Source organism: Saccopteryx bilineata, chromosome 4 (assembly GCF_036850765.1).
Source record: "Saccopteryx bilineata isolate mSacBil1 chromosome 4, mSacBil1_pri_phased_curated, whole genome shotgun sequence".
Classification (NCBI taxonomy): Eukaryota; Metazoa; Chordata; class Mammalia; order Chiroptera; family Emballonuridae; genus Saccopteryx; species Saccopteryx bilineata.
Window position 1 is genome coordinate 54,121,142 of NC_089493.1, and position 285,437 is coordinate 54,406,578.

Genomic DNA, 285,437 nt, shown 5'->3' on the forward strand with positions numbered 1-285,437 from the left:
TTTAAATGTCCACATATTTAGTGCTAGACTATTGGATAAAGCAGGGGACTTGCCTCTCTTAAAATAGGAAACCCAAACTAGAGAAAACACTAATTTATATCTACTTTAAACGATTTCATCTGTATCCACTTTCATCTCAAAGTCTGCAACGGTGAGAAAGCAACATTACTGTGAAAACCAGAAGTCTGGGACAAAAAATGGAACTTACACTTCAGTTCTGTTAGCACACTCATTTACTTACCGAAGTGCTGAGCACAGGGCTACAGAGCTGAAAGAGAAATGATGCCAGCTCTCAGGAAACGTTTAGCTCACGGGGTGGGTTGTATAAAACACAGAGGGTTTTGCCTGACCAGGCGGTGGCGCTGGTCTGGGATGCGTCGGACTGGGATGCGAAAGGACCCAGGTTCGAGACCCCAGGATAGCCAGATGCTCATCTGGCTTGAGCAAAAAAGTTCACTGGCATGAACCCAAGGTCACTGGCATGAACCCAAGGTCACTGGCTCGAGCGGGGGGTTACTCAGTCTGCTGAAGGCCCGCGGTCATGGCACATATGAGAGGACAATCAATGAACTGCTACAGTGTTGCAACGAAAAACTGATGATTGATGCTTCTCATCTCTCTCCGTTCCTGTCTGTCTGCCCCTATCTGACTCTCTCTCTGTCCCTGTAAAAAAAACAACAACAACAACAAAAACACAGAGGGTTTTAGTATGGAGAATGTGCTGAGTCCCCAAAGAGGCAGGAAGGTAGGAACTGAGGGTTGTAGAAATCATAGGCAGCCTTTTGAGTGCAAATCCTTGAGAGCTGGACAGTGAAATGTGAGAAGGAATTTGGCAGAGAAAGAAGCAGAGCTAGGGCAGTGGAAGCACAGAGCAGGAATCCAAAGGTGAAGATATATGAAAGGTTCTGACTGCTGGGTGTTAAGGGCCTGGAGAAGAGAGGTCACCCTAGATCTGGAAATGCAGATAGTGAGCGGATTAGGAAATCTTTATTTGCTTCGGTGTGCTGTTTGTCCTGTATCTCCCAGACTCACGAGAACCAAGGAAGTTTGTTGAACTGTAGATTAGCAAAAACAAATATGTGCTTGTCAGGATAATCTGTCAGTGAGTAAGGATTGGTAGTAGGCATACCAGTTGAAGGTGATTTCATCTGCCAGATATGAGATCATGAAAGCAGTAACTTTGCCTTGAATTATACAAATAAAACATTTTTAAATGATAAAAGGCTTTTATTGCATTGTGTTTGCTACAATGCAGGTGAAATATAGGGTACTTTTTAAAAATTAAACTATAACGTACATATAGGAAATGGGCAAATTTTAAATGTTCAGCTTAAACTGAATTCTTATATGGTTTTATGCCTGCATAATTAATTACCACGCAGATCAAGATCTGGAACATTTCCAGCTTCCAGCATCCCAAAGGTTCTCTAATGTCAGTATACCTGTGCCTCCCATCCCTTTCCCAAATACTATTTACTATCTTGACTCGTGTTACCATAGAGTAGTTTTTGTCTGCTCTTGAGTTTGATATAAATGAAATCTACATTATGTACACTTTGTGTCTGGCTTTCATTCAACATAATGTATTTGAGATATACCTATATTGTTGTATGAATCAGCAGTTCATTCTTTTTTGGTTTCTGCAGTGTAGTATGAATATACCACAAATTATTTACCCATTCTTCTGATGATGGACATTTGTATTGTTTCCAGTTTTTTAGCTATTATAAATAAAGCTACAGTGAACATTTATATACTTGTCTTTTAGTGAATATATATATGGTTAATTCTCTTGGGTAAATCCCTAGGAGTAGAATTACTAAGTCATAGAGTAAGTTTATGTTGAGCTTTAGTAGATATTGCTAAAGATTTTTACAAAGTGTTTTTGATCAATTTACACTCCCACAAGCAATGTTTGAAAGTCATGTTTGTTCTATAGCCTTGGTATTTTCATCCTTTTAAAATGTAGCCATTCTGCCTGACCAGGCGGTAGCGCCGTGGATAGAGCATTGGACAGGGATGAGGAGGACCCAGGTTCGAGACCCCGAGCTCGTCAGCTTGAGCACGGGCTCATCTGGCTTGAGAAAAAGAAAAAAGAAAAAAAAAACTCACCACCTTGGACCCAAGGTTGTTGGCGCAAGGGCAAGGGGTTACTCGGTCTGCTGAAGGCCCGTTGTCAAGGCACATATGAGAAAACAATCAATGAACAACTAAGGTGTCGCAAGGAAAAACTGATGATTGATGCTTCTCATCTCTCTCCATTCCTGTCTGTCCCTATCTATCCCTCTCTCTGACTCTCTCTCTGTCCCTGAAAACAAATAAATAAATAAATAAATAAAGCCATTCTGGTGGGTGTGTTACCAAAAAAAATGAAATAATTTTAATCCAGTGTATTGAATCTGAGACTCATCAACTGACCTCTATGCAGGGTGAAAGCTATTAATAAGAAAGGAGATTGAATCTTGGCATACTGCCTCAGATGCTCCATAGAAACCATCCAGGAGAAAGGGGTCTGTTCAGCCTATCTGGGTCTGTGTTCCCATATCTGTCTAATGGAAATAAGATTCAGTCCCCTCCAATGTTCGTACCAGCAGTTTCTGAATTTTCCTGAGAAGAGGCCAACTATTGTTGACCCCTCTATCCAGGGGAAATCCAGTCAGGAAAAAAAAATTGAGGCCCTATCCAGGTAGTTCAGAACATCACCCCATCACACTGAGATTGCAGATTCAATCCCTGGTCAGGGCATATATAGAAATCAAGTAATGACAGCATGATTAAGTGGAATAATGTTTCTCTCTTTCTCTGTCTGCCTCTGTTTCTCTCCCTTCCTCTCCCTCTAAAAATCAATCAACACATTTTTTTAAATAAAATAAAAAATTGAAATGGAAAGAGGAAGAGTAGCATCCAGGCAAACTATACATATAAAAACTAAAATATGGGGGGGAAACCTAAAAGAAGGCAGAGGACATAAACAAGCAGAAACAAGAGTAACTGCTAAGCTGAAGTAGGTAGGGTTTTATGATAATGAGAGTCAAATGAAAATGCAAATTAAGCATTGTCTTTGTATCCTACCTTGTACTTCTAATGTGTGTCCTACCCTGTGTCCTGCTTCTCCAGCCCCGTTTGGCCCAGGTCCATCTCTCCCTCTGGGCCACAGGAAACATTTGCTGAGTGCTTGCTTTGGAGGAAGCCCAGGCTCAATGCTTCAGGCTACTTTCCTGCCTTGGTCAAGTGATCATGTGCATTCTCGTTCTCCTTTTTACAGACTCTTCTATTCATGGGAGAAATTTTAGAACATAAGACTGGAAGGAAGGAAGGGAGGAAAGGAGGGAGGGAGGAGAGGAAGGAGAGGGAGAGGGAGAGGGAGAGAGGGAGGGAAGGAGGGAGGAGGGAGGGAGAGAGGGAGGGAGGGAGGGAGGGAGGGAGGGAGGGAGGGAGGGAGGGAGGAAGGAAGGAAGGAAGGAAGGAAGGAAGGAAGGAAGGAAGGAAGGAAGGAAGGAAAAGAAAGAGGTCCTGGCCAGCTGGCTCAGTGATAGAGTGTTGGCCCAGCCCGGCCTATGGATGTCCTGGGTTTGATTACTGGTCAAGGCACACAGGAGAAGCACTAATCTGCTTCTCCACCCTTCCCCCTCTACCTTCTCTCTACCTCTCTCTTCCCCTCCCTCAGCCAAGGCTCCATTGGAGCAAAGTTGACCCAAGCACTGAGGATGGCTCCATGGCCTCCGCCTCAGGTGCTAAAATAACTCCAATTGCAATTGAGCAACGCCCCAGATGGCAGAGCATCACGCCCTAGTGGACATGCCGGGTGGATCCCGGTCAAGCGCTTTCAGGAGTCTGTCTCTCTGCCTCCCTGCTTCACATTTCAGAAAAATAAAGAAAAGAAAGAAGGAAGGAAAGAATGAAGGAAGGAAAGAAGGAAGGAAGGAAGGAAGGAAGGAAGGAAGGAAGGAAGGAAGGAAGGAAGGAAGGAAATGTGCTGTAAAAATTTGGCTTTTTTTGTGCCTCAACCAGGATCACCAAGCCAGATACCCTTAACCAAAATTACGTTTCTCTGTCTGGAGAGCACAAAGCTGATAATGGAGAGAGAGACCTACTGGATCAGCCCAGGCAGATGATCCAGCAGGTCTCTACTGCAGAATGATGTACATCCAGCTCAGAGCCCTGTCACCCTAACTATGCCAGGAGGGTGGGATTGCAGTCAATCATCCACAGCCTGTCAAGCCACAGTTCAGAAGCATGTGCAGAGATGTCCTCACACAGGCTTAACCATCCTTGGGGATGGAGAATGGCCTTTCACTCCATTCAGTTTGACCTACCTGATAATTCCTGGCTCTCTGGGCTGCCCGTGTGGTTGCCAGGTATAGACAGTGGGTAAGTATGCTACTATTTGTATAAAAAATAGTGGAGTACTGGGAGAAATAATATATATCTCTGTAGCCTGACCAGGCGGTGGTGCAGTTAATAGAGTGTCGGACTTGGACAGAAAGGACCCAGGCTTGAGCCCCAAGGTTGCCAGCTTGAGTGCAGGGTTGCCAGGTTTGAGCTCCAAGGTTGCTGGCTTGAGTGCAGGATTGCCAGTTTGAGCATGGAATCATAGACATGACCCCATGGTTGCTGGCTTGTGCAGTCACTGGTTTGAAGCCCAAGGTTGCTGGCTTGAGCCCAAAATCACTGGCTTGAGCAACAGGTCACTTGCTCTGCTGGAGCCTCCTGGTCAAGGCATATATGAGAAAGCAATCAATGAACAACTAAGGTGCTGCAATGAAGAATTGATGCTTCTCATCTCTCTCCCTTCCTGTCTGTCCCTATCTGTCCCTCACTCTGTCTCTCTCTCTCAAAAAAAATTTTTTTTTAATATATTTAAAAAGTATATATATATATTTGTATCGACACACACACATGCATGTTTATATATCATAAAATATGACTGGAGAGTATATATGCAAGAAACCAATAATATATTTCTTGTTTCTTATGGGGAAGGAAACTGGGTGACTAGAGGATCAGGATGGGAGAACGTTTTTTATTATATACCCTTATATACTTCAAAATTTTTGAATCATGTGACAGTGTTACCTATTTAAAAACTTAAATACGAAAATAAATAAATAAATAAATAAAAACAAATAAGAAAAAAAATGAGGGGAAAATGTACTTTTTTTTGGGGGGGAGATGTGGAAAAACAAACTCTAGCCTGTCATTTCCTGTAGTCAGCTGCTATGAGTGTGTGCATAATATGCTTATAATCTGCTTTCTCAACTAAATTATAAATCTCCTTTTGGCCTGACCTGCGGTGGCGCAGTGGGTAAAGCGTCAACCTGGAACACAGGGTCATCATTTCGAAACCCTGGGCTGGCCTGGTCAGGGCACGTATGGGAGTTGATGCTTCCTGCTCCTCCCCCACCTTCTCTCTCTCTCTCCTCTCTAAAATGAATAATAATAATAATAATAATAATAAATCATCTCCCTAGAACACAGATTACCTCTTTTGGGTATTCTATAGTATCTAGCATAATGTATTACATAAAGTAGATGATGAAAATATATTTATCAATGAAAATGCCCAGTGCTAAAAAAAAATCTTAGTGAAATTGGCACACATGTTGTATGTAGCTAAAGGCAAAATGAATTCATGGAATCATTTTGGCAATTAGTTTTGCAACACATAGCAAGAAAATGGAGATGTTTATGCTGATTAGCCTAGTAACCCTTTCGTGATTTTATTCTAAGAAAATAATTTCAAGGAAAGAAGATGTATATATGAAGATGTTTGTGGTGTTACATGGTAGAAATTACACAAGAATGACTGACTGAATTGTAGTATAACTACTCAATGCCAAAACTATAGAGCTGTGCAACATGAATTAGAAACTAGCAATATTAAAATGTTTATAATTTTTTTTTACTTTATTCAGGTTTTTTTAGAGATCGATAGATGAGAGAGAGAAGGGAGAAGAGCAGAAAGCATCAACTCCCATATGTGCCTTGGCCAGGTAAGCCCAGGGTTTTGAACCAGCGACGTCAGCGTTCCCAGGTCAACACTTTATCCACTGCGCCACCACAGGACAGGCTAAAATGTTTATAATTTTAAAAATTAAAAAATTATAGGCTCTGGCTGGTTTGCTCAGTGGAAGAGCATCGGCCCAGCGTATGGATGTCCTGGGTTAGTTCCTGGTCAGGGCACACAGGAGAAGCAACCATCTGCTTCTTCACTCCTCCCCTACACACTTCTCTCTCTCTCTCTCTCTCTCTCTCTCTCTCTCTCTCTCTCTCTTTCTTTCTCTCTTCTCCTGCAGCCATGGCTAGATTGGAGCAAGTTAGCCCTGGGTGCTGAGGATGGCTCCATGGCCTCTGCCTCAGGTGTCAAGAAGAGCTTAGTTGCTGAGCAATGGAGCAACACCCCAGATGGGGAGAGCATCACTCCCAAGTGGGCTTGCCAGGTGAATCCCAGTTGGGGTGCATGTAAGAGTCTGTCTCTGCCTCCCCTCCTCTTACTGGATTAAAAAGATTAAAAAATTATTATTACGACTGTATGTAGTGGTAAAATACTGGGAAGTAACTTGTGTTTTTGTTTTCCTCCTTTATAACCCTCGATCCTTCCTGATTTAGGGTGCTAAGAATGGGGCAGCCATTGTTTTCTGGGAGTTCTCCGGGACCAGAAAACAGAAAATCAAATAATTCTTTTAAGCTCAGCTTCACATGCAAGACAGGAAATATTTGGAATAATATGTAGACTAAATAAAAATTTGCAAGTAGAGCAGGAAGGAGGAAGTCAAAAGGGAAGAAAGGGAGTAAGTACCCTTGAAAAGGAGTTTGAATCTTGCCCTCACCTCTCCTTAAGTGCTTCTCGAGAGCTGAGGGGGATAGTAGATCCCTACTCCTCATGACAAGTTTAAGAATCTAGGGAAAGAAAAGCTTCATACTTTTGCACAAGAATTAGTGCAAGGCCCTAGAGAAGCAGTACCCTAGTGTCACCAGAGAAGACCCGAGTCACTGGGGCTTCTCCCTCCTTGGTTCTTGTCATGCTCACAAGAAAGAATTCAGGCAAGAGATAGGGTGCAGCGTTCAAGCAAAGCAAGTAGTTTATTCAGCAAAGCTATACACTTGGCGCAAGGCACAAGCAGGCAAGCTCAGCTAGTCTGCACACCACACCTGTTGGGGTCTTAGGAGTTATGTACCCTTGGCTTCAAGTCTTTGTTTCCTTGTTATCAGGGCTAATAGGGTTTCAAGGTTCCCCCTTGTAGTTTTTCTTGTAATTGTTGGGACGCCTGGTTATCTTGTTTTGTCTGGTTTCAGGACTGCTGACTCCCTCCTTTAGTGGGTGAGAGAAACTCCCCCTTGTTCCTCTTCCCCTTCCCTGATAACTGTTTACCGTGCCTAACACTAGTGGAACAGCAGTGAGTGGAGATGGAGGGTGAGGGCTGGTAAGAGAAGACTGCAGCTCTCTAGGTGTAAGTGTGGGTTCAGAAGAGCATCTGAGGAGGGCCAGCAGTTGGGAAGAAAAGGAATAGAGTGTTGACTAACAACTGGAAACTGATAGATAACAGATATTTAATTGGTACATCATGGGAGGAAAGGTCAAACCTGAGGATTAGTTATCATATTTGTTTTCTAGAGCTTCCATAAGAAAGTACCACAGACCAGGTGGCTTAAAACAATAGAAATTTATTCTCTCACAGTTCTGGAGGCTAGACGTCCAAAGGCAAGGGGTCAGCAGGGCTATGCTCTGAAGGCTTTAAGGAAGAATCCTTCTTGCCTCTCCCTAGATTCTGATGGTTGCTGGTTACCCTTGGTGTTCTTTGGCTTTACCAGTACCATTCCAATCTCTGTTGTCACATGGCCTTCTTTGTGAGTGTGTGTGTCCCTATGTCTTCACATGGTTTTCTTAAAAGGACACCACTTGTTGGATTTGGGGTCCACTGTAATCTAATCTGATCTCATCTGTACTAATTACATCTGCAAAGAGCCTATTTACAAATAAGTTCTCATGAAAGGTTCTGGGTAGACATGGGTTTTGGTAGGACATTATTCATACTAGTACAGCAAGGATAAAGGACAGCTTAGCAGAACCTGATATAGACTTGGGACTGGACATTATCCTCTCCACCAGGGAAGATCCTGAATTGTGTGACTGGGTTTGCCTGGAATTAATCAAGATTATACTTTTTACAAAAAAAAAAAAATTATACTTTTTACTATTAAGTGAAATGGGTTGTATAAATACAGGTTGGGTTGAATGACAGAAAAACTAAGGCTATGAAATATATGTACATATCTGTATGTGGCTTGAAAATGTTGCTCCTGCTACATATGTAAAGTATGCATACAAAACAAAAGTCATGGTAAGATAGTGGGAGTATTAGTGGATATTTCTTTAATAATGTTAAAAAGCTGCATTTACACTAAATTCAAATGGAAAGAATGATGCTTGTTGTTGGGTGGATGTGGTGCAAGTAGTGCTATCCAGGAACAAGGCTCTGGGCATGACCCTCTGGGAAGTCAGGGTTTCTAGAGTTTTTTCTTTTTCTTTTTCTTTTTTTTATCTGGGTCATGCTCTAAATCCAGGAAGAGCCCTGGCCAGATAGCTCTGTTGGTTAGAGCATCATCCCAAAACATGAAGGTTGTGGGTTCAATTCCCTACCAGGGCATAAATAGGAACAGATTGATATTTCTGTCTCCCTCTCTTTCTCCCCCCTTTCTCTCCCATTAAAATAAATAAATAAAAATTTAAAAAATAAATCAAGGAAGATATAAGTATATGTTGCTAATTGACTGAGGTCCTTATAAGCCTCCCATATTCTCCTGTTTTGGAAAAACCACAAGGCATTCTGCTAAGACTCATATATGCTTCAGTTCAAGCCTTTGCCTGTGAGGCCTACATGGGTACATGCACAGTCTCCAGGTCCATGGTGTTGATGTTCCCCTCCAGCTTTCTCGGGGTCTGAGGCTTTTTAAGCCTGCCATAGAGAAAGATGATAAGACGGGAAACCATGAAATCTGAATTCAAATCTAGTTCAATCCAAAACTAACCACATGACTTATATAGTCCTTTATTATTTTTTCTTTAACAATCTGTTTTAATGAAAACAACTGTTAGAATAAAAAAAAATATGGAACGCTTCACAAATTTGCGTGCCATCCTTGCACAGGGACCGTGCTAATATAGTCTTTTCTGTATCATTCCAATTTTAGTATATGTGCTGCTGAAGCGAGCACTGTTTTTTAAAATCTATAAAATTATATATATGCTTTGTTTTTCAGGAGGTCTTTTTCCTCTTATTAGGACATAAACTGCACAAAGACAGGAGTTTTGCCTACTTTGGTCACTACTGTAGCACCAGTGCCTAGAACAGTAACAGGCATGTGGCAGATTCAATATACACTGATCGGATTAATGAAATGAAGTACAGGGTATTTCACTGTATTTTGTTCACATGTACCTGTGCATTCAAAGCCTTAAAACTGACTTTTGGGTCACGTGCAGAAAATTCAGAGGAGTTCCACTAAAAATTACTGTACCTTTATTTTAGGGGAGCTCAGCTAAAAAAAAAAAAAATCTGAGAGAAGACGCATTTAACCTCAGAGTGAATAATTACATACTGAGGAGTGGAAACAGCACCCAAATGGATCTTTTATTAGTGCTATTAACATAAAGACTAATGACACACACCTCTGACGCATGTTCTTGTAATAATAGAAATAGCGGAGGCTATTCATCTTTCTCACCATTTCGTTCTGTGCCCACCACTCCCTCAGTCATTCCCCCAGCTCCCTTTTTCTCTTTCTCTCAGCCAGTGAATGGTGTAGACTAGGAAAGAAATTGTGGGGCAAGGGACCTGCCTCTGTTTCTGATTAAAGCAAGTGTCACTCACTTCTGTGCCCTGGGCCCCAGTTTCTCCATCTTTATGTGTCAACTGTGACACGCACGGTTCTCCTTAATTGCAACTAAGTGACGTCTTATTACATCTCTTTTACAGAGAAAGCATGCAAAATCTGCTGAAGACCACTAATAATTGGTACTGAAATACAGAAAAAAAAGGCTGTTAGCATAAATAATTTTATTTAGCTTCTCTTCCATTTTTAACTCTCAGTAACCCCAGAACTGACTTAGGTCTAAAACCGCCTACCCCCGGCCTTAAAGTTAGTTTCGCCAAATTTCAGATGTGTCAGGGGTGGGTTGTAAATCCTAGAATGTTTAGGAATGTTTTTCTTAGGCATGTGAAACATTTATCACTACTGTGTTATCATCTTTAAAGTTTATGGTCTTAGTGTGTAAAAATATTTTTTCTTTAATCTGATCCTATAGATAAACATTGTAACAAGACAGTAAGATTTAATAAGCTTCTTAGCGAGATTAATGAATATGTTTTATTGCTTTTGTACCGTACTTCGCTGAGCTCCCCTTCCTTCCCGATACCCCAACCAGTATGTGATTTTGTCTTTAACAGCTGGCCCCAAACTGTGTTCTGCGCCACATGATTTGAATGACTTAGGTCTCCCAGTGGTCACTGGCTTCAAAATAAAGACTCCTTAATTTGGCTACTTAACTGTGTGGCAAAACGTCTGTTTCTCACTGTTCCGATACAACGGTACTAGAACCAAGCTTTCTGACTCCAACTTCAGGTTTCGTTCCACCATAACAATAAGACACTCAGGATCCCCAGGGCCCTGGTCCCTTCCCTCTCTACATAATCTCCATAAAGGGGCAGGAATTTTTGCTTGGCTTGCTTCTTGCAGTAATCTCAGCGCCTAAAACTCTGCCACGCACAGAGGAGGCACTTGATATCTAGTTGAATGAAAAAAAAAAAAAAGGATAAATAGAGACACGCCACTATTCGTCCTGTGACTTCCTGCAAGTCACTTGTCAATTTCTGGATTTCAACTCTGACCTCCACTCCAACCCAGTCTCCTTCCCGCGCCCCGTTTGCTCCTCCCGCCACGAGAAGGCACTGTGGTAGCAGACCCCACCTAGCAGCGAGCGGCGCCCTTCTTGTCCCCGCTACACCTTCGCTGGTCGGAGGGCGGGTCGCAAGGAACCGGAAGTGCCGAAGCCGCGGGAGCCGTGGGAGCTTGCCGCCGCCGCCGCCTTAAGTGCCCCCGGTCCTCCTGGGTTATCGCCGGTGCGGTCGCGAAGGAAGTTGCCGCAGCTGGGTTGGGAGAGGAGGCGGCGCGGCATGAAACGGCGCAGGCCCGCACCGTAACGCACGTCGGGACGGTCCGGGCGGGGCCGGGGGGGAGAAGGTGCAGTATCCGCCTCCTCTTCGCCGTGAGGCCTGGGCCCCAGCCCACCGGGCCCTCTCCGCCTCACCTAGGAGCCGCCCCGCGCGTCCTCCGGGCTAGCCCGCTCTGCGGCGCAGCCGGCGCACTGCCCTGCGCGAGCCGGAGACTGTGGCGGGGCCCCGTTTGCCGGAAGAGGAAGCGGAGGCTCTGAAATTCCGAGTCGACCAACGTTCACTAGGCACCCCTGAACGCTGGGTGCTGGCCTCCGGACTTCCACGTCCGTTATCATAATTGAGCCCCTCTGGGGTTGGGAGCCGGGTACTGTCCGGGCGTGCAGATGAGGAAACGGAAGCCCGCAGAGGCAGAGGGATTTGCCTAAAGCCCAACTGGGGGAGATCGAACTTGGACTGAGATTTTTCTGGTTTCCCAGCTGGTGTTCTTTCTGTTGCCTCACTCTAGGTGGATTCCCTTCCTCCCTGCTCACTAGCCCCCTCTCATTCTAGGTCACTCCCCTAGGGCAGGATAGATACTGTCCTTTTTAAAATTTCTCATCACACATTTTTCTCCTAAGACTTCTAAGTCTTGGCCTCTCCTCCGTCCCCCTTCTCACATTCCTCATTCATAGCTTTCACAGTCTTTGACAAATCTCTGATAATGAACCTTTCAACTAGCTGTGGATTCTGAAGAGTGAAAGAACTAGGCTTCAGGGAGGCTTAGGGGTGTTTTAAAAGTGGACGATGATTTGACCCTTGGATTAAAAACTAATGGATCCAAATTCAAGAATCCTGGCTGAAGCTATTTTCTAACTCGACATGCTCTTCTCTGAGGGGCTTATAGTTCATGGGAAGGTGTCTTGACATCTTACATTGTTGCGGTGCTGTCATAACTTCACCGTTTCCCCTCCACTGAGCTTTTCTCACCACACCTCTCTCCAGCTCCACCAGTGTGGGCTAGCAGGACCCAGAATTAAAACTGATACAGTAACAGGTGTAATCACAGATCCTTTTTCATGTTTCTTTTACTAAGCCATAATTTCAACAGCTTTAATGCTTTTCCAGAAAAGTTAACAATTCAGTTATTTTCATAGTGTACATGGAAAGGAGACATAATTGGAATGTACTTCAAATGGATAGTACATTCTATATCTTGTGAAAATCTTGAATTATTAAATGCAAGTTAGTTCCCTTTCCACAAAAATGGCCTACTCTATAATTCTTACCGAGTCTATTCTGTCTCCAAGCTGTTCAATATGTTATATAAGATAATACAAATGTATTATTATATAAGAGGAACAATACCATAGAAGTTAGTTTTGTTAATCATCTGTCATTTTGAGGCTTTGCAATAGCCACTGAACAACCTCACATCTGTATGCCTTTTATAGGTTTTAAAGCTTTTCCATAACTTTTAATGTATGTTTGGACATCAGGATTTATACTGTTGTTAGGATAGTCTTGAGTAAATTGGACTATACATTTCTGAAATAATTTTATAATTTTAACAATCTAAAATGCAGACAGAATAATTAAGGCATTATATTTTAACCAAAAAGAATATCAGTTTTAACTACTATTTCAGACTTTTAAAATAATCTTTTTGGCCACATATGATTCATTTTAATAATGATCTGCAGCCTTATATCATATTTCATTATCTCGGTGAACAGGATTGGATGGTGAGAAAAGGAAAGACTCTTGTGAATAGAGAGCAGGATGAGTGGAGGCATCTGTGCTTCAAGTTGAGTCACTTGAAAAAGATCTCTTTGAATGTGGAAGAGATCTGAGCAGATGAAAATACAATCAGGTAAGATCCAGGGAAGGGCCTTAAGTGAGGAGGTAGGTGGGGTAGTGAAATATATGTACTGTGCCGAGAATGTCTGCTGAGGCTATTTTCTAACTTTTGAAATTAGAAAACTTGGGTCACATGTTTTGAAAATGTATCTTTATATAGGTGTTACAGAAATCTAGAAATTAAATCACTTAGTTACACATTTGTATAAATTACTAAAATTATATATCAGATCTATTCTAGGAAATGCAGGATATATTTACGTTTACCATAAATATGGAGTAGTAGTGTCATTACAAATATTTTTTTTTTGTAATTTTTATTTATTGATTTTACGGAGAGAGAGAAACACTGATCTGTCGTTCCACTTATTTATGCATTCATTGGTTGATTCTTGTATGTGCCCTAACTGGGGATCAAACCCGCTAACTTGGCAAATTGGGATGGCACTCTAACCACCTGAGCTACTCAGCCAGGGTAGTAGTAATGCCATTTGAACTGTAAAATGTATGTGTGTATATAGAAAGAGAAATAGTCCAGGGACTTTGTACAATTTAGGAATACCAATAATTTTAAGTGCAAGCTAATGCAGCTTTTATATAGGAGAGATATCAAGTTAATGATAACTCAAGAAGCTGGGCAGTAAGACTTAAGAAATCTATCTGCTTAGCCCTCTGTTCTATTCCTTAGCCCTGTTCTTGGAGATGAAGTTCCCAATTTAACAAAAAGAGAGTTGAAAAAAATGAGGCCAGTTTGTGCAGCTGCTTCTCTCCATTAAAAATAAAGCTAGATCCATTGACACATCTGATAGAAAGTAGGTTTACACTAGCTTTTAGGTGGGCAATCACCTTTGTCACGTACTACTGCTTAATATCAGTGTGCTGAATACCAGTTGAGTTAAATGACTTTTTCTCTGCTGAGCTGTTTGGATTTTAATCATTGATGATAAATGCCCAGTTGTAATAACATTATAAGTTATAAATATCCATATAATGTAATTATATGGATATAAAGTTGTAATAATGTTACACATTGTATACTTAATTACTTTCAAATGGCTTTTCTGGCCACTTTTGCTACTATTACATTAAAAATACTGTAGCATGAAAAAAGACACATTACTTGGCCCTGGCCGGTTGGCTCAGTGGTAGAGCGTCGGCCTGGCGTGTGGAAGTCCCGGGTTCGATTCCTGGCCAGGGCACACAGGAGAGGCGCCCATCTGCTTCTCCACTCTCTGCCGAGGCTCCATTGGAGCAAAAGATGGCCCGGGCGCTGGGGATGGCTCCTTGGCCTCTGCCCCAGGCGCTAGAGTGGCTCTGGTGGCGACAGAGAGATGCCCCGGATGGGCAGAGCATCGCCCCCTGGTGGGCGTGCCGGGTGGATCCCGGTTGGGCGGATCCCGGTCGGGCTCATGCGGGAGTCTGAAGCCTCCCCGTTTCCAGCTTCAGAAAAAAAAAAAAAAAAAAAAAGACACACTACCCTGGCCACACAATTTAGTTCATTTTGCATGCCATAGTGCATACCTGATGGGCTAATTCACAACCCACACCTGCTAATTACATTTTCTATGTGGTTGGTAGTTATTACCATAAACTATTAACCTGAAAAAGACATATTTAATAGGCCCTGGCTGGGTAACTCAGTTGGTTAGAGTGTCGTCTCTATATGGCAAGGTTGCAAGTTTGATCGCCAGTCAGCACATAGAAGAATCAACCAGTGAATACATAAATAAGTGGAACAACAAATTGATGTCTCTCCCCCACAAAAAAAATCAATTAAAAAAAAAGAATAAATATACACCATGTATTGATTTTTCTAGTAGTTAATAATTATGTGAACTTGCCTGACTGGTGGTGGCACACTGGATAAAGTGTTGACCTGGAATGCTGAAGTTGCCAGCTTGAGCATGGGGTCACTGGCTTGAGCTGGGGATTATCCATGTGATCCCAGGGTTGCTGGTTTAAGCCCAAAAGGAGACACTGACTTGACTTGACCGCATCCAATCCCTATTCAAGGCATGTTCAAGAAGCATTCAGTGCACAACTAAAGTAAAAGCAACTACAAGTTGATGCGTCTCACTTTTCATCTCTCCCTACTTTAGAGAAGCAATCCGTGCACAACTAAAATGAAAGCAACTGTGAGTTGCTGCTTCTCACTCTGCTTCCCTGTCACTCTTTCTTTCCCTCTCTCTCTCTGTGTCTCAAAAAAAAAAAATTAAATGAACTTGCTTACATAAATGCAATATCCCAAACCAACAAGTTTTTGACATTTAATAGTTCAAAAAGAGCAGTTGCCCCAGTATTTCTATTTATGTTGCTTCTTTTTGGTAATGTCATAAATAATGCATGTGAGAATATCACACAATGATGGCTTGTAATAACACTGCTTGTTATTTTCTCTGATACTTTACGCTCCTGTTACATTTTAATATTGAAATAAGGGAAAAATACATCCTCTTCTAGATTTGTAACATGGAAATAAACATTAATGGATGAAATATTAACACTGCAAGTTGAACTGGTAAATTGGACTCAGACTTTTATCAAAATACAGTATTGATAATACAAAAATTAGTCTCTTTATCAACTACTTCAACTATTTCTTTTTAATTTATTTGTTTTAGAGAGAGGGGAGAGAGAGAAAGAAGAGAGGGGCAGGAACAGGAAGCATCAATTCCGATAAGTGCCTTGACTAGGCAAGCCAGGGGTTTTGAACTGGTGACCTCAGCAGTCCACGTCAACATTTTATCTACTGTCCCACAATAGGTTGGGCTACTACTTCAACTATTAAAGCCACTTGAAGAATCAGGAAAGTAAAACTTGTATAATCTGTAATAATAGTCATATACCATATTTCCTCATGTATAAGACACTCCTATGTATAAGATGCACCTTAATTTTTGGAGCCTGAAACTTGAAAAAAATGTATTTACATAAAGTTATTGAACTCAAGTTTTGTTCATTGTAAAATTCATACAACTCCTCATCACTGTCAAAACTCCCATCTATTAGCTTGTCCTCATCTGTGTCTGATGGTGAATCACTCTCTTCATAGATTGCCTCGTCCTCAGTTCCATCTATGGCATTTGAAATGCCACAACCACTGTATAAGATGCACCCAGTTTTTAGACCCCAAATTTTTCAAAAATGGGTGCAACTTATACATGGGGAAATAAGGTAAATTTCTTATAGTATAGAATTACCACAAGTGATCATAAGATAGTGATGTCTAGGCAAGAAGAGAAGACAGAAAAATGTAGCAACCAGTTAAGTCTTTTGTTGCTTGGAGTTCCAATTAAAAGCAAACAGTGTTATCTTGGGTAAGTGTCCTAGGAAGATTATTCCAAGTGCATTGCAACAATTTTATCACTGTTCTATTTGGTGTGATTGTTTCTGTTAGCTGAAGAAGTCCACATTTACTAAATGTGTCACTTTAAAGTGCAGAAGCACTTTAACTCCCTTGGCACATTTAGCTTCACTATTGACATGCTCTTGGATGGAGCATAACAGCCAACTGACAAAGGCCTGTTTCCTTCCAGTGTGCAAAAGAAAAAAGGAATTTTGGCAAGGGATACCTAAGGGGAGAGCCTTTTATAAAGGTTCCCAAAGGATTTATAGTTGCTGTGAAATAGACATGACCTCAATTTTTAAAAAAATCTAATTTTTAAACAACACAGAGAAGGGTAAGCTATTGCTTTTTTTACTAGGTTTCATTGCAGCTCTGCTGAAAAGCATTTTTTTCTTTTTGGGGGAGAGCAGGGGTCCCTATCAACTGTCATTCTGATTAATATAAGAGAAGGCAGGCCTGAAAACAACTTCATGTGCTTTGTTTTTCTAGGAAAATGCAACATGGCAGCAGCGATGGAAACAGAACAGCTGGGTGTTGAGATCTTTGAAACTGCAGAGTGTGAGGAGAATATTGAATCAGGAAATCGGCCTAAATTGGAGCCATTTTATGTTGAGCGGTATTCCTGGAGTCAGCTTAAAAAGTTGCTTTCTGATACCAGAAAATATCATGGCTACATGATGGCTAAAGCACCACATGATTTTATGTTTGTGAAGAGGAATGATCCCGACGGGCCTCATTCAGACAGGATCTATTACCTTGGTGAGTATGAAGTCAGTTTCCAAGAGGAAATGCTTTCTTTTTTTTTCTTCTTTTTTTTTGTGACGAGACAGAGAGGGGGCAGACAGACAGGAAGAGAGAGAGATGAGAAGCATCAATTCTTTGTTGCAGCTCCTTAGTTGTTCATTGATTGCTTTCTCACATGTGTATATGGGGGGGGGGGCTACAGCAGAGCAAGTGACCCCTTGCTCAAGCCAGACACCTTGGGCTCAAGCTGGTGAGCTGTGCTGAAACCAGAGAATCCTGCACTCAAGCCAACAACCTCGGGGTTTCAAACCTGGGTCCTCTGCGTCCCAGTCCGACGCTCTATCCACTGCACTACCGCCTGGTCAGGCAGAAATGCTTTCTTAATTCAAACTTAGATGCTAGCTACAGTTGGTGAATAAATAAATCCATTAAAGGGATTTGAAGAAGTTCAGTTTTAATGTTTTAATTTTGGTTTATCCCATTAACCAAATTTTACTTTGAGGTAACAAATCATGAATTGATCATGATCTTATTTTTAAAGTCAAGAGTTAAAGATGCCAGAAATTATTGCTTCCTAAAGTATTTTTTTAATGGTTTTATTTATTGATTTTTTTTTTAGAGAAGAGAGAGAGAAAGGACAGGGGACAGGAACAGGAAGCATCAATTCATAGTAGTTGCTTTTTTTTTTTGTTTTGTATTTTTCTGAAGTGAGAAGTAGGGAAGTAGGACTTTGAGGATCCACCCAGCAAGCCCACTAGGTGGCGTTGCTCTGCTGCAACTGGAGCCATTCTAGTGCCTGAGGCAGAGGCCATGGAGCCGTCCTCAATGCCCAGGCTAACTCTGCTCCAGTGGAGCCCTGGCTGTGGGAGGGGAAGAGAGAGACAGAGAGAGAGAGAGAGAGGAGAAGGGGAAGGGTGGAGAAGCAGATGGGTGCTTTTCCTATGTGCCTTGTCTGGGAATCGAACTCAGGACTTCCACATGCCGGGCCGACGCTCTACCACTGAGCCAACCAGCCAGGGCAGTAGTTGCTTCTTGTATATGCCTTGAACAGGCAAGCCAAGGGTTTTGAACCAGAAACCTCAGCATCCTAGCTTGACACTTTATCCACTGTTCCACCACAGGTCAGGTACCTTAAAATGCTAGTTCAAAACACCTTTCCTTAGTAATGGTCAGATTAGAAACACAAACAATAATAACCCTTAGTTTGTTCCCACTCTCAACAGCTGCTGGTTTTGGTTTTTTAGACCAAGGCTGGTTTTGGTGTCTTCTTCTTGAGTCCATTCACTTTAAACTTTAGGTCTGCCTAAATTAATACATTCATACCACTGATTAACTTTTTATTTATTAAATTTTTACCATAGGTTTCCTCCCCTTTCTTGTGTGTATATAAAAGTGTGTGTGTGTGTGTGTGTGTGTGTGTAAGAAAGATTTTCTGCAGGAGTCCACATCAGTAATTATAGATTCATTCTCTTTTTTTAAACAACTCCAGAGTTTTCTGTTTCACTTTATTTATTTCATTATTTATTTATTAAGTGAGAGGCAGGCAGGTGAGAGACAGATTCCTGCATGTACCCCAACCGGGATCCACCCAGCAAGTCCCCTACCAGTTGATGCTCTGCCCATCTGGGGCCATTGCTCTGTTGCTCAGCAGCCGATCTATTTTAGCACTTGAGGCGAGGCCATGGAGCCATCCTCTGTGCCTACAGCTAACTTGCTCAAACCATTCCAGCCATGGCTGCGGGAATGGGAGAGAGAAAGAGAAAGAGAGAGAGAGAGAGAGAGAGAGAACGCGTCAGCGCACGCAAGACAAGGGGAGGGGATGGGGTGAAAGAACAGATAGATGGGCGCTTCTCCTGTGTGCCCTGACAGGGAATCAAACCCAGGACTTCCACATGCCAAGCTGACACTCTGCCCTTAAGCCAACCTGTCAGGGCCTCCATTTTATAATTGTACCATATTTGACTTAACCAGAGCTCTAGTAAGGGCATTTAGGTTTTTCTGTTTTGCTATTACGAAAGATAAGGTAGCAAATATCACTGTATCAGATCATTTTGTACATGCGTGAATTTACTTATAGGACTGATTCCAAAGAGTAAAATTGCTGGGACAAAAGGTGCATATCTTCTGAATTTTGATTGACATTGCCAATTTGCCCCTCCATGAGGTTTTAGAGTTTATATTTTTATCAGTGTATCTAAGTAGCTATTTTTCCACACCTATATCAATAGTAAATAATCAAACTTTTTTATCTTTCCCAGTCTGATTAGTGAACAGCAATCTCTCACTGTAGTTATTTTTATTTTTATTTTTAAATTGAGGTATATTTGACATATAACATACTAGTTTCAGGTGTACAATATAATGATTCAGTATTTCTGTGCACTGCAAAATGATTATCACAGTAAGTCTAGTTAACATTAGTCTCCTTATAGAGTTAACAAAAAATACTTTTCTTGTGATGAGGCTTTTTAAGATCTGATCTCTTAGCCTGACCAGGTGGTGGCGAAGTGGATAGACCATAGGACTGGGATGCAGAGGACCCAGGTTCGAGACCCTGAGGTTGCCAGCTTGAGCACGGGCTCACCTGGTTTGAGCAAAGCTCACCAGCTTGGACCTAGGCTCTCTGGCTCGAGCAAGGAATTACTCGGTCTGCTGAAGGCCCGCAGTCAAGGCACATATGAGAAAGCAATCAATGAATAACTAAGGTGTCGCAACGAAAAACTAATGATTGATGCTTCTCATCTCCCTCTGTTTCTGTTTGTCCCTGTCTATCCCCCCCCTCTTGCTGTCCCTGTAAAAAAAAAAAAAAAAAAAAGATCTGATCTCTTTGCATCTTTCAAATAAGCAATACAGTATTATTAACTATGGTCACCATGCTGTACATTACATCCCATACCTCATTGCAATATTAATTTGTATTTCTCTTATAAGATTGGCCATCTTTTCACATATTTAAAAGACATTTATATTCCTTTTCTATGACCCATTTATAATCATGTCTATTTTTTTATTGGGTTGTAGGTGTTCTTATTGACTTAAGGCATTTTTTTGGTATAAAGAGGGAATTAACCCATGTGGTATTTTCCTTTGGGGCAGAATTTGTCTTTTGCCTTTCATGTCTTTTGTCATGTAGAATTTGTAATTTTTTTTTATTGCTAAATTTATTTTTCTGTAGTTTTGCATTATAACTAGAGAGGCTTTCTCAACTCCAAAGTTTTACTTTTTAAAACCTTTATATATTTTGGATGTTCTGGGTTTTTTTTCATTGGTCTGTCAAACGCTAATACAATGCTGCTGCTGTTATTATATATTATCATAGCTCTCTGTTTTATTTTACTTTTTATTTTTACTATTTTTGTTTGCTTGTTTCTAAAATTATCTTATATTATGCCTCCCCCCCATTCTGTTTATACAGTTTAGGATTACATTATACATATAAAATTGGGGGGGGGTGACAATCTTTAGAATGTTGAGCTTTTCTTTCTTTTTTTTTTAAATTTATTTATTCATTTTTAGAGGGAGAGGAGAGAGAGAGAAGGGGGGAGGAGCAGGAAGCATCAACTCCCATATGTGCCTTGACCAGGCAAGCCCGGGGTTTTGAACCAGTGACCTCAGCATTCCAGGTCGATGCTTTATCCACTGCACCACCACAGGTCAGGCTAGAATGTTGAGCTTTTCAAAAAGTTGTATCCCTTTTAATTTGTTCAAGTCTTACATCTATTTGAATTTTTAAATTTTATATAAATTCATTTTTTTTATAAATTCATTTTTAATATATTTTTTAAGAAAGCCAGAGGGAAAGACAGGCAGGGAAAGAGATGAGAAGCATCAACTCATACTTGTGTTACTTCAGTTGTTCATTGATTGCTTCTCATACGTGCCTTGACCAGGGGCTCCAGCTGAGCCAGCAACCCCTTGCTCAAGCCAGCAACCTATCATATCACCTCGATGATCTTATGCTCAAGCCGGTAACCCTGCACTCAAGCTGGTAGCCTGCTCTCAAGCCAGATAAACCCATGCTCAACTCTGCGACTTTGTGGTTTTGAACTTGGGACCTCAGCATCCCAGGTCCATACTCTATCCACTGTGCCACCACTGGTCAGGCGGGCTTAAATTTTTTAATATACTTCAAATACCAGTAAATGCCAATGTGCATAAGGAAAGAAACAATGGGAAAAGCCCATTTTGTGCTTACACTGAGCTGGTGTGTGTATACATAGAATGCCTTGGAAATCTAAAACGATTTTTAAATTACAGTTGACATTCAAGGTTAGATAAGTTTCAGGTGTACAGCATGGTGGTTAGACATTTATATAACTTTAGAAGTGAGTCCCTTCATAAGCCTTGTACCCCCCCCACACACACACACACTATGCCTTGGAAATTCATATTGGTTATTGGTGAAACCAAGGAAAACATAGAATGAAGAGCAGTTTCAAGGACAACTGAAATGATTATGAGGAATGGCTTTCATTTGAGGATAGCTGAGAACCAGCTTTTTCATATTTGAGGGCTGAAGACTCTTATAAGGAAGGAGAGGGCTTAAAGAGAATATGATCACATGTTGTAAAATTATGAATGGTATGGAGAGGTGACTGCAATCTTAAGTATTCTATAACAGAGTGCCCTGGCTGGATAGCTCATTGGGCTGCAGTGGTGGTCAACCTGGTCCCTGCCGCCCACTAGTGGATGTTCCAGCTTTCATGGTGGGTGGTAGTGGAGCAACCAAAGTATAAATAAAAAGATTTAACTAAAGTAAGTTGTTTTATAAAGATTTATTCTGCTAAACTTAGCGAAAATTCAACATAAAGTACTTGATAAATAATTATTATTATATGCTTTAACTTGCTGTAACTCTGCTTTGTAAATTTTATAAAGTTAAGTTACTTCCCTACTTTATAAATCACCATTATTACTGTGGAACCAGTAGGTGGTTAGAAAATTTTACTAACAGAGATACAAAAGTGGGCGGTAGGTATAAAAAGATTGACTACCCCTGGGCTAGAGCATCGTTCCAAATCACAGAGGTAGCTGGTTGGGTCCTCAGACAGAGCACATACAGGAACAGATAATGTTCCTGTCTTTGTCTGTCTCTTTCCCGCTTCCTTTCTCTCTAAAAATCAATAAAGTAAACATTAAAGAAAAGTTCATAACAAAGTAACTCTGAAATATACAAAATAGATTTAAGACAAAAGCAAGTACCGAAATAAATGTCAACTGATATTTAAGTTTTTACTCCATAAAGCAACCCATATTCAGAAAGGTTTAAGAAAAGTTGAGGAAAATAAGTGATAAAAATGTGGATATTTGAGGGCTCATCTCCAACCTTTGCAAGGGTTAGTGTGGAAGCTGCCATGCCCTTCCACAGACTGTCTTCTCTGCCATAGGGAACACCAGGCTGAGACTCTTACACCCAAGAGTTTCTTGTTTTTACTATGAAATTTATTTTCTCCTTCCTTCACTCTCCTAGCTTTTTTGGAAGTGATACCTTTCTAACATTGTTTAGAAATAAGGACTTTGTTTTACTTTGAGTTTTCTTTGGTTCACATCTTCAAAACTGAAGTGTATTTCTTATTTTCTTTTGTATGTAGCTCATTCTACACTGCTGTGATCTTCCCATTCAGTTACTGCATTATTTCATAGAGTAGACCTGGCTTCTACTTTATATAGACTTCTTTCCTTCACCTTTCCCCAATAAAGGATAGAGATTTTTAGCAAATCAGATACCAGATTCTGTGTTGTTTTAATAGAAGTGCACTTTCATTTGAAACTTATTAGTGATTACAGTTATAGAACAATAATGAAGAAAAATGAGAATTTAGTTAGACCTATTTATTTCTAAATAAGTACTTTAATGATTCAGAAAAAGAAGAAATTTAGTAATCTGAAGTCACAAAGCACGTTCATTTGGAATCTCATGAGTCTATTGTCAACTTGTAAGAGACTAACAATTTTCAAAAAAATACTAAAATGAGCCTGACCTGTGGTGGCGCAGTGGATAAAGTGTTGGCCTGGAAATGCTGAGGTCACCGGTTCGAAACCCTGGGCTTGCCTGGTCAAGGCACATATGGGAGTTGATGCTTCCAGCTCCTCCCCCCCTTCTGTCTCTCCTCTGTCTCTCCCTTTCCTCTCTAAAAATGAATAAAAATAAAAAAAATTTAAAAAAATATTTAAAAAAAAATACTAAAATGACACTTGTCCTTATATCATCATATACACTTTTATGTTTGTTTTGAGAGGGACTAAGATCTGAATATCAGAATGAGACATGAGCATTTTTCTGTGAAGCCTGAGTTTTATTGAAGCTAATTTCCATGGCGTGCGTTGTGTGCATCTGCTACTTGTTTAGCATTCATCAGAGATCCCTGCTTAGAGTACAAAAATGTGCACATATAGAGGGCAATATATTCTTACTACTATGATTGCAATAGATCGCTATTTTAAAAAATTATTTTTAAAAAGATTGTTTTCTCTTACAGCTATGTCTGGTGAGAACAGAGAAAATACACTGTTTTATTCTGAAGTTCCCAAAACCATCAACAAAGCCGCAGTCTTAATGCTCTCTTGGAAGCCTCTTTTGGATCTTTTTCAGGTAGGATTAGACATTGTCACTCCTGTGATTTGGTGTATGTTTTAGCATTTTATTTAGAGGTAGAAATTCAGTTTGGCGTTTTATAGTTGAAGTACATGTGAATCAGAAAACATACTTTGATTACTTGACTCTTGCAATTTATTGAATCTTGTTTTATGGCCCACAATATGGTTCTTCTTGATAAATATTCTGTGTTCACTTGAAAAGAACATGTATTCTGCTGTTGGGTCTATAAATGATCATTTCATCAAATTGATTTACTGTAGTATTTAAGTCTTCTATGTCCTTACTGATTTTCTATTTGTTCTACCAGTTATTGAAAGAGAATGTTGAAATCTCCAACCATAATTGTAGATTTGACTACAGTGTGTCCGTAAAGTCATGATGTACTTTTGACCGTCACAGGAAAGCAACAAAAGATGATAGAAATATGAAATCTGCACCAAATAAAAGGAAAACCCTCCCAGTTTCTGTAGGATGATGTGGCAGCATGTGCTCATGCGCAGATGATGACATAACACCGTGTATACAGCGGAGCAGCCCACGGCTATGCCAGTCGAGATGTGGATTGTACAGAGGAAAGTTCAGTGTGTTCTGTGGCTCGCTAAATTCGAATCCGTGACCAAAGTGCAACGTGAATATCGGCACATTTATAACGAAGCGCCACCACATAGGAATAACATTACTCGGTGGGATAAGCAGTTGAGGAAACCGGCAGTTTGGTGGAGAAACGTCGTTCTGGTAGGCCATCAATCAGTGACGAGTCTGTAGAGGCTATACGGGATAGCTACCTAAGGAGCCCTAAAAAATCTGTGCGCGAGCCCACATCAAACTGCACTGGATAGGTATGAAACTGGAAAGAGCTTTCCTTTTATTTGGTGCAGACTTCACATTTCTATCATCTTTTGTTGCTTTCCTGTGACCGGTCAAAAGTGCACCATGACTTTACGGACACACTGTATTTCTCTTTGTAGTTCTATTAGTTTCTGCTCTATTTATTTCAATCTATGTTATTAGGTGCATGAGTGGTTAGGATTGTTACGTCCTCCTGATAAATTATTGTTATGAAATGACCTTTTTTGTTTCTAGCAATGTTCTTTACTATGAAATTTACTTTACTATTAATACAGCCACTTCAGCTTTCTTTTGATTACAGTTACCATGGAATATGCTTTTCCATTTTTAAATTTTTTTAAAACTGACTATTGAGATTAATGCACATACCATGCAATTCACACAAAATACACAGTTCAGTGGTTTTTAGTGTATTCACAGAGATGTGCAGTTATCATCACAATCTAATTTTAGAACATTTAGTCATCACCAAAAGAAACCCTTGTCCCTCCCCATGTCCCCACCCTCCATAACCCCAGGCCTAAAACCACCAATCTTCTATGAGTCATGATAGATTTGCCTATACAATATGTGGGCCTTTGTACCTGGTTTCTTTTACTTAGCACAGTATTTCCTGGATTTGTTTACATTGTAGCAAATAACAATACTTCATTTATTTTTATGGCTGAATAATATTTTATTGTATGGCTATACGATAGTACTCCCCTTAGCAGTGGGGGATACAGTCCAAGATCCCCAGTGGATACCTGAAACCAGGTAGTACTGAGTCCCAAGTATACCGTGTTTTTTCCTGTACATATGATACAGTTTATGTATACATACAGTAAAGTTTAGTTTACAAATTGCGTACAGTAAGAGATTAACAATAGCCTATAATAAAACAATTATAACAATATATTTGTAGTAAAACTTATATGAGGTCTCTCTCTCTCAAAATATCTTATTGTACCTTTTTACTTAATGGAAGCACTTTATGACTTCTCTTTGGCATATCTTAATTGCCAGTATCACTACTTTTGTGTTGTGGGGCCATTATTAAGTTAAGGTAAAGGTTACTTGAATACAAGTACTGCAATACTGAGGCGTCAGTCTGATAACTGAGATGGTTCCTAATTGACTAATGGGGTTGTAGCATAAACAGCGTGGATACGCTGGACAAGGGATTATTCACATTCCAGTCAGGACAGAATAGGTAGGTGCAAGATTTCATCATGCTACTCAGAATAGCACACAGTTTAAAACTTATGAGTGGTTTATTTCTGGAATTTTCCATTTAATATTTTCAGACCACGGTTGACTGCAGATAACTGAAACTGAAAAGCAAACGGGAAACAATGTACTACATTTACATTGATCCATTTGTGAATATTTGCATTGTTTCAGCTTTGGGGCTTTTATAAATAATGCTGTTTTAACATTCATGTACAAGATTTTTTTTTTTTTTTACAGAGACAGAGAGTCAGAGGGATAGACAGGGACAGACAGACAGGAATGGAGACAGATGAGAAGCATCAATCATTAGTTTTTCGTTGCGCGTTGCGACTTCTTAGTTGTTCATTGATTGCTTTATCATATGTGCCTTGACCACGGGCCTTCAGCAGACTGAGTAACCCCTTGCTGGAGCCAGCGACCCTGGGTCCAAGCTGGTGAGCTTTGCTCAAACCAGATGAGCCCACACTCAAGCTGGCGACCTCAGGGTCTCGAACCTGGGTCCTTCCACATCCCAGTCCAATGCTCTATCCACTGCACCACTGCCTGGTCAGGCTCGTGTACAAGATTTTGTGTAGGTTTGTTTGTTTGTTTGTTTGTTTTTTGCTGCATTTCTCTGAAGCTGGAAACAGGGAGAGACAGTCAGACAGACTCCCGCATGTGCCCAACCGGGATCCACCCGGCACGCCCACCAGGGGGCGATGCTCTGCCTATCCTGGGCGTCGCCATGTTGCGACCAGAGCCACTCTAGCGCCCGGGCGCTGGGGTGGCTCCTTGGCCTCTGCCCCAGGCGCTAGTGTGGCTCTGGTCGCGGCAGAGCGACTCCCCGGAGGGGCAGAGCATTGCCCCCTGGTGGGCAGAGCGTCGCCCCTGGTGGGCGTGCCGGGTGGATCCCGGTCGGGCGCATGCGAGAGTCTGTCTGACTGTCTCTCCCCGTTTCCAGCTTCAGAAAAATATTAAAAAAAACAACAAACAAAACAACAACAACTATAAACCTACTTTTGCCCTACCCTGTATTTACATTTTTATGCATCCATCACCTCCACCCATCCACAGAACTCTTTTCATCTTGCAAAACTATAACTCTGTACCCATTACACATTAACTTCTCATTACCGCTCAGTCCAGCCCCTGACAACCACCATTCTGCCTTCTGTTTCTACTCTAGGTACGTCTTATAAGTGGAATCATACAATGTTTATCCTTCTGTGCCCTGGCCAGATAGCTCTGTTGGTTGGGGCATTGTCCTCATACCACAAAGGTTGTAGATTTGATACCTAGTTGGGGCACATACAGGAACAGTCTGATGTTTCTGTCTTTCCTTCTCTCTTTCTTACTCTCTCCCTAAAATCAAGAAATAAATTTTAAAAATATATTTATCTTTTTGTGACTGGCTCATTTTACTCAGAGTAATGTCCTTAAGGTTTATCCATGTTGTAGCATGTGTCAGAATATTTTTTAAGGCTGAGTAATATTCCATTGAATGCATACCATATTTTGTTTATTAATAGACTTTGGCCGCTTCTACCTTTTGGCTATTGTTAATTTTGCTGCTGTGAATGTGGGTATACAAATATCATTTTGTGTCCTTGGTTTCAATTATGTTAAGTATATACCCAGAGATAGAATTGCTGGATCATATAATTCTATTTTCTGTTTTTGAGAACAGCTGTACTATTATCTTAGCAGCTTCACCATTTTACATTCCTACTAGTGGTGCACAGGAATTTCAATTTCTCGACATCCTTGCCAAAGCTGATTATTGTCTGGCTTAAAAAAAAAATTTATCCTGACCAGGCGGTTGCACAGTGGATGGAACGTTGGACTGGGGATACAGAGGACCCAGGTTCAAAATGCCAAGGTCGCCAGCTTGAGCATGGGCTCATCCAGCTTGAGCTCGAGCTCACCTGCTTCATTGTGGGGTCGCTGGCTTAAGAGTAGGATCATAGACATGACCCTGTAGTCGCTGGCTTGAGCCCAGGGGTCGCTGGCTTGAGCGAAGGGTCACTAGCTCTGCTGTAGCTCCCTAGTCAAGGCACATATGAGAACAATCAATGAAAAACTTAGGTGCCTCAACATAGAATTGATGCTTCTCCTCTTTCTCCCTTCCTGTCTGTCTGTCCCTGTCTGTCCCTCTCTCTGACTCTGTCTCTGTCAAAAAAAAAATTGTTGATTGTAGAGAGAGAGAAGAAAGGAAAGAGAGAAGAAATCCCATCAATTTGTTGTTCCACTTATTTATGCATTCATTAGTTGGTTCTTGTATGTGCCCTGATCGGGATCAAACCCACAGCCTCAGCATGTTTGGCTGACTCTCTAACCAACTGAGCTAACCACCTGGCTAGGGCTCTTTTTAATAGTAGCCATTCTAATGAATAAGCGATGGTAAGTCATTGTGGTTTTGATTTGCATTGCCCTACTGATTAGTAATATTAAACATCTTTTCATGTGCTTATTGGCCATTTGTATATCTTTATTTCAGAAATGTCTATTCAAATCCTTTGCCCTGTTTCTTAATTAGGTTGTTTGGGGGTTTTTCTTGTTTACTTTCTTGATAATGTCCTGTTTGAAATAGGGGCCACCAAGAGAACATGTGCAAGTCCTAAAGGTGTTTAAAAATATGATCTTTGCAGGTATAATTAACCCTATGAGTAGTGAGTTTTTTTCATGCTTGCTAACCCCTGGGAGTGTGTTTTTTTTTTTCAAAAAATGGAATTAGTTCCAGTTACAGTTTTATTAACTTAAAAACATGTTTATTTGATAACTAATTTATGGAAACAAGAAGAACATACATTTACCTTTTTTTAATGTTGCCTTACACATTTTTAAAATAAAAATTTTTGTTATCTCATGCAATTCTTCAGCTCAAAGTTTAAAGACGTACACGTACGATCATACTCTGGATGGTCAGGAGGCATGAGGAAGTATGTGAATGGTCATACTACTCAGGTTTAAAGATCTCAAAATGAAATAATCCTAGATTTAAGGTGGGCTCTAAATGCAGTGATTGGAGAAAGAAGAGGGAAATTTGAAACAGACATGGAAGTCAAAGGCCATGTGAAGGCGTAGACAGAGACTAGAATTAAGTTGCCACCAATTTAAGCCAAGGAACCCTTGAACCACCAAAAGCTGGAAGAGGCAAGGAAGTATTCTCCTCTAGAGCCTTTGGAGGAAGCCTCGCCCTGCTGACTCCCTGACTTTGGGCTTCCGTCTTCCAGAACTGTGAGAGAATAAATTTCGGTTGTTTTTAGCTACCAAGTTTGGTAATTTATAATAGTAGCCTTAGGAAAGTAGTGCATGGCATTTGACATGCAAAAGTTTGTGTTTGGGGGGGGGTGACATTTATTCTAAGGAAAATATATAGCAAAACAAATTTGGAAGGTGGTGGATGTGGAAGATACGGAAAGACTTAATCACCAAAGAAGCTGCCCAAACATGGCCTTCTGCTGTGGAGGAGAGTGAGTTGTTCTTTACTGTCCTTTCCTGATTCAAAGAAACGATCCTATCAGGGCTGGGCCCAGGGAACCCCATCTTCTAATCTCTTCTCTTCCTGAGAGTTGGGGAAAGGTTAGTTCATAGGCTCTTAAAATATAAAAGATAGTATTGAAAAGGGAAAGATGTTATAGTCTTTTGTTCCAACTTTGCCCCCAGCCCTACTCTCAGTATTTATTGATGCTAAAGAGACAAAGCCCATGGAATTGGGGCAACGTTGGCAGCAGTCAGTACACTGAGCAATTAGGCTACCTTGATGTGGAAATGAGCAGCATCATACTTTGTATAGAACCTGGGTAGGTGGTACAGTACAGAGTACAATCAGAGAGAGGCTGAGGAGTTTGTGAGAAGTAGAGTGGAGCCCATAGTCCATCTGTTCCCAGTGTGTCAGTAGCTAAGCCTTGTCAGGGGTCTCAAAGGGTGTACTTTTCATAGTATGTACATAGCCAAGTTATTGATGGTGTTGGTCAGAGTCCAGACAGTAGGAATGCTGCAGAAGAGGATGCTGAGGAGAACCACATGATGGTAGTCCTACCAAGATGATGCAGGCCAGCCAATGCCTTGGTTATTATTCATTGCTTGAGGGTTGGGGTTTACTTCACCTGTACACTCCCACATTCATCCTGCCAGCTTCAGAAGCCTAGCAGTTTTGAATTTTGATGAAGTTCAGTCAGTTTTTTTTCTTTGATTGCTTTTGTTTTTGTGTTATATATAAGAAACTGTTGCTTAATACAAGTTTAGCAGATTTTCGTTTGTGGAATTTTACATGAGTTTTCTGGTTTTAGCCCTTATATTTAGGTCTTTGATCTATTTTGAGTTAATTTCTGTATATGGTATGAAATAGGAGTTCAAATTAATTCATTTATGTGTGGAATCCAGTTGTTCCAGTACCTTTGGTTGAAAGCTGTTTTTCCCCAATAGTTATTTTAGTACTCTGTTGAAGGTCTGTTGACCATCAGTATATGGATTTATTTCTGGACTCGCAATTCTATTCCAGTGTCCTGTAAATCTATCTGGATTGAAATTGGAAAGTGTGAGTCTTACAACATTGGTTTGGTTTTTTTTCAAGATTGTTTTGAAATTCTGTATGAACATTATTAGGATCAGCTTATTTATATCTGGAAAAAAAGGCATTTGGAACTTTGATAGGCATTCTGTTGATTAATTTTTGGGGTGTAATTCCATCCATATTCTTAAGTCTTCCAATTCATAAACTTGGGATGTCTTTATATTTATTCAGATCTTTGTTTCAACAATATTTTACAGTGTTCTGTATACAAGTCTTACACCTCTCTGGTTAAATATATTTCTAAGTATTTTGTTGTTGTTTTTTTGATATTTTATCTTTTTCTTTTTTTTTTCTTTTTAGATGAGAAGCATCAATCATTAGTTTTTCGTTGCGTGTTGCAACACCTTAGTTGTTCTTTGATTGCTTTCTCATATGTTCCTTGACCACGGGCCTTCAGCAGACAGAGTAACCCCTTGCTTGAGCCAGCGACCTTGGGCTCAAGCTGGTGAGCTTTTTGCTCAACCAGATGAGCCTGCGCTCAAGCTGGCGACCTCAGGATCTCGAACCACTGTGCCACCACCTGGTCAGGCTTTTATGATATTTTAAATGGAGTTATTATTTTGAGAGAGAGAGGAAGAGATTGAGATGAGAAGCATCAACTCGTAGTTGCATCATTTTAGTTGTTCACTGATTCCTTCTCATATGTGCCTTGATGGGGGCTAGGGGGGTGGGGGACAAGCCAATGACCCCTTACTCAAGCCAGCGATATCTTGGGCTTCAAGCCAGCAACCTTTGAGCTCAAGCCAGTAACCTTGGGAACATGTTGATCCTGTGCTCAAGCTGGTGACCCTGTGTTAAGCCAGCAACCTTGGGGTTTTGAATTTGTGACCTCAGCCTCCCAGGTCCACGCTCTATCCACTGTGCCACCACCAGTCAGGCTTAAATGGAGTTATTTTCTTCATTTCATTTTTAGAGTGTTCATTGCTGATGTATAGAAATATAACTGATATTTGTATATCTCAAATTTGTATCCTAAAACTTTGCTGAACTGATTAATTAGCTCTATTATAGTTTTGTGGGGTTTTTGTAGATTTTTTTTAAGCTTTTTTTTTTTTTTTGTATTTTTTCTGAAGCTGGAAACAGGGAGAGACAGTCAGACAGACTCCCGCATGCGCCTGACCGGGATCCACCCGGCACGCCCACCAGGGGCGACGCTCTGCCCACCAGGGGGCGATTCTTTGCCGTGACCAGAGCCACTCCAGCGCCTGGGGCAGACGCCAAGGAGCCATCCCCAGCGCCTGGGCCATCCTTGCTCCAATGGAGCCCTGGCTGCGGGAGGGGAAGAGAGAGACAGAAAGGAAGGATGGGGGTGGGGGGTGGGGGGAGTGGAGAAGCAAATGGGCGCCTCTCCTATGTGCCCTGGCTGGGAATCGAACCCGGGTCCCCCGCATGCCAGGCCGATGCTCCACCGCTGAGCCAACCGGCCAGGGCCATTAACACTTAGATAGATAGAAAGAAAAATAACCTTTCAAGGGGAGAAACATCATGTTAGGTTTTACATCAGTGATGTGACCAAACCTGACCTAGAGTTTTATAAGAGTATTATTAGTAGATAGAATGAATTGGTACTAAGGACAGCTGGTATTGGGAACTTATTTTGTGCCAATCATTGTGTTAAACACTTTACATATTTTTCCCAGTTAATCTTCACAAAGCTAAAGTTGATGATTTATTACTATTTTGAAAGTGAAAGAAATTACTCTTTGAAAACTTTAAGTTACTTACTCAAACTGACTTCTAGTGAGGGTCAAAGCTTAGATTTAAACCATTTGACATTAAAGTCTGCTGTTGACTGCATGTCAGATTGTGAAGTTCCATTTTGGTAATGTGGAAAATCTTAAAAATTCCAAGCCAAGGTAATGAGATGTAATTCTTGTTCTCTAATATATTTATATATAACAATCATCTGGAGACCCTTTACCACGAAATCTTTCAGCAGACTTCTTCTAATTAATCTATTTAAAGTTTCTGGAAATTTTGAGGTCACTCAAAATGTAGATAGACTCGGTAATATTGGCGATACTAGAATTTGGACTAAAAGCAAAAAACAAGCTTTCAGAAGACTGAAATACATGATTTTTCTTTTGCATTAGGCAACACTGGACTATGGAATGTATTCTCGAGAAGAAGAACTTTTAAGAGAGAGAAAACGCATTGGAACAGTTGGAATTGCTTCTTATGATTATCATCAAGGAAGTGGAACATTTCTCTTTCAAGCTGGTAGTGGAATATATCATGTAAAAGATGGAGGGCCACAAGGATTCACTGTAAGTTGGTATTACTACTTGTTATACCTTTTTGGGGGTCCTAAAGGTTATTTGCACCGAAATCCGAAAGGTAATTAAACAAACCAAAATATTCTGTTTACCCATCAACTAAGAAACTTAGCAGTAAAGAAACAAAACATTTGAACATTTGGGTATTAATTTAAAATTTTAAGAGTTAATAATTTTTCTAGAGACATTAATATATAATTTTTTAAAATACTAGAAACACTTGCTATATAGAAGATGTAGTAAAGGGCATCAATGCCCACTTTCTGAGTAAGTACTGAGAGGTATTTAGGAGGATAACATTATCACAAGGCAATCCAGTTTTGGTTCCTTTAAGAGCTTAGTTCATCTTAATAAATGTTTTGAATATTTGTTTTTATTTCACACAATTTTTTAATGTGCTATCAGAACTATCATTTTGATAGAATTATGATGATCCTGGCTTTTGTTACATTTTTATGAACAAACTATTATATTGGCATAATTAATTTGAAATGTTTAATAAATATTTAATGAAAATAATAGCTATTCTATTAAATAGGTTTGGACAGTAAAGTCTGTATATGCTGTTACATTGTCTTTATTTCTTCTCCTTTTACCTTAGCTTTCTAATTCATACTTAAAAAAAAAAAAGAGTCCTTTCTTATAAGTTAGGGCATATGTAAGTGTATTTTTCTGGGAAGCAATTATCATAATTGACATTTTACTTAGAAATATTGTTTATTTTACAGGAAGGATGCTGACAAACGAGTATGTATATATCAACCTTAAAATGTTGTTTACTTTTCTAGCAACAACCCTTACGGCCCAATTTAGTGGAGACTAGTTGTCCCAACATTAGGATGGATCCAAAATTATGCCCAGCTGATCCAGACTGGATTGCTTTTATACATAGCAATGATATTTGGATATCTAACATTGTTACCAGAGAAGAAAGGAGGCTGACCTATGTGCACAATGGTAAGGATAGTTCTTCAAATCCACTTTTCTGAAAGGTCTTTTATTATTTGTTTTATTTTTGATAGAGACAGAGAATCAAAGAGAGGAACAGATAGAGACAGACAGGCAGGGAGAGAGATGAGAAGTATCAATTCTTCGTGTGGCACCTTAGTTGTTCATTGATTGCTTTCTCATATGTGCCTTGACCAGGGGCTCCAGCAGAGTGAGTGACCTCTTGTTCGAGCCAGCGACCTTTGGGCTCAAGCCGTTACCCCATGCTCAAGCTGATGAGCCTGTGCTCAAGCCAAATGAGCCCGTGCTCAAGCTGGCAACCTCAGGGTTTCAAACCTGGTTTCTCTGTGTCCCAGTCCAACGTTCTATCCACTGCGCCACTGCCTGGTCAGGCGAGAAGCATTCATTTGTTGTTCCACTTAGTTGTGCATTCATTGGTTGCTTCCCATATGTGTCCTAACTAGAGATTGAACCTGTAACCTTGGCATTTTGGGTCAACACTCTAACCCAGTGGCCCCAACCTTTTTTGGGCCATGAACCGGTTTAATGTCAGAAAATATTTTCATGGACCGGCCTTTAGGGTGGGACGGATAAATGTATCACGTGACCGAGACAAGCGTCAATAGTGAGTCTTAGATGTAACAGAGGGAATCTGGTCATTTTTTAAAAATAAAACATCATTCAGACTTAAATATAAATAAAATGGAAATAATGTAAGTTATTTATTCTTTCTCTGCAGACCGGTACCAAATGGCCCACGGACCGGTACCAGTCCACGGCCCGGGGCCTGGGGACCACTGCTCTAACCAACTGAGCTAAATAGCGAGGGCCAATGCTGCTGCTTTTACTGTTCCTTTTCAAACAGCATAACAGTAGCACCTCAACATGATTGTTCTTTTAGCCAAATGAGACTGCCAGAAGTTCCCCCAAACTGTTGTCATTAAAATAAATTTTTTAGCCATATAAACAAGTGACAACAAAAGGGAATGGTAAGAAGCAAACATAGAGTGTTAAGAGAGGACCATGGAGTGGTAGTGATCAACAAAGGCTTACTAGAAGAGATGACAGCTAAACTTATCTTAAATAATAAGTACATAATAACCAGTACATTCCAGGTGAGGGGACTGTTTGAGAAAGGTCTTGATGCAGAAGGTGCTGTAGTGTGTGTGAGGAGTTAGAAGCAGTATGATGATCTTAAAACTTAGGATATGAGTCAAAAAGTGGGGTTAGATAAGACTGGCAGATAAGAAAGCCAGGACAAGGGTAAACTGTATCTCATGTAAAAGAACATAGTATTTATTATGATGTGGGGGTCCATTGAAAAGTTCTAGCAGTCAAATGGTATGGTCAGTTACTTTGTGGAAGTTATATTTGAGAAGCACAAGACTAGAGGCAGAGACACCAAAGCGTGACTGTTGTAATTATTTGGGTTTTATGGCCTAAAACTATAGCACAGTATAGAGAAAAGGGGATGCGGCAGGGAAATTTTTAAGGAAAGAGAACATTTTTGGTGTTGGTGTTTACTGGGTCTCCATTTGGAATCAGGGAACCAGAACAGCTACCAATGGCAGTAGAAAGATTAGGTTGGTAGTTAGTAAACCTAGGTTGGAAATCCTAGCAATTTTTTATGCTTTCAACAAATGTTGAACACTCACTATGTACTTGAGGCTGGGACTGCAAAGTTCTGATGATAACAGATCATCAGAATACAATGAATTTCTTTTTATTTTATTATTTTTTTTAATTTTTTTAAAATTTTTTTTATTTATTCATTTTAGAGAGGAGAGGGAGAGAGAGAGAGAGAGAGAGAGAGAGAGAGAGAGAGAGAGAGAAGGGGGGAGGAGCTGGAAGCATCAACTCCCATATGTGCCTTGACCAGGAAAGCCCAGGGTTTCAAACCGGCGACCTCAGCATTTCCAGGTCGACGCTTTATCCACTGCGCCACCACAGGTCAAGCCTACAATGGATTTCAACCACTGGTCCACGAAAGAACTAACCACTCTGATGTGGTATAAAGATTACACTGGGGAACAATTTTTTTTTTCATTTTCTGTTGCATGAAGTTGTAGAACTGTTTCTACATATTTCTGCATCGCTGATTCCAAATCTGAAATTCGTTTTTTGGTGCATGCTCTAGTTTTTATGCAATTTTAATTTCTTTTTGTTATAGTTAATGGCATGCATTGGTTTTTAAATTGGAGTTTAAAGGGCAACGACTCTTGGACTGAACAGAACCACAAGGCAATTAATGTTTTACAAACATCACTTTTACATAATTGTTTTTAAATGTAAAAAATTATTATCTGATAAAAACACCCTCTTATTTTGTTTTAAGATTGAATCATGGTTTCTTCGAGTAGGCGTAAATGTAAGAATAGTCTTGACACCTTCTGTTATATATGTGGCTCTTACACACTTCAACTTCAAAGGCGCAATATTTCATCATTTGTGACACTTGCATATATTGCCTATTTTCAAGTTTCCCTTGGCGATCAATACAAGAATTGGGCTCCTCATATTGTGTGTCATAATTGTGAGGAAATGCTTCGTGACTGGACAAAAGAAAAACGCAAAGGAATGCCTTTTGGTATTCACATGGTTTGGCGTGAACCTAAGGACCACAGTAGTGACTGTTATTTCTGTCTGATCCACACAAAGGGCATTGGCAAGAAAAAATGGCATATGATTGCATATCCTAATATTCCTTCAGCAATACGACCTATCCCACACTGAGACACTCCCAGTTCCAGTTTTCAATGGTTTTATTTCTTCTAAGGATGAAGAAAGCAAACATGGTGATCAAGTGTATTTTGAAAAGATGCGTGAGGAAATGGTTGTAGAACCTGCAGGGTCTTCTTCTGATGTCAAGCAGTCATTAACCCCTCAGCAGTTTAGCCAACCCGAATTGAATGACTTAGTAAGAGATTTGTGCCTATCAAAGAAAGCAGCTGAATTACTAGCCTTCAGGCTTCAAGAAAAGAATGTACTTCACCGGTCAGCTACAGTATCCCATTTCAGGTAGCGTCAACAAATTTTTGTGGACTTTTTTTCCAAAGATAAACACTTTGTTTAATGTCATGATATCAGTAGTCTTCTCAGCCAGCTAGGTGTTACCACTTACAGTCCAGCAGAATGGTGGCTATTTCTTGACAGCTCTAAGCGGAGTCTGAAATGTGCTCTCCTACACAACGGTAATGTTTATGTTTATGCAGCGGTTCCAATTGGTTATTCAACTCATCTGCGAGATTATGACATAAAAATTGTCCTCGACTTTCTGAAGTCTGAGGAGCATAACGGGATCATTTGTGTGGATCTTAAAATGGTAAATTTCCTGCTAGGACAACAGAGGTTTCACGAAGTATCCTTGCTTTCTGTGTTTGTGGGACAGCCGAGCTTGGGAAAAACACTGGACACAGAAGGAGTGGCCAAAACATGAAGCTTGGAAGTAAGGATGCAAAATATTGTGAATGAACCTGTAGTTAATCAAGACAGGATCATTCTTTCCCCACTTCACATCAAACTTGACTTAATGAAGCAGTTTGTTCAGGCTTTGAATAGAGAAAGTGAATGCTTTCAACATATTATTTCTGCTTTTCCTGCCTTGTCTTTCAAGAAGATAACAGCAGGTGTATTCGATGGACCTCAAATTTGAATCCTCATACGTGTCGAAGGATTTGCCAGGAAGATGAATAAGGAGGAGAAAGCAGCATGGCAGTCTTTTCTGGCAGTTACAAAGAACTTCCTTGGCAACAAAAAAAACAGAAAACTATAAACTTCTGGTTCAAAGGATGCTGTTGGCTTTCTGCAACATTGGATGTATGATGAGCATTAAGATTCACTTCCTGAACAGTCACCTTGATACGTTTCCCGAAAATCTTGGAGCTGTTAGTGATGAGCAGACTACTGCTGAAGCATCAAACGAGATTGTCCTCAACAAGTACACAAACGCAAGAGCTACAAACGCAATTTTTGCGTGAATAGAATTTAAATAAGTTTTGTGCAAATTTTATGATTAAAATAAGTGTTTTAATATGTTCTATTTCAAAATTGTAGACAAATTCTGATGCAATCATATCTTTTAGTGTATTAGTGTATTTGCTGCATTATATAAATTATTATATTTTCACAAAAATGATGCCCAAGAAGACATTCTACTTCATTGTTAAACTAAATGTTGAAAATTTTACAATAAGATGGAAACCTAAAATATTGAATTGCAAAAAAACTGTAGCTTACAGAGAAAAACTAATGTCAGATTTGAGATCAGCACACTCGAATTAGATAAGAACAAGTGTTTTGGTGGATGCAACAAAAATTTTGTTCCCCAGTATTATCTTTCATGGACCAGCACCTAATCTTCATACAGCATCAGAGTGGTTCATTCTTTTGCGGACCGGCACAGAATATCTGGCATTCCAGCATCTGTCCACAGACTGTGGGTTGAAAACCACTGAGTTAGTAGGCAAGAAATCTGTTGGATATATTCTGTCAACAAAAATATATTGAGTGTGTGCCAGGCAGAACTCAAGAACTAAGGATACAGAATTGAATAAGATACAGTTCTGATCCTCAAAGAAACTAGAATTAAGGGTTTTTTTAGTCTATTTTTTCATTCTATAGAGTTGTTTTTCCACACAGGATTATTGTGAAGATTGGCAGAATTTAAAATAGAAAGCACTGAAACCCTGGAAAATTCTGTAATAGTGTTTTTATTCTTTTTTGTGTGTGTATATGGAAGAGTGGTGTATTTATTATTTTCAGGGTCAGTAGAGTAATTAAAACTATGATCTAGAACCAGACTACCATTTTTTAGTTTTATAACTTTATTTATCTTATCTCTTTGTTTATGTATTTGTAAAAAGGGTAATATCATGTCATCTTAGGGTTTTTATGAAGCTTTAATGAATTAATATTTGTGAAATGTTTAAGACAATGTCTGAAACAGGGGTCCCCAAACTTTTTACACAGGGGCCAGTTCACTGTCCCTCAGACTGTTGGAGGGCCGGACTATAAAAAAAACTATGAACAAATCCCTATGCACACTGCACATATCTTATTTTAAAGTAAAAAAACAAAACGGGAACAAATATAATATTTAAAATAAAGAACAAGTAAATTTAAATCAACAAACTGACCAGTATTTCAATGGGAACTATGCTCCTCTCACTAACCACCAAGGAAAGAGGCGCCCCTTCTGGAAGTGCGGCGGGGGCCGGATAAATGGCTTCAGGGGGCCGCATGCAGCCCGCGGGCCGTAGTTTGGGGACCCTTGGTCTGAAACATAGTAAGTACTCTGTGTTTGTTTAGCTAGAAAGGTAAGTAGAGAGTGAGCATTATCACTCTTATTCCTCTTATTCATTCACAGTAGCTTTTCAAGTGGAAGTCTGTTTTTAGATGGTTTAGTCAGTCTGCATGTGCATGTGTTTGTGTTTATTCTCTGCCTAGTATGATAGAAGAATTTAAAAGTAATATTAATATCAGCCTCTATACTCAAAGGATGTATCTTATTGGGAGAACAAGATGATACTATTTATTCATTTAATAAGTAACTCTTAATAATTAAGATCTGTATAGGGAGAAACAAATGAGTGGCATCTGTTTTTGTATCTAAAGGAGAACAAAATATAAAACAGTTAGTGGGGTATAACTTTGGGGTAGTTGAAAGATCCAAGAAACCGAGCACTGGTTTTGGCTATGTCTTTAATTCCAAAATTCGAAAAACTTGGAAAACTCAGATGAGTTTTCATTAGCTTGGTACTAAAACTCATTTAGTGTCAAAACCTGACCTGAACTGACCTGAGGATATTTATAATCTTAATCCTACTTAGTGTGCCTATTCATATGTTTGCTGCAGAAATATTGGTATATTTGATTACACGATATTTGATTACCCTGTTAGAGATGTTACATAATTATGTAGTAGATGTATAATATGTGGAAAATCCCCCAAATTATAAGTTCCAAACACTTCTGAACTCAAAAATTTTGGACAAGGGATTATTGGTTCATACTGCACATTCATCTCAGACAATAAGAGAAAATAAAGACAAATAAAAATAATGCAGGAGAGTAAAGGGGGCCAAATATATGGTGATAGACAATGATTTGACTTTGGGTGATGGACGCACAATGCAATGAACAGTTCACATGCTATAGAGGTGTATACTTGAAACCTGTGTGTTCCTATGGACCAGTGTCACCCCATTAAATTTAATTTCTAAATTAAAAATAAAAACTATACATAAAATTAAAGTCACTGTGAGATATTATTCTATATACCGATTAGAGTGGCTAAGGTAAAAAAGGTAACACCAAAGGTTAGAGAGCCTCTTGCATCATACATTTCTACTAAGAGTAGAACATAATACAAATACTTTGGTAAATTATGTGGCAATTTCTTAAAAGTTAAACATATATTTACCATACTACTATGCCATTCCACTCCTAGGTCTTTATTTAAGAGAAATAAAAACATACATCCTCAAAGATTCTTTTTTTTCTTAACTGATAGTCAATTTATTAAAAAGGTTGATTTAAGCATCTGCAATAGTGACTTCAACCTTGACTCCTTGACTCCTGGCTCAGTACTGATGGGAATAATCTGCTTACCAATCTTACAGGGGCCATTCAAGTCAATAAGTTGCTTGTGAATCCTCATCTAACAATGATCCCATGTCTTAAGAACCTTCCCCACAGGGAGTTTTTCTTGTAGTGATTCTTAGAGTCTTAGTAGGCATCTGAACTGTTTCTTTCTCTTGGCAGTTCTGTCCCTTTACCCCTCTAAGCAAGTCAGCACACACATTCTCCAAAGATTTTGTCTTGTAGCTGGTTAGAGTAATTCAGATTTTGTGAATCACTACCTCTGGTTCCATGGATCTATTTGCAGTATTTTTAAAAACCACAGCTGCAGTACTGCTTCCTGACTGACTTGTTCCTCAGTGAGAATGAGAGCAAACAGCCATGAGTCAGAAGTGGGAGGAGCCAGGCCAGAGCTCCACTACAGCTGCAATCGTGTCTACTTCAAAGAGCCACAGAGATTCTCGTACAAGAATGATCTTAGCATCTTTCTTCATAGTAGCCAAAAATTAGAAGCAGCCCAGATATCCATTAACAGATAAATGAATAAAAGAACTGTGGTAAACAATGGAATACCACTCAGCAATAAAAAGGAAAGGGTTAACTGATACATTGATACAACATGATGTTGATAAAACAACATTGATTAATCTCAAAAAGCAGACAGACACAAAACAGATACTGTATGATTTCATTTATATGATGTGCTAAAATTTGCAGAACTAACCTATGGTAATAAAAATCAGATCAATAATTGCTTCTGGGCAGGAGTGGACCTTGACTGGGAAGGGGCATGAGAAAACATTCTGGAGTGTTAGAAGTATTCTGTCTTGATAGGGTGTGGTTATATAAGTATGCGTTTTTCAAAAATAAAGGTACACTTAAGATTTTACTAATTACACAGTGGAATCGAGTCAGAAATAAATAACATTTCACTTAGGAAAAAAATCCCAAATATTTGGAAATTTTTAAACACTTCAAATATCCATGGGTTGAAGAAAAAATTTTCTGTTAGCATAACTGATGTCAGTTAGACTTCTGGAGAAATTGAAACGGTCTGGATTTAACCTGCTGCTTGAAACGACTAAAAGGTCTGGACAAAACAAATCAAACAGAATTCCTAGACATGGCATCCAGGCAGTACAGGACATTGAGTACTGAAAGAGGGAAGTAAACAAGGTGAGCCCTGTCCCAGTGTGTGGCCTAGCGAGTTTCCAGGCCACCAAGTAGGAAGTGGGAACCCAGGCGAAGTGCAGTGTTCTCCCTGTGTTGAGGAGCTGGAGCTGGGAATCTGCAGAGGCCAATAGGATAGAAGTTTGCCGTGCAGAGTACTAGAGAGACCTCTGGAGATCTGCTAATCAGTGTGTGCAGGTGAGAAAACTACTGAAGCTAGGTAGGGCAAGCACCCCCGAAAGAAACAGTAGACATGATTCTCAGAGCTCATCCAGACTGGGCGTTCATGCTCCCAGCAGCCAATGGACACCTTGTCATTCGTGGGACACTAGTGAGAATAACACACTGCCCGTGGGGCTGTAAAATAGTGCAGTTGCTTTGGGAAACAGTTTGTTGTTCTTCAGAAAGTTAAACATAAGCGTTGGCCACACAGCTCGGTTGGTTGGAGCATAGTCCCAAAGCGCAGAGGTTGTTGGTTGGATGCCTGGTCAGGGCACGTCAGGAACAGCTTGATGTTCCTGTCTCTTTGTCTCTCCTTTCTGCCTCACAAAGACAAACAAGCAAATAAACACACCAAACACAGAATTACTAAATGACCCAGCCATTCCACTCCTAGGTATTTTCCCAAATGAAAACAAAGTGTAAGTCCTCATAAAGACTTCACAAATGTTTATAGAAACTTGGTAATAGTCAAAATCTGAAAACAGCCCTAAATATTCATCAGCAGGTGAATGGATAGATGAATTATGGTATATCCATATAATGAAATGCCACTTGGTGATAAAAATCAATGAACCAGTAATACACACAATGACATGGATAAATTTCAAAAAATTATGCCAGACAGTGAAAGAAACCAGACAAAAAGGTACCTACTACATGATTCCATGTATAGAAACTGCAAACTAATCTTAATTTTTATTTATTTATTTATTTATTTATTTATTTATTTGGGTGGGGGAAGAGAGAGAGAGAGAAAGAGAAGGGGAGGAGCAGGAAGCATCAACTCCCATATGTGCCTTGACCAGGCAAGCCAGGGTTTTGAACCGGCAACCTCAGTGTTTCCAGGTTGACGCTTTATCCACTGCACCACCACAGGTCAGGCCAACTGCAAACTAATCTATAGTGACAGAAAGCAGATCAGTACATAGGGACAGGGATGGGGCAGGGTAAGGCAGGACAGGGTAAAGGCAAGGCAGGTGGAAAGAATTACCAAGAACACGGACTTTCAGGGTTGATGAATATATTCATTATCTTGATTATAGTTGGCATTTCATGGTTATATACACGTCAAAACAACAGATTATGCAGTTTATATATGTGCACTTATCATATGATAGTTATATCTCAATAAAGATGCATAACTGGCCAAAATATAAAGCAGATATATATATATATATATATATATATATATATATATATATATATATATATATATATATATATATATTTTAAACTCATCCACAGTCTCACTATTTTGGGACAACCACATTTTGGTTTATATCCCAATACATTTTTAAAAATAGACATTTGTGTAACATTTTAATAAATGGAATCAAAGTGTACATGACATTTAGTGATACACTTTTTTTTAATTCAAGGATATTGTTAACATTTCCCTGTGTCATGAAACCTTATATAATTATGACTTTGTGGTTTTATTGTTTTTGTTTTTTTTACAGGGACAGAGAGAGGGATAGACAGACAGGAATGGAGAGAGATGAGAAGCATCAATTATCAGTTTTTTGTTGCGACACCTAGTTGTTCATTGATTGCTTTCTCATATGTGCCTTGACCACGGGCCTTCAGCAGACCAAGTAACCCCTTGCTCGAGCCAGCGACCTTGGGTCCAAGCTGGTGAGCTTTTTGCTCAAACCGAGCCCGCACTCAAGCTGGCGACCTCGGGGTCTCGAACCTGGGTCCTTCTGCATCCCAGTTCGATGCTCTATCCACTGCACCACCACCTGGTCAGGCTGTTTTATTTTTAAAGCACATGTTCCCTTTAAACTATTTGCTGGAAACCTTAAGTGTAAAACAAATCAAAGCTGAGCTGCTCTGGTTGAAGGGGCGGGGGAAGAAATCATCAATTGATTCCTAAAAATGTACTTCTCTATATAGGAGAGTTACAAGTCAAAATGACCCTTTACATATATTATTTTTTCCATGATGTTAGCTAAATAAAAAAATAGTAACATTTATAGAATACATATTATAGTTCAGGCTTTGTTCTAGTGCTTTTTTAAAAAAGATTTTATTTATTGATTCTATAAGAGAGAAGGGGGGTGGGTAGCATGGAGTATCAACTCATAGTGTGTCACGTCAGACGTTCCTTGATTGCTTGTTGCATGTGCCTTGACCGGGCAAGCCCATGATTTCGAACTGGTAACCTCAAGCATTCCAGGTCAGTGCTTTATTCACTGCACCACCATAGGCCAGGCTGTTCTGAGTGCTTTATGTGAATTAATTAATTTAATCTTCAGCCTTAAAAGGTAGGTTCTTATTCCCATTTACAAATGGGACACTTAAGTGGAGTGAGATTAGGTGATTTGCCCAAGATCAGTTAGTAAATGATGGAGCCCAGATGTGAATTCAGCCTGTTTGGCTCCAGAGTTTACCACTGTACTACAGCTCTGTACCCATGAAAAAGTAGAGAGCTTCCTCTAATAATTTTGCTTTTGTTTGTCCAGAGCTAGCCAACATGGAAGAGGATCCCAGATCAGCTGGAGTTGCTACCTTTGTTCTTCAAGAAGAATTTGATAGGTATTCTGGCTATTGGTGGTGTCCAGAAGCTGAAACAAGTAAGGGGGTTCAAAATAATACATTATAGCTTAGTTAAAGAATTATGAGATTCAACTACCAATTACTTAAGTGCAGAGATTCTAAATTCTGATTAGTAAATTCTAAAATGTTAAAGACAGAATTCTACTAGTAGTTATTTACAATGTATAGACTCTATCCCAACATAATGAATTCTAATAAAAACATTTATGTTGTGGCTCATTGGTTTAGGTCCTTCAACTCCCCTTGCCAATTTTTCATCTAGAAGCTGGTCTTGATAATGTTGGCAACACTGGTGGCAAAATACAAAGTACCATACCTTAATTAGTTGTAGGATTGACTAGAGTCTGTATGAACAGATGGCCCAATTAGTGTATGAATGGATCAGGAAAAGGGGCTCTTTTTTCTTGGTAAATTTACAACTCTTTTAGTGCCTGAGAAACAGCTCTCTAAAGCAGTGGCTGACTGTGACCCAGTAAGAAATTTGCATTGTAGCCTAATACACTGCATAATATACTATAGGCATAAAACTAGAAAATAAATTTTATGAAGGAATGCTTTTCCTTATGTGTAACATACTCATATATATTTTTTGTTTGTTGTAATTTTTAGAAGCTGGTTATGACCCATTAATAGATTTCACGACTTACTAATAATGTATTACAGCTAGCATCTGAACACTTCTCTAAGGGACCATGAAAAAATATTTAGTTTTAAGCCGTGTTTTAGATTTGGGCATTTTAAGATGTAAAATGTTTTTCTATAATTGTGTTTGTTAGAGCAAGATTTTGACGTGAATTAGAGAAACCATTAAAAAAACTGAACTCTATTTAAATACATTAATTTGTTTAGGAAATATTACAAATATAATTAATTTATTTTTCAGTAAGGAATGCATATTTATGTGTGCAAGCATCAGTCCTTCACATGTGTTTCCCTGTTTTAGTTATGTATATATACATAATTATCCTCAGTATTTGCCCTCCAGAAGGAGTTAACTGTTGTCAGCCAGTAGAAGTGGCTTAGTGGTAACTCATCTTGCTACTGCAGAGACTAGTGATATTTTCGTACATAAAAGGTCGTATATTTTATATGTAAATTATTTTTCACTTGGAAAATATACTAGAGGAATGGTCAGTTATGATGACTTTCTGGAGTAATTCTAAATTTCCAATATTTAAATTCCTTTTAAGCTCCTAGTGGCAACAAAATTCTTAGAATATTGTATGAAGAAAATGATGAATCTGAGGTGGAAATTATTCATGTTACATCCCCTATGTTGGAAACAAGAAGAGCAGATTCATTTCGTTATCCTAAAACAGGTACTGTATTCCACTAGCATTTGTATTTACTCACTTCTACTTTCCAAACAAGAATCTCTCTGCAATCAATCCAAAGTTATGATCAATGTTGGATTATTTACAGCCTTAGTAAGGATGTGTTGTTAAGTGTCACTGAAGTAGTTTTTTTAAATTACAAGCTGATCCTTTTAAATTATTTTCAAAAGTGGAGACATGCACAAAACTGATTATTTCAAGGGATAAATAAAAAGGTATTTTTGCTAGAAAATAAAGATATTTAAGGAATTAATTTCTTAATAAATTGGTAATATCTTCCCCATTTTGCTGTTTACAGCATTTCAAAATGATACAAAATTTTATTTCATACTGTTGATGGTTTTCAACCTCTTTTTTTAATATCCATATTAAAAACTGTAATTTGCAATGGAGTTCTGAGATTCTTATGCATAAAAACTCTGTATGGGATTCTGACTTAACTGAAGTATTGGATTGATCTGGCAAAATTAGTTTTATTAATTTTGGATCAGCATTACCACTTATTTATGTCTCTTTCCACAGGCACAGCAAATCCAAAAGTCACTTTTAAGATGTCAGAAATAATTATTGATACTGAAGGAAGGGTAAGTATAAAATGTTGAGTTGATTTTTTTGTGTCATTTGACCAGTCTAATCAAATCAGTCTAATAAAGATCTTAGGTATACTTTTTTATTTTGGGGGCTTGTTGAACTTGTGAAGACATCTGTGGATCATGATTTCAGGTTGACCTTATTTTCTACTTTGAAAATTTACTTTTGGTTCCCAAAATAGGAATATGGGGATATGCCATACACCACTCCTTTCCAGTAGTTTCTCATTCTTCCTTTGTTAATTCTCTAGGTCAGTATTTTAAAAATACTATTGACTGGTAAATCACCTTCTCTGTTAGATATATGTTTATGGTTTATTATATGTCCCACATTTCTCTTGTCGTGCTGCTTTCAGTTTGGAATGCTTATAAGCTGAATGCACACAAGATTAATTATGGACTTATTAATTAAAGACTTAATCAAGACATTTAAACAGCTTTATTGACATCTGATTCACATACAACACTATTTACTCATTTAAAATTAAAATGGCTTTTAATATATTCACAGAGTTGTGCAACCATCACCAAGTCAATTTTAGAACACTTCCATTATAGAAAAGAAAGTCTACATCCCTTATTTGTTACCCATCAACTCCCCCTTGCTCCCCAGCTCTGGGAAGCTACTGATCTACTTTCTATCTACAGACTTGCCAGTTCTGGACACTTCTTCTAAATGGAATCATATAGTATCTTGTCTGGTTTATTTCATTTAGCATCATGTTTTAAAGCTCCATCCATGATGCACTGTGTATCAGCACTTTATTACTTTTTAATTATCTGATATTCCATTGTATGGATATATAGCACATTTTATTTACTCATTAGTATGGACATTTGGATTGTTTCCACCTTTCAGCTATTATGAATAATGCTGTCATGAATGTGTGTGTATAAACTTTTCTGTGGGCATATGGTTTTATTTCTCTTGGCCTAAGAGTGGAATAGTTGGGTCACATGATAACTGTTTAATCTTTTGAGGAACTACAAGACTGTTTTCTAATGTGGCTGCACTAATTTATATTCACGCAGTATATAAGTTTTCCAGTTTCTCCACGTACTCATCAATACTTGGTCATCTTACTTATTATGGCCCTTCTAGTGGGTTTGAAGTTGTATCTCACTGTGGTTTGATTTACATTTTCTTGAGGCTAATAATATTGAGCATCTTTTAGTGTACTTAGAGGCTATTAGTATATCTTCTTTGGAGAACTGTCTATTCAGTTCCTTTGCCCATTTAAAAAATTTAAAGTCTAAAGGAAAAAAGTTTGCTTGCCCAGGACTTTTTTACTAATATATTATACAAATAATATTTTAGGCTATAAGAACCTAGCCCTCCAACCCTAGTAACCCCTGAGTCTTTGATGTAAACATCAGAGGCAAGCCAATTGGCTGAGTTGTCTTAAAATTGTTTATAGGTATTCTACCCAAAACTGCAGAAAATTTTCATGCATTGTGTATAGGAGAAAAAGGAATTGGATCCACCACTGGGGAACATCTCCATTTCAGAAGATGCCCATTACCTAGAATTGTTAAGAAATTTATGATTCAGGGTGGAGACTTGTCAAATCAGAATGGGACAGGTGGAGAAAGTATTTATGGTGAAAAGTTTGAAGATGAAAATGTCTATTGTAAGCATGACCAGGCAGGTTTATTGAGAATGGCAGAAGCAGGGTGCATTACAAATGGTTCTCAGTTCTTGGTCACAACAGTTCCAGCTTCTAATATGGGTGGGAAACATGTGGTATTCGGCCAAGTAATTAAAGGAATTCTGGAAAATGTAGAAGTGAAATGTGGAAAACTTGCCAAATTGTGCATTAGTACAGAATGTAGAGAACTGAAGTAAGGGGGTGATTGGGGAATGTTCCCAAAACATGGTTCTGGGAACAGTCATCCAGATTTCCCTGTGGATGCAGATATAGATATTTTTTTTCATCCTGTAGCACCAGTTCTGCTTACCAAAAGTGGCCCACTAGACACTCACATTTCATGCCTGGCTCCATGCGAGCAAGCTAGGCTTTTTATGCATTTAAAATTTGAGAATAGGCCCTAGCTGGTTGGCTCAGTGGTAGAGTGTTGTCCCTGCATATATATGTTCCAGTCAAGGCACACAAGAGAAGTCACCATCTGCTTCTCCACCCCTACTCCTCTCCCTTCTCTTTATCTCTCTCTCTCTTCCTCTCCCACAGACATGGCTCAGGTTGGAGCAAGTTGGGCATTGAGGGTGGCTCCATAGCCTGGTTCAGCTGCTGAAATAGCTCAGTTGCCAAGCAACGGAGCAACAGCCACAGATGGGTAGAACATCGCCCAGTAGGTGGTTTTCCTGGTGGATCCCAGTTGGGTTGAATGTGGGAGTCTGTCACTCTGCCTCCCGCTTCTCACTTAAGAAAAAAATAAAATAAAAATAAAGTCTGAGAATATATTGAGAATGTTTCGGCCCCAGGACCTCTAATCATTAACCTTACTGGGTAAAACTGTGTGCAGGTTTTTGCAAAGTCTGAGAGTGCCAGCTATCCTGAGGGAAACTTCTGAGGGAACTAGCTACTAGATGGTTGGATTAGTCTTTCACCCCTATACCCAGGTCAGATGATGAATTTGCATGGCAGGACCCCTAGGGACCTCCACCAGAGCTTCCTCTGGCTTCACCCTGCCCAGGCATAGTTCACCATCTTTCTGGTCCTAACACGTGCTCATGCTTCACCTCCTGGCACAGTGGACGGGGCAGGAGATGGGCCTGACAGGCTGTGGTGCGCCCTCGGTGACTGGAGAGGCCTGGGGATTCCGCCTCAGCGGGCAAGTGGCACTGGCCTTCACCTTCATAGTACCTGGGCGGCTTCAGTGCAAGCCCCTGACTTTCTCATGTGCAGATACAGATTTTAAAAATGTAGATAAAATATTAATAACAATACAAAAAAATGGAGTAACGTGTTTTAAACCCCAGAACTGGGAGATGGCCATTAAAAAATGTACAAAGGTTTTAAGATGTGTGGAAGGTTCAAAAGCTGTTAATGAGAAAGCAGATAGATCGAGGCCGCAACCTGTAACTTGAAGCTGCATGTTGAATATTGGTGCTTGTGAACTGAAGATGTTAAACTGGCAGGGAGCAACTGACAGTTGTTTGGAGGCTCTTGAAATAGACCCATCGAATACCAAAGCCCCGTCCTGTAGAGCTCAAGGATGCCAAGGTTTTAAAAGAACACAACCAAGCATTGGCTAATCTTAAGAAAGCTCAGGAGATAGCTCTGAAAGATAAGCTATCCAGGCAGAATTGCTGAAAGTCAAACAAAAGATAAAGAGAAGGGAGTGTAAGCTTAATAAGGAATTTAGTTCTGCTTAAATATTACACATAGATATATTAAGGCAATAAAAAAATTTAAGGGGTTTTGTGTATTATGTTTGATCCCTAGTGTGTTTCCTTTGATCCTTCAGTTCCCCATTGTTTATAGTTTAGGAACACTGATGTAAGCTCACTCTAAATAAAAGTGTTACAAAGTAAAAATATATGTAAAATAAATATAGGGAACTAGGAACTTTTTTTTTTTTGCATTTTTCTGAAGCTGGAAACAGGGAGAGACAGTCAGACAGACTCCCGCATGCGCCCGACCGGGATCCACCCGGCACGCCCACCAGGGGGCGACGCTCTGCCCATCCTGGGCGTCGCCATGTTGCGACCAGAGCCACTCTAGCGCCTGGGGCAGAGGCCACAGAGCCATCCCCAGCGCCCGGGCCATCTTTGCTCCAATGGAGCCTTGGCTGCGGGAGGGGAAGAGAGAGACAGAGAGGAAGGCGCGGCGGAGGGGTGGAGAAGCAAATGGGCGCGTCTCCTGTGTGCCCTGGCCGGGAATCGAACCCGGGTCCTCCAGCACGCTAGGCCGACGCTCTACCGCTGAGCCAACTGGCCAGGGCCAACTATTATTTTTTATAGATACTAGAGTCTAAAGTGATTAAAACTTTTACCAGTTACCAAGGGATCGGCTAGTATAAATAAATGGGAAAAGACTTTTAGACTGCTAATTCTTTTTTTTTTTATTATTTTCTTAAATTTTACTTTTTATTTGCTGTTTACATTCAATATTGTATTAGGTTCATGTGGCACCATATATAGGTATTATAATATTACCGACTATATTCCCTATGCTGTACTTTACATCCCTGGGACTACTTTGTGACTACCAATTTGTACTTCTCAATCCTTTTACCTTTTTCACCCCAGCCTCCAGCCTTCCGCCCCTCCCCTCTGGTAACCAGTGTAGACTGTGCTAATTCTTGTTGTTAGAACCTTTTCAGGCATAAAGAGCACTAGCACAGGTAACCCACAACTGCTGGTCTTGCTATATCCTGTGTGCCTTTTTAAATGCCTAAGTCTGAAAAAGTATCATGCTATTAAAGATGGTGATTTAAGTAGACTAGTAAGCTAATTATTTATTTAAGTCTTTTATAACTAGATTCCTTTCTTTCTTTTTTTAATAGATTATAGCTGTCATAGATAAGGAACTAATTCAGCCTTTTGAGATTCTGTTTGAAGGAGTTGAATATATTGCCAGAGCTGGATGGACTCCAGAGGGAAAATAGTGCGTATGTTAAATTGTCATTTCTTTATAAATAATTTAGGATTGAGAACTTTAGAAATGTCTATGCTTTTAGGTTTGCCTTTCAGTTAGAGTTGTGTGCACATGTAAATTTGCAGTGTAGCTATTTATGCACAAAGATTTTTTTTAGCTAAGTGAACTTCTGGATTTGTAATGCTATAGGCATAGGTGCATTGCATTTCAGTTGTTTCTTATTTATCCAGTCATGGTTTTAGTTATTTGTGGTTAAAATAGTATGACTTTAAGGCTCACATGTATGTGCATGTTTTTTTACTGTATAATTTAAGTAGAAATATTTATAGAGCCTTATGTGAAAATGATTACAAATAGTTCTGTGTCTAATGTAGACAAGAGTTTTACAAGGCTGGCATTTGTTGACGCTAAAGGGAGAAAACAATTTCAAAAGCCATCTGTGATTTTGGAATTTACAGAAAAGCACTTTAAAACACTATTTAAGCTTACCTTTTAAAAATAACAATAGAATACATTAATACTTTTAATAAGCCATTGTAAGGAATAATTTAACATATACTAAAGCAATTTTTTTATTCTGGTTACAGAAATAACTGATGGGTGCTAGGGGAGAGAGTAGGGGGATATTCATTTTCTAAGAGCTTGCTTTATTTTTGGTGCTTTTCTTTTATTGTTTAAATAGTGCTTGGTCCATTCTACTAGATCGCTCCCAAATTCGCCTACAGATAGTGTTGATCTCACCTGAATTATTTATCCCAGTGGAAGATGATGCCATGGAAAGACAGAGACTCATTGAGTCAGTGCCTGACTCTGTGACACCACTGATTATCTATGAAGAAACAACAGACATCTGGATAAATGTATGCCTTTTCTCCTTTATTTGGTTAAATATGTTCTCAGAATACTAAAGCAATGAAGTTTTATAGCAAACTATCAAAATGAATTTTTAAGTTCAAAGTAACCATCAATATTATTTGCTTAGTTTTAACATTTCAAAATAGAATGGTGGTCCTAGAATAATGAAATGGTCGTAGGTAGAAAGTAGATGCCATTGATGTGACATCTCCCTGGCTGCAGGTTTACTCTTGTTGTCACATCAGACATGGAAAACACAGCCTCATCAGTACTCTTGAGAGGACCAGAAGAGTCCTGTTTAGAAAATACTTTCTCTTTCTGTTGGCAAACTTATACCAAAATATACCAGTTTTGGGTTCAATTTTGCATTTTCCAATTTAGTGGAGAAAACTTAATATACAAAATAAAGTCCCCCTTTCTGAATATAAGCTTTATAAGATTCACTTAAAACAAACCTGTTTTCCCTTCAACTGTTAAGTTCAAAAAAATGTAAAAAAAAATTTTCCTCATCTTTTTTTCTTTTTTTTTTTATCAAGTGAGAGGCAGGGAGATGGAGAGGCAGTCTCCTTATATGCTCCCTGACCAGGATCCACCTGGCAACCCCCCTCCCAATCTGGGGCTGGTGTTCTGCCCATCTGGGGCCACTGAGGCAAGGCCATGGAGCCATCCTCAGTGACCAGGGCCAACTTGCTCCTTTGAGTGATGGCTGCAGGAAGGGAAAGGGAAGCAGAGGGAGGGGTAGAGAAGCAGATGGTTGCTTCTCCTGTGTGCCCTGACCGGGTATCAAAACTGGCACTTCCACATGCCAGGCCAATGCTCTGCCACTGAACCAACTGGCCAGGGCTTCCTCATCATTTCTGTAAGATCTATCTAAACAAGCTTCATGCCATGTTTCAAAAGATTACAGAAATGGTGAGTAAGAAAAAGGTTTTGGCATTTTTTTCTCCATTTGGAAATATTTATTTCTCAATGAATTAAGGCTTGAACTAAAGTAAGATAAATCTAAAAGGGCCAGGCAAAATCTATAATTGTAAATATACCACAGCCCCTAGCACTGACAGTTATTTATACTTCAGAGTATGTTTATCAAGTCTTTTTCTAGTCTAATTGAATTGTTTATGTAGTATTTCATTAATGTGTATAGTAAATTAAGCTATTCATTTTACAGATCCATGACATCTTTCATGTTTTCCCCCAAAGTCATGAAGATGAAATTGAATTTATTTTTGCCTCTGAATGCAAAACAGGTTTTCGGCATTTATATAAAATTACATCCATTTTAAAGGAGAGCAAGTATAAACGATCCAGTGGTGGGCTGCCTGCCCCAAGTAAGAAATCCTTTTTTACTTAAAAAAGAAACAATGTTGGGGGCAGAAGGTGGGAGGGGCAGGGTAATGTATTGTCTCTTTTGTACACTTTATAAGCATCAATTCTGCTTCATTAAACTCAATACATAAACTAAAATATAAATACATGCAGATGTAAAAACATAGGATAAAAGTGTTTTGCTTTGATTTACAAGTATGTTATTTTAATACTTGCAGTACCCTAATTGGAAAACTACATTGCAGGAGTTGAGTTGGCATCTACTCTACCATCTTGACTGTGCTCTGTAGGACAAAGTTCCTGATAGATATAGAAGAAACTGTTAATAGTGGGTAATCTCTGGGAAGTAGAATTGCTTATTTTTACTTTCTATTTTTGCCTTGACTATAATTTTTAATTTGCTTAAAGTGAGCCCGTATCATTCAGATATGAAAAGCTATTTTTAAAATGTCATATAGTTATTAGATATTTTTACATACTAGATTTTTTTTTTACTGTCACCATCTATACTGAAATTTATTTATAGTTTTAGCTCTTCAGATTGATATAATTATGTTGTCCAAAGTGAAATTAAATATTGTGTCAGCTGAAGTTAATTTGTCTTCAAAGAAAGATGGTTTTCATTTGGGCAATGTAATACAGAATGGATGTGTAAGCCTAGAAAAAGTGAAATAGTACATTGAAACCTTCTGGGTTTTTAAAATATTGAGTTATAGTTTTTGTTTTGGAATAGTAGGTACTTTACAATGTTGTTATATGCTTAACTGTTGTTTGTAACTTAACAGACTCAACAAAGCCATTTAAAAAAATTGTGGTAAAATAAACATAACAAAATTTACTGTTTTAACCATTTTTAAGTGTACAGTTTAATGGCATTAAGTATATTATTGTTATACAGCCATCACCACCATCTATCTTCAGAACTTTTTTCATCTTTCAAAACTGAAACTACCCAATGAATACCCGGTTTAACAGAAAATAACTCCTCATTCCTTCCTTCCCTTCAGCCCCTGGCAACCACTTCTGTATCTGTGAATTTGACTATTCTAGATACCTCATTCAAGTGTAATCAGATGGTATTTATGCTTTTATGATTGGCTTATATCATTTAGCATAAAGTTCTCAAGGTTTATCCATGTAGCATGTATCAGAAAATATTTCCTTTTTAAAACTAAATAATATTGCATTGTATTTATACGTCACATGTTGTTCATTCATTCATCTGTCCATGGACACTTGGTTAACTTCTTCCTTTTGGCTGTTGTGAATAATGCTACAGTGAACATGGGTGTACGGATATCTGTTTGAGACCTTGCTTTCAATTCTTTTGAGTATATACTCAAAAGTGAAATTGCTGGATTTTATGGTAATTCTGTTTTTAATATTTTGAGGAACCATCATAAGCTTCCATAGTTGCTATACCATTTTCTATTCCCATTAGCAGTGAACAAGTGTTCGAGTTTCTCCACATCTTTCCCAATACTTATTATTTTCTGGTATTGTTTTGTTTGGTTGTTTTGGTTTGGTTTTTGATAATAACCACCCTAGTGTGTGTGAAGTGGTATGGCATTATGGTTTTGATTTGCAGTTCCCTAGTGACTAGTGACATTGTGAATCTTTTTAAGTGTTTATTGGCCATTTGAATATCTTTGGAGAAGTGTCTGTTTTTAATCCTTCACCAAGTTTTTTTTGTTGTTTTTTTTTTTTTTTCTTATGGGAGAGACAGAGAGAGTCAGAGAGAGGGACAGACAGGAATGGAGAGAGATGAGAAGCATCAATCATCAGCTTCTCATTGCGACACCCTAGTTGTTCACTGATTGCTTTCTCATATATGCCTTGACTGGGGGGCCACAGCAGACTGAGTGACCCCTTGCTTGAGCCAGTGACCCTTGGTCCAAGCTGGTGAGCTTTGCTCAAACCCGATGAGCCCACGCTCAAGCTGGCGACCTCGGGGTCCCGAACCTGGGTCCTCCACATCCCAGTCTGACGTTCCATCCACTGTGCCACCGCCTGGTCAGGCTTTCACCAAGTTTTTAATTGGGTGAGCTGTTTAAATATATACGTAAGTAAATATATTTATATATTTATATTTTTAGAGAGCGAGAAAGGGAGAGAGAGCGAGCAAAACATCAAATTTGTTGTTCCACTTATTCATGCCATCATTGGTTGATTATTATTATTTTTATTTTTTATTTTTCTGGAGCTGGAAACGGTGAGGCAGTCAGACAGACTCCCGCATGCGCCCGACCGGGATCCACTCGGCACGCCCACCAGGGGGCGATGCTCTGCCCATCTGGGGCGTTGCTCTGTTGCAACCAGAGCCATTCTAGCACCTGAGGCAGAGACCATAGAGCCATCCCCAGCGCACGGGCCAGCCTTGCTCCAATGGAGCCTTGGCTGCGGGAGGGGAAGAGAGAGAAAGAGAGGAAGGAGAGGGGGAGGAGTGGAGAGACAGATAGGCGCCTCTCCTGTGTACCCTGGCCAGGAATCAAACCCGAGACTCCTGCATGCCAGACCGACGCTCTACCACTGAGCCAACCGGCCAGGGCCATTGGTTGATTCTTGTATGTGCCCTGACCAGGGGTCAAATCTGCCACCTTGGCATATCAGGACAGTACTCTAACCCAGTGGTCCCCAACCCCTGGGCCACGGACTTGTACTGTTCCGTGGGCCATTTGATACTGGTCCGTAGAGAAAGAATAAATAACTTACATTATTTTTGTTTTATTTATATTTAAGTCTGAATGATGTTTTATTTTTAAAAAATGACCAGATTGGCCTGACCTGTGGTGGCGCAGTGGGATAAAGCGTCGACCTGGAACACTGAGGTCGCCGGTTCGAAACCTTGGGCTTGCCTGGTCAAGGCACATATGGGAGTTGATGCTTCCTGCTCCTCCCCCTTCTCTCTCTCTGTCTCTCTCTCTCACTCCTCTCTCTCTAAAAAAAAAAAAAAAAAAAAAAAAAAAATGACCAGATTCCCTCTGTTACATCCATCTAAGACTCTCTCTTGATGCTTGTCTCGGTCACGTGATACATTTATCCGTCCCACCCTAAAGGCAGGTCCGTGAAAAATATTTTCTGACATTAAACCAGTCCGTGGCCCAAAAAAGGTTGGGACCACTGCTCTAACCAACTGAGCTAATTAATTGTCCAGGGCCTCAACATGGCCTTTTGTCTTAGGACTAGCAAAGTAAATGCTACCTATGACTTTATTCCTTTCCGTGGCCTAATTTTTTTAAAAAACAGGCAAGATCTTATATATCTAAGATGGAGAGTTTCTTCCATAAGAGCCTTAGTTTAACATCGCCCTTAGTGTCAAATTGTGCCTCCAGTCCCTCTGTTACTCAGAAATTAAATCCACTTATGGAGTTCCAGAAAGCATTATGATGAATACTCGTCAGAAAGCTGTGAATAATAGTTAATTAACCAAAAAACTTTGGGGACAGTAATAAAAAGATGGTAACTTAAAGAACTGATACCTCAGTAAATACTCATCTCAGAACACCTGGCCCTTGTTCCCTCTCAGTGACTATCTCTGGTCCCCTCAATTCATCTACTTCTTTCTCTTTCCCTCAGGTTTTTCTTAGTCTTTCTTCCTCCAAGTCTTCCTTCTTCTTTTTTCTTTTCTTTTGTTTTGTTTTTTGACAGAGTCAGAGAGGGACAGTAGAGACAGACAGGAAGGGAGAGAGGTGAGAAGCATCAATTCTTTGTTGTGACTCCTTAGTTGTTCATTGATTGCTTTCTCGTATGTGCCTTGACCGGGGGGCTATAGCAGAGTGAGTGATGCCTTGCTCAAGCCAGTGACCTTTGGGTTCAAGCCAGTGGCCATGGGGTCATGTCTATGATCCTGCACTCAAGCCAGCCCATGCTCAAGCCAGAGACCTCAGGTTTCGAACCTCTGTGTCCCAGTCCATTGCTCTATCCATGGCGCCACTGCCTGATCAGGCTGTTCTTCCTTTTTCTTAATGTCTACTTTATTTTCCTCCTCCTTTTTCTTAACTGGTTATAATGTGAAACAATTACAGTAATACTTGTGATATATATGTAAAATAGTGTTTTTTCCGGCCATCACATTTAAAGTATTAGGTTGAATTTTTGTATCTAAGGGAAAGAAAGTAAGTCCATTTTTTACATTTGAATGGGACTAGTTAAGACCCTGTACCATCTCATCATCTCAGCCTGTCTTCAACTGGCCCTTCCACAGCCATAGTTAACAGCAGCTAGGCAAAGAGGAATTGTTTTTGTTTTTTTTAACCTCTCTTTAAACCTTGAGGGAGCCTCACCTACCAAGACAGAATCTCATAAAGACAAATGGGGCACATGGGCATTTAATGTGGTAATACTCAACTTATTTCTGGCAAATGAAGAACAATTATATTAAAATTTTCTTCTTGTGGCTTTTTAAACTAGTCTGTTACATTTCTAGAAGAAATGCCTTATTGACCCATTAGATTTGTTTTTCTAACCAAAGGTCTACAAATGTAAGTACTTTTGAGTTCTTTTCTGTCTTTGCCATGAGAATCTATTGTGCTATTTTTACTTTATTTATATAGATCATTCCATTTTTCCAGAGTACTGTGAAGACTCAGAACTTGGTATTTTTTAAACTGTAGATCTTTTATATTTAAGGTGAAATTCATATAACATTAAAGTAACCATTTTAAATGAATAGTGGCATTTAGTATATTTAGTGCTGTGCAGTTAACACCTTTTACTAGTTCCCAGACATTTTCATTACCCAAGACGTAACTTGAAATTGTAATGTACCTTTTTGGAAAAGAAAAGAGTTTAAAATACTATTATTTATTGTTTCATTTGCTTATAATCTGGTATAAAGTGCTGAATTATAACTATATTTATCTTTAGGTGATTTCAAGTGTCCTGTCAAAGAAGAAATAGCAATTACCAGTGGTGAATGGGAAGTTCTTGGCCGGCATGGATCTAACGTATGTTCTTTAATTCTGCTGATATGTTTGGTCAACGTCTGCTATGCATATGCAGTACTAAAACTCAGTAGTACAACTTCATATGGCCCCCAGTGTTTTGAAAATACTAAGTTCAGGCCTAAAAGAACTCACGTTGTTGGAAAAGAAGAATCTTGGTTTAAATGATCAATCTCTCCCATTTTTTAGCCCTGGTATTAGATGTATACTGGTTATTACAGGTCACCATTTTCAAATATAGTGTTGCAACTTACTTAATAAGAGAGGGGCTAGTTCATACTTCTCAAGTCTAGTAGAAATGGTAAATTAAGATACAGTTTGAAAATCTTAAATCTCTTACAAACTACTTGTGTCATTTCTACATTAGAAATTACATTTACTACTTCTGAGGTAGTGATTCTCTTCCATTCACCTGTTTATCTTATCTCACAAATTTAAAGTTTCATTCGTCTATCTACAAAGAGTGATAGAAATTTATACAGAACGTTGATTGATAGGAAAAAGGAGGGAAATGTTTCACTCTCAGCATATAGCTTTCTGTGGTTATTTGTGAATTCTAATTTTTTTCTTTTGCCTTTCATAGTATCATATATTTGTTTCAGCTTTCAGTTAGATGGTCAGTTTCATGAGGTCTCCATCCTTTTTATGCGTGATACATGCAGTTAAGTTGATGTATCCTACCAGGATTTAGTGAAGACCTGTCATTTGCTCAAATTGATTCAGAGTTTTGTTGAAAGATAGTGTATTGGCTACTAAGAGAAGTCACTTGTTGTCCCCAAGGTGATTAGGGAGAAAAAAATGAAGATCCAGATCATAGGTTTGTTTTTGTTGGTAAAAACTATATAATATCATAGGCAACCTTTAAAGTCTAATTTACTCTGAGAATCTCACATGGCCTTTGGTTGTATATCCAAATAAATTTTTTTCTGTTTAGGGACCTTGGATGTTATTGTCAACTGAGAAAAATCTTATTGTGGAATTCTCAGTTTTGATAGGAAACGATTACACTAATGTAAACTTCATGTTATATAATTGTTGGATAATACCTAGGGAACCCCCAAAATTGTATTTATATAGATACGAACTTGATTAGGGCAACCTAAATGTCTTTCTACTACTTGCCATGATATGTGTCAACTTCTTTTTTATGTCATGCTTATTTATGTGCTGTGTTTATATCTCTTTCTTACTCCTGTTTCTCTCTATCCTTGCTTTCTTTAAGTTATCTTTTTTTCTCTACACTTGCCAGTGTCCTTATTCCCACTCAGATGTCTAATGGCAGTGATTAAGGATTTGAGACTGTTAAGCCTGTGTGCCCCTTCTTTGGGCTGGTTCTTACAGTGAGACCCATGGACCACCAGCAGTGCCTTTGTATCACCTGGAAACCTTTATAGAAATGCAGATTCTTGGGCCTGCCCCCGACCTCCTAAACCAGCATCTCTGGTGGTGGGAGTCAGCAATCAGTGTAACAGCTCCTCAAGTGATTCCAGTACTTCTAATTGAATAAAGTAGTTACTTGAAACAGAGAAAAGAACCATTAGAGTTGGCTGGGCTGGGGTGGGGGTGGGGGGACAGTAAGGAATTAAGCACTTATTTTTTCAATTTTGAAAGGCCTGATTCCCAACTCTAGGTCAAGGCAGAACCAGTCCCAGCCTTTTGCTCAGGTTAACACATACCTTTGAAGCTTCATGAATGTTTGTTCTGCCATTTCCTATCACTTGTATCCTTTCTGTATGTGTCATATACAGAATCTCAACTGTGTTTATTTTTGTATCCATGTGTTAAAAATATATCTGTGTTTTCTTTGGTCTGTTAAAAACTTGAATTTTATTAAACTTGTTTGAGTAGGCTGGTAAAAGATTTTTAAAAGAAACAATAAAACTCATTTGTTCAGAATCTTGTGATTTGAGGAGAGTATTAAGTGACTTCATCTGTGAATTTACTTGCAATTTTTTTGAGTTTTGAATGAAAATTTAAAAGATCTTATTTGGCCCTGATCAGTTGGCTCAGTGGTGGAGCATCGACCTGGCATGTGGAAGTCCTGGGTTTGATTCCTGACCAGGGCACACAAGAGAAGCACCCATGTGTTTCTCCATCCTTCCCCCTTTCCTTCCTCTCTATCTCTCTCTTCCCCTCCCGCAGCCAAGGCTCCACTGGAGCAAAGTTGGCCTGGGCACTGAGGACGGCCCCATGGCCTCTACCTCAAGTGCTAGAATAACTCCGATTGCAGCGAAACAACGCCGCAGATGGGCAGAGCATTGCCCCCTAGTGGGCATGCTGGGTGGATCCCGGTCAGGTGCATGTGGGAGTCTGTCTTTCTGCCTCTCCTCTTCTTACTTCAGAAAAATACAAAAAAATAATAAATAAAAGATCTTATCTATGTTTATTTATAAACTATACCAGTATTGAAACTGTGATTGAGTTGTTATTCTCCAACTCAATAGATAAAACACTTTTGCATATTTGTGCAAAAGACCAAAAAAGCACCAATTGAAACATATATAGGATGCTAAAATTAGACTGTTAAGTGTGCATGAATGGTTGACCTAAGCTGCAATACAGCCATTTTTTCTGTAGACAGATCTCATTTTAATGAAATAATTCTTATATCTTAAGAAAAGTATACATTCTAACCATATAGCAAATTCTACCAATTAGTGTGCAACTCTGGTGTTCTTTTTTCTCAGCTATAAGTCATAAACAAAATCAACAGGTTTATTAACATTTGTGGAATTTCTTTTTTTTAAAGGGCACAAGTCAAAGGGTGACTCAAATGATTCTGAATAAAATTGGGGATTGTTGATTGGTTACCAACCTTGCCAAGGTCCTACTACCACTGATTTTTGTTGTTGTTATTTTGGCAGATCCAGGTTGATGAAGTCAGAAAGCTGGTATATTTTGAAGGCACCAAAGATTCTCCTTTAGAACATCATCTGTATGTGGTCAGTTATGTAAACCCTGGAGAAGTAACAAGGCTGACTGACCATGGCTATTCCCACTCTTGCTGCATCAGCCGGGTATTAAGTCTTTGTATGAAAAGGGTTTCGTCATATAAAAAAACCTCTCCGGGAGCCCTGGCCAGTTGGCTCAGCGGTAGAGCGTCGGCCTAGCGTGCAGAGGACCCGGGTTCGATTCCCGGCCAGGGCACATAGGAGAAGCGCCCATTTGCTTCTCCACCCCTCCGCCGCGCCTTCCTCTCTGTCTCTCTCTTCCCCTCCCGCAGCCAAGGCTCCATTGGAGCAAAGATGGCCCGGGCGCTGGGGATGGCTCTGTGGCCTCTGCCCCAGGCGCTAGAGTGGCTCTGGTCGCAACATGGCGACACCCAGGAGGGTCGCAACATGGCGACGCCCAGGATGGGCAGAGCATAGCCCCCTGGTGGGCAGAGCGTCGCCCCCTGGTGGGCGTGCCGGGTGGATCCCGGTCGGGCGCATGCGGGAGTCTGTCTGTCTCTCCCTGTTTCCAGCTTCAGAAAAGTGCAAAAAAAAAAAAAAAAAAAAAAAAACCTCTCCGCATGTAGTACTTCTTTTGAGTAATATCAAAATTGGTGAAATTGGCCTGCAGAAGTCTGATTCTCTGAAGAAAAACTTTGAAAAATTTAGCCTTAACTTCAGCATTGTGTATGTACATAAACAGTCAGGCTCTTACACTCCTCCTGTGGCATCAGTGCAGGTGTAGTAGCAGATATCCTTTGTTACCTTTCCCTGGGGAAAAAGTAACTGTTTCTCCTTTCTCTAGCATTGTGACTTCTTTATAAGTAAGTACAGTAACCAGAAGAATCCACACTCTGTATCCCTTTACAAGCTATCAAGTCCTGAAGATGACCCAACTTGCAAAACAAAGGAATTTTGGGCCACCATTTTGGATTCAGCAGGTACTCATTTCCCTAAACCTGATCTTAAATAGGATTAGTACACTAGCATGCTAAAACCAGTGTAATAAGTCCATGTACCCATCGCTCACCACCGCCTGTTCCTGAGCTACTGGGTTTCTGATTGATGTCATCCCTCCTATTCTCTCAACTACCAAGTAATATAGGTTATCTCCCACTCTGGGCAGGAGCAGGTCTGGAAGGCCTTTTTGAAAATAGGATTAAAATAGTCAATATATTAGCCAGGAAACCATTTACTCACACATTGGGATGATTTCCCAGATAAACAAATGAACTTGAAGATAATGTACCCTGAACTAGTAATACTCTTTGAGCAGCAAAGCTGCTGCTCTAGGGAATAACCAGTTAGTATCTTAAACTTGTAAAGCACTTGCAATGGCCATTTTCATAAAAGGTAGAACACTTGTTCTTTATGGGAATGAAGAGTACTGTGAATTATCTATTTTTATTTTATTTTTTATCTTGTCATAGGGACAGACAGGAAGGGAGAGAGATGAGAAGCATTAATTCTTTGTAGTGGTACCTTACTTGTTCAGTGCTTTCTCATATGTGCCTTGATTGGGGGGCTACAGCAGACCAAGTGACTCCTTGCTCAAGTCAGCGACCTTGGGCTCAAGCTGGTGAGCCTTGCTCAAACTAGATGAGCCCGCACTCAAGCCAGGACTTTGGGGTTTCAAACCTGGGTCCTCTGTGTCCCAGTTCGATGCTCTGTCCACTGTGCCACTGCCTGGTCAGGCTGAATCATCTATTTTTAAAATGCTTGATTTTTAAACATAAAATATAGGCTAATTTTATGTGTCTTTTAGTCTACTATATCCCTTATTTTTTTCCTGTTTAGTATTTTCATGCATTAATATTTGCTAAAAGATTAAGAATTAGTATAAGCCCTGGCCAGGTAGCCCAGTTGGTTAGTGTCATCCTGATACACCAAGGTTGTAGGGTTGATCCCTGGTCAGGCACATAGAAGAATCAGCCAATGGGTACATAAATAAGTGGAACAACAAATTGATGTTTCTCTCTCTCCTCCCTCCCTTTTCTTCCTTCTCTCTCAAATCAATAAATAAAATTTTAAAAAAGTAGTATAACACAACACAGGGTATAGTGTGTGCTAGTGCGCAGAAGCAGAATATGTAACGTGATGATTTTTGCCTAAAATCTGTGTGTGTCATCCAATACAGAGACTTATGATAGGTCTGCATAGCTTTGGTAAACTGTGTTTTTATTTCTGAAATAGATAATTTGGTATGTTTATTAGGGTTTCTTTTTTAAAGATAAATTTTTTTGAAATGTGATTTTTTGCTTATCACCTGAAAGGGGGATGGTCGTTTATTTGTGTGTGAGGTTGTGGGTTTACTTTTGCCATGCTCTCAGATTGTTGAGCTCCCATAACTCTATCTCTTCTAGACTCTGTATATTATTCCTTTGCAGGTCCTCTTCCTGACTATACCCCTCCGGAAATTTTCTCTTTTGAAAGTACTACTGGATTTACATTGTATGGGATGCTTTACAAACCTCATGATCTACAACCTGGAAAAAAATACCCCACTGTGCTGTTCATATATGGTGGTCCTCAAGTGAGTATATTTTACTATATATTATATTTTTTATTTTATATATGTGTGTATATGTATATACAACTTTTTATGTGACTTGTTTTTTAAATGCCTTAGTTGTTTAAGTTAAGATTATTGTTGAGCCTCTACTGTTACTGACTCTGTCTTATGTTCTAATTTTTCAGTTTAGGAGTTAAGGAAGCTGGGTTTTGCTAGATGGCTAATTTGTAAATGTGTCAATTTCTTAATTTACATTAAGGACTGTAACTGTCGGAATGGAATATTCATGTCAAACACATAAATATGTTGTTTTCTATCTAAAGAAATTTGGGAAATGAAATTAAATAAATTTCTTAGTATATAAAAAGTCTTATCAGCTATATTTAGAAAGCCTTGGTAGCCTAATGAATTCCTCCTTTTCATTCTAAGGCTATATCTCTTAAGCAAACTAGAATACTTTTACTAGCGATTTAAGGCAACTGTTGTACTACTATTAAGCACTGTCACGTTTAACCTTGATTTTTCTCTTTATTAAATAGCATGTAAGTCAAGTAAATTTCATTGTCTGTCAGAGTATAGTATTTGGGGTAGGTGAATTAGTTAAATTGGTAATTTAAAAAAATGTTTATTCTTGATTATATGTCTTGTATTGAACCACTGAAGAAATTACACTGTTTTGATAATGTAATTCTTAAACTCAGTAAATATCCTTTATAATTATACCCAGTTATTTAGTATCTGAAAATAGTCTAGATTCCAAATCTTTCAAAAAATAAAAATAAAATAACTACAAGGCATAAAATATCAGTGATGATCTATATTGAGTTAAATCACTGTGTCATTGTTCAAATGTGATTCACATTTGTATTATAGTTATTTACACAAAAATCATGAAAAAGTTAAATTAGACTGCTGTTAAAAACATGAAGCAGTTTGACCTGTGGTGGGGCAGCAGATAGAGCCTTGACCTGGAACACTGAGGTCGCCAGTTTGAAACCCCAGGCTTGCCTGCTCAAGGCACATGTGAGAAGCAGCCATGAGTTGATGCTTCCTGCTTCTTTCCCCCACCCCTGCCCCACTTCTTTCTCTCTCTCTCTCTCTCTCTCTCTCTCTCTCTCCTCTATCCTCTATCTAAAAATCAATAAATAGCCTGAACTGGGGTGGCACCACTGTGGCATAAGTCGTTGACCTGGAATGCTGAGGTCACTGGTTCGAAACCCTGGGCTTGCCTGGTCAGGGCACATAATGGGAGTTGATAATTCTTGCTCCTCCCTTTCTTTCTCTCTTTCTCTAAAAAATGAATATAAAAATAAATAAATAAAATCTTTTTAAAAAAAAGTGAAGCCAAATCTTTGTAAACTTTTTTTAAAAGGCTAATACAAAGAAATTCAAAAGAGAAATTACAGGCTCTGGGCAGTTGGCTCAGTGAATACAGTGTTGACCCAGCGTGCAGACGTCCTGAGTTCCATCCCTGGTCAGGGTACACATAAGAAGCAACCATCTGCTTCTCTTCCCCTCTCTCGTCCCCCCTTCTCTCCCTCTTCCCCTCCCACAGCCAGTGGCTCAGGTGGTTCAAAGGTTGGCTGCAGGCACTGAGAACTAGGTCAGTTGATGCAAGTATTTGCCCAGACGGGAGTTGTTAGGTGGATCCCGGTCAGGGCACATGCGGGAGTCTGTACATCTCCCCCTTCTCACTTAAAGAAAGAGAAATTACATAATACTCTCAGAAGGGTGTTTTTCCTTTCTAATTAATAAACAATATGTGAAAAATGCACTGTAAAAACTATCTGATAATCTAGATTTTTTGGTGTCTTTTTTTTTAAATTTAATTTTATTTTATTTATTCATTTTTAGAGAGGAGAGAGAGAGACAGAGAGGGAGAGAGAGAGAAGGGGGGAGGAGCTGGAAGCATCAACTCCCATATGTGCCTTGACTAGGCAAACCCAGGGTTTCGAACCGGCGACCTCAGCATTTCCAGGTCGACACTTTATCCACTGTGCCACCACAGGTCAGGCCTGATAATCTAGATTTTAAGACTAAAAGATACCTTATATTAAGTTTTAAATTTTTTATTTATTGATTTTTAGAGGGAGGGAAGGAGAAAGAAAGAGAAACATTGATTTGTTGTTCCACTTATTTATGCATTCATTGGTTGATTTCTTTTATTTGCCTGACCAGGGATAGAGCCTGCAGCCTTGGTATAGCAGAGACCATACTCTGATCAACTGAGTTACTGGGCCAGAACCTAGTAATTAAGTTTTAAAAGTCTAAGCCAAATGAAAAGATACTCAGGGCCCTGACCAGTGGCTCAGTGGATTGAGCGTCAGCCCGGAGTATGAACGTCCAGGTTTGATTCCTGGTCAGACACAGGAGAAGCGACCATCTGCTTCTCTTTCCCTCCCTCTTCCTCTTCTCTCGCTCTTCCTCTCCCACAGCCAGGGGCTCTGTCGGTTCAAGCGTGACCCCTGGCGCTGAGGATTAGCTCAATTGATTTGAGCACATCAGCCTCGTGTGCTAAAAATACCTTGGTACTTGAGCATCGTCCACAGATACAGATGGGTTGCTGGGTAGATCACATGTGGGAGTCTGCCTCACTACCTTCCCTTCTCTCACCTTAAAAAAAAGATCCTCAGTATTGCTAGTCATTCAGGAAATGCAAATCAGAACCACAGGGAGATACCACATTATACCCATTAGGAGACCTGTATTTAAAAAAAGAAAAATAAATGTTGACAAAAGTGTGGAGAAAATAGAACTCTGATACATTGCAGTGGGGATATAAAATGTTCTAGTCCCTATGGAAAGCAATATGGCAGTTCTTTAAAAAGTTTTAACAGAATTACAGCCTGATCTAACAATTCCATTTCTGGGTGTATGCCCAAAACAGGGATTTGAATGGGCACTTGCACTCCAGTGTTCACTGAGTATTATGCATGGTAGCCAAAAGGTAGAAGCAGCCTGAATGTCCACTGACAGATGAATGAATAAACAAAATGTGGTATATAATGGAATATTATGTAGCCTTAAAAAGGAGGAAAGAATGTGGATGAACGTTGAGGACATTGTGTTAAGTGAAGGCAGACACAAAAATGCATATATTGTATTATTCCACTTGTATGAGGTACCTAGAATAAGCAAATTCTTAAAAACGAAAAGTAGAGTAGAAGTTGCCAGGGACTGAGGGAGAAATAGGAAGTTACTAATTAATAGATATGGAATTTCTGTTTGGGATGATTAAAAAAATTCTGGAAATAAACAGTGGTAATGGTTGCACAACAGTGTGAATGTACTTAATGCCCCTGAACTGTACACTTAAAATGGTTGAAATGATAAATTTTATGTTATGTGTATTTTACCATAATAAAAATATCTTAGACAATACTATTAAAACAAAATTGTTTAATTGTTCAGAGTACTTTATGAACACAAATGTACTTTCTTGTGCTTATAAAAACAATTTCTTTCTCAAGTGTTCTTTGGAAACATTCAAATTTGGTGAGGCCATAGGAGAATCTGGCATTCAGTTTGCAGGGAGACTTCCCAGAAGACTGCATGATCAAATGCTCTGGCACTTCAACCAACAGGGAGATCTCTTTATCCTCTTATTAGATAACTTCATTGGAGTTAATTATAAAGTTAACTATAGAAGGACAAGAATAAAAACAGGAAGACCAATTTGACAGTTGTTACAGTGGTACTAACATCCAAATCTTCAAAAAGAGAAGATTCTGTACGCCTCCCCTCTCCAATATAGCCCAATAAATGCTCAATAGCTTTTTATTGAGTGAAGACAGTGTCGATTCTTGTTTAACTCCTAGCTGATGTGGTTTTCCTGTTGGTTTCAGCCAGAGAAAACACATTTTTGCCAGAACGGTTTTTGTTGTTGTTATTTAATATCATGTTAGTGTCCACCAAAACTTGAACTTCTGTAACTTTCTGCCCACTAATTAAAGTCCTCTTTTCACTCAGTAGTTTATTTCTGGTGAAACACTAAACTACATTTAATTTCCGTCATTTTGAAGTATAGTTTCTAGGACAATAAAGGTATTTAAGTATTCTACCTTTTGCACTGATTTGTGTAACAGGAAAAAAAAAATGCTGGACTGGTCAGTGTTTTTCTGCTGAATTTTCCTGCTACTGGTCAGAGACAATCCCAGGAGAGATGGGAAGGGAAGAAAAATGATCTATTTATCCTTGTCTCTATCATTTGAATGACATGATTCTTCAGGGTAGAAGTAATCATTTTAGTAACTTTTTCTGTGGGATAGGTTAAATCTCATCTTGTATGTAATTAATATCTAAGTTATAGTTTTAAATAAAGTTATTAGTTGCTCAGTAATTGCCCTGAATTAAGAGTGAAGTTAAGAAAGAAAAAGTACCCTCCTGCTAAGACATGTCAGAGATTTCCCGTCTTTGGACAAGTAAGAATTGGAGGCAAAGGAATGGGCTTGGCGAAGCCTGGGGCCAGCTCGCTCTCTGCAGGCTCCAGATCAGCCATCCCACACAAGGGAAAAAAGAAATAAAGCAGCTTAAACATGAAAAGATTTAAGTTAATTAAAAAATACGTGGAGGTGGTCTGACATGGTGGTGCAGTGGATGGGACGATAGCCTGGAGGCTGAGGTCACCATGTCGAAGCCCCAGACTTGCCCTGTCAAGGCACATACAAAAAGCGACTGCTAGGAGTTAATGCTTCCCACTCCTTCCCCACTTTCTCTCTCTCTCTCTCCCTACCCTAAAATGAATAAATATATATGTAAAATAAAAATAGGTGGGGGTGATACTAATCAATGGGTATAAAGTCTTAATTATGCAAGATGAGTAAGTTCTAGAGAGACCCAGCTGTACAACACTGTCCTATTGTTAATGATACTGTATTGTACACTTAAAATTTTGTTGAGGGTAGATCTTGTGTTAAGTGTTCTTGCCAGGAGAAAATAAAATGTCATTTTAAAGGCAAAATAATATTAAAAACTTAAGCTTTCTACTTTTTACAGTGACTTGCCTCTCTTATGCTTTTGTATGCTACCATATAATAAATTTCACTGAAGTTGTATTTCTTCCTCAGGTGCAGTTGGTGAATAATCGGTTTAAAGGAGTCAAGTATTTCCGCTTGAATACTCTAGCCTCTCTGGGTTATGTGGTTGTAGTGATAGACAACAGAGGCTCCTGTCACCGAGGGCTTAAATTTGAAGGCGCCTTTAAATATAAAATGGTGTGTGAACATACAAACATTTTTCTTTTAAAGACAAATTTTATGGTGCATTGTTTGGTGTGAAATCCTAGAGAGAGTCCGGGAAAGGGGCTGTGAGTGAATGAGAGAGAGCAAGGGAGGGAGATGGGGGTGGGAGGAGAGAGAGAGAGAGAGAGAGTGTGTGTGTGTGTGTGTGTGTGTGTGTTAGAATTTGGGGGTGGGAGGGAAATGCAACTTTATGTTTGCTAGACTAGCAAATGTCTACTTGTATATATAACTTTGGGGAGCTGAAGTTGAACCTCTTTTACATAGAAATACCCTCTTTCTTTTTTTTATGTCCAGTTTAGCCAGAAGGCAACACCATTTAGCTTTCAGCATCCTGTACACTGTTGAGAGGAATAATTGAGATTTGTTCTGTCCTCTGTGAAGAGAGAAACCAACTGGTTAGTGCCTTCCTTGTGACAAGCCTCTTTCTCTCTACAGGAAGCTTTAAATGCTACCTTTTAGAGATGCCCCATGTCCCTTCTGCTGCTTTGGGAAATGATGAGAATCCGATGTTCCTTTTGCACAGTAAGGCAGTTACTGTGTTTGCCAGTGTATTGGACATGCTGAGTAAGACATGGGGATTTTCTCCCACAGCCAGTTCTTTGACCTTATGTTGTATTCTCATGTAAGTTTTTTTGTTTTTATTTTTGTTTTTCGCTCAGTGAAGTGAGAGTGTGTGCACTGGCAGCCCTAGTGTTATAGACAGAGTGGTGGTGGTAGGATTTAGAACTTAATAAGACTTGAAAGAAATAGTGTGTTCAGTTCCTAGAGGTAGACTATGGGGAAGTAGGATAAGGCCTCAGAAATGATTCCTTCTGCTTTATTGCATTATGTGTTAAAAAGAAGTGAAATTATTCAACCACTTAAGGGGGCTAATTTTTCATCTTTGGGTATGGGAAGGCTTGTTGCAAGGAAGATGCTGACTCTTAGCAGACAACAGAACAAATGGCAATGGGAAATACCCATATGGCAAGGGACAGTTTGGGTTGCAGTAAGAAAGAACTTTATGCCTAAAGGATAACTAAACTGTAGGGCAGACTAGGAACAGAAGCTATAGGCTCCTATTTCTAAATAGAGTTTTAAAAAAAGAGTTTTTTAGGCAACAGAATCTCAATTGATAATGAGTTCTAATCTAAAAAACTACAGGTATTTTTAGTAAAACATTAGCTTCAGAAGCACTTTTATAATGAGACTTTTATTCATCAGAATCAGTGAAATGTTCTCCCATTTTTTGACAGGGACAAATAGAAATTGATGATCAGGTGGAAGGACTCCAGTATCTAGCTTCTCGCTACGATTTCATTGACTTGGATCGTGTGGGCATCCATGGCTGGTCCTATGGAGGATACCTCTCCCTGATGGCATTAGTGCAGAGATCAGATATCTTCAGAGTACGTAACTTCCTATTGTACTTCCTCTGGTAATAAGGATAGAGTTTTCTATAAAATTGAGGATATGAGAAAATGCTGATTTTTCAGAAGGTTTACAGAGTTGGCAATATTATGGAATGTTAAGGTTTATGTGTTTAATAGCATTGTGAGATAATAGAAATATCTGTCAATTTGTGATATCCATTTAAGATACATATTTACAAATATCTGTGTATATCTTTTAAAAACTTGTCAGCATCAACCAGGTGGATTTTTGGCTATCATTTTAAAAATGGAATAAATTTATAAGTTCAATATCTTTATTGTAAATATCCTTAGAGTAAATTTTTGGCCTGACCAGGTGGCGGTGCAGTGGATAGAGCATCAGACTGGGATGTAGAGGACCCAGGTTTGAAGCCCCAAGGTTGCTGGCTTGAGCGTAGACTCATCTGGTTTAAGCAAGGCTTACCAGCTTGAGCCCAAAGTTGCTGGCTTGAGCAACGGGTCACTTGGTCTGCTGTAGCTTCCTGGTCAAGGCACATATGAGAAAGCAATCAATGAACAACTAAGATGCCGTAACAAAGAATTGATGCTTCTCATCTCTCTTCCTTCTTGTCTGTCCCTGTCTCTCCCTCTCTCTGTCTCTCTCTCTCTGTGTCTCTGCCACAGAAAAAACAAAAAAAATAAATAAAATTTTGTGCTTGATAACTGTTATTTTTCTACATTAGAAATGAGATGCCACACAAGGAATTATATTCCAGAAAAGAAATAAATGGAAAGGATACGAACCATTAAAGTATAGTAGGTTATTATTAATAATGATACCTTATATCATTGAGAAAATAAAGAACAGTTGCCTTAAAAGAATAAATAAATAAGTGAAATAAAATAGAATACCACTTGTCAACTTGATGACCAGTTATTGGCTATTTGTAGTTAGTCGTGATTAGTAAAACAAACATACACATACATACTGATTGTAGTTACTGCAAACTCTGAGGGCAGGACCTGTCTGCCCTGTGTATCACTGAATCTTCGGCAGCTAAGCACAGCACTTGACACATAATAGGTCTGAAGTAAATCTGTATTAAATGAACAGATTATTAAATGTGCAAATGATGGTTTCAATTCTGTAAAGAAATTCTTAGGGAGATGTGCTAAAAGAAAATATATAAAGATGCTAACAGTTGTTAAGGGAGTGGGAATTATGAGTAGTGGTTATTTTACATAGGGTGGGGCTAAAGTAGGTTTAGTTCTTATAGAAAATAACAGTAACTAATAATAATATAAAAATAAACTATGTTTCAGCCCTGGCTGGTTGGCTCAGTGGTAGAGCATCAGCCTGGCATGCAGGAGTCCCGGGTTCGATTCCCGGCCAGGGCACACGGGAGAAGCGCCCATCTGCTTCTCCAGCCCTCCCCCTCTCCTTCCTCTCTGTCTCTCTCTTCCCCTCCCACAGCCAAGGCTCCACTGGAGCAGAGTTGGCCCAGGCACTGAGGATGGCTCTATGGCCTCTGCCTCAGGCGCTAGAATGGCTCTGGTTGCAACAGAGCAACGCCCCAGATGGGCAGAGCATCGCCCCCTGGTGGGTATGCCGAATGGATCCTGGTCGGGCGCATGTGGGAGTCTGTCTGACTGCCTCCCCGTTTCCAACTTAAGAAAAATACAAAAAAACTGTGTTTCATGTTCTCACAACTATAAACCTACTTTTGTCCTACCTCATATTTCAATAACATTTTATTTTACAGTGAAAAATAATTTTTTAAGAATAAAAGTGATAGTGCTTTGTTCTTTTATGTGTGTTCAGATAATCTTTATAATAACCACAAAATGTACTCTGAAAACTGTCATAATGTCTCCAGACTTACAGCTATCAAGAATGTAATTATACTTACATATAAAACTGTGTGTAGAAAGCTTAAAATGAAGTAACTCTTTAGTGCTTAAATATATTTAATTCATTGTTTGTTTGTTTGTTTGTTTGTTAGCAAGAGAAAGAGAAACAGGAAGGAAGAGAGATGAGAAACATCAACTCTTAGTTGTAGCACTTTAGTTGTACATTGATTGTTTCTCATACATGCCCTGATGAGGAAGCTCCAGCTGAGCCAGTGACCCCTTGCTCAAGCCAGCCAACCTCGGGGTTTTGAACCTGGGACTTCAGTGCCCTAGGTCGACACTCTATCCGTTGTGCCATCACTGGTCAGGCTCATTCATTGTTTAAATTCTGTACTGCCAACAAAAGCTTTAATAAAAAATGACTGCTTTTTCTATATAAACCTGGCACTTCTCACACAGTTTTTCACTGGTAGCAGGAATGAGTTTACACTGAAGCATTAAAATGTGCTAGTTCAACATAACCTTTTAACAGGCATGTTTTTATTTCAACTAGTTCAGGTTTAGTATACAGCACACCTGTGGAATAGAATGTTAAATGACTCCCAAAGTATTAAGTTCTTGACCTTGGCACTCCTCTTTGATTTTTTAGTGGCTTGAGATCACATAGTTCCAGTTGTAGGGCTGAAGGATAATTTTAGCCTGTAAATTTGCTGTTACAAGTTATTATTGCTAGCCATTCTTTTCTGGACCACACTTGACTATCACTGTTGTCTTATGCAGGTTGCTATTGCTGGGGCCCCAGTCACTCTGTGGATTTTCTATGATACAGGCTACACAGAACGTTATATGGGGCACCCTGACCAGAATGAACAGGGCTATTACTTGGGGTCTGTGGCCATGCAAGCAGAAAAATTCCCCTCTGAGTAAGTTCAAGCTTATAAATTTAAAATTGTATTTTTAAAAGTTATTTTCAATAATACTGAAAAATTTAAATACTATAACCAACACTGATATTTTATAGAATCCTAGAATGGAATGGGTGTTTCTCAAAGCCAATTTATAGGCCAATTCATATCATTTTTTTTACAAGTCATATTTGTAGCAGTTTGTGCTAAAAGAAGTTTAAGAGCAGTACTATTTTTGAGATGAGAAAATTTTTATTTGCATTATTTTGCAAATAATGATGATTTTCTTTTTCTGGGGACAATGCCATCATTATTGATGTGTGCTAATATCTTAATAGGAAATGTACACATGATTTTATTTTTTAAAATCTTTTATACATGTAGCATTTGGTTAATATATTACAAATTTAATATTGAAAGTATTGAATCCTCATTCTAACATTACAGTATAAGGAAGTTAACATAGTTCATTGTTATTAGTTTAAAGAAATTAAGTGGTTTTTCCAAATCCTCTATTTTGCCTAATCCTCTGCTATTTCCATTTCTCCAGACCAAATCGTTTACTGCTTTTACATGGATTCTTGGATGAGAATGTCCATTTTGCACATACCAGTATATTACTGAGTTTTTTAGTGAGGGCTGGAAAGCCATATGATTTACAGGTGAGTTTTTCTAAATTTTAAAAATAAATAGTAATTAGTGATTGATTATTTTGAAATATAGTAAACTGTATAAGGCCAAATTTTTGGCTGTGTCTATTCATTGCTTAAGAGAACTAAACACCTTGGCCAGTGGTGCAGTGGATAGAGCGTGGGCCTGGTGTATGGATGTCCTAGGTTCAATTCCCAGTCAGGGCACACAGGAGAAGTGACTATCTACTTGTCTCTCCCTCCCCCTCCTCTCCCTCTTCGTCCTCTTCATCTTCCTCTCTCACAGCCAGTGGCTTAGTTTGAACGTCAGCCCCAGAGCACTGAGAATGACTCAGTTGTTCTGAGGTGTCAGCCTCAGGTGCTAATACCTTGGTTAATTCCAGCATCGGCCCAAGACAGGTCGCTAGGTAGATCCTGATCGGGGTGCATGCAGGAGTCTATTTCATTATTTGCTCTCCTCTCACTTAATAAGAAATAAAATAAAAAGGAGAACTAAAGTAGTGGGCATAGTTAGTAGTGCCTCTAGTCGGATAAAAATTAAGATTCTCTAGAATCAGGCTGAAAACTGACCTGTTGGACTCCATGACTTGTGTATCTGTATCTGCTTTCAGTTTGTAATCACGGAAAAGATGACAGGAGTCCATTTACTGTCCTTCCTTGCTTTTCTTCTTTACTTGGAAGGGTGAGGAATTATTATTTAATTTCATTGTTGTAAAAAGGATTTTTAGAACCTGATTAGCCTGACCTATGGTGGCACAGTAGGTAAAGTGTTAACCTGGAATGCTGAGGTTGCCAGTTCAAAACCCTGGGCTTGCTTGAGCGAAGCACATATGGGAGTTGATGCTTCCTGCTTCCTCCTTTCTGTCTCTCTTTTTTTTTTTTTGTATTTTTCTGAAGCTGGAAACGGGAGAGACAGTCAGACAGACTCCCGCATGCGCCCGACCGGGATCCACCTGGCACGCCCACCAGGGGCGAAGCTCTGCCCACCAGGGGGTGATGCTCTGCCCCTCCGGGGCGTCGCTCTGCCGCGACCAGAGCCACTCTAGCGCCTGGGGCAGAGGCCAAGGAGCCATCCCCAGCGCCCGGGCCATCTTTGCTCCAGTGGAGCCTTGGCTGCGGGAGGGGAAGAGAGAGATAGAGAGGAAGGAGGGAGGGGGTGGAGAAGCAAATGGGCGCTTCTCCTATGTGCCCTGGCTGGGAATCGAACCCGGGTCCCCCACACGCCAGGCCGACGCTCTACCGCTGAGCCAACCGGCCAGGGTCCTTTCTGTCTCTTTATCTCTTTCTTTCCCTATTTTTCTCTCATCTCTCTCTCTCTCTAAAAATGAATAAATTTTTAAAAATCTAAAAAAAAAAAGGAACTGATTACATGGCCCTTTAATTATATTTTATATTGATATTGGAGCAGAAATGAAAAAGTTACCCACTTCTAGATAAACAGGTTTTAGCCCTGGCCTGTGATAGAGCATCGGCCCAGCGTGTGAATGTCCTGGGTTTGATTCATAGGGCAATTAGGAGAAGCGACTATCTACTTGTCTCTTCATCTGGCTTCTCCCTCTTACTCTTCTTTCTCTTTCTCTCTCCCTCTCTCGCTCTCTCTCTCACTCTCTCTCACTTTCTCCTCCCCTCCTGCAGCCATGGCTCGATTGGATCCAGTGAATTGACCCTGGGTGCTAAGGATGGCTCTCTGCCTCAGGCACTAAAAATAGCTCAGTTGCTGAGCAACAGAGCAACAACCCCAAATAGTCATGGCATCACCCCATAGGGGGCTTTTTGGGTGGATTCTGGCCAGGGCGCACGCAGGAATCTGTCTCTCTGCCTCTCTTCCTTTCACTTCATTAAAAAAAATTTTTTAAGAGAAAATCTTCCTCCTTTCTACTTTTTATATAGATTATATGCTCATAAGAAATTTAAAATATTACTTTTCCTTTTTTGTTTCAGTTGACATTTATATAGGTAAACAGTGAAATATTTGTCTATAGCAACAGTTATTAAGCATTTTAGTCCCCTTTGCATACCAAACAGTTTTTGTTTATGTGGGTTGTGTCTATCAAAATTTCTTATATATTAAGACTATTAAAATATTTATTTAAAAATAGCAATAAAAAATAAAAATAGGAATAATAAACTATTACCTGTTAACAAAAATCACATTTTTATGGGGATAGGGAGACTTTTTTCCACAACAAAACAAAAAACTTTACTCAGAAAAGTAGCATTGCTTTATGTGTTTGTAAATCCCCATAATGTCTGGCTTAATGAGGAAGACACCTGGATTCTCATAGCTACTTTCAGATGCAGTCTGTTGTGAAAAGTTGTTTTGACCTAAAGTATGTGAAGAAGATTCAGCCTCACAGAATATGTTTTTAAGAAATGGGAGCCTAAGCCTTGGCCAGATAGCTCGTTTGGTATGAGAGCATCATTCCAAAGTTCAGAGGTTGCTGGTTCAATCCCTGGTCAGAGCACATACAGGAATAGATTGATCTTCCCCTTTCTGTCTCTGTCTCTCTTCTTCTCCCTAAAATCAATCAATAAAAAAAAAATTTTAGGCCTGACCTGTGGTGGCGCAGTGGATAAAGTGTCGACCTGGAAATGCTGAGGTCGCCGGTTCGAAACCCTGGGCTTGCCTGGTCAAGGCACATATGGGAGTTGATGCTTCCAGCTCCTCCCTCCCTTCTCTCCCTCTGTCTCTCCTCTCTCTCTCTCTCTGTCTCTCTCTCTCTCCTCTCTAAAATGAATAAATTTAAAAAAAATTTTAAAGAAAGAAATGGGAGCCTGACCAGTGGTGGCACAGTGGATTAAGCATCAGCCTGGGATGTTGAGGGCCCTAGTTTGAAACCCTGAGATCGCTAACTTGAACATGGGGTCGCAGGCTTCAGTGCAGGATCATTGACATGATCCCAAGGTTGCTGGCTTGAGCAAGGGGTCACTGGTTCAGCTTAAGCCACCCAGTTAAGGCACATATGAAAAAGCTATCAATAAAACAACAAAACGAAACACTGGAGTGAAGCAACTACAAGCTGATGCTTCTCATCTCTCTCCTCTTCTCTCTCCCTGCCTCCCTCTCTAAAAAAAAAAGAAAGAAAGAAATGGGAGGTTTTTGCCTTTTCAGAAAATTGTGGATACTTTTTTTTTTAATTTTATTGATTTTATTGATGGAGGGAGGGAGGGAGAGAAAGAGTAAGAGAGAGAGAGAGACAGGAACATATATCTGTTCTTGTATGTGTTCTGACCAGGGATCAAACCAGCAACCTCTGTGCTTTGGCACAGTGTTCTAACCAGTAGAGCTATCCAGCCAGAGCAATGCTTATATTCTCCTTTGATACTACGTCCAAATTGGACAAATGGTGATTTCTTAAAGGTTAGTTTTTGTGTAGAGTCTGAGTCATATCTATAAACTTTTCATACTCTGATACATTATAATTATTGAATCTTGTACATCAAATGGATTTTTTACCCATGCATTGGTCATCTGGAATATATTGGTTCCCTGTGTTTTGCCAGTTTTCTAAATGTTGACTCTTTTCATAATACACTATTTTAAAACTCACGTGAAAACTTTACGAATCTAATGACAAAAGTCTTTTAAGTTCATATTGGGAAGCTTATGAGCTAGTAGTGGTAGGTGCAGGTATTCCAGAATTCTGATTTTCTCTTAAAAGCTCAAAGTTTATCATAGCAACAAATACTGTCAATGTCATACTTTAATTGACCAGTCTACTTTATTCATTTTTGAGAGAATATTTGTCATATAGCAAGGCCTTGGGGCCATCCTTAGCACCCAGGGCCGGTTTGCTTGAACCATTTGAGCCATGGCTGCAGGAGAGAGAAGAGGGAGGGATAGAGAAGCAGATGGTCACTTCTTCTGTGTGCCCTAACTGGGAATCTAACCCAGGACTTTCACGCTCTCAGGTCAACACTCTACAGCTGACCTGGCAGGGCCTTCCTTTTTTTTTTTTTTTTTTTTTTTTTTTTTTTTGGCAAGAGAGAAAGAGAGCAAGGGACAAACAGGAAGGGAGAGAGATGAGAAGCATCAATTTGTTGCAGCATCTTAGTTGTTCATTGATTGCTTTCTCATATGTGCCTTGACGGGGGGTGGGTGCTCCAGCAGAGCAAGTGACCCCTTGCTCAAGCCAGTGACCTTTGGGCTCAGGCCAGCAACCATAGGGTCATGTCTATGATCCCACACTCAATACAGCAATCAAACTGATGAGCCCGTGCTCAAGCCAGCAACCTCGGAGTTTTGAACCTGGATCCTCAGCATCCCAGGCTGATGCTCTGTCCACTGTGGCACCGCCTGGTTAGGGCAGAGCCTTCTTTTCTTTTCTCTTCTTTCCTTTTATTCCCCTCCCTCCTTCCTTCCCTCCCTGCTTTCCTCCCTTCCTTATTTCTGTCCTTCCCTCTCTCCCTTCTTTTCTAATTTACTGATTTGAGAGAAAGAGAGAAACATCAGTTTGTTTTTCCACCTATTTATATATTCATTGGATGATTCTTCTATTGATATTTTTTTTTAGAGGGGAGAAAGAAGGAGAGAGAGGTGTGATTATGGGGGAAGGAGTGGGAAGCATCAGCTTTCCCAGATGTGCCCCAACTGGGCAAACCCAGGGTTTCGAATTGGTGACCTCAACATTTCACATTGGCTAATTCTTGTATGTGCCCCGACCAGGAATCTAACCCACAGCCTTGATGTATTGGGACACTAACCATCTGAGCTACCCAATTAGGCTAGCCATTCTTTCAAGTTAAAAATGAAATTCCATAGCATAGGGCAGTTGGCTCAATGGTAGAGTATTGGCCCTGCATATGGACGCCCTGGGTTTGATTCCTAGTCAGGGCACACAGGAGAAGCACCCATCTGCTTCTCCACCACCTCCCCTCTTGCTTCTCTCTCTCTTCTCCCCTCCTGCAGCCATGGCTTGATTAGAGCGAGTTGGCCCTAGGCACTAAGGATGGCTTCATGGCCTCTGCCTCAGGCACTAAAATATGGCTTCTGTCGCAATGGAGCAAGGGCCCAAGATGGGCAGAGCATCAACCCCTATTGGGCTTGCCAGGTGGATCCCGGTTGGGGTGCCTGCAGGAGTCTGTCTCTGCCTCCTCTCCTCTCACTAAATTAAAAATATATATATATTCCAGCCCTGGCCAGTTTGCTCAATGGATAGAGCATTGGCCCAGCGTGCAGATGTCCCAGGTTCCATCCCCGGCCTGGGCACATATGAGAAGCAACCATCTGCTTTTTTCCTCCTCCCTCTTCCTCTCCCTCTTCTCTCTCTCTTTCCCTCTCTCAGTCAGTGGTTCAAGTGGTTTGAGCTTTGGCCCTGGGCACTGATAATAGCTCGGTTGCTCCAAGCGTTGACCTCAGGTACTGAGGATAGCTTGGTTGATTCGAGCATTGGCCTCTGACAGGGGTTGCCAGGTAGATGCCAGTCAGGGCACATGTGGGGGTCTGTTTCTCTATCTCCCCTCCTCTCATTAAAAATAAAATGAAGTCCCATTTAGAAAGTGGCAATTCATAACTCAGTTGCACAAGTTGTTTTTCGTGAGATATCCTATAGCAGAAGTACTTTATACTGTACATTCTTTCCATTTTGTTACCACAGAGTATTAAGAAGATATCTACTCAAGAGTAAAATTTAATAAAATTCTAATTTTTACCAAGACTTAAGTGAAATTGGTATTTTTCATTTTTACTGCAAGTATATGGTGGTAAAGAATACTGTGACTTCTAGTGCAGTTTAATGTCATTGCCTTGATTCATGCTAAGACAGCACTAGAACTCACCATTGCTTTTGCATTATCAGTACAAATGCCAACCCAGGGAATAAAGGCAAATCATGTTTTAGTATTGTTCTGAAAGTGGTCTGACCTTGTGTATCCTTTGAAAGGGTTTCTGAGTACCCCAAAAGTCGACAGACCACACTTTTAAGAACCGTTGGTCTTTACACAAATCCTTCTGTGAACTTAGTGGCATATAGGGAATTGTGAAAAGAGTAACGGGTTTTGATTTGTCTTTAATCCATTTTGAATTTATTCTTTTATATGGTATAAAAAAAGTGGTCTAGTTTCTTTCTTTTTTTATTTTTTATTTTTTTGCATGTATTTGTCCAATTTTCCCAATACCATTTACTGTATAGACTATCTTTACACCACTTCTGGATATATATTTGAAGAAACCCAAAACGCTAATTTGAGAGAATGTGCTCCCCTATGTTCATTGCAGAGTTATGTACAATACACGAGATATGGAAGCAACCCAAGTGCCCATTACTAAACAGGTGGATAAAAACAAGCTGTGGTACATAAATATATACAGTGGATTATTACTTGGCCATAAAAAGGAATGAAGTCTTACCATTTGCAATAACATGAGTGGACCTAGAGATTATTAGGCTAAGTGAAATAAGTCAGACAAAGACAAAATACCATATGATTTTACTTTTATGTGGAATCTAAAGAGCAAAATAAAACAAGATATCTACTCAAGAGTAAAATATCTACTCCCAGATACATAGGTCAGACTGATGGTTGCCAGAAGGAAGGAGGATTGGGGGCTGGGTGAAAACAGGGAAGGGATTGAGAAGTACTAATTGGTAGTTACAAAATAGTCATGGGGACGTAAAGTACAGCATAGGGAATATGGTCCAGTAACATTGTATAATAATAACTGTGTAAGGTGCCAGGTGGATTCTTGAAATATCCGGGAGGAGACCACTTTGTAAAGTATATGATTGTCTAGCCACTGTGCTGTGCATCTGAAACTAATACAAAATAACACTGAATGTAAACTGTTAATGAAAAATAAAAAGAGGACAGGAGTCTTTAAATAGGTTGTATATGTATAATATTATGGCAAAGGTATGCTCTATGTGTTATTAATGCGGTTGAAATATCTGGAAAGCTTTGGAAGGAGATGTATTATTAAATTCTTATCTTTTTGTATTTTGATTTTTGGTTAAGATCTACCCTCAGGAGAGACACAGCATAAGAGTTCCTGAATCGGGAGAACATTATGAACTGCATCTTTTGCACTACCTTCAAGAAAACCTTGGATCACATATTGCTGCTCTGAAAGTGATATAATTTTGACCTGTGTAGAACTCTGGTATACACTGGCTGTTTAACCAAATGAGGAGGTTTAATCAGTAGAGAACACAGAATTGATCATCACATTTTGATACCTGCCATGTAACATCTACCACTGAAAGTGTATTTAGTGCCATGCAGGCATCTGCAGCTTGTGGGTAGTAATCTAATACCTTAACCATACACACAGAGAAGTGAATAACATATTTCTAAGGGACCCAGCAATACCTTGAGAATTACGGAAAGAAATGAGACATTAGCACTATGTATCCATATTACCTATTTTCACTTTTAATAGCATTATAAACCTCATGGACTTAATTAGTGTATTTTTACAATATACTTCTGAATTTGTTAACATATGATGCTATTAATGATTGGTTTGGTTCAATTCCAGAATCTCTGACTAGTTACAGATTTGATAGCACTTAAATATAATTAACTAGCTTACACTTCATTGCTTGGGGTGTATCCAGCATGTTATGAACTAATCACTATTAAACCTGTGACTTAACCAGTCATTAATGATTTTTCAAGGAAAAGTTAATGGCCTCCTAAAGACACTTACTTTGTTTCATTCAGGATCTGTCCGGTTTTTAGCCAATTTTAAAACTGTATCTAGTATAAATAGTTTTCTTTAATATGACAGAGTGAGTTTTTCCTTTCTCATAAAGGTGATAATTGTATGTAGCATGGATTTAATTAGTCTTATAATATTAATAATTACAGGCAGAAATTTTAATCAAATGATTAGAGCTTAAATATTTACAGGTAACTTTTTTTTTTCTTTTAGGAAAAGGAAAAAGTACACATTCATGTGTATTCTTCAGAAAATTTAGTGGTGCCAGTTTCCATTGGGTATTTCCTTATTGAAATGCTCCAGGATCTTAGAGCGGTGGGAGAGCGTCGCAGTGGGGCGGGGAGACCAGGGTGTGGAGAGTGACAGGCAGAGGAGAAGGGGAGGCTCTGCTTCAGAACTGAGCAGAAGTATAATTTGACCAAAAGTACTCATGAAAAATATCCCTAGAATGTTAAGGAAACCAGAACTTAAAAATTACTCTCTTGCCAACATGGTTGTAGACTATAATGTTCAGGAGAGAAGTTCCTTACAAGTTACTTCTTTAATTTGAATTTTTTGTTACTTTTCATTTTGGCAGCCTAACAAATTAAACTGTCTTTATCTTTTTAAAATTATTTGAGCATAATTTAGGTATTGTGATACACAATAAAGAGGTTTCCAAAACAACTTCTTTACCATAAACTGATCCCCAACAAGCCATGTCTCTCTTTTTCAGTGATCAAAGCCTATCAGCAATTTTTTGAATGGCCTTGACATTTCCTGGGTTTGCTCTAGCCCTTGACTATTGGGAGGGCTCATAAACTTTAAAGTGCTGATTGAGATCTGCCTCCTTAAGAGTCTTGGGGTGCTAGCTGGGTCACATTGGGAGCCAGGGACAGAGAAGGCACCTATGAGTTGGCCCTTTTTATCACAAGCCACAGTGTTTGGAAAATTGATACTAGTACTTTTAAAACAATGCTCTGAGAAAAATTGCTTTTTTCCCCTTACCACTACACAGAGTAGGTTTCTCCCATAGAGAGCAAGAATGGGGTCTGTGTGGCAGACAGGTAGGCCAGGTGAAAGGTGGGGGAGTCCAGAAATGTCAGGATGACCTGGTGGTTTTGTCCTTGGGGAGGAGAAGGTTTTGCTGTTTGTGTATTTATACTGTATGATAGGTCCCACACCTGTCCCCTTTGTCTGTATATGTATTAATTTTCTTGTTTATGATATTTTCCCATGCCAAGATTTGTTTATATTTTTTCAGTGTTAAATTAAATTGATTTGGGTAACTTTTTTTCCCCAAGAAAGTATTTTCCCACATGACTTAAGTATATTTCTGATGGTTTGAAGGTGGTTTTTGTTTGTGGACTAGTTGGCCTCCAAGGATCTATCCTTATAAGATACACAAAGTAGAACTATATGGACAGTGGCTTTTAGACAGCTTCTCTTTTGAAGCCTTTTACTCGTTAAGGCTATTTCTTCAAAATAGCATCTCTTATTTTACAAACCTTAAAGAACATCATGCACTCTTGAATTCTCTGGTTTTCCTTTTGCATCTTGCCTTCTCCTCCTCCTATCACAAAGAATGCTTCTGTTACAATTCCCAGTCGCTTAAACACCAATCTCTTTCTAAAGGGGGGAAAATACCTGACTGAACTCACTTGCAGAAAGACAGCTGGATTGAATTTTATTTTTTTAAACCAATGTGAAAAACATCATAGTCAATTCAAGCCATCAGTAGAAATATCACTAAAACTATTGGTCCCTTGTTACAGGTAACAACTTAAAAAGCAGGAGTATGTAAAAGTAGCAGCAGTTTTGATGAGAGCCAAAAAACACTAGGTTAAACTTCAAACAAGGTTTATGTAGGCTTGATAAGTGGGTGAACTTGATCAACCATTGGCAGGTATATTTGCTTGTGCGTTGTTGAACCAGTGGGCCTCAAAATCTAAGATTCATCTGGGATACTTAACTAAAAGAAACACAATCTTGAACCTCACTCTTAGAAATTTAGATTTGGTTTATTTGGGCAGAGACCTAGAATCTGCATTTCTAAGAAGCTTTCGAGGTGTTTCTAAAGCAAGTCGTTTGTAGGCTACTTTACGAAACTCTTCTGTAGATAATGGAGTTGAATTAAGGAAATAATGCACGATTTTTACACTGGACTGATTTATAAGGACCTAAAACAATAGTTAAGCAGCTGCTCATCTGTGATAACTATAGGTCACTTCTCACTCTAAAGGAAGAAGAAGGTATCAATAATTGTGTCCCCTTTGTCTGGAGAGTCCTTTTGGAATGAAGGTTTTTCCCTCTGTGCCATTCCTGGTTCATTTCCAAAGCTTCGTGCAGAGGATGAAGTCACTATGCATGTATTATTTTTTAGAATGAGATACAGATAATGATGCTTACCTTTTTTTTTTTTTTTTACTACTTGTTTTATTCCTTACAGAAGGTGTATCCCACCTCTCTGTAACATCGTTCTCTCTTTAGGTGAAATGATTCCTGTAAGATCTCTTCTCTCCTTATTATAGAATCATACATTTTTCAAGCTTTATATCTTTGATATAATCTAATATTCTTTGTTAGAGGAGAAACCTACGTATATAGAGAGAAGAATATAAACCCATGGCCAGTTAATATTCAGTTGGTACTAGACTCCATCCAGATATCCTGACTCATGATAGTTAAATATGTAGAAAAGGCAAATTTTAAAAGAAGTATTTATTAATATATTCCTATGAAACATTTTAAAGGTAACATAAAATGGTTAATTTTTCCATTCTAAAGTAAATGCTAAGCATGCTTATTAATGAAGCAGTACTTCTCATTAGTATATGATATTCTGAAGTTAATTAAAATTGTTATACTAAATGTGTCTTCCTTGGTGTAGCAGGGGGTTTGGGGGTTGGGATATAGAGAGCTTGCTTAAGCCCGGGATCCCAACTTATAGCTATTTGAAGTAAGAAGAGACACGGCCCTGTCTAAACTAAGATGTCTGAGTGTCCAATCCCAGCAGACATAAAGGGACAAGGGAACTTGCGTGATTTCCACCTTCCTACCCCTCCCAGCCTCACCAGTCCATCATACAGCCTAAAATATGGAGACATGTTAGTGCAAGGTGCTGGCTCCTGCTTTTCATATTTTGTCAAGAGACAGCTCTAGTTCATCATTTCAGAAGCCCCTCACAGACAGAGAAAAGTAGCGTCTGTATTTTGTTTTTAAATAATTCAAATACAAATTTATATTGTATTCAGCACAATTGGAGTTCAGGTCTTTAATTTTAGAACATAAAGTGCCTGCTGTTTTAAGCATTGACTTGTATAAAAGGAATTGCATGTCTCACACCAGTAAGTTTATGGGTTTTCTCATTTTCAGCTACATAGCTTTTAATCATGTAAAGCAAAACATTAATTTTGTTGCATTTTATTACAGGTTCTTTGTTGCAATAAAGATGCTGCTAAAATTAATTGATGTAAATGTTCCTTTATCCCATTTGTACAATTTTGCCTTGATTGGTGGCAAGTGTGGAGTGATGAATGCATATGAACAAGGTCATGTGCTCACAATAGAGAAGGGAGACTGTAAGGATGACGTGGAGCTTCTAGTCCTATAAACACTAATCAAAATTTCATCCAAACCCAAGGGGGTATACAGAGAACCACTTCATACCTGCAAGTGGTTCCCAACACTCAGCAGCTGGAAGTTTCTTGGGAATGCCACTTAGAGTAGATAGTGGTTCCTGCATGCTCCCTAGGAAATTTTAAGGGAGTTCAAGTTTTCTCATACTTTTCTTTGACAATTCTCTGGTCTTTTGAAGCCATACTAGAGAAAGGGTGGGGAGAAAGAAGCAGATGAACTCCTTGAAAATTAGTAAAGTAAAAAGGGGTGGGTCCCCCTTCATCTTTGTTTTCTCATAGCCTAACACAGGCTCTGCACATGGTTGTTACTAAATATTTGCTGAATGAAAAGTTAAGAACTGCTTTTTTGAAGTCACTTGGAATTCTTCATCTTCACCTCCAACTCAGGCCAGTGAAAGAGCTGCTGCAGTTTGGTTTTTTTGTTTTGTTTTATTTGTTTTTTACAGGGACAGAGAGAGGGATAGATAGGGACAGACAGGAACGGAGAGAAATGAGAAGCATCAATCATCAGTTTTTCGTTGCGACACCTTAGTTGTTCATTGATTGCTTTCTCATATGTGCCTTGACCGCGGGCCTTCAGCAGACCGAGTAACCCCTTGCTCGAGCCAGAGACCTTGGGTCCAAGCTGGTAAGCTTTTTTTTTTTTCTCAAGCCATTTGAGCCCACGCTCAAGCTGGCAACTTTCCACATCCCAGTCCGATACTCTATCCACTGCGTGGTCAAACATGCTGCAGTTTTTAAAAAGCATGCATGTGAATGCTACTGTCTAGTGCAGTTGGATACCTCGAAAAAGTTTAAAATTTTTATTTATTTTTAGTTTGTCTGATAATCCTTCCAGAACAGACAATCTGGATTCTGTAACCCTTTGAAGTTGTTTGCAAAATATTGCATGAATGAATGGAGATGCATTCTGGGAAGAAAGACTTGAGTTTTATCAGATTCTCAAACAGATTATGATCTTAAAGAACCACTGCTGTATTATGTATTCAGGTCTTAAACTTTAAATTTGTATACAAAAATTATTAGGAATAAAGATAATCTTTGAACAGTAATGCTATAGAGCAGTGGTCCCCAACCCCCAGGCCGTGGACCAGTACCGGGCCATGGGCCATTTGGTACCAGTCCGCAGAGAAAGAATAAATAACTTACATTATTTCTGTTTTATTTATATTTAAGTCTGAACAATGTTTTATTTTTTTTAAATGACCAGATTCGGCCCTAGCTGGTTGTCTCAGTGGTAGAGCGGGAGTCCTGGGTTCAATTCCTGGCCAGGGCACACAGGAGAAGCGCCCATCTGCTTCTCCACCCCTCCCCCTCTCCTTCCTCTCTGTCTCTCTCTTCCCCTCCCGCAGCCAAGGCTCCATTGGAGCAAAGTTTGCCCGGGCGCTGAGGATGGCTCTGTGGCCTCTGCCTCAGGCGCTAGAGTGGCTCTGATTGCGGCAGAGCGACGCCCCCTGGTGGGCGTGCCAGGTGGATGCCGGTCAGGCGCATGTGGGAGTCTGTCTGACTGCCTCCCCATTTCCAACTTCGGAAAAATTTAAAAAATAAAATAAAAATGACCAGATTCCCTGTTACATTCGTCTAAGGCTCACTCTTGATGCTTGTCTCAGTCATGTGATACATTTATTCGTCCCACCCTAAAGGCCGGTCCGTGAAAATATTTTCTGACATTAAACCGGTGCGTGGCCCAAAAAAGGTTGGGGACCACTGCTATAGAGCAATGCTTCCTATACTTTTCACCACATGACCACAAAAAAGACATTTGTATGCTAGCCTGGGATAAACTGAGGTACACTGGATTAACCTGTTGGGACTGCTTGCAGCCAGAAGTGACCGGCCAGGCCCACCCAAGCTCTAAAGAGATTAATACTCAACACACCCATAACCCATTTATGGCATTCTAAGAATTTCTAGACTACCTTGTTCTCTTTAATGCTGCCTGGATTTAATGCTAATCAAAAACCAGATTTCAACATGGCCATAAGCATTCTGCAAAGACGGGTCTGAGGTGCAGACTTCCCAAAGACTAGGGCTCCCATGCCGCAGTCAGATCAGAGCAAGAGCTATGCCAGGGGTCTCCAAATTACGGCCAGTGGGCTGCATGCGGCCCCCTGAAGCCATTTATCCGGCCCCTGCTGCACTTCCGGAAGGGGCACCTCTTTCATTGGTGGTCAGTGGGAGGAGCATAGTTCCCATTGAAATACTGGTCAGTTTGTTGATTTAAATTTACTTGTTCTTTATTTTAAATACTGTATTTGTTCCCATTTTGTTTTTTTACTTTAAAATATGTGCAGTGTGCATAGGGATTTGTTCATAGTTTTTTTTATAGTCCGGCCCTCTAATGGTCTGAGGGACAGTGAACTGGCCCCCTGTGTAAAAAGTTTGAGGACCCCTGAGCTATGCTATGGCCTTGAAGCCTTTTGCCTTCCCTTCAGACTAACCTCACCCACTCAGTGGTTATGAGGAAACAATGTTTGATCCTCTAGTACTTTTTGGGTGAGCAGAGTTGAAACAGCTGCAGTATGAGATGCAACCATAATTTTATTTTGGGCTTTGAGTGGTTTGGGGAATTACTGGGATTTAAGTGTTCATCAGCCTAGTTCTGTCCACAGATCTGGTGGACTGGCCTTGCCACTCTGGAAGAAGTTGAGTTTCTCTGAAATGAATTGGATGGGATTCGGCTTTGACCCAGGTAATGTGATTGTTGAGTTTGCTGTGTGCTTCTTACTGAAAGATGCTCTCTAAATTGGCTCCCAGACTTGAGTTCTTGAAATAGAAGTTTGGGGAAAGAGCAAGGATAGTTGTCCTTAGCCAGTTCCAGGAATTTCTCCCACCCCTCTGACTTTCACTGGAAAAGCACCCTACAGAAATGGTACAGTTTATTTTAACATTCTAGTCACTGGTGACCCTTCTTTGCAGGGAGGTCCTCTAGCCAGGTAGTTTCTGGAACCCATACTGCCCTTCTACAAAATAAACTTTTCACGTTGACTTGGTTTGTGGTCATCTATACGGTCATAGTTGCACTGTAAGCATGCATGTGAATGCTACTGTCCAGTTCAGTTGGATACATAATGATGTGTTGCCATGCCAGCTAATTGCTTTGCGTTGTTTCCACTGTGCACCCTCCTTCCTGTTGCTGCTCGGCCTCAGTCTGGGACTGCGACGTCACGCCAGGTAACTGCAGCAGCTCTTTCAGTGGCCTGAGTCGAAGGTGAAGATGAAGAATTCCAAGTGACTTTGAAGAAGCAGTTCTCAATTTTTCACTCAGTCAATATTTAGTAACAACCATGTGCAGAGCCTCTGTTAGGCTATGAGAAAACAAAGATGAAGGGGGACCCACCCCTTGTTCTCAAGATCAATTTCACCTCCCACCTAACTAGCCAGCAGGACACAGCCACTCAAAGCCACGATAAATTCTCTTTGCTGCTCCAGTCCCTGGGTTGTGTCTGACATTCAAGACCCTGTGTCCCCCGACCTATCCTCACTTTCCCTCACCCGGGATCCTTACTCACAAGCCTCCTAAGGGTTTCCTCTTCCATTAGAAGAACACATGCTTTGAAGTCAGACCCAGGTTTCTCTTGGCATCCCACCTAGCGGATGTGGGAATCTCCCCACCTGGGATAGGCAGCATGGCAAATGGTACCAAGCATTGGCTTTAGAGCCTAGCTTCAATTCTTGCCTCTAATTCTTGCTAGCTTTACAGGCCTAGGCATATTTACATAACGTTCTGACCCTCAGTTTCCTTATGTGTGAAATAGGAATTAGAACCCTCCCTAATGGTCTGTCGTGAAGATTAAGTTCATTTACTATACTATAAAGCCTTTGGTGCCTGGCAAGCAATATAAAGGACTCAATAAACGTTATCTCGGGTTTAGCACTTCATTTTATAACGTACTGTTTGCCCCTGGTTTTGTTTCTCCAGTTAGATTACACTCTGAGAGCAGGCACTGTATTATACTTGGTTAATTCTTCCAGTCGTACCTACTACAGAGATATATAGGAATCACTTATTAGATATTTGAGTACCAAAAATTTTTCAGATGAAAAAAAGTTTTTGACCTCCCTCAATTACAGTTGTCTGATTGATAGGTGACAGATTCTTAAGCACCCATCCATCACTTCACTTGTAAGACTGTAAAAGAAACCAAAATCTCCCTAATTTGAGCTTTTAGGACTCCTTCTTTGAACCATCGTTGGAGTTTTTATTCTTTGAAGCTATAGGTCTGGAGGAGAGGTGCTTCTAAGGCCTCATTGCTATCATAGTTGCCAAGGGAGCTGTTAAAATGTTGATGTCTGAGTCCCTCCTGAGATCAATTAATCGTCAGGGGGTGGGAGTAGGGGTGGGAAGTATGTCTGCCATCTCTTAAAATTTTTTTTTATAAGTTCCCTAGGTGATTCTAATGTGCAACCAGAGTAGAGAGCTGGGGGGGGGGGGGTAGAGCAGTGGAAGATTGTATCCACAGAGCTGGGGGGGGGGGGGGGAGAGCAGTGGAAGATTGTATCCACAGACTGTTAGAGCCAGAACAGATTCTTGCAAATCACCTCATCTGCTGCTTTACTTACAGATGAGGGGTTGAGGCCCACCGCCGGGAAGTGATGATACGGTAGCCATCTGAGCTGCTTAGAGAAAGTCCGTGCTTGAGCCCAGGCCTTCCAGCTCTGTCGTGACTTCCCAAACCAGAGCCGGCAGAGGGATCTGCTAAAGCGAGGGGGCTGAGGCTGCTGCCGGGAGACCCCAGGACGCCAGGCCCTCCGGTCTGGATGTCCCCTGCAACAGCTCAGCCTTCTACTTCTGTGTGAATGGGAACACGTTCTGCAGCTTCAAAGAGGCAACCCCTCAAAAAACCAGGACTCCTCCCATCAGATGGGGAAACTGAGGCCCAGCAAAGCCTGCAAAGCCATACAAGCTGTCAAGTGGCAGAGCTGGCCCCAAAAGTCAGACTGATTTCAACTGCCTGGAGGTATAGGCAGGTCAAGTGACTTCCCCAAAGGCACAAAACTTGAATGCCTACTAAATTTTCTAAAATCTAAGATGTTACTGTTTGTAACAGCTTGATAGGAGAAATACAAAAATGTGAATAAGTATGTATCTTAGAATCAAGGAAATACGGTATTTGCCTGAAATCTGAGTTCCTTCAGGGACTGAGCTTATGCTGAGAATGCTTGTGTACTGGGTGGGTCTTGGATATGACTCTCTCTGAACTTGCCCAGAGAAATAAGGGGGAGCCTGGGAAAGACTAGACAGTTTGGAATCTGATAGATGGGTTCAAGTCCAGCAGTTGTGATCTTGAGCAAGTCCTTTATTTCTCTAACCTCGGACCCTACGGTGGCTTTCTAATACTTCCTTCAGACTTGGCAGCAAGGCCAAATTGCCAAGCACAGGCCTCACATGGGATTGGGGCTTGGGAGTGATTTATGAAGTTTAAGTTGGCACTCTTGCTGTTGATCTGACCCTACCCCCTCCAAGAAATGTGAGACTGCCAGTGGGAGCAGTCTGCTCTCCAGGACCTGAGCTGTCAGGCGCAATCCCTGGGGAGAAGACGGATGCTGGGTGGGAAGAGGAACATGACTCAGCCCCTGGGATCTTGGGAGAACAGCAGGTTCTGGGACATGAGCAAGGAGGGTGGGTACAGAAAGAAGCCTTCCTCCCATGGGGGTGACCGGACTTTGCCTTGGCCTCAGATACTTCCCACCTGCCTACCAAGAACTGATCTTCCAGAATTGCACATTATTAGGATAAAGATGTCATTAACTGTAAGGCCCTTGTTAGGGATAACATGTTTTACCTTTGAGCAGGTGACACATTTCCCTCTGAATACCAACTGTTGACATTTGTATAGTGAGTGTCCCCACCACCTTCAGAGTTTTTCCATATGAAAGCATCATGTTCAATTTGATCTTCACTATAAGCTAGGAGACTTCAGTTAGGTGATATTATTATTCCTCCATATCCCTCCATCCCAGAAAGAAATGAGAGCCCAGAGAAGTTGTATGTCCTGCCCGGGGTCACAGTGCAGAAGTGGAATGCTAATCCTGACTTCACTCATCTATTAGCAAGCAACGTGAATTGCGCAGCTGCCATGGGCTTGGCTCATGCTGAGGGATTTGGGGATCTGAGGATGCCTCAAGGGGTCAGACACATTCTCTACTCTCAAAGGATTCTCAGTCCAGAAGTGGAGATGGACATGTGAACAAGAGGGTCAGTGCAAAGAGAGAGATGTCGAAGGCTGTGTGAGCCCCAGAAGGCAGAGCAGGACAGCAGTTAGGAAGGAGTGTGGGCTTTGACCCAGAGAGCCTGCCATCCTGTCTTCCACGGAATCACTTCCTACTGTGTGGCCTTGGGCAAGTGATTTAAGTTTCTCTGCTTCAGCTTTCTCTTCTATAACTGGGAGTAATGATGATAACACTTTATGGAGTTGCTGTGATTTTTGATATGAGAAAACACTTGCAAAGCTCAACAAGCACGAGCTCTTATCTTTGCGCAGTGGAAAAGAGGATGGTCAGGGAAGGCTTCACAAAGGAGGAGGCATTTGAATCAGGTGTTAAGGAGTGAGTTTTCCCAGGTGTGAGGAAATCATTCCAGGCAATGAGCATACTTTACACAGAAACATGAAGGAATAAAGGGAGGGGGTGCTGGCACACTGGGAGGCAGGAATCTGCGTGGGGATGGGGGAGAAAGGTGAGGGTGCTGGGGAGGGAGTATGAAAGGCCTTGAGTAATGGGAGCCAAGGGCTGCGTGTGTGCTCCGCTCTCCTGCTTGCTTCGCCTCAACTGGCTCAGTCTGAGAGACCGAAGGAGAGGGCCATGGCATAAAGATACTTTGCCAGGGAAACTGAGGAGGAAGAAGGCTACCAGGTAGGAACCTAAGGAGAGGACCCTGGCCTCCAGCAGGAGAGGGTGCAGCTTCCAAAGAGGGGTGGACAATGTGGCCTGAGTCACCTGCCTTCCAGGTCTGCTGAAAGTAGTTCACCCATCCTGATCCTGATCAGTGTGTCCAGCTGCAGGCAGAGCATCCAGAGACCTCGAGAGAGGACAGGCCAAACAGCCCACTGTGCTGGATGTTTCTACAGGTCCTTGTTTCATAAACAAGGACCAGAAAGGAGCCATCTGAATCCCAGGCTTGCTGGGCAAGCTGGCCTTGAGCAGAAGTGGGTGTGGAGGAGCCGTGGTACCAGGTAGAAGCTAGCTGTTGGGAGCAGCAAGGCAGTGATGAGAACGGGACACATGGTACAGTGTCTGCCTAGAGAGCTCATGAGAAAGGATGGTTCAAGGCAGGAGGACATCCTGTAAATGAAATAAAGACCTGCATCACTTTTTCTCCCTTAGTTTTGTTTGTTTGTTTGTTTTTAATTTTTTTTGTATTTTTTGAAGTGAGAAGAGGGGAGGCAGACAGACAGACTCCCGCATGCGCCCGACCAGGATCCACCTGGCATGCCCACCAAGGGGCGATGCTCTGCCCATCTGGGGTGTTGCTCTGTTGTAACCGGAGCCATTCTAGCACCTGAGGTGGAGGCCATGGAACTGTCCTCAGTGCCCAGGCCAACTTTGCTTCCATGGAGCCTTGGCTGCAGAGGAGAAGAGAGAGAGAGAGAGAGAGAGAGAGAGAGAAAGAGAGAGAAAGGAGAGGGGGAAGACTGGAGAAGCAGATGGGCACCTCTCCTATGTGCCCTGGCCAGGAATTGAACTCAAGACTTCCACATGCCGGGCCAACGCTCTACTGTTGAGCCAACTGGTCAGGGCCTCCCTTAGTTTTAATTTATTATGGTTATACAAGCACATAGCTTAAGAATTCAAGTTCTAAAACAAATCTCTAAATAATAGATTTGTAATGTTATTCTGTGTTTCTTTATTTTTTGTTTTTCAGTTATTATGCATTATCAAGTGGCATCCCACTATGAAAGATTCAAATTTGGCTGTTTTTTTCTCCAATTTCCACCAAACGCACATACATCCCATCTCCCGCATCTTCTCAATATAGTTCTACGGGTTTTCACTTAGACTAATATTCAGTGGTTACATCATTAAAATTATGGCCTGACTAGGTGGTAGCACAGCGAATAGAGTGTCGATGTGGGATGCTAAGGACCCAGGTTCAAAACTCAGAGGTCACCAGCTTGAGTGCAGGCTCACCAGCCTGAGTGCAGGGTCACTGGCTTGAGTGTTGGATCATAGACATGACCCCATGGTTGCTGGCTTGAGCCCAAAGGTCACTGGCTTGAAGCTCAAGATCTCTGGCTTGAGCCCAAGGTTGCTGGCTTGAGCAAGGGGTCACTGGCTCAGGTGGAGCCCCCTGGTCAAAGCACATATGAGAAAGCAATCAATGAACAACTTAAGTGCTGCAAATACGAGTTGATGGTTCTCATCTGTCTCCCTTCCTCTCTGTCCTTGTCTGTCCCTCTGTCTCTTTCTCTGTCCCCCTTGCATGTGTGCTAAAAAAAGATTATGTAAATGTAGAGATGAGTCATGTAATAAACTGAATCATTTTTTTTTTTTCTGTATTTTTCTGAAGCCAAAACGGGGAGAGACAGTCAGGCAGACTCCCGCATGCGCCCAACTGGGATCCACCCGGCAGGCCCACCAGGGGCGACGCTCTGCCCATCAGGGGGCGATGCTCTGCCCCTCCGGGGCATCGCTCTGTTGCGACCAGAGCCACTCTAGCGCCTGGGGCAGAGGCCAAGGAGCCATCCCCAGCACCCGGGCCATCTTTGCTCCAGTGGAGTCTCAGCTGTGGGAGGGGAAGAGAGAGACAGAGAGGAAGGAGAGGGGGAGGGGTGGAGAAGCAGATGGGTGCTTCTCTTGTGTGCCCTGGTCGGGAATCAAACCCAGGACTTCTGCACGCCAGGCCGACGCTCTACCACTGCTGAATCATTTTTATTCATGCAGAAATGCAGAACATTCTGTTTTACCGAGTTAATAATTTTTTTTCACTAATTCAGTCCCAAACCTTTCCATTGATTTCTTTTCTGGTTTTCTAAAATTTATTGATTTTAGAGAGAGAAGAAGGGCAAGAGAGAGAGCTAGAGGGACAGAAACATCAATCTGTTGCTATAAGGGCCCTGACTGAGGATTGAACTGGCAACCTTTGCAGATCAGGTTGGTGCTCTAACCAACCAAGCTATCTGGCCAGGGCTATCTTTTTTCTGTTCTGTTTATTACTACTATCTCCAGTGGGGGGTTTTCTGCAATATAATATCATTGCCAACATACAACATTTTAGATATTTAATGAGTGAAGTTGGTTTTGACTGGCTAGTCTGAGAACATTGCCACCATTTATAGTGTTGATTCTTTACGGAAGTGTGTTTTGTTAAGTGTACTGTAGGCATGACCACCTGTATGATGCCCTCGTTTCTGCCCTCAAGGAGCTTCCGGTGTTATCTGAGACCCAACGCTGAAACAAATAAATGACATATGTAAATGAAGAAATTGCCATCCAGGCAGAGACAATCCAGCGCCTACTGGACAGAATGGATAGATGGGTAAGGACTAGACGGTCACCTTGAAGGAGCTGGGGTTTGAGTTGAGCTGTACGGGATTAATATATGTTTGTTTTATTGTGGTAAAATATACATAACACAAAATTTATCATTTTAACCATGTTTAAGTGGACAGTTCAGGGGCATTAAGTAAACTCACACTGTTGTACAACCGTCACCACTATTCCCAGAACTTCTTCGTCAGCCCAAACCAAAGAGTGTATGTATTATTTTTCTTCTCAGTTACATTTACTATTTCTAATTACGAAAACAATCTGTCTCTAGATAATTTGGGGAAAACATAGAAAAGCACAAAGAAGAAAATTTAAATATCCCATAATTCCACAAATTGGTCAGCAATTTAATGATCAGGAAGAGGTGGAGAGGCATCCCAGGGTGAGAGGGGACCCAACCCACCTGCCCACGGGGTTTGAGCCAAGACGCAGTGTGAGGGGTAGTTTTGAATATGAAGGCTCTGAAGATATAATCTTATCTATTTTTGTGTATTCCGTAAGAGAGGATGAATGGGAAAGAGAGTGCAAGTTGTAATAGTGAACCAGGTACACTAAGGACTCCAGTGGTTGTTCTGGTTACCTAGTACAAACCATCCCAAATGTCATGGTGTAAAACAACAACAACCATTTGCTATTTTTACTGCCTCTCACAGTGCTGGGGGTTAACTGGGCTCAGGGTCTCCAATGTGGTCAGAGTCGGACAGTGGCTGGGCCGGACACTGGGAAGGTGGCACTTACACACTTGGCTCCGTGGCTAAAACAGCTGGGACTTCCCCAGCGTCATGTCTATCTCCATGTGGTCTCCTCCCTGGGGCTCTCTAGTATGGCAGCTTCAAGGTGGCTAGACTTCTTGCATGGCAGCTCAGGGCTCCAAAGGCACATGTCCTCCAGAGAAAGCCAGGTGGGCGCCGTGTCCTCTTTTATAACAAACCTAGGAAGTCATGCAGCATCACCTTCTCCACATCCCATCCTTTGGAAATGGATCACTAAGGCCAGCCTGTACAAAAGGAGGGGAGGCAGACTCTACTTGTTGACAGGAGGAGTGTCAAAGAACTTGTACACCTATATTTAAACCACCACCCTAGTGGATTCTGCTGTCTTTTCTACAATGATATGGTGCTACATAGATTGCTGGTCCTACAGAGCAAGTGGTCCATAAATTCTTGATTTAGAGTCACAGAGCCTTCCAAGATCTTAAAGCTTACTCAGGCAAGTGCGTCCCAACATTTTTGGATATCCAAACCCCTTTCACAGTAATATGCTCTCTTGAGAACTCCCTTAGTGATTTAAAACTTTCATCATTTTTTGCATGAAGGAGTAACTTTTTAAAAAACCTTCATTGGGCCCTGGCCGGTTGGCTCAGCGGTAGAGCGTCGGCCTGGCGTGCGGGGGACCCGGGTTCGATTCCTGGCCAGGGCACATAGGAGAAGGGCCCGTTTGCTTCTCCACCCCCACCCCTCCTTCCTCTCTGTCTCTCTCTTCCCCTCCCGCAGCCAAGGCTCCACTGGAGCAAAGATGGCCCGGGCGCTGGGGATGGCTCCTTGGCCTCTGCCCCGGGCGCTGGAGTGGCTCTAGTCGCGACAGAGCGACGCCCCGGAAGGGCAGAGCATCGCCCCCTGGTGGGCGTGCCGGGTGGATCCCGGTCGGGCGCATGCGGGAGTCTGTCTGACTGTCTCTCCCTGTTTCCAGCTTCAGAAAAATACAAAAAAAAAAAAAAAAAAACCTTCACTGCCCTGGCGGGGTAGCTCACTCGGTTGGAGCATCATCCTGATACGCAGAGGTTGCAGGTTTGATCCCCAGTCAGGACACATACAGAAACAGACTGATCTTTCTGTCTCTCTCTCTCTCTCTCTTCCCTCCCCCCTTCCTTTCTCTCTAAAACCAATAAATAAATTTTTTTAAAAGTTTTTAAATAAAAAACATTCATTAAGGCCCTGGCCAGATAGGTCATTTGGTTAGAGCATTGTCCAGATATGCAAAGGTTGTGGGTTCAATTCCCAGTCAGGGCACATACAGAAAGAGATCGATGTTTCTGTCTACTGTCTCTCTCCCTCCCTCTCTCTCTCTCAAATTAATTTTAAATTTTTTAAAAAAGAATTTTATATGTTAAAAAAAATTCATTGGGGCCTGACCTGTGGTAGCGCAGTGGATAAAGCATCGACCTGGAAATGCTGAGGTCGCTGGTTCAAAACCCTGGGCTTGCCTGGTCAAGGCACATATGGGAGTTGATGCTTCCAGCTCCTCCCCCTGTCTCTGTCTCTCTCTGTCTCTCTCTGTCCCTCTCTGTCTCCTCTCTAAAATGAATAAATAAAATAAAATAATTTAAATAAATAAATAAATAAAATATTTAAAAAACAAACAAACAAAAAAAAAATTCATTGGGATCTTACTATATGCTGTGCACTGTGCAAGATGCCAGGAAAACAAGAGTGAGCAAGATACACACGGTGCCTGCCACAAGGAGCTCACTGTCCAGCCAGACAATTTACTAAAGAATATTGTGCACCTGATCAGGCGGTGGCACAGTGGATAGAGCATCGGACCGGGATGCAGAGGACCCAGGTTTGAAACCCTGAGGTTGCAGGCTTGAGCGTGGGCTCACCAGCGTGAGTATAGGGTCACTGGATTGAGTATGGAATCATAGACATGACCCCAAGGTCGCTGGCTTGAGCAAGGGGTCACTGGCTTAGCTGGAGTTCCCCTCAATCCTACCAAGGCACATATGAGGAAGCAATCAATAAATAACTAAGGTGCCACAACTATGAGTTGATGTTTCTCATCTCTCTCCCTTCCTGTCTGTCCATCCTGTCTGTCCCTCTCTTTCTCTCCCACTAAAAACAAACAAACAAAAAAGCCCTCTTCCCCATTTAAGAGATGCGTGCTAAGTTTTTTTCTTTTAACTTTTCTGTTGACTGTGAGAGAAAGAGAAGGCATCAACCCATCGTTCCACTCAGTGGTTCCACCTAGCTGTGTACTCATTGATTGCTTCTTGAATTTGGGCCACCCAGCCAAGGCCTATGAGTGCTGATTTTAAATTAATTGGAAAAAAAAACACAATTGTCAACAAACAAAACTATATATCAAATTTGAAGACCAAATATACATTGAAATTTAACCACAGCGTCAAAAAATAGACAAAAGTTGCTTTCCCCATGGCCAGATAGCTTGGCTGGTTGGAGCATCATCCTGTTGAAGGTTGCTGGGTTGCTGGTTGCTGGTTTGAATCCCCATCAGGACACATACAGAAACAAACGATGTTTCTCTCTCTCTCTCTCCCTTCTTCTCTCTCTAAAATCATAAATAAAAAATTTTTAAATGTTTTCATGATATGGTTCCATTATGTGCTACAATAAAAATAAATAAATTTTTTAAGTTTTCATTCTGAAATGTGAAATAAAAGAATTTATACTTATTGGGAAGTACCTCTCCACAAATAACATTGTAGATACAATAAGTGTGCCTTTCTCATAAACAAAAAGCCAAATTAGATTGAATTATCACTAGATTTTATTTTTTTAAACATTGGCTTTTGAGTTTTTAGTGACTAATGCTTTTGATTAGAAGACAATAACATTCTTTTCCATCAAAAATTGAGGCAAATTTGCAAAATTATCATTTTCTCCTTAGCATCAGACTTTTGTAGTCTAGCCATCAGTGCCCTTATACTTCCTGTCATGTATTTCTCATGGTCTAATAAGGCTATAAATTAAACAATATATACAAAACTAAAATGGAAAACAATTTAAGCTGTTTAAATTGTTCAATTTTTTTTCTTTTTTTTTTTAAGATTTTATTTATTTATTATAGAGAGGGGAGAGAGAGAGAGAGAAGGGGGGAGGAGCAGGAAGCATCAACTCCCATATGTGCCTTGACCAGGCAAGCCCAGGGTTTTGAACCGGCAACCTCAGTATTTCCAGGTTGACGCTTTATCCACTGCGCCACCACAGGTCAGGCTTAAGCTGTTTAATATACAAGCCATGACAGTGGCTAATGATGTTTACCTCAGCATGTTCATTGGCCCCACATGGCCCTCTATACACATGAATACCCTATACAATTTGAAGATGTTCCATGGTACTATTTGAAAGGGGAAAATAATAGAGTATTTTATGGACTGATTTAAAAAAGAAAGAAATCAGTAAATTTCATTGCAGCATTATTTACAATAGCCAACATTGTGAAGCAGCCCAAGTGTCCTTCAGTAGATGAGTGGATAAAAAAGCTGTGGTACATTTACACAATGAAATATTACTCAGCTGGAAAAAAAAAAAAAAAAAAGGAAATCTTACCTTTTGCAAAAGCATGGATAGACCTGGAGAGCATTATGCTAAGGAATTAAACCAGTCAGAAAAAGACAACTACCATATGATTTCACTTATCTGTGGAATCTAATGAACAAAATAAACTAACAAAATAGAAACAGGCTCAAAATGGACTGACAGCTGTCAGAGGGGTTGAGGGACTGGGTATGGATTCCTCTCTCACCCCTGTCATCCTTCCTGCCCAGCTCACACCTCTCACATACGCTTACACTGGATTCAGGTGTTTGTTTTCTCAGAGGCTTTCCCTGCCTCCCCCACCTCACCTCTCACACCTGGCTAGGGTGACTCCCCCGCTCCTCCTGTCCCATCACAGCTTGTAGCAGCTGCCTTTCTACTTGTCTGTTTCCCTCACTAGACCCAGTGCCATGCAGGCAAGAACCATGTGCCCCACTGTGTTCTCAGTGCCCAGAGCAGGCCTGACTCACAACAGGTGGCCCGGGAATATCTGTATAGTTCATTATTGGCTCTGCCCTTTCTGGAAACTTCCTGTGCTCTCACACCACAGAGTCTTTGCAGAGGTTGTTTCTTCCCTTCACCCCCTTGGGTTCTACCCTCCTTAAATTGTCAAGACCCAGGTCAAACATCTACAACAATCAACAGTTCTGTGAAGACTTCTTCTTCAAACACCCATCACTACACCCTCCTTCTCTTGCTCCTGTCCTCCCTACTATCCCATGCCACTTAGGACACTATTGTCCCTGTACGTAGTGACTTATATCTTTTATCCTGGCCATTGGCACCCACACAGTGCCAATACTGGTCTAGCTGCTTAGAATTCAGCAGTGAACCTAACAAACAAAAATCCCAGTCCTCATGAAGCCCACATTCTGGTTGGGGGGACAGACTATAATAAGTGAGTAAAATGTAGAGCATGTTAGAAAGAAGTGATAGGGAGAGTCTGGGAAGTTGTGAGGACAGGAGAGGTGGTGGGGGAGAGAGTTTCAGACTTGCACAAGCTGGGCAAAGGTCTAGAAGCAGGAAGGAGGGGGCTGGTCAAGATTAAGTTACAGCCAGGAGGCTAGTGCAGCTGGAGAGGTGGTGAGCAAAGGGGACGTTGTGGGAGGTGAGATCAGAGAGATATAACAGGCCTTCAGATCAGACAGACCTTCTAGTCATAATACGGACTTTGGCTTTTGCTCTGAGCTAGGAGGCCCTGCCTGGTAGGTTTTGAGGAAAGAAGTGACACAGTCTCGTTCACATTTTAACAGAATCACTTTCGATGTTGTATTAAGAAAAGACTGAAGGGAGACAAGGACAGAAACAAGGAGACCCATGAGGAGGCAACTGCAACAATTCAGGTGAGAGGTGCTTGGATCAAGGTAGTAGTAGGAAGATAGAGCTTGAAAGTGAAGGGTCAAGGATGACTTCAATGATTTTGACCTGAGTGAGCAACAGGAAGGATGGAGCTGCTAGGAACAAAGTGGGAGGAAACTGTGGTAGGTGCAGGTTTAATAAGGAAAATCAGAGCTCAATTTTGGACATGTTATATTTGAGATGCCTATTAGACAAGCCAATGAAAACGTTGAGCAGGTAGCTGGATAAGCCTGGGGTTCAGGGGAGATGGTCTAACCTGGAGGTATAAATTTAGGCATCTTCAGTATAAAGATGTCACTTAAAGACGTGATAACCAGATAACATCACTAAAAGAAGCAAGTGGGAGTGATTGGCTAAGTCAAATGCTGCTGATGGACCTGGCAATGAATGAATAAATGCCAGATCCCATTAGATCTGTAAAGTACAGGTCATTATTAAGGGTTAACTAGCAACAGATGGGCAAGGCACTAACCTGGTATGGAGACCAAATAGCTCTAAGTCATTGGAACACTGGAAACACAGGGAATAAAGCACCACAGCATCTTGGTCTTGGAAGGGACCTTAAATAGGTCATTTAATCTGTTTCCAACCCTAGCCTGAAGATTGAATCCCTGGCTTTAGAACAAGGAATATTTGTGGAATACTGAAGCAACCAGTCTGGGTAGGATAGAAAAGTCACGGTTGAAGAATGAGTGGGAAATGACCTTCTGGAGTCGGAAAACTAGGGTTCTGGTCCTGTTCCTTGGCCTCATGTCCTTAGGCAAGTCAAGTCTTCACCTCCTCCAGCCTCCGTTTTCCTATGTGCAAAATGAAAGCAATCAAACCTTCCTTGTTCCTTTCAGGGTTGCAGAGACTGCTGAATGTGTCTGGGCTCAGGGTTGAGATTTTAAATGCCCTTCCTGGGTTGGTTATTGAAAGAGCAGGGGAAGGAGGCCAAGAGAAGCCCTTAGCTTGTAATGGTAATGGAAATGGGGGTAAGGAGGGAACTGTTATGTCCTCAGTGGATTTGTTGGCACAGCGCGTGGAGAAGCTAACTGGGATTCAGGACAGAACCTGAACTGGAATGGACTGGGCTCCAAAGGCAAGATGGGGACAGCAGGCCAGAGACCCAGGCCTTGACTCTGCCTCCATTTAGCCTGGAACCGAGATTGTGGAGACCCTGAGGCAGCAACAGGGAAAAGAAACAGAGACATCAAAGCAGAGAGACCGGTGAACCCTGAGACAGGAGAAACTAAGAAGCAGACCCAGAAACAAGAGGCCCAACAGGGGCCCAAGGCTACTGGGAGAGGCCAGGCACTGGGGTGCAGACCCCAGCAAGGCAAAGCCCAGCACGGTGCAGGGTCGCGGGGCCTGGGCGACCGCACTCATTAGACGCGCCCCCCTCGGTGGTTCGTCCAAGATGGCGATGGAGGGGCGGGCGAGGCGGCCGCAGCCCCGGCCCCCGCGCCGGCCCCCGCTCGGTCCCGGGCCCCCGAGGCCGCGCCCCCGCCCGCGGCGCCGCGCCTCCCCGGGCCACTGACGCCCGGCGCACCCTCCCTCGGCGGCGGCAGCGGAGGCGCGGGGCGGTGGCGGCGGCCCGGCCCGGCCCCATGGCGCTGGGGGACGCTGGCTGCGGTGGCGGGCTCATCGCGCTGACCTTCTGCCTGCTGGCCGCGCGCGGTAAGGGCGGGCGCTGCGGCCGGCCCGTTCGGCTGCGGGGTCTCTGTGCCCCCGCGCCCGGGGTTGCGTGGAGCTGTGGGGCTGGTGTGCGTCCTGGGTCCGGAGCGAGTATCGGGTCCGTGGGGCGCGGTCTGGGCGTCCAGGTCCCTGTGATGCCTGCGTTTGGGGGTCTGGGAGCCGCGACCAGGGGCGTTTGGAGCTCTTGTCCGCAGGGGGTGTGTGTCCTTGGTTTTCGGAGTCCAGAGTGAGTGAGTGAATGAGTGAGTGAGTGAGTGTGCGCGCGCGCTTGCAGAGGGTGGGGAAGGGGCTCTGCGGGCATACGTGTCCGCAATGCGTGCCATGGTCTCGGCGTGGCATCGCGGGGCTGTGGCTGCGGTGTTGGTGTTGGTGACTTGCGCGAAGCGGGCTCTGCCTTGCTCGCGCGTGTCTCAGGGTTAAGAGTGTGAAAGACAAGGACTGGGGTGTGTGTGTGTCTGCACCTCCATTTGTGTCCAGACCGTACCGTGTGTGATTGTGTTTATGGAGCTGAGCTAATATTTGGCCTTGTCTTTTGGGGAGTGTCCTTGCCGGTGGGGGTTGGGGGGACAGAGCAGAAGATTTCTGATTGACTAGGGTTAGTGGTGGTAAAACATTCAACTTTGCCCAGTGGGTGTGGCCCTGGGGCTGGAGTATTTGTGTATGGGGTGTTGCTACCCCAAACCCGTGGTCTGGAGTGGACAGAAGAAGAGGGCAGGAAACCAGCTGCTTTTGTGGACGTATCTAATACTCGTTCTCGGGATGGGACGCTTGTCACTCCTGCCCCACCCCCCAGGGACAGATCAGGGAAGCGTGGACGAGGTCACCAAGGCCTCCTTCAACCCCTCACCTCAGTTCGGGATTGGGGTTTAAGTCAGAGTTGTCCACGCTGGAGAAAGAACTGGGGATGGGGTGACGGAGTCCCGAGTCTCCATGCCTAGGGCTCCCTCTTGCGCCCCCAGCTATCTCACTTTCTGTCCTGTGTGCGTTTGGGGGGCGACCCAGGGGGAAGGCAGATAGTAGGGCTGGGAGGGGGATGGGCTGCCCGCTTTTGTTTGCCCAGTTCTTTCCTTCCCTGTGGAGGGGAGAGCTGAGGATCTGTCCGGGGCGAGTTGGGGAGGGACTTGGAGGTGGGGGTGGGGAGGGGGATTTCTCTCCAGCTGCTGCGGCTTTCCAGAGAGACTCAGCCAGGCCACGTGGGAGGGAGCAGGGATGGCGAAGGGAGAAGGAACCTTCGCCTGGCCGGCCCCAGGCCGATCTCCAGAAAACCCAATCTGCGGGAGTGGGAAAGTGCCGGGAACTGCTGGGACCACTGTCTCCCTATAAGGACACGCCCCTTTCTAGGCTGACTGCCCACCTGGCTGGAGGCCGCCTGGGGGCAGGGTCCGAGGCTGGCCCAGGGGTGTGGAGTGCCCCGGGGTTGTCAGGTGAAGAGGGCAGGAATAGGCAGACAAATGTCTGCCCTCCTGGAACCCAGGAGATTAAGGAATAGTTGTGCCCAGTGTCTTTGGCTTATCCAAGAACTTCCCAACAAAGCTGTACCAAGGCTGGGAAGTGCACTGGAGCATTATGATTACTGGTGGGGCCTCTGGCAAGGGGCTCAGTTAGCCTCAGAGACCTGGTCTCTGTCTGCTCCGACTGCACAGGCAGTGGCAGGGACAGATCTGGGGCTCCTTTAACAGCAGTGTGTATATTTAACACAACTACTGCACCAGACTTCCATCCCAAAACCTTTGCTGTGCAAAACTGAGCAGGTCTGGGACACTCCTATAGAGTTCTGACTAGCCACAGTGATCTGGACCAAGGTCATTCATTCATTCAACAAATATTTGCTGAGTACTTTTTTCTTTTTGGCTAGCATGTGCTTGGTGCCTACAATATAGTAAATAAAGAGGTAGACCTGGTCACTGGTGCAAAGCTTCCAGTCTAGGTGGGGCAGACCTGACAGATACTCTGGAAAGGTCAGGAAACGTTTCCTTCAGGAAGCAATGAATAATGGAGCTCACTGCAGAGCCTGAGTTAACCCTGGAGGTGAGTAATGATGGGGAAAGTTTTCCAGAGAGAACAGCATGTGCAAATGCTCAGAGGTGACTTAATTTAGACCATTGAATGAAGTTAGACCTGGCTGAGTTTAGAGCACAAGGGGTGAGAGTGGAGCAGGTAGGGAAAGGTTGGGATGAGGGAGCATGGAATGTCAAAGGAGAAGGGGGTTGGGCCTGGACCCAGCTCATGAAGGGCCTTGTGAGCCCTGCCAAGGCTTCTGAGGCCCTAAAAGCCCTTGGTGGGTTTCAACTCAGCCTTGCATCAGATCGCTCCAGCCAGTGTGGAAAATCAATTGGGCAGGGCTGAGGCAGGAGCTTCAGCTTCTTGGGAGGCTGTCACAGTAGAAGAAGAAGATGGTGGTAACTAGCATAGTAGCAGTTGGGGTAGCCACAGTAGCTGGGTTCTAGAGATATTTAGGGAGTAGAATCAGTAGAATTTGAAAATAAATCGAGTTTTTAGGGGGTAAGGGAGAGGGATATAAAAAATAATAGACACTTCAGTAATCTAGCATGGCAGAATGAAGGGTTGGTATTGGGGTCAGGACAGTGACTGCCTCTCTCTCTCTCCCAACACTTTCTCTGAGTCAGACTTCAGGAACTGGGGAGACATTTTGTAGAAATGGGGTTGGTGCTGGAATGCTTTGTATGCTCTTTTCATGACATGCAAGAAGTTGGGCTCTCTCCCTTTCACCCAATCAGAATTTGGGGGGTGGGGAAGCCAGAAGTCATAATAGAAGGCCTCTAAGAACATGAAAACTACTTTCTTCTCTCCTAAACACTCCCGCCTCCCATTCCTTTCTCAGTCTGGAGGCTCAGAGGACAACCTCATCCAGTTGAAGTGTTGGGGTGGCTTTCTCTGACCTTATCTTGTGGTTTAGGAACCAGGTGAAATGCACTTTCTCTTAATGGTAAATCTTATCCAGGAGTTACCTAAACCTTCTTTAGTCTTGTTTGTACTTTCCTGGCCCAATTAACAATACATAATCTATAAATTAGCATTTCCTTTCTTTTCTCCTCAAAGTACCTCTTTCAAGTTGCGATCTCACAAAGCATCCTCAAACTTAGAAATAATTTTAGCCTGAACTTATTTTACAGATGAGAAAACTGAGTGACTTCCCAAAGTTGCATGGCTAGAGACTGAGTTGGGGTTGCAACCAGTCTCCTGGCTCTTCGAGCAGCCAGATTTTCCCTGGATTTGGTACACACATACCCAAGTTCAGTCTCTCTGTACCACCTCCCCCTCACATCAGAAGTGATCAACTATGGGCTTGGCCCCCTCAATTGGTGTGTCTGGGCTCCAGAATCCACCCTCCTCCATCCACCCACCCCCCACTGTCTCCTGTTCAGCCTCCACTGTTTCTGAGGTACAGCAACCAGACTGACACAGAATTCCAGATGCAGAACAGATGTCATTGCCAGGCCTGCCTGGGGGCTCCCAGCTCCCTGGGGTGGGGGGGAGAGAAGTAAGAGCAGCTCTGACGGGGGAGGACCCCGGCCCCAGCCTGGTCAGAGAGGGATGATGGGAACTGCAGGAGAAGGAAAACCAGACAGAGGATGTTCTGGGCCTGACATGCAGAGAAATGGAATCCTTATCTTCAGAGCTCACCGGCTGCCAGCTCGTACTTTCTCGCTGCCAAGGCTGAGGCATCCTTTGGATTTGAGGGGTTGTGCAGTCATAGGGGTCAGGGAAGCAGAGGGTCAAGAAGCTTTCTGGTACAAGCTGGGGCAGAGACAAGACTTCTGGATAAGGGCTCATTACTTTATCACAGAGTTTAGAGGACAGAGCTTTGGCAAGTGAGTAGAATATACAGGGAGGAAAACGCGGGCCCAGGAGGAAGACAGTTTTCATCATACAAGCTATAGAGCAGAGCAGGTGAGGCAGTGAGCTCCCTAGTCCTGGTAATGTTTAAGTACAGAGTTTCTTTCAGTGTGTTTGCTGTTCTGTCTCTGTGCTTTTAAAGCATTTGTTAGGTGCCTCATAGAAAGCAAGGCAGTTTTCACATCATCTCCAGCCCTGAAGGGAGTTCCTTTGATTTTTACAGATAAGGAAATTGAGACTTGGGAAAGCATGAGGGCCTCTGTGTCGTATCTTTTTTTTTTTTTTTTTTGCACATTTTTCCAAAGCTGGAAACGAGGAGGCAGTCAGACAGACTCCCGCATGTGCCCAACCGGGATCCACCCTGCATGCCCACCAGGGGGCGATGCTCTGCCCATCTGGGGCGTCGCTCTGTTGCCATCAGAGCCATTCTAGCGCCTGAGGCAGAGGCCAGAGCCATTCTCAGTGCCCGGGCCAACTTTGCTCCAGTGGAGCCTTGGCTGCGGGAGGGGAAGAGAGAGACAGAGAGGAAGGAGAGGAAGAGGGGTGGAGAAGCAGATGGGCGCTTCTCCTGTGTGCCCTGGCCGGGAATCGAACCCGGGACTCCTGCACACCAGGCCGATGCTCTACCACTGAGCTAACCAGCCAGGGCCTGTGTCGTATCTTTTTAAGTGTGTCCTGCATGTGCACTCGTGTTCAAGGAATATTTACCGAACACCTAATATGTGCCCGGCACTATTTCAGGGATCTGGGAATTTAGAAAGCTGACTAGGACATAATCTTGAGTTTGGGGCCTAGTTGAGGGGAAAGGCAAATAAAAAATCAAGAGCAATAACTGCAATGATCAGAGTGCCCAGGGGCCTTTAGGACAGAAAAAGGAGAGGTGCCTAAATCAGACCCTGGATGGCATAGCTGTTGTAGGGAGAGGGAGCAGCGTGAGGAACGCGTGGAAGGGCAGCACACTTCCAGAGAACCGGAAGTGGTTTGTTCTGGTGGGGCCGAAGGTCCCAGGGAACAGAGGTGGGCAGCTGGCTGAGTGTGGCTTTGCTGTCAAGTCTGCTGAAGGGAGTTCTCCGGCCTTGGCTTTCCTGTGTCCAGGCAACCATCCCAAGCTCTCCTTCCAGCTGTTAGTGGGAGGGCCTTAGTGTGCAGTTAGGGAGGTGGAGGGGGCAGAAAGGGAGGTTTCTGGAAAAAATTGACTCGTGTCTCCTGGGAAAGGAGAGTGGTGATGGTGTCATGGAGAATTGCCCTAGATCAAAAACAAGTTGTAAATCTGTTAGACCCTGAAGTTCAGAAGTGACAAGGCATTGATGTTTGTGGCAAGTTCTTGGCTTAATTAAGGAGGCATCTCGGCTTCCTTCCCCTCTCCCTCCCCTCCCCACTTCTTGCGTGAGATTTCACTGAAAAGTGGAACCCTGGCTCACACCAGGCCCCTGCAAATCCCATAAAACAGCACTGAGCGGACCCTGGACCTCAGCAGTATATCTCCCTTCTGCCTGCGTTCCAGTTGGCCTCATACAATCAGATTTATCCTGTAAGCAGGGAAAATAATCTATCAGAAGGAGAGTGAGAGATGGCCTTGGGCCCCCAAGCACGGAGGCTCTGTGTCTCCAGCGGGGTCTCACCGAGGACACCAAGGAGGACCGAGGACACCAAGGAGGACTGTGGGAGACGGAGGGCTCTCGAGGCTGCAATCGGAGGCAGCAAGTATCCACTGTCTCTGCCCCAGTCCTGAGAGGGACAGCTGAGAAATGCTTGTGGGAGAGGTTCTGGGGGTCAGCCATGGCAGTGGGCTGGAGGTGGCAGGAAGGAGGTAGCCACAAAGCCACTGGACAAACAAGGCCCACTCCTCAGAACATCACTTTCACTAAAAGATTTGGTGGTGGAGGAACCACGTTTATATGAAAACAAACATTGCTGTATAATAGAGCAGAAGGTACAACATGCCAAAGGTTTAAAATAAAACCATCTTGGGCCGTCAGCAAGCCTCCTGAATATGTTTCCCTCTGCTGCTGGGAGAATTATGGTGAAAATGAGGCACGTGGAGGAGACTCTTCATCTTTAAAACTGCAGAAATGAAGGCTGAAAGAACAGGAGTGGACCCAAGGTCATACAACAAGTGATAGACTTAGGACTCTGACTTTAGGTCAAGGCCTGTTCTACCAAGTCCCATTGTCCATCTAGACAAGAGAAAGCATGGATGTCCAAGTGGCTGGGTGGTGTGAGACTCAGGAAAAACTTCTGGGGGAAGACAGGGACAGCTTTATGGAGGGTAGTGCCCAAGCTGAGCCCTAAGGATGCATGACCTGGCCACAGAAACTGGGTGGGGCACTGAGGCAGAAGGAAAGCTCTTATTCAGGAGCAGCTGCCTCCCAGAGAGATGAGACCCTCCTCCTGGGCCTCATTTCCCCATCTATAAAGTGAGCAATCTCAGGCTTCCTACCGCGGGCAGGCCTGTACATCCCTACTGGTTTCCCCGTTCTGCCTTATTGGGTGCTGCTGGGCTCCTCAGAGGTGAGGAAGCCAGACATCTGCTGATCCATGAATATTCAGGAAGGGAATTGGAGCCTCCTCTGGGCTCCCCAACCAGCCGCCGGCCCCTCTGGCCGCCGTCCTGCCCGCCAGAGCCCAGGCTGCTGACATACCCAGCAGCTGCTTGGGCCCCAACTGTTCACATTGTTTGTTCAGCACGGCAGGGGATTTTCCAAGCCCCGGACATGCTTTGGTGGGGATGGGGGGGTGGGGGAGACTGCTGGAGGGCTCAGGGATTCTTGTCATGCGGGGCTTTTCTCCCCTGAAACTCAAACCGACTGCTCAGTGCCTGGAACCGGGCAACTGGAAGCCACTGGGCTGAGAGCCCAGACTTGCCTGCATTTGAATCCTAGAATCTAGGGCCTCAGAGATAGAAGGGACTGGATGTTAAGAACAGTGATTAGCATTTGTGCAGCCCCCTACAGCTTTAAAGAATGAGCTCCCATTCCTTGATTGATGCTTACTGGGCTCTGAGCTGGAGCCCTGGCTTACGTCATCTCGTTTAATTCTCCCAAATCTGGCAATATCATCTTCATTTCACAGATGTGGAAACTGAGGACCAGAGAAGTTAAGTGGCTTGTCACACAGCTGTAAGTGAAAGATCAAGATTGGTACCTTGATCTTCTATGCCAAGGTCAAATGCTCATTCCACTACAATGAATGGCCAGCAATGATGTGCATGTCAATTTGGTTTCCCCAATTAGAATGGAAACTGGGTGAGGGCAAGGGCTGCCTTCTCCTTCCTGCACCCACTGGTGACGCTGAGCCTTACTGTGTGGCTGGAGGTGCCAGCAGAGCCTTCCTGAAGGATTAAGCAAGGCAGGGATGGGGGCCGGGTGAGAAAGGGAAGGGGAATATGTCAATAATATTGTGATAAGATTGTATAGTGACAGGTGATTACTAGAATTAATGGGTGATTACATTGTAAGGTATAAAAATATCGATGACTCTCTTGTACATCTGAAACGAATATAACTAATATAATATTGTATATACCAACTACACTTTAATTAAAAAATAAACAAAATGTCCCTTCTCAAAAAGAAAAAAAAGAGCAAGAGAGGGAAGGAAAGAAAGAAAGAGAAAAAAGAAAGAGAAAAGAAAAGAAATAGGGAAGACAGAGACCTGGTTCAGGCCCTATCTGTCTGTCTGTCTGTTCTTCACTCTACAGGGTCAGACTGTGGGGTCACGCTGCTTCTGCCCTGCACTCCTTATCTCAGCCAGTCAGGGCTTCTCCCCTTAGTCTTCTTCTCTGAGGGAGGTGATAAGGGAGCCTGGGACAGACAGGGGTTCTAAGTCTGGGTGTAACTGCATGTAAGTGTCCAGGTTTCAACAAGTGTGGCAGAGATTGGGCTGCATGTGTTTGAGTGTGGGAGGTTGTATCTATATCTTGTGTGTATGTCTAGATGATGCTCTATGTTTCTTTAGCAATAGGTATATCTAACTCATTAATAATCCTAAAATCATAGCATCTCAGACATCACCCGTTACATTTGAGTAAACTAAGGCAAGAAGAAGTGGCTGGCCCACAGCCACACAGACTATGACAGAGCCAGGTCTAGAACTGAGGGTCCCTACTTCCCTAGCCATTGTGCTTTCTGTATGCCCCACACGGCTCTGTCAGCCCAGACCTGCCTTGTAATAAGTAGGGGTCATTGTCCCTGGTGGAATTCTCAGATACTCCATTCTACCCTGAAGGAAGGAGTCAGGTCAAAGGATGAGAAGCAACCTTGGGCTACTGAGGGACAGGGAGGCAGGAGGTCACCCTTCTCAGAGACACAAGTGGGAGAACCAACCATCTCCCTAGGAATAATGGTTCCCTGGGTGCTGCTGAAATGTTGGTTAAAATAATAAATATTGACCTTAGTGTGTTTTTGTTTTGTCCCTGGGGTGGCATTTCCTTCCTCTTCCTCCTCCCTTGGTAACAAGGGCAGTACTGGAGCTGCAGGGCCTCCTGGGGCCCCTGGAGAGAAAAGGTCTCTGGCTTGGTCAGGAGACTGGCTCTGGTTTGCTGCGTGGCTTTGGGGAAATGAGTGGCAGGGGGAGTGGCCAGCTCCTGCAGCCACTGGGGTAGAAGTGGGTAGGGCGATAGTGGTCAAGACATCTGTTAGGTTCCAGGCAGGGAGTGACTAAGCCCTGATTCTGAGCCAGGTCAGGCTCCGGGCTGTACTCCTTTCCCCCATCATCTCAGTCAGCGCTCACCACAGCCGTGTCAGAAGTGGACAAATCTGGTGTTTAGTGTAGTCACAGGCTATGTAACCATCACCACTGTCTAATTCTAGAACATTTTCATCACCCCAAAAAGAAACCTCATATCCCTTCACTGTCACTCTTCATTCTTCCCTCTCCCCAGTCCCTAGCAACCATTAATCTATTTTCTGTCTCTATGATTTGCCTATTCTGTACATTTCACAGAAATGAGATCATATAATATGTATCATTTTGTGACTGGCTTCTTTTACTCAGCATAAAGTTTTCAAGGTTCATCCATAGTGTAGCATGTATCAGTATTTCATTCTTATTTTTAGTGAGAAAGAGAGAAAGAGAGACAGACAGGAAGGGAGAGAGATGAAAAGTATCAACTGGTTGTGGCACCTTAGTTATTCATTGATTTCTTCTCATATATGCTTTGACCGGGGGGATCCAACCAAGCCAGTGACACCTTGCTCAAGCCAGTGACCTTTGGGCTCAAACCAGCAACAATGAGATCATGTTGAGGATTCCACGCTCAAGCCAGTTGACCCCACACTCAAGCTGATGAGCCCGCACTCAAGCCAGATTAATCTGTGCTCAAGCTGGCATCCTTGGGGTTTTGAACCTGGGTCCTCAGCATCCCAGGTCGATGCTCTACCCACCGCGCCACCACCAGTCACACTAGTACTTCATTCTTTTTGATGGCTGAGTAATATATTTATCTACTCATCAGGTGATGGGCATTTGGGTTGTTTCCACTTTTTGCCTATGATGAATAATGTTGCTAAGAACTGTGTATTTTTGCGGGTGAGGAGACTGAGCAGCTGGGGAATATGGGCATGGAGAGGTGTAGCAGTTTGCCCAAGATCACAGTAAGGGACAGACCCAGGGTCCAGACTCAGGTCTTCCTATGAGAACTCTTTCTCCACAATTTGCCCCAGCCCCTGCATGGGTGACTCAGGAGCTGGAGGTTGTGGGAGGCGGGAGGACACACACTGATGGCTCTGGTGCCCCGTTCTCTATGCAGGGGATCTGCCATTGCCCCAGGAGACAACCGTGGAGCTGAGCTGTGGAACGGGGCCAGTGCAAGTGATTCTGGGCCCAGAGCAAGTGGCAGTGCTGGACTGTAGTCTGGGGGCTGCCGGTGCTGGACCTCCCACCAGCGTCACATGGAGCAAAGACGGAGGTGCCCTGCTGGAGCACCGCCACCTGCGCCTGCTACCCAACAGCTCCCTGTGGCTGTCCCAGCCCCTTGCACCCAATGGCAGTGAGGAGCTGGCCCCTGAAGCCTCAGATGTCATTGAGGGCAGCTATTCCTGCCTGGCCCATGGCCCCCTCGGAGTAGTGGCCAGCCAGGCTGCGGTGGTCAAGCTCGCCAGTAAGTGCCCGGATCTGGGGTCTGAGCTAAGACCTGGGAGGCCTGGGGTGTGGGAAGTGGGATCCTGATTAGTTAGCTGCATAAGGGCCTACCTCGGGCCCAGGACCCCCTTCCCTGCCTCCCTTCCTGCTCAGTGGGTCCCTCCCTGGTATTGTTTGCCTCCCTGTTCATTAGTCCCGTTTCTCCACACCTCTGTTCTTTCTCCTTTTTTCCCCCATTGAGTTCGAGAGTCTAAAGTTGTGTTTTCCTCCAGGAAAACAAGCCTGCCAGAGAGGCTTGTAAGAGTGTCAGGGTCACAAAAGTGCCTACCCAGGGAGCTCCCACCCCACAGCAGGTGGAGTGTGTGGAGTCAGGCCCCACTGTCCAGCCTACCCTTTGGGGGGCTCTAAAGAGGCACAGATCACCATGAAGTTCAGGCCAGAAGAAGTGTGCATCTTACTGTAGTCAGACCATTACGCTGATGGGTAAAGCCTGGGTCACTGGCATTCACAGCATCTGACCAGTAATGACCACTTCTTATCTTCTGGTGACCTGTGTCCAACTGTGTCTCTGTTGGTCTGAATCTGCTCTGCTTTTGTTTCTATCCCTCCGTGTTTGTGTGTGCGCGCGTGCATTTGGGTGGCACTGTCTGTGCACACGGTGGCTTCCCTGTCCCTGCCCCTGCCTGTGTGTCACTCTCCTCATCCTCAGCACTCGCAGGCTTCTCTCTGCATCCGGAGTCTCAGACAGTAGAGGAGAACGGGACAGCTCGATTCGAGTGCCACACCGAAGGGCTGCCAGCACCCAGCATTACTTGGGAGAAGGACCAGGTGACAGTGCCTAAGGAGCCGCGGTGAGTGTCCTGTAGGGGAGTGGGGCCCAGTGGGCAGGCCAGACGGGGCTCAGGGGTTCTTAGAGTCAGGGTGGCTCCATTTGCCCAGACTTAGGAGCCAGCCACTGCTGGATTCTCAGCTCATTTCTGGTCTCAAAGAGAAGTTGGGCAAGAAGTTTTTGCTCCAAGGGAGGAAAGCCAGCCCCTAAGCTCCGGAGCTTGGGCAGGGAACAGTGAGAGTCCTTCGGCGCATCTCTAGTCCACCCACTTGCGTTACTGAGGAGATGCGGGCTGGAGACGGGTGCTCTTTATCCAAGGGCACACCCTGAGTCATTGGCAGGATGTTTGTGGTTTGTTCAAGGCCCCAAGGCTGCTTGAAAGGTATTCTCTTTGCAAGGTTCTTCTGGAGTTTCTACCCCTCTTCCTTCCTCAGTTGCATCCAGTGGGTGCAGCCTCTGATAAGTGGGCTGTGGAGCTCCTTCCTGCTTCACCCTCCTTGCTCCCCATGAAGTCCACGGGCAGATGGAGCCGTGCCAGGGAAGAATTTCTATTTTTTTTAATTTGTTTATTTATTTTAGGGAGGAGAGGGAGGGAGGGAGGGGGAGAGAGGGGGGGGGAAAGAGAGGAAGAGAAGGAGAAGGCGGGGAGGAGCAAGAAGCATCTACTCCCATATGTGCCTTGGTCAGTCAAGCCCAGGGATTCAAACTGGCAACCTCAGCGTTCCAGGTCAACACTTTATCCACTGCGCCACCACAGGTCAGGCTAGGGAAGCACTTCTAAAGTGGAAAAAGAAGCAGAGGCTAGATCCCCTGTGGCCTCCTGGGTAGGCCCAGGTGTACCTGCTGCAGGACCAGAAAGCACGAGGCTCATTTGCATGCAGTCTCTGAGTTGATCTCGTGACTCAATTGTCACCCCGTAGATTCTTACATCTTTGGCTTGTGGCTTCCCAGGCCTGTCCCAGCCGCCCTGCAGCCCTTCCCTACATCTCTCTAGCGGTGGTCACCACTTCACTCTCCCGGTGGAGGCGGGCTTCCTTAGACTCAGAAACTCTGGTTTTCAGATCTCCCTGCCCAGGGACTAACCTGTCTTGAGTGTGTTACACCGTCCCAGCTTCTCTGACTTTGCCCATGTCTAGGTAGAGGTGAGAGTATAAGAGAAACTTCTAGGTAGAAAAGCCACAAGATACATCTCTGTGACAGTTGTGAAGGCAAGAGGTCAAGATATAAGCGACCCTGTTGACTTTGGTGATTGGTTAGCCTCATTGGTCTTTAGCAAGTCCCTTCTTCCTCAGCTTCATTCTCCTCTTTTGTAAAATTAAATGAAAAAATAACAAATGAAAGGGCTGGATTAGATCATGGTTTCCCAAAGTGTGTTCTTTGTAGAACACTAGGCCCTAAAGAGACTTTCTGGAAAAAAAACTATCCTGTTGTCAAGGTCAAGAAACTGGCCATAATTCTCCCTCTTGGAATTGACAAGGCACTGACAAGTCCTGTACTGAAAACCTGTTTAACTTGTTTAACCAAATGCTTCCTAGACTCATCGGCCCAGAGCCCCTCTGGCAGCGTTCGGTGGATGAACATTCTAGGGAGTGGACCATAGAAATACTGACATTTTGTTATGCCTGTCAAACGTGGGGCTTCTCGCTGCTGTTTGGTGGGTGCTTCCTGGGAATTGCTGGGCTAGTAAGAGCCCACTCTTGACAGCCCCCAGAGAGAATGAGAGAGAGCAAAGAAAATCTCCGTGTTGAAAGTCACAATGGGCATCACTTAATAAGAGCTGCATTTTCTCAATCATTCCCATCCTCCTTCAAGGTAGCTACTTTGAAGTATGACCTCTTTTAGCTTATATTCCTTGACAATGCATTTTCCAAATTCACATAAATAAAAAAAGAACAAAAATTACTCATTATCCTGTCACCCATAGAAAGCCACTGGTAGTTTTGATGTTTGTCCTCTGGACTTTTCTTCTATATGTTTATAAATAGTCTCTTTATAAATTTGAATTATATTGTACATACTGGTTTTTGTTTTTTTTTTGGTCCAGTCACCTTTTTTTTTTCAAAACAAAAATGGGATTATATTTCAACTTTTTTTTTTTTTTCACTTAACACATAATAAACATCCTTCTAAGATCTGTACATATGGCTGTGGCAGATATTATCCAGATTGTTACATGAGGGGACCGAGGAACAGAGACAGAAATACCTTGGCTCAGGTCACACAGCTAGTACCCAGAGTGTCAGATGCCAGAGCGCTGGCATGGATGACACACAGCCTCTCATGATTTGGTGGCTGGGGTGGAGCAACTACAGTATGAGGAAGTTCCTACTACAGGTGAGCTTGGAGACCAGGTGGTCCCACTGTGGCTCAGAGCAGAGAAGTCACTTCCCCAAAGTTTCTTAGCAAACAGTTGGATTCAGACCTTGCCTCCCAACATCTATATAGTTCAGGCATCATTCCATGAAGCCACAGGCCTCTCCCAGAAGCCTGGAGCTGCCAGTTCCTAAGCTCTGGGAGTGTTTGCCCCAAGTCCTCTGAAAAGTGATCCTCATCTATAAATAAGCCAGTCTCACATGTCCCAGTACATTGTGTGGGGGGAATAAAGAAATGTCTAAAACAACAACTTGATTATGCCCAAGGTATGTATTTTTACACATGCCCAGATATAGTACATGTACAAATATGCTATTCGTAAACTCAGCCCAGGGGTTTGAAGGAGACCATATGCCTCAGTGTAGGGTGTGCACATGTGCAGTTAATAAACACACTCTGAAAAAAGAAAATAAATAAACACACTCTGTCAGGGTGTATGTGCATATTTTTAAAAGTGATTGTGAAGACTAGACCCTAAGGCAATTCCTCAGTACTTATTCTAATTTCTAATGATAGGGGATAATTTTTCTTCCATGGGAACCATTCATCAATGTGAGCAATGTTTCCCAAAATCCAGGCATTCATAAATCCCCTTTATAATTTTAGCCATCCCGAAACCATTTATACAACCACTTACTTAATACGTTTCTTTAAATCAGCTCTCTTTTGTAACTTAACACATACTAAAGGGGAACATTATCTCACTGCAGTAAAATGGAAAACCAGCAACGCTTACCATAAATAGAAGGTGGCCGTAAAAATAAATACATAACCGCTGGAATAAAAAAAAAATGTGTCTGGATCCATTGAAATCATTTTGTTATCGCCATTCACTCACACTTTAAAACCGTGGCACTAATGGACCTACATACCTTGGGCTCCCTAGTCCAGTCTCGGCCCTGCCCATTTCCCAGGGTCTGTCGAGTCCAGCAACATGGTGTGACCCTCAGCTAGCGTCCCTTTTCCCCAGGAAGATCTCTGCAGGGTTTAGGGTGGGAGCTCTTTGGCCTTCAGGAAATTCAGAGCAACTAGGTCTTTTCTTCTGTGTTCTTGAATCCCTGAGTCGAAGTGGCCTTTTGTGGGAGTGGGGAGCAGGCTCCAGCTCAGGCTTGGAAAGAGGATTCCTTCCTTTTAGAAAGAGGTTGCTGTTCATTCTATAAGTAGTTAGTTTGTTTTATTTGCAATTTGAATTAATTTTAAATGATAAAATATACTAACTTAAGGGGGGGGAATCACCTACCACCTGGACATAGACAGCTATTATCATTTTGATTATTCCTTCCAGTCTTTTAAAATATATGTACAAGGGGGAGGGGCACAAAGAAAACTAGATAGAAGGTGTCGGAGGACAATCTGACTTTGGGTGATGGGTATGCAACAGAATTGAATGGCAAGATAACCTGGACATGTTTTCTTTGAATATATGTACCCTGATTTATTGATGTCACCCCATTAAAATTAATAAAAATTTATTTATTAAAAATAAAAAATAAAATATGTGTACAAGGTTTACACCATTGTAAAGATGCATTTACAGTTTGCGATTCATAGATAGTGTTTATGTCCATTATCTAATGTGAGCTCATAAGACATTAAAAGAGTCAGGGTTGCAACATAGGCAGGACAAAAATTATTGAACCCATTTTTCAGACGAGAACCTGAGGCGCAGGCGTGGGATGTCACTTGCTAAACCACATGTGTTGGATCTCCTTCTCTCCACTGTGCCGCAGAGCCGGAGCTACAACACAAAGTGTGCAAGAGCACGTGTTTTTTTCTATTTAAAGTTTTTAAAGTTTTGTATTTCCAAACTAATAAATATTCACTGCAAAATTTTTTTAAAAAACACAATAAATAAGTCCCCAGTGATCCCACTTCCAGAGAAAACCTTCCGTAAGTGATGGGAGTTTTACCACCCTTAACTTTTGTGTGTATATCCTAACATATCATTTATTTCTGTCCCAAAAATAGAAGTTGCTTCATAAACACTGTTTTGCAACTGTTTTCCCCACTAACCAATATATCTTGGACATCTTTCCAAGGACAGAGCTTCTAAAACCACACTTGAGCAGAACAGAAAAGATTTTAGACGGTTTTATCCCTATTGGCTGTAGCAACAGCACATCTGAGGAGAGGCTTCACTCATTCATCCAACACGCAAAATTAAGGAAATGTTACTTGTCAAAAGAGCTATTGGCTCTTAGGTACCTGGAGCAGAATTTCCCTGGAAAGACCAGGGAACTTTGGGGTTAAGAAGTGTGGGCAGCTCCTGTCAGGATCCCTGCAGGCAGGCAGCCAGACTAAAGGAGGACAAAGGGTCTTGAATGCAGAGTGTATGAGGTGGAAGAGACCTGGATGGGAATGGGGTCTTTGTTTCCCAAATAAGTCCTGCTTATCTTTCCCCCCTTGGCCTTTCCCATCAAATTTTCTGTGGCTGCAGGCTGGGTCCTGGCCCAGGGTTTTTACCTCCAACCACCCTTTGCTTCCTGTCCCTTCTCCCCGACTGGCCCAGCACGGATATGGGCAGCTGTTGGATCTGAGGGTGAGATGCTGGGGCAGAGGTGGGTTTGCCTTTCAGGTGAGGGAGAGAGTGATGCAGGTTTCTGTTGTTTTTTCTCTCTAAGTCTTTGGGCTCCAGTAGGTTTCCAGGCCCATGGCCAGAATTCTCTCAACACCCTTGAGCTAGTTCTCATCTCCTGTGCATAAATTTTCTTATGCCCCGTGTCCTCACAAGCTAAGGGATCTTCTTCACCAGTGCAGAGAGCTGCCCTATTTCCTTTCTGGCCTTGGCCCAGCCCACATCCAGGGGCCAGCACTGTTTGCTCTCTTGAGAAATTAGCACTTGCAACCTCAAGCTGACCCTGCAAGGATCACAATCGGAGGATTCAGGAGGACCCACTCATTCCCTCATTCCCTACTTGGGCCAGAATCTGCCACCCTGGCCCCCACGGGCACTTCCCTGCCCTGGATTGCTTTGTTTCTTAAGCAAGCTCTCTGGGCCTTCCCAGCCTGAGCCACATTCCAACCCACTAACCAAGAGGGCAGAGCATACCACCCTCATCCATCCTGTCCCTCCTCGGTACTGGGCATGTGGACTGGGGCTTGCCGGGGGGGACCCCATCCCTTCCATTGGCATTCTCAGCCATCTAAGTGCTGCTGAGATAGGCAGGTGGGAAGAACATGGGGCTTGGTACCAGAAGACCTGGGTTCACGTTTCAACTCTACTCCAGCTATGAGACCCCGAGAGAATTCCCTGCTCTCTCTGAGCCTTAGTTTGTCACCAATAACATGAAGGTTGTGATCCCTTCTATTTTGGGGGCTTGTTTTGAGGGTCCGATGAGAAAGTGTGAATAAAAGGAGGAGGAACATATAGAAGGTTATATAATAAAAGTAAGTCCTCTCCTACTTTCAGATCCCAGTTCCCCTCCCCAGAGACATCAGCAGCAGCAGGGACATCCAGTGCCAGCATATATGTACATATCCCCCCCACACACACACACTGTTCTGCACTGTACACATTTGGAGATCTTCCTATATTGACACCATGGAGCTGCCTCCTTTGTGACAGCTGCCTAGCATTCCACTGTATGAATGTACTCAGATAGATTTAGCTAACCCTCACCCTACAGATGGACACTGGATTGTTTTTTCAGTCTTTTGCTATTAAAGACAATGCTGGAGTGAGTAAACATACGTTTTGTGTACATGTCTCAGAATATCTGTGCAATAGACTCCTTAAAGTGGTGCTGGGTCAGAAGGCATGTGCAAATTTAAGATACCACCAGTTTGCCCTAGATTGACATGGCTACCAGCAATGCAAGAGTGCCTTCCCTCTGTTCCTTCATCCAAGTAGTGTGTTATCAAACCTTCTGATCTTTGCCTATCTGATGGGTGAAACTGGTATCTTATAATTCTAATTTGTATTTTTTAAATTCACTGGGGAACAATTTTTTTTTTCATTTTCTGTTCAATGAGCTTTTAGAACTGTTTCTATATATTTCTGCATTGCTGATTCCAAATCTGAAATCTGTTTTTTGGTGCATGCTCTAGTTTTTATGCAATTTTAATTTCTTTTTGTTACAGTTAATGGCATGCATTGGTTTTTAAATTGGAGTTAAAGGGCAATGACTCTTAGATTGAACATAACCACAAGGCAACTAATATTTTACAAACATCACTTTTACATAATTGTAGTTGTTTTTAAATGTAAAAAATCCTTATCTGATAAAAACACCCTCTTATTTTGTTTTAAGATTGAATCATGGTTTCTTTGAGTAGACGTAAATGTAAGAATAGTCCTGACACCTTCTGTTATATATGTGGCTCTTACACACTTCAACGTCAAAGGTGTAATATTTCATCATTTGTGACACGTGCATATATTGCCTATTTTCAAGTTCCCCTTGGCGATCAAGACAAGAATTGGGCTACTCACATTGTGTGTCATAATTGTGAGGATATGCTTCATGACTGGACAAAAGGAAAATGCAGAGGAATGCCTTTTGGTATCCCCATGGTTTGGCGTGAACCTAAGGACCACAGCAGTGACTGTTATTTCTGTCTGATCCATACAAAGGGCATCGGCAAGAAAAAACGGCATATGATCGCATATCCTAATATTCCTTCAGCAATACGATCTATCCCACACTCTGAGACACTCCCGGTTCCAGTTTTCAATGGTTTTATTTCTTCTAAGGATGAAGAAAGTGAACATGGTGATCAAGTGTATTTTGATAAGATGCATGAGGAAATGGTTGTAGAATCTGAAGGGTCTTCTTCTGATGCCAAGCAGTCATTAACCCCTCAGCAGTTTAGTCAACCCAAATAGAATGACAGTAAGAATAACATAAAAATTGTCCTCGACTTTCTGAAGTATGAATAGCATAACTGGATCGTTTGTATGGTTCTTAAAGTGGTAAATTTCCTGCTAGGACAACAGAGAGGTTTCACGAAGTATCCTTGCTTTCTGTGTTTGTGGGACAGCTGAGCTCGGGAGAAACACTGGACACAGAAGGAGTGGCCGAAACATGAAGCTCTGGAAGTAGGGATGCAAAATATTGTGAATGAACCTGTAGTTAATCGAGACAGGATCATTTCCCCCCCACTTCACATCAAACTTGGCTTAAATGAAGCAGTTTGTTCAGGCTTTGAATAGAGAAAGTGAATGCTTTCAACATATTATTTATGCTTGTCTTTCGAGAAGATAAAAGCAGGTATATTCGATGGACCTCAAATTCGAACCTTCATACGTGATGAAGAATTTTCCAGGAAGATGAATAAGGAGGAGAAAGCAGCATGGCAGTCTTTTGTGGCAGTTACAAAGAACTTCCTTGGCAACAAAAAAGCAGAAAACTATGAACTTCTGGTTCAAAGAATGCTGTTGGCTTTCTGCGACATTGGATGTAACACGAGCGTTAAGATTCACTTCCTGAACAGTCACCTTGATAATTTTCCTGAAAATCTTGGAGCTGTTAGTGATAAGCAGACTACTGCTGGGGCATCAAATGAGATTGTCCTCAACAAGTACACAAATGCAAGAGCTACAAACACAAATTTTTGCCTGAATAGAATTTAAATAAGTGCCCTGCCCGGTTGGCTCAGCGGTAGAGCATCGGCCTAGCATGCGGAGGACCCTGGTTCGATTCCCGGCCAGGGCACACAGGAGAAGCGCCCATTTGCTTCTCCACCCCTCCGCCGCGCTTTCCTCTCTGTCTCTCTCTTCCCCTCCCGCAGCCAAGGCTCCATTGGAGCAAAGATGGCCTGGGCGCTGGGGATGGCTCTGTGGCCTCTGCCTCAGGTGCTAGAGTGGCTCTGGTCGCAACATGGCGACGCCCAGGATGGGCAGAGCCTCGCCCCATGGTGGGCGTGCCGGGTGGGTCCCGGTCGGGCGCATGCGGGAGTCTGTCTGACTGTCTCTCCCTATTTCCAGCTTCAGAAAAAAAAAAAAAAAAGAATTTAAATAAGTTTTGTGCACATTTTATGATTAAAATAAGTGTTTTAATATGTTCTATTTCAAAATTGTAGACAAATTCTGATGCAATCATATCTTTTAGTGTATGAGTGTATTTGCTGCATTATATAAATTATTATATTTTCACAAAAATGATGCCTAAGAAGACATTCTACTTCATTGTTAAACTAAATGTTGAAAATTTTACAATAAGATGAAAACCTAAAATCTTGAATTGCAAAAAACTGTAGCTTACAGAGAGAAAAACTAATGTCAGATTTGAGATCAGCACACTCGAATTAGGTAAGAACAAGTGTTTTTGTGGAAGCAACAAAAATTTTGTTCCCCTGTGTTACGAGTAAGGCTTGAAAGTGAGACATTATGTATTTCAGGTTGGAGTGGGGAGGCCCATTTTGAGCATGTCACCTGCCCTGCAGAGCTCCTGCCCACCTCACAGGTGCCTTCTTCCCCTTCCCAAGGCTCATCACTCTTCCCAACGGGGTTCTCCAGATCCTAGACGTTCAAGAGAGTGATGCAGGTTCCTACCGCTGTGTGGCCACCAACTCAGCCCACCAGCGCTTCAGCCAGGAGGCCCTACTCAGCGTGGCCCGTAGAGGTAAGGGGGTTGGCTTTTGGTGGAAACCAGGGTGTTTTTGGAGTCAGACACCTCAGAATTTGGAGGGGCCTCAAGAGGTCTAAGCCGGGCCGTCAAACAGCTGATGGAGTCTCTCTCCCATCAGACAGTAATGAAGCCCAGAGAAGGTACTGCCGCCCAGCAAGTTGGGGAGTCCTGGGGCTGGATTCCCTATGCAGGGCTCTCTTCCTGTGGAGCCCCTGTGGTCCCTTGGGTTGGTTGGAGCATACAGGGCTGGATACAGGGGTGGGGAGGTAAGGCGTCTGAGGAGGTGTGTCAGTGCCCTGAAGCCCTGATTGCTGCCCTTCCATGTGCCCTGGGGGCTCAGGGCACTGGAGGATTTGTCCCTCACTGCTTACTGTGCCCTGCGAATCTGGCGCCCTGCAGTCTAGTGTTTCTGTCTTCTCCATTTCTCTGAAAATCTCCCATCCCAGGGTTTCGCAGGAGGAAGGTCACACAGGCTTTGAGGTCAGAAAGGCCTGATTTGAATCCTGGCTTCTTTACTCACCATCTGTGTGACCATGGGCTGGTTATCAAATGTCCAGCTCTGGGAGGTTGTGAGAATAGCTGAGATAAGAGTAGAAGGTGCCTGGCATGGATCTTACGTCAGGACTGCCACAAGAGCCTCTCACTTGCCTCCCTTTTCCATGGGTATCTCCCTTGCCCATCCCTACTCCTCCGCACATCTCCTCCCATCCCCCTGCATGGGCTCCCCCCTCCCCCCCACCACTTCCTGGGGGCTTAGCTAGTGAGCTTGCTGTCTCTGAGTCTGTTTGCTCTCCTTCCAGCACCTGGGGTCTCTGCCTCCACCTGCTGGACAAACCCAGGTATTCACCACGCTGACCCAGGAGTCCAAGTCACACTGAGAACTTGGCAGGAATCAGTGCTCAGGGAGCTGCCAAACTGGCAGAAACTCGAGCCCACCCCCTGCCTTTCACACATGGGAACCGGAGCCCCTTTGGAGAAAGGATTGGTCTAAGGTCACACAGCAGGATTATGATGATGATAATAAGTGCTGGAACTAAAAACCATGACTGTTGATGACGAGTCTACTCATGACCCTGACGGTCCTCTACCTGGAGAGTGGGTTCAGTGTGGCAGGGAAGAATGGGGGTGGTGTGTTGGAGACCAGGTTATTCCTCTTCTGGATCCAAGAGAAGGACTCAGAAGATACTTCTGAGTCCCAGTCCCAGCTCTGCAGAACTATGTGGCTGCCTTCCCCATCTGTCGGATGGAACCTTGGCTGCTCTCTCACCTGCCTCACCAGGGGAATCCCGGGAGGTACGCAGATGAAGATAACACGTGGTAAAACACACTGCTGGTCTATCCTCTCTCCAGGGTCCCTGGCGGCTACCAGGGGGCAGGACGTGGTCATTGTGGCAGCTCCAGAGAACACCACAGTGGTGTCTGGACAGAGTGTGGTGATGGAATGTGTGGCCTCTGCTGACCCTACCCCTTTCGTGTCCTGGGTCCGACAGGGTAAGTGGAGGGAGGGAACTGGAAGGGCATGGGAAAGGAGGGGTGTGGCACTTCATGTTTCACCAAGTCACAGTTATATGGGTGACCCCTTCAAAGTCAACAACCTTTGGTGTGGCAAGCACTCCTTTCCCAGGGCTGAGTATGGGACCTAGACAAACTTAATCAGCTGTGTAGCATTTTTCCTTCACAAGGCACTTTGAATTTGCCACTCCCAAAATTTTTACGGAGATCGTACTTAATGTGAGCACTAACTTCTCAACCTTACTTGTTTCACTCCTCACAAAAGTGTTGCAAGTGAGTGTGTGAGAGCTGGAAAGACACCCCACAGCCCATGAGTCAGGTGGAACCAGGCCCCCACTGCTGTTCTGTTTAATTACAAAGCTGCCTCTTGGTCCACCCAGTGTGCCTCTGCCTTTGTGTGCCTGGCTACATGCTGGGCACGATGAATAGAATACCCAGATGAGAGACACAGGAGCCCTCTGAACTCACAGTCTGGGTGAGGGAGATAAGAAACAGCCATGAAGAAAGGCTTGACGGTATCAGGCAGCAAGTAATAAGTGCCAAGTGGGACTGGGTTACAGGAGATGTTATCAGGGAAATGAGAGCCCTGGGCCAACCGTCACCTGGCAGTCCACTAAACACTCACACCCACCCTCCTGCCTGAGCCTGCAAGAGCGCCCTTGGAAGAGGGGAGGGGCCAGGACTATTATTGCCAATAGGCAGAGGAGAAAGCTGAGGTTGAGAGGCAGGTGGAAAGCCAGGATCCACACTGTAGAGCAAGTCCACTTTCTGCTATACCACTCCCTACAGTCCTGTATGGAAGAAAAGCAAGCGTAATTTTTGTTTCCATTTGTCGATAAGAAGTGACTTGTCCCAAGCTGATGGCAGAAGTCTTAAACCTAGCCCTCTTTACTCTTCTTCACTGGCTCAGTCTGTTACCCTATATCACCTCCTGTTTTGTAAGTTTCTATCTCACATTCCAAGAGCACATAATGAATACATAGAGTTTAAAGAAAAATGGCCCTGGCCGGTTGGCGCAGTGGTAGAGTGTCGGCCTGGCGTATGGGAGTCCCAGGTTCGATTCCCAGCCAGGGCACACAGGAGAAGCACCCATCTGCTTCTCCACCCCTCCCCCTCTTCTTCCTCTCTGTCTCTCTCTTCCCCTCCCACAGCTGAGGCTCCATTGGAGCAAAGATGGCCCGGGCGCTGGGGATGGCTCTGTGGCCTCTGCCTCAGGCGCTGGAATGGCTCTGGTTGCAGCAGAGCGATGCCCCGGATGGGCAGAGCGTCGCCCCCTGGTGGGCATGCCGAGTGGATCCCGGTGGGGCGCATGCGGGAGTCTGTCTGACTGCCTCCTCGTTTCCAGCTTCAGAAAAAATACAAAAAGAAAAAAAAAAAGAAAAATAAGAAACCTAACACCTATGTATCTCCTCCCAGTGCTCTGATGAGATAGAACAGTTCTGGAATCTGCACCTCCCTCACCTGCAGGGCCTCACTGGACTTGTGACATTTGCCCAGTTAGGGGGATCCTGGGGCCATTGGGGATCTCATACTATTATTGGGATAACCCTGTGATGTTGTCCAGGAGTTGTAATATCAATGTTTCTCAGATACTGACCATGTGCCAGAATGACCCAGAGAGCTTGTTAAAACTGCAGATTCTTTCCCTTCATGCTTGGAGAATTGTAACCCAGGAATCAAGTGCCCTAGTCTTTGCTACTAAATGTGTGATCTTTGGATCTACCAGCTGGGCTTAATTAGAAGTGCAGAATCTGGGTCCTGCCATAGGGCCTCTGCATCTTAGGGCTCCCTGCAATTTGAGACTTGCTGTTCCAGGGGATCCTGACACCTATAGTTTTGGCACTCACTTGGAGAAGCTCTGCTAATAGCACTCCTGGACAGACCCTGAAAGGATTTCATTCCTCATTCCTCATTCTGAGCGCAATTCCTTTTCTGGGAATTTAACTCTACTACGTCAGGGAAGGGACATTTGTTTTATTTTCTTCTGGTTGCAGAAGTTATATGTGTTCATTTGTAGAAAATGAGGGAAAAGCAGAAAAATAACACCATTCAGAGATAAAAATGAATATATGTATGTGTATTTTCTTCCAGATTTTTTCTATACACATGTACATTTCCCCCTGAAATTGAGAGCATGTTGAATTTATAAGTCCTATTTCATTCAACATTATCGCATAAACATTTCCCCATCTTTAAAATGTTTTCAGAAAATAATTCTGACTATATGATGTTCCATCATATGAATGTAGCTGTAATGTAATATTCCAGTTCCTACTACTGAATTTTAAAGTTCTTTTGAGTTGTCCACTATTTCAGTTAACACTACAGTGATCAGCCCTTTTCACATCTCTCCAGGACAGGTGCCCGTAAGAGGAATCCCTGGCTTCAAGGTTAAGGTGGAGCAGGGGTATAGTCCTATCAGCATTTATCCTTTCTCCCGTATTGCAGCTAACAGTTTAAAACAGTTTCCCGGCCTGACCTGTGGTGGTGCAGTGGATAAAGCGTTGACCTGGAATGCTGAGGTCGCCGGTTCGAAACCCTGGGCTTGACTGGTCAAGGCACATATGGGAGTTGATGCTTCCAGCTCCTCCCCCCTTCTCTCTCTCTGTCTCTCTCTCCTCTCTCTCCCTCTCTCTCTCCTCTCTAAAAATGAATAAATATCCCTGGCCGGTTGGCTCAGTGGTAGAATGTCGGCCTGGCATGCAGAAGTCCCAGGTTCGATTCTCGGCCAGGGCACACAGGAGAGGCGCCCGTCTGCTTCTCCACCCCTCCCCCTCTCCTTCCTCTCTGTCTCTCTCTTCCCCTCCCGCAGCGAGGCTCCATTGGAGCAAAGATGGCCCGGGCGCTGGGGATGGCTCCTTGGCCTCTGCCCCAGGCACTAGAGTGGCTCTGGTCGTGGCAGAGCAATGCCCCGGAGGGGCAGAGCATCGCCTCCTGGTGGGCGTGCCGGGTGGATCCCGATCGGGCGCATGCAGGAGTCTGTCTGTCCAGCTTCGGAAAAAATAAATAAATAAATAAATAAATAAATAAATAAATAAATAAATAAGAATAAATAAAATTAAAATTAAAAATAAAAAAAATTACTAAAAAAACAAACAAACAAAAAACAGTTTCCCAATATGCTAGGTGAAAAGGAACACCTGTATTTTAATGTGCATTTCTTTGATTCTGTTAAGTTGAACATTTTTTTTTTGGCCATTTGTATATATTTTTCCCTGAATCTTCTGTTCATATCCATTAGGCAAGGGCTTTTTTATTATTATTAATTTTAATGATGTGACATTAATCAATCAGGATACACAGGTTCAGAGAAAACATCTCCAGGTTAGGCAAGGACTTTTAAAATGGTTTTCATTGCACATTAAGATGAAAATCTCTGCACATATTCAAATCTTTGGTTTCAGTCAGACCTTTCCAGCCATAGTTCATCATAGATACTGGGCTAAGGCCATACAGGAGTGTGTTCTTCTTGGGAGAAATAAATTTTAACGACCATGGTAATAAATAGTGTACTGAGCACTTATTATGGACCTGCATTATACCAGAGGTTCTCACAGAACTTACTCATTGCACCCCCACAGCAGTCCTTCCAGCTAGGGACTATCTCTTCATTTTACATTGGGCGACACTGAAATTCAGAGGGGGGTCACTAGGCTTGGAAGTGAAAGAACTAGGACTCCAAGCAGGGACTGACTGTTATGATCTCATAACCCGGGTGTACAGAGAGCCCCGAAGTTGGGGAAGTGGATAGAGGGGCAGTCCTTACCTCCCCCCTCCAGAGCTCTTCCTTCTTCTCCCCTAGACGGGAAACCCATCTCCACCGATGTCATCGTCCTGGGCCGAACCAACCTGCTGATCACTAGTGCGCAGCCCCGGCACTCTGGCATCTACGTCTGCCGCGCCAACAAGCCCCGTACGCGCGACTTTGCCACGGCCGCCGCCGAGCTTCGCGTGCTGGGTGAGGCAGGGTGAAGGCTGGGGGAGTTAGGTGTGCCGGAGACCAGATTGGGGCGGGTTAATTGGGGCCAGGGAGGAATGGGGGTGTGTGTGTGTGGGGAGTGAAGTGGGCAAATTGGCTGCGGTTGGAGGGACTGAGAGACATCCTGGAGGATGAAAAAGGGGTAGGGCTGGGGGAGGGGTCGAGATGTTGGGGAGGAGTGTTTAGTGAGGGGGGCTGCGTGGAGGGAACAGACTACATCATTGGAGGAGGGGAAGCGGTGGAAAGAGATTGGAGGATGGCGTGGGGAAAGCTGGGTCAGGAAAAGAAGAAGGATAATTAGAGCTTGGGTGATTGGAGGATGGGGAGGGTGGTCTGGGTGGGATTTAGGTAATGGGGGGGTGGGACCGACGTTAAGGGGGAGATATATAGTAGAACTCTGAGTGGAACTAAGAAAACTGAGGGACAGGATTGTTCAGCACAGGGATACTGTAGAGAGGGGTAAAAACAGCACGTGTGGAAAAGTAGGTGATACAGGAAGAAGTTGGGTTAGACCAGGAGGAGGGGAGGCTGAGGAGGCCTGGTCAGCGTGGGCTGGGTAAATGGGGAGAAGACTGCGCTGCGCTAGAGTATCTGGGGAAAGGGTGAATCGGGGAGTGTTAGAGAGATTAGGGAATTTGGGGGAAGGGGCAGAGCCCCTAGTGGCCGGAGCGCGCGGTCAGGTCAGCGTCCTTCTCGCCCGCAGCGGCCCCTGCCATCTCGCAGGCGCCCGAGGCGTTGTCTCGGACGCGGGCCAGCACCGCGCGCTTCGTGTGCCGCGCATCCGGAGAGCCGCGGCCCGCGCTGCGCTGGCTGCACGACGGCGTGCCGCTGCGGCCCAACGGGCGCGTCAAGGTGCAGGGTGGCGGTGGCAGTCTGGTCATCACGCAGATCGGCTTGCAGGACGCGGGCTACTACCAGTGCGTGGCGGAGAATGGCGCAGGCACAGCGTGCGCCGCTGCGCCGCTGGCAGTAGTTGTGCGCGAGGGTCTGCCCAGCGCCCCCACGCGGGTCACAGCCACGCCGCTGAGCAGTTCTGCGGTGCTAGTGGCCTGGGAGCGGCCCGAGCTGCACAGCGAACAGATCATCGGCTTTTCCCTCCACTACCAGAAGGCTCGGGGTATGTCTGCGGGGATGGGGGTTTGAGGGGCGGGGGTTGGGAGGGAAGTAGGAAGGAGACGCCCCAGCAAAGGCCCAAGTAGGGATGTTGCGAGGGCGGTGACTTGGTTGACCGACGGGTTGCCTGTCCGCTACCTTTGGGGCTAGTATAGCATGTGGTGGGAGCCCACCGGAGACACCACGTAGATATGTACTACACTTGGTGCTCGAGGGGTCAGTGTGTGTGGTACATTATTCTTCAGTCACAGTTTATGAAAAAGGAGGGCTAGGATGCTTCTCCTCCCAGGGAAAATGCCCCTGGCATTCCTGGAGCCAGCTATTGAATGCAGTAGATGTCACTTCAATTAGATGCAGGAAAGAACTTCCTGACCAGTGGCAGGATTAATACAGAGAAACTAGAAGCCAGGAGAGTTTATACTCTTCAATGCAGATTATCTGGGATGATTTAGCTACAAACAGACTATTCCAGAGATTGGGACCATATGAAAGGCCCTTAGATAGCCTCCAGCTGGTGGGCCCCTAGTGGTGTTCCTGTGACGGTCCCTTTGTCCCCTGTGTCACTGCCCCAGGCATGGACAATGTGGAATACCAGTTTGCAGTGAACAATGACACGACAGAGCTACAGGTTCGGGACCTGGAACCCAACACGGATTATGAGTTCTATGTAGTGGCCTACTCTCAGCTGGGGGCCAGCCGCACCTCCACCCCAGCGCTGGTCCACACACTGGATGATGGTAGGGCCTCTGAACCTGCAATGGGCACCTTGGGGTCCAGAGAATTCCCTGGGGGTGGTAGCTTGGCTTCTCTACTAGTAAATGCCAAGGCATTTCTACCTGCCTTGTGTCATCCTTTGTATCCTAAAAGGGGTGGGCAAAGGTTCTTTTTCCCAATTTATAGTTGGGGAAACTGAGGCCCAGAAAATGAGAGTGACTTGCCCAGGGTCAGTAGGACAACTGGGACTTGAGAGATCTCAGCTTGTGATTCCCTATATTATAGAGCCCTTTTTCCCTGACACCCACATACCACCCAGTCAAGCAGGGACCAGTGACTTTAACCCACTGGATGTGGAAGATTGTACCCTAAACCTTTTTCAGGGTGGGGAGTATGTCTCCTCCTCTCCAGCTTGGGGCTCCCCTGAGAGGCTCCCTTTCCTCCCTCAGATCCTGGTCCTGGTCCTACTTCTGACTTGCTGTGTGACCTGGGCAAGTCTCTGACCGCTCCTGGGCCTCACCTTCCACGTCGGTGGAGCAGAGCTCATGCTGATGTTCTTCTGTCTCAGTCCCCAGTGCAGCACCCCAGCTTTCCCTGTCCAGCCCCAACCCCTCGGACATCAGGGTGGCATGGCTGCCCCTGCCTCTCAGCCTGAGCAATGGGCAGGTGGTGAAGTACAAGATAGAGTACAGTTTGGGAAAGGAAGGTGAGTGGAGGCAGGGTGCTGGCTCCACCTGGCTGGGAATTGTCTGTGAGGAGTTGCTCAGAGCCTCTGAAGACCTATGTAGAGTGAGAGGAGTCTGAGGAAATTAGGCAGCGTTGGGGAGCAGGGAAAGGTGAACCTGGAAAGGAGGAGTGTGGAGCTAGAGGTGGAGGTGGCAGGAGTGAAAAGAAGGCTGGCTCAAGGCAGAGGGAGGCCTGTGTTTTGGCTCCACCTTCTTTACAGCTGTAATGTGTCATCCTGCTGAATCCCTGCCTCAGTTTCCTTATCTGTGATATGAAATGGGTGGCCTGGGTGAGCCCTGGGGTCTCTTCCAGCTCAAAGAGCAGATGAGGGATAGGGAGGTGAGGGGGTGCTTGTGGGGTGGGGTAATGGGGGAGGATATGATAGGGCTGATGTCGGCAATCTAAGTCAGGAGTTTGAAAGGGATAAAGGTTAAAAGAAGGCAAGTGGCCTGAGGGCCAGGGTGAGAGTGAAGAGGGAGGGGAGGAGAGGGTGAGGCAGGGGTTTGGGGATGGTTTTCAGGGCTCTGGAAGGCAGGTGGTAGCTGATGGCCCTCACAGACAACCTCTGCGCTTGCACCCTGGTGTGTGCTGGGGGAGGGGGTGTCATTGACCTCTTATGGAGAAGTGGGGACTGCATGCCATGATTCTTCCCACTCCAAGCTGATGCTGACGGCGAGGGTGGGAGGCCCAAGGGTCAGCCCTGGAGCCATGGAGTCCACACAGGCACTGAGCGGCTAGTGCTGAGAGGGCCTCAGTCTCTGATGGCAATGAGGGACCAGACTCTGAGGTAGACAAGTCTGTGTAGGAGAGTTGAGGGGTCATTGTCTTCAAGTGACCTTTCAGCAGCCAGTCTTTTCTGTCCCAACAGATCAGATTTTCACCACCGAGGTGCCAGGGAATGAGACACAGCTTACGCTGAACTCACTTCTGCCCAACAAGGTATATCGAGTGCGAATTTCAGCTGGCACGGGGGCCGGCTATGGGGCGCCCTCCCAGTGGATGCAGCACAGGACGCCCAACATGCACAACCAAAGCCACGGTATGGGCTCAGAGGGGACAAGACCAGGAGGTGTATGTGCCTGTGTGTGTGTGTGTGTGGGAGGGGGTGACCTTGGAACCCAAACCCAACCACCCCCTCTATCAGAGATTTGCCACAGCTCCCCCTGTTTGACGGGTCAGGGAGGATGGGTGTAGATGCGGCCTTTGCAGACACATCTGGGCTCAAGTGCCCCTTCTTCTGTGTAACCTTCTACAAACCAGTCACAGCTCTAAGGCTTCATTTACTTGCAAGCGAGGCATGAGGACTGATAATGAATGTACTGTCAACAAAATGTTTAGTGCACAATAGCTGTTAAATAGCAGCTGCTGCCATTATCATGTTTGTTGGTTTTGTTGAAAGGCCCAATAGTAGAGTGACTAAATGCAGACAAAACCTGGTGCATATACTATCTGTGTGACCTTGGGCAAGATATTTTTCTCTGCGCCTTTCTTACTTGTAAAATGAGGATAATGGTATCTTCATTATTTTATAGGGTTGTGAGAATGAAGTTAAAATATATACACAAAATGCTTAGAGCAGTGTCTAACACACAGTAAGCCCCCTACATTTACGCGCTGCCCCTCCTTCCTGGTCTCAGTAACCCTGTGACCCTCTTGCCTTTGCAGTATCCATGCATTCATCCTTCAGAAAACTTACGCTATCACTGTGCAGGGACTGTCAGCCCTGCCATCGGGCGCTCCCTGCTAACCTCTATGCAAATGCCCAGGAGATATCCCCCATTCTCAGCACTGTGGGTTTGTGGGATAGTGAGTTCACCTCTAGACCAGTCCTGGCCTGGCACTTAGAGTGGTGGCTGAGTAGCGATCACTTAGGAGAAGGCTGGCAAGGCTCTCACTCAATGCTGTCTTCTTCCTTTTTGCTTCCTCCCGCCTCGTCCCGCTCTCCCATCCCTGGCCTCCTTCTCCTCATTCCTCATTCATTTTCTCCTCCTCCTCTCATCCTGCTCCCCAGTCCCTTTTGCCCCTGCAGAGTTGAAGGTACGCGCAAGGATGGAGTCCCTGGTTGTGTCGTGGCAGCCGCCCCCGCACCCCGCCCAGATCTCTGGCTACAAACTGTACTGGCGGGAGGTGGGGGCCGAGGAGGAGGCTGATGGTGAGAGCCCCCCAGGGGGCCGTGGAGACCAGGCTTGGGATGTGGGGCCTGTCCGGCTCAAGAAGAAAGTGAAGCAGTATGAACTCACCCAGCTAGGTGAGGAGGGCTGGTGTGGGGGGGGAATAGAGTGAGACAGATGACAGACATAGCTTCAGGCGACTGGATAAGCTGGGTACAGGATAAGCTGGGGGCAGAAGTCAAGATGGAATCCTTAATGGGGAGGAGACAGTGACCCCACAGGTTCCTCTAGCTAGTGAATGACCCCTTGACCTTCCCCAGTCCCTGGCCGGCTGTATGAGGTGAAGCTTGTGGCATTCAACAAACACGAGGACGGCTACGCAGCAGTATGGAAGGGCAAGACGGAGAAGGCTCCCATGCCAGGTGAGGGAGGCGCAGGCGAGAGGTCTGTGTGTGGCTTCCTTTCCCTTTCCTCTGGGCTGGCCTTGGCGGTCAGGCTGTCTGGTAGCCTCAGGCACCCCAAACCCATTCTCCTAGGCTTAGGGGTCCTCTAGATCCAGACAGCCTCTGTTACGGAAAGAAGCTCCAGTTTGTGCATGGTCTTCTAGGTCTGCTACCGTATTTTCCTTATCTATGAGCAGTGCTAATTGGGAAGGTTTGGACAGAGCAACCCTATGGATGATCAGTGACTCCTGACCCCAACTTTGACCGTTAGTAATTTTTAAAAGATTTTATTTCTTGATTTTAGAGAGGGGAGAGAGAGAGAAAGGAGAGGGAAGAGCAGGAAGCATCAACTCATAATAATTGCTTCTTACATGTGCCTTGACCTGGCAAGCCCAGGGTTTCGAACCGGAGACCTCAGCATTCCTGGTAGACTCTCTATCCACTGTGCCACCACCAGTTAGGTGATCTTTAAGCAGTTTTTAAACCACGTCCACCTACATCATATTGTTTATCAGATTATCCCTCCACTACAGGCAGGGAGACTATCCCCATGTGGCCTACCAGGAAACAAAGGCTCAGAAAGGTAAAGGGACTTGTCCAAGGTTGCACAGAGCCTGGACTAGAACCAAGACCCCTGGCTCTCAGGCAGAAGTCTTTCCATGGCAGGCCTGTGTGGCCCTGTGCTGGACACCTCTGTTGCCCATCATGACATTCGCTCACCCCTGGCTTCCCAGACTGATATTTAACCACGTGGAAGGAGCACTCAACCAGTGCCAAGAAACCTGGGTTCTAATTCCAGCTCATTCACTCAGCAGATATTTTACTGAGTGTCTACTTGCAGGGGTCCCCAAACTACGGCCTGCGGGCCACATGCGGCCCCCTGAGGCCATTTATCTGCCCCCGCCGCACTTCTGGAAGGGGCACCTCTTTCATTGGTGGTCAGTGAGAAGAGCATAGTTCCCATTGAAATATTGGTCAGTTTGTTGATTTAAATTTACTTGTTCTTTATTTTAAATATTGTATTTGTTCCCGTTTTGTTTTTTTACTTTAAAATAAGATATGTGCAGTGTGCATAGGAATTTGTTCATAGTTTTTTTTATAGTCCGGCCCTCCAATGGTCTGAGGGACAGTGAACTGGCCCCCTGTGTAAAAAGTTTGGGGACCCCTGGTCTACTGTGTGCCCTCTATTCGGGGAATTTAGTGGTGGACAGCACAAGTAAGGTACTGCTTTCATGAAGTTCATTTTATTTTATGTTTATGTAATGAACACATCATTCATGTACAGTACTCATAGTGCTTGCTATATATGCCTTAGTTTATGCTGTTCTAACAAAAATACCATAGACTTCAATAACTACCATTTATTTCTCACAGTTCTAGAGGCTGGGAAGTCCAAAATCAAGGCACTGACACAGTCGGTTTCTGGTGAGAGCCTACTTCCTGGCTCATAGACCATTAGGCTATCTTCTCACTGTGGCTGGAGGGCTCTTCTGCAAGAACATTGCTAGGGACTGAAAGTTTGCGTCCCTCCAAATTCATATGTTGAAACCCTGCCCTCCAGTGTTTTGTATTAGGAGATAATTAGGAATTAAATACAGTCATGAGTGTGGAGCCCTCATGAATGGGATTAGTGCCCTTATAAGAGTCACAAGGGAGTTTGCTTCCTTTCACTACTCTTTACTATGGGACTGTGCAGTGAGAAGTTGGCAGTCTGCAACCCGGGAGAGGGCTCTCAGCAGAGCCTCCCCACACTGGCGCTCTGATCTCAGACTCCAGCCTCCAGAACCAGGAGATGTTTATAAGCCCCCCCCTGTCTATGGTACTTTGTTATGACAGTCTGAATGGATACAGACAGGGACTGATGCCATTAATGAGGACTCCACCATATGTTCAAATTTCAACATATCAAATTGGGAGATACACAAACATTCAGTCCATAACATGACACATACCACACAAAGGAATGAAGTGCTGAAACATCGTACAACATGGAGGAACCTTAAAAACATTGTAAGCCTGACCAGGTGGTGGCGCAGTGGATAGAGCATCGGACTGGGATGCGGAAGGACCCAGGTTCGAGACCCTGAGGTCGCCAGCTTGAGTGCGGGCTCATCTGGCATGAGCAAAGAGCTCACCAGCTTGGACCCAAGGTCGCTGGCTCCAGCAGGGGGTTACTTGGTCTGCTGAAGGCCCACGGTCAAGGCACATGTGAGAAAGCAATCAATGAACAACTAAGAAGTCGCAACACGCAAAGAGAAACTGATGATTGATGCTTCTCATCTCTCTCCATTCCTGTCTGTCTGTCTCTGTCTATCTCTGCCTCTGTAAAAACAAACAAACAAACAAAAAAAAAACAAAAAAAAACATTGTAAGTGACGGAGGCCAGATATAACCCCCTAAACACATATTGTGTGACTCCGTTGATATGAAATACCCAGAGTAGGCAAGTCCATAGAGATATAAGGTAGGTTTGGGATTGCCAGGGGCTGGAGGAAAGGTGACATGGGGATTCATGGGGAACAGGGTTTCTTTTCAGGACAATAAAAACTTTGTGGAATTGGGTAGTGTGGATGGCTGCACAAACTTATGAATGTACTAAAAACCACTGTATTGTACATTTTTAAACTGCATTTTATGGCATATGAATTATAACTCAAAAACAAAACAAAAGAAAATGTCAGATACATTTCTATACACTTTGCAAATATTAACTAACTTAATCCTCATAACAATACTATGAAGTAGGTACTATGAGGAGCCTCGCTGACAGAATAGGGAATGGAGACATAGAGAGGTTAAGTCATTTCTCTAAGGTCACACAGACAGCAAGGGGCAGAGCTGGAATTTGAACCAGGGCAGCCTGGCTCTAGAATCTGTTCTTCATTGCCATGATTTGCTGCCTCTGTCTTTTACAGTCTACTATACATATGACCTTGGCAAAAAAAAAAAAAAAATCACTTAACTTCTTGGGAGCCTTAGCTTCCCCATCTGTGAAGTGAGAAGGCTGCTCCCCACTCAGAGGACCAAGGGAGAAAGGGCAGAAGAAAAGGACTACACTGGGGACTGTAAAGCACCATACCTTTTTTTTTTTTTTTTTGTATTTTTTTTCTGAAGCTGGAAACAAGGAGAGACAGTCAGACAGACTCCCGCATACGCCCGACCGGGATCCACCCGGCACGCCCACCAGGGGCGATGCTCTGCCCACCAGGGGCGATGCTCTGCCCCTCCGGGGCGTCACTCTGCCGCGACCAGAGCCACTCTAGCACCTGGGGCAGAGGCTAAGGAGCCATCCCCAGCGCCTGGGCCATCTTTGCTCCAATGGAGCCTTGGCTGTGGGAGGGGAAGAGAGAGACAGAGAGGAAGGGAGAGGGTGGAGAAGCAAATGGGCGCTTCTCCTGTGTGCCCTGGCCGGGAATCGAACCCGAGTCCCCCGCACGCCAGGCCAACGCTCTACCGCTGAGCCAACCGGCCAGGGCCAAAGCACCATACCTTTTTAAGGTTAGTGTCCTTCCTCCCTTCCTCACACTCTAATTTTTACCTTTCAGACCTGCCCATCCAGAGGGGGCCACCCTTACCCCCCGCTCATGTCCATGCAGAATCAAACAGCTCCACGTCCATTTGGCTTCGGTGGAAAAAGCCAGATTTCACCACAGTCAAGATTGTCAACTACACTGTACGCTTCAGCCCCTGGGGGCTCCGGAATGCCTCCCTGGTCACCTATTATACCAGGTGGGAAAGAGGGCTTACTGCTGTAAAAGGGGAAGGAAGGCAGCAGGTAGGGATGAGAGGGACCCTGGGGGATTCAGAAACCTTTAGGGCCCCACGTGTTACAATTACACTGGGGAAACATGGAGGGTCTGATGACCTGACGGTGACGAAGGAGAGTCCACGTGATCCCATCCCCTCACAACAGAGCCTGGTACTGAACCCTTGGGAACGTGATGCAGACAGACCTATTTCTTCAGCCTCCGAGGGCTCCCAGTATGATGGTGAAGAGACGGCCCCGCTGCTTTCCTGAGAGGGCCCCCAGTCAGATGGGGAGACAGAACCCGGCCCTCAGGAGCTGCTGGTTTGATAAAGGAAACATTGCATTAAAAGCAATAGAGGTATACAGTTGCAGCAAAAGTAAAATTAAATCAGGGAAAAGATGCATCAGAGATGGTTCCTTGGGTGAAGGATGACTTGAATTAATCCAGGAAGGTGGCCTAGAGGAAGGGGCCTAGCTTGGAGATGGGATGTAGAGCCTGATGTTCTTGAAGCATTGTGCATCCAGACCTCCGTGTAGCTTCTCTGACTAGTGTTCGTGGCCCCCTTCCCAGGGCAGGGCCTGGGGCCGGGCTGGGGGCAGGGGAGTAGGTTTCAAGGAGCTGCCCTGCTAGGAGGGCATGCCGAGAGTACTAGCTACGTTTCTTGCCTTGGCAGCTCTGGAGAAGACATCCTCATTGGTGGGCTGAAACCGTTCACCAAATACGAGTTTGCAGTACAGTCCCACGGTGTGGACATGGATGGGCCTTTCGGCTCCGTGGTGGAGCGCTCCACGCTGCCTGACCGTGAGTGGCCCTCATACCAATCTATCTGCTACCCAACTCCTTGTTCAAAAGCCCTCTTTTCTAAACTATCACTTAGAACCCCATAAGGGTATGTCATCTGCTTACATTTACACAGGCCAGTCCTGTGCTGGTCTTTACCATTTATCCATAAAAATAATAGCGTAAGATTTAGAGGAGTGGCTTCTTTTAAGAGACTGTGCAAAGACCTGCTAAGCTGGTGAAGGGCAGGGTAGGGGGTCAGGTGTCCTGGATTCTGCACGGGGTTCCTCATCCTGTCTCTGACATACCGGGAGACTTGGGCAGGTTCCTTCCCCACTCAGGGCCTCAGTGTCCTCATCTGTAAAAAGAGAGGGTGGGACCATTCACTCTGCAAATCTGTGACTCTGGAACCCTCCGGAAATAGCATTTCAAGACAAAAGGACTTTTGTTGTCACAGCAGAGGCTGTTCGGTTCTGCCAGCCCTAAGACTGTCACCTTTCCATCCACAGAAGACCTTTGTCCCACGACCTGAAACAGGAAGATGGGGGGGGGGGTAGACTGTGGAGGCTCTCCGCTCTCATGAATTTGCTTTTTTAAAAATTGCTTTCAGATTGTTTCTCACCCCTCTTTGACTTGTTATTATGGTCTTAAATTGCATGCAGAATTTAGGGAGACCCAGTGTTGTCTTGAAGTTGACTTTGTGACATTGGATCTCCAGCACAAGTGACCGGGCTACAGAGGGGGAGAGCTTCTTTTTCTTCATATGGGGAAACTGGAGCCTGAGAAGCAGAGGGTCCCCCAGAGTCAAAGAGGTGGCAGTGTTAAACCTTTGCACCAGGGTCCGCATCCCGCCCTCTGTCAGGCCTCGGATACCTGAACTCCCAAATCTCTGTCCTTCCCAACCCACCAGTCATCTGTGTCCCCCTTCTCACCTTCCTCATCCACCCCCACCTCCCAGGATCAGCTGCTTTTCTTAAAAACAAAACAAAGTCTGCCAACGTGGTACTTCTCACATGGGGGTGCCCAGGACACTGGACCCGCGGGCATAGACGGGCTACACAGAGCATCAACCAACTTCACTTGAAGATTTGGGGTGGCAGGGGAGTTAGGAACTTTAAGTGATAAGTATCAATAATTTTAAACACTATTTTTTAAATTTAATTAATTGTGTTTACATAGATTCTAGTAAACACTATTTTGATAGTAAACTTTGCTATGGGATAGAAGGCAAACTTAGTTTGAGAGTTTAAAATAAAAGGTAAGCCTTCCAAAAAATTTTGAGCTCTGCCTCCAGGTCCCTAGAAGACCAGACATTCTCTTCAACTCTTGGAAATATCTTGGTGTGGAAATTTAGGGGGCTCTGCTCCAAGGAGGGGGGAAGAGTTTCAGCAAGGAGAGGCACAGTGTTAAAGCCCCCCTCCAACTGTTTTCCAGAAATTCCCCAATTAGACGCCAGATCTCATTTTGCTTTGTGACTGGGTGGTTTGTTCCAGTGAAGAAAAAAAAAAGAGATGTCATGTCCTCATACTCTGTCTCACAACTGCCCCCAGAGCTAAGGCTCCCAGTGACCCCGACTTACCCCTTTCTCTCTTGCACCCCAGGGCCCTCAACGCCCCCATCTGACCTGCGCCTGAGCTCCTTGACGCCGTCCACTGTTCTGCTGCACTGGTGCCCCCCCACGGAGCCCAACGGGGAGATCGTGGAGTATCTGATCCTGTATAGCAACAACCACACCCAGCCCGAGCACCAGTGGACTCTGCTCACCACGGAGGGTGAGGGCTTTACCTGAGGGTGTCGGAGCAATAGCTCCCCCATGCTCTTCCCTCTTTCCAACCTCTCCAATGGCTGGATCAGTAGTGGGCGTGCCGCTGAGGTTCTAGGGGTTTCGAGGAGGAACAGGCAGAAACCGCTGTCTGAGTGGGAAAAGCAGACTTTCTCAGTCCTGCCTCCCAGCCTATCCCTGCGTCCTGCCGCCGCTCCACCCACTAGCCTTGCCCTCCCTGCTTCCCCTGCCTCCCAGGAAACATCTTCAGTGCTGAGGTACGCGGCCTTGAGAGCGACACTAGGTACTTCTTTAAGATGGGGGCACGTACGGAGGTGGGGCCTGGGCCCTTCTCCGGCCTGCAGGATGTGATCACTCTCCAGGAGAAGCTCTCAGGTAAGAGCAGGAGGGGAGGGGCGGGGCCCATCCCAAGGCGGCCTGAGGTCCCCAGAGGCCCCTGGAGTTGACTTCTAACCCTAAAGCCATCTGTTCCAAGGCCCTGCCTCTAGGCACGACTACACTTTCATTGGTTTGGACAGCTGCCCTCCTAGTTGGGTGCGGAGAGAACAGATTTGAAGGGGAAGTAGATGTGGTTTGGTTCAGAGGTGGTTCTGCTGAGAGGTCAGATTTTTGGGAGACTGGCTTGGTTTCTTTGGGAGATTGCTTTGATTGGAGGGTTGGCTTGCAGAAGTGATGAGCTTTATGGGGTGGTGGTGGGCAGCAGGACTGGCTATGTAATTTGAAGATCCCAATGTGAAATGAAAGTGAGAGGTTTATTATTTTTAAAATTAGGAAAAGTTTCAAGATGGTGGCAGTACAGCATTAAAACCAAGCACAAGCCCTGGCCGGTTGGCTCAGCGGTAGAGCGTCGGCCTAGCGTGCGGAGGACCCGGGTTTGATTCCCAGCCAGGGCACATAGGAGAAGCGCCCATTTGCTTCTCCACCCCTCCGCCGCGCCTTCCTCTCTGTCTCTCTCTTCCCCTCCCGCAGCCAAGGCTCCATTGGAGCAAAGATGGCCCGGGCGCTGGGGATGGCTCTGTGGCCTCTGCCCCAGGCGCTAGAGTGGCTCTGGTCACAACATGGCGACGCCCAGGATGGGCAGAGCATCGCCCCCTGGTGGGCAGAGCGTCGCCCCCTGGTGGGCGTGCCGGGTAGATCCCGGTCGGGCGCATGCGGGAGTCTGTCTGACTGTCTCTCCCTGTTTCCAGCTTCAGAAAAATGCAAAAAAAAACCAAACAAAAAACAAAAAAAAAAAACAAAAAAAAAAACCAAGCACAGAGCCCTTCTAAGCATGAGCCATGCAACCACTTACCGCACACTCATGGAACCAGCCCTGGTTGATGGGGAGGGGCCACAACTTTCCAGTGAGAAGAACAGGGAGGAGGTAGCTGTGGTCTCTGCGAGGCTATGGGGCTCTCCTGTCCTTGCTTCAGGAGATTTCGAGTGTCCAAAGGGTGGAACTTGAGCCAGTGGTCCCCTGAGGAAACCGTAAGAAGTCCTGATCTGTGAACCCTGGGCCTCCTCCGGCCCTTGACCTGTCCTGTCCCCTCTCTCCCCCCAACCAGACTCCTTGGATGTGCACTCAGTCACAGGCATCATCGTGGGCGTCTGCCTGGGCCTCCTCTGCCTCCTGGCCTGCATGTGTGCTGGTCTGCGCCGTGTTCCCCACAGGTGGGCAAAGGAGCTGGTGTGACCACTGAGAGGAGAGGCTTCCAGAAGAGTTGCAGAAATGAGAGCGCAGGGAACGTGGCCATGACTTGCCCGAAGCACCCCCAGAAGCCCCATTAATATTAGGGCTCTGGGTTGAAGGGATTGGGAGTGATATCCTCATGAGAGTAGGGGATAGCTTTAGGGAAGCTTCCAGCATGTCCCCTCAACAAGAGGTACATATAAGCAAAGCCACCTGGCTCCCACTTCCTCTAGCTGCCAGCATCTTGGAAGGAGGGAGCCCAAATCTCCAGATGCCTGGAGGAAGGGAGGAAGGGTCCCATTGGTAGTATCATAGTTGTTTTGAACAAACAGAATTTCTTACTCATTGCACAGATTGGAAAGCAAGTCCCAGAAATGGAGAAGAACCTGCCCAGGGACATAGGCTGGACCAGGTCCCAGACCTGCCCTCACTCTGACCACTGTGCCAATCTTCCCTTCCAGGGAAGCCCTCCCAGGCCTGTCCTCCACAGCCACCACTGGGAACCCAGCGCTGTACTCCCGAGCCCACCTTGGACACCCCAATCCCCCAGCTACCCATGAACTGGAGTCTCTTGTGCACCCCCATCCCCAGGACTGGTCCCCACCACCCTCAGACATTGAGGACAGGGCTGAGGTGCACAGCCTTATGGGTGGTGGAGTTTCAGACTGCCTGGGTCACTCCAAGAGAAAGGTGAGCCTGGAGCCTGGGTTGGTTGAGTCCCACATTGCGGCACACTCCCAAATGTGTCACCAGGGGGCGCGAGAGCACAACGGGTGACCCTGTGAGAGACCCTCTCCACCCTCCTATCCTCTCCGCCCCCTTTGAGCCAGATGCAGAAGAAAAGGCATGTCTCCCTCTTGAAAAGGTTGGCAGGGCTGGGAAGCAGGTGGGCCTCCGTTTCTGGCGGAATAGGTCAGCCTGGCATCATGGAAGAAGGAGAGGTCCCCCAGTGGGTTGTCTGCAAGTGACTCTGGGTAGCCAGAACACCCAGATCCCTCCTTATCCTGGAATGTGGGGAGACCTCTAGGATCCAGCCCTCCCCAATATGGACAAAAGAGGATGGTCAGCTTGTCTGTAGCCAAGTGGGACAAGAACGTGGATAATGTGGGCCACTCAGGGCAGGTTCCCTCCATGCTGGCGGTGGTGGCTTATCCCACCCACCCTTCTCTGACCAGCCTGCTCAAACCCCTGAGCCCTTCCTCACCTTTCCCTGCCTGCCTGCTAAAAGAGACCCTGCCTAGCTGGGAAACCTCTGGGCTTTGCCAAAGCAGTGGGATTAGGCTTTTCTGTAAGAGGATTTATTTGTCCTGTTTCTCCCAGAATCAGCCTATTCTTCGCTCTTCCCACAGCCTTGGGGAGGGAGAAGACAGGGGTGCCAGAGGCTATGGGAGGGGGCTCCATCCACTTCCCTCTCCCTGCCAGCCCCTCTGTGCCTCCTGTTTCTCTCCCCCGTGCAGATCTCTTGGGCTCAGCCAGGTGGGCCGAGCTGGGCAGGTTCCTGGGCAGGCTGTGAGTTGCCCCAGGCAGGCCCTGTGCCTTCTCTGACCCGGGCCCTGCTGCCCCCTGCTGGAACTGGGCAGACGTTGTTGCTGCAGGCTCTGGTGTATGATGCCATAAAGGTCAGTATCCTGGGAGGAAATGGGAGAAAAAGGAAAAGAGAGAAAGGTCCCCATGCTTGTTGAAGAGCAAGTAGTAAGTTTTCTGGAGACCCCTGATGGTAGCTTCCCTGGGGATTGAAGTTTAGCCGGAAGACCACTGGAGCCTCTAAAGGTGAAGGGGGAGAAGAAGGTTGGCTATTTGCAGGAATTGGTGTTTCACCTGGGTTGTGGACAGCCCCTCCTCTACATAGACCTAAGCGGTCACAGCCGTTACCGTGGGCCTGAGTGTCTTCAGCCCTTCCTTCTATTCTCTGAGGTGCTGACTGGGTCCCATATTTCTGGAACTCTTGGGCAAGGGCAAGTAGTAATATTCCGTTTTCCCTCTCTTCCCATGGGTCTAATCACCATCTCTTGTAGGGACAGTCAGCATGCTTCCTTTACCAGCTCCCATGTGATATATACTCTGGAGTGCTAGGGAGGGGTATCAGTCTCTCTCCACCCCAAATATGTTGGTCATTCTTCTCATGAGCACTCTCAGTGATAGTCTCTGTCTCCATGTTCTCTGCTCTGACCAGGGCAATGGGAGGAAGAAGCCACCCCCAGTCTGCAGGAACCAGGTGGAGGCTGAAGTTATTGTTCACTCTGACTTTAGTGCCTCCAAAGGGAACCCTGATCTCCACCTCCACGACCTGGAACCTGAGGATTTCCTGCCTTCGGAGGCTCCTGACCTCACATTGGATGTTGTGGATCTAGGGCAAGGGGTAGACTGGCTGGACAGGGAGCTGGGAGGGTGTGAGCAGGCAACCATTGGGTCAGACAGACTTACCTGTCTGCCAGAGGCACCTTCTTGCCCCTGCCCAGACCTTCAGCCCAGTGAGGCTCTAGAGGAGGCCGCTGGGAACAGCTGCCAGTCAAAGACCCCCTGCCCCTTAGGAGCCAGCCCAGGCTTGACCAGAGCCCCCGTCTCCTCCTCTGCTTAGCTCCCTTAGAGTCTACAGTTTGGGGCAGGCTGTTATGGGTCGTGGGATGTGACACCTGTGTACCTGTAGTACTGAACTTCATCAAGCCATTTGGAGCCTCCTAGGGTACTTTGGCTAAAGGGAGAGGAAGAAATGGATTATTCACTCCCCTCATACTCTGTGACACATGTACTATGGGAGAGACATGTGAGGCATGGCTAGATGTGATGTACACATATGTGAAGCACATGTGTGTGCGCTGGTTGGTGAGCTGGGAAACCTTGGTCCAGGCAGTGGTCACTACAGCCTAATTCCTACTCCAGGTCAAGACAGTACCCCAGAGTGGTCGATCCCCAGCCCTGTGGGTCCCCGACCTGCGTCACCCAGCCTTTTATTACACACTCTGAGAGTGTCTTCAGTGCCCTGTCTGACAAAGACAGCCCCAGCCCATTTTCCTGTCTGGCTGGGCTGAGTGCAAGTAGGCTCTGAATGCCTAACAGTCTAGTTCCATTGCTGCCCATCTCCCACCTCCCGTCGCCCAGATAGAGAAGGTAACTCTGGTTCCCCTCAGAGCAACTCTGCATTTAATTTTGTAACTTGTGAAGTGCCTGGTTTTGAACATCTTCTTTCTCTTGCTCTCCCTTCCTTCCTCAGCCTTCACTACTCTAGTGGCCTCTCCCCCAGCCAACTTGCTCTCCCATTCTAGTGCCCTTTGCTTCCTTCCTGATCCTCTTCCATCTCCTCTCCGCCTTTTCTGTGTCTCCTCTTTCTGTCTCTCCTGCCTCTCACGCTTCTCCCAGACTGTGTCATGTGGTTCTCCCGCCTTCCTTCCCTAACAACATGACTACCTCATGTCTGCTTCGAGGCCATAGCGTGACTCCTGTGTCTGGCCCTTCAGTTTGCCATTACCCTCCTTCCTCCTCTTCTCTCTGCGCCTCCGTGTGCGTCCTCCCCAGGCAGACTGCCCACCCCCAATGCAGGTTTAGAGAAGACCTTCTAGCTTCCCTTGTATCTTTCTCCCAGGGATTGGAATGGGAGGGCTTTCCTTGGAGGTGATGAATCCAGGCCTCACAAGGGGACTTTTGAGATGGGTAAAGAGGATAAAATTATAAAATTCGCCTGACCAGGCGGTGGCGCAGTGGATAGAGCGTCAGACTGGGATGCAGAGGACCCGGGTTTGAGACCACGAGGTTGCCAGCTTGAGTGCGGGCTCATCTGGTTTGAGGAAAAGCCCACCAGCTTGAACCCAAGGTCGCTGCCTCCAGCAAGGGGTTACTCGGTCTGCTGAAGGCCCGCGGTCAAGGCACATATGAGAAAGCAATCAATGAACAACTAAGGTGTTGCAACGCACAATGAAAAACTAATGATTGATGCTTCTCATCTCTCTCCGTTCCTGTCTGTCTGTCCCTGTCTATCACTCTCTCTGACTCACTCTCTGTCTCTGTAAAAAAAAAAAAAAAAAATTCCTCCCTCCCTTCTATGCAGGGAGGTAGATTTGCTGGATGGAGGGGGTTTGGGTCTTCTTTCCTGCTGAAGCTAAGGGGGGGAGGGGAGTGGCAATTAGGCTCAGGGCAGCCAGCCGTTTCCCACTCCGTGCGCCTTGAACATGAGCTGATGGGGAAGGGGGTAAGAGAAATCTCATTCCTCCTGTGTACTAGAAGGAGGTCTTTGCACAGGACAAGGGCAGTTGGCTTATTTTGTTTTGTTTCGTTTTGTTTTTAATTCAATCCAATCCTGAAGTAATTTTCTATTGACCTGCTATACAAGGACAAGCTTGACTTCTGTTTCCTGAGTAGAGAAAACAATGTAATTTATTTGATTTTGCATCTCAGCTTCTCATAGGAGCATCTTTTTAACTGATTGGCATATCAAGGGTTAACTCTGGCTTCTGCGCTAAATTAGAAATAACCAGTCTATCTTCACCGCCCCCCCCCCCCCCATGGTGAAATGTCTCTCAGCAGAGTTGCAGCTTCCTCAGACCCTTTCAGCATCTGTGTTTATTACACTCGGGTGTCACTCACGTTTGACATCGCACCTACATTTCCTCCCTCTCCCCCTCCTTCAACCAGCCTATGATAACACTAAAGATTATTAATGTTGGTTTTTGTATCTTGTTAAGGACAGAATTGTCACTTGTATTATTTCTGTAGCATTCAGCATTGCTGTTGCTAACACCACTCTATATGTTTCATCATTGCTCTGAAGGTCAAAAGCCTCGTTTTATTTTGCCGGTTTGATTTTTTTTTTTTTTCCTAAAGGAAAAAAAATGCCCTGAATTAAATGGCTGTTTTAACAGTAGGCTCTTAGCATTACACCACATAGTCATTTTTCATGTTCTTGTTTAACAGGCACTGAGGTTCTGGTTTAAATTAAATAGCTGCAAATGAGACAATTTATAACCCATTAGGTTGGGTGGAAAATTGTTTCTCAAAAGCAAATAAGTAATAAATCTGGTATCTGCCTATAACTCACAGTTGATAAGAAAGTGGCCATTACTCACTAGTATTATATATGACTTGAGCTCTGGGTAATTTGGAAGTGTTAGGTTTGTGTCTTTGTTGTAGTATTTTTATTAGGAAAGAGTCTATTGGCCTTTTACAGGGTATTAATCCCTTTGTCACCTACCATCAACGCCTTATGTTTTTGAGTCTCATTTTAAAACCTTCCTTTTTTTGATGCATGACAAGTGTAATCAGTATCTGCTCATTTGTCTGTATTTAGTTTATGCTGTATTATTTAATTATTTTTCCATCTTTTTTCCTCTTTACAAATATGACATTTTTTAGTGTTAAGCCAAGGTATTGATTATGTATCTGTCCTTATAATGAATTAATAAACTATTTTCCAGAAATATGGAATTCTCTTTTGGAACCAATGTTTAGAATTTCCATAGCCTTTCTGCACAGAGAATGCATTTTCTACCAGATGGGAAATGTTGGTTTTTGAGGGTTGAGAGCAGGTGGTCATGGGAAAGAACTGAACCATCTTCTTCCCTAACAGGCACTTAGGAAAAAAGACTTAAACTTAGAAAAGATGTGTGTCATTGATGGCACTGTTTTAGGCTCTCTGGAGATCTCTTTCCATCTGGATACACTTTTTTTTTTAAACTTTCTTGGGTGTAAGAGAGGAGTGAATGAACTCCAAGATTTTGGGCTCCACCATTATTATTCTATATAACTCTGGTCTCCAAAATTACTCTTGGCTGCACATTCACACATACATATAGGCAAGCTCAGAGGTTACATGTGCACACTCACCTTCACAAACACCTTTGTGTTCATTAACTCAAATATGGGCACAGAGTCACATACAAAGATCCCCATTCATACCCCACGCTCATCTCAGGTTCATGGGTGGCGGCTGCTCTGCTAAGATCTTTACAGAGCCTGGATCATGCATGCTTGTCTATTGCCAGGAACTAAAAGCCAGAGGCTTCCCTGCCCGGGACCACCCCTAAAGCGGCTGGTGGGCCAGACCCTAGTTAATTGACAGATCATACGGAGAGATACTGCACCTTTTGCATGCGGCAGAATAGCTATTATTTGCATATCACTCTCAGACCAAGGGTTGTGATAAAGAAGAATTAAACACTTGTCAAAATGAATTTAAAATGACAGCAGCTCAAGACACCAATTTGACCTCCCTGAGTCCAGGACAAGCCGAAAGGGGGTTGTTGAGAATTCAAGCCCTGTGGGAGAGAGTTCCAAGACTTTGGGCCCAGAGGCGGCCCCCTTCCCTCTGTTTCCTATGGCCAGTAGAGGGCCATCATTCCTGCCCTTCCTTACAAAGAAATCAGTTCGGGGCTTTGGGGCTTTGGTGTGCTGGTGTCCACTGACCCTGAATTTCTCCATGGCCTCCCACTGCTCGTGTGACTCCAGTGTTTGCTTCTCAGACTCATCTTCCAATTGCTACTACAGAGGAGTCCCTGGGCCGCACAAACCTCAACATTAATAAAACTGGTTTCTGGGGGCTTGTACTTTTTTATTTACCGAGACCAAAGCTAGTTTTATATATACTACTCACAAAAACTAGGGGATATTTCAAAATGCATATGAAGCTATAAAATATCGCCTTATTTTTGAGGGCAGTGTATATGGGTAACTTTCCTGATCCTAAGATTCCAGAGTCGGTATCAAAAGAGAGACTTGGCTATTCCTCTGCCATCCCGGTCCAATGCCAGAGGAGCAAATAGCTGAGTGAGACAGAGATTGCTCCCTTTAAACCTCTTGCTCCTAAAACTTAGTAGATGCTCAATAATTCTGATGGACTAGCCCATTATGCTGAACTCAACGGAAGATCATGCAATGGGGATTGGCGAAGATTCAAGATCTCTGAGCTAGCATGCCCATGTTATCTCCTAGGAGGCATGCTTACCCTCTCCCACACTCTCACTCAGGACTGTGTTGTCTCCTTATTCCTTGACATGAAACACTGAATCTTCTTTGGGCATTGAAATGTTACTGGGGATTTTAACTTTGAATTTGCTTTTCCAGTTCTCTGCTCATTTGTCAGGATCTGTGTGGTTTAAAGATCTCTAGGGATGAGGAGAGAACTGATTATCTTGATTTTTCAGGTGAGCTCAGAGAGTGTCTGCCTGGGTTGGCTGGGCTACACAGCAGGTAGAACTAGGGTCGGAACACCGGTTACTTTAGTAGTGTTCTCATTGTCCTGTTGGGTCGGCTCTCCGCATCCCAGAGGAAGCTGCCATCCCACCTCTCCTGCCTCGAGTCCACCCAAGCACCAGAACGCTTCAGTCCTCTAGGAAGACCAGTCTTGAGGCTAAATGCCCGAGCCTTTGGGTGAAAGAAGCAAAAACCCACGCAAAACCGAATCTTTAACAACTTTATGCAGTTTTGAGGGAATTACCTAAAAAATATAGACTTAGACACGGTGGAGGAGGGTGCAGATGAAAGAGATGGTTAGAGGAAATCCCGCAGCGTTGAGTGTTTCTCCGCAGCCCGGACCCACTCCACAGTCCGCCGGGTCTCCAATTCTCCAGCCCCCAGGACCCGGGCTGGCCCAAGGGGAAGGGGAGAGTAGGGGGCTGCAGCCTGGGACGACGCCCGTCGCTCCAGCCACAGTTCAAAGCGCAGGGGGCGCGTCCGCCGAGCAGCCGGGAATGTCCGGCCGCTTAAAGCGCTCGCCGGCTCTTTTGTTCCCCAGACCCGGCCTCGGGGGAGAGGGGGCTGGGGGAGGAGACCGGAGGGGAGGGAAGTGGGGCGGCAGGCGGCGGGAGGAGGGAGGAAGGCGGGGCGGTCGGTGCGAGTGCGGAGCGCGCACCCGGGGAGACTGACAGATCGCCGGGATAGGTGCAAGATGGCGCAAGCGGCGCTCCCCCGGCGCTCCCTGCGCTCCTAGGCAGGCATGTGGCCCCAGCCCCGCGCCGCCCGGGCTCGGCCTCGGCCGGTGCCCCGGCCCCGGCCCAGGCGCCGGCCCCGCGGGACACTGTGAGCCACGAGAGGCCCCGGAGCCGCGCGTCGCCGAGTCGAACAGACCGAGAGCCCCATGGCTGCTCCGCGCGCCGCGTCCCCGCGCCGCCCTCCCGCGCCGCGCCGGCCCTGGCTCCTGCTGCCGCTGCTGCTGCTCCTACTGCTGCGGCTGCCCGCGCCGAGCGATGGTGAGCGAGGGCGCCCGCCACCGTGCGGCTACGGGCCGGGAAGGGCGAGAAGGGAGTAAGCGGGCGCGAGGGGCGGACCTGGGGAGAGCGGTGCGGACCTGCGGGCGGACCCCGGACAAGAGCGACTTGCGGAGAAGGGGAACCGATCCGGACGGGGCGGAGCCCGGGAAGAGGGCACCAAGGTGGAGCTGCTGGGGGCGGCAGGAGGATGCTGAGGACGGAGACCCCGGAGAGAGCCCGGACTTCGTCCGAAGCGGCTCCAGGACTCGGAGCAAGGAGGGCGGCAAAATGGGAGCTAGGCGGGAGGACTGTCCTCGGGGACCGGGGGAACCAACCAGGGGGGACCACAGCGCTGAGTCCCGGCCGAAGGGGCGAGCTTGGGTGTGCGGAGCTCCGCGGCAGGCAGAGTAGCCCGAGGCTGCAGAGGCAGGAGACAGCAGACCGGGGGACGGATGCCGGGACCCAGCGGGCAGCGCCAGGCAGGAAGGACATGTCCTGGATTTGGAGGTAGAACCGAGACGCGGAGTGCGCGGGAAGGACCGAGGAAGAGAGGAGGAACATTCCCGGTGGCCGCGCGTGGGGAGGGGAAGACCCGAGAGACACCCTGCGAGTTGAGGAAGGGAAAGAGAAGACGATCCAGAGCAAGCGAGCGCGGGATTCCCACGTGCCCGCATTCAGAGCCCCTGTCCCCGGACTACAGAGTCCGCCGGGTCTGCTGCCTAGAGCTCCGTCACACCACCCTGTTCTCTCAGCGGTTGTAATGGGTGCAAATCTATATAGTCCTTTCCCTTCCCACCACAAGTTCTCAGCTGACACTCACTGAGCCGTGTTCGCTCTCCTCTCAGCTCCGAGAAGCAGGCTATCGGGTCCGCATCTCGGAGAAACTTTATCCCCTAGTTGCTATACGAGGGTTAGGTTGGGGGCTGAGGCAGCTGAAACACAGGTCACGGGAAAGAAGGTTAAGGGTTTGAAGGGGTTTGATCCTCAAATGTCTTAAAATATTTTATATCCGTGAAGTTGGGGGGACCGCCCATAACCCCAGCCCTCCTCCTCCTTTCTCTTCACCCACTTCCCCATCTCCCCCAGCCGGGAAGGACGCTGGTCTGTTGAGGAGGGGCAGTCCAGGATCGCTAGTTTTATGGAAATGTGAAGAGGGGTCTGTGGCTGCCTTTTCAGCCCAGGTGGGTTCGTAACTACTGGAGTGAAGTTGTAAATTGGTCTGGTGGGTTACTTGTTGGAGAAGTTAGCCACTTAGCATCAGGCCTGGGATTGGAGCGCTTGTCTATCCCTTGAGGCTTTTCCTGATTTTCCCCATCACACTCTTCCTCCCCCTTCCCTTCTTCCCCTTCCTCTTCCAGTTCATCTCTCTTCTGCAAGAGCGGATCTGTTGCTGGGAGTAAAGGTTCTAGGAACCTCCTCTTCTTGAATTTTGGGAAGTCTGAGTTGATGTTTGGTATCCCTCATCTCTCTTTATAACAAAAGCACAACAACCCAAACAAACAAACAAACCCCAGCGCATCCTAGGGGAGAGACAATGGAGTTGAGCCACAGGCTAGACTGTACCTGGTATTGGGCCCACACACCCTGCTCCCTGTCTGCTGGTTTTGCCAACAAATAGAAGCAATGATTTATTCTATTTGTCTAAAACTTTTAACTTTTCACAGTGCCTTTGAGTTTGTTAACCATGTTCAACAACTCTATGACTCAAGCTGTATTGTTGTAGTTTGGGATTTAAACAGATGAGGAGCCTGACCTGTGGTGGCGCAGTGGATAAAGCGTCGACCTGGAAAGCTGAGGTTGCCAGTTCAAAACCCTGGGCTTGTCTGGTGAAGGCACATATGGGAGTTGATATCCTGCTCCTCCCCCTTCCCCTCTCTACTCTCTTTAAAAAAAAGAGAGAGAGAGAATAAAAATAAATAAATAAACAGATGAGGACTGGGAAGCCAGGGCAGGTTGAATACTTTTCCTAAGCTCACACTCTGAAAGTCTGTGAAGCTTTGATGCTCAACCACGGTGACCACAGAAGTTACAGCAGCTGTGTTGGAATCAGTTCTGCTTTGGGATTCCAGATTTGCAACTAGTAATTGTCAGACTCTGGACAAATTGTTTAATATCTCTGGGTTTCCATTTCCTTGTAAAAGAAGAAATAGTATAACTAATACCTAGCTCTCTCAGAGGGTGTGCTGATTAAGTAAATTACTGCAGAGGTGATACTTTGTAATGCATAAAGTTCTACATATTAATAGAGATTCTTATTAACATTACAGAAAGGTGGGGATGGGATAAAGGGATCCAGAGAACTTTGAACTCCTTTGTGTGGGGTTCTTTCTGTTTGCTCATTCCACACTAATTTCTTTTCCTCTCATTTCCCCTGCTAGGTCTCGGCCACTCTGTGGAACTGGCATTTGCTGTGGAGCCAAGTGATGATGTTGCAGTCCTTGGGCAGCCTGTAGTGCTGGGCTGTAGGGTGGAGGGGACCCCTCCAGTGCGAATCACCTGGAGGAAGAATGGGGTGGAGCTGTCCGAGAGTACCCACTCCACAGTGCTGGCCAATGGGTCCTTGATAATCCGTCACTTCCGGCTGGATCAAGGAGGCAGCCCTTCAGATGAGGGTGACTATGAGTGTGTGGCTCAGAACCGCTTTGGGCTGGTGGTCAGCCGGAAGGCTCGCATCCAGGCTGCAAGTAAGTGGGCACCCTTTACCTTTTATCCAGACTGGGGGTTGAAGGAATGGGGAGAAGGGGGAGCAGTTTCATTTTACACAGCCTTCTGGAGGACTAATTTCTCTGCATGGGTCAGTTGAGAGGTACCTAGCAGTAATTTGTGGTGATGGGATTATATCATATACTCATTTAACTGGTTGGAATATGATTTGACAAGAATATCACAACACAGCTGTAGGGGGAGAGGGAGAAAGAGTGAACACTTTCTCCAACTTCCGGTGTCTTAGTTTCCATATGCTGTATATTGTGAGCTTCCTGGCCTGCGGAGTATGAGTCTTGTGTTTCAAGACAAACAGGTGTCATACTTTTGCATGATTTAAGAGAGTTTTGAAGGGAAATTTTGGCTACATGGAATTTTTAATTATGTGCTGACTTTCAAACCTTTTGGGTAGGCTAAAACCTCCCTATACAAGTAATGACATTCTGAAGCTTGTCAACAATTTGCTTTACAAAAAATGCAGTAGAATGATTTTAGAGTTATCACAATAATGGTATTAACATGACTCCCACTCGCCTTCATGCTGATATGCGTTTTTTTTTTCTTTTCTTTTTTAGTTTTATTGAGGTATAATTGACAATAAAGTTCTAAGATATTTAAAGTATACATTGTGGTGAGTTGATATCTGATATGCTTTTTCGAACGGGAGAGAAAAAGCCAGGCAAGGTGTTTCAGCTCTAGAATTATGCTTTGCTGGAGTTGGTGGTGTGGTGATGAAAGGATGGCTGTGTTTTATGACCCCGTGTTGCCAAATTCTGTTGTTGAGTATAATCTGTGAACACTCATGGGAGTGTGTTGCATAAACCAAAATGACCTATATATCTTGGGGAGGTGGTAGGCTATTGGGGAGGCATGGTTGAGAACCACTGCTCTTGAGAAACGACAGAAGTTTTGGCAGGTGTGTATGTTCTCCATCCCATATATCTGTACTTCTCAGGGAGAGGGCTCCCTTAAAGAGGCTGTCTTCACTTTAGTTGACGGTGATTCTAGCTGTTAATTTATTAAGCACTTGCTGCATGAGTGGCACCCAAAGTGCTTTACATGAATTCTCTCATTTAGTCATCGCAACAACCCAGGAAGATAGACAGTTATCATCCTCTGTTTCCAGATGAGAAAACTGACATGTTCTGGTAAGCAGAGGAGCCAGGACCACAGTCCAGGCAGTCTGCACCCCACACCCTCCCACTGAACTCCTATGGCACGCTGCCGCTTTCCTGTCGGATCACTGACAAGTTTCTTCCTGGCTCTGAGGGCATTTGCACAGTTGCTCTGAACGGCTGGTGAGTGATGAATCGTTCTGAGGCAGGAGCCCTCTCATTGAGTTTAAGATGCCCCTTTGTTCTAAGAAAGGCGGACCCAGGCCCCCATATGGAGCTCTCTGGGAGGCAACTCTGGACCTTGAGACCGAATCACTTCTGGCTCAGCAAGCCCTCATCCCCTGGCCCTCCTGGCAGTGTAGGGGACGGCTGGTGCAGCCTCTGAGCAGATGGCTGGGTGTGAGGAAGAGAAGCATGGACAGAGGGTAGGGACCTGAGGAAGCTTGCAGATGGGAGAAATGAGACTTGTCAGGGAGATGACACCACACTCCCTAGCCTGTGTCAATGCCAAGGGATAGATGGCCTCTGCATCAATAGCCTAGAATTCTGGGAGATAAATCCCTAGGTGTTTCTAGATAGTTAATTGTAAATGTGCTTCTCTATAAATAGTAATACTTTCAAGATGTTTGGTTTTCTTAAACTCCTAACGGTATAAAAAATTGCACTGTGGGCTCTGGCTGAGTGAAGAGGCGGTATGTGAGGCCAGCATGGTTAAGACTTTGGGGTCTTGGGGACAGCTGGGGGTGCTGTCCCCAAACACTGGCAGTCTGAAATGGCCTCTTTCTCCCGACAGGGCTGGTGGCGCCATGGGGAACGCTTGGATAGCAAGCAACTGAGTGGCTGGATCCCCTTTTCTCACTTCGCAGGCTGATATTCCTAGAAACCCCCAAAGCTGCTTAGCTACCTAGGTTTCCTCCTTCAGTAATGACTCCCTGCCAGCGAGCCTGCAGGCACTACAGATGTTGTGTGACATGGGAGGGTGCTTTGCTGAAAAGGTGTGAAGAGCCCCCTGAAGCCCCCTGCTTCTCCTGCCTACTCCCCAGAGGGTCATGGAGAGGGGCGCTCTAAGCACCCTCACAGACATGCAGTTGCCCCGGAGGGTTAACCCGGTGAAGCAGATGGGGTCCAGGTCTGCGTATGGGGGCAGGTGTGCACGGGCATCCCAGGCGGACCGCTGGGAATACTTCTCTTCCATCCCAGTGGGCTCAGATGCTGCCTTTGAAAGATGGCCCGGCCTGGGTGGACTGAACCGTGGGCTGATTCCCTGGGGGCTTCGGCCTCAAGTATCCCCTTTGAAGGTGGAGTGGGTCAGGGTCCTGTGAGTTCTCAGGCTTCTAGCATGTAAGGTTTCTTTGCCTTGCTGTTCCATGTGCTTATCGTTTGGGGACTGAAAATAGAGATACTTGTTAAGGAGGAGATCCTGGACAAGTTCACCTCTCTGTAGTCCAGTTTCCTCACCTATGAAATGTATGTCCTACTTTGAGAGGTGGTTTTGGGGACTAGCACACCGCACACTTGGCCCGGTGCATAGGAGATGCTCAACAGTGGGCTCTCATTTAAAGGCGGCTTCAGTGACAGGGCTAACAAAGCAAACTGCCCAAGTCTGCTCCCAGCCATCAGCTGTCTCCCTCACCGGGACTCAGGTAGGGAGCACTCCAGGGAAATCTTACCAGGGACTGGAATTATTGGAGCCTTACTGTAACTTGTTCTGTTTTAACCCCGTCCTGAGAGGGCCTGGGGATTCTGCCAAAGCTTTCAGGTATTGGCCGAAGCTCTAGGGAGGGCATGCGGGTCCACCTGACCAGGGGACCATGTGCATTGTGGTCTATGTGCCTGAATGACTCCAAAGAGGGGTGAGCTAGCTACAGGAGGGGTGAGAGTTGGGGGGCCCACTGCCAGCTCCCCTCAGGCAGAGGCCCTCGGTTCCTGCCCTTCACTTCCTAGCCTCAGTTCTGGAGTGAAGAGCTTTGTGGTCTAGAGCAGGATTTCTCAAACTTTATTGTGCCTGTGAATTACCTGGGTGGGGATTATGATGAAATTCAGATTTTGAATGTAGGTCAATTTAGGGGGGTTCTGCATGTCTAACAGGAGCCCAGGTGCTGCTGATGCTGCTGGCCCACAGGTGCTGGAGGAGAGCCCATTCCCCTGTCACAGTCACCGGTGTGAGGTCTATAGACAGCATTGTGAAATCTGCAGTACCTGGGCTTCAGGGCCAGACCTAGGTGGGTTTGAACCCCATCTCTGCCACTCCTTGACCATGTGTCCTTAACACAAGTTACTTAACCTTCTTGACCTCGTGCCCTCATCTGGAAAAAAAAGGGCATAATCCCATCAGTCTACCAGAGCTTTTGAGGATTAAACAAGGTGATGGACCTAAAGCACCTGGCACAGGGTTGGCATCTACGACATGCTCATTAGGCATTATTGTTAGTGCTAGGTATTGCCCACTAGTTTAGGATGAGGTCCAGCCTATTTCAATGCTGGCTGGGTTCTCAAAGAGCCAGGATGGCCACCCTCCCAGCCTGGGGCCATCCTGACTGAGCAGACCTAACAGTGGTTATGAGGGTGGGCTATGGAGGCCACAGGACCCCAGCTAGATGGACTTGGTCAAGTCACTTAACCTCCCTGAGTCTCCGTTTTCTCAACTTTAGAATGTGGAAATAATACTTACCAAGGAGAAATCTTGGGAGAATCACCTAGGATAATATGTGTAAAGAATTTAGCATGTACAGAGGGCATATAGAAAGTGTTCCTTAAAAATCAACTGTTGCCTGACCTGTGGTGGTGCAGTGGATAAAGCATCGACCTGGAAATGCTGAGGTCGCCAGTTTGAAACCCTAGGCTTGCCTGGTCGAGGCACATATGGGAGTTGATGCTTCCTGCTCCTCCCCTCTTCTCTCTCTCTCTTTTCTTCTCTCTCTCTCTCCCCATAAAAATGAATAAATAAAATCTAAAAAAAAAATTTTTTTTTAAAGAATTGATGCTTCTCATCTCTCCCCCTTCCTGCCTGTCTGTCCCTCTCTCTGTCACATATGTATGCACGCACGTGCGCATGCACACACACACACACACACACACACACACACATCAACTGTTATTCTGGGGAGGTATTAGAGATGAGAAATCTGAAGTTCTAAGCTCTGTTAGTTGTGGTGGTTCCAGGGAGGCCTCTGGTGAGCCCAGACCTCCAGCAAGATGTGGTGGGGTGGGGTGAGAGGGGAGAAAGGCCATTTCTAGTCCCCTGCTGTCTTCACCTCAGTAAGTCACTATTTCTCAGGCCCTCAGTTACCCACTTTTAAAGTCCAAGTCAGCCTGACCTGTGGTGGCGCAGTGGATAAACCTTCGGCCTGGAATGCTGAGGTCACCGTTTCAAATCCCTGGGCTTGCCTGGTCAAGGCACATATGGAAGTTGATGCTTCCTGCTCCTCCACCTGTTCTATCTCTTTCCTCTCTCTCTCTCTCTCTCTCTCTCTCTCTCTCACTCTCTCTCTTTTTAAAAATGAATAAATAAAATCTAAAAAAAATAAAAAAATAAAGTCCAAATCATCCTCATCCTGTCTGAGGAGGGCTGTTTAGCCAATTGCTCAAAAATCCTCTTTCAGCAGAAATATTTGTGGGTGTAGGGATCTGTGGGCAGAATCTGGGCTTAGGTCTGTGGAGCCAGGTCTGGGAGGGGGTTGGGAAAATTAGGGGCCGGAGCTGCTGGGGAATATAGCTTGTGTGGCAGGCTTATTGGCTTTAGGGGGTCCAGAGGACCTCTGTCCAGGGCAGTGGAGGGAAGTGGCTCCTGGAGCAGGGGCTGGTAACCCTGGAAGCCTTTGTCACCTGGAGGTCGTATGCTCTGACCTGGTCTGTGGGATCCAGGCTTTTCTCTCCTCCTTGAAGAGCAGCTCAGCTGAGGTAGCCCTGAACAAGTCTCCCCCTCTGGCCGCAAACACACACATCTGTCTACCTACTAGGACAGTGATCAGGTGCTGCAGCTGAAGCGTCACTGGTGTGATGGTGAGTGGCCGTGCCTAGGCCTGCTGTCATGCCGGCAGCTTACCCGTATGCATGCAGAGGTAGGTGCCAGTGGGTGAGGTTCAGGCTCTTTTACCTGCCATTCAGCACTCCACAGACGACGCCTTCTGACACTGCTGAGAAACTGTAAGATGTGATGGACATGCCCTTGCCCAGACACCAGGTGTCCTATGTGGCTCTGGGTAAGTGGTTGGACTGAGGCTCATCCCTACCCTGAGGTGTTAAGGCTTCCTTGTCACGCAGCCAGTCCTTGAAACACACCTGCCTTCTTTGGGCCTTTTCCCAGTCTATTCTTGCCCCTGCTCCTCCTTACCTAGTCCTAAAGATCACTTAGCTTACAGTCATTTCTTCTGCCCCCTGCTAAGGCAGGCAGCATTTGTGGTCTGGCATTCAGGCTCAACCTTCCTCTCAATGATGGCTCTCTGCATTATTAAGTAACTGCTCTGTGGCTGGATAGCCCATCTGTCTCAACCAGATTTTAAGCTCCTACAATGCTTCTCTCTCTTTTGTATTTTCTCACTTCTCTTTCTTTTGTATTTCTCACATCCCCTGCCTGTAGAGCCCGGTCAAAACTAAATGAACATGTAGCCTCCGGGTGCAAAGCTCTGTCTCTTGTTTCTCTCTCTGCTTCCCTTTTGCTTTCTCTCTCTCTCTTCCTTTCTGTCTCTCTCTGCCTCATAATTGATAGCATAGCTCAAAGGAACAGAAGCTTGTGAACAGGGAGGATCGGCAGGGGAATAGAACACACTCGGGGCGCGCACAGTCACCGAGTGGCCGCTGCTGCATGTTTATCTCTGGGAGAACTGAGACTCTTCCTCACCAGATGGGGTGTGAATCAGAGGCCAAATTGCTGGTATTTCTCATGTCTGGTTCTTGGGGTCTCCTGCCTTGGACTTTATTCCTTGCTTGGATGAGGCATGCATCCCAAAGCCCATTGGCCCTGACTGTTGGGGGAGGGCCCCCTCACTTCCACCCAACAGGATTTGAGTGTGGAAGTCGAATGCTTCTGGTTCCCACACCTTGGCTCCACTGTCGCAGGCAGCCAGCTGGCCCCTTGAACACAATGTGCAAATCTTCTCTGTTCCTGTTCCCGGCATTGTCCCTGGCCAGGCGCCTTGGCTGGGAATGTGGGCCGGTGAATAGGGAGGCATTTGCAGCCTGCAAATGAAACAGCCCCCCAGCCCCCCTTAACTCCCTCTTCCCTCCCACCCCCAGGGAGAAAGGACTTTTTCACTCCTGGCCTTCTTGTATTGCCTTTCTCTCTCTTCTGTAGAGTCCTTGCAAGCGTGTGTGTGTGTGTGTGTGTGTGTGTGTGTGTGTGTGTAAGAGAGACTTTTCACAGCAGCTCGAAGGCTGTTCTAAACAGCCTTCAATAAAAGTAGGGTGGAACAGAAGGGCACCCAGGATGGAAAACCAAACAGCTCGCTGCTTTGTTTAAACTGGACTGAGAGATTACAAAAATGTCTGCCTTGTGTGATTCACCTCTGGCTCCCTAAGATTCTCTGACCATAGCCTTGATGCAACAGGGGAAGTAGAGACCAGGTATGTGTTTGTGTGTATGTCACATGCATGTGAGCCTGTGTGGGCACCTGAGCATATGGGTGCATGCCTGAGCACGTGGATGTGCACAGGGCCCAGGACTGAGATCCAGCTCTCCTTGAAGGGTCTTGTGAGGGTCCCTCTACCTTGAGCTTTGTGGCCAGCTAGAGTGGACAGAACTGGTGCCAGGCAAGAGGCAGTGGTAGATCATTTTATTAGGTCTAGCAGGGGACTGATACTTACCCAGCTGAAGTGAGAGAGGAGAAGGGAAGCCAGACCTAGGCCATTGGTGGAAGGTAGAGAGTGGGGGCTTACGTGATGGGCACATGGGCGTGGCCACCATACCTCCAGGAGTCTAGGCTTAGTCATGAGTAAGTCATAGTTTCCTTACTCATCAGGCGGGGCCGACAATCTGGCTGCAGTCTGAGCCTGCCCCGTGCTGCCCCATCCTCCCCGAAGCCGCTCTTCGATTTCTGAGCTTGCCTCTCCCTATCCCCGACTTTGTTCACCCTGTTCCAAGTAATGCTAACCCTTTGTGACTGCCCTCAGATGTCAGGGAAGGGCATAAGAGAGACATCTCTACAGACTGGAGCAGTCCCAGTGGCTTCCTGAGGGAGTGCCTGGTCGGGTGACACTGGGACCCAGTGAAGGTGAAACAAAGGCACGAGGAGGGCAAGCAGGAGGGGCTCCTGGCCAGACCACAGGCAGATGGAGGCGGCCATGCAGGCCAGCCTCCTGATTCAGGCTGGCAGAGAGAAATTCAATGCAAAGGGTTCACATCCCAGCTTCTCCCTCCCACTCACCCTTCTCCATCTCCTCCCTGGGTCTTGGTCTCGCTGCTTTTCGACACTCCCTATACACTGCCCCTTACTTCTGCCTTCCTGTGAGACCACGTTTGGTTTAGGGTCTTGGTCTTTATTATCCCTCATCCCTAGTTTCTCTTGCCTTGTCCTTTCCACCTACTGTCTTCCTCTCTCCTGCTCCTCTCTTTCTACCACCCTGTCCTTCCTCTTCCTCTTTCTCCATTTGTGGTGATTTCTGTGACCACCATCCTTTGCTGTGCTTGGAGGGAGATCCTTCTGTTTCAGGAGCAAAGTAGGTGAGCAAAGAGATAGGAAGAAGAGAGACTGAGAAGGTAAGGTTCAAAAAGGGGCCACAAAGGATAGGGTCTTTGGCCTCCCCAGCAAGTCAAAGCCTTTCCAGGGACAGACCTTCACTGGGAGGAACCTGAGAACGCTGGCCCCTGTGGCTGAACCAGGACACTGACCACAGTGGGTGGTGGGGGCAGTGCTCTGGAATGCTGGTGTTGGGTTGCAGTGCAGATGTGAGCAGTGATAATGGGCAGGAACTGGACTTTCTGGTCTGGCTGCTGCCCCCAAGGCCATTGGAATGTGAGGGGGGACAAGCAAGAGGCCCCAGGGACTTGGGGTGGGCAGATGGAGAGCAGACCACCTAAATGGAGAGGAGGGGGCAGACCACCGGGAGAGAGAACCAAATCCTGGCCCTGTCACTGAGTTGCAGGCTTCAGCAAAAACATCCTAAAATCCCCAGTCCATGTTGGACCTTGGAGGTCTTCCCAGCCTCCAGGTCAGAGCCCAGGCATCCAGAGCTGTGGGAGAAACTTTAGAGCTCTTCTGGTCATTTTACAGTCTCAAAAACTAAGGCCCTGAAGGCCTAACCTGCCCGAGCGTGGCTGGTCCTCCAGCCTGGGCAGGCAAGTGAGCCTCTTGGGTCCCTCACGCCTCTCCCTTCCCCAGTGCCTCACTTCCTTCTGGTTGGGAAAGCGGGGTTCTTTCTCTATCTTTCCAGGGCAGACTGACAGGCACATATCTGTTTTTCTTGAATCCTGCTGTGCTCCAAGCTGTTGTTCTGGATGTGTTAACCAGCCAACCTTAGGTGGGGGGCTCCTGATAGCCATGGCATATTACAGAGGCCTCTGATTTTCCCAAACACATTGGATGCTGAGCTAAGTCGTTTGAGGACTGCTTACTTCTGTGTTGGTGCTGGTAGTGAACTAACTAGTAGTCGTAGAAGCTGCCCTAGTATTATGGAGCTGCATTGCTGTAAGACCTTTATGTATTAATTTACTTAATTCCCACAACAATTCCACTAATAGGTATTACTAGTCCTATTTTACAGATGAGTAAACAGAAGCCCAGAATGGACTTGCCCAAGGGTACACAGTATGTAGGTGCTGGGATTTAAACTCAGGTTTGCCTGACCGAAATTTAATGTCCTGAGTGTCCTTAGAGGGGGCTAGAGTCCCTTGAGGACATAATCAGTATCAGTGCCTCAAAAATAGAGAGGCAGGCAGATACATGGGCAGATGCAGGGTAGGGGTTTGGGGAGGTTGGGAGTAGAGAGCAGCTTAGAACCCTGGCCAAAGTGGGAGCCACTTCTGGGTGGGCCAGGCAGAGATACACTCCCACAACCGCCACCGTCCTGGAAGTTCTTGGAGAGTCTAGAGCAGGGGTCCCCAAACTTTTTACACAGGGGGCCAGTTCACTGTCCCTCAGACCGTTGGAGGGCCGGACTATAAAAAAAACTATGAACAAATCCCTATGCACACTGCACATATCTTATTTTAAAGTAAAAAAAAAAAAAAAAAAAGGGAACAAATACAATATTGAAAATAAAGAATAAGTAAATTTAAATCAACAATCTGACCAGTATTTCAATGGGAACTATGCTCCTCTCACTGACCACCTATGAAAGAGGTGCCTCTTCTGGAAGTGCGGTGGGGGCCGGATAAATGGCCTCGGGGGCCGCATGCGGCCTGGCCGTAGTTTGGGGACCCCTGGTCTAGAGGCCAGCTAAGCTGGGCTGGGATGCTCTACTCTGTGTGGAGAGCCTTGCTCTACCTGTGAGATGGGCCAGGGCTGGTCGGGGCAGAGCTAGCTGGCAGGAAAGAAAATTGGGAGGGTGCTGGGGCTGCTGGAAGTGGAGGTGGGAGTCGCTTCTTCCTGAGGGAAGACAAGTTACCCTCCCCCTGGGGTCCTCTCAGCTCTCTTTCCCTTTCTTGTTTCTCTGCATAATAATGCTGATTGCTCCACATCTGTCATAATTATTCTTTGTTTGAAAATTCAGAACAAATCACAGGAGAGGAACTGGTGTAGTGAAGGATCCTTCTCCCTAGGGGTCCTGTTGGGAGGAGGGGTAGTAGGGGAAAGCCATAATCAGGCTGGAGGAGCCAGGCTACTGGTTGTCCTTGTGCTGTCCCCTTGCCTGGGCAAGGTGGCCTAGGGCCTCCTGGAGTTACAGCCCCCACTTCTCACTCCAGGCCATGGACCCTACCTGCTGTGGTGGCTGGGAGATTCTGCCCCATCACAACCCGAGGGACCCCGGCCCTCTTGGCCACACTGAACAATGGGATGGACAAAGGCTGCACAGTAACCTGAGCAGCACAGCAGAGAGGGGCAGCCCCAAGCATGGCTCAGGGATCCTTATTAGCAAGAGGAGTGGGGCAGTTGTGAGTCTAGGCATTGGGTCTACTTTTAAAATATAAAGAGAACCAGGAAAGGGGCTATTACTTCCAGGGGGCATTAAACTGGACAGTTCTGGGAGCCTGCAGCAGCCCTGGGTACTCAGTGCTTTTGCACTCACTTCTCCACATCTGACTTCTGGTGAAGGTCCTGGTTCCATCCCCCATATGAAGGCCTTTGGTTTAGGGGGCTAATAATTCCTGGGGCATGAGCCCCAGGCTGTGGCCTGGCCTGCCATGGGCACTCCTCCATGTACCCTTCCCAGACTAACCTCTTACACCTGTGTCTGCAAAGACTCTGCACTTTTGTGAGGAGAAATCAAGGACAACCTAGATTTCATCCCCAGACTCTACCTGTAGTGAAACCTAGGTGCTCTTGCCTGGGACCATGGGGGACTACAGACACCCTTAAGGAGCTGGAGTGAAGCAAAATGCACACGGACTTGCAGAGGACTGGGTCAGAGTTCAAGCTTTCTCCCTTGTGTAAAGTGTTAGGCCTCAGTTTGTCTTTGTGGGAAATGGGTGAGTGTACATGTCTTCTAAAGCGAAAAGGATGATTAGGGTCCTGTCACCCATCCACAATTGGAGGCACCATAGTTTATGTTCAGCAGGGCAGAGAAGCTGAGTAGAGGGCCCAGTCTTGGAGAAAGGACCCCAGGGGGTGCCAGGCTTGGAGGGATCACCTCCTCTGTCCCACCATTATTGATTGAAGGTCATGGGAGGAGCTTGGACTTGACTCAGACACCATCATGTTCACTTCTGTGCCCTCCCTGGCTCCCACTTAAGCAAGAAGCTACTTTTAAAATATAAATAATCAACTCATCTTTTTGTGACTATGGACCTATCAGTATGGAGAGAATCGGAGGAAAAGAATCCTAAAGTCCCTACCCACTTCCAAAATTGTGGGACACTTTTTTATTTTGAACACATTTCCTCCTCTCCGTCTCTCTCCAGGCTCGCTCCAGCTCTCTCCTCCATCTCCCTCCAATCCCTCCTATCTCGAGCTCTCCTGGAGCTCAGAGCTGGGCTCCCTCCTTTTATAAATGTCAGAATCAAAGTTTTGCAGAAAAAGCCCTCTTTGTCAATCTCACCCCCTTTCGCTGCCCCAACTTGGTGGCCTCCCTCCTCGCTCCCGCCAGCGCACGTGTCCAGAGTGGCCCGCGGGTCCTTGGGGCTTGCATGGCCGTGGCTCCGGAAGAATTTTGCGGTGCGCTCGCCAGCCCCTGTGTGCTCCCGGAGCGGGGTCTCCTGCGAAGCAGGTCCCCGCACAGGAACTTGCTCTCAGCTCGGGGTGTGTGTGTGTGGGGGGGGATGTGAGCGCGGCGGGGAACAGAGTGGTCCGGGGGAGCTGGGCTCCGAAAACGACCCCTGCCCTTCTCCGCGGAAAGGAGGAGGTACCCCTCACCCAGCACAAAGCAGCTGTTTCTTGCCCTGAGCTCCGCGGGCAGACGCAGCATTCAGTTAACCCCATGCCGTGCAAGTAACCACGCTCTGGTGTGTCTGTGGGTGCAAGGTCTTGTGTGCGTGTGGAAGTGTGTGTGAGTATATGTTGCCTGTGAATGTGTGTGTGTCCTCGCTTCCCGGAGCCCTCTGCTCGGTACTTGGCACCTCTGGGTCACTACTTTCCAGGCCTGCCTTGACAGAGGTGAATTAAGGTCGGTTGAGGCCCCGGGGGCAGAAGAAAATATTGGTCCCCTTAAAAAAGAGAGAGAGACAGGGAAAATAAATATACATGTTAACCATATTTTTAAATAAATAAAAAATATTATGTACTATTGATGTTAAAATTGCATATATGAAACCAAACTTGGTGTCATTAGAAAAAAGTGTCAAGTTTCGGTTTTGCGGGGCCCTTCAGAAGTCGAGGCCCTTAAATCCGCCTCTGTGCCTTGGCCAAGGTGGGAAGAGACTTTTTCACTCCCTAAGCCAGGAACTCACCACCAACAAATGGAAGCCTGGAGCTGGTCTTAGTGGGTGAAATGAAGCAAGAGAGTAGAGGTCTCTGGTTTCTAACCCCCTTTCTCCTAATTGGCTTGGTGTAAACCAGAGATTTCTGACTAGGAGCTAGAGCTAGACAAAAGTTTGTGAGGAGACCTTGCAACAGACTAGCTCAAGGAAGAAGAGGAAGCTAGTCCCAGAGCCTTTATAGAATAGAAGACTTGAACACAGGGATGGGTGCTTGGGGCTCTAACAGTGCTTGGGAGTACTCTCACCCCGGGGCAGATGGGATTGGGGAGGGGGTAAAGCTTTCCAGGTTTTGCTGACCCTCCTCTCCCCTCGCCCCAAGCCTTCCTGCCCATGTTTCTCATATCACTGCTGTGGAAGCTGAGGCCCAGAGAGAGAGAGGGCCCTGCCCAAGTGCAGGTAGACAGAGCCGGGACAGAAAGGTCAGATGCTCTTTCCAACATGCTGATTGGCCAAGTGGGATTTGGGCTCTAACTTCAGAGCCTGGATCTTGGAGAATTGAAACCCAGTATTTGGCTTGTGATAAACAATTCTTGGATCGCCTGACCTGTGGTGGCGCAGTGAATGGAGCATCGACCTGGAAATGCTGAGGTTGCCGGTTCAAAACCCTGGGCTTGCCTGGTCAAGGCACGTGTGGGAGTTGATGCTTCCAGCTCCTTCCCCCTTCTCTCTCCCTCTCTCTCTCTTCTCTCTCCCTCTCTCTCTCCTCTCTAAAAATGAATAAATAAAAAAAAAAAAATTAAAAAAAAAACAAAAAACAATTCTTGGATCTTTTTCTGCTGCCTTCACCCACTTTGGGGTTATTTTTGTTTTGCCTCTTTCATCCTGGCTTATATGGAATGTCACCCTTTTTCTGCAGTAATTTCCTTCACCCTAATTTTTGGAGGTCTCTTAAAATTGTATTCCAAACCTCTAGTACCTTAAAGAAGCCCTGCTAATTAATTTATCCTGCTTGAAGATTGGATTAGAATATTCTTCCTTCTATTATGTCTGATTATCAGTAATGATATTACAAAGAATGAGTCTCAGGATTGAGCCTGTTTGGTTCCTGCCCTCCTGTGTTTCTGACTTTGCTTCTCAAATCGGTCGTTTTCTCATCAAACTATGACAAAATCAAGATAATTACAAGCAAAGCTGCTAACAGTGATATTGATAGGATCAAGGCTTTCCTGAAATAAAGTGATACAGTTTTTATTATATCAATTAAAAAGGATGCATTGCGCTGTTTGCCCAGTTTTGCTTTTGGGGGGTGGGGGAAATCAGAAGACTTGGTCTGTTCTGAGACAGTGAGTATACAGCCTGTCCCTCCCACTGGTGTGCAAACTCCTTTCAAAGGTTTTCAAATCCTTCAGGGAGGGGCTAGCTCCTCTGCATCTGAGTGCTGAGAATCGGGCTTGGCCTGGAATTGGTGCCTGGAGAGGCTGAGAGAATGAGGAGCCATGGAGGTATGCAATGAGAGCATAGGAACTCTTTCTGCTGTGGGTCCCTCACCTTGTGGGGGGCTGTTAAAGTTGAGTCAGATATTACTCCCCAAGGGCCTACTGGTAGTTTTACCTACGCCATTCTCCCAGGATTCCTGAGTCCTATCAGGAGCTGAGAGCTGCCATATCGGCATCTGTGTCCTAAATCTCCTCTTCTGGTCTTATCTTTCTTTTCTTTTCTTTTCTTTTCTTTTCTTTTCTTTTCTTTTCTTTTCTTTTCTTTTCTTTTCTTTTCTCTTCTTTTCTTTCTCTCTTTCTCTCTTTTCTTTCTTCCTCTTTCTCTCTTTCTCTTTTTTCTTTTCTTCCTCTCTCTCTCTCTCTCTCTCTCTCTCTCTCTCTCTCTTTCTTTTTAATTTTTTATTCAGTGAGAGGAGAGGAGGCAGAGACAGACTCCACATACACCCCTACCCAGCAAGCCCAGCTCTGCCCATCTAGGGTGGTGCTTCGTTGCTCAGTAACCAAGCTCTTAGCACCTGAGGCAGAGACTATGGAGCCATCCTCAGTGCCCGGGGCCAGCTTGCTCCAGTTGAGCCATGGCTGCAGGAGGGGAAGAGAGAGACAGAGAGAGAAGCAAGAGGGGGAGGAGTGGAGAAGCAGATGGGCGCTTCTCCTGTGTGCCCTGACCAGGAATCAAACCCAAGATATCCACATGCTGGTCCGACGCTCTACCACTTAGCCAACCAGCCATGGCTTTAAAAGGCACCCCTATCTCTCTATTTTGTTCCCTTGAAACACCTTTCTTTCAAGGTCCACTGCTGGCCACCTGGGAGAGGAGAGGGATTAGACTGAGCTGCAGGTGCCATGACAGTACTGAGTGGGGAGGACTTGGCTTGGTGAGTTCAGACCTCAGACTTGGCACCCTGGGAGAGTTGGCTGCTGATACTCAGTCACCACAGGGTGGGACATCTTCCCAGCCACTGGCCTCATCCCACAAAGAGCTAACAGGCCAAGTTCCATGCTAAGAAGCATCCCTCTGCCCTCCAGCTTCTTGTGCATCCTCTTTGGAAGAACTAGCCCTGTGTGTACATGCCTACCTTCCTGTTAGCTTGAAAAGTCATAGCAGTGCTAATGAAGCATTTTGTGAGTGCAGGTTGCTGTGGAAATGGATAAGGGAGAAAAACACACTCTCATTATTATACTTATTACCTTCCTATCAATACACACCCATGGAGCGTCATTTTAAAAGTTTCTTATGGTCTTGGGTTTGGAGAAAGAAGAGATGTGAAGGGAAATAGGTTTCATTTGAAAGCACTTTTTTCAGTTAAAAGTATTGAGTCTCTAATTTGGGCCTGGAGGCAACTCTTGCTTTTTGAATAGTGGATCATTTTCCAAAGTATAATTTATCTGGGGACGAGACATTCAGGCACTCTTGCTGAAACCCGGGCAAACCATAAAGACACACATATGTTAATAGATCCTAACAATTATGTTTGTAGTTCCTGTTTGAATGGTCATTTTAGTCTTGTAAAATGAAGCTAGTGGTCTGTATAGTATTAAAATGACCCTTGATCTGCTAAATTGCTGTTATTTCCTTGGATAAGTCCTTTTTCCTCTAGAACAGGGGACTTTACTCATCATCCCTTAGAGTTCTTGGGTCTGTCAAGGGGGCTCAGGGGCTGGAGATTTGGCGGGGAAGGGAGGCTATACTGGTGGGGCACCAAGCCTCCCACATCTACCCCATCCACAGCAGCTCTGCTTTATCTTTCTGTTTTGTTTTGGAGTTCTGTAAACCAAGTAACTAAGCAGATCAACTACTAGGCCAACTGGACTTCAGCAGCGGCAGTGGCAGGTGCCATGATGCCAAGCAGGCTTAGGGTTCCAGGGCTCTCGGCCCAAGAAATATGAATCTAAGATGAAGATTTAGGGGAATTACAAAGAAAAATATTTTGAATCACATCAAAAGTTATGGCGAGGGTTGATTCAGGATTGGTTAGAAAAACAATGAGCTATAGTTATATAATTTTATCTCCTTTAAAATCATGTTTTTCATGCATCGCTGTTACAACTAGTGCTTGGTAATGTTAAATATGGTTGATCGGTCAAAGCAGGGAACAATTTTGGCTGCTGGTCACTCAGTCTCAACATTGTTGACTGTTCTTTCATTTTATTCTCTTTATTTTTGGATTTTATTTATTCATTTTAGAGAGGAGGGAGGGAGGGAAGGGGAGAGAGAGAGAGAGAGAGAGAGAGGGAGGAGTGGGGGAGGAGCAGTAAGCATCAACTCCCATATGTGCCTTGACCATACAAGCCTAGGGTTTCAAATCGGCGACCTTAGTGTTCCAGGTTGGCACTTTAACCACTGTGCCACCGTAGGTTGGACTAATTTTATTCTCAAATAAATATATAGATGGCTGGGTAGATGGATTGTCCTGTTTATGTGTTTGGCTATAGGTGGCCCTCAAAGGTTTATAATCTAGCTGTGGTGACATGGATGTTAGAAAAGGTTGTAGTCTCAGAAAGAGCTCTGTAATTTGCATCAAATGTGTAGTCTATTGGGGTGGTGAACACACAATACAGTATACAGATAATATGTTGTAGAATTGTGCACCTGAAACCTGTATATTTTTGTTAACCATTTTGAATTTTATTGAATAAAGTCAATAAAAAGGAAAAAAGGCCCTGGCCCATTAGCTCAGTCGGTCAAGAGCATTGTCCGGAAACAACAAGGTTGCTGGTTCCATCCCCAGTCAGAGCACACATGGGAAGCAACCAAAAAAATGCATGACTGAGTGAAACAACAGATGCCTCCCCACTCTTTCCTTTCTTCTCTCTGTCTCTCTAAAAATCAATAAAAATTAAGCCCTGGCTAGATAGCTCAGTTGCTTGGAGCATCGTCCCAGAATGCAGAGTTTGCTGGGTTCAATTCCCTGGTCAGGGCACATACAGGATCAGCTTGATGTTCCTGTCTCTCCCTCTCTCTATCCTTGCCTCTCTCGGAAGGAAGGAAGGAAGGAAGGAAGGAAGGAAGGAAGGAAGGAAGGAAGGAAGGAAGGAAGGAAGGAAGGAAGGAGGGAGGGAGGGAGGGAGGGAGGGAGGGAGGGAGGGAAGGGAAGGGAAGGGAAGGAAAAAGGAGGAAGGGAGGGAAGGAAAAAGGAGGAAGGGAGGGAAGGAGGGAAGGAGGAAAAAGAAAGAAGAGAAAAAAATGAGTGGTGTAACTAAGGACTACTGGTTCAGCCCAACCACCTGCTGTTGATTTGAGCAACATACTAGACCTTTTTATCATTTGAGGAGCTCAGTAGAACATTGGACCCTATGTATTACATTCTTCCTTTAGGCAGAACTAGTCTAAGGGCCCATCGGAAAGGATTTGAAAGTATGTGCTTCCAGGAAACGTGTACATGGAATTGAGGGGTAATAAAGCAGGTCAGTTCTCAAATCCACAAATCTTCAAGAGCATTGGTCCTGTACCTACCTGCCTCCGAGCTAAGAACTCTGAGAAACAGAAAAATAAGACACTTCTGATCTGGAAGGATGCAATCTCCTTCCCTCCTCCCCAAAGAAAAACCCTTATCTGGTGGTGATGCTGAAGAGAAGGCAGTCTCAGACAGCACAGAGAATCAGCTTGTCCATCTGCATTGTGGTTTCCCTTAGGTCTGATCTCTAAGCTGAGCTACTTCCTATCCTTATAGGTGAAAAAAAAAACAAAAAAAACCGGTGAAATGCCTCAGGCTAGTTTTCTTTCTGATAATGAGTCAGTTTCCACAGACATGTGGTTGGAATTCCAGTCTTACTTATCAGCCCACCACTCTCTTTGGGCCCTTCTTTGGATCAAAACTGGCCTCAGGGCTTTGGGCTTTACATCCAAATTCCAAGACCTGGTTTTGCAGCCGTTCTATACCTTGGATCCCCCTTTCCAGCCATTGCCCTTTTTCTTCTTGAGTACTCCAGTCCCCTTCCTCAGTCCAGGCTCCCCACAATTCCCCATCTTCCTTCCCCCCCTTCTCAGGGTCTTCCTCTCCTGCCTTCTCCATTCAAATCTCGCCATGCCATTCTCTGAACTTCTCCAGCCCTTTCAGTTGGGTGCATATGGTTGGTTGGGCACTGAGGTATATAAATTCCCAACTCCACCAATTGTTTCATGTGTTCAGAACAAAATCTAATTAGTCAGTTGAATACAAGGCCATGCCTGTTTTTCTGAGTCAAGGACAGAACTGGGTGACCACCGTAGGTGCCCCTAAGACTCTGCTGGTGGAGAAAGCTTGGTAAGGAGCCCAGGGGTGGGTGTGAGAGAGGGGCTCCCGAGCAGTTGTGTGTCCGTCTGCCCGTCTTACACGGAAAGAAACAGGAACTGTTTCCTCAGTTTCCCCGAGGCCACAGCCGAGACGGACAGGTCCGGCCCAGCTGGGGAATTTGCACCACTGAGGGGAGGGGATGGCGGGAAATGGTGCCTCGCTCGCCCCAGCGACATCAAACCCTCGTTTGGCGTGTGAGGACAATGGCTGTCTTATTTTCTCCATTCGCCGCGCACAATGCCGGATTCTCTCATTCACCCGCGGCGGTGCGAGCGAGGTAATTAGCCAGCGCCATTCAGCGCGGACACTATTGCTATGCGGGGGGGCGAGGACGCCCGCGTCGGCGGGGATTAGCCGCCGGCCGGGGTGTGCAGCTGCGGCCACTTCAAAGGGGCCCTGCGGGCTGTGGGAACCGGCGCGGCCGCCCCCCGGGAGCCGCGCCGCCGGCTCGGTCCGGGGCCGCTGCGGCTGGGACCCGCCGGTCCTCCTTGGCCCGGCCGCCGCCGCGCTCTCCGCTCTCCCTGGGCTGCTCGGCCCCGAGCTCCCGCGGCCGCTGTCGCCCCCCATCACACTCCCACTTTCATCAGAACCTCAAGTGCTTTTTTCTTTTGAGTCCCGAGAGTCAAAGGGCAAGGAGGGGAAGGAGGGGGAGGAGCCAGGGGGGTGGGAGCTTGACACAAAGCGCTGACCTCGGAGGAGTGGAGCAGATGGTCCCACTTACTCCTGCCGCTGAGCCGAGCCGGCGGCTCTCAGGGCCTGAGGCTGGGGGCCCTGACCCCACCCGCCATCCGAATGCCTGAACTGGGGCCCCGCGGGGGCTGAGCTCCCACATGCTCCTCCACCCTCCCCACTGCCCACTCTACGCTTCCTGGCTTTGGAGTCAGACTTCTTGGACCAGCCGGCCTCTGGCAAGGCTTGAGGGGGCTGGGCCAGGAATCTGCTGGAGCCTCAGGAGGGATGAAGAAACTCAAGAACCTGTCAGACTCGGGGTTCCTAATCCTGGCTAGGCATATGGGACAGCCCCTGATCTTCAGTAGAAATATAGATTCCTGAACCCCACACACCCCAAAGCAGGGGATCTGGCTCTCTGGCAGTGGAGTCCAGAAATGTGCACTGCTTCCCAGTCCCCTAGGACCTAGGTTATTCTGATGCACAGCCAGGTTTGCTGATTGGGGAGCCTAGTTAAAGTCCTTTATTTTTATTGAAGAAGTTGAGACCCAGTTAGAGGAAGTAACTTACCCAAGAGTAGGCAGGGTAGGGTGGGAGAGAAGGTGATGGGGAATGATCCACCCCGCTCCCCACCAAGACCATATGACTTTAAGGAAACTCAGGAAACCGTTTATGAGGACTTATAATTTACCTTATTATTTATTTGTTCTAGGTGCTGGAGGGTAGAAAGGTAAATTAGACGTCTCTGCCCTTACAAGACTCATAGGCTAGCAGGGGCATTGATCTATGAACAGCTGAGACTAATACAGTCTGGTAAGAACTAGGAGAGAAGCACAAGATAACACATTCAAGGCAGGAATTAATTCTGCCTCCTTTGGGGGATGTGGAGGATGAAGGTGCTCATAAAGAAAGAAGCAAAAGAGCTCCAGGCAGAGGGGACAGCAGAAAAAATATAAGCATGAACTTTTATTATATATCTAGAGAAGGTAAACTTGTCTCACATGGTCAGAGTACAGAACACATGAAGACAGAATTAACTGGCATTTGGGTCTGGAAAGATGAAACAAAACCTAATAATGAAGACCTTGAATGGCATCCCAACAAGAGTACCTTGATTCGAGACCATGGAGAGCCACCAAAGGCGTTTAGTGATCATATTGGATAGGAAGATAATTACGGTTTCAGAGTAGAGGAAGAAGGATGGAAAGAGGGCTAGAAGTAGGAAGGCTGAAAGGGAGAAGCTGTTACATAAACATTAAAGAATGATAAGAGCCTAAGCCCAGGCAATGGGATGGAAAAGGGAGGGTTGACTGGGATTTGGTGACCAATTGGCTGTTGTGGCAGAGAGGGAGAGGATGGGGCACTGACCCCTTGATACTCCCATGGAATGTTGGGGTAGAGGGCCTGCATGCCTTAATCTGTTGTGGTTTGGTGTTGAACCACCTGAGATTCTGTGGAGCCGTGAAGCATACGTACAGCATCAGATCAAAGTTCAAGAATAGAAGAGGATCCTTTCATGGATGGAGAGGGACCATGTTACCCAGTGTTATCTTAGAATCTTAATGTTGGTGTGGACCTTAGAGATTATTTTGCCTATTCTGCCCCACTCCCATTTTACAGATGAGAAAAACTAAGATTGGAATTGAAAGTTCACATAGGAGTCTGTGACAGCCGGGCATGATCCCAGGTCCCCTCTCCTCTACCTAACTCCTACTCTATTAGCCCCTACAAATCCTAATATATGGCTCTGGAAATTTGGGGGAAGTATCTGTTTTTGTTGAGTAGACCTCATGGTCATGTGAAAGCAATTTACTTAATAGCTCCAGCCTGGGCCCCCTAACCAGACGCCCTTCCGGGAGGTGAGGGAGATCCGGTGTCCTGACCAGAACAACAGAAGTTAAGGATGTTGTGGGCCCCGGCAGGTTTACATAAGGAAGATTGGTGACCCTGACATAGGAGGAGACACGCAGTCTGTGGAGAGCAGCTCTGCAGGGCCTGGACATTTTCAAGTCTAAGGCAGAGAATGATTCCCAAGTCAACTCCCAGCCTCTGACCCTATACCCTTGGCTGGTGCTTGGAAGCAGATGTGCCTCAAAGGCTGCAGCTGGATGAGACTTTATAACTTGTCCAACTCAACTTCCCCATTTCACAGAGAAGGAAACAGAGGGGCTTTGGCTTTAGCAATATCACACATCCAGATTTGCAATAACATGAATGACGTTGAGCATATTATGCTAAATGAAATAAGTCAGAGAAAGGCAAATTCTGTTCACTTGTATGTGTAATCTAAAAAACAAAAACAAGCTTATAGAGTCCTGGGGATGTAATGTACAGCATGGCAACTATAGTTAATAATACTGTAATACATTTTTGAAAGTTGCTAAGAGAATAGTTCTCAAAAGTTCTCATTACTAATTCAGTAACTATGTATATGGTAATGGATGTTTAGACATTATGGTGATTATTTCACGATATATACCTAAAACTAACATAGTATATATCAATTATACCTCAATTTAAAAAATAAAAATAAACATTCAAAAATCACACATCCAGTTATCAAAAGGATTAAATAAGTCTCACTGTTAGTTTTCCCTTTAGCACTTCCACTGCCTGCTCCCCCCCCCATCTCACTCCAAGGAAGCCACCAGCATTTCACAGTGCTTAGAAAAACGAACTGCTCCTTTCTCTCTCTCTCTCTCTCTCTCTCTCTCTCTCTCTCTCTCTCTCTCTCAATAGAAACAGAGAGAGAGACGGAGAGGGACAAGACAGGAAGGGAGGGAGATGAGAAGCATCAGTTCTTCATTGTGGCACCTTAGTTATTCATTGATTGCTTTCTCATATGTGCCTTGACTGGGGGGGGGGCTACAGCAGAGAGATTGACCCTTTGTTCAAGCCAGTAACCACTCGCTCAAGCTGGATGAGCCTGTGCTCAAGCCAGCAATCTTGGTTCTTCCAACCTGGGTCCTCTGCATCCCAGTCCAATGCTCCATACACTGCGCCACCGCCTGGCCAGGCTGCTCCTCTCTTTTATAAGGTCCCAACAGGCCACAGGCAGCCCTGCAGCTTGGACTTCCTGTATTGCCAAGTTGGAAGTCCTCAGGGAAGAGCTACCCTGAGATAATCATCTTGGTTGTTTATTCGCCTGTGTTAATAGAACTTAAGAAACATGTGTGGCTCAGTGGCCTTTAGAGAGATGATAACACCACCTTATCATGGTGCTTATCTGCATTAGTACACTCTATGAAACTTACCTACCCCAAACCCAGGGGAAGTTCAATTAAAGTGAAACCTGCTGGCCCTGGCAGGTTGGCTCAGTAGTAGAGTGTCCACCCAGCACGTGGAAGCCCTGGGTTTGATTCTCAGTCAGGGCCCACAGGAGAAGCACCCATCTGCTTCTCCACCCCTCCCCCTTCTCTCACTCTCTCTCTCTCTCTCTCTCTCCTTCCTGCAGCCATGGCTTGAATGGTTCAAGCAAGTTGGCCCCGGGCTCGGAGAATGGCTCCATGGCCTTGCTTTAGGCTCAAAAAAAGCTTAGTTGCCGGGCAATGCAGCAGCACCCCCAGATGGATAGAGCGTGGCCTAGTAGGGGGCTTGCCAGGTGGATCCTGGTCAGGGCGCATGCAGGAGCCTGTCTGTCTGCCCCCCTGCTTCTAATTTAATAATTTTTTTTTTTTAAAAAGTGAAACTTGCTGTGTCATGGGTGCCTGAATGTGAGTAGGAATCGTGCCTATAAGGGTCTAGGATGTTCTGTGTCTGTTTTTCAGTGTGAATATTCTTAGGTATCATTAGTGATGGCTGAGCAGCATTGGAATATGTGCCTCCTCCATTGTCCAGGGCAGCTGTGGTGCAGGAAAAACCCCCACTGGATTTAGAGTTAGAGCACTCAAAGTTCAAATGCTTGTCTTAACACCATTAACCAGCTGTGTTCAAATGCTTGTCTTAACGCCATTAACCGCAGGCAAGTTGCTTAACTTCTCTGAACCCAAGAAGGGCTAATACTCCCTACTTCTCAGAATTATACTGATTATGTAATATCTAATCTTTGACTGTCAATGGCTTCTGCAAGTCTCTGGTTTTTAGGGCCATATTACTGTGACAGGACCTAAGGCCCTGACCTTGGTGCTTTCACCCTTCTGACATTTCTTAGGAGCTTGGGTGGGAACACCTAAGGACAGGGCTTGTGGGATGGAGGGAATTTGCTTCTGGGGTACCAGAACATCCTTTCTGACACATCAGTAGTCAGTAAGTATCTGTCAATTGAATGCTTAGAGTCAACTCGGTGAGTCTGGTGTGTAAATAGGACAGATGACTATTTCTCAAACCAAAAAGCAGGACATATCCTCTGACTCCTTGTCTGATCACGGAATGAAAATAAAGATTTGGAATTGGGACTGCTTTTGTAAACCTATCAGTGGGGTAGGTAGGGCAGTCACATGGGGTGGGAATGCCTCTCTCCCTTTCTCTTTCTGAGAATGTGGAAGAGGCCACCACTGAAAGCAGAGGGGCCCTCCCGCCTGCCAGTGGAACATCCATCCGAGCTGTCGCTAAAGGCAGGCTGCTGGCAAGACTGTGCCCACAGCACCTTTTCCCCCAGGCACACTTTCCACACCCCACTGATGGCTGGACGGTGCAGGAGGAGGAGCTCATGGCTTGATCTGGAGGAAGGACTGGAGCTTCCGAATTATGGGCTGAGTAATTTAAAGTAGGGCTTTGAGAGGTTTTATTTTCCTTGGGTTGTAAAAACCCAACCCAGGGGCTGCTGAGAGCCCCAGATTGCCTCCCCTGCAGCCGTGCATTGGGCATCACAGGCCATTGGAATCAAAGATCAGGCCATAAAGGTTCGATGCTCACCAGTTCTATAATGGGCCAACAGCTGGATACAGGGACTTTCCCAAGCTGAGGCCAGCTCCCCCCTGCCTACCACCTCTCCCCCATCCAGGCCCCCATTTGTCAGAGGTGGCTGCTGGGAGGGAGAGGAGAGACAGAGGGGAGAGACTGGATTTATGGCTGCTGACTTGAAAGACAAAGTTGCCTTTTGTGTTCAAATTGGGGTGGGGGTGTGGTGTGGCGAGCTGGTGGTAGAGTGGGAGGGTGTTAGGGAGGGGCTGGGGTTCAGGGGCCCAAGGCAGGGGGTGAGGGGCTTGAGGAGGCAGACAAAGGGATCCAGAGGCTCCTCAGAGCAGGGTCACCAGCTCTGAATCAATCACCCCCCAGTGAAGCTGAGTGGGGCCTCTGAGCCATCAAAGTCCCTGGGGCTGTTTGTAAGTGCTAGACACTGTCCACTCACACCTATACAGCAGCCAGACCATACACACTCCCCTGCCCCCCTCCTCAAAACATACTCTAGATTCAAAGCCTTAATTCAGCTCTCAGACTCCCCTTCGCAAGCCCAGGGAAGTTAATACAGATCTCATAAGTTCATACCCACCACCCCAAATGACTGCAGCCAATCAATGTGGGGTTTCTTCCCTTATATACAGATCCAAAGTCAGGGCAAGGTGAGAAACCAGGTAATGGGGAGACAGAGAAACAGTGTTGGAGAGGGTGGTCCTGGGCTAAAGAACCCTGAGAATAAGACCAGTACCCCATTAGGGACTATGGGCAAGTCGCCAGCTTCTCCCGGACTCGGGGTTCTCTGCCCTTGCCTCCCTCCCATAGATATTTAGAGATAAAGCATTTACAAGTGCTTTGAAGAATTTAAAGGGCGTGTAAGGTGGGCCTTGCTGGCCTCCTTGCCCTTCAAGGGCCACTCTGCCCCACCTGAACCCCACAAGTAGCTCTGCGTGGTGGGTCTGGGTGGAGGCCAACGTAGTCATCGGGTGCCTGAGTTCAGCAGGTGCTTTAACTACACCTCAGAGAGCCACATCCATCCCCCGGAATGAGCCTGGCCCATAAAGGCATGAGTTTATGAGCTTCATAAACATTTTACTAGAGAAATCAAGGCCTCAATTACCCAATGGCCTCTTCCAACTGACAGCTCGGTCTATGGGGGCCTCTGTGAAGCCCCAGGCAGAAGTGAGATAGAAGCCAAGCTCCGTTTCATACCTAGTTCTCCCCTTGCCCCCCACGGACCCCTCACCTTTCAAATCTTGCAAATTCTTACTTTACTCACATCTCTGGAGGATTGGAGGCTCTACCACTAACTCTGAACCTTAGCATTTCTGAGGGAAGATGCCTGCTCCCTTGGAGAAGATGGCTGCTACCCTTCTCATCTCCCAACCCCTAGCCATACCCTTTCATAACCTGTCAGCTCCCTTTGAACTCAAGATCCTACTATTTTCCATCAGCAATAGTTAGTATTTAATATTTGCCAAGGACTGTGCTAAGCACTTTACAAATATGTATCATTGAATCTCTGCTGCAGCTCTGGCCACATGAGCTGTTATCACCCCAACTTTATAAGTGAGAAAATAGAAGGTCTCAGAGGTTAACTTGCCCAAGGTCACCTAGCTGACAGTGGCGGTGTTGAATATTTTATTTTTACTTTATTTTTATTTTTTTGTATTTTTCTGAAGCTAGAAAGGGGGAGAGACAGTCAGACAGACTCCCGCATGCGCCCGACCGGGATCCACCTGGCATGCCCACCAGGGGGCGACGCTCTGCCCACCAGGGGGCGATGCTCTGCCCCTCCGGGGCATCGCTCTGCCACAACCAGAGCCACTCTAGCGCCTGGGGCAGAGGCCAAGGAGCCATCCCCAGCTCCTGGGCCATCTTTGCTCCAATGGAGCCTCGGCTGCGGGAGGGGAAGAGAGAGACAGAGAGGAAGGAGAAGGGGAGGGGTGGAGAAGCAGATGGGCGCTTCTCCTGTGTGCCCTGGCCGGGAATCGAACCCGGGACTTCTGCACGCCAGGCTGACGCTCTACCACTGTGCCAACCGGCCAGGGCTCGGTGTTGAATTTTGAATCTAGTTCTGTATGAGTCCAGAGCCTGAACTGTTCGCCTCTTCACTGTAACACTACTTGAAAAAGCTCTTAGAAGGTATTTCTCCACCAGCAGCAGAAATGTTGCCCTGTGAGTCGGTCTCTGCAATGCAGTGAGGTAGCCCTGGGAGATCTATCGAATGTGGGCCCTGTCAGTGGTCGCTGAGTCTGTGTGCAGGGAGCTGTCAGGGGCAAGGCTCAGCTACCGATGAAGATGGAGAGGAAAGGCGGCCTCTCAGGTGGGGCAGCAGGAGAGAAGGCAGCTGGGCGTCTGAGGCTTTGTCTCAGGGCTGGACTGAGCAGCACTGTCCAACAGATTTTCTGTGGTGATGGGAATAAGCTATTGGAGCTGTCCCATCATGTAGCCAGCAGCTACTTGTGGCTGTGGAGCACTTAAAATGTGGCTAGTGTGTTAGGGAAACTGAATTTTACATTTTTATTCAACTTGAATGTAAATGGCCACATGTGGCTAGAGGCTACCATATTGGATGGCACGGGGGAGGGGGGGTGCTCACCACTGCTGATGGCTGAAATCTGTTCAGAGTCCTCTGGTGATCTAAGGTCCTACGGGCACACCCCTAAGGGGCTCTGGCCACTTCTAGATGCCACATTCATTGCAAGGGCGCCTTGTCCACATTGAGCTTGGCTAGAGGCTGGAGCTTGCCTTGGCCAAAGGCATCTGAACATCATTCCACACTACAAAGTGGCTGAAGGATTTAAGGGTGTTTTACTTCAGAAGATGTTTCTCGGGAACAACCCAGACCTCAAGTATTTGAAGGGCTCTTATGTAAAAAACAAAATTGTTTATATCTTCTAGAACTATACTGTTTAGTGAAAATATAATGTGAGCTACCACAGGTAATTTAAAATTTTCTAGTAGGTCCCATTAACAAAAATTGTTTTTTTTAAAAAAAAAACAGATGAAGTTAATTGTAGCGGTAAATTTTATTTTAGTTAATATATCCAAAATATTATCATTCCATATATAATCTTTATTTTTAATTATTAATAATATCTTTCCATTTTGGGGCTGTCTTTAAAGTATTATTTCAACTTGTAATCAGTATTTTAAATTAATTATTATCAATTAAAATTATTCTTTTCCAATTTTTTATTTTGTATTCTTCTGAAGTGAGAAGTGGGTAGGCAGAGAGACAGACTCCCGCATGTGCCCGACCTGGATCCACCTGGCAAGCTCACTAGCGGGCGATGCTCTGCCCATCTGAGGCGTTGTTCCATTGCAACCGGAGTCATTCTAGTGCCTGAGGTGGAGGCCAGGGAGCCATCCTCAGTGCCTGGACCAACTTTGCTCCAATGGAGCCTTGGCTACAGGAGGGGAAGAGAGAGATAGGGAGGAAGGAGAAGGGGGGGGGGAAGGGTGGAGAGGTAGATGGACGCTTCTCCTGTGTGCCCTGGCTGAGAATTGAACCTGGGACATCTATACACTGGGCTGACACTCTACCACTGAGCAAACCAGCCAAGGCCTCCAATTTTTTTATTATGGTAAAATACACGTATCTATACCAAGAAGTGGAATTGCAGGAATATATGATAGTTCTACTTTTTTTTGAGGGGTCACCATGCTGTTTTCCATAGTGGCTACACCATTTTACATCTCCACTGACAGTACACAGGATTCCAGTTTCTCCACATGCTTGCCAACACTTTCTTCTGTTGTTTTGTGTTTTGTTTTTTGATCGTAGCCATCCTGATGGATATGGGACGGACTCTCTTTATGGTTTTGATTTGCTTTTCCTTAATGTTTAGTGTCTTTTTATCTTTTTTTTTTTTTTTTTTTGTATTAATATTTTTCTGAAACTGGAAACGGGGAGAGACAGTCAGACAGACTCCCGCATGCGCCCGACCGGGATCCACCCGGCACGCCCACCAGGGGCGATGCTCTGCCCACCAGGGGGCGATGCTCTGCCCCTCTGGGGCTTGCTCTGCCAAGACCAGAGCCACTCTAGCGCCTGGGGCAGAGGCCACGGAGCCATCCCCAGCGCCTGGGCCATCTTTGCTCCAATGGAGCCTTGGCTGCGGGAGGGGAAGAGAGAGACAGAGAGGAAGGAGGGGGGGTGGAGAAGCAAATGGGCGCTTCTCCTATGTGCCCTGGCCAGAAATCAAACCCGGGTCCCCCACACGCCAGGCCGACGCTCTACCGCGCTCTACTTCTGAGCCAACCGGCCAGGTCCTAGTGTCTTTTTATCTTATACCGAGTCTTTGAAATCCACTTACAACCACTGCAATTTGGACTAGCCATATTTCGTTGTTCGCTGACGACTATATTGGAAAATGTATTCTAGAGGGGAAAGTTGGGGGCAGCGGGTAGAAACATACAGGATTCAGGCACATCCTCAGTATAAAGAGAAACGTTACAATCACCCAAGCTGCCTGAGAAGGGGCTGGGTATCGAGGAGGCTGCATACCCTGGTCTTTGGCAGGGATGGGTAAAAGGGGGGACTGTAGTTTGGAAGAGTCCGTAGTTTGTGGTGGTTCCTCTCGCATGGCTGTGTGATGGAGGTAGTCTGTGCCTCAGACCCTCCGTGGCACCAGCTTTTGCAAAGGCCGTTTTTGAACTCTCCGTCCCAACGTGCCCACTGGTCTCTTTGTCATCACACACCGGATAGGAGTCTGGCTGTAGCCACAGGGTGGGAGGCTGGGCTTGGGGGGGAGCTGCTAGCTTCCTTCCCAGCACTCTGCCTTGACCCTGCGCTGCCCCCCAGCATCCTCCTGGAGCCTGTCTAATCAGATCCAGGCCTGACCTTGCCATAGGTCCTGGACCAGGAAGAAAGCTGCCCCTCCCCTCCCTGAGCTGCTCTAGATTTGGCTCTCAGGAGACCCCTCCCCTTCGGGTGATTTATAGGGGTGTCCAGGAGTTGTTTCCTGCCTAGTTCTGCTTTCTTCCAGCTTGGTGGATGGCTGGGCTCACTCTCCGCCCTTGTCGTTCCCCGTGGCCTGGCTGTCCCCAAGGTCAGGGTAAAGAGGGGCTCGGGGACTCCTTCCCAGAGTGCTTGGGGACAAAGGCGTTTCTTCTTCCTTTCTCCATAACTCCCCAAGCTGACCTTTGTTGACCCTGTCACTCTCCGTGGCCTTCACACTGAAGGGTCTCTCAACCACTGCCTAGTACCTCCTCTTATCACCTAGCTTGAGTGAGCGACCAAAACTATCCCTGCATGCCTGAGGTGTCAGCAGGAGTACAAAGCATCAACAGCCACAAGCCACGGGACCACCTTCATGTCCGCCAGCCACAGACACAATCCCTGCAACGCTGGCCACAAGTAGTGCCTGTAACCAGTGTACAGCATTATCAACCTCAAAGCGGCCTCCAAGGTGGCTTGTTCAGGACTGGAAGTGCTCAGAGGCCTGACCCTCAGCCTCACATACCCATGCTTGCCCAAGGACCCTCTCCCCTGAGAGACACGATGAGGCACAGTTTACTTCCAGCTCTGTGTGCTGCTATCCCAAGCCAGGGCAAAAACAGATTTGTAGCCCAAACGTGCCCCACTCTGAGAGATTGGGAAAGGCTCAAATGGCCCTAAGAAACTTTCTCCTCTGACTTCCTAAAGAAAAAAATGCTATTACCTGTGAACTAGAGTGATTGGGAGATTCCAAGAGACCTCAGCTAAGCTGAGTAGGGACAGAGGCCTGTTTATAAAGGTGGCAGGAGTCAGAGCTGGAAGCGCCCGGCAGAGTACTTGTTCACCTCTTCACTTACAGACAAGAGGACTGGCACCCTGACACGGCCTGCCAAGGCAGTCACAGCATGCCCCGGACATCCAAGGGGTATCCAAGGCTGACCAAAGGGTTGGGCTGGAGTATGAGGAAGGAGAGGGAAGAAGAAGCCTCTGATATAGAGGACCACACCTTCCCATTGGGCCCACCTCCTCTGGACCACGTCTGTGTAGCCATCTGGGTTCCAAGGAATGGGTTCCTTTTTTTTTAATTGAGAGAGAGAGAGAGAGGAATATTGAGCTGCTTCTATGTGTGCCCTGAATGGGGAACTGAACAAGCAACCTCCATGCTCTGGGATGATGCTTCAACCAACTGAGCTATCAGGCCAGGGCTTAATTTTTTTATTTGTATTTATTTTTTAAGAAGCAGGGAAGAAATGAGAGAGAGGGGAGGTGAAGGGAAGCATTCATTTGTTGTTCCACTCAGTTGCACATTCATTGGTGGCTTCTCATGTGTGTCCTGACCAGGGATTAAACCCACAACCTTTTTGTTTTGGGATGACGCTCTTAACCGACTGAGCTAACCAGCCAGGGCCTAGGGGTTCTTAATCCCACCTGCACCTTGCAACACGGCACCAACTCCCCACCAGTGAGAAGAGGCTGGTCCAACCTGCAGTTCACTCTGAGTTACCTACCCTTGGAGAGTAAAACACTTGCTGGAGAACTAAGGGACCACCCCAGTAGAGCGCCTCAGGAATGGAACTTTTGATTCTGATCTGGTAAAGCCACCAACTGGTTCTGGGTCTCAGTTTCTCCTTCATAAAATGAAGGGATTGTGATGAGTGGTTTTCAAGCACTTTTATTTGTTTTTTTTTTTTAATTTTTTAAAATTTACTTATTCATTTTAGAGGAGAGAGAAAGGGGGGAGGAGCAGGAAGCATCAACTCCCATATATGTCTTGATCAGGCAAATCCAGGGTTTTGAATCTGCGACCTCAGCATTCCAGGTCAACGCTTTATCCACTGTGCCACCACAGGTCAGGCTTCGAGCACTTTTAAAGGCAAAGCTGCCCTGGCTGAATAGCTCGGTTGCTTGTGTATCATTCCAATACACAAAGATTGAAGATTCAATCCCCAGTCAGGGCACATATAGGAATAGAGCGATATAGAGTGATGTTTCTCTCTCTCTCTCTCCTTCCCGCTTCTTCTCTAAAATCAATCAATAAAGTTTTTTTTTTAAAGGAAGAAAAATAAAGGCAAAACTACCCTTCAAATGAAATGTGTGGCAGAACTGCAATTGAGTAAAGCGGATAGAGGCACAGCAAGGTCCTGCTGTCTGATGGGAGGGAAACGTGGGGCTCTGAGCCGAGCCAGGAGGGGCCCAGCCACATCCCAGGGGCCCCAGGGGAACCTTAGGAGCCCTGCTGTACCTGAGTGACGAGCCACCAGACTGGTGCCTTACCTACCAGTGGCACATTGAGTCCATGCCACTGTTGTTTAGTTTCGGAGGAGAAAGGAGGGGTAGAAGGTAGACGCCAGACTTTCTCCATCCCCAGCACCCCGATAAAGAAGCAGCCCTATCCCTTGTGTCTCTCCTCAGGCCAGCTCCTATCTCTAGGCGCCTCCAGGGAGCCCGGAATGGGGGCGAGAAACACAAAAGGATTCAATTCCTTAATGAGGAGGCATCTGTAGTCAGCAGAGCCATTAGTCCCCGCCCCTGGACCCTGGGGGTCTGTGTGCTTCTCTCCAGTTGGAGTAAGGAGGGGGAGGCAGCTCCCCACTTTTGCATGGGCAGGGCCCAGGGGGCAGAGACCCCTGACTCAGGAGCCAGGGTGCCCTCTCCACTCTCCAAGCCCGCTTCCAGCCCCGCCCTCCTGGAGGTTGAGAGGCCGAGAGGCCTGGGGGTCCCAGAAGGGCCCCAGCAGTGCCTCCGTTTCCACACCCAAGCCCCTGGACTGACCTGCAGGCCCTTGGCCAAACACAGCCTTTGGCCTGAGACAAGACAGGCTGACCCCCCTGTGCTCCCTGGAGAATCATCTTGTAAGCTTGATGGAGACACCAGCTGGGGCACTTGCCCCCACCTCCTGCCCTGAGGGCCCCAAGGTGCTGTTTGTAAGGGCTATACCTACAAGGGGACATGTGTGATTGATTATCAGAATCACACACCAGCCACAGGAGCCAAGGGATACAGACCCCCATTCCCATCCAGCTGTGGATGCTCAGACCACTTACCCAGGGACAGCTCATCCTCCTGGCAAACACAGACCCACAATATGTGCGAGGAGGCACTCCCACCCATCAGCTACATTCCCTGGAGGCCCTGAAAGAGGAGGAGTCAGGGCAAGGGATTTTTATGCATGTTTATATTTAATGAACCACATGCAAATGAGATGGAGAACACTCCACAAAAGAATCAGCCCCCAGAGGCTCTGGGAAGACGGCACAAAGGCTCCCTCCGCCTTTCTGGGCTGCCTAGGAGTCCAGAACAGGTCTGCGGATCGAGGGGGCCTGAGACAGAGTGTGCCCACCCACTCCACGGAGCTGGGAGCAGGAGCCAGGACCAGCTCCAGCACCCCTGCTGCTGTGGGGGGAGGGGTCCTTCTGGGAGGGGCCGACTGTCCCAGTTGATGGAGTGCCGGAGGGGAGGTGCTGCCTGCCTGGACAGATGGTGAGCTGCCTTCCCGCACTTGAAGCAAAGTGGATTTTAATGAAATCGCAGCCCTGGTGTTGAAGCTGGGAACCCGAGAGGGAGGAGCCCCTTCCCTGGGCTTTATAGGGTGAGGTTTGGGGATGGATGAGAAAAAGGGTGGGTGGGAACACTTAACCAGCCTAAAATGGGGTGTGTAGGGGGGGGGTATGCCACAGCCCTCTGCACCACCCCCTGCAGATCAGAGTTTAAGCAGTTATTTCAGATTCCCAAAAGGTGGGGAAGGGATCCTTGAATATTTATGACGCATTGAAATGTAGATTGGATTGGTAGGTCTGACAGTCTTCTGAGAGGCTTGTCACCTTGGATGGATATACCACCCCCTTGGGGTGCTTCTAGAAGCTGCAGAAGCACCAGGGATGGGGGGTGATGAGAAAAGGCAGTGAATACTGCTGGGTGCTAGTAACCAGGGCTTACCGGCAGGTGTCCCTGCTGGGCAACCCTGGACTACCTGCTTCCCCTCTCTGGGCCTCAATTTCCTATTCTGTAAAATATGCAGCATAACAGTTGGGCCTTGCTAAGGCGGAGTTTGTAAAAATAAGTTAGAAAGCAGCAGAAAAAGTAGGCAGAAGTAGGCAGCAGGACTCAGGAAAAAAGCTTTTTCTGACTGGCCCTGTGGGTCACCAGCCCAAGATTTCCTGGTTAGAGGTTTATCATCCAAGAATTTGTCCAGACCTTTCTGGTACGTGCCAGCCCAGCTGGTAGGACCCCTAAGGGGGAGATGTTTTCCAAGGTGGGGGGCAGGGCAAGTGCCGATGTGTTCACAAGCTGATGCCCTGTGTCTGCCAGTCCCAGGAAAACCTTGCCCCTGGGTGGTGGGGTGAGCTCCAGGGTTCCAGGACACTGGCCAGTGCCACCCCGCCACCTGTCCCCTGCTCCTCAGCACCTGCCTTTTCCACACACGTCTCCCTTTCTCTCACCAGCCATGTCGGACTTCCACGTGCATCCCCAGGCCGTTGTGGGCGAGGAGGGCGGTGTGGCCCGCTTCCAATGCCAAATCCATGGGCTTCCCAAACCCCTGATCATGTGGGAGAAGAACAGAGTGCCCGTAGATACAGACAATGAGAGGTGAGCCGCGTGTGGGAATGCTGGAGGGAGGACAAAGAGGTGGGCCCAACGTCTGGACCTTGAAGAAGGACTCCCTGCCTGCTCCAGCATGGGTTTCTGCAGCTTGTGTTGAGACTGAGTATCCCCGTGGCTGTGGCACCCAGATGTGATGCTCGTGGATCTGTCCATGGGGAGGACTGCGTGTGATTGTTGTCAAGGCTGGAATTGCAGGTGCGCTGACCTGCGTGAGATCCGGTGTGTGTCTGTGATGATGACGATGACATTGGGACAGTACCTGGGCACTGGGCTATGTCTGTGATGCTCAGTGTCCTTCTGGCCTGTGGTGCCAGTGGCTGTGCTGGTGGTCAGCAATGTCCTCCCTCCTCAACAGGTACACGCTGCTGCCCAAGGGCGTCCTTCAGATTACAGGACTTCGGGCTGAGGACAGTGGCGTCTTCCACTGCGTGGCCTCGAACATCGCCAGTGTCCGCGTCAGCCACGGGGCCAGGCTCACTGTGTCGGGTGAGCGTCCTCTTTCCTGCCTAGTTCTCTCAGCCAACCTCCTGACTTCTCCCCACACTTGAATCCAATTCCCCTTCTGCTGGCCCCCCAAGACCTGTCAGCCAAGAGTGTACAGAGTACCTTGTAAGCCCGACGTTCTGTGCTCCTTACAGCGAGGGTGCAGAGGGATCTGAGGCCCACTCCTGCCTCAGTTCTCTGCCTGGGGAAGCCCAGTCTGGTTATCCTGGGGGCTCTCTCATTGCTAGAGGCCTGTAGGGCCAGGAACAGAGAGATGGGTGTGAGCAGCATCCTGGGGCCTCCGGCATTACTTCCTGCCTACAGGACCCGGTGTCTGGGCTAGATAGAGCTTGTTTCCTGCCCCTCATGTCCGGGGTTGTGGGTGGGGTGAGGAGGTAGGAGAGTCCCAGCTGAAGCGGAGAAACGTGGCATCTTCCTTCCAGGCTCAGGCTCCCGGGCCTACAAGGAGCCTGTGATCCTCGTGGGGCCTGAGAACCTCACCCTGACCGTGCACCAGACTGCAGTGCTGGAGTGTGTCGCCACGGGCAACCCGCGCCCCATTGTGTCCTGGAGCCGCCTGGGTGAGCCTCATCCCAAAGCCCCTGCCTCTCCCACCCCTGCCCCACCCCCTAGGAGAGCCAGTCTCATCACCCAGCTCTGGGGGGTTGGAGGGGGCTTTGAATTCTGTTTGTTCTCCGTGGGGGTCCAGTCTCAGCAAGGCCTCAGCAGTACCAGGGAGGTCCGCCTGCCCTCTGCATTCTCCCTCCCCCTGCATGGATGGCTTAGCTCCCTGGGTTACCTCCTCCAGTCCTGTGCCAGTCCCTCCTCCCTGCACCCCTCACCCTCAGCACTGGGCCCTCCAGAACCCCTCTGCAGCTCTCAGCACCCTGATCTCTTTCCCTTTCTGCTCGTCTCTCTCCTCTGCACCCTGGCCATACGCCCCAGCTATGCCATCCCAGACCCCTAAAAATCTCAGCCAGTTGTCACACCTTCATTCTGGGCCCCCCAGTCTCTAGTCTGGCCCCCTAAATCCCTGGCCTAAATCCCTAGGCAGCTGGAGCCAAATGAAAGGGTGCAGATGGGCCCACATTGTCTGAGCAGAGAGGTCACTGGGGGAAGGAGAGTCTGGAGGGACAGGGTGGGGTGGGCATTCACAAGGAGACTGCGCCACATTGTAGCAGCTGAGTGATGGGGGAAGGAGGGGGCAGCAGGCCGGATAATGGAGTAGATTTCACCACTTCAGGGCCTGAATGGGGAGCTGTCTCCTTGCATTCTGACTGTGCTAATCTGATCGTCTGTCCGGGTGCAGGGAGGGCCCGGTCCCGGGGAGAGACTGGAAAGAGTGGCCTCACCATTAGGAGGAGCCCATAGGCACTGCAAGGACCATCTGGTCTAACATTTCCCAGAGCGGGAGCTGCCCAGGGAAAGACTGGGTTGGTGGTCTAACAGGTTTAGGAAACATATCCAGATCCTTCAGCTGTAGGACTTCTCAGAGCCTTTATATTAATGGGCATTGTGACAGTCCCAAGAATAGAATGAATATTTGATCATGGAAGTTTTTTCAAGAGAGACAAGCCAGACTGGGAAAGGTCCAGTGAATTCAAACCCCTTGGTTTCCTGGTTGAGAAACCGAGAGGAAGGGACTTGGGGACCACCCCTGAGTCAGTGAGAATGCTGGAATTAGGACCTGGGTCTCTGTTAGAGGAGTTTTCTGTGTGGCTCCTGCCGCCGCCATGGTGCTGTGCTGACGCTGAGGAGGGAAGGCGCCGAGTCAGAGCCTGGGGCCCACGGAGGACTGGTGGATTGCACAGGCCTGAACGTTCCTGTGCTTTCCCTTCTTCCACACCTGTCTCTGGACCCGCCCTCATTTCCAATCCCCTTCCTCCCCAGATGGCCGTCCCATTGGGGTGGAGGGCATTCAGGTGCTGGGCACAGGGAACCTCATCATCTCGGATGTGACCGTCCAGCACTCTGGTGTCTACGTTTGTGCAGCCAATAGGCCTGGCACCCGGGTGAGAAGAACAGCGCAGGGCCGGCTGGTGGTGCAAGGTACCTACCTACCTCCCTGCCTGTGGGAGATGAGGGGAGGGTCTCCCACACGCCCCCTCCTCCTGCCCTGTTCCTCGCCTCATCAACACCCTGGCCCAAGCCCAGGGCCCTAGACTTCCCAGTTCCCTGTACTTGCCCTAACCCTGTCCCTGCTCCTCCCCGGGTCCCCAGGCCAGGCCAATGGGGCAGCTCTTGTCTTTCCTCTGGGAATGCACGTGTTGGGAATGGGGGGACATTCTGGTCATGGTGCCCTGTGTGCCCCTTCCAGGTGCCAGCATGCCCCCCCCTGTCATTTTCACTTTATAATCCTAGCCCGTCGCTTACACATACGTGTCCGTTGCACCATGTGCTGTTTTCGTTCCCATGTGCTCACTCCCTCCCTCACACCTGCCCGCACGCTCTCAGCACTGTTTGTTGTTTTCACATTCCCACCCCAGCTCCCGCCTGGCACAGCGCTGGCCTCCACTCCCCCCGTGTGCAGGGCTTCTGCAGCTGACCAGGTCACTTTGTCCATCCTCCCACCCTGGGGCTCGGATTCCCCGTCTCAGGGGTTGGCTGTGGCTGTGTCCTCCCGGAGAGCCAGGGAAAGGAGTGGGAGAGAGGGGTATTAGGGACTTAAATGCCCGTTTGTTTAGCATTCCATGTGCCATTAATCTGTCCAAATGAAAGTGATGGAGCATTTCATTTCTCGGGTGTTAATGGAGGCTTGAGGCCTGGGATTGGAGGAGAGCGGAATTGAATGTAGGGGTGGGGGGGGCTGGCACTGAGGGCTCATCCATCTCCCCTCATTACCACCTTGGAGGTGCAGCCAAACCTATTAGCACATTTATTTATTTAACAATTTCCTGAAGGGGGGGGGGTGCTCAGCTTGATTGCTTTCGGATACAAATGTCAGTCTTTTAAATAGTCATTAAAATGGAGTCCTCTCTTGGGTCTGCCCCTGGGGTGGATGGAGGTGGGGCCTGCCAGCATCTCCTGGAGCTGGGGCCCACCAGAGGGCTCTCCAGGGGCTGTTCATCACAGCCCACCCTGCCCCCGGCCCCTTTCCTCATTCCTTCACTCGCAGTGGTGTCGTCCTTCTCCACCTGACCCTCACTGCTCCTCATGCTTCTCTGTGCCCCCCCTCAAGCCCCAGCAGAGTTTGTCCAGCACCCCCAGTCCATTTCCAGGCCAGCTGGGACCACAGCCATGTTCACCTGCCAAGCCCAGGGTGAGCCGCCCCCTCACGTCACATGGTTGAAGAATGGACAGGTGCTGGGGCCAGGAGGCCACGTCAGGCTCAAGAATAATAACAGGCATGTGTCGGGCGCTGAGGATAGGTCGGTTGGTCTGAGCCTCGGCCTCAGGTGCTGAGGATAGCTCAGTTGATTTGAGCATTGGCCCAAGATGGGGGTTGCTGGTGGACCCCAGTCGGGGCTCATGTGGGAGTCTGTCTCTCTATCTCCCCTCCTCTCACTTAAAAAAAAAAAAAAAAAGGATAACAACAGGCATGTGTGTGGTGTATTATGGTGGGGTGTGGTCTCAATCAGTGGTCTGGGCAGACTGCACACATCCCACCAGAGAAGAACGCTAAGTTGGGAGCTGGAGAGTTGGGCTCGAGTCTCAGGGCTGCCGCTCAGCTGCTGGGAGACTGCAGATCGGTCGCTTGATTTCTGGAGCTCAGTTTCTTCATCTCTCAAATGGGGGGATTGGGCCATCTGCAGAGGTACTGTGCGAGGAGGCTGGGACCTGAGGCTCTCCCTCCCGCTGCAGCACCCTGACCATTTCTGGAATCGGCCCCGAAGATGAGGCCATCTACCAATGTGTGGCCGAGAACAGTGCTGGCTCCTCACAGGCCAGTGCCAGGCTGACTGTGCTGTGGGCTGAGGGTTTACCTGGGCCACCCATCAATGTGCAAGCAGTCTCCATATCGTCCACTGAGGTCCGCGTGTCCTGGAAGGAGCCCCTGGTCAACACTAAGGAGATCATTGGCTACGTCCTGCACATCAGGAAGGCTGCTGGTGCGTGGGGGCTGAGTGGGCACGGCTGGCTCTGCAGTCCCTTCCTCGTGTTCACTGTCTCTCATTTTCATTCTGCATGTCCTGACCCAACGCCTTCCATTCTTTCTCCCCCTGCACCCTGGCTACCCTCATTTCATCAACGCTGGGAGGACTCCCTCGGGTCCCTGACTCTCTCCTGTTTCACCCTTCACCTCCTCAGACCCACCAGAGCTGGAGTATCAGGAAGCAGTCAGCAAGAGCACCTTTGAGCACCTGGTGAGCGACCTGGAGCCCTCCACTGCCTACAGCTTCTACATCAAGGCCTACACGCCCCGGGGGGCCAGCTCAGCCTCTGCCCCCACGTTGGCCAGCACCCTCGGCGAAGGTGAGGCCTGCTTGTGGAGTAGCAAACAGCAGACCCTCAGGGTGTTAGAGCAGAACCACGTGCACACTTGTTCACGTTGTGCACTGACGGGGTGCTTGGCTCTGAGGCTGAGTAGGGGCTGGTTCCGCCTAGAGGAGGAGTATCCTTTTCTAATTCGTGTGAAGGCGCTGTGTGAGCAGGCTAAGGGCAGAAGCCAGAGAGTTGTCTTCGGGGTATGGGTCACAAGCGAAAGGGGGAAAGAGTCCTCACATCTTGACCTCCTTCTCCATCCACAGCCCCCGGCCCACCCCCCTTGTCGGTGCGAGTCCTGGGCAGCTCCACACTGCAGCTGCTGTGGGAGCCCTGGCCCCGGCTGGCCCAGCACGGGGGCGGCTTCAAGCTGTTTTACCGCCCAGCGAGCAAGGCGGCCTTCACCGGCCCCATCTCGCTGCCTGGAACTGTCTCCTCCTACAACCTCAGTCAGCTCGGTGAGGCGGACACAGCCTGGGCTTGGGGAGCCTGGCAGGGGTGCCGTGCCCGGGGCCCCTGTTTCCGTGCTGGGATAGCAGGGATTCCCAGCCAGGGAGGCTGGCTGGTCACTGAGCGGCCCTCCCTGTCTTCCTCCCAGACCCCACTGCAGTGTACGAGGTGAAGCTGCTCGCCTACAACCAGCATGGGGATGGCAACGCCACAGTCCGCTTCGTGTCCTTGAGGGGAGCATCTGAGAGGACAGGTGAGGACTGGGGTGGGATGTGAGGCTGAACACTGGCAGTCAGGAAGGGAGGCCAGGGGCCAAGGGAAGAGAGGAGCAGGGACCCAGGGAAGGTAAGAGGGTGGAGGAGTGCATGCAGCCCTTGAGAACACAGGCTTAGATTTGAGTTTGAAGTTTGGCTGTGCAACCATTCTAGCTGTGTGACCTTGGGCAAGTTACTTAGGCTCTCTGAACCCTAGTTTTCTCTTCTAAAAAAGAAAGATAATAATACCTACTTTGTAGAGCTGTATTGAGGATATGCAGTGTTATTCCCAGGATCTGGCACACAGTGCTCAGTAACTGGTAAAAACTGAGAAGTTTGGGCTGGGGCCTCATAGGCAAGGGCAAAGGATCTGTGGATGTGGGGTGGGGTAGCTCAGGGTTAAGGAGCCCCCAGAGATTGGGTGTCTGAGAGTGCTTTAGCCCAGGAGACTCACAGCCCCCAACCTGCCCCCCGGCCACAGCCCTGAGCCCACCGTGTGACTGCCGGAAGGAGGAAGCCACCAACCAGATGTCTACCACAGGCATCGTCATTGGCATCCACATTGGGGTCACCTGCATCATCTTCTGTGTCCTCTTCCTCCTGTTCGGCCAAAGAGGCAGGTGAGTCCTGGACCAGGGAGAAGGGGCCGGACTGACAGGGTGGGAGGCCTGCAGGAGGGGTGCTACCAGGGAAAGGAGGTTGGGCTTAGTGTCTCTTATCCTTTTGTTCTCTCCCCTCTCATCCTAAATGCTTGACTCACCCTTTAGGGTCCTCTTGTGTAAGGATGTAGAAAACCAGCTGTCCCCTCCTCAGGGTCCCCGGAGCCAGAGGGACCCTGGTGTCCTGGCACTGAATGGGGCCAGACTGGGAGATCGGGGCCAATCGGGGCGAGATGAAAAACGCGTGGACATGAAGGAACTGGAGCAGCTGTTCCCCTCGGCCGGGGCAGTGGGCCAGCCAGACCCCAGACCTAGACCCAGCTCCAGACCCACGGTGAGTGTCCCTCCCTTGAGCAGGCCTCCTCCTTCAGCCTTCGGCCCCCTTCCGATCATCCTGCACTCCTTTACCTTGGCCATCGGCCTTCACCCGGCTCTAGGTTTCCTGCAGACACAAAATACGGCTGGTGCGCTTCTTTGCCCCTGAACCAGGCAGGGAGGCCTGAGTGGGATTGGACCCAGAGTGTGTGACCCTGTGGCTGGAGGGCCTGTCCTGATGGTGACCCCTGTGTGCCTGGCCCATTCCCCAGCAGGATCCTGCGGCCCCCGCCCTGTCTGAGGAGACCCAGCTGTCCATGCTGCCGCGTCCGGGGCGGGGCCTCCGGGAGGAGAGCGCGTCGGAGGCCAGGGCTCCCTGCGCAGGCCCCGCGGCCGCCCCAGCACCCCAGGACGCAGGCTCCGGCCTCCTCGGGGAAGGACCAGCCACCCGGCCTTCCTCGGCACCAGCTGCCCAGCCAGCTCTCTCGGGACAGTAGCCGGAGTCTGGCCAGCTCTGGAGGGGGCGACCCCCCATTCTCAGGTCAAAGGCAAGATTTCTCCTGTCATGTGGAATTCGGATGGGGACTTCTTAGCATTTATGACTGCCCCTCAGGTTGTCAACACCTAAAGAAGCCTCGGCAGGGAACCCCCCCTATGGACCTGGAGGGGTCTCTGCAGGAGCCCTTCCCTTGGGCCAATACCCCCTCACCTCTGCCTGGTGACTTGGAACCCACATGACTTGGAACCGAACTAATGTTTTCCTTTAAAAAAGAAAAAAAACCTTAAAATGAAAAAAAAGAGAGAGAAGAAAAGAGAGAGGAAGGTGAATAGACTCCAAAAAGATGCCCCTGCTGTGGCCGGGCCCCTGACTCTGGCGCCTCCGCTGACCTTGTTTTCTCAGGATGGATTTTTGCTGTTTTGGTTCTCAGCACCTACCTCAGCCGGAATGAATGTCCTTGGGGGAGTGGCTGTGGCCTCAGCCCCCCCCCCCCCACAGAGCCCCGAATGCACTCCTACCTCAAGCCCCTTTATGGGCACTCCCTCTCTCTCCCCACGTTGTTGTCCAGAGTTAAAAAAGAAAAAAAAGAAGAAAAAAAAGCACTTCCCTATTTCCAGGTGTGAAAGAAACCGTCTACCTCAAGGCTCCCTGGCTCTGGGGCCTGCGTTGTTGTCACTGGACCCTCTATCCTGACTCGTCCTCCTGCCCACAGCCCCCCTCTCTCCCCAGACAGGAGGCCAGAGGCTAAGCCACCAAGGGCAGACCTCTCGGGGGCTACAGAAATAAAGATGGAATTGGTCAAAGAAAATGTGAAAAAAAACAACAACCAAAAATGAGAGGAAAATTTGTTCCTTGAAATACACAAATTGTTGCTCCAAACTAGCCACCTCCCAGCACGCTGCTGGTGCTCTGCTTTGTCTCGTCTTGTCTGTGCAGTCCAATTTTGACCCTCTCAGCCAACTCCTCCTTGACTGAGATCCCCACGACCCTCTTCCCACCCACCCTTTGGAGGGTGGGATGTCACTTTGAGGCCTGCCTCCTGTCCCGCCCAGACACAGAGCCCTGGAGCAGGCTGGCCCCGGAATGTACTGTGTGCATGGTGGGCGAGTGTGTGAGTGGGGAGGGGTCCCCAGCAGAGGCCCACCAGACCTCTGTCCCACAGGACGCAGCCAGCTTGACCCACCCCCTGATAGTGGAAAGACCGCTGTCAGCAAATGTGGCAGGAAGCTATTTTTATACAAGGTATGTTTAAGGATTTTTATGTTCTAGTGACTTCTTGTTTCTCTTTTCTGTTGTGTTGTTCTTTGAAACACTTAGTTGAAGAAGTACAAAAAGAAAACCAAGGAATTGAATACCTATTTTTGGTTACACTCAGAAACATTTTTTTAAATAACAGGAAGAAAACTTTCCTTTAAAGGAACAAAAGATAAGTGTATTCCTCAAGTGTGAGATTAGATTATAAAGTCCCTGACCCCCAACCCTCTAGGGACTCCCTCACCCTGAACTTTAGTTAATTAGCTGAAGAAGGCAGACTTTGACATTCCCCTAGAAGACTGGAGTCGTGTCCGTGTGGACTCAGAAAGGCTGGCCGCCCCTTCTCCCAAATGCTGGGCCCATGCTGAGGGCTCCTCAAAGCTCCCAGATGGCGCCTCCTTGGTCCCCACAGTGGCTTCTCTGTATCCTCTTCATCCTATAACCCGTTCTCCTGTGAGAAGGGTATGTCTGGAGGAGGAAGAGGATGGGGGGCCACCTGGCCTGACTTTTGTCACACTCTGTTCATTTTGACTGAATAAAAGTCCTGTTGCCAAAGTAAACCTCGAGTTTGTTGGTGGCTGTGTCGGGTCCTGGAGGAGTGGGTAAGAGCGTGGGCCAGGCGGGACTCTCCCGGGGTCAGATCCCAGAATGGTAACAGCAGATCACTGTGTACCACTTACAGGCACCAAGCATGCTAAGTCTTCTAGATGGGCGGGGAGGCCTGCTGGGTCCGTACAACCTCCCTGCGAGGGAGGTATTCTAGTCATCCCCTCCATTTCACAGAAAGGGTCAACCAGTCCCGGCAGGATCAGAGTGTGTGTCCAGACCGGGCCACTAGTTCCAGGATCTGCACTCCAACCACTGCTCCTTGCCTCCTCAGCTGCCGGCGAGGAGCCCCAGACCAGTCCCCAGCTCTGAGTGACAGCCCACCAGCATTGAGCCAGGTGCTTGGCAGGGCTATGTGCTTTTTATACATTGTCTACAGGAAAGGTCTATTTTCCTTCCCCAAAGTTAAGGAAGCTGGGCCTCTGACTGAGGGACTCTTTCCAAGACATGCAGTCAGAGCCCCTGGCCAGCCCTCTGGCCTCCTCCCTGTCCTCTTAGTCCAGGCTCCTAAACGCAGCTGTCTGGGGCTGCCGAGGGTCAGGCCAGGCCTGGCCAAGAGAGACTTGGGTTTAAAGTGGTTGTGCTGACAAAGATCTGGAGGCTTCAGCAGACCTCAAGCTTACTGAGAGGCAGTGGTATAATGCAACTGCTTAGACTATTAGTGCCCCCTCTGCTGCTGAAATGGAAAGCCAGGGCTCAGGCTGAGGGGCTGGGTCCCCTGGCTGTGGCTAGGGGAACGGGGGAACTTCTCTGGGGAGCTCGGCTCTTCCCGCTCACCCTCACCCAGAGCAGCTCCTCTTTCGTCAGCCTTACCTGTTGGACTCTTCATGAGACTGCATTTGAAAACAGGGTTCTGCTCCTGAAAGACTGTTTGAAAGCGCCTGGTCTGGCCCCTCTGGAAGAGGCCTGCTGGGGTGTTTGGGGTTGAAGCCAGGCCGGAAACAATGGTGCTGTGGATGCTAAACTAGGAGAGAGCATGAGGCCACCACGGCACCTGTCCTGCGTCTCGGTGCCTGCGTCTCGGCGTGTGTGGGCGGGGAGGTGGGGGAGTGGCTCACTTGCCCTGATTTTCCTAGCGGAAAGAACTAAGCCCAAATGTAAACAGACTACCTTATCATAGAACTTGGCAAACGCAGGACCTTTTCAACAACTCCAACCCTCAAGGGCTGCCTGGCAAAGTGGTGGGCTTATCATCTGTTCAAGCAAACTGCATCAGTGCCCTGTCCCCTCCAAGAGTCCAAGATGCTAGTACCTCCCCAACAGAGGCATCAGGCAAACGTAAAAAACCCACCTAATATGACTCATGTAGATGTATGCAAATTGCATATAAATTACATAAAATACAGGCACAGCCTGTCCTAACAAGGCCCTGAACTAGGCTAAGGTAGAGAGAGAAGCAAGGTTCCAATTTAGGTGTTTAGCAGAAATAGATGTCAAAGCTGACTAGCCCAGCTGGATTCTGGGTCTTGAGATCTCAATCTAGAGGCTTCGGGCTGAAGATCTCCACCGCCCATCTCCCAACATGTGAACACGTGCACACATGCACACATGCATGGGCACACACACACCACCTCTGGCAGAAAGCAGCAGCAGCCAGGCCTTGCAGCCTGCCACAATTAGCTACTGCTCTGTAACAAATCACCCCACAAGTTAATGGTTCATCCTAACCTTTATTTTGCTCACAACTCTGCAGTTTGGGCCGGGCTCAGCAGGACAGCTCTCTGCTCCACTCGACATCAGCATCAGTGGGGCAGCTTGAAGCCTGGGGGCTAGAATCATCCTAAAGCTCCTGGCTCACGTATCTGATAGGTGAGGCTGGCTTCCGGCTCCAGCACTTCTGTGTGGCCTCTCCGTGTTGGCCTGGGCTTCCTCACAGCGTGATGTCTGGTATCCAAGAACAAGCCTACTGAGAGACAGAGCCAGATGGAAACTGTGTCATCATTTTGAACCTAGCCCTGGATGTCACACAGAGTCATCTCTGCTCTGTTCTATTCACTAGAAGCAAGTCACCAAAGAAGACATAGTCCAGGGGAGGAAATTAGATTCCCGTTCTTGATGGGAGTAAAGTAAAAGAAGAGTGGACGTGTTTCTACTTCAGGACCACTTTGGTGGGACAGGTGGAGAACAAATGTCAGCTGGGCTGGGGGTGGGAGCTCCCTCGCCCCCACCCCCCGGAGGCCCTGGGGGGAAGGAGGGGAGAGAGGACACAGTGTGTAGGGGCTGCAGCGGTTGCCACGGGACAGGGGCTGCTCCTGACTCCTGACTCCTACACTGAACCCTGCTTGTAGGTCTCCTCCTGATTGCTAGTGAAGCTCGGCCCAGGGGTCCAGTCCTGAGGCCAGCAGGAGGGAGGCCAGGCTCCTGTGAATACAGAAAGGGGCTCTCTGCTCCCTGCCCCTCTCCTCCAGCAGTGAGAGGTGAGGGGGGACTGGTAGAAGTTGGAGATCCCCACTTTCCCACGGTAGACGCCAGAATGACAATGCTGGAAAGGACCACTGACCCCTCACGAGACTCATGAGGCAACTGAGGTACCACAGGGACAGGAGTCGCTCAGGGTCACAGGGAAGTTCGAGGCAGAGCCAGGCAGGGAAGGAACATCTAACTCATGCCCCTCCCACAAAGTGATTCTAAGGATCTAGGGTAGGGAGGGAGAGGGGAGAGCCGAGGCTAAGAGGAGGGCTGAGGGAGCAGCCAGGCTGGGAAGGGTCTTGTTTCTTGAACTCAAGAGGGATGGGCACTGGACTTGGAGCTCCCAAGCACACAAATGGCCTGCTGGTCACCCTGTGCCATGTGCTCACTGCCACAATGCAGGGCCTGGCCCTGGCCATCACGCCAAAATGCCCACAGCCTGGCCTGACTCTGGATAGGGCAATAGTTCTTTGATATAATGCCAAAAGCACAATCAAAACAGGAAAAAAATATGGCTACCTTGAACATCATCAAAAATTTAAACTTGTGTGCTTCAAATGACACCACGAAAATGCAAAGATAACCACAGAATGGGAGAAAATAATTGCTAATCATATCTCTGATAATGAACTTGCATCTAGAAAATATAAGGAACTCTTATATTTGATAATAACAACTCAATAATAAAAATACAAATAACCCAATTTAAAAATGGGCAAAGGATTTGAACAGACATTTCTCTAAAGATCAATAGGCACATGAGAAAAAGAAAAAGTAAAACCACAATGAGATACCAGCTCACTCCCACTAGGATGGCTAGAATCCAAAAATCAGATAATACCAAGTGTTGCCAAGGATGTGGAGGAATCAGAACCTTTGTACACTGCTGGTGGGAATGAAAAGTGGTACAGTTGCCACAAAAAACAGTCTGCCAGCTCCTCAAAAGGCTGAACATATAGTCACTATATGACCTAGCAGTTCCATTCCTGGGTGTATATTCGAGAAAAATGAAAACATGTTTGTGTTTTTGAGGAATGAACAGTCCATTTTATTGGGAGTCCATGAATCTTTAGGACCTCTGTGTATCTGTCGATTTTCTTGTCCACATTCTTTTTGGCCTGTTTCCAGTCTCAGGAGCTGTTTTTCCTTCTGATAATGGATCTTGACCTTCTCCTTCCTCTTCTCTAGAGTGGCTGTAACTACCTGGTACTTCCAGCCGACCTCATGAGCCAGCTGTCCTACATAGGCAAACCCTAAGGGCTCCATGCTCCTCCCGGCATCAGCTAAGCCCCTGGTCGGCAAACTGCGGCTCGCAAGCCACTTAGATCTGTTAACTAATGAGTTGCCGACCACTGAGCTAAGCCATTGGCATTATTGGCACTGCCCACAGTGGCATTTTCCATTCACCATCATGAGAAAAAGCCATCCTCTGCCAGTCTTGGAGACCTTAACTTCACGTGCCCAGTGGGCCTGGGATCCCCAAGATAGCCCACTAAGTATAACCTGGAACTCACTGAAAATATGTTTACACAAAAACTTGTATACTGATATTCATAACTGCATTATCCATAATGGATAAAAAGTGTAAACAACCTGTCCTGGCCAGATAGCTCAGTTGGTTAGAGCATTGTCCTGATAAACAAAAGTTGCAGGTTCAACCCCCAGTCAGGGCACATACAGGAACAGATCTATATTTCTGTTTCTATCTCACCTTTCCTCTCTCTATAAAATAAATAAATTTTAAAATAAGTTTTAAAAAGTTTAAACAACCTAAATGTCTATCAGCTGATAAATAAATAAACGAAGTTTGGTATATCCATAAACAGGATATTTTTTCACAGTAAAATGGTTGAAACTTGAAAACATCATGCTAAGTGAAGGAAGCCAATCCCAAAGGACCACATGTGTGTGATTCCATTTATATGAAATGTCCACAGCAGGCGAATCTTCAGACCAAAACGATTAGTGTTGCCTAGGACTGGGGACTGGGGGCTGGGGGTTCGAGTCTGGGGGAAAATGAGGAATGACACTAATGGGTACAGGGTTTCTTTTGGTGGTGATTAAAATGTTCTAAAAATTGTGATGATGGTTACACACTATGGAATAGACTAAAACCAGTGCATTGCACACTTTAATGGGTGAATTGTGCGGTATGTGAATGGCATCTTGATAAAGCTATCAAAAAAAAACTTGCTGAAAAGGACTCAATGAGTTCACAGTAAACGAAGTGTGCAGTTTAAATGCTCAAACGATCCACAGTTACAGGTAGAGAAACTGAGGTGGTCAGGGCGAAGTGACCCAAGTGGAGGGTGGGGGCAAGATAAAGTAGAAAATAAGCTTGAAGGGACCTCTTCACCTCGCCTGGCCTCTAGAGCAGAGGGAGCCTGGAAGATCTGTGCTTCAGCAAGAAGGGCCGTGATGGGAAGGTTTTGCTGCCACCCCATGGAACTATTGAAAATTACAGCTCTGGGGGACTAAGGCCTGATCTCTCCCGGCATCTGACTAAAGCTAGCAGTGAGCATGAGCTCTGCCCCATACTGGAGAGAGACAGGCCCAGTCAGCTAACAGTGTGGGCTTGAAAAAAACCTGCATATATGCTTACTTGCATGGGTACCAGCAACAAGCTGTAGAAACAGAAGAAAACGTGATTCACTGAAGTCCAGGATTAAGGAAGGCTCCGAAGAGGAGAGGAGAAGGGAGAAAGGGCATCCAAGGCTGAAGACACAGCTCAAGCAAGGGCTTGGGGGCATGGAGTACCTGGGGAGGTCACTGAGCAGCTGGAAGGCGCCCACCTGCTGCGTGGGGCCTGGCACTCAGTAGATGCTTGATACATGTCTAAATGAATGATTAGCAGGTATCCAGAGCATATGCTCTTTGTACAGCTGATGTATCTATCTGAGGAAAGCCATATATGGTTTACCAGGTGGAGAGGGAACCAAACAAAAGGGCCAAATAGCCTAGAGCAGTGGTCCCCAACTCCCAGGCTGCAGACCGGTACTGGTCCGTGGGTCCTTTGGTACCAGTCCGCAGAGAAAGAATAAATAACTTACATTATTTCCGTTTTATTTATATTTAAGTCTGATCGATGTTTTATTTTCAGAAAATGACCAGATTCCTTGTTACATCCGTCTAAGACTCACTCTTGACTCTTGTCTCGGTCACGTAATACATTTATCCGTCCCACCCTAAAGGCCGGTCTGTGAAAATATTTTCTGACATTAAACCAGTCCGTGGCCCAAAAAAGGTTGGGGACCACTGGCCTAGAGCTTCCTCAGGAAAGGGAAATAGCCTCTGTGGAGTTCCTAGTGTCCCAAAGATAAGGATTATACCTATGTTATTACTTCTTGTGTAATTTGATAGAATGTTTCCACATTATCTCATCTGAGCCTTTTCACAGCTCTGTACTAGACAGGACTGGACTGTCCTCCCATTTAACAGATCAGGAAACTGAGGCCCAGAGAAGTGAGGTGGTGGAGCTGTGGCTTGAACCTGGGCCTCCTTGTTCTAAGCTCATGCTCTCTGATGACTTGTTATCTGTGTATTGAGGAGAAGGGGGCAGGGGAACTTGGGGGCAGGGGAAGGGGGAGGGAATGGTCTAAATTGGCTAAGATAGAGTTTTTCTTTTTGAATATTGAGGAGAGACCCAGGAATGTCAGAGGAGCAGGATTAGAAACCTGCCATAGCTCCCCATTGCTCCCGGAGCAGTCCAACACCTTTGGCCTGGTATTCGAGGCCCACTCACAAGCAGCAGTGTAGCTCAGTGCTTGAGAACACCGGCTTGGGTTTGTAATCTCCATGCAGCCTCTGTCCGGCTCAGTGACCCAACGGATAACCCCTTAACCTCTGGTGCCATTTCCTTCTCTATAAATTATGGATAAAGACAGCACCCACCTCATAGGCTGTTGTGAGCAGTAAACAAGTCAGTTATGTAAAGCACTCAGGACCTTGCTTGCTATTATCATTATCATTATTATTGAAAGCATAGCCTAATTTTCAGCTCCTAGCATTGACTCCAGTCCTCCAACTTGGGATCCTGGCTTCTCTTGAACAAACTGTGCATAGCATCGCCTCTAGGCCTTTCTGCGAGTTGTTCCTTCAGCCTGGAATGCTGCCACTCCACCATCCCTTCTAGACCTAAACATCGCCTCTTCCCGATCCTTTCCGATCTTTTCCAGCTAGAACCACTCTCCTCCCTTTGCCCGTCAGCACCTCAATCTCCTTCTGTGGCACAATATGCACAAGATGTGTGTCTGTTGTCCCTGCTCTGAGAACTACGGATGTGAGTGCCCCAGGGACAGGCATGGTGTCACCTCTTCATGGCCCACCAATGCTGTCATGGAGCAGCACCAAACGCTCAAAAAATGCTTGAGGAAAGAAAGCAATATAAAAGGAAAGCAAAGAGGGAGGGAGGGGAGGAGCAAGGAAGAAAGAGGAAGAGAAAGGAGAGAGATGAAAGGTGAATTAGAGATGAGGCCACGAGAGACCTTAAGAGAAGCCCTCCTAACAGCTTTGGGGCGGGGAAGAACACAGAGACTGGAGACTTTGGGTGATTTGCAACTCTTCAGTGGGTTGTATTTTCATTCCTTGAGCTGTGGCATTAAAACAGATTTTGAAAACCTCAATGCGTCTTCGGCCTTGCTATGTAGCCACTTTGAAGCTCAATTGCCTCATCTGTAATGGAGATAATAATGGCACTAATCTAATTGGGTTGTTATGAAGATCAAATGAGAAAATAACTGGAAAATCCTTGGCACCTGATCCATAGGAAGAACTCAATAAATACTGTGTTATGATGGTGATGGTTTGATGATGCCAAGAATTCCAGGCATGTTCGAATAAAAGGCTGAATGCTGCTGGGGACAGGAGGTGCTTCCTAAGCTTGGAGAGATGCCTATTGTCCCAGTGTCCAGCCCAGCGGTCACATAGAGGTCACACAGTGTTTTCTCCTGGGCCTTCCCTCCTGCCCACCCCCAAGATACACAATAAAGATTTCTGATTGCTTGATTAAAGGAAGCGGATACACAATTAATTTCAATTTGAGACTCACCCCCCCCACACATACACTTTTCAAAAAGAATTGCACATCCCATTCCAATTTACACACTGAACCAACATGGAATTTTCCAGCGGGTTCTGAAGCCTTTGAAGTGACCAGACCAGACTATTGATTTATTTTCAACTAACCTCTCTCTTTGAACCCAAAAGGGTCAAGGTTAATTATATAATAAAACACACTGCGCCCAGCTGCCCCCTCTGAGGGCACAAGGAGCCCCCGACCTTTCTGAGCTGGCTAGCGGTAGATCGTATTTCCGATCCCTTCCTCACATTCATTTCCTTCATCGGGGCCTATTAAGGAGAAGAAGCAAAACAAAACAAAACAAAAAAACCCTGACCCCTCATTTCCTCCTTGAGAGATGTTTTAATTTGCTGGGAACCAACAAAGGGGGGTCTAAGCCATGTTTCCAGGTGGCCCTGCAGCTGAGAAATCTTGCTGGGAGCACCTATTATGGGGCTGGCTGGGAAATGGGGTGCGGTGGCTTTGGCCGAGGAAAGAAGGGGATGCACTCTCCCAAGTCTGCCTCCCACGTGAGGAGCGAGTCCCCAGAAGGGCTGACTCTGTGGGTGCTTCCAGCCTGGCCCGTCCCATTAAGTCTTCCTTGCAGGCTCAAGTGAGATAACCCACTGGCCACAGCGTCTCCGTGGGCACTCAGTCAGACCTCAGCAGCCACGCGAGGTGGACACTACGATAATCCCACTTTCCCAGACAATGAAGCAGGCTCCGAGTGGTAACAGAACGCTCCCAGCTAGCCCAGGTGGGAAGTGGCAGGCCCTTGGAACCTACGCTCCTGCTCTCCCTGTTAAACAATGGATTCTCTTCCCTGATTCCTTCTACCCCAGGGAAGCAACACTGTAAATGTTCTTTTTATTTCCATCATCAAAAGGAAAAAAATGATTAAAATTTGTTATCTAATTAATATATACTCCATAATCCAACGCCCACAACTGTCCCAACAATGCTCACCTCAGCTTTGTCTTCCCAATCCAGGATCCAACCCAGACCCACCCACTGTCTCCGTTGTCATGGCTCCTTACTCTCCCCTGTTCCAGAACGGCTCCAACCTTCTCCGTTTTTCCTGATGGTGACATTTCTGAAGGGACCTGGTCAGCTGTCCTGCAGAGCGACCCCACAGCGTGGGTATGTTTCATGTTTCCTCCTGCCTGGAAAGACGAGATTTTTGCCATAAACAGTTTACATTTTAGGGCACCACATCTGGAGGCCCATGATGCCGGCTGTTTTGGGTGAGGGACCCAGGATTTTCAGCTCAAAGGCCAATGCTTGTTCTCTGATCCCCTGGGAAGGACGGAGTGCGCACGGTTCTGCATGGGGGAGCCATCGCGTTAGCTGTAGGAGGGGCACGTCTCGGACTCTTCCAACCCCACAGATTGCAAACCTAGAACCTTGGGAGGAAGTCACCCGACGCAGCCAGTACAAGACGCATTTCCCCCATTTCTTTCCACCCCGTTTACGTCAAGGGCAAAACCCACCTCCCCCTCCATGAGTCACCTTCGTGACTCTCAGGCAGGATCAGTTTCCTTTATTCCTTTCCTCTCTGCTTCCACAACCCTTAGTTTCTGCCTTGTTGCATGGTCTCTCTAATGTAGTCGAGGTTCCTGGGGAGCTTACTGCCGCAGATGCCAGGGCCCAAGCCAGGGTCCAGCCCAGGGCCCACCAGAGAGGTTTCTCCATAAATATTTGCCAAAAAAAGTTGAAACCCAAAGAAAACCAGTTTGTCTTGTTTCAGTTTTAATATTACATTTGAAAGAAAATTCAACATCCAAAAACAAATTGGAAAGCTGTTTGAGTCTTTGATGAGTTGCTTGGAAGAGACTCAAGAGGAATGACATTAGACATCGTACCGAAGAGTCCTGAATATTCTCCTTGCCCATTTTTTTTTCCTGTCGGCTCATGCTTCTTCACCTCCAAACCTCTCTTCTTTCTCTCCCTAACTTTAGTCTATTCTGAACTTCCTCTTGTTCTTGTCCAAATCCTTCTTCCCTCTGGCTGCATCTTGTTCTTCAAGTAGCTCTATGCCTTAAAAACATTTTTTTAAATTAAAGTTAAGTAATACCCAAAAAGTCTCATTAAAAAAAAAAAAGTAGGCCTGGCCAGGGAATTTAGTTGGTTAGAGCATCGTCCTGATATGCCAAGGTTGCGAGTTCGATCCCTGTCAGGGCACATACAAGAATCAACCAATGAATGCATAAAAAAGTGGAACAACAGATCGATGTTTCTCTCTCTCTCCCTTCCTCTCTCTCTAAAAATCAATAAATAAAAAATTAAATAAATAAAAGTAAAATGTCACATTATCTCCCCTCACAACCACACCAAGCCCAGTCCCTTCTTTTTTTGTTTTGTTTTGTTTTGTTTCAGGGACAGAGAAAGAGTCAGAGAGAGGGATAGATAGGGACAGACAGGAATGGAGAGAGATGAGAAGCATCAATCATCAGTTTTTTGTTGCGACACCTTAGTTGTTCATTGATTGCTTTCTCATATATGCCTTGACCGCGGGCCTTCAGCAGACCGAGTAACCCCTTGCTTGAGCCAGCGACCTTGGGTTGAAGCTGGTGAGCTTTTTGCTCAAACCAGATGAGCCCGCGCTCAAGCTGGCGACCTCAGAGTCTCGAACCTGGGTCCTCTGCATCCCAGTCCAACGCTCTATCCACTGTGCCACTGCCTGGTCAGGCCAAGCCTAGTCCCTTCTAGGGATAATTGTTGTTATCTGTTTATGGTGTCCTTCCAGCCTTTTTCTGTGAATTATAGACTTCCACATGCACCTAAGTGAAATACATGAAATACTAAATAATACCATTTACAGTTCCAAAATGTTTCTTATTTCCAATGCTGCCGTGGACATCCTTGCATCACCTCCCTGCTCTTGGGTTCATCAGCATGTACTTCTGTAGAGTAGAGACAAGATTTGCTGGGCTCTGGGGCATGCACATGGTAAATCTAACCAGCCCTCTGAATCATCCCAGCAGTCTATGAGAGGATCAGAACTGTTTGTCTTGCACAGGCAGCTTCTGTTTCTCCCAAGGCTGCTTCGAGGATCAAAGAGAGGATCCAAGAGCTTTGCCCATCAGTCAACAACTAGTTCAGGAGTTGGGAACCTATGGCGCGCGAGCCAGATGTGGCTCTTTTGATGGCTGCATCTGGCTCACAGACAAATCTTTAATAAAAATAAATAATGTTAAAAATATAAAAACATTCTTGTGTATTACAATCCATTTATTTTCTACTGCTCATGTTCATGGTTGCAGGTGGCTGGAGCCAATCACAGCTGTCCTCAGGACAACACCAAATTTTTATTGGATAATGCATAACGTACACGGGTCGTTGTATGGCTCTATGGAATTACTTTTTTTTTTTTTAATTTTATTTATTCATTTTAGAGAGGAGAGGGAGAGATAGAGAGGGGGGGGTAGGAGCTGGAAGAATCAACTCCCATATGTGCCTTGACTAGGCAAGCCCAGGGTTTTGAACCGGCGACCTCAGCATTTCCAGGTCAAGGCTTTATCCACTGAGCCACCACAGGTCAGGCTGGAATTACATTTTAAAATATGTGGTGTTCATGGCTCTCTCAGCCAAAAAGGTTCCCGACCCCTGAGCTAGTCTAATCCCAGCAATCTCAGCTGATTTAGAAATTATTTAATTGCTTCCCTTATACAGCACAGACTAGCATCCATGTTAATACACTCAATACTAAACCTATGAGATAGAAAGTGTTATCATCATGTCTGCTTCATAGATGAAGTAATTAAGGAACAGAGAAGTTAGGTAACTTGCTCGAGGTCACACAGCTAGGGAACTGAAAAACTGGAATCAGAATCTGGGTGGTGCCCTGGCCGGTTGGCTCAGCGGTAGAGCGTCGGCCTAGCGTGCGGAGGACCCGGGTTCGATTCCCGGCCAGGGCACACAGGAGAAGCGCTCATTTGCTTCTCCACCCCTCCGCCGCGCTTTCCTCTCTGTCTCTCTCTTCCCCTCCCGCAGCCAAGGCTCCATTGGAGCAGAGATGGCCCGGGCGCTGGGCATGGCTCTGTGGCCTCTGCCTCAGGCGCTAGAGTGGCTCTGATCGCAATATGGCGACGCCCAGGATGGGCAGAGCATCGCCCCCTGGGGGGCAGAGCACCGCCCCTGGTGGGCGTACCGGGTGGATCCCGGTCGGGCGCATGCGGGAGTCTGTCTGACTGTCTCTCCCTGTTTCCAGCTTCAGAAAAATGAAAAAAAAAAAAAAAAAAAAAAAAGAATCTGGGTGGTGCGGCTCCAGGGCCTGAATAGTAACCACTGTACCACAGTTCCTTTCAAGATTTAATGTGGGCATACCACACTCATCATTAGGCACAGATGTTTGTTTTCCAAAGCATTATTCTCATTCTGTTATTTCACTTGAATGAATCTCTCAATGACTCTTTGAGGGATAGGAAGGCCCAACTTAGAGATGGGAAAAACTAAAGCTCAGAGAGAGATCACTAAGGGTATAGCACAACAGGGACAGATTTCATCTCAAGAGGAAAGAGGAAGGAAAGAAACGCCCTTACCAGACACTACAGTGTCAGTTCAATCCCTCTTTAATGAAGATGTCAAAAGAAAAGCTCCCCCCACCCCCATATTCACCTCTGTTTATTCAGCTCTCCTTCCCCACCTGCCTCCCTCCTCCCTTGTGTCTTATTTCCTCAGCTCCCTCATTGAGTCAGGCACCCATTTATCTTTTCAAGAAACATTTCTTTTTTTTTTTTTTTTTTCTTTTCATTTTTCTGAAGCTGGAAACAGGGAGAGACAGTCAGACAGACTCCCGCATGCGCCCGACCGGGATCCACCCGGCACGCCCACCAGGGGCGAAGCTCTGCCCATCAGGGGGCGATGCTCTGCCCATCCTGGGCGTCGCCATGTTGCGACCAGAGCCACTCTAGCGCCTGGGGCAGAGGCCACAGAGCCATCCCCAGCGCCCGGGCCATCTTTGCTCCTATGGAACCTTGGCTGCGGGAGGGGATGAGAGAGACAGAGAGGAAAGCGCGGCGGAGGGGTGGAGAAGCAAATGGGCGCTTCTCCTGTGTGCCCTGGCCGGGAATCGAACCCGGGTCCTCCGCACGCTAGGCCGACGCTCTACCGCTGAGCCAACCGGCCAGGGCCAAGAAACATTTCTTGAACCCAGGAGGTGTCAGGCTCTGAGGTCAATGCCAGGGATACAGAAGTGAATGTTGGAATTCTCCTCTGGAAGGGCCAATACCAAGTCAGCACCTACCACCTGCCCCCCTTCTTGCTCAAGTTCTCCCTTCCCCCGCCCCAGTTAGCAACAAGAACAGTTTTTCTGCCAGTCTCCCTCACGCAGTGGCGGATACCGGAGAATATATTTTCTGCCGGCCTCCCTCACGCAGTGGCGGATACCGGAGAATATATTTTCTGCCGGCCTCCCTCACGCAGTGGCGGATACCGGAGAATATATTTTCTGCCGGCCTCCCTCACGCAGTGGCGGATACCGGAGAATATATTTTCTGCCGGCCTCCCTCATGCTGTGGCAGATACTGGAGAACTGGTAAGACTCATGAACTGTGAGCGGGTGGGAACCAGCAGCGGAGACCCAGAGCAGCACATTTGCAGGGGAAAGCCTGCATTCTGTGCCTGCTGTCTGCTCTGGAAAGCCGGGCTTCAGTTCCTTGGGTTCAGTCCACCCAGAGAGGCCGACTCATCTGGGCCAGCAGGATGCCTTATACCCAGCCTCATAATTCCCAAGAAATGACAGCTGGTGACTGAGGGCAGAGAAGTGGGCAGGTCCCCAGACTTGGTGAGATGAATGTGTTTGTGCACGTGTGTGTACATGTGTGAGAGTGGGCATATACATGTTTGTGCGTGTGCACACTGTGTACACATGTGTCTGTGAGTGCATGTGTGTGTGCATGTGGAATGTGTGTGTGCTTGTGCGTGTGTGTGGGCGTGCACTAGCATGTCCAGCCTGGCCATCTTGGTGTGACTGTGCAGCCCTACTTTGGTCCTGCTGAGTCTTCCATTCCCAGAGGGAGCAGTGTCCCAGTCGTGCCTGATGGGATCAGCTGTGGAACTGGAGGCAGGGCATTCTGATCACAGGCAGTATTGTTTGTCTTCCTCCCACTCTTATCTCCACTCCCCTGAGCTCAGAGTTTAGTATCATAAAATGTCAGAGCCTGAGCCCTAGCCAGGTAGTCAGATGGTTAGAGCATCCTCCCGCTACACCAAGGTTGCAGGTTCAACTCGCAGTCAGGGCACATACAAGGATCAACCAATGAATGCATAAATAAGTGGAACAAAAAAATTGATGTTTCTCTCTCTCCCTTCCTCTTTCTAGAATCAATAAATAAAAGTTTTTAAAGAACATCGGAGCCAGGAGGGAAAATTGGAGATTATCTAACTCAGGTCCTCTCTTGATACTCGAGATCAAGCCTGACCTGTGGTGGCGCAGTGGATAAAGCATCGACCTGGAAATGCTGAGGTCGCTGGTTCAAAACCCTGGGCTTGCCTGGTCAAGGCACATATGGGAGTTGATGCTTCCAGCTCCTCCCCCCTTCTCTCTCTGTCTCTCCTCTCTCTCTCTCTCTCTCTCTCTGTCTCTGTCTCTCCCTCTCCTCTCTAAAATGAATAAATAAAAAATTTAAAAAAAAATAAAAAAAGATACTTGAGATCAAGCTCCAGCGAAGGTACTCACACCTGGAGGAGGTCACCCAGCCAGTTAGAGGCAGAGCTGGGATGAGTATCCTCATCGCTCCAAATCAAGTTTCACACTCTTGTCACAACCCCACTGCCCAGACTTATGTCTGCCCCACAGTCTGCAACTGATAGACCAACGGGTCCCGGCTGGGCATGAGGACACTCAATGCTGGAGGAGTCTGGTAGTTGGGGGCTGCTTTCAACGTGTCCAGGCTGGACCCCTCCCCCTCGGGCCAACGTCATACCCGCTCTGGGAGAGTATTCTGGTCTCACACCGATCAGAACTTTAGTTGCTGGTCAGCCATGCTTTTGATGGATTACAAATGGGAAATGAAGAAATCTTACTTGATAAATGCAGTGGGCAAAACTCTTTCAATAGGTGGGGGTTCATGAGAAAAAGTAATAAAATGATATCTTTGATGAAAGTCTTGGAAATGTCTTTGGAACATTTACCTAACAGTATAACAGGGGCCTGGGAGAGACTGGACTTGAGTGGCTTTGGGTCTCTTCATCAAAACAAAAAGGGTCACTATGGAATACTACTCAGCCATAAGAAATGATGACATCGGATCATTTACAATAACATGAATGGAACTTGATAACATTATACGGAGAAGTAAATCAGAAAAAAACTAAGAACTATATGAAACCATACATAGAAGGGACAGAAAAATGAGACTCAGAGATGAACAAGAATGTGATGGCAACAGGGGTGGGGGTTGGGGGGAGGGAGGATGGGGCGAAGAAGGAGAGAGGGGTTGGGGGAGGGGAGGGGCATAAAGAAAACCAGATAGAAGGTGACAGAAGACAATTTAACTTTGAGGGAGGGGTATACAGCACAATCAAATGTCAAAATAATCTAGAGATGTTTTCTCTCAACATATGTACCCTGATTTATCAATGTCACTGCATTAAATTTAATAAATAAATTAAAAAAAATAAAAATGTTTAAAGGAAAAAAAAAACCAAAAAGGGTCATAGAGTCCTCTGCATCACCTCAGGAGGTAAATTACCTTTGAGGAAGTGAAGAAGCTTTTCTATGACAGGAAAGGGGCTGCCTTTGATAACAACCGTTTGCACTGGAAAGGGGGTATAATTAGAATTCCTGTGTGTGCTGGAGACCATCCTGGGGTCGGTTGGGAAGGATCTTTTGCAAGGTAGCTCTAACAGGAGAGGTAGCTGCACTTGCTGGTGTGGGGCCCCAGGGGAGGCTGAGGGCGGTGGGTCCGGGAGTGAAGCGACCCTTCCATCCCCCAACAATGCTGATTTGGGTCCCGAGGAAATAGTGAGACAGCAAGGGGCTGCCTTCCAGGCTCTACAGCAGGTTTCACTCCTTGACGGCACCCAAACCGGACTACCATCCCTGAGTGCAGGTCCCCATCCTTAGTAGCATCCTTGAGTGGTGTTTGCAGGTAGCATAGTGTGGCCAGAGCAGTGCCCACAGTTCTGGCTGCAGGAACTGGCTAGACAGTTGGGCTTCGGTGTGGAAGGCACAAGTTATCTCAAGTTTCCAGAGTTTGGAACAAATGCGGGTGTGTGTGTGTGTGTGTGTGTGTGTGTGTGTGTGTCTGAGCTGGGTTCTTGTCTTATTTGCCTCTGCCTTTCTGGAACAGGTCACAGCTGTAATTGAAGACATAAGAAAGGACTTCGCAGGAAGCCTCTGTGTTACTGTCTAGTTTTGGAAGATTAGAACAGTTTCATCTTGCATATCACTTTTAAACATTTCCCTTTTGTATCCATCCTCTAATCTTCTTGTCACTATACCCTGTGATACAGGATTGGCTCCTCTTGAAAACACTTAATGAGAAGGCTATCTTCCTCCTGCTGCTCCCTTTCACCTTTCCTGGGACCTACTCCTACTGTTTCCATGGCCCTGGCCAGGGCTGACAGGAAAGACAAGACTGAGGCTGTGGGAGGAGCTTCTAGACTGGCAGGAAAGCCCCAGCACAGGAGTAAGGGTAACATCCAGCAGAAGGTGAGAAGCTGCGAGTGGTGACTTAAAATATCACTGTGATGAGTACTTAGAAAGGGATAGTCTAGATCATTCCCCTTTCCAAATGAATTTAAAAATCAGCTGGTTGAGTGGCACAGAAATTCCTTTTGAAACAATAGGAAACAACAAAGGAAGTAAACAGTATATTGAAGATATAACACCTAAGTGATGGAAAGAAGATATGCTAGAGAGGATTATAAAATCACAAATTTGGTTCCTTAAAAAAGAAAACTAATAAAATCGACAACTTCTGAAGTGGCTTATAAGGTAAAAAAAAAAAAAGAGAATAAATAAATAATATTGGGAATGAAAAAAAACGGGGGGGGGGGGACATAATCACAGATAGAGCAGAGACCTAAAAGATAGGGAATATTAAGAACAACTGTGTGCCAAGGTCCTGATGGGACAGCTCAGTTGGGTAGAGCGTCCTCCCAATACACCAAGGTGGCGGGTTTGATCCCCCCGCCCGTCAGGGTACATACGGGAATCAACTAATGAATCCATGGATAAGTGAAACAGCAGGTTGATGTTTCTCACTTTCACTCTTTACCCTTTCTCTAAAATCAGTCAATAAAAAGAAAGAAAGAAAGAAAGAAAGAAAGAAAGAAAGAAAGAAAGAAAGAAAGAAAAAGAAAGAAAGAAAAGAAAAGAAAAAAAAGAAAGAGCGCTCTGGTCAGTTGGTTGCTGGTTCCATCCCCAATCTTTTTCTCTCTCTCTAATCAATCAATCAATCAATCAATCAATAAAAAGAAAAATTAATCTACCAGCAAACGCATAAATAAGTGGAACAACAAACTGATGTTTCTCTCTACTCAGTGGATAGAGTGTCATCCTGGTGCACCAAGGTCATTGATTCAATCAGCTTGGGATGCATAAGAGAAGCAATCAATGAGTCCACAATTACTAAATGGAACAACAAAGTGAGACAATGAGTTTCTTCTTCTTCTTCTTCTTCTTCTTCTTCTTCTTCTTTTCTTCTTCTTCTTCTTCTTCTTCTTCTTCTTCTTCTTCTTCCTCTTCCTCTTCCTCTTCCTCCTCCTCCTCCTCCCCTTCTCCTCCTCTTCCCCTTCTCCTTCTCCTCCTCCTCCTTCTTCTTCTTCTTTTTCTCTCCCTTCCCACTCTTCCTCTCCCTCTCTGTCAAATCAGTGGAAAATTTTTAAAAATAAAATAAATAAATAAATCCTGGATGGATAGCCCAGTTGGTTACCATATCCTCCCAAAGCACAGGTTGCTGGTTCTATTCCTGGTGAGGGCAGATAAAGGAACAGATGGATGTTCCTCTCTCTCTCTCTCCCCCTTACCCTCTCTATAAAATCAATCAATAAATTAAGTAAATAATAAATAAATAAAAAGAACAACTGTGTGCCAATATGCCAATAAAATGCAAAACTGCAGAAAAATGTATACAAATATATATATGTTTAAAAAGAAGAGGAAATACTTTCTAATTTATTTTATAAGTTTCACACCTTTGATAATAAAACAAGACAAGGACAGTACAGTAAAGTAATATATATATATATATATATATATATATATATATATATATATATATATATATATTGTGTGTGTGTGTGTGTGTGTGACAGAGACAGATAGTCAGGGAGAGGTACAGATAGGACAGGCAGACAGGAAGGGAGAGAGATGAGAAGCATCAATTGTTTGTTGCGGCACCTTAGTTGTTCATTGATTGCTCTCATATATGTGCCTTGACTGGGGGCTACAGCAGACTGAGTGACCCCTTGCTGGAGCCAGCGACCTTGGGCTCAAGCTGGTGAGCCTTGCTCAAACCAGATGAGCCTGTGCTCAAGCTGGCGATCTCGGGGTCTTGAACCTGGTCCTCTGCATCCCAGTCCGATGCTCTATCCACTGTGCCACCGCCTGGTCAGGCTAAAGTAATATTTTTACAGGCAAATCTCACTAGAGAATTTAAATATAAAAGTTTAATCACAATATTAGTAAACTAAATCCATCATTGTTTAAAAATATAACATGATCACATTGGGTTTTGCAGTGGACTGAATGTTTGTATCCCACCAAACTGGGAGAAGGGACATATAACCAATAAACAATTACTACAGTTTTTAAAATCTGGAGTTTTGCATGACCTGTGGTGGTTCAGTGGATGAAGCTTCAACCTGGAATGCTGAGGTCACCAGTTTGAGATCCAGGCTTGCTCAGTCAAGGCACATAATAAGAAGCAACTATGAGTTGATGCTTCTCACTCTCCCCACCCCAACCGCCTTTCTTCACTCCTCTCTCTAAAAATCAATAAATAAAATCTTTTTAAAAAATCTTTAAAATCTGGCCTGACCAGGCGGTGGTGCAGTGGATAGAGTGTCAGACTGGGATGCGGAAGACCCAGGTTCGAGACCCCGAGGTCGCCAGCTTGAGCATGGGCTCATCTGGTTTGAGCAAAAATTCACCAGCTTGGACCAAAGGTCGCTGGCTCAAGCAAGGGGTTACTCGATCTGCTGAAGGCCTATGGTCAAGGCACATATGAGAAAGCAATCAATGAACAACTAAGGTGTCGCAATGCACAACGAAAAACTAATGATTGATGCTTCTCATCTCTCCATTCCTGTCTGTCTGTCCCTGTCTGTCCCTCTCTCTGACTCTCTCTCTGTCTCTGTAAAAAAATAAAGTAAAATAAAAATAATTTTTAAAAAATCTTTAAAATCTGGAGTCTAGAGACTATGTAAAAAAAAAGCCCAAAACTCTTAAAATCACTAAGAAAAAGATTTGTAATCTAAGAAATAATAGGCAAAAGACATCTACGTGTACAGGAGACCAGGAATGGCCAAAAAAACGTTGAAAAGATGAACCTCATTAGTAATTAGAAAAATGTATATTAAAATCACTGTAAGATATTTCATGCCTACCAGATGGACAAAAATTAAAGCCAGTGTACCAAGGGCCAATAAGGATGAGACGCAAGGAAAAACAGAGGCCTTTGGTGGAAGTGTAAATGGGTACATTCACTTTTGGGAAAAATTATTATACCTACGTGACCTAGATGCAGTGATTCAATTCCACGCTTTAGAAAGAGAATGGCCCTGGCCGGTCGGCCTAGCGTGCGGAGGACCCGGGTTCGATTCCCGGCCAGGGCACACAGGAGAAGCGCCCATTTGCTTCTCCACCCCTCCGCCGCGCTTTCCTCTCTGTCTCTCTCTTCCCCTCCCGCAGCCAAGGCTCCATTGGAGCAAGGATGGCCCGGGCGCTGGGGATGGCTCTGTGGCCTCTGCCTCAGGCGCTGGAGTGGCTCTGGTCGCAACATGGCGACGCCCAGGATGGGCAGAGCATCGCCCTCTGGTGGGCAGAGCGTCGCCCCTGGTGGGCGTGCCGGGTGGATCCCGGTTGGGCGCATGCGAGAGTCTGACTGTCTCTCCCTGTTTCCACCTTCAGAAAAATGAAGAAAAAAAAAAAAGAAAGAGAATGTCTTGCACTTGCTCACTATGAGTAACATCAGTCTAAAAACCATAATCTGGAGGTGGGTGTGGGGTGAATCCTCTGTGAAAATAGAATGGATCTATAAACTGTAGTCTGTTCATACATTGTAATACTACAGAGTTGTGCTGTCCAATACTGTCACAAGGGCCTGTTGAGCACTTGAAACATGCTAAGTATAAAATATACACTGGATTTGGAAGATTTAGAACAACAACAAAAAAATAATATAAAACACTCATAACCTATATTGATCAACATATTGAAATGATGCTTTGGCTCTATTAAATTAAAATATACTAAAATCAATTTACCTTGCTTTTTATTTTGTTTCACTTATTTATTTAATTGGCTTTCTGAAATGAAAGAGGAACAACCAACAAGCATATGTAGCAAAACAGGTATATAACATGTGAATCCTTGTAAAACAGTTTTTTGAGTAAAAAAAGCAAAACCCACTGGAGCATCTGCTGCATACTCTAAGACCACGTTGATTTAACAAGTTTCCAAGCACAGAAGCTTTTAGTACTCAACAGTACTAATTGCTTAAGTCCAATATTTTAAGCACAAGTTCTCAAAAGCAGTTCAAAATTAAAATCTATTTTTAAACAGTATTATTAGCCCTGCCAAGACAAGGCCTCAAAAAATTGAGTTAAAACTCAAGAGTTGTTCCTCTCCACGGAAATCTTTAGTAAAAGGCGAAAGATTTATACGATCTGAAGAGAAACCAGAGCATACCCCATAATTTGTTAATACACACCTCAAGTAAAATAAACATCTTTTTCACTGATGGTAGCTAGTTAACGCCAAGACTCATTGCATCAGTAAAAATTTCCAGGTATCTTTGTATATAATAGTCTAATATTCAAAAAATGTAAGTAAAGGATTTTTTTTTAATTTTGCCGTTTTAAACTTGTACTTGGTGCAGTGCACTGTGGGTATGTAAATAAGGCGAGTCACCTTTCGATTCGGGAAATATCTTGGTATTCACACGATGCCTTGTGTCACCATTAGGGGGCGAAGCGGAGATTTGGCTGACGAGGATCTTTTTTTTTTTTTTTTTTTTTTTTTCTTTTCCTGAAGCTGGAAACAGGGAGAGACAGTCAGACAGACTCCCGCATGCGCCCGACCGGGATCCACCCGGCACGCCCACCAGGGAGCGACGCTCTACCCACCAGGGGGCGACGCTCTGCCCACCAGGGGGCGATGATCTGCCCCTCCGGGGCGTCGTCTGTTGCGACCAGAGCCACTCTAGCGCCCGGGCCATCTTTGCTCCAATGGAGCCTTGGCTGCGGGAGGGGAAGAGAGAGACAGAGAGGAAGGAGAGGGGGAGGGGTGCCCTGGCCGGGAATCGAACCCGGGACTTCTGCACACCAGGCCGACGCTCTACCGCTGAGCCAACCGGCCAGGGCCTGACGAGGATCTTAACGCGATCTTGATCAGACTTGGGTTTGATATGTTTTGTGTATTTATACATTTGAATTTGATTCAGGACAGTGGTTCCTTCCCTTTGGTGGACAGTTAGGGGTGTAACTGGGAAAGGGCAACACAGGTTTTAAAATTTGACTATTTTCTTTTTCTAAAGCTGCATGGTGAGCGCACGGGAGTTGGTTTGTTGTTTTTTAACCGTGCACCTCCAGGGTATACACTCCTGGATACCCTCTACCTTGGCAGTTGATGTCTTGTTTAAAATAGGAACTTGCATTTTCGGTTTCAGGTTTTCTGCCCCACCTGACAATACTGTTCCAGATGAAATCTTGTACAGTATTGGAGTTTCAGACCTCCCATCGTCCTATCCTGTGCTTTTAAAATGTGTTGTTCTCTTGCCTGACCTGTGGTGGTGCAGTGGGATGAAGTGTTGACCTGGAACACTGAGGTCTCAGGTTTGAAGCCCTGGGCTTGCCTGGTCAAGGCTCATGTGGGAGTTGATGCTTCTTGCTCCTCTCTCTCCTTCTGTTTCTTTCTCTCTCTCCTCTCTGAAATTGAATAAATTCTTTAAAAAAAAGTAAATAAAATATGCTGTTCTCTCTTCTGTGGCGCTCAGCTGCCAGGTCCAATCAGCCTAGCCGGACTCTTCCCTAACAATCCATCATCATGGTAACAGAACAACCTTGGGGGAAAAAAACTGCAGCTCTTTTTTTGTTGTTGAGTTGCTTGTGCAAACATTCCGCTTCCCAACTTTGACACCTTCTCTAAACTGGCATGTTTGTTTGAACTGGTTCTTGTGCTAATGAGTCAAACATATTTGACATATATTTGATTTAAATTTTTATTATATGGTACATTTAGAAAACATCCTTATTGGATGTGATTCACTTTCCATACAATTCTCCCATTTAAAGTGTATAATTTACTGTTTTTCTGTACATTCATAGTTGTGCAATCATTACCACAATCTAATTTTAGAATATTTTTATCACCTCAAAGAGAAACCATGAACTCATTAGCAGTTACTACCCTCAATGCCACCCCCCAGATTCTGGCGACAGCTTATCTACTTTTTGTCTTTCAAGTGCTTGTTCTGGCCCTGGCCTGATAGCTCAATTGGTTAAAGCAGAGGTCAGGAACCTTTTTGGCTGAGAGAGCCATGAACACCACATATTTTAAAATGTAATTCTGTGAGAGCCATACAACGACTCGTGTACATTACGCATTATCCAATAAAAATTTGGTGTTGTCCTAGAGGACAGCTGTGAATGGCTCCAGCCACCTGCAACCATGAACATGAGCAGTAGGAAATGAATGGATTGTAATACATGAGAATGTTTTATATTTTTAACATTATTATTCTTTATTAAAGATTTGTCTGCAAACCAGATGCAGTCATCAAAAGAGCCACATCTGGCTCGCTAGCCATAGATTCCCGACCCCTGGGTTAAAGCATCCTCCTCAAATGCAAAGGTTGGCCTGACCTGTGGTGGCGCAGTGGATAAAGCGTCGACCTAGAAATGCTGAGGTCGCCAGTTTGAAACCCTGGGCTTGCCTGGTCAAGGCACATATGGAAGTTGATGCTTCCTGCTCCTCTCTCTCCCCCTCTCTCTTTCCTTTCTAAAATGAATAAATAAATAAATAAATAAATAAATGCAAAGGTTGCCGGTTTGATCCCCTGTCAGGGTACATACATGAACAGATCAATGTTTCAGTCTGTCTGTCTCTCCCTTCCGCTCTCTCTCTCTCTCTTTCAAATCAATAAACAAATTAAAAAAAATAAAGTGTCTATTCTGGACATTTCATATATAGTCATTTCTTAGTATCTGCAGAAGATTGGTTCCAGGTCCCCCATGGATGCTCAATTCCTTATATGGAATAACGTAGTTTTTTTTTTGTTTGTTTGTTTTTTACAGAGGCAGAGATAGACAGGGACAGACAGACAGGAACGGAGAGAGATGAGAAGCATCAATTATCAGTTTCTCGTTGCGCGTTGCATCTTAGTTGTTCATTGATTGCTTTCTCACATGTGCCTTGACCGCGGGCCTTCAGCAGACCGAGTAACCCCCTGCTGGAGCCAGCGACCTTGGGTCCAAGCTGGTGAGCTTTGCTCAAACCAGATGAGCCCGCGCTCAAGCTGGCGACCTCGGGGTCTCGAACCTGGGTCCTTCTGCATCCCAGTCCGACGCTCTATCCACTGTGCCACCACCTGGTCAGGCAATAACGTAGTTTTTGTATATAACCTATGACCATTTTCCTATGTACCTTAAATCATATCCAGATTACTTATAATACCTAATACAATGTAAATACTATGTAAATAATTGTTTTTCTGATTGTTTAGGGAATAATGACAAGGAAAAAAGTCTGTATAGTACATGTTCAATATAGATGCAACCACTGTATGCCTAACTAGATTGTACACATCAGCAACAAATGTAACATGTTTTCCAAATACTTTCCATCAGTGGCTTTTTGGCCAACATAAATGGAAGTGGACCTTTTGTGATTGCCTCTTTTACTTAGCATAATGTTTGTGAGGTTCATCCATGCCCCCTGGTCGGCAAACTGCGGTTCGCAAGCCACATGCGGCTCTTCCACAAAATACCACGTGCGGGTGCTACCTCGATAAGGAATGTACTTACCTACAGTGTGTCCGTAAAGTCATGGTGCACTTTTTTTTTTTTTATCCATTTTTTTTTTTAGATTGGAGAGGGAGAGACAGAGGGGGGGGGGGAGACGGAGAGAGAGAAGGGGGGGAGGAGCTGGAAGCATCAACTCCCATATGTGCCTTGACCAGGCAAGCCCAGGGTTTCAAACCGGCGACCTCAGCATTTCCAGGTCGACACTTTATCCACTGCGCCACCACAGGTCAGGCCTCATGGTGCACTTTTGACCAGTCACAGGAAAGCAACAAAAGACGATAGAAATGTGAAATCTGCACCAAATAAAAGAGCCTGACCAGGTGGTGGCGCAGTGGATAGAGCGTCGGACTGGGATGCAGAAGGACCCAGGTTCGAGACCCCGGGGTCGCCGGCTTGAGCGCAGGCTCATCTGGCTTGAGCAAAGAGCTCACCGGCTTGGACCCAAGGTCGCTGGCTCCAGCAGGGGGTTACTCGGTCTGCTGAAGGCCCATGGTCAAGGCACATGTGAGAGAGCAATCAATGAACAACTAAGAAGTCGCAACGCGCAACGAGAAACTGATGATTGATGCTTCTCATCTCTCTCCGTTCCTGTCTGTCTGTCCCTGTCTATCCCTCTCTCTGACTCACTCTCTGTCTCTGTAAAATAAATAAATAAATAAATAAATAAATAAAAGAAAAACTCGGCCCAGCGGTAGAGCGTCAGCCTAGCGTGCGGAGGACCCAGGTTCGATTCCCGGCCAGGGCACATAGGAGAAGCGCCCATTTGCTTCTCCACCCCTCCGCAGCGCCTTCCTCTCTGTCTCTCTCTTCCCCTCCCGCAGCCAAGGCTCCATTGGAGCAAAAGATGGCCCGGGCGCTGGGGATGGCTCTGTGGCCTCTGCCCCAGGCGCTAGAGTGGCTCTGGTCGCAACATGGCGACGCCCAGGATGGGCAGAGCATTGCCCCCTGGTGGGCAGAGCCGGGTGGATCCCGGTCGGGCGCATGCGGGAGTCTGTCTGACTGTCTCTCCCTGTTTCCAGCTTCAGAAAAATGAAAAAAAAAAAAAAAGAAAAAAGAAAAACTCTCCCAGTTTCTGTAGGATGATGTGGCAGCATGTGCACATGCGCAGATGGTGACGTAACAGTGTATACAGCGGAGCAGCCCACAGCCGTGCCAGTCGAGATGTGGACGGTACAGAGGAAAGTTCAGTGTGTTCTGTGGCTCTCTAAATTCGAATCTGTGACCAAAGTGCAATGTGAATATCGGCGCGTTTATAACGAAGTGCCACCACATAGGAATAACATTACTCGGTGGGATAAGCAGTTGAAGGAAACCAGCAGTTTGGTGGAGAAACCCCGTTCTGGTAGGCCATCAGTCAGTGACGGGTCTGTAGAGGCTATATGGGATAGCTACCTAAGGAGCCCTAAAAAATCTGTGTGTGAGCCCACATCGAACTGCACTGAATGGGTATGAAACTGGGAGAGTTTTCCTTTTATTTGGTGCAGATTTCACATTTCTATCGTCTTTTGTTGCTTTCCTGTGACCGGTCAAAAGTGTACCATGACTTCACGGACACACTGTATATAGTTTGAGTTTAAAAAATTTGGCTCTCAAAAGAAATTTCAATCGTTGTACTGTTGATATTTGGCTCTGTTGACTAATAAGTTTGCGGACCACTGAATTCCATGCAAACATTTGTTTTGATCCTTTTTGCATTTCACTCTTGCTACATTTTACAATGTAATGGAAAGTTAGAGACCCATGGAGAAGAAAAGTTCCTGTCCTATGGTAATAGCCACACCTCATAGGGCTTGACCAGGAGCTAAGGTGCTGATATAAGTATGTTTCTCTCTTTTCCTCTCTCTAAAATCAATAAATAAAAATTTACAAAAAGAAAAAAATGAACAAAATAGAAGTCTATTTTTGTGAAAGACTGAAACTGCAATTAGGTTAGATGTTAAATCTAGTTTTGGTATTATAGGTTTCTAGCACAAGTGATGCCATACTGGGCCTGTGGTTTCTCTTTAACAATGCAGAAAATTACATTAATAGATTTTCTGTTGTAAATCATCCCTGCATTTATTTATAGCCTAACCTCAATTTGGCAATAATGAATTTAAAAGATTTTATTTATTGATTTTTATTTTGTTAAAATGTTTTAAAGGTTTTATTTATCTATTTTAGAGAGAAGAGAAAGAGAGAAATGGGGGAGGAGCAGGAAGCATCAACTCCCATATGTACCTTGACCAGGCAAGCCTAGGGTTTTGAACCGGCAACCTCAGCGTTCCAGGTCGATGCTTTATCCACTGCGCCACCACAGGTCAGGTGGCAATAATGTATTGAAAATAAATTTTATTTTTTAAAGAAATTATAGCCCTGGTTGGCTGGCTCAGTGGAAAGAGCATCCGGCGTGCGGATGTCCTGGGTTCAATCTACGGTCAGGGCACACAGGAGAAGTGACCCTATGCTTCTCTTCCCCTCCCCCTCTTGCTTCTCTTTCTCTTCCCCTTTTGCAGCCAGTGGCTTGACTAGTTGGAACATAGGCCCTAGGCGCTGAGAATAGCTCAGTTGGTCAGTCTGAGTATCGGCATCAGGTGCTGAGGATAGCTCAGGTGATTCAAGCATCAGCCCCAGACAGGGGGGTTGTTGGGTGGATTCTGGTTTCGGCACATGTGGGAGTCTGTCCCTCTATCTCCCCTCCTCTCACTCAAAATAAGTAAATAAATAAGAAGTTTTAAATTTACAGAAAAATGGTGAAGCTAGTGCAAAATTCCTGTATATCCCACATACCCAGTTGCCCCATCATTAACATTTTTTAAAAAGTTTTATCTTTAATTACCATATTTTAAAAAAATGATTTTAGAGAAAGAAGGGGAGAGAGAGAGAGAGAGAGAACATCAATTTGTTGTTCCACTTATTTATGCATTAATTAGTTGATTCTTGTATGTGCCCTGACCAGGGATTAAAGCTGCAACCTGGGCATCTCCGGAGAACACTAACCAACTGACCTACAGGGCCAGGGTTAACATATTATTACCATGCTTCAGCAAAGCAACTTGCATGCATTCATCCAACAAACAATCCTTAAGGCCAAGAATGAGGCTTTGTCTAAGGGCCACAGAAGAAGAGGTGGAATGACGGATGGTTCCCAGGCTTCCTGCACCACTACTGTAGACTCTGTCTTCCAGGCTTGATCTTCAGCAGCCATATTAGAGTTCCTACGTCTCATGAGGTCCCAGGACTTTGGGTACACTAGGATATTTTTTAGTGCGTCTGGACCAGTCCAGGCCTCAGAGCAACCATGGGTCTGACTAGCATTTCTGGGAGCAGCCAGCACTCACTGCCTGGCCTGGGAAGCCTGTAGTGTCTGGGGGTCCAATCTTGCTCTTCCTCCCAAAGTCATACAAACCCATAGCATAGATCACCTTTCCTCTGAACCCAAGGCCCAGGGCAGCCTGGATGCATAGGGAGGGGAAGTTCCTCCCTCAGAAGATGCTGGGGTGTGGGATATGGGCAGGGTATTGAGAGCTTCTTGGTCTAGGAATTAGCAACGGCCTGTGTTAGATCTGTATGTGACCATGGGGCCAAACTTTGGGATTTTCTCTCTAATGGGGTTGTAAGTCAGAAGAGAGGATGGGAGTTTAGTCCCTTCCCTCCTGCAGTTAGGTCAATCTCCCGAAGCTCTCCTCCAGAGAGGACCCCAAGGGGGATCTTGGTACACCTGTCTGAGAGGCCAGAATCTTAATGCAGAGAATTCGGGAGGTTTAAAAGCAGAGGAAAGGTCTTTTGGTTTTCAGTTCTGAGTATGAATCCCAGCTTTACCTTGTCTGGCTGTGGAACCTTGGGCAAATACTGCAGCACTCTGAGACTCAGTTTCCCTGGATCATAAGTGGCTCCCCAGGAGCCAGTTTTTTGGGGAAATGATTCAAGAAGGAGGCAGTAGGTAGTAACCCGCCGGGACAAAGGCAAATCCAACGGCAGGTCAAAAGGGCGCTGGGTCCATTTCTACTCAGGACTTCTATGGGAATGGCACGTAGCGGCGGAGGCGACTCAGCCGCGACCACACATCTAGCTGCTAGGGCTCATTTGGGTCGCGCTGGGCAGGCAAACCCTGCATCTGGTAGGGGGCGGGCCCTTGGCAGCGCTGGGAGGAGCGCGGAGCAGCTTGGGGAGCGCGGCGCCAGGAGGGGAGGTAGGCCAAGCGCGCGCGCCGGGCGCAGGAGTCCCCTTCGGCGGGCAGGTCTCCACGAGGGGCCCTGAGACTGCTGGCGGAACGCAGGCGGCGCCGAGGGCAGCCGGGCGAGCGCCGGGGCTTCGGCGGCGCCCAGCCGGAGGCGGGACAGGAAGGCGCGGGCCGCGCCGCAGCTTCGCGTCGCGCGGAGAGGGATCTCTGCCTGTGGTCCCCCCCTCCCCGGGTGTGCCCCCAGCCCCAGGCCACTGCAAGAGGACACGTGTCAGCAAGTGCCCGTCGTCGTTGTGGTCTCATCTCATGTCATAGCCCCTCCCCCAGGCGTGGGGACTCCCCCCATTATCTGCAGGCCACCTCTCCCCGGCCTCGCTGATCTGCGGCCCCTGCCCTGTCTTTCTCCTTCATCGGTCCTTTTCCCCGGGCAGCGAGCGCTTCTGCCTAGACCACCGTGGAAGACACTCGTCAGCATGTTCTCACCCCTGTCATTTAATCCCTCTGCTTAGCTCCACTCCAGGCTTTGTAACCCCGGTCCCTGCTGGCCCTTTGTCCCGGGCCTAGCCCCGCGCTGACCGCAGGCCCAGCCCTCGCTCCTGAACCGCCGCATCTCCCCCCTCCCCCCCGCGGCAACACTCGGCTACTCAGGATGCAGCCTGCAGGCAGGGCGGCCGTCAGGGAGGCGGCGGCCCGCGACGTGCTGGCCGCGGATCTGCGGTGCAGTCTGTTCACCTCGGCCCTGCAGAGCTACAAGAGGGACTCCGCGCTGCGGCCCTTTCCTGCCTCCTATGCCCGCCACGACTGCAAGGACTTTGAGGCCCTGGTGAGTGTGTATCTCCCCCACCCCCGCCCCGGCTCTGTCCACTGTTTCCCAGGCCACGTGTCCTGTAGAACCCATGTTAGTAAACATGCCAGTCTCCAGACTTTTCATTTTCTGCCAGGCGCTGGGGAAGGTTTCTTTCCACGAGCTAAGAACATTCCCCACGCTCTACATAGATACTCCCAAGACGCTTTGTGGCTGCTTCCTCTTGTTAATGACAAGTGACTTTCCGGATTGAAGTGAGGAATTGAATAGTTACATTGGCCTCCACAAGATTTCCTACTGTGGCCAGCAATAGGGTGTTGATCTGAGTCAGCTGACTCTGACAAATAGGATGTTATCCATCCCTTTGCAAATACTTAGACAATAAAAGTAACCAAAGCCAGCCATACCTTGATCTTCGTAAGAGGTAATATATGGGTAGTGCTCTTATAAATTTTAACATACAGCATACATGTGAGCTGTTATTTCTCTGATGATTCACAAGGCACTTAATTTCCCGCAGAGTTCACTTTAGGCTCAGCGTTCCAGATATCAGTTATCTTTGTAATCCAAATGTTTGGAATTACCTAGAAAAATATAATTTTCCAAAATTGATTCTATAAGAAATAGAAAATTGAAATAGTCTGTAATCATGAAAGATAATTGAATTAGTAATTCACTCAAAGAAACTTCAGGCCTACCTGGTTTCCTTGTGTCTTGTCTTCAATTTGTAAAAAAACAATGTTTGGGCCTTAGCCGGTTGGCTAGGTTGGCTCAGTTGGCTCAGCTCCTAGAACGTTGGCCCTGCTTATAGAAGTCCCCAGTTGGATTCCCGGTTTGGATTCCCTGTCAGGGCACACAGGAGAAGACAACCGTCTGCTTCTCCACCTTTCTCTTTCTCTCTCCCCCTCTCCCTCCTTCTCTCCCCTTCTCCCTCTCTCTCCTTTCTTCTCCCACAGCCATGGCTCATTGGAGCAAGTTGGCTCTAAGCACTGAGGATAGCACTGTGGCCTCACCTCAGGCACTAAAATGGCATGTGTTGCGAGCAAGGCCCCAGATGGGCAGAGCATCGCCCCCTAGTGGGCTCACCGGGTGGATTCTGGTTGGGGGGACATGCGGGAGTCTGTCTCTCTGCCTTCCTGCCTCTCATTTAATAATAATACACAAACAAAACCCCCCCAACAATGTCTGTGAAGTGCAATAAAATGAGGTATCCTATATATGATGAAGAAGTCCAGAACAGGGACCACAACCCTTGGCACTGAACTGGGGTCAAGAAACACTAGCCAGGGGCAGTGGCTGATGCCATGCTGAGTCCATAGGGACATGGAGGATTTTGAGGAGCAGAGGGGAGGTTAAGATTGCTATTCTAGGAGGAATGGCAGGATGGGCAGAAAGCCAGGAGCTCACTGAGAAGAACAAGTCTGTCTGTATTTTAGTGTGGTTGTTGTGGGGAGCAGGAAAGAAGGAGGCCAACCAGAGTGTACAGGGCCTGGATGTGTAGATTTTATCCTTGGTGGGGGGAGCATTGGTAAGATCTGGGATACATTACTGAAAGACCCATGTGGTAGGAGGGTGAGAGAGGGATTTGTTCAGGAGGAGAGATTGAGGTCAGAGGGACCATGTTCACCAGAGACGGTATCCCACAATGCACTTCATTAATTTTTACCAAGAAATATCCAAGTATACTAGAATACTCAGTGCCTTCTCTTCCTGCTGGAAGGGCTTATTGGCAAATATAATCAGGTTTGTTTGATGAATATGGGATAAATGCAAAAGAAACTTTTATTTTGATTTGTTTATGCTTTAAAAAGACATTTTTAAAAAAAATTTATTGATTTTAGAGAGAGAGGAAAGGAGAGGAGAGACAGAAACATTAATCTGTTTCTATATGTGTCCTGACCAAGTATCAAACCGGCAGCCTCTGTGCATTGGGACAACACTCCAACCAAGCTATCCGGCCAGGTCTTGTTTATTCTTAAAAAAAAAAAAAAAAAGCCTGACCTGTGGTGGCGCAGTGGATAAAGCGTCGACCTGGAAATGCTGAGGTTGCCGGTTCAAAACCCTGGGCTTGCCTGGTCAAGGCACATATGGGAGTTGATGCTTCCAGCTCCTTCCCACCTTCTCTCTCTGTCGCTCTCTCCTATCTGTCTCTCTCCCTTCTCTCTCCTCTCTAAAAAAATGAATAAAATTAAATAATAATAATAATAATAATTAACTCTAGAGAGGGAGGAAGGGGGAAAGAGAGAGAGAGAGAGAAACATCAATCTGTTTCTGTATGTGCCCTGATCAGGGATCCAACCAGCAACCTCTATGCTTTGGGACAGCGCTCTAACCAGCTGAGCTATCCAGACTGGACTGTTTATGCTTTTTAAAAAATTATTGCCTGACCTGTGGTTGCGTAGTGGATAAAGCATCGACCTAGCATGCTGAAGTCGCTGGTTTGAAACCCTGGGCTTGCCTGGTCAAGGCACATATGAGAGTTGATGCTTCCTGCTCCTCCCCCTGTTCTCTCTATCTCTTTCCTCTCTCTCCTCTGTATTTCTCTAATAAAAATGAAATAAAAAAATTATTATTATTGTTATTATTTTAAGTGAGAGGAGAGGAGATAGAGAGACAGACTCCCGCATGCACCAACTGGGATCCACCTGGCAACCCCCATCTGGGGCTGATGTTTGAATCAGCCGAGCCATCCTCAGCACCATGGGCCGACTCTCAAAGCAGTTGAGCCACTGGTTGTGAGAGGGGAAGAGAGAGAGAAGGGGGAGAGGGAGGGGAAGAGAAGCAGATAGTTGCTTCTCATGTGTGCCCTGATCAAAGATCAAACCCAGGACTTCCACACGCTGGGCCAGCACTCTATCCACTGAACCAACCTGCCAGGGCCTAAAAAATTATTTTTAATTATGCAAGGGATGTTTGAATATATTCTTGTTATAAAGAAATTCAAAGAGTCTGACCTGTGTTGGTGCAGTGGAAAAAGCATCGACCTGGAACGCTAAGGTCACTGGGTCAAAATCCCAGGCTTTTACCTGGTCAAGGCACATATGAGAAGCAACTATGAATTGATGCTTCCTGCTCCTCCCCCAACGCCTTTCTCTCTCTCCTCTCTAAAATCAATAAATAAAATCTTTAAACAAAAATTAAGTAAAAAGTTAAAAAAAAAATTCAAAGTGCCCTTTATAGAGCTCACACTATCCCACATCTCTCCCTATGGGTACCAGTGCTTGCAGTTTGGGGCACACTCTTCCTCCCAGACCTCTGATTCCTTAGGAGAGCATCAGGTCGCCCCAAACAGCCACATCCTCTGGAGCTGGGGTAGTCAACCTTTTTATACCTACTGCCCACTTTGGTATCTCTGTTAGTAGTAAAATTTTCTAACCGCCCACCGGTTCCACAGTAATGGTGATTTATAAAGTAGGGAAGTAACTTTACTTTATAAAATTTATAAAGCAGAGTTACAGTAAGTTAAAGCATATAATAATAATTACTTACCAAGTACTTTATGTTGGATTTTCGCTAAGTTTGGCAGAATAAATCTTTTTTTTTTTTAACTTTATTTATTTATTTATTTATTTTGTATTTTTCTGAAGCTGGAAACGGGGAGAGACAGTCAGACAGACTCCCGCATGTGCCCTACTGGGATCCACCCAGCACACCCACCAGGGGCGCCGCTCTGCCCACCAGGGGGCGATGCTCTGCCCCTCCGGGGCGTCGCTCTGCCACAACCAGAGCCACTCTAGCGCCTGGGGCAGAGGCCAAGGAGCCATCCCCAGCGCCCAGGCCATCTTTGCTCCAATGGAGCCTTGGCTGCGGGAGGGGAAGAGAGAGACAGAGAGGAAGGAGGGGGGGGTGGAGAAGCAAATGGGCGCTTCTCCTATGTGCCCTGGCCGAGAATCAACCCGGGTCCCCCACACGCCACGCTGACGCTCTACCGCTAAGCCAACCGGCCAGGGCCGGCAGAATAAATCTTTATAAAACAACTTACTACTATAGTTAAATCTATCTTTTTATTTATACTTTGATTGCTCCGCTACCGCCCACCATGAAAGCTGGAACGCCCACTAGTGGGCGGTAGGGACCAGGTTGACTACCACTGCTCTAGAGGGACAGTCCCTCTGGTGAGGCTCATTGTGCTGGTTCTATAGCTCATCCTTTCTTTCAAGGGCCCCTGGAGAAACACAGATTCTGAGCTGTTCTGTTGCCATATTCCTTACTGGGAACCATTATTGGGGAAACTAGTCCAGACCATACAGTTTCTTGGCTATCTGTAGGTATGGCTTTAATGAACAGTGGCCCAGAAGAAGGCTACTCACCAGGCAGGACCTGGTATGACCTCTGGGAGCATGCAGATGTTCTTAGATAAATACACTTCAGGTTTTGTTTGTGAGTTACAGGAAAAAATGTGGAGAATTTGGCATCTGGACCTGTATCTGATTCAGTGGTTAACTGTGAAAGAAAAGGGAAGGAGGTCTGGATGTATCCTTCTGTATCATTTTTGTGGTTACCTGGAGAAGGAAGGTATGGGCTGTTCAAAAGACTTATTTTCATTTGTTTAGCTAAAAGCACCTGAAGCGATGTGAAACAGTTGATCATTTTCAAGCATTCTAAATTAGTTTTCTCCATACTACAACGTGTCATTACATACCTTACAACATATATGTTGCCATTTCCAAAAATTCGAGCTCTGGGTTGAATTACTTTTTTGATTATTGCTTTCCTGAGAATGTTCCCTGCTAAATCAAACTCTTGGCTTTAAGCGCAGCTCTGGTCCTATTCTCTCACACTTCCCAAAGTCCCAAATCATTTCTCAAGTGTCTTGTTCGTGGATAGTTGTATGCTGCACTTCTGTTTTACACTGGGAGGTCTTTGTATTCCCAGCATCTGACCTGGGAGGTGCTGAGGAATCAAAATTCGGTATGTGCACTTACCCAGGCTGAGGATTTCTGATCGTGTTCCTTGGAACAAGGATTGGCTAAGCCCTTATTAGGTCAGAGAATCTGTAGCATTCTTCGGATTTCTTCAGCTCTGACCATTGGCCCTCAAACTTAAGGTTTTGTTTTGTTTCCCTAGGAAACCCCATGCTCTGATTCTCCATTAGCCTACAGACCCTTTCTGGGAGTGGGAGGTGTGGGGGGGACGGTCCCTTTGTATTCATCCCAGGCCCTTGCTGCTCAAAGTGGGGTCGAGGACCAGTAGCAGTAGCATCACCTGGGAGCTTCTTAGAAATGTAGAATGTCAGGTCCCCCCTTCCCTAGACCCACCCAGTCAGGATCTGCATTTTTCTCAAGTCTGAGAAGCATTGCATCTAGCCTGCCCTAGACCTAGCTACTCTTTGGGGATGGGGGCAGAGGGCTGAGCTGCTCTAGTTAGCTCTCCTGGCTCTGCTCTCTGGCCCGCACTCTCTAGATAAGCTGACTGCTGGGTTGTCTGGGTTAAAAACCTGAGTAAGCTCCTCTGTGTCCTACCCCAGGACAGGCCTGCCCTCCCCATGCCACCCCCCACGTGGTCCAGGCACACTCCCCCTCACTCTTTAAGACACAGTTGGAACCTCATCTTACTCTGTGCCTTCATCCCAGCCGATTGGAGTCCTTCCTCTGGTTCCTTCACCATAGTATACATTTGCTCTCATAAATCATACTACGATAAACATCTCTTTACATCAATCATTGTTAATAGCTCTAACTATTGTATTTCCCATGTATAAGATGCTCCCATGTATAAGATGCATCTTAATTTTGGGGCCTGAAATTTGAAAAAAAAAAGTATTACATAAAGTTATTGAACGCAAGTTTTATTCATCATAAGATTCATACAATTCTTCCATGCGGAAAAGCAGGAAATGCAAGTAAAAAAACTACAACCACTGTATAAGATGCACCCAGTTTTTAGACCTCAAATTTTTCGAGAAAGAGTGCATCTTACACATGGGGAAATACGGTATATATTTTCTTGAGATAAATTCAAAAAGGTGAAATTGCTGGCTCAAAGGCTAACAGAACTTTCTAAAGAAGGCGTTTGATGCTTATTTCCAGCTTGGAAATTGAATATTGACATTTACTACGGTAGATCATTTTTTTTCTTTTAAGATTCTAATTTTATTTTTATTCATTTTAGAGAGGAGGGCAAGAGGGGGAGGCGACAGAGTGAGAGAAGGGGGGAGGAGCAGGAAGCATCAACGCCCATATGTGCCTTGACCAGGCAAGCCAGAGATTTCAAACCTGTGACCTCAGCATTCCAGGTTGATGCTTTATCCACGGCACCACCACATGTCAGGCTAGAAGATCATTCTTTACAAGGCTGTCAGCCTTGGTTCACATTGGGATCACCTGGAAAGCTTTAAAAAATACTGCTGTCTGGGCCCCACCCTAGAGATTCTGATTTAATTGGTCTGAGGTGGAGCCTGGGCATTGGGATATTTTTGTTTGTTTATTTGCAGAAAATATGTAGTTTAAATTTTTTTCTATTAATGAATTGATCATTTTCATGAGCACCCACCTGCTGGTATTGAGGAAATGATAACAATTAGATTCAGTCCAGTCAATAAGTGTCCATGTAGGTACATACTTGATATCTCAAGTTAAAATTCTCGGTCTCTCAGATTACCTTTTTATTTCCCTGTTCTCAGAGATGGTATGTGAAGGGTAGGGGGTATACCAATATTGAAAGATATGAGTACAGACATAGATAGGATGTGATGTGAGTAGTGGTGCGTGTGTGGCTAGAAGGATGCTTTAGCCTATGGGATGATGATGTGGAGGATCCAGGGGTGGGATCCATCTTCCCAGTAGAAACCCCTCCTCCCTCCCTTCCCAGCCATCCCTGAAATGCAGGCCTTTTCTCAGCAGATTGGTGAGTGATAGAATACAACACCTGAGTAATAATAACAGTATATTACCTAATAGCCGCTTATACAGTCCTAAAGCTGCTACTACTTGCTGGGCACTGTTCTGAGCTATTTTTACATGGAACTCAAGCCTCCTAAAAACTCAGTGATGTAGGTTCTATTAATATCCCTGTCACCATCAGCTAACTAGTATATGTACTGGTGGCAGATAAGCGTCCAGCTCCCAGGTGTTGCTGGCATGTAATCAGGGTGAAGAACCACTCATTTAAAGGGTCCCCATGATGTTTCCTTCTATGAAGAGTTCTCCTGTAGAGTAGACTTCACTGCCAGTCTGATTTAGTGACTGTAGATTTCGTACCTTAGGTTTGTGCAGAGCAACATCTCCTGTATGTAACTCAGTGTCTACATTCCAGCCTCATCTTTTTTTTTTTTCAGACAGAGGGACAGATAGGGACAGACAGGAAGGGAGAGAGATGCGAAGCATCAATTCTTCGTTGCGGCACCTTAGTTGTTCATTGATTGATTTCTCATATGTGCCTTGACCAAGGGGCTATAGCAGACTGAGTGACCCCTTGCTCGAGCCAGTGACCTTGGGCTCAAGCTGGTGAGCCTTGCTCAAACCAGATGAGCCTGCGCTCAAGCTGGCGACCTTGGGGTCTTGAACCTGGGTCTTCCGTGTCCCAGTCTGACGCTCTATCCACTGTGTCACCGCCTGGTCAGGCCAGCCTCATCTTGGCAGCCTATCAGCTCCACCCATCCCTCCCACCCGACTCTTGCAGGTGTCACTGCGGTCCTGAGGCTAATGATCTTGGCTGCACCTGTGGTTCATGTCCTCCCAGTGCCTCCGCCCACATCTGATAATTATGACCTCTGGCACCTTCCTAGACGAGGACTTTTTAAAGATGTTCTTTCTTTCCTGCTGCCAGCCCTTCCAGGACATTGCTTAACATCTATACCTGATAAGAAGCACCCGTGGCAACTTCTATAAACAGACTCCTGGGCCTACTCCCCAGGAGAGTATGATCTGGGTGTTCGCAGAGCGGCCCCTGGGCTGTGCTGTCACTTCCTGACTCAGAGGGAGGAGGTTGAGCTGCCTCCATGCTGGGCCATCAGTCCTCACTCCTCTGTGCTCCCCCTGCTGGCCTCTCAGTCTCCCAGACCACCTCTTTCTTTTTTTTTTTTTTCCGCTTTTTTCTTTAATTCATTAAAAAAAATTTTTTTTTAGACTTTATTCACTTTTTTTAGAGAGAAAGAGAAGGGGGCAGGAGCAGGAAGCTTCAACTCATGTGCCCTGACCGCGTAAGCCCAGGGTTTTGAACCAGCGACCTCAGCATTCCAAATCAATGCTTTATCCACTGCGCCACCACAGGTCAGGCTAGACCACCTCTTTCTTGAGAGACTTCTTAAACCCTATGACTGCCTAGCTCTGCCTACCATTCAGGCCTTGCCCAGGACCTACTTCTCCAACTGAAGCTTTCCTCGTCCCCCAGAGTAGAGGCTGAGAAAGTGTGTTCTGTGGGGTGACAGGTTTTGTTTGTCCACTAACCTTTAGAAATTGGGAAGTTTTTTAAAAAGTGCAGCTTGCTGACATTGTTTTCTTTTCTTTCCACGTCCAGCCTCAAGGCTCAAGACTTCTTGTTCCCTCCCTGCACGCAGACTGTGTGTATGTGATGGGGACCAATCTCAGTGTTGGCAGCAGGCACCCCAGCTCATAGTGTCACTTTTTGTGGTGGGACTTTCTCTTGCCCTGGGTCTTATACTGCTTGTGCTAGTTGTCCTGAGAGATGCCTATGACTTGGCGCTGGCTGAAAAGAGCTCTGATTTTTTTTTTTTTTTTTTTTGAAGCTAGAAGTGGGGAGGCAGAGAGACAGACTCCCGCATGCAACCGACCTGGATCCACATGGCATGCCCACCAGGGGGCGATGCTCTGCCCATCTAGGGCATTGCTCCGTCTTGGCCGGAGCCATTCTAGCTTCTGAGGCAGAGGCCAAGGAGCAGTCCCCAGCGCCCGGGACAACTTTGCTCCAGTGGAGCCTTGGCTATGGGAGGGGAAGAGAGAGATAGAGAGGAAGGAGAGGGGGAGGGGTGGAGAAGCAGATGGGTGCTTCTCCTGTGTGCCCTGACTGGAAATCGAACCTGGGACTTACTTCCACATGCCGGGCTGATGCTCTATACTGCTGAGCCAACCGGCCAGGGCCTGATTTATTTTTAAAATGAAAATACTGAGGGCCCTGGATGGGTGGCTTAGTAGATAGAGCGTCATCCTGGTGGTCTGAGGTCGTGGGTTCGATCCCTGGTCAGGGCACATATGAGAAGCAATCAATAAGTGCACAACTAAATGGAACGACTAAATGGAATAGCAAGTTGATGCTTCTCTTTCTTTCCCTGTTCCTCTCCCTATCCCTCTTCCTCTCCCTCCCTTCCTCTCCCCCCTATAACCCTCCCTCCCTTTCTCCCCCCTCTCTCTATCTCTTTCACTCCCTTTCCCCCCTACTCTCCCCCCTCAAGTCAATGGAAACTTTTTTTTAAGATTTTTATTTATTCATTTTTAGAAAAAGGAGAAAGAGCAAGAGAGAGAGAGATACAGAGAGAAGGGGGGAGGAGCAGGAAGTATCAACTCCCATATGTGCCTTGACCAGGCAAGTCCTGGTTGTTGTTTTTTTTTTTTTAAATATTTTACTTATTGATTTTTTTAGAGAGAGAAGAGTGAGAGAGAGAGACAGAGAGAGAGAGAAGGGGGAGGAGCAGGAAGCATCAACTCCCATATGTGCCTTGACCAGGCAAGCCCAAGGTTTCGAACCGGCGACCTCAGTGTTCCAGGTCGACGCTTTATCCCACTGCGCCACCACAGGTCAGGCCAAGTCCTGGGTTTTGAACCGGCAACCTCAGCATTCCAGGTCGACACTTGATCCACTGCGCCACCACTGGTCAGGCTGGAAACTTTTTTTAAAGAAAATTCTGAGGCTCCACTGCCTGGGTGGGGGCCACTCTTGGGTCGAAACCAGCTGGAACTGGGTGTTGATGGCTCGGCCCCTTGCTAGGCCAGAGATCTCTGTTCAACACAGCCCTCACCACTCTTTCTGAGACTCCCCCTGTACTCCTTGTCATCACCTCTCTGGCTCTGGGGCATTTGGGCCTGGGACCACAATTTGAGACAGGGACTGTTCACTGCCTGTCTGCCAAGCTCCTTCCCACTGGGGACACACTCTGTACCTCCCAAGTCCTTCCTGTCCTTGCAGGCCCCATTCCCATCCTGCCTGCTCTGTAAACCCTTTCCTCTGCCTTCTCCCTCGCCCCAGAATCGCCTGCCTTCCTCCTGAACACTTATTCTTCTCAGTCCAGTTCTTGGTAAATGCCTTCCACTGCCATGCCATGAATGTGGTTTGTAATGCTTGTCTTGATGGGGGGTTTTCTGTCTCCTGACCCACTTCAGACCGCATGTGACATATGTCTTTGTCCCCACCTACAGGGCCTAGGCACAGCCAGTGGCTGTCTTGGTTGTATTATTTGGGGGTGGGAGACTCCAGAAACGTACCCAATTGACTCCTTAAGCAGTGTCTTAAAGTTCTGGCAGAACTGCTCCTTCGGGCTAAAATATTTAGTCCATTATACATTTCTCCATTGGTTTGATAGGAGAGAATCCCAGAGAATGAACCTTGGAGTCAGGCGGCCTGGCTTCATGGCCCTGCTGCTGAGGAGCTGCAAGACCATCGGCAAGGTGCTGAACCTCTCCGAGCCTCAGTGTCCTCCCCTTTCACAGGTTGTGGTGAGGATAAAACGAGATGACGCATGCACAGCGTCATTTAGCCCAGTGCCCGGGATGTGATAAGGCCTCAATAAATGTTAGCTTTTGCTATCTTGTTCTGATCTCTGTGTCAGGTCCAAGGCTGGCTGCTGGACTCCAAAATACATAAGCTGGGTTGGTCTTCAGGACCATTTGTCTCAGGCAAATCTGAGGTGGCCCTAGAGAGTCAAGGACCAACACAGGATTCTGCTTAGAGCACAGGGAGCACAGAGGTTGTGAGTGGTCAGGGTCGGGGTATGTGACCTCAGGCTGGCCTTGCAGACCGAGTGGAGGCCTGTGCTGGCAGCTGCAGAAGCACAGAGAAGGAAGGACAGAGGGCACTCGGGGAGTGGTGTGGGAGGGCAGGTTACTGTTAGGCAGAGAGGCCAGAACAGATTCCCAAAGGCCTTGTGAGGGACAGGGTTGCTAAATTTAGCAAACGAAAATATAGGCCACCTTTTAAAATTTGGATTTCAGAGAAGCAACAAATACATTTTTTTTTTTTTTTTTGTATTTTTCCGAAGCTGGAAACAGGGAGAGACAGTCAGACAGACTCCCGCATGCGCCCGACTGGGATCCACCAGCATGCCCACCAGGGTGCAACGCTCTGCCCACCAGGGGGCGATGCTCTGCCCCTCCGGGGCGTCGCCCTGTTGTGACCAGAGCCACTCCAGCGCCTGGGGCAGAGGCTGAGGAGCCATCCCCAGCGCCCGGGCCATCCCTGCTCCAATGGAGCCTCGCTGTGGGAGGGGAAGAGAGAGACAGAGAGGAAGGAGAGGGGTAGGGGTGGAGAAGCAGATGGGTGCTTCTCCTGTGTGCCCTGGCCAGGAATCGAACCCGGGACCCCTTGCACGCCAGGCTGATGCTCTACCACTGAGCCAACCGGCCAGGGCCTTTTTTTTTTTTTTTGAAAGCAAGGAAAGCAGGGAGAGAGAGAAAGCAGGTAAGGGAGAGAAAGAAACAGAACATCAAATGTGTTGTTCCACTTAGTTATGCACTCATTGATTGCTTCTCATATGTGCCCTGACCGGGGCAGCCCCAGTGGGCTCGGGATCAAACTGGCAACCTCAGCGCTCTGGGGCAGTGTTCTATCCACTGCGCCACCCACCAGGGAAACAAATAATTTTTTTTTTTTTTTTTAAAGAAAGGCAGACTGCCACATGCAGCGCCTCACTTGGATGTGTCTGGAGTCTTGGAAGCTTGACTACCCTACGTTCTCCTACAAATGGAGCTTGAGACTTGTTTGGAGGTTCTAGCAGGGGAGCGCAGCTACTCGTATACCCTTGACCGAAGAACGGTCCTCTCCTCTAGCGGGGAAGGTCGTCCTCTTCGACCCAGCGCGCAGCTTCGGGAGGGACGCACATGGAGCGGTGAGGGAGGAAGGGGACACCCGCCTAGCCAGCCAGATCAGCCGAATCAACCCTGGCGGTCAATGGGGTGACAGATGTCGCAGCCAGATCGCCCTCACATCCGAAACAAATAATTTTTGAAGTGCAAATATGCCCCAAATATTGCATAGGTTATACTAAAAAATAAATTTTGTTATTTATCTAAAATTCAAATTTAATAGGGCAGACTGTATTTTATTAGACAGCCCTACTTGTGTGCCCGGTCCCCAAAAGGTCCTGCTAAAACGCAGACAGGTTTTGATTACAAGAGGGAGGATCCTGTTAACTTGTTGGAGCAGATTTATTTTTCAGAGTAGCCTGAAGAGTGAAAGAGGACATCAGGAAGGCCTGTTGAGAGTGAAAGGGCAGGTGGGGTGTAAAGAGTGCAGCCTGGCAGGACACACAGGGCAGGTGGCAGTGGGAGGGCCTGAGCCCTGGAAGAGGGCTGTCCCCAGGGGAGCTCGGGGGAGGCCTGGGTTGAACTTAGAGCCGGGAGTGGTTTCTTTTACTTCTCCAGACTGAGCCCCTGAAAGGGACCTGGCTTAGCTCTCTGACTGTCCTTTTGTAGGGGTCCCGGCTCCCAGTTCTGGACTGTTGGCAAGGGCCGTAGCTCAAAGGTGAGATTTGAGAACAGAGTGATAGGGACAGTAATTGTGGGGAAAAAAGACTCATCTCTAGTTTTGGAACAACAAGTATGGTCAAGGAGTAGAAAAACAGGACAGGGAGGTCACAGGATGCTGGGAGGTATCCTTTGGACTGGGCAGGCAGCAGGCCTTGTGGGTGGCCACCTGGGGTACACCATTTGGAACACATCTTCAGGCACCCTCAGGAGCTCCGGATTGCCTACAGGACAAACCCCAGAGACCCCCAGCGAGGGTGTCCACGGCTTTCACAGGTTGATCTCATCACCTTCTCAATCCTGTTCCTCCTCATGACCTCTCCTCCACACTCTAGGCTCTAGCCACACCAAACCACCTGCAGTTAAAGACGCCAGCAACTGTGGCAGTGCCCACAAACATTAGAGTACTTAATGCCTTCCTCTTGCTTTAAGCACTGTACTTGTTTAGCTTGATAAACCTGCACAGAGATCCTGTGAAGTGGCTACTATTATCCCAATTATGTGTTTGAGAAAACCAAGACACAGGAAATCAAACAACTCACCCAGGTCACACAGATAGTAGTGGGTTTAAGAGTCCAGATTTGGACCCAGGCTGCCTAGGAGGAGAACCTTCACAAGTAACCATGTCCCTTCCATTACCTTCACCACACACTGCACTTTTGTGCTTCTGTGTCTTTGCATATCAAACCCAGGGCACACAGCACCTCTTCTGCAAAGCCTTTCCTGACCATCCCCATGTCCCCTAGCCTCTACCCAACACAAGTCTCACCAGGTCTCCTTAGTAGTTTGTATCATCTTTTTATGACAGGGAAGGTCTAAGTCATAATTATGTATTTTTCTGCCTCTCCATTGTATATAGCACCAACACTTTGCAGAGTGTATACACACTATTTTTTAAGCTAATACTTCATGAGATGTACAGATAGTTTTATGAGAAGTCTGAGCCCTGACTGGTTGGCTCAGTGAATAGAGCATCAGCACAGTGTATGGACATCCCAGGTTCCATCCCCAGTCAGGGGTCACATGAGAAGCGTCCATCTACTTCTCTTCCCGTCCTTCTACCCCTTCTCTCTCTCTTCTCCTCTCACAGCCAGTGGCTCTATTGGTTTGAGCATCAGCCCTGGGTGCTGAGGATAGTTAGGTTGGTCAAAGTGTTGGCCTCAGGCACTGAAGATAGCTTGGTTGATTCAAGCATCAGCCCCAGATGGGGGTTGCTGGGTGGATCCTGGTTGGGGCACATACAGGAGTCTGTCTCACTATCTCCTCTCCTCTCACTTAAAAAAATAAAAAGTCTGAAGCTATTGAGTGAATCTTTGGAATAAAGATAAGAATGAAGTAACTCTGAAATCTTTCTAATTGTCAACTATAGATTAAAAAAAATAAAATCCCCAAGGTCAGCATCAGTGGTTGTAAAGAATGGAAAGAAAACACTGATATTTATAAAGTATCACTATATCCCCAGTAAAAGTATGTGTGTGTGTGTGTGTGTGTGTGGGGTGTTGTCAGGGAAAAATATAAATGAGAAAAAAAAGAAATGGACATGTATAGGCTAGGCCCTGATATTCTGTTACGTTCTTTAATCTTCCTGACAACCTGACGTGGAAATAATGTGGCCCCCATGTTAGGAGATTGAGGCTCAGCCAGGTTTAGTGCTTTGCTTAAGGAACAGGGATTCAAACTGCGATTTGTCTGCTTTCCCCCCCTGCATCCAAGAAAGAGGATTAGAAAAATATAAGACTGTCCCTGGCTTCTGGGAATCCTGGCCATACTGTGGGGAGGGGCTGAGTGCCTTAGGATTTAGAGAGAAGGGTGCCTGGATTCTTAGAAGTGGAGTAAGGGGCATTCCAGGGGACTGATACAACCCAAGGCATGTTCACAGATGGTACCAGTCTATGGCAGTGGTTTTATTTTTTTTAATTTTTAATTTTTTTTTTTTTTGCTTAGAAAAGTAAAGTTAACAGGGTGACATTGATCAACAAGAGTACATAGGTTTCAGGTAAACATTTCTGTAGCATTTGAACAGTTGATTATGTTGTGTACCCGTCACCCAAAGTCACATCATTTTCGTCACCTTATATTTGTTCCTCTTTATACGATTCCTCCAACCCTCTCATCCCCTTCCCTTAAATCCCCCTTCCCCTGGTAACCACTGCACTCTTATCTATGTCTGTGAGTCTCAATTTTTACGTCTATGATGATGGTTTTAAATACCATGCTAGACAGAGTTGCCTTCTAGTCATAATTTCAAAGCAAAAGTGACAGTTACCAGTCCCTTATCAGAAAACCTGGCACCAGCCTGGCCTGTGGTGGTGCAGTGGAAAAGCATCAACCTGGTATGCTGAGGTCACTGGTTCGAAACCCTGGGCTTGCCTGGCCAAGGCACATACAACAAGCAAGCAATGAACAACTAAAGTGAAGCAACTATGAGTTGATACTTCTCACTCCCCGCCTCTCTGTAAAAATCAATAAATAAAAATCTTAAAAAAGAAAACCTGGCACCAGACGTTTTTCAGAATTGAGTCTGCCCAGTTTTACAGAAGTAATAATGTGGTATAATACACCACTAAATGGACCAACTCAGACATCTGTTGCAGGCCACACAGGCACCAGTCTAAATCAGAAGGCCCTGAGACGGGTCACGACTTACAGCCGGGTGTTCCATGTCTGCTGAAGTCCTTGCAGCAGCCCATACAGTGGTCTAGGTCTAGGTCTAGCCGTTGCCCTGGAGGGGGACAGCTCATATGTAGAAGTCCTTGCAGCGGTCCATACAGTGGCCTAGGTCTAGGTCTAGCCGTTGCCCTGGAGGGGGACAGCTCATATGTAGAAGTCCTTGCAGCAGCCCATACAGTGGTCTAGGTCTAGGTCTAGCCGTTGCCCTGGAGGGGGACAGCTCATATGTAGAAGTCCTTGCAGCAGCCCATACAGTGGTCTAGGTCTAGGTCTAGCCGTTGCCCTGGAGGGGGACAGCTCATATGTAGAAGTCCTTGCAGCAGCCCATACAGTGGTCTAGGTCTAGGTCTAGCCGTTGCCCTGGAGGGGGACAGCTCATATGTAGAAGTCCTTGCAGCAGCCCATACAGTGGTCTAGGTCTAGGTCTAGCCGTTGCTCTGGAGGGGGACAGCTCATATGTAAGAAGAGGAGATTCACGTCGGGTGGTGTAGGAACTGTTCTAGCCTAAGGAAGCCCCAATGAAGCCCCGTGTTCTACAGAGGCTGGTCTCTCTTGTAAGAATACCACCGATAGCCGCCAGGGCCCTCGCAGAAAGTCCCACTCAGGGAAGTCTCACTTGCACTTTCCCCGGTGCAGGTGCCGCTTACCATTCTGGGTCATTTTTATTTATTTTATTTTATTTATTCATTTTTAGAGAGGAGAGAGACAGAGAGGGAGAGAGAGGAGAGAGAGAGACAGAGAGAGAGAAGGGGGAGGAGCTAGAAGCATCAACTCCCATATGTGCCTTGACCAGGCAAACCCAGGGTTTTGAACCAACGACCTCAGCATTTCCAGGTTGACGCTTTATCCACTGCGCCACCACAGGTCAGGCCCATTCTGGGTCATTCTTACCATAAGCACTGTTGCCTGGTTATGGGTGTAGTTGCTGTACTTACCTTTATCTGGTCTGCAGGGAAACAGGCTGGCAGAAAGTTAACTGAAGGTCATTTTTCTCATGCCCATCCATGTATATATCATATATTTGCTTAGCACCTTCAGCGACGTGGCATCCCATTACCAGAATTAATGTTCCTGCAGCAAAATGTAACATGAAGTGGGATAAATAAAGATTAAATGAATTTCACGTCCCCCCACCCCCACGTTTGACTGACTAAAAAAAAAAAAAAAAAAAAAAAAAAAAAAAAAAAAAAGAATTTCACATCAGTTCAGGTCAGGCTTTGTACCAAATGAATTACGAAACAATCTTTCAGTATTTGGAGCATTCGGAGTTGGGCATTATTTGGAAAGGGGGTGGTAGACCTTTATGTGCATTTCTCTCTTAGGAAATTCATGACACGAAAGATGTGCAAGTTGCCTGCCTTGCCACGAGAGGGCACCTGGTTCTCATTTTGTCTAGGTAGGATCCTTGCTAATGGAGGTTTTCCTCACTTCAGCTTGCAGACGCCAGCAAGTTACCCAACCTGGAAGAACTTCTTCAGTCCTCCGAAGAAAAACACAAAAGGGCCTGGGACCTGCTGAGCTGGATTTTATCCTCAAAAGTCCTGACAATCCACAGTGTAGGGAAGTCAGAGGTGAGACTTTGTAGCATCACAGGATCCTTGGAGCCTTTCTGTGCAGCAGATGACCTCGCCAGCTTGTTGCAAATGCTGATTCCTGTGCCTTGCCCCCGGGATTCTGATTCTGTTATGAAGTGGGGCCCAGGAACTTGCACACTAGCAGTGCAAAGCTCTATTCTCCCTCCTGCTAGCTGTGTGACCTTGAACATGTGCATTTCAGTATCTCAGCTTCCCTCTTCTGTAAACTGGGGATACGAATAGTGTACTTCCATCAGAGAAGTGGCTGTGAGAGTTGAATGAGAGCAGTGCCTAAGGGCACATGCTAAGGACTCCGTAAATGTTGAGTATCTAACAAGCACCCCAGTTCATTTTGATTAGGGTGGACCCTTGACCACACCATAAGAAACGTTGGTAGGAAACAGAGAGGCAGAGCCCGAAGTAATGGAAAACCTCGTTGTCTGGGTTCAAATTCCACTTCTATCCATAATTGGGTCTCCTTTCCCCATCTGTAAGTTGAGAATATCAATAGTTACCTCAGAGGGGAGCTATAATGGAATGTGTGTCATTCCCAGTATAGTTTTGAGGATAGACCAGACAGTCCATAAGTTGGAGTCCCTTGCCTGGCCGGACCTCCCAGGGCCAGGCTGGGATGACAAGGACTAGAGTCTGGATGGCAGATCCTCAATCTGGTGCTTCTTCCTCTGAGAGGCAGCGGGGGTTTATCTGCACTGTTCACTTAATCAGTTTTAATGCAAGAGCATGCAATTTTACAAGCTTCTGCAAAAGACATAAATCCTCCTGAAGTAGCATAGAACTTGCTGTCTTGGATTCTGGTATCTGGGAACATCCATCTGTGTTGTGTGGTAAAATAACAGAAAGATCCCTGAAGTGGGAGTCCTCAGTCCATTTCAGGTCCAGGCTGGGCTCTTCTGGATGATCTCTGGGTTTCACTTTTGTCATCTGTTAAACTGAGATTTATTCATTCCTCATGGGGGCTCAGGCTTCTACTAGGTACTGTTGCAGGTGAAGAAGATAGCCAGTGCTCCTTGACCTTTGATTCTGGACCAGTTAACTTCCATTAAAATACGGAGTGTTGGCACCCAGGCTGATCAGCTTTTTATTGTGCCCAAGCAAGGGCATTAACCTACAACATATCCTCATTATATAAAATAGATGTCTTATCACACACAAAAAAGAATGGTGCTGACCTCAGAATAAAGAATAGTTCTTCCCAAGAAAGGATCATGACAACCTCACAGCAATATAAATATGTCTGTTACATTGCTCTAATTTTTCTTATTTAATCACAACCCAGAGAAAACTTCACCACAGATTGTGACTTACTGTTTGGAAATCACTGAAATGATGAGGTCTCTGTCCAGAAGAGGGTTAAGTGCCTCTTAGGAAGTTCACTCTTGTGTATCAATTCATTTTTTTGCTGTATAACAAACCATCTCCCCAAAATCTAGTGGCTTAAAACAATGCTGGTTGTTTCTCATGATTCTGTGGGTTGGTTGGGTGGTTCTTCTGGGTGGGGGTGGCTCACTTGGGGCTGGGAGATAGCCTCACTTACAGGTCTGGGGTTCAGTTGGGATGGCTGCTGTGTGGGGGCCTTCGCTACGAGGCTCTCACCCTCCTGACGGCTAGCAGGGCTTGTTTATCTGGCGCTGAGGGAGAGGGATTCCCAGGGGCAGACAAGGAAGGCAAGTCCTTTTCAGGCCTCCGTTTGCCATATGTTTACCAACATCCCATTGCCAAGGCAAGTCACATGGCCAAGCCCAGAGTCAAGGGGCAGAGAAATAAATTTCCATCTCTTAATGGAATCTTGGTGGAATTCTACCTACAAAGTCACATCGCTGAGGGGTGGGAGGAAAAATCTATGGCCATTTATCACACCTTCCTACCTCCTGAGATTATTGTGAGGGTGGATGGAATACAGAAATTAGACGTGAATGTGTTATGAAAACTAGAACTATCTTTTGTTAGAAGGAGCAATGTATGCTTCTCAGCCTGTTGTAGGGAAAACATTATGAGAGGAAGGCAGTCTTGGGCTATAAGCTCTGAGGTTGTTTATAAGTTTATGTCTTTATTCTCATGAAACCAGTTGTTCTCATGAGCAGAGTCCTTTGGCCTTAAGCCGAGGCCATTTTGGCAGCACATTTTATCAGCTTCTCAAATAAAATTGTGACTCCCTTCATGTTTTCAAGTTTGAAAAGATCCAAAAGCTGACTGGTGCCCCTCACACTCCTGTCCCCATGCCGGACTTCCTGTTTGAAATCGAGTACTCGGACCCAGCGAACGCCAAATTTTATGAGACCAAAGGAGAACGAGACCTACTCTACGCCTTCCATGGGAGCCGCCTGGAAAACTTCCATTCCATCATCCACAACGGCCTGCACTGCCACCTGAACAAGGTGGGGCCCAAACCTGCTGACGTTTGGGGGGCTATCAGAGCGGGGTAGGGGTAGGGACGGTAGGTTCATTAAGTCCTTGCTACTCAAATGTGGCCCACAGACCAGCGGCAGCTGGGAGCCGGTGAAGATGCAGACTCCTGGGCCCACCCGGAGCCTTCTGAGTCAGAACCTGCACTTGAACAGGCTCTCCAGGTGATTCCTGCACCAACTGCAGTTTGAGAAGCATCAATTTAAAGATGGTTTCCAGCCCCAGCTGCACATTTAGAATCACTTGGGGAGCTTTTAAAACTCCCCATACCTGACTGTTCTCAGACCAATTAAATTAGAATCACTGGGAGTGGGGCCCAGACAGGAGCATGCTTTAAAAGCTCACCAGGTGATCCCAGTGTGTGGCCAACCCTCACCACTCAGCATGGTTCCTGGACTTGTTGGGCAAGTACCTGGAATGTCAGGGCCTACCCCAGGCCATCTGATGAGAACTCACACTTAACAAGCTCCCAGGGGATTCACTTGCACATTGAAGTTTGAGAAGCCCGGCTCTAGGGGTCACTCCGATGGAGTCAGCCCTGGGACAAATCGAGCGATGCACCAAGGAGAAGTCCTTCCCCTCCTTGAGCTCGCTTCCTTCCTTTAGTTTCCTCCTTTTTTTAAGAGTCAAAACAGTGTCGGCCAGTTTTTCTCTGCTGGCACTTCTTTGCCTCTTAGGTAAAAGTGTAGGAGAAAGAGTACAGACAGGAGCCAAGTAGACCACCTTAGCAGCTGTGTGGCCCTGTGCAGATTGACTTAAACTCTCTGAGCCTCAGTGTCCTCATCTGTAAAATAGGCCGCCATTACCCACCTTCTGGTGCGCGGAGAGGACTGAAACAATGCACAGGGCTCTTTCGGTACTAAGCACCAAGGACGCTGGTTTTTAGGCTGATGCAGTGGGAGTCCGGGCTGGTTGGACTGCTGCAATCTCTCCTCCAGTCGGGGCAGCACCTGCCCTGTCCGAGGCGCTGGTGCCCAGAGCACAGGCTGAATTGCTGATGCAGCCCGGAGGCGGGAAAGACTTCCCAACAGTGCTGCAGCTAATTAGCGTAGTAGGGTTTTGTTGAGGATGACGGGCTTGTTTACACTGGCTCTCAGCTGATTGTTACGGCCAGGCTACCGGAACCTGGGGCCTCCCTCCACAGTGCAGCCAGCCTGGAGAAGTCGCCTGCAGATTACAGTCCTGTACACCAGACCTTCACTTCTGTACCCCAGGAAATCTGCTGTTTAGCGGCATCTTATCTGAGTCCTTTGGTGAAGTGGTTGCTCTTCTGGCCTCTTCTGTCTGGGTTTTCAGTGAGGGGCCTGCCAGTTGAAGCTGTGAGATTGTTCTTACGGTAGAAAGACCCCATTTCCTGCCTTTCTGCTCACTGTAGCCGTGCTCGAGGTTCTTGACTCTAGGGAGGGGTGTATATACAGACATAAGGGGAGAATGAGTGTGGGTCAGATCAGAGGACATCCGGTGTCCTTAGAGAAGGTGTATATCAGCTTTTGAGGCATGGGAACTCTGTCTCACCTAGCAAGGGGTTCCCAAAGGCCAAGCAAAGCTTGTTTCATTTCCCGTAAGCATCACTTAACTGGCTTAGAACTGTGGATGTCTGATGGCCCCAATTAGAACATTTCTCAGTTCCCAAGCATAGGATGTTCAGTGTGCTGTTAGAGTTCCCTCATCATTTTGAGGTACTGATGCTGTGGCCCTGGAATAGCAGCTATTCTGGGTAGCAGCTACCTGGAATGTTGTGTTGGAAAGAAATCCGAGTCAGTGTGAGTACCACGATCTATATTTTTATGTTAGCCATCATGGTTGATTATTGATTTCCCTCCCTCCCTCCCTCCCTCCCTCCCTCCCTCCCTCCCTCCCTTCCTTCCTTCCTTCCTTCCTTCCTTCCTTCCTAGTGAAAGGGAGGGAGATAGTGAGACAGACTCCCACATGTGCCCCGATTGGGATCCACCTGGTAACCTCGTCTAGGGTTGATGCTCGAATCAACCAAGCTATTTTTAGCGCCTAAGGCTGATGCATTCAGATCAACTGAGCTATCCTCAGTGCCCAGGGCCAATTCTCGAACCAATCGAGCCACTAGCTGTGAGTGGGGAAGAGGGAGAGAACAGGGAGAGGGAGGAGGAGATAAGCAGATGGTCACTTCTCCTGTCTGCCTTGACCAGGACTTGAAACCAGTATGTCTATATGCTGGGCTGATGCTCTACCCACTGAGCCAACTGGCCAGGACCAATTATTGATTTCTACCATGAGCAAAGGATGTGTTCACTATGCCTTCTGTAGGCTCAGCTTGAGGAATTAAACCTGAGATCCTTTTTTCTCTCCTGATATGCTTTCTCATGGAAGGTACCAAGTTAGCATTTACCATCAGGGAGCTACCTTCTAGATTTTTGGACATTTTCTAGGTCAACACCAATACAAAGAGTAAAACTTACCCTGTCCCTCCTATAGGCCTTCCTTATTCAGTTATAGTTTCTGGTCTGAGAGATTCACTTCTTTTATAAGTAGTGACTCAGATACTTCCCCCTTTAAGTGTGATCCCCCTTCCAATATGTAAGGATGTGACTATTTCTGCATGCCCATTAGTGTGACCATGCTAATGCATTCATGTAGCAGGAATCACTACATACCCTATGCCGTGAGATCCTGTGATGGAGTGCCCCCTGTCATGTGCCAGGTGTTCTGATTGATGCTTTGTACACATTATCCTATTGAATCCTCACCCACAACCTTTAAAGGAGATACTGCTATCACCATTTTGTAAACGCAACTGAGACGCAGAGAGTTTATATAATTTGCCAGCTTGTTGGAGATATAGGCAGGATTCAAACTCAGGTCTGTTGATACTCTTATACTTATTTTTTTCTCACTCAGCCTTGACCACAAGAACTACCAGTTTGTCATGCTAGTTGGGTATATCCACCATCAGTTAAACTGTCATCAGATAAGAATGTGTTTATTAATAACCCTGTGATGATGTCATAGGATTATTTGATATTATTATGCCTTTTCCTGGGATAAAAGGAGGCTTAAAAATTTTGTGTTTATTATTCAACTCCGTTGAAGAAAGATCTGTGTTGTCTTGCTTGTGCCATTCTATAATTACTCAGCCCTGCTTCTTTTCTGATGGCCTCTGCCATTCTAGACATCCTTGTTCGGCGAAGGGACCTACCTCACCAGTGACTTGAGCCTGGCCCTCATTTACAGCCCCCATGGTCACGGGTGGGAGCACAGCCTCCTTGGCCCCATCCTCAGCTGCGTGGCTGTGTGTGAGGTCATTGACCATCCAGATGTCAAGTGCCAAGCCAAAAAGAAAGGTGAGTGAGTACTTGGCCCAGACCTGGGCTGCTGGCCTCTGGGTTTGCAGGCCCTTGCCGTTGGCCCAGCTGTTGGGTGGAGTACCCGTTGCATGCCAAGGGATGGGCTGAATCCAGAGCAATGTAGAACAGGGCCTGCCTTCACGCAGTGAGCAGTCTTCTTATGGACTGAACACAGTGCGGAAGATACCACTTACTACAAGGTGGTTGGGAGAGAGTGCCAGGTGAGGGGGCTGATGGGATCCACAGGGCAGCTCAGAGGAAGGAGCAATTGTGGGTCCAAATGCTCAGAGAAAGCTTTGGGGAGGAAATGAGCATGATAGCTGAAAGTGAGGGGTGAGGCCAGAGCGTGGGCTCCTTGAAGGCAGGAGTGGATCTCATTCAGTGTTGGGCACCTGGTATCACTATGGAGCCTGGTATGTACTTGACATTCAATAAACATTTGCCAAACTGAGGCTAAAGATACGTGTTTAGACCTGTCCCTCCAGGTTGCTCTCTGATGTGTGTTGGAGCCCCTGGAGGATGTGAGAGGCAACTGAGGCCATGGGCAGTAAATCCCAGGCCTCCAGGGAGCAGATGACTGGCTTCTCGGATATGTCCCTTAGATGATTTGCTGGGTACCCCCTGCTGTCTTGCCTGCAAAGACAGAAGAGTCACAGAGCTGTCATTCTGATCTCCAGAACTGGCCTGTTGGGTCCACTGAGAAAAGAAAAATTGAGAAAACTGCCTGTTCCTGGCCTCTAATGTAAAACAACTGGAACGCTGAGGAGCGGGCCCAGGCCTGACGCCACCCTCCTGAACCAGACAGCATGGATATTTGCATTTATAATTCCTAGGAAGTTTGCAAACCATGACATTAAACATCAAAACAAAACCTTGCAGTGTCTGCTGTCACACAGCTTTGGCCTTTTAAAAAAATTGCTAAAGCTTTTCATGTTATTAAAAGAAAAGTTTTGTTTCTGTTTTTTTGTTTGTTTGTTTAAACAAGCCTTGGTACAAAGAGGAGATGTGTTCTAAGAAGCTCGAATCTGGAATGATTAATTTAAAATGCCTGCGACGAGGCTTGTCTCTGATCAGGCCCTGTTCCTCGTGATGTTTTGGACATCAGTCTGCTTCTTTCCTCTGCTTTCCCCATTCAGTTAAGTTTTTTCCCCCCTTGTATCTCTGTTATTTTCCTGTTCCTTTTCTTCCTTCTCCTGTTTGTCTCTCTGTTAATTCTTCTGTGTTTTTACTGTTTCACATACACACATAGGCCCCTTCCTCAGCCTGCTGGGGCCTCTCCACCCCCGGGACCAGGAGGCTTGACCCGTTTATATTTATAATCGGCTTCTTTTATTATTGTAGCCCTTCCCACAACCCCCAGTGAAGTTGTGCTTTACTCTCCTTATTCAGATTCCAAGGAGATAGATCGCAAGAGAGCGAGAATCAAACACAGTGAAGGGGGCGACATCCCTCCCAAGTACTTTGTGGTCACCAATAACCAGCTCCTGCGAGTGAGGTACCTGCTGGTGTACTCGCAGAAGCAGGCCAAGAGGTAAGAAGGCCGCATGAGAAGCGCCAGGTCCTCTGTCATCAGCACCCTCTTTCCTCCAGCCGCAGGCCTCAGCTGTGTCTAAAGTCTGTAAGGCACTGTGCTAGATATGGTGAGGGGTGTGGATAAGGTTGGATAAGATGTGGTCCTGGCCCTCAGAGGACTGTAGATTCTAGTGATGAAGACAGAAAGAGAGTCATAAACACAAATAACGTGAGGGGCTGAATGAAGCCAAATTGGCTCCCCCGGACCTCAAGGCCCCTCAGTCACCTAGGCTCCGTCCCGATGGCAGGCTGAAACCCACTGTTTAGATTAAGCTGAAGAGGCAGGGTGTTGACTGGCTGGGATCTTGTGTCACCCAGCTCGGTCACTTTCCATGGTGGCTGCTGAACCACCGTCTTCTCCTCTCTGGACCTGAGATGCTTTACCTTCATCTTTGACGTGAAGGTGTTGAACCCAACAGCAGATGAGGCCTTTCGGCTTCTCAGAGCCACGGTGGCCGCCTCCTCCCATCTCAGCAGTGTGGTGGTGGGAGGGTGTGCGGGCTTCTCCAGCGTCAGGGTCACTTGGAGATCTTGTCGCATTGTTGGGATCTAGCTTCTCATGGGGATGAGCAGTAGGTGAACAGGTAAGACAGGAAAGGGGGACACTTTAAACACTCCCCACTCCTGCTTATACACACTAGTGGGTTCCATGCTTCGGGACTTCATAAACCAGTAAAAATTCCCCCTTCCCTCAAATGTGGGATATTTGTATAGAATTCCTGAGTCTGGGGACATTATCTTTTGGTTTAAAATTATCTTGCTTTTTGTACTTGCAAATTTCATTCCTCCCCACTTCTCCCTGGAGTGTCTCTTTAGTGCACACTGGGACGGTTTAGTTCATCTCCCAGCAGGCCAAAGAGGATTTCCCCGGCACAGACTGATAGCTGTACGTGTCTAAAAGTCAAAAGACTTTTGCTCAACAACCTGCCACCTGCTGCCATCTGGGCGGACGCTTTGAGTGAGGTCATTCTTCTAGATACCAAAGTCCTGCTTAAGAAAAGATGGGCTAGAGAAGGTTCAAGAGGAGCAGCTAGAAAAGAGAAGATCAGGATGAGCTCATTGCATAGCTGTCTTTGTCCATTTAGGACATGTTCTGGTAAAGCCCTGTCAGTGCCAGGGCAAACAGCCTCAGCTTTCTCGAGCAAAGGAGAAGGCACGAAGCCTCATTTCATGGCTCACTCACAGGATGAAATTTATCATTTCATCTTTGAGCCAAAAGTTGTTGCATACACTTTAAAAAAATGTTTTTCTCGTTTTGCCAACATCACTTTATTTTCCCCCTTAAGCAGGGCTTCCAGCCAGCTGTCCTGGTTTTCCAGCCATTGGTTTATGGTCATGATATCCCTGTATCTGCTGCTGCTGCTCGTAGTGAGTGCCATCAACTCCTCAGCTTTCCAGCACTTTTGGAATCGCGCAAAAAGATAATCTTTCTGGGCCTGGTGTGGGGACCACCTCCACCATGTGCCTTGTGACAACTTGTTCTGTGCCTTCGTGCCCCATGTCTAGCCAGGTTGATCCTGGGGGCCAGCTGGGGACCACAGGACAATTTTCATGTGCCATAAATGTATAGATCACCTTTGATGGGCTCCTAGCCACACTCCAGCCACGGGGACCACTGGTCCTTCACTGATAGGTTTTGGGGAGCCCTTCTGTCTACTCCTGCTGAACAGTCCTAGGGAGTTGGCTTTTCCATCAGGGCCAAAGGAAAAAGTCCTGCTGCATTTAAAAATAAAGTGTCCAAGCTGTCAGTGGTATGTTTACAATCGTTCCTGGCGGACGTTGGCCCTTTCTCTAATGCCTTCTGGAAGGCGGAAAATGTGTAGTGGGAACGATAAATCATTAGGCGGTTGCCTTGTTTTGACTTGAAACACTCAAGAGGAACAGTCATGTTTCTCATAAAAATCGGTGGGATCGGTTTTTGAATTCCATCCGCCTTTGTGAGTACAAAACATTTTCAGTTTTCTCAAATCAACAAACAGCGTTCTGCTACAGCTGTGACCCCCATTCCTGACCATGGATGAGAAAGGAAGGAGTCAGAGATCGGAACAGAAAATACAAACCCAACAGTGAGCAACTCAAGTCGTCTTTTTCTAAAAATTACCAACTGCTGATTATAGCTGCAGGCCCGCCTCCTGATCTTGTTCTCACGAAGCTGCCTTGATTGTGACCTGCCAGCCACAAGTGCCACGCTGTAGGCCCTCTGTCACCGCCGGCTTTCAAGACTGGCCTGTGCGTCAGATGTGCGTGGACTGAGTCTCCCTCAGAGGGGTCACCGGTCCTTGGGGCTCAGCCTGGGCTGCCCAGAGAGCCTCGGTTCCGCTTGCTGTATTCTTTGCCCCTCCTTCCTGTCCTCTTGCAGCCGTAATGGAGCCCTGTGTTATTTGGGAGGGGAAGGAGGAGAGGGAGGGAGAATGGGAGATTTCTGTAATGAAGGAGGAAGGTCATTTTTCTATAATTTGTGAAGTTGTGAAAAAGCCACTATTGTGGTTTTTACATTAACTATTGGGATATTTCAAAAATAATAAAGGTATTTTCCTAATAACCAGCTCACCTTTATGATTGCTTTCAGCCCAGCCTAAGTCCGCCATGATGCCCTTTGCTAAAAATCTTACCCTCTTTTTCCTTCCTTGTTTGAGGTGGCTGTTTGCTGGAAAGCATATATCAGGATATCTGGTAGGTGTCAGATTTCTAGTCATTGCTATCCCAGATATGAGCACCTACTCTGGGCCAGGCACTAGAGATAGGGAAGGACCAAGATCAAAAAAGTCCCTGTCCTCATTGAGCTGATAGTCTGGCAAGGTGGGTCATTCTCAGCACTGGGGTTGACATTATATGGCATTGTTATAAAGGATTTTTGGAAAATACTTGGCAAAATGTCTTAACGTGGCTTGGAAGTGTGGAAGTGACTCGTGTGGCCCTGCAATGTGCCTTCTGTTGTCTTTAATCCTCACAACAGATTAAAAAATTGTAGTCCCAGAGAGTTTAAATAGTTTGCCCAAGGTTATTTAGCTAGGAAGTAGCAGAGCTGGGGTTGGACTTGGCAGATAGGTTTCAGTGTTGGTCTCATAACCACCATGCTCTGCAGCCTCCGCACCCTCACCCCCCAGGTCCCAGAAAAGGCGATGTTCAACTGAAACCTGAAAGAGCCATCAGTGTTAGGCTAAGAGGTGGAGGAAGAGTATTTCAGGCAGTAGGAACAGCATATACTAAGACGTAGAGTTCTCAATGGAGAAGCTAAAAGCAGGAGGATCGTAGGAAGAGGCTGTGGTGAGAAACGGGGCTGGTGAGATGGGCAGGGGCCAGATCATAAAAGAGCTTACAAGTTGTGAGCTGGAGAAGCCATTAGAAGGTTCTAAGCAGAGCTTTTAAGTGAAAGATCAGATTTGGTTTTGAGAAAGTCACTCTGGCTGGTGGTTGGAAAATGGATTTAGGATTATTTTTAGGATTGAAAGAACTGACACTTAGTATTATAATAGTGCCCAGCACAGAGTAAAAAGCTGGTATGTTTAAGCTGCTATTAGTAGTAGTAGTAGTAGTATTTTCTTCATTATCATCACCACTATCATCATCATTATTTATTTTTAATGGCCCAGCAGAGGAGATGAATATGCAAAGAGACAGCAGGAATATCCAGGGAAATGGGAGGAAACCAAGACCACAGTGTGGTAGAAGCCAAAAGGAGGGCTTGATGAGTAGTGTCGAATACTGCTGCATAGTCAAGATTAGACCTGAGAAGTATCTATTGGATTTACTGAGTGGGGGATTGCTGGTGAACTTGGCAGGAGTTCAGTGTAGGGGACGGGGACAGAGTCCTGCCACACAAATGTGACATGTTGTGTAGGTTTCCAGGGATTCTCAGGCAATGTTTATTTAAACCTAGTACTTTGTGCCTAAGGTTACCCCACCACCACCCCAAAAAACAAAAAAGAGGCAATGTAGTATCTGATGTGACTATGAAACTGGCCCTGAGCTTGTGGGGATGTGAGGGTGAGTGAAGAATGGTCTTCCCCTCCAGGAGCTCCTAGAGTGGTGAGGGCAATTGGTGGGTACACTTTGATGTGGGGAAGGAAATCCCTGGAATCTAGAAGATTGGAGTGGGCAGGAAAGAAGACTAGAGCAGGACCACAGATGACTTTCATGGGTCCTGAGAATGTTTGCCTTCATGGGTCCCGAGAATGTTTGCCTTCATGGGTCCCTTCCTCAAAAACAAGCAAACAAAACCTTAACATTTTATATATATATTATATATACATAATTTTTTATAATATATATATTATATATATATATAATTTCTTTTTGTATCTTTCCGAAGTTAGAAGGGGGGAGGTAGTCAGACTCCCACATGCACCTGACCGGAATCCTACCTGGCATGCCCACCAGAGGGTGATGAATGGCCCCTCTGCGGCGTTGCTCCGTTGTGGCCAGAGCCATTCTAGCGCCTGAGGCAGAGGCCATAGAACCATCCTCAGTGCCCAGGCCAACTTTTGTTCCAATGGAGCCTTGGCTGCAGGAGCAGAAGGGAGAGATAGAGAAGAAGGAGAGGGGGAAAGGTGGAGAAGCAGATGGGCGCTTTTCCTGTGTGCCCTGGCCGGGAATCGAACCCGGGACTCCAGCACGCCAGGCCGATGCTCTACTGCTGAGCCAACCGGCCAGGGCCACATTATATTTTATGACTACATAGATAGAAAGATGAATATGTTGCTACCAAAATGTTCTCTTCCACTTAGAAGTTCATTTTCCCACCCTTTTGATTGTGAAAGAAATTAAGACATTTTCATAATGTGAGTCTTAGGCACTGTGCCTACAATGCCTAATGGATGAGTCAGCCCTAAACTTAGGATAATGGGGGATAGTATGAGATCTCTGGATACCTGGGAATGGAGAGATAGGAAGGAGACAAACCCAGTTCTGTTTAGCGTTGACTGTATATCAAGGTGGATCCCACAGGCCACCCAGCTCCAGGAAAAGGCACATTTGGGTATTAGGAGTCCAGAAGGCTCATGCTGCAGACACTTTTCATGGAGGAGGAAAAAGCATTGTCCTTGCTGACAAGCCCCCACTGGGCCAAGAGCTTCACCAGGCAGCTGATGGCAGAGACCAGATGGCCATTCAGTTGGAACCACCTCACATTGGAGCTCCAGCTGCCTTGGTCTTGTGTAAACAACCCCATCAGACTAAAGTCACTGCCAGGGAGGACAGCTTTGGGAAGGGTGGCAAGTGAATCTCCCACAGGTGAGGTACCTGTTTCTGGGAAATGCTAAGAATCCTAAGAGCTGTCACTTTCTGCCACAAAGGGAAGGGGTGGAAACTGTGGGCTTTTGGATAAGTGTCCGTGTGTATGTGAGAGAGACATGGAGTAGGGATGTGGTTCACTGTTGTTTCTTATTAATTCATTTCATTAAACACTGATTGCCTACTCACCACAAGTGGATGGGGAGTTTGTGATTTATAGAGCCCAATTCGGATATTTTTCTTTAGAACATGGCCCCATGCATCTGAGCCCATTCCTGCTGCTAAACCCAGGAGGTTTGTGTTGGCTTGGAATCAGCAGCACTCACCCTCCCTGTTGCCATGGTGATTCTTGGGTGGGGGGTGTAGGACTGGATTCAGTTCCTCACATAGACAAAATCCCAGGACCATGCCCCTCCCTATGTCCCCTCTACAGCCCCCACCCGTCTCCCTTCTTCCCTCATCTCCACCCTGCCCCACCTCCTGAGTTTTCCATCTCTTGGCCTTTGTTTGTTTTTGCTTTTGTCATTCTTTTTTCTCTGGATGGGTTTCTGTTTGTTTCCGAACTGTCTGGAGCTCTGCACCATGGAGACAGTGTCCCGGGCTGCCCCTTGCCCTGATCTGGTTAGAATAAGCCCCTCTCCTTTGCATGCCTCTCTAACCTGATGTTAGGAACATCCCAAACAACTCACGACATTCTGAGTCAAGATCATTTCTATCAACCACTCACTTCTGGCACTTTTGTCCACCTGGAAAGGGTTGTTAGAAAATTTCCGGTGTTCTACTGCAGTGTCCATATTGTGCAGCATTTATTTATTTATTTATTTGTTTATTTTAATTTTTCTGAGGTTGGAAACAGGGAGGCAGTCAGACAGACTCCCGCATGTGCCTGACCGGGATCCACCCGGCATGCCCACCAGGGGGCGATGCTCTGCCCATCTAGGGCGTTGCTCTGCCGCAAACAGCCATTCTAGTGCCTGAGGCAGAGGCCACAGAGCCATCCTTAGCGCCCGGGCCAACTTTGCTCCGGAGCCTTGGCTGCAGGAGAGGAAGAGAGAGACAGAGAGGAAGGAGAGGGGGAGGGGTGGAGAAGCAGATGGGCGCTTCTCCTGTGTGCTCTGGCCTGGAATCAAACCCGGGACTTCTGCATGCCAGGCTGCTGCTCTACCACTGAGCCAACCGGCCAGGGCTGGCATTTATTGAATACTACATTGTACTAACTAGTGGGCTAGGCTTTGCTTGGGGACATTTCCTGCATTAAAATTCGACTGCAAGTGGCTGAAGGGCAGTGACCAGGTTGTCTCTGTCTAACCAAATATCTAAGATATGGTAGATACTCAAGAAAAGTTTGTTGGGTGAATAAAAGTTTTTGAAAGGATGCAAAAACGTCCCTGCCTTAGTAGAAGGTAAGGATTGAACATCAGCAAAGGAATTGAATAGACTTGAGAAAATGCGTCAGCAAGGTGGTGTGGGTGGGTGAAGATTTCAGGAAGGTTGTAGGCGCCTGTTGCTTGATTCAGGGAGTCCCACTTGCTTTGAGTCACCAGAAGTACCTTTGGGAGTAGTGGAGTTGGGCAGGACCAAGCCTTTGTTTCACTGAACAGGCTCAGACTTGAAATGCAAATGATCCTGAGAGAGGTTAGGCTATTGATTTCATGCTTAGACACATGTGTCAATGACTGAGGATAGCCTTTCCTAAGAACAGGTTTTAGTAATGAGTTAGGAGGGGGGTGAGAGAGAAAGAAACTATTGGAGATTCAAGGCTGAGAGGAGCTTTCACCTTGCAAGGGGGCAGGGGGAGAACAGGAAGGCTGGGGCCACTGGAGTCAAACTCTCAATACTCGGACATGCAGAAGAAGCCCCCTTCCCAGGCTAAGGCTGTTAGCTCTGCCATGTCCCAAAACAGGGGGCATGTAGGATGCTGGAAGTGGGGCCATCAGAAGTCTCCTCTGAGGCCCACACTGTTAAGAGATCTGGGCTCAGTTCCAGTTACCTTTGTTGCCCTGTCACATGCAGACCCAGCAGATGAGCTCAGAGGCACACATGGCACTGAATGTGGGGCGGGGAGAGGCGGTCCTCCCCGCACCCCTGCTGCCTGCTCAGAGCACGGGTATCAGCCTGCTCTGATTAAGTTGACTTCTTCGAGACCTTACTTCCAGGAGCTGCTAGCAGCCAAATCCCCCTGATTGTCTGGGATGTTCCCGACATCAGAGAATAAACAGTCTCCCCTGTCCAGCCAGCTGTGACGAGCAGCATTCCTGTCGCCCCACCCAGCTGGGTGGGGCTGCAGCCCTGTGTCCACCTCCAGCAGAGGCCTGGGGGACACGGGGAGTGGGTGGAAGGGAGAGGAGTGGTCGTTGTCTGTCTGCAGACTGCAGAGGACATTCCTTCCCCTGAGTCCCCATTCTGCCCCAGTGCCAGGCCTCTCAGCTTCAAGCCGCTCCCGACACAAGCTCTGTAATAACGACTCTGTGACTTAAGAGGAGGCCCACACTAGGACACTGTCCCTGGGGGGCCAAGCCCCTTCACCCTGGCCCAGGGACTGTCTGGGGAACTGGAGATTCCTACAACACTCTAGCTAGAGCTGAAGGGATCGTACCCAAATGGCTCATTTCATAGACATGGGTGCCCCAGGTCAGCAGCAGAAGCAGGAACGGACCCCAGGCCTTCCACTACTGTCTGCTGCCTTGGGATGCTGTGGGTGTTGTGGCTAGAATGACGTTAGGGGCTCTGAGTGAGAGGGGTGGCCCATGTTTTCACAGAGGAGCAGAGGTGTTTTCATCCTACGCCTGTTTTGGAGATCAGGCTTGAGGCCGAGCCGTTTCCTGAGGAAGCAAGGCTTCTGGAAAAGCGCTGTTCACCAGCTCCTCCTAAATCATCCTGTCAGGAGTCGAGCTGGGGCCGCAGGACCTGAGTGGGGTTCTACACTGTGCAGAGACGAGCGCCCAGTCTGGGCTTGGCCAGGCCATGGGAGGTGGACAGGACGGCGAGCAGGGAGCTTGGGGAGGGGCAGTTCCCCCAGCACACACACCATCTGCTTCTCTGCCCTAGGACTCTGGCCTGGGACTGCGGGGGAGGCGGGAGAACAGCTTTTCTCAGCCAGTCTGCAGAAGGAATTCCCTCTAGGAGGCCCTCTGGCCACAGACAGCCAGGGTGGAGGAGGGGGGAAGACAGACAGTGTGGGAGCCCAGGGCAGCCCAGGGGGTCTCTGTGGACAGGTGTCTCTGTCCCAGCCTTTGTTGGGCCTCCAGCTTTGTCTCTGTGTATCAGTGTGGATTGTATGCGTAGGCGGCTGCATTTCTGATTAGAGCTGGGTTCCTCCGTGGGAAAGTGTGTACTTAGTGTTTGCCTGCATATGTTTGTATCCACAGCTGTGTAAGCTCAGGTATGTGGGTATCTTCAAGGGCAAGTGTGGGTCTCTATGTCTATACATGGATGAGTGGGGATACACCTGCCTGCCTGTGTCATGGGAGTATCCATGTGCTCTTTTAGCTCATTTTGGTATAAACATATACTTGTTTTTCTAGCTGTAGGTTTAGGCCTGTGTGTCTCGGACCGTGGGCATATAATCATCAATAATATTTTGTTGAGTCCCTGAAAGCATGTGTGCCTGTCTGTTTACGTTTGTGCAGAAGCATTCATCCACTCATTCATCAATTCATTCATAAAGTGACTTGCTAAACTGACTTGCTCATTTACTAACAGACATCTTTAAAGTGCTCACTCTGTGAGTGACCCCACACTGGGCCCACAGTGGAAATTTAGGGAGGTGCTCAGGGCAGCTCTAACATTTGCAAGATCCAGGACAAGAGTACAAATGAAGGCTTATATTCTTATGTCTAAATATTTAAGTGTTATTAAGTCAAAACAACAAACCGCTAAGGAAACTACTCAATCCTAATGACCCAAAAGGCTGAGTTTGATTTCTTTTTTTATATTGATTTTTTAGACAGGGAGGGAGGGAGGGAGGAAGAGGGAGAGAGAGACGGTGAGGGGAAGAGGGAGAAACACTGATTTGTTTTTCACTTATTTATGCATTCATTGCTTGATTCTTTTATGTGCCCTGACTGGGGATCAAACCCACAACCTTGGTGTGTACAGACGATGCTCTAACCAACTGAGGTACCAGGCCAGGGCTTGGGTTTGATTTTGAATTTTCAGCTCCTCCAAGTTCTGTGCTGGAACTCAGCAACACAGAGTGAGTGTGAGTGGCCCTAGCCTCTTTTTTCCCCTTTCTGGCTCTGCTCCGTATCTTGAGGGGCCTTGCATACATGTGTTACTCCTCACATGTGTCCACACTACATGCATGCACTCCACATACAGCTGCCTCTTGGTTATCCTTTAGGTCTAGGGGTATCCACATCATCGGCAAAATCTGCCCCAATGACTCCAAGTAGGAAGTAATGGAGTCGCATGTACCTGATTTGTAATTCCAGAGGAGGGCCTCGGCTCCTAGTGGGCCCATTCCCTTTGTCCCAGGGACTGTTCACTGTCTAGGGTGGAGAGTGGCCAGAGTAGAGCTAGAGTGTGGCCACCTAAAGGATGGGCCCAGGGGCAGGGCCTTTTTGCCTATTTCCTCAAGGCACTTGCAATCAGGAAAGGAACGTGCATCCTATAGAGCAAGCGTCCCCAAACCACAGCCCGCAGGCCACATGCGGCCCCCTGAGGCCATTTATCCGGCCCCCACTGCACTTCCGGAAGGGGCACCTCTTTCATTGGTGGTCAGTGAGAGGAGCATAGTTCCCATTGAAATACTGGTCAGTTTGTTGATTTAAATTTACTTGTTCATTTTAAATATTGTATTTGTTCCCGTTTTGTTTTTTTACTTTAAAATAAGATATGTGCAGTGTGCATAGGGATTTGTTCATAGTTTTTTTTTATAGTTCGGCCCTCCAACGGTCCGAGGGACGGTGAATGGGCCCCCTGTGTAAAAAGTTTGGGGACCCCTGCTGTAGAGAGATGTGAGCAATGCAGTACATGGCTGGAAGCGGCTGGTGTGTCTTGTGGCCTGTGTACCCATGTCTCCGTGTCTGCCCGTGTGAATGCCTGTCTGTGCCTATGTGCTTCTCTGTTCATCTTTGTCTGGCTTGTCTTCTAGACAGCAGAGTCCGCAGCTTTTCTCCCGCCCCTCCTTCGCCTGGGTTGATTTAGGACTAGAAGACAGCCTGAGCTGGCGGGAGGGGCCCTGAGCTGAGCCCGAGCAACTGTTCTGTGTTCCGCTCTGTGATCTGGCCTCAGTTTCCTCATTGGTAGAATGAAAGGGCTGAATTACCATGTCTTTAACTTCTAGGTTTTGCTTGGTTTACAGAAGGAGTCTGATTGATTTCGTGAGTTAATTACCTTCTAGAAGTCAAGTTGGGGAATGCCTAATTGTAGAATCCCAGGTCTGCCATATATGAGCTGTGTCTCCTTTAGTGTTACTTCATCTCCCTCAGGGCTGTGAGGATTAAATAAGGTCACGTGTGTAAAGTGTTGAGCATCATGCCAGGTTCGCAGATGTTCAATAAGTATTAGTTTCTGTCTTTAGCTAGGGTCTTTCCAACTTGCATACCTTACAAATTCTGAGTTCAACAGACATGCTGGCTAATTGAAGTCATTGGAACCACATGTTTAGGGTGTTCTGGCCTTGTGTTGGTTGTTGGGGGTGGAAAGTTAGGTGAGAAAATCTGACCCTTTTTTCTGTGTCTTTTAACTCAGATTTGGGTGTGAGCTCCGCTCCACTTTTGGATGGGACCCTTGGCTTTGCTCAGGCTCGTGTAAGGCATGTGGAACATGGGTTCAATGCCCTCCTCTGACCTGATTCTGCCCCAGAACCCCTCCCTGGAGCTGCAGAATGCTGAGCTAAGTAGGATCAGGCCGCAGAGCTAAGCTGGGTCAGGTAAGGCCTCAGGCTTCCCAACGTGCCTGAGCCTGCCTGACCAGCCCTAATAGTGAGCAGACCCAGCGAGCCAGAGGGCACCTGTCTCCCATGACTGATCCTCCTGGGAGGGCATTGCTCTGCTCTTCGCTAGATGGTCTTAGGATCCTGGAGCATCAGGGAGACTGAGGAGGCCTCTATGCCCCCTATGCCCTCAAGGCCTATGGAATGGCTGAGTGCCAGCAGGAACAACACAAAGAGTCAGTAAGGGGAGGTGACAGCACTTCTCAGTCAGGGCTCGTGGGGGTGACCATCTTGGGAATCCTCTGGAGTCTGTGCAAACTGGTGGCTCTTGGGCTCTCCTGAAATATCTCTGACCTGGAGGGACTGAGGGAGGGGTCTAGGGCCTAGCCAGGGTTGTCTAGTTGGGAAATGCTCTGAGTATGCGCTCGGAGGGGCTGGGGTCCTAAGCCAGACAGGAGAGGGTCAACCTTGGGGTCCTGCTGGCTCTCCCTCTGGCCCCTCCCCCACACACGTGGGTGACCAAGAATTGGTTTGATAATCTCCCAGCTCCAGGGATTACTGGGAAGGTAGGAGCAATTTAAACTGCAAAAGGCCCTTTCGAGGGTCACTGTGATCTCCCCCCACCATCTCTAGGCTGTTTTGTTTAGGGCCAGAACTGGGAATTTTCCTCTTGAAAAAAAAATTCAAAGCTAGGGTTGAGGCCAAAATAATGTGTTTAAGGAAATTTCTGCTTCATGCTGGCTAGGACAGGGAATGTCTGGTCAAAGAGCTGCTGACGGCCAGGGTCTCTGTAAGTAAACAGGCCGCCTCCGATGGCCTCCTTGAGCTCATTTCCCTCAGCACTGTGCAAGGAAGATGATGTCACCAAGCAGGGCCTCCTGGTCATGGAGTTTGTCAGTAAGCAGGACGGAGGCTCAGTGATTGCCGGCAGCCTGGGTGCCGCTGTCTAGTTATTGCAAACAGCTGCTTCCTACATGAGTGACTCTAACACCCTCCTACATATACTCATCTATGATGGGACTCCAGCCACATGCACGACCCATAGCTAAGAGTGTTGCTGGGGAAGCGTGGGATTAACTTTGAAGTTGCCAGCTCCCATGCAAGGCCTCTTCCTCAACCAGAGACCTAGCCTCCTCTGGCTTCCGGAGAGGGGAACCTAGGATGGGTTCCATTGCAAGGAATGGCCCTGGAGGCACAGGCCTATGTCCTGCCTCCATGCAGAGCAAGCAGTGGCAACCTGTACCACACACAGCCTGTCTCCTGGGGCCGGGCAGCCAGGGCCAGTGGGAGAGTTTCCATGAACAGAGTGTGTACGTCAGGGGAAGCTGGGAGGTGGGATGGGGGAAAAGCCACAAAGCCCTCTCTGTGCCTCCTGCACAAGCTCTTCCTGAGCACTGCAGTCACCAGGTGAGACTTTTATGGGGTTTGAAAACCCTGAGGCAGAGTTGTGAGGGAGTAGCCGCCAGGTTGGGCCAGCTCTGTAGTCTCCCTCCATCCACCCGGTGCCACCCCCTCTTCACCTCGTGGTTGGGCAATGGGAGCAGGGAGCTCTAAGTAGATAGGGGGGCCAGAAGCTTCTTGGTGGTGGGCCTTAGCCTTTCACTTCCTTGTGTTCCCCAGAATCCTGTGCTGACTCCACAGGCAGTTCATTCATTATACAGAATCACCTCACAGAGCAAGCAGACCACTCAGTGTGTGCCTGATCTACTCCAGGCTGCCCCAAAACCTCAGACTGACTCACTGACTTCCTCATGTGAAGCCTGACTGATCAATAGGCCAAACCACTAATTTAGTCTACTTACTCAAAAAAAAAGTAATTGGCCCTGGCTGGCTAGCACAATTGGTTGGAACATTGTCCCAATGTGCCAAGGTTGCGGGTTCAATCCCCTATTAGGGCACATACAAGAAGCAACCAATGAATGTATAAATGAGTGTAACAAGAAGTTGATGTTTCTCTCCCTCTCCCCCCCCCCTCCCTCTCTCAAATCAATAAGTAAATTAAAAAAAAAAAGTAATTGGCCTGACCAGGCGGTGGCACAGTGGATAGAGCGTCGGACTGGGATGCGGAGGATGCAGGTTTGAGACCCCAAGATCGCCAGCTTGAGCGCGGGCTCATCTGGTTTGAGCAAAGATCACCAGCTTGGACCCAAGGTCGCTGGCTTGAGCAAGGGGTTACTTGGTCTGCTGTAGCCCCCCAGTCAAGGCACATATGAGAAAGCAATCAATGAACAACTAAGGTGTCGCAATGAAAAACTAATGATTGAAACTTCTCATCTCTCTCTGTTCCTGTCTGTCTATCCCTCTCTCTGACTCTCTCTCTGTCTCTATATAAAAAAAAAAGTAATTGAACACCTTGTTTGTGCCAGGTTGTATGTTGGGTGCAGGGGATATAATAGTGAACATGACAGATAAGATCCCTTCTCTTAGGGAGCTGATAGTAAGCAAACAAAACAATGACAGGGTGCCTGCCCAGGTGGTGGCGCAGAGAAGACTCTGAGGGCTTTAAGGAAAAGTGTGATACACATTCAAGAAGAAATAGCCTGAATAGCCCTATATTCACTAAAAAAATTGAACTTATAGTTAACGATCTCCCTATAATGAAAACTCCAGGCCTGGAATGCCTGCTGAATTCTACCTAACATTTACAGAAGAAAGGGCTTATCTATCTACATATATGTGTTATTCCAGGTCAACTGTAGTTTTGTCCAATCCATGGTTGGGAATTCTCTAATGCACAGGACCAAGTTAAATTGCTGATTTCCCAATGCTTGGGTGGGGCTGAGGACAGTGCCCCTAATACCTGTGTTATTCAAGGATCAACCATATATGAAAATCAATTGTATATGAACAATGGATGTTTGGAAATTGGCATTACAAAAACAGTACAATTAACAATACTATCAATAATCTGAAATAATTAGCAATACATTTTTTTTTGTATTTTTCTGAAGCTGGAAACGGGGAGGCAGTCAGACAGACTCTCGCATGTGCCCAACTAGGATCCACCCGGCACGCCCACCAGGGGGCAATGCTCTGGCCATCCAGGGCGTCGCTCTGCTGCAACCAGAGCCATTCTAGCACCTGAGGCAGCGGCCACAGAGCCATCCTTAGCGCCCAGGCCAACTTTGCTCCAATGGAGCCTTGGCTGCGGGAGGGGAAGAGAGAGACAGAGAGGAAAGAGAGGGGGAGGGGTGGAGAAGCAGATGGATGCATCTCCTGTGTGCCCTGGCTGGGAATAGAACCCAGGACTTCTGCACGCCAGGCCGACGCTCTACCACTGAGCCAACCGGCCAGGGCCACTTTAAATTTTTTAAAATTGATTTTAGAGAGGAAAAGAGAGAGAGAGAGAGAGAGAGAGAGAGAGAGAGAGAGAGAGAGAAAGAGAGAAATGTCAGTTTGTTGTTTCACTTATTTATGCATTCATTGCTTGATTCTTGTATGTGCCCTGATTAAGGATCAGACCTTCAACCTTGGTGCATTAAGATGACGCTCTGACCAACTAAGCTACCCAGCCAGGGTGCCAATTGATTATTGACAAAAGTGCCAAGGCATCTGTGGAGAAAACATAAGCTTTTCACCACATGGCACTGGAGCAACTGGATATCTGTGTGGAAAAAAAATGGAACATCTGCCCTTATCTTATATCATACACACAAAAATTAATTCAAAATGAATCACAAACCTAAATGTAAGAGCAAAAACTATAAAACTTCTGGGAGAAAGTCTTTATATCCTTTAGTTGGACAAAGAGTTCTTAGATATGACCCAAAAAGTGCTAATAATAAAAGAAAAAGTTGATAAACTAGATTTCATTAAATTTAAAACTTTTGCTTTCTAAGATACCGTTAGGAAAGTAAGAAGACAGTTACCAGTGGAACTATTTACAAACATATATCCAACAAAGGAGTTGTATCTAGAATATATTTTTTAAAAACCTTTAAAAAAAGAATATATAAAGAACAAAATATATAAAATATAAAGAACTCAGAATATATAAAGAATAAAAGATTTGTATCAAGAATATATTTTAAAAATATAGCCCTGGCCGGTTGGCTCAGTGGTAGAGCGTCGGCCTGGCGTGCGGAAGTCCCGGGTTCGACTCCCAGCCAGGGCACACAGGAGAAGCACCCATCTGCTTCTCCACTCCTCCCCCTCTCCTTCCTCTCTGTCTCTTCCCCTCCTGCAGCCGAGGCTCCATTGGAGCAAAGATGGCCCGGGCGCTGGGGATGGCTCTGTGGCCTCTGCCTCAGGCTAGAGTAGCTCTGGTCGCAACAGAGTGACAACAGAGCGACTCCCCGGATGGGCAGAACATCACCCCCTGGTGGGTGGAGCATCGCCCCCTGGTGGGCGTGCCAGGTGGATCCCGGTCGGACGCATGCGGGAGTCTGTCTGACTGCCTCCCCGTTTCCAGCTTCAGAAAAATACAAAAAAAAAATTATATATATATATATATTTTAAAAATATATGCAGCTCAATAAGACAAAAAACCACAAATTTTTAAAAACTGAGCAAAAAGTTTGAACAGACACTTCTTTAAAGGAGATGTGCAAATAAGCAATGAAAAATACTCCTTTGGTTATCAGAGAAATTTAAAGTAAAACACAATGAGATACCACTACATACCCACTAGAAAAGCTAATATTAGAAGTGTGACCATACCAAGTGTGGGCAAGCATATGAACAATTATAACTATTCTACACTACCGGTGGGAATATTAAATAGTATAAACATTTTGGAAAACAGTTTGGCGATTTCTCAAAAAGTTCAGCATATACCTCCCATATGACCCACTTATTCTTCTCCTAGGTATTTAGCCAAGAAAAATGGCAGCATGAGTCCACACAAACACCTATACAGGAATATTTATAGCAGCTTTATATACATAACAGTTATAAACTGGAAACAACTGTCCATCATCACATGAATGGTTAAACAAATTTTGGTACATTCATGAAATACTACTCAACAATAAAATGAAATTAATTATTGATACAGTGAGTAACATGGATGACTCTCAAAATTATTAAGTCACATAAAAAAAGAGAACAGGCCCTGGCCATTGGCTCAGTGGATAGAGCATCGGCTTGGCGTATGGACATCCTGGGTTCATTTCTTGGTCAGGGCATACAGAAGAAGCCACCATCTGCTTCTCCCCCCCTCCTTTCCCTCCCACTTCCCCTCCCACAGCCAGTAGCTCGTTTGGTTCGAGGATGGCTCTGGGTGCTGAGGATAGCTTAGTTGGTCTGAGTCGGTCTGCCTCAGGTGCTAAAGATAGCTAGGTACTTGAGCATCAGCCCTAGATGGGGTTGCTGGGTGAGTCCTGGTTGGGGCACATGTGGGAGTCTGCCTCACAATCTCTCCTCCTCTCACCTGAAAAAAAAAAAAAGAAAGAAAGAAAAAGAAAAAAATACATACTATATTTCATTTATATAAAATTCTGAAAATGCCAACTAGATTATAGCAACAGAAAGCAGATCAATTATTGCCTGGGGATGAGAGGTTGGGAAGGAGGGTCGGATTTCACAGGAGCGCTAGGAAATGTTTTGGGGTGACAGATATGTTCCTTATTTTTATTGTACCGATGATTTCACGAGTGTATGCAATGTCAAAACTTATTCAGTTGTACATTTTAGTATGTCAACCAGACCTCAATAAAGTTGTTCAAAAAACTGAAACCTGGTCTAATTTTTTGTATCTCACTGTGACTGCTGTGAGCAGGGACTGTGGGGGTAAGAGGTGAAGCTGGGAGCCATTAGGAGACCGGTGCCGTCGTCTGGGTAAGAGATGCTGGTGGCTGTGGTGACCGTGGAAATGGAGTGGAAAGATTTAAGAAATATCTTGAGACCTAAATAATAAGACTTGCTAGCAGTTGTGTATAAGGCTTGAGGGAAATGGAAAAATCTAGGATGGTTACCACATTTCCGACTCAAGCTCTGAGTGACTGGGGACGCCTGGCCAGGAAGATTTGGGGTTGGGGGTGGAACCAAAGGCCTCTTTTCATCTACCTGTGACAATGGCTGAGCTCCATGCGAAGGGTCTGGACGGAAACAACATTTGGAGGGTATTAGCAAATAAATGGCATTTTAAAGCCAAATGAATGGATGAAGTCACATAGGAAGAGAAAATAGAGGTCTGAGAATTGAGCCTGGGGTATTCCATCACTTCAGGGAACTAGAGGCCCCCATGAAGGAGCCAGGAAGGCTCATCAGGAAGGAACAAGTGGGGAAGTGCCTGACTATATTAATTTCCTAGGGCTGCTGTGACAAGCTACCACAAACTGGGTGGCTTAAAACAGATGGAAATGTATTTTTTCACAGTCTGAAGGCCAGAAGTTCAAAAGCAGATCACTGGGCTGAAATCAAGGTATTAGCAGGGCCATACTCATGGGGACAATCTGTTCCTTGACTCTTCCAGCCTCCGGCAGCTGTTGACGTACTTTGACTTGTAGCTATATCACTTTTTTTTTTTTTTTTTTGGTGACAGAGACAGAATCGGAGAGAGGGATAGACAGACAGGAAGGGAGAGAGATGAGAAACATTAATTCTTTGTTGCAGCACCTTAGTTGTTCATTGATTACTTTCTCATATGTGCCTTGACCAGGGGGATACAGCAGACCAAGTGACCCCTTGCTCAAGTCAATGACCTTGGGCTTCAAGCCAGTGACCTTAGGCTCAAGCTGGTGAGCCTGCACTCAAGCCAGATGAGCCCTCACTCAAGCCGGCGAGCTCGGGGTTTTGAACCTGGGTCCTCCGCGTCCTTGTCCAACGCTCTGTCCACTGTGCCACCTCCTGGTCAGGCTATCTACATCACTTTTATCTCCATCTCCATGTCACATTACTTCCTCCTCTTCTGTCTATGTTAAATCTCCCTCTCCCCACCCTTAGGAGAACATTTGTCATAGGTTTAGGGCCCGCCCAGATAATCCAGGATTATCTCCTCATCTTGAGATCCTTAATTTAATTACATTCACAGAGACTTTTTTTCTTCCCCAAATAGGTCACATTAACAGGTTTTGGGGATTAGAATGTAGGCATATATTTTGTGGGAGGCCACAATTCAACCCATTACACCAATTGACTGATAGACTAAAGGAATGACTAATTGAGTAATTCAAGATGGCAGGACTTTCTGTGCCTGTGAAGGACTGAGGTCATCAGCTATAGATTTTAGAGCCTAGCCTGGAGATAGAGAACATAGGCAGCTTCTGGCTTGAGCATGTGTGTGGGAGAGTCCCATGGAGAGGGGAAGTACTGCAGACAGGAATCACCCTGCCTTCCCACTCCTGACTCAGCATCTGGCAGGGGCCATCTACACAGCAGCCAACGTGATCTTTATAATGCAAATCTGTTCCTATCACTATCCAGTGAAAGACCCTTCCCTAGCTCCCAATAGTTTTTAGGCCAAAGATGGATATCCTCACCTGGCCTGCAAAGTCTGGGGGCCAGTCCCAGCGATCTTTGCAGCTTTGTGTCTCACCTACTGTCTGCCTCCCCTGCTAACTGCCTCCATACACAGTGGCTGCCTCTCAGGCCACCATCCTTCTGCCCTAGGGCCATGGCCTGTTGTTCTCGCTGCCTGGCTTTCTTTTCAACATACTTCACAGAATCAGCATCCACTTATGCTCCAGCTCTCAATCCAGATGCCTCAAAATTTTTTTTAATTTTTATTTTTTACAGAGAGAGGGGCAGATAGAGACAGACAGAAAGAGAGAGATGAGAAGCATCAATTCTTCATTGCGGTACCTTAGTTGTTCATTGATTGCTTTCTCATAGGTGCCTTGACTGGGGGCGCTCTAGCAGAACGAGTGACCCCTTGCTCAAGCCAGTGAACTTGGGCTTCAAGACTGCAACCTTTGGGCTAAAGGCAGCGACCATGGGGTCATATGACTCTGATTCCATGTTCCAGCGACCCTGTGCACAAGCTGGTGAGCCCGTGCTCAAGCCAAATGAGCACGGTCAGGCCAGATACCTTTTCTTGAGGGAGTTCTTCCTAGGATCCCTGGTCAGGCCATACAAACATATAATGTAATTTTTCATTGCTCCCTTTTCTCGTCTTCCACAGCACTATCAAAGTTTACAATTTTGTGAATATTTGCAATAGTGTTTTATTAGTGTTTTTCTCTACCTCTAAACCATAAGGACCATAAGGGCAGGATTTGTATGATTCACCACTTTGTCCCACGTGCCTTGTCTAGTGCTTGGCATGCAGAGGGGTGTGTGGTGCTTTTAAAGCATGTCTGCAAAAACATGTGTTTCCATCAAGAGATAGAGTTTAATTGATCTTCCTTTAAATGTGGGCTGGTTTAATAACTTGCATCTGGTTAACAGAATGTGGCAGAAATGATGCTGTCTGGGCCATAACAGGTAATATGGCTTCCTGCTGGCCTGCTCTCTTTTTGGGTGCTCCCTTTCAGAACCCAGATGCCATGCTATGAGGATGCCCAGGCCACATAGAGAGGTCACATGTAGATGTTTCAGCCAAAAGCCCTACTGAAAACCTAGCCTACAGACAGCATCAACTGCCAGACATGCACCAAAGAAGGCTGTGAGATGATTCCAGCCTCAGCTGCCATCTGACTGCGACCATATGAGAGAGCCTGAGTAAGAATGACCTAATTGAGCCCAATTACTCCTAGAACTATGAGAGAGAAAAATAAAATTGTTATTATTATATAAGCCACTAAGTTTTGGTATGATGTGTTATGTAACAGTAGATAGCTGGAACAGAATGCAATAAATACTTATTGAGTGAATAAATGTGGAGAGCTCTGGTTGAAGGAATATTGCCTGTGCTTTAGCTCTGTGCGGGTTTTAGTTGATAACTCTCAGCCTCTCCTTCCCCAAGAGGTTCTGGAGATCCTGGAAGCCCTAATACAGAAACTCAAAGGTCTGTACTCCTCATACCCACCCAAGGGGAGAGAGACTTGTGGAAAATCTCCATTCTGGGCAGAGAACATGATGAGGCCATCAAAAGTGAGTTCTGGCAGGAACCTCAGAGAGGTTCATGGGGGATTCTTAAACTCTTTCATGGTTTCAGGGTAGCAAAAACATACATATTCTGTGTGTGTGTGTGTGTGTGTGTGTATTTATTGTCTTGAGGAGAGGATCTCCAGGATCTATTTTTTATCAGATTCTTTTTATTTATTTATTTATTTATTTATTTATTTATTTATTTATTACAGAGACAGAGAGAGAGTCAGAGAGAGGGATAGACAGGGACAGACAGACAGGAACGGAGAGAGATGAGAAGCATCAATCATTAGTTTTTCATTGCATGTTGCAACACCTTAGCTGTTCATTGATTGCTCTCTCATATGTGCCTTGACCGTGGGACTCCAGCAGACTGAGCAACCCCTTGCTGGAGCCAGTGACATTGGGTTCAAGCTGGTGGGCTCTTGCTCAAACCAGATGAGCCAACGCTCAAGCTGGCGACCTTGGGGTCTCGAACCTGGGTCCTCTGCATCCCAGTCCAACGCTCTATCCACTGCGCCACCGTCTGGTCAGGCTTTCAGATTGTTTATTTATTTATTTAATTAATTAATTAATTAATTTATTTTATTTATTTATTCATTTTAGAAAGGAGAGAGAGAGGGAGAGAAGAGAGAGACAGAGAGAGAGAGAGAAGGGGGAGGAGCAGGAAGCATCAACTCCCATATGTGCCTTGACCAGGCAAGCCCAGGGTTTTGAACCGGCAACCTCAGCATTTCCAGGTCGACGCTTTATCCACTGCGCCACCACAGGTCAGGCCAGATTGTTTTTTTAAAATGTTATCAAATTTAATTATTTTTTATTTATTCATTTTAAAGAAGAGAGACAGAGAGAGAGAAGGAGGGGGAGCAGGAAGTATCAACTCCCATATGTGCCTTGACCAGGCAAGCCCAGGGTTTCGAATGGTGACCTCAGCCTTCCAGGTCAGCACTTGATCCACTGCACCACTACAGATCAGGTTTTATCAGATTCTTAAAAGGTCAGTGTCCCCCAAGTGGTAAGAACTACTGATCTAGTTCAACTCTCTCAATTTCTTTGTTAAGAAACTGAGCCTGACCAGACAGTGGCGCAATGAATAGAGCATCAGACTGGGACATGGAGGACCCAAGTTCAAAATCCCGATGTTGCCGGCTTGAGCAAGGGCTCACCAGCTTGAGTGTGGGGTTGCTGTCTTGATCGTGGGATCATAGACATGACCCCATGGTCGCTGACTTGAGCCCAAAGGTCGCTGGCTTGAAGCCCAAGGTCGCTGGCTTGAGCAAAGGGTCACTCACTCTGCTATAGCTCCCTGGTCAAGGCACATATGAGAAAGTAATCAATGAACAACTAAGGCGCTGCAACAAAGAATTGATGCTTCTCATGTCTCTCCCTTCCTGTCTGTCCCCATGTGCTCCCCTCTCTGACTCTGTCTCTGTCAAAAAAAAAAAAAAAAGAAAGAAAAAGAAAAAGAAACTGAAGATTCCTGGCTGGGTAGCTCGGTTGATTAGTGCACCGTCCCAATATGCCAAGGTTGCAGGTTCAATCCCCAGTCAGGGCACCTACAAGAGTCAACCAGTGAGCCCTACCCGATTAGCTCAGCCAGTAAAGAGTGTCATTGTGAAATGACAAGGTTGCAGGTTCGATCCCCAGTCAGAGCACACACAGGAAGCAACCAAAAAAATACATGACTGAGTGGAACAATGAATGAATGCTTCCCTTCCCCTTCCCCTCTCTCTTCCTTCCCCTTTCTGCCTCTCTAAAAATCAATTAAATAAAATAAAGCCCTGGATGGATATCTCAGTTGGTTGGATTGTTGTCCTAGAGCATGGAGGTTGCCGGTTTGAATTCCCGGTCAGGGCATGTATAGGAGCATCTCAATGTTCCTGTCTCTCTCCCTCCCTGCCTCTTAAAAAAAAAAAAAAGGATCAACCAGTGAATGAATAAATAAGTGGAACAACAAATTGATGTTTCTCTCTCTCTCTAAAATCAATTAATTAAAAAATATTAAAGAAACTGAAGACACTTTGTTTTCTGGTAATAAGGTAGATTAGGTACCCTAAATAAGTTTCCTTCTGAAAACAATTCTGGATAAAAGAAATCTTTTCATTTTTATTTATTTATTTTTTCTTCTTCTTTTTATTTAGTGAGAGGAAGGGAGGCAGAGACAGACTCATGCATGTGCCCCTACTGGGATCCATCCAGCAAGCCCACTAGGGGGCAATGCTCTGCCCATCTAGGGCATTGTTTTGTTGCAAAAGGAGCCATTTTTTAGCACCTGAGGCACAGGCCATGGGACTAGCCTCAGTGCCTGGGGCCAACTTGCTCCAGTGGAGCCATGGCTGCGGGAGGAGAGGAAAAGAGAGAGAGAGAGAGAGAAGTGAGAGGTGGAGGGGTGGAGAAGCAGATGGGTGCTTCTCCTGTGTGCCCTGATGAGGAATCGAACCTAGGACATCAACAGGCCTGGTCAACACTCTACCGCTGAGCCAACTGGCCAGGGCCAAAAAGAAAACTTTTGAAAATGCGCTGAAGAGCTGGCAAGAAAATGAGAATACTTAAGCCAAAAACTCAAGAATCCAGAGAGGTAAGCTAATCAATGAAATAGACTTTTGCCTTGAGCATATTTTTACTTAATTATTTATCTAAAATATATATAACATGAGATTTACCCTTAACACATTATCAAGTGTACAGTACAATATTATTAACTATAAGCATGATGTTGTATAGCAGATATCTAGAACTTTTTCATGTAGAACAACTGAAACTATCAATTTTTTTTAACTCAGTAAACTTGAGCTTGAATATTTATGGTCCTGTGGGTGTGGGATGATTTGAGAGAAACCAGTGGCGTGCTAATAATTGGCTCTCCAACAAAGCAAAGCTCCCTGTTTTTAGTGTTTGCTGATTTCCATGGTGTAAATACTCAACCATGGCCAACTTTTTTTTTTTTTTTTTTGTATTTTTCTGAAGCTGCAAACGGGGAGAGACAGTCAGACAGACTCCCGCATGCGCCCGACTGGAATCCACCCGGCACACCCACCAGGGGGCGATGCTCTGCCCCTCCAGGGCGTCGCTCTGTTGCGACCAGAGCCACTCTAGCACCTGGGGCAGAGGCCAAGGAGCCATCCCCAGCGCCTGGGCCATCTTTGCTCCAATGGAGCCTCGCTGCGGGAGGGGAAGAGAGAGACAGAGAGGAAGGAGAGAGGGAGGGGTGGAGAAGCAGATGGGCGCTTCTCCTGTGTGCCCTGGCCGGGAATCGAACCCGGGACTTCTGCACGCCAGGCCGACGCTCTACCACTGAGCCAACCGGCCAGGGCCCCATGGCCAATTTTAAGCTGTTAATGGTATTAAGAACTAGCATGTAAAATTCCTGGATATTTGATTTTTCTGAGCTAGCAGGAGTCAGTTCCAGCACACTACTGAGAGAAACTCATGCCCCCTCTAAGGAGGGAAGGCTAATAAAACTGTCCCCACAGAAGAATAGGAATTCAGTGAATGAATGAACTAAATATAAACCCCACCACCTCCCAACAGACTGAAAAGAAAAATATTTACCTTAATTTTCCTATTCTCAGGAGAAAATAAAACAGCCCCTACCATGCCTGACTGGTGGTGGTGCAGTGGATAGACTGTTGACCTGGGATGCTGAGGACCCATGTTCGAAACCCCAAGGTTGCCAGCTTGAGCACAGGCCCACCTGGCTTGAGCACAGGCTCACCAGCTTGAGTGCCGGGTCACTGGCTTAAATGTGGGATCATAGACATGATCACATGGTTGCTGGCTTGAGCTCAAAGGTTACTGGCTTGAAGCCTAAGGTCGCTGGCTTGAGCAAGGGGTCACCGGCTCAAGGCACATATGAGATGCAATCAGTGGAAAACTAAAGTGGTGCAACTACAAATTTATGCTTCTCATCTCTTGCCCTTCCTGCCTGCCTGCTTGCCTGCCTGTCTGTCTTCTGTCTGTCTCGCTAAAGAAAAAAAAAATTAAATCCCCTGCAAATACATAATAACATGCCATACCTATATGGATTTGAAGCTCAAATTCATACAACTTAGGTGATCTAAAATTTTTAAGTCAAGCATTAATTTCAAGAGTGCCCAGTCTGGTAATGCTGTAAGCATCTGGCAAATCAAATACAAACTCTCCCAGAAAACCCACCTTTACCCTAAACAGGGTAAATTCCAAAAAAATGAGTAGCTCCTAGTTGAAAATCACAAAACATTCAGGGAAACAACACACAAAGGAAGCAAATCAGCATAGACTTCGGATATTGGGATTATTGGAAAAATAATATAAAATAACTTTAAAATGCTGAAAAAAGAGAAACTTGAAAATTTGAGCAGGAAACAAGAGATTGTGAAGAGGGATTACGTGTATTTGAACAAGAAAGAAATATAATTACCCTCCAGAAATTCAAGTATCAAAACTAAATCTACAAATTCAATGGTTGTATTTGATAGAAGATTAGACACAACTGACCATATCAGGCACAATAAAATTAGTTCTAGAAGACAGACCTGAAGAAATTCTCTAAAATATAAAGATAAATAAGAATATGGAAAATATGAAAGAATAATTAAAAGACATAGAGGATAGAGTGAGAAGGCCTAAGATACATATAACCAGAGGTTCCAGAAAAAGAGAAGAGAGATTATGGGATAGAAGTAATATTTGAGTTGATGACTGAGATTCATCCAGAAATCTATCAATCCACATATTCAAGAATCTCAATAAATCTCCCCCAAATAATTAAAAAATATATGAATAAATAAATGATAGTGAAAATGCAGAACCAAATGCATAGATTGCTTTCAAAGTAGTGACAATTAGACTGAAATAGCTGATTTCTTATTTTTTTAAAAATTTCCATTGATTTGGAAGAGAGAGAGAGAAGACAGGCGGGAGAGAGAGAGAAAGAGAGAGAAGCATCAATTCATTGTTTCATTTAGTTGTCCCCTTTAGTTATGTGCTCATTGCTTGCTTCCTGTTTGTGTCCTGACCGGGGATCGAACCGGTGACCTCAGCACACCAGAAGGACACTTTATCCACTGAGCCATTTGACCAGGGCTTATTTTTTAATAGCTGAGAGTTAGTGGAATTATATCTTCAATGTGCCGAGAGGAAATGACTATCAACCAAGAATTCTAAAGTCAGTGAAAAGATATTTTAAGAATAAGAAAATATAATGACATGATGAGATGAACAAAAACTGTATTTGCCACCAGCAGGTAGAAAGAAAGTGATTCCAGGTAGAAGGAATGAAAGACAAAAAGGAATGAAATGCAAAGAAAGTGGTACATATATGAGTAAATAGGAATAAATATTCTACAAACAATAATAATAATATTTTGTAGGCTTAAAAAAAACCAAGGCAAAATGAAAATACATAAAAGCAATAATATATATAAGCTAGGAGAGGAAAAATTAGAATTAACTCTAAGATCCTTGTTTTATTTAAGAAAAAAAAAGATGATTAGACAAAATATGAACATTAAAATTTCTAGTGTAACCACTAAAAACAGCAAATAAGGCATAATGTACAAACTAGTAAAGGAGAAAAATGAAATAAAAAATAATTGAGAAAGCAAGAAAGAATAGAAAAAGAAATCTAGGAAAGTTTGGGGAAAATACAAAATAATAATAGTACATATTTTATTATATATTAAATAACATAGATAATAGTATATACACTATTTTTTTTTTTTTTTTTTTTTTTGCATTTTTCTGAAGCTGGAAACAGGGAGAGACAGTCAGACAGACTCCCGCATGCGCCCACCGGGATCCACCCGGCACGCCCACCATGGGGCGATGCTCTGCCCACCAGGGGACGATGCTCTGCCCATCCTGGGCGTCGCCATGTTGCGACCAGAGCCACTCTAGCGCCTGAGGCAGAGGCCACAGAGCCATCCCCAGCGCCCGGGCCATCTTTGCTCCAATGGAGCCTTGGCTGCGGGAGGGGAAGAGAGAGACAGAGAGGAAAGCGCGGCGGAGGGGTGGAGAAGCAAATGTGCGCTTCTCCTGTGTGCCCTGGCCGGGAATCGAACCCGGGTCCTCCGCACGCTAGGCCGACGCTCTACCGCTGAGCCAACCGGCCCGGGCTACACTATTTTTATAATAGTACATATATACACACATAAAGACATAGATGTGTGTATGTATCAAAATTTTGATAAGTGTAAATAGACTAAATGCTTCAGTTAAAAGAAAAAGATTGGTGGCCACACTAACCGATGCATTGATCTGCTCATTTTACTGGAATATGCTTATGGCTCCATCTCCTCCTCTATGGGGTAAGTTCCTCAAAGGTAGGGGCTGTGCTTCACTCTGTCCTGTACCCCCGGCACCCAGCTCAGGGCCTGATCCATGGTAGAACTAAAAATAACTGTAGGATGAATGTGAATGTGTGCATACAGGACATTTGTGGTAGAGGCAGGGTTTAAGCCAGATCTTTCTGGCTTCAGAACCTCTGCCTTTTCTGCCTGAGATGTGGTGGTGGGGTGGGGGGTGGAATGGAGGCAGGCTGAAGTGCTTTTCCAGCTCAGTAGTTCCCTGTTTCCTCTGGTGTAGCTGAGGATGCAGGGGTTTCTCTGGAGGCCACAGCCCGGCCCAAGGGGCCTAGATCCTCCTTGTACCCACACGTAATGTGCCCTCTTTTTGGTGTGCCCTCCGATAGGAAAGAGAACCTGCATGGAACAGTGTTCCCTAAGGTGGGGTTGTGGCCTCTGTTCTTCCTGCACTCCCCTTCATAGGGTCCACTCTGGCAGTTCCGCAGCCCTCTCCTTCCAGCCTTCTGAGGGCCCCTACCACACTCCCCACACCTTCCTCCCTCTGGCCAGGAGCCTGGGGCGCAGTGCTATGAGTAAATCTCAGGACAGTGTCTTCAGTGAGCGCCTTTTTTCAACCACAGCTCATCTGAGGAAAACCAGCCACTTCTTCCTGGGGCTGAAGTCTCCTATGGGGGCTTGACCCCGGCCTGTTCACTACCCAGTTGAGGAACCTTGGGCCTGGGGAGGCTGAGGGCTCTGGCCTCTGCTGGAGGTCTGAACTTCAGCTGAAGCTCCCCAGGTGGGTACTGGGCAGCTCCTGGAGAGAACCTGTCCTCTTCTCTGTTGTCCAAGACCTGCTCACTCTGGGGTAGGGCACTGGGGTGGATGCTGTCCTCCCTAGGAGAAGCCGTGTGCTCTCCAGCTGTTTTCCTCTGGGCTGTGGGGCCTCCTGCAGATCCCCTCTCCTCAGGAGGAGGAAAGCAGTTGTCACTCTCCAAGCCAGGCCCCCAAACAGCTGCTCCTCGCCCTGCACCAAGAACCTGGCTCCCTGCTTGTTTAATTCTCTGGGGACTGCTGCTGTTTACCCCAATGTGCAGTGAGGGGGTGATGGGAGCGGGTTGACCTTGGGCCCCAGTCCCCCTTTCTGGGCTCAGGGCCTGTGTCTGGGGAAGGAATCTGTCACTCAGTCACAAGTTTGGCTCCCTCTGTGGAGGACCTGGCCTGCCCAGCAAAAGGGTCACCAGGCCAGGTTGGTCGGGTCCTGGCCTGGGATGGGACTGATGGCTCAGAGGTGTCTGTCTATGGGCAGGGCTGGTTTAGAAATTCTGAAGTCACAGGTGCACCTGCAGGACCCCTCTCCTGCCTGTCTAAGTGCTTTCCCTTCACCTCTGCCAGTGGATTTCAGGCAGCCATGGGGTCAGCTTTTCTGGAAATGGGTGATGTGGTGCCCTAGCTCATCAAACCAGCAGCCGGCACCTGTTAAAAGTCCCCTTAGAAAGTGCTTTCCCGCCTGGCCTGTGGTGGTGCAGTGGACAAAGCGTCGACCTGGAAATGCTGAGTTCGCTGGTTCGAAACCCTGGGCTTGCCTGGTCAAGGCACATATGGCAGTTGATGCTTCCAGCTCCTCCCCACCTTCTCTCTCTCTCTGTCTCTTCTCTCTCTGTCTCTCCCTCTCCTCTCTAAAAATGAATAAATAATTGGCCTGACCAGGCGGTGGCGCAGTGGATAGAGCGTTGGACTGGGATGCACAGGACCCAGGTTCGAGACCCCTAGGTCTCCAGCTTGAGCGTGGGCTCATCTGGTTTGAGCAAAAGTCTACCAGCTTGAACCCAAGGTCGCTGGGTCCAACAAGGGGTTACTCAGTCTGCTGAAGGCCCGTGGTCAAGGCACATATGAGAAAGCAATCAATGAACAACTAAGATGTTGCAAGCGCAATGAAAAACAAATGATTGATGCTTCTCATCTCTCTTCGTTCCTGTCTGTCTGTCCCTGTCTATCCCTCGCTCTGACTCCCTCTCTGTCTCTGTAATAAATAAATAAATAAAAATAAAGACTTAAAAATGAATAAATAATTAAAAAAAAAAAGAAAAGAAAGTGCTTTCCCATCAGAGTGGTTCTCCATGCTGGCTATGAGTGAGAGTCATCTGAGGGCTTTTTAAACCACCAGGTCCAAGCTGTATACCCCATTCCGGTTAAACTGGTGCCTCTGAGGGTGAGCGCTCACAGGGGCATGTTTCAGAGCTCTCCAGGTGACCTGAAAGTGCAGCCTTCAAGCCTCACAAGGACCTTGAAAGACAGGCATTGTCGTTATCCCCACTGAACAGGCAGGGACACTGGGACTCAGAGAGGTAAAGCCACTTGGCCAAGGTCAGAGAACAAGTGGAAGAGGTGAGGACTGGAATCCCAGATGGAACAAGCAGGTGGCCCTCTCTTGCCATGGGTCCAGGCTTCACATGGGACCATATGACCTTTGGCTGGCCGAGGAGCTAGTCTCCTTTGGCTGTGAGGACATTTCTGTCACCTCTTTCCCTGAAGCTTTGGGCTGGGCTCTTCCAAGCCATAACACGGTGGGTCACCCACCCCCACTCACCCAGCTCCTGGTTCCTCTCGCTGGAAAGGCGTGCCCTTTGGTGAGGGGGAGGATACATTTTTGAGGTGAAATGTTGTCTAACAGCCAGGAATGGAAAATATTAGAAGCCCACGGGCGCCAGCAAGGTTCGCACCAGGGCCAGAAAGTTCAGAAAAGAGGAGGTAGGCTCTCTGCGGTGGGGTGCTCCCTGGCTGCGGGATCAGCCAGGCGCCTGTGCCCTGCATCCCAGGCTGCCGCCGCCTTCAGAGTTAGGGCAGGCCTCGCCTGGGCCAGAGGAAAGTCCCGCGGTGGTGACCCCAAGGGGAAAGCCCCATAGGTGTATTAGGTTTAGTTTGCCCGGCATTCCAGAGGGCGTGGTGGGCTAGGGAGGTAGAGCCGCTGGAGATGGAATATCTTTCTGAGAGTACATGAGGCTAGGCAAGCCCAGTCCACACACAGGTTCTGAATGGCCCAGTTGTTGGGATGCTGAGATAGAGTGAGCCATGGTATGGTCCCTGTCCTCTAGGAGTTTCACTGTAGAGAGAGGGCAGGCAGAAAAACTGACAATGTCAATAGAATGTGATAAATGCTCTTTGGAAGGTGCACTGGGCACAAGGTTTGTGGAAGTCAGAAAGGGGACAGTCAGCTCAGCCCAAGGCTACAAGGGAGAATTCCTGGAGAAGGTGGTACCTGGCTGAGTCTCGCTACAAATAGATCCTGTGAAAATGTGTACAAAGCGGCTGTGTGGTACGTGCCCTTAGGAATGTGTCTCTGTGTGTTTGGAAAAAGAGACACAGAGACACAAGCAAATGGACTCATTCTCCCCATGGGGGTCCCTGCCATCTCTTCTGTTCCTACTGCCCATCGCAAACACACTAAGGTACAGGCACACTTGTAGTCACAAACAATTACTTAGAAGCTCAGGCACATGTGCAAGGTAGTGCTGAAAATACCAGAATTCAATGAGAGAGCTGTTCCTACGTGAGAAAGGTTTTAATGAGAATTTGGGGTAGCAGAGAAGGCCCTGGTGGCTGGGCATCTGCAGGGACAGGGTTTCAGAGCCTGGGGAAACTGCTCTGCTGAAAACAGGGTGAAGGGTCTAGAGCAGGGGTCCCCAAACTTTTTACACAGGGGGCCAGTTCACTGTCCCTCAGACCACTGGAGGGCCGGACTATAAAAAAACTATGAACAAATCCCTATGCACACTGCACATATCTTATTTTAAAGTAAAAAAACAAAACGGGAACAAATACAATATTTAAAATAACGAACAAGTAAATTTAAATCAACAAACTGACCAGTATTTCAATGGGAACTATGCTCCTCTCACTGACCACCAATGAAAGAGGTGCCCTTTCCGGAATTGCGGCAGGGGCCGGATAAATGGCCTCAGTGGGTCGTGTGCGGCCCGCGGGCCGTAGTTTGGGGACCCCTGGTCTAGAGGGAGGTTAAAAAGCGCAGTGGTGGCAGGGGAAGAGGAAGGAGTTCTAAAGTCCGTCTAATCCTCTTATTTCACTGTGGAAGAACTGACATCCAGAGCGGGAAAGTGAAATGCCTCAAGTTATATTGCACTTGGGGATCAGAGCTGAGTGTGGGCAGACACACGTCACAACACACCCAGTCAGGCTTGCACGTTTCCACACAGCTGCTCGCTCTGCACACACAGTAATGCTCACAGCCCTCCACAGTTGCAGGCACTGTCCCCTGGATTGCCGTCACATATACTTCAAGCTGTTCCTCATTAAGCTGGAGCAGCTGGGTCTTGCCTGCCCGCCACTGCCCCCTCCACTCCAGCCCTCATGAATCATGTGGTCCACAGTGGGAAGTATAGCATTTGGGAACCTGGGGTCATGCTGTCAATGGGTCTGCTCTGAGCATTCCCTGGAGGATCCCTGTAGCAGAGCAAGAAGTTCACCCCAGAACTGACTCAGAGCTGCCTGGGAGTCAGGGCCGGATCTACATCCTCAAGGGGGAATGTCTTAGGGTCTCAGGGCAGAGCCTGAAGCCTACCAGACCCAGGAGTGAGACTGCACTCTCCTAGCTTCATCTCAGCCCAAGGGTTCAAGGAAGAATTCCTGGAGACGGTGGTACCTGGCTGAGCCTCACTACAAATAGATCCAGGGAGATGCCAGGGAGCCTGCTGGAGTGCAAAGTGGAGCCTACATGCGGAGCAGAGACCTGGGCTCCACCCTGGCACAGCCCCTTCCTCCATGAATGGCCTTAGATCAGCCCCTTCCCCTCTTTGAGATCTATGAATTTGTGATGTTGAGTAAGGTACATAATCCTCATCTTCCAGGAGCTCAAGGGAGGGAAGACACAGCATTTCTAGGTAGAGTGAAGAGTTCTGCAACTCAGGGTGGAGCCAATGGGATGTGGTGAGGCTGGGCATCTCAGAGGGAGGAGATAGGTGTAGGTTGGACTGCTAAGGGTATGTGTACATGCATGTTTCAGGTATGTGGATAAATCTTCATATTATGTTGTCAACCCTCATGGTACCACCACACCCCAGTTCCCCTTTGTGCTGTAACTGCATGCCCACAGCCCCTTACTCCCTACTTGAGGAAGCAGTATCACCATGGTGTTTAGCCAGGATTGGCCACCGATTGGCTCAACTGAGCACCTGACCTAAACCCAGTCTATCCACAGGCTGACTGGTGAATAGTGAAGGGCTTCATGGGAAAGGCTCCAGTCAATAGAGGTAGGGGTGGGAACTAGCTGAGCCAATCAGGATGATTCCTGCCAGAATTTGAACTAAGAAAATGCAGACAATGGACCTGTCAGGAGCAAGAGGCAAGGAGAGCTACCACACAGAGCGAAGTAGGCATACCACAGGAGAAATACCAGGCTGCCTGTGAGAGAGAGACCTGCCCAAGAGTTGCCCAGCTCAGCTCCTGACTTGGTTATCTTTACAACAATCCTGTGTTGTTGTTGTTTTTCTCAGAATTCCCAAGAGTTATAATTTTTGTTCCCTGAAGTACATAACCGGTTAAGGAGCCCCCTCATCTCCCTGGCATCTCAGAAAGCCACCAACTCTCTCCATCATCCTGTATGAGAGGCCACTGGGGAAAAAAATGGAAAGATCGTAGGACTGGAAATGAGGAAACCTGACCTGGGTTCAAGCCTGAATCAAGTTCCTAAGCTTTCCCAAGAGCCAGGTCATGATGGAAGTCTCATACGCCTTACACAGTGTGCTTGTCAATTCACTAGTTAGGACTGGGATAAAATAAAAACCCACAGCAACGTTGACAGGTGAAAGCAACCACAAAGCTAAAGGCAGCTGATGTCCTCCTGGGGCATCTGCTCTTTGATGGAGGCTGATTAGTCGAGTGTGGAGGAGCCTCCTTGGGAGATACGTGAGACACTGGAGAGGCAGCTCTCGACCCAGGGCTGTCTCAACAGTCAGGGCGGTCGCCTGCTGCAGTTCTCAGCAGACGCAAGAACGAGTCCTGAGGAGAGCAGGGGGGCTGCAAGGAAAGGCTAAAAGAGATATTTCACTGGCAAGGCTGCATCTTATTTGGGCAAAAGCAGTCCCGTTTTGGGATCAGGTAAGAGAGGCATTCATTCCTGCTGTGCTATTGACCTTTGTGTGTTGAGAAAACTCTAGGGGTTTGATGCCAATGCCTTGAACAGCCGAACAGCCACGGTGTTAAAAAACAAAACAAAACAAAACAAACCAGGATGGTCAGTGGGAAAAGGACAGTCTTTTTTTTTTTTTTTTTTGTATTTTTCTGAAGCTGGAAACGGGGAGGCAGTCAGACAGACTCCCGCATGCGCCCGACCGGGATCCATCCGGCACGCCCACCTGGGGGCAACGCTCTGCCCACCAGGGGGCGATGCTCTGCCCCTCCGGGGCGACGCTCTGTTGCAATCAGAGCCACTCTAGCGCCTGGGGCAGAGGCCAAGAGCCATCCCCAGCGCCCGGACCATCTTTTGCTCCAATGGAGCCTTGGCGGCGGGAGGGGAAGAGAGAAACAGAGAGGAAGGAGAGGGGAGGGGTGGAGAAGCAGATGGGCGCCTCTCCTGTGTGCCCTGGCCAGGAATCGAACCCGGGACTTCTGCACTCCAGGCCGACGTTCAAGGACGATCTTTTTAACAAACAGTCCTGGAACAATTGGATATCCATGTGCAAAAAAATGAACCTTGACACATTTTGCACTACCTGCAGAAAACTAATTAAAAATGAACCGTAGACCTAAAGGTAAAACCTAAAACTAAAAATATCCTAGAGAAAACATAGGAGAAGATCTCTGTGATCATGGACTTGGCAAAGATTTTTTTGATCCCCAGCACCAAAACCACAACCCATAAAATAAAAAATTGTAAAATTGAACTTCATTTAAATAAGGAACTGCCCTTCAATCAAAAGACACTGTGAAGAAAATAAAGAACAAGCTACAGACTGGGGAAAAATATTTTCAAAACACATATCTGATAAGGAACTTGTATCCAGAATATATAAAGTACATGCAAAGCTTAATAGTAAGGAAACAACTCACTTACAAAGTAGGCAAAATATTGAAGTGGACATTTCACCAAAGAAGGTATCTGCATGGCATATACTACATGAAGATGCCTAACATCATTGGTCACTATAAAAATGCAAATTAAAGCCACACCGAGATCACACTACACATCCATTAGAAGGGCTAAAATAAACGAACAAACAATCAAACAAGGAATCAGACATAGACCTTTGACAGTGTCAGATGTTGATGAGAATGCTGAGCAACTGGAACTCCCATACACTGCTGGTAGGACTATAAATGGCACAATCAGTCTGGAAACTGTGTGGCAGGTTCTTATAAAATTAACATCCCCTTAAACGTACAACCCAGCCACTCCATTTCTAGGTATTTACCCAAAATAAATGCAAAACGTGTTTACACAAAAATATGTACACAAATATTTATAGCTGAAATGTAATTGCTAAAAAACTAGAGAAGACCTACATATTCTTCAATGGTGAATGGCTAGATAAACCATGGTATAGCCACCCAATGGAGTACTGCTTGACAACAAAAAAGGAATAAGCCATGGACACAGGCAACAACATGGGTGAATAAATTAAGTGAAAGAAGGCAGAATTAAAAGACTCATATCAAAAGAGTTCATATATATGGCATTCTCAGAAAGGCAAGACTACAAGGAAAGAAAACAGATCAGTGGTTGTCAACAACTATGAACAGAAGGAAGGGGTTGACTACAAAGGGAACTTCCAAGGTGATGGAAATATTTTATGTCTTGATGGTAAGGTGGCTACATGATTGTTGACATTTGTCAAAAATCATAGAACTGTATGCTCAAAAGGGGGCACCGTGGGGACACTATGATGTCCATATATAGAGTATGAGCTCATTGGTTCATGCAGTAAACACTAAAATGTCACTGGTGTGAGCAAACTAAAGTGTGGTGACTATGAGCACATGATGGCAAGCTTGGTGAACATCATGGTAACATATAGAGAATCCCATAGTCAGTGGTAGGAAAAACCCTGGGGCCTCTGGGGGTGGTGAACACATTGTGGTAAGTATGGTGAACAGTGGAGGTGCTGCCTATGAACATATGGTTGTGATTGTGGTGAATATACCACAGGGACAGTGAAGTGACCTTTTTTAATCTCAAGGAGCATTCTGTGATTACCACAGTAGGTATATGACATAAGAGAGAGGGCTCGACTAGACATGCTTTGGGATACCTGCCTGACCCAAACCCGTTCTCAGGGAATCTGCTTCTACCTACAACCTGCATGGAGTAAGTTTACCCCTATAAGGCGGTGCTGACCTGTAGGCTGTACTATGTGCAATATGTGTCACATGCATGGTCCTAAAGATTTCTTTCTTTTTCTTCCATTTCATAAGCTAGAGTTGCTCAGTGTTGCTCAGCTCTTCTGAGGTATGTTGATGCAGTTACAAGGTGAGGAGAGTCAGACACGGGTGGGTTGTAACAGAACAAAGGGAAGGTTAACTTTGAGGTTGACAGCTATTAAAGTGGTCTCTGGATAACAAGACTCAACTCCTGATATCAAGCTCAGTTGTTAGACATTTTGGGTTGACTCCTATCAGGAAAGGGGTGCTTGTGTTTGTGGTTGTGTTTTTAGTGGGTACATGTCATTTTTTACTTCCCAGCATCCGTTATTCCTACTCCTGGTGACAGCACCACAACTTTCCTTTGGGAAAAATCAGTCCATGTGATCCCAGTGTGGTGGTATATCCCTGGCTTTAGAACTGGGCTAATCAGAGCTTTCCACACCCAAGGTAACAGGGACTGGGTCAGGAATGAGCCATGAGAGCCTTTCCCATGAACAAATGAGGAAGAGACACTCTCTTGTCACTGGAAATGTAAGATGTGCTAGGAGGGAGCCTAGAGCTTCTGGAAATTCTATGTGGAAACAGCTCTGCTCCAGTTACTGTTGCTCTGTAACAAACTATCCCAAATTTTAGTGGTTTAGATTTTATTATACCCCGTGAATTCTGTAGGTCAGGCTTTCAGGTAGGGCGTGGCTGGGCAATTCTGATTTTTGTGACATTGATTGAGGCCAGTCAATGGCACTCATCAGGTAGATGAGCCGGTCTGGTCTGGAGGGCCCAAGACAGCTACACTCACATGTTTTAGCGCTTTGGTGGTGAGGGTTGAAAGGCTGGACCGACCCAGCTGGGACTACTAACCAGCATGCTGACACCAGTGTTCTCCAATGTGGTGGTCTCAGGGTTGTTAGACTTCTTACATGCCAGCTGGCTTTCTCCAGGGCAAATGTCCCAAGAGAGCCAACTAGAAGTTGCATGACCTTGTCTGACTTAGCTTTAGAAGTCCACCTCTCCTCTAAAAAGAAAAAGAAAAGTCTACTTTTTTCTTGGTTACAAGCAAGTCATGGGCTTGCTCAGATTCAAGGGGAGGAAAATTGGATTTTACCTCTTTATTTTTTTTTAATTGTTATGAGTTTATAGAAGCTAGACTGATAATATATATCAAGAAGCAAGACCTAAAATGATTACTAGATTCTACCTCTTGATAGTGGAATAGTACAGTCACATTGTACAAAAACATATGCAATGAAAACTATCATTGAAGCCATCTTGGGAAAATACAGACTGCTCCAGCCTCCTTGAGAATAAAGCAATCTCAGAGGAAGCAGTTGAAAAATAGAGAGAGAATAGTCCTAATGGTGTCTGAACCTGGATCAATTTTTTTGCCCCAGGACTTCAGTTATGAAAATCATCAGATTCCTTTTCTGCTTAAACCAATCTGAGTTGTGCTTTTGTCACTTGCAACTGAAAAAGCTTTTCCTCTTAGTGCAGACATCAGTTATCTGTTACAGCATAAAAAACCCTACGAAAACTCAGCAGCTTGCAACAATAATTTATTATTTCTCAGGATTCCGTGCATTGGCCGGGCCATTCCTCTCCTGGTCTTACCTGGGTTCAGTCATGCAACTGCTGGAATGGCAAGTTCCAGGTGGTCTCATTCACATGTCTAACTGTTGGCTGGGGGCCTCAGTTCTTCTCCATGAGGTCTCTCACCTTCCAGTAGGATAGACTGATTTCTTTCCTTCCTCCTTCTTAGGCCAGTTTTTCAAGACAATGAAGGTTGCAAGGCCTGAACTGCAGAAGTTGTATCGCATTACTTCTGTCATATTCCTCTGTTCAAAGCCAGCCCAGGTCAAAGGAGCATGTAAATAGATTCCATCTCATAATGGGAGAGTTGCAAAGAATTTGTGACAGTATTTAATCCACCACAGTATGGTAGATAGCTGGATCACATTAGTGGGAGCATCTGTAGAATTAGTGTATGTATAGGAAGCAGGGTGTGTGTACCAGACAGACTGAGCCAGACCATTCTAGGCATGTTTTCACTGAGAAGCATAGAGTTGGAATGTGATTTCCATGGTGGCTCCTCTGAGCTAAGGGCCTCATGACAAGTCTACACCAGACCACTGGTTCCCAGGGGCAACTTTGAGTTGAAGACTTACTGGGTCTGAGTGACTTCACCTCTATGAGCCTCAGCTTTCCTCTGTAAAATGGGTGTGATCATCCCTGCCTCACAATTCAGCTGTGAGGCTCAAGATGAGATAATGACAGAGGCAGATTAAGGCCCCAGGCGTAGAAGAAAATATTGGGCCCCTTAAAATTTGGTGTCATTAGAAAAAAGTATAAAGTTGGGGTTTTGTGGGGCCCTTCAGAAGTCGGGGCGCAGGATATGCGCCTGATCCGGTGTGCCTGCCATTAAATCCGCCTCTGGATAATGACCATGAAGGTGCTTTGTAAATTTCAGAGAGCCATTATCCTCTGAGATCTATGAAGAATAATCAAGATATGCCTGGGTGGTCAGAGAGGGCAGGAGACTGAGATGGGGCTTTGAAAGATGGGAATAATCATACTGCTGGGGAGGAAGGGCTATATTTCAAATCAGGAACCTGGGGAATAAACCTATAAAGGCACAGGGATGGAACAGTGACAGGCAGGAGAACATAGTCAGAGGATGATCTCTCCCACTACCCTGGACACCAGGTTTCTGGGCTCCCAGGTACTGGGTCAGCAGCCCTGATGGTCTCTCAGAGCTTCAGTCAAGCCCTCCAGTCCCCAGGGATCACCAGTGGCTTGTCCCTAGCCAGGCCTGCAAAGCCTCCCCTGGCCACAGGGGGGGGCGATGAGCTTAGAGACAGAACATCTTCCTCTGGATTCACCAGTATCTGGTCAGACTCCTCCCAGTGTTCCCAAGCTCCTTTCTATGCAGCAGTGTAAGAACCCCTGACCATAAACTTGGGTCACATGTGGCCTGGCAACACTGGGCTCCAAGACCCCCCCACCCCCAATCCCCTAGACAGGGGTAGGGTGATTGATGCGTTTCCAGTGTGTTCCAGGCAGACGCTTGGAGCCGCTGCAGACCTAGCCTGGCCTGCAGAGGTCCCAGATGGCCACTTATGGCTGGGGCTGACCCATCCAGGTCAGGCCCTGGACAGTCCAAACTGAAGCCGCCTCCCAAGCCCTGTCTGTCTGTCTGTCTGTCTATCCTGGGTTCTGGCTGAGGACAGCAGCAGCCTCTCCCTCCAAGGAGTCCTTGGAGGAGGGGTTGGGGTAGACTCGGATTCCCCCAATCTAGCCCTGTGCAGCTCACAGCTCAGGCCCACTTGGGGACAGGAAAGGATCCTTGTGGCCTTCTAGTGCTCAGCCTAAAGCCTGCCGCAAATAGGGGCTCGGGGAGGGTGTATGGAAAGAGAGAGGTGATGCTGGTGTTGGCCAAGGCCACGGGGGTCAGGCATCCATCTCCAGACCCTGGCATGAGGCAGGACGCTCAGCCTAGGCCCGATCAGCCTGGGACATGAGGCAGGCCCTGCCAGCCCCATCTGTACCCCCTCCCCATTTTCTGCCTCCAGCTGGAACTCTCTCCTTGTGTGGTCCCTGAATCAGCAGCATCAGTAGCACCTGGGAACTTTTAGAGATGCAAAGTCTCTGGCCTGCCTCAGACCTACTAAATCAGAAACTCTGGGTGTGAGGCATAGCGATCTGTGTTTTAAGAAGCCTTACAGAGGATTCTGAAGAATGTGAAAATTGTAGAACCATTGCCTGAGACAACAGACAAACTCAGGCTGAGGTGGAGGTGGTTGAAGTCCCGAAGCACAGGCAGCTGCTTACGCCACACTATGGGCAGGGCTGGCTGTCCATGTGCTGCTAGGTGCTTATACCCAGAGCCAGACACATACCACAGACCAGCACAGGGTCTCAGAGAGTCTGCATGCAGGGGCTCCGGGGTCCAATGGGCACAGACAGGCACCCAGATAAAAGTAAGCAGGGCCAGGGAAGAGCTGTTCTCACCAGGTGACATCCTGTGTCCCACAATTCCTTTGTCCCTTCTCCCTTCTGAGGTCAGAGAAGCTGAGTAATTGTCCAATTCCAACCAGGCACCCCCCGCTAAAAGGTCAGGTGGCCTGTGTGCCTAAAAGAGTTTGGAGTATGTGATAAAATCAACAAAGTCCTTTCTCTGCATGAGCAGGCCATGGCCAGGGGAATGTGGGGATCAGCAAGCAAAGCTTAGGCAAGAGCGCACCACCCCCTGAGCCGTGAAAGCCTGCCCAGATATACAATTCCCCTTGGCCCCTTCCCAGGGCTGCTCCCAGTGCCCACCCCAGCTCCCCACCCACCTCTCTGTTCTGGCCTCTGGAACCTCAGGCCTCTCTGTTCACTTGGCCCATCACCAGGCCCTGCGGCATCTTCCCCTAAGGATCTGGAAGTGAAATCCCAGCCTCTGGGAGCTGCCTGGGATGTGGGGAGGGGAGAGAGAGGCTGAGCTTCCTCATGCTCAGATCTGGTTTCGCGGCCGGCCGCTTCCCGTGGCGCACTGCCACAGGCTGAGCCACCAGCTGTGCTATATAAGGCCCAGAGGCTGGACCGCTGGAGAGACGAAGACTTGGACCCCCCAGCTGAGGAGTCCGGCTCAGGACACGGTGAGCTCCACTCCCATTCTCCTCGCCTCATCCCTGCATCCCACTGCCCAGCTCAGCCATTCCTGCCCTCCCCTGACCAATCTGAGCTTCCCCACAGGAGAACCCCTTTCTGCTTTGGAATTCTCTCTTTCCCCCCATTGACCCAAAGTCCTCTCCTTCCCCCATCTTAGATCAGGGGCCCTCAAACGACCCCAGTCAGGATGTCTGTACCTCTGAGCACCCTGCTTCTTCCCTGCGGTCAGCCAGCCTGCTGTGTGTGAGAGTTCTGAGGAGCTTGGGACGGGGAGCCTACCCCGCAGAGCATATGCTGAGGAAACTTCTGTGGGCTGCCAGATGGGAAATGGTTTTTCCACAAGGTGCCTCAAGCCACCTTGGCCTCCCGGGCAGTCCGCAGCGGCCTCAGACTGAATGCCGTGCAGGCCCACAGAGCACTCCGCTCCCTGCTCGGAGCCGGAGCTTGGGGTAAGACACACAATAGCTGGAGACCTTAGGAATGCCCGTGCCTCTGTTCCTGGGCTGAGGAACAGCTGGTGGTGGGGAGAACAGGCTTAGAGCTAGATGGTCTGTGATGTAGGATTGGTCTGCTCTTGCCCTGGAAGTACAGCTAAGTACTATCGAATCTTTTATTCTAGAAAGAAGGACTCAACCCCCTTTTACCATACCCTGACTTTGGAGGTAGGAGGGAACCACTTTTAAATCTCTAAAAACTGGTCAGATTCTGGGTTGACCAGAGCTCTGGAGAGAGAGAGAGAGAGAGAGAGAGAGAGAGAAATGAACAGGAGCCTGGGCCACGCCCCACAGGCCCTTGTCCTTATTGCTGCTTTCCTCTTCCTGCTCCTGCAACCTCTAACTCATAGACAGAAGTTATTAGGGAGCCCTGGACTGTCACAATACAGCCCCCCTGCTCCTCTTCAGTGGGCTCCTGGCTGTGTAACTCCCAGCCAGACCCCAAACAAACAAGCCAGAAATGTGTTCCAGCTGCAGCCCGTGCACATCTGGGAATGTGTTCATGGAGGTGGTATGTCTAAAGCATCCGTGCTCTCCTGCTAGCCTGCCCTGTGAGAGGCCATTGTAGTTGGGGC

The 285,437-nt window shown here is 46.1% G+C and overlaps 5 protein-coding genes, 4 non-coding genes and 3 pseudogenes across 17 annotated transcripts in view; 7 read left to right on the top strand and 5 right to left on the bottom strand.

Moving 5' to 3' along the window:
• Positions 1 to 9,104: 9,104 nt before the first annotated feature.
• Positions 9,105 to 9,216, bottom strand: LOC136336965 (U6 spliceosomal RNA). Its single transcript, XR_010731697.1, has one exon. It is a non-coding gene; the product is annotated as a U6 spliceosomal RNA (small nuclear RNA).
• A 1,788-nt stretch (positions 9,217 to 11,004) lies between these two features.
• On the top strand, positions 11,005 to 84,224 carry DPP8 (dipeptidyl peptidase 8). Of its 5 annotated transcripts, none has more exons than XM_066273490.1 (21): positions 11,007 to 11,497; positions 12,887 to 13,023; positions 16,846 to 17,115; positions 23,580 to 23,692; positions 32,408 to 32,581; positions 33,379 to 33,547; positions 43,975 to 44,085; positions 45,259 to 45,387; positions 45,925 to 45,986; positions 50,463 to 50,563; positions 51,237 to 51,414; positions 52,578 to 52,737; positions 57,602 to 57,681; positions 60,543 to 60,695; positions 61,414 to 61,549; positions 62,996 to 63,141; positions 68,187 to 68,333; positions 69,596 to 69,748; positions 72,344 to 72,486; positions 73,019 to 73,130; positions 80,073 to 84,224. In XM_066273490.1, the coding sequence occupies exons 2-21, from the start codon at positions 12,987 to 12,989 to the stop codon at positions 80,193 to 80,195; spliced, it is 2,697 nt and encodes an 898-aa protein (XP_066129587.1). In that variant the 5' UTR covers positions 11,007 to 11,497; positions 12,887 to 12,986; the 3' UTR covers positions 80,196 to 84,224. The 5 variants fall into 5 exon arrangements, 4 of the variants coding, with proteins under 4 accessions (XP_066129589.1, XP_066129587.1, XP_066129586.1 ...); XM_066273489.1 differs by having other exon boundaries at positions 11,007 to 11,241; XM_066273491.1 differs by lacking the exon at positions 11,007 to 11,497 and adding an exon at positions 11,510 to 11,679.
• Positions 29,413 to 30,201, bottom strand: LOC136333877 (ORM1-like protein 2 pseudogene; annotated as a pseudogene).
• Positions 40,072 to 41,892, bottom strand: LOC136333878 (small ribosomal subunit protein uS10-like; annotated as a pseudogene).
• LOC136333882 (peptidyl-prolyl cis-trans isomerase D-like) lies at positions 46,872 to 49,329 on the top strand (annotated as a pseudogene).
• On the top strand, positions 67,499 to 67,627 carry LOC136336668 (small nucleolar RNA SNORA38). Its single transcript, XR_010731503.1, has one exon. It is a non-coding gene; the product is annotated as a small nucleolar RNA SNORA38 (small nucleolar RNA).
• A 16,748-nt stretch (positions 84,225 to 100,972) lies between the features above and the next one.
• IGDCC4 (immunoglobulin superfamily DCC subclass member 4) lies at positions 100,973 to 144,885 on the top strand. 3 transcript variants are annotated; one of them, XR_010731201.1, is made up of 21 exons: positions 100,974 to 101,179; positions 110,805 to 111,155; positions 111,846 to 111,987; positions 120,765 to 120,901; positions 122,258 to 122,398; positions 126,222 to 126,377; positions 127,102 to 127,515; positions 128,084 to 128,248; positions 128,794 to 128,931; positions 129,820 to 129,990; positions 130,963 to 131,199; positions 131,383 to 131,484; positions 135,051 to 135,234; positions 135,928 to 136,055; positions 137,636 to 137,806; positions 138,055 to 138,192; positions 139,362 to 139,467; positions 139,948 to 140,176; positions 140,944 to 141,105; positions 141,660 to 143,782; positions 143,837 to 144,885. XR_010731201.1 is itself a non-coding variant. In XM_066275187.1 (20 exons), the coding sequence occupies exons 1-20, from the start codon at positions 101,110 to 101,112 to the stop codon at positions 142,062 to 142,064; spliced, it is 3,747 nt and encodes a 1,248-aa protein (XP_066131284.1). In that variant the 5' UTR covers positions 100,974 to 101,109; the 3' UTR covers positions 142,065 to 144,885. The 3 variants fall into 3 exon arrangements, 1 of the variants encoding a protein (XP_066131284.1); XR_010731202.1 differs by lacking the exon at positions 143,837 to 144,885 and having other exon boundaries at positions 100,973 to 101,179; positions 138,055 to 138,074; positions 141,660 to 141,795; XM_066275187.1 differs by having other exon boundaries at positions 141,660 to 144,885.
• A 2,123-nt stretch (positions 144,886 to 147,008) lies between these two features.
• On the top strand, positions 147,009 to 192,144 carry IGDCC3 (immunoglobulin superfamily DCC subclass member 3). The gene is made up of 14 exons (XM_066276902.1): positions 147,009 to 147,660; positions 150,039 to 150,344; positions 183,089 to 183,233; positions 183,604 to 183,734; positions 184,175 to 184,312; positions 185,622 to 185,780; positions 186,910 to 187,075; positions 187,533 to 187,780; positions 187,980 to 188,144; positions 188,420 to 188,611; positions 188,752 to 188,856; positions 189,339 to 189,477; positions 189,625 to 189,850; positions 190,104 to 192,144. The coding sequence occupies exons 1-14, from the start codon at positions 147,549 to 147,551 to the stop codon at positions 190,326 to 190,328; spliced, it is 2,457 nt and encodes an 818-aa protein (XP_066132999.1). The 5' UTR covers positions 147,009 to 147,548; the 3' UTR covers positions 190,329 to 192,144.
• A 3,797-nt stretch (positions 192,145 to 195,941) lies between these two features.
• Positions 195,942 to 196,033, bottom strand: LOC136337088 (small nucleolar RNA SNORD35). Its single transcript, XR_010731799.1, has one exon. It is a non-coding gene; the product is annotated as a small nucleolar RNA SNORD35 (small nucleolar RNA).
• Positions 196,034 to 212,395: 16,362 nt separating this feature from the next.
• Positions 212,396 to 212,512, bottom strand: LOC136336884 (U5 spliceosomal RNA). Its single transcript, XR_010731624.1, has one exon. It is a non-coding gene; the product is annotated as a U5 spliceosomal RNA (small nuclear RNA).
• Positions 212,513 to 220,327: 7,815 nt separating this feature from the next.
• On the top strand, positions 220,328 to 258,952 carry PARP16 (poly(ADP-ribose) polymerase family member 16). 3 transcript variants are annotated; one of them, XM_066273566.1, is made up of 7 exons: positions 220,653 to 220,834; positions 231,291 to 231,375; positions 237,552 to 237,689; positions 239,882 to 240,088; positions 243,259 to 243,430; positions 244,823 to 244,964; positions 246,292 to 258,952. In XM_066273566.1, the coding sequence occupies exons 1-7, from the start codon at positions 220,800 to 220,802 to the stop codon at positions 246,428 to 246,430; spliced, it is 918 nt and encodes a 305-aa protein (XP_066129663.1). In that variant the 5' UTR covers positions 220,653 to 220,799; the 3' UTR covers positions 246,431 to 258,952. The 3 variants fall into 3 exon arrangements, with proteins under 3 accessions (XP_066129661.1, XP_066129662.1, XP_066129663.1); XM_066273564.1 differs by lacking the exon at positions 231,291 to 231,375 and having other exon boundaries at positions 220,328 to 220,834; positions 246,292 to 258,950; XM_066273565.1 differs by lacking the exon at positions 231,291 to 231,375 and having other exon boundaries at positions 220,328 to 220,834; positions 246,295 to 258,949.
• A 25,245-nt stretch (positions 258,953 to 284,197) lies between these two features.
• The window catches only part of CILP (cartilage intermediate layer protein), a 14,796-nt gene continuing 13,556 nt past the window's right edge, over positions 284,198 to 285,437 (top strand). The window contains exon 1 of the mRNA XM_066276129.1: positions 284,198 to 284,355. The gene's annotated coding sequence lies outside the window, so the exon portion shown is untranslated. The remainder of the gene's footprint in view (positions 284,356 to 285,437) is intronic.

Excerpts from the sequence above, each read along its gene's own strand:
- DPP8 (XM_066273490.1), top strand. The coding sequence starts at position 12,987 with ATGTGGAAGAGATCTGAGCAGATGAAAATACAATCAG. Across the intron at positions 60,696-61,413 it reads ACTCTTGCTGCATCAGCCGG|CATTGTGACTTCTTTATAAG; the intron begins GTATTAAGTCTT and ends TCCTTTCTCTAG. Across the intron at positions 73,131-80,072 it reads GAAAGCCATATGATTTACAG|ATCTACCCTCAGGAGAGACA; the intron begins GTGAGTTTTTCT and ends TTTTTGGTTAAG.
- PARP16 (XM_066273564.1), top strand. The coding sequence starts at position 220,661 with ATGCAGCCTGCAGGCAGGGCGGCCGTCAGGGAGGCGGCGGCCCGCGAC. Across the intron at positions 220,835-237,551 it reads GCAAGGACTTTGAGGCCCTG|CTTGCAGACGCCAGCAAGTT; the intron begins GTGAGTGTGTAT and ends TCCTCACTTCAG. Across the intron at positions 243,431-244,822 it reads GTGCCAAGCCAAAAAGAAAG|ATTCCAAGGAGATAGATCGC; the intron begins GTGAGTGAGTAC and ends CTCCTTATTCAG.
- IGDCC4 (XM_066275187.1), top strand. The coding sequence starts at position 101,110 with ATGGCGCTGGGGGACGCTGGCTGCGGTGGCGGGCTCATCGCGCTGACC. Across the intron at positions 128,932-129,819 it reads GTACAGTTTGGGAAAGGAAG|ATCAGATTTTCACCACCGAG; the intron begins GTGAGTGGAGGC and ends CTGTCCCAACAG. Across the intron at positions 131,485-135,050 it reads GGAGAAGGCTCCCATGCCAG|ACCTGCCCATCCAGAGGGGG; the intron begins GTGAGGGAGGCG and ends TTTACCTTTCAG.
- IGDCC3 (XM_066276902.1), top strand. The coding sequence starts at position 147,549 with ATGGCTGCTCCGCGCGCCGCGTCCCCGCGCCGCCCTCCCGCGCCGCGC. Across the intron at positions 184,313-185,621 it reads TGTGTCCTGGAGCCGCCTGG|ATGGCCGTCCCATTGGGGTG; the intron begins GTGAGCCTCATC and ends CTTCCTCCCCAG. Across the intron at positions 188,612-188,751 it reads CTACAACCTCAGTCAGCTCG|ACCCCACTGCAGTGTACGAG; the intron begins GTGAGGCGGACA and ends TCTTCCTCCCAG.